General features: G+C 40.5%; 10 protein-coding genes, 3 long non-coding RNA genes and 1 other non-coding gene across 19 annotated transcripts; 8 read left to right on the forward strand and 6 right to left on the reverse strand.

The window, feature by feature from the left end:
* Positions 1–1,695: 1,695 nt before the first annotated feature.
* On the forward strand, positions 1,696–1,769 carry trnar-ucu (transfer RNA arginine (anticodon UCU)). Its single transcript has one exon. It is a non-coding gene; the product is annotated as a tRNA-Arg (tRNA).
* Positions 1,770–4,443: 2,674 nt separating this feature from the next.
* On the reverse strand, positions 4,444–5,372 carry LOC147336181 (uncharacterized). The gene is made up of 3 exons (XR_015128634.1): positions 5,286–5,372; positions 5,078–5,188; positions 4,444–4,591 (listed from the first exon to the last, which is right to left on the reverse strand). It is a non-coding gene; the product is annotated as an uncharacterized LOC147336181 (long non-coding RNA).
* A 1,084-nt stretch (positions 5,373–6,456) lies between these two features.
* LOC147336182 (uncharacterized) lies at positions 6,457–7,981 on the reverse strand. Its single transcript, XR_015128635.1, has 3 exons — positions 7,391–7,981; positions 6,942–7,024; positions 6,457–6,640 (listed from the first exon to the last, which is right to left on the reverse strand). It is a non-coding gene; the product is annotated as an uncharacterized LOC147336182 (long non-coding RNA).
* A 1,521-nt stretch (positions 7,982–9,502) lies between these two features.
* On the forward strand, positions 9,503–40,812 carry kirrel1a (kirre like nephrin family adhesion molecule 1a). Of its 2 annotated transcripts, none has more exons than XM_086285231.1 (15): positions 9,503–9,782; positions 25,281–25,430; positions 28,792–28,941; positions 29,033–29,190; positions 29,316–29,466; positions 29,839–29,944; positions 30,162–30,310; positions 30,490–30,617; positions 34,057–34,183; positions 34,458–34,558; positions 35,950–36,166; positions 36,515–36,622; positions 36,897–37,024; positions 37,316–37,429; positions 39,463–40,812. In XM_086285231.1, exons 1-15 carry the CDS (start codon positions 9,737–9,739, stop codon positions 40,123–40,125), a joined length of 2,496 nt encoding a protein of 831 aa, XP_086141357.1. In that variant the 5' UTR covers positions 9,503–9,736; the 3' UTR covers positions 40,126–40,812. The 2 variants fall into 2 exon arrangements, with proteins under 2 accessions (XP_086141357.1, XP_086141359.1); XM_086285233.1 differs by having other exon boundaries at positions 37,352–37,429.
* Positions 40,813–43,019: 2,207 nt separating this feature from the next.
* ndufs2 (NADH:ubiquinone oxidoreductase core subunit S2) lies at positions 43,020–52,921 on the forward strand. Its single transcript, XM_086285235.1, has 14 exons — positions 43,020–43,167; positions 45,927–46,030; positions 46,438–46,628; positions 46,783–46,903; positions 48,459–48,571; positions 49,577–49,651; positions 49,815–49,892; positions 50,018–50,103; positions 50,413–50,532; positions 51,380–51,509; positions 51,804–51,899; positions 52,054–52,137; positions 52,544–52,601; positions 52,694–52,921. The coding sequence occupies exons 1-14, from the start codon at positions 43,061–43,063 to the stop codon at positions 52,729–52,731; spliced, it is 1,401 nt and encodes a 466-aa protein (XP_086141361.1). The 5' UTR covers positions 43,020–43,060; the 3' UTR covers positions 52,732–52,921.
* Positions 52,922–53,151: 230 nt separating this feature from the next.
* On the forward strand, positions 53,152–58,861 carry fcer1g (Fc epsilon receptor IgFc epsilon receptor Ig). The gene is made up of 5 exons (XM_086285236.1): positions 53,152–53,359; positions 56,289–56,380; positions 56,806–56,850; positions 57,650–57,673; positions 57,797–58,861. The coding sequence occupies exons 1-5, from the start codon at positions 53,293–53,295 to the stop codon at positions 57,848–57,850; spliced, it is 282 nt and encodes a 93-aa protein (XP_086141362.1). The 5' UTR covers positions 53,152–53,292; the 3' UTR covers positions 57,851–58,861.
* A 378-nt stretch (positions 58,862–59,239) lies between these two features.
* nectin4a (nectin cell adhesion molecule 4a) lies at positions 59,240–76,309 on the forward strand. The gene is made up of 11 exons (XM_086285234.1): positions 59,240–59,673; positions 64,297–64,494; positions 65,021–65,188; positions 66,569–66,847; positions 67,366–67,483; positions 71,109–71,263; positions 71,366–71,525; positions 71,883–71,958; positions 72,238–72,300; positions 73,848–74,036; positions 74,168–76,309. The coding sequence occupies exons 1-11, from the start codon at positions 59,619–59,621 to the stop codon at positions 74,555–74,557; spliced, it is 1,851 nt and encodes a 616-aa protein (XP_086141360.1). The 5' UTR covers positions 59,240–59,618; the 3' UTR covers positions 74,558–76,309.
* A 2,131-nt stretch (positions 76,310–78,440) lies between these two features.
* Positions 78,441–83,770, forward strand: LOC147336187 (ubiquitin thioesterase OTUB1-like). Its single transcript, XM_086285237.1, has 7 exons — positions 78,441–78,547; positions 80,450–80,511; positions 81,801–81,899; positions 82,028–82,146; positions 82,394–82,478; positions 82,812–83,006; positions 83,180–83,770. Exons 1-7 carry the CDS (start codon positions 78,466–78,468, stop codon positions 83,375–83,377), a joined length of 840 nt encoding a protein of 279 aa, XP_086141363.1. The 5' UTR covers positions 78,441–78,465; the 3' UTR covers positions 83,378–83,770.
* A 358-nt stretch (positions 83,771–84,128) lies between these two features.
* Positions 84,129–85,807, forward strand: cskmt (citrate synthase lysine methyltransferase). Its single transcript, XM_086285239.1, has 2 exons — positions 84,129–84,400; positions 85,080–85,807. Exons 1-2 carry the CDS (start codon positions 84,322–84,324, stop codon positions 85,754–85,756), a joined length of 756 nt encoding a protein of 251 aa, XP_086141365.1. The 5' UTR covers positions 84,129–84,321; the 3' UTR covers positions 85,757–85,807.
* Positions 85,808–87,278: 1,471 nt separating this feature from the next.
* Positions 87,279–89,200, reverse strand: LOC147336189 (ependymin-like). Its single transcript, XM_086285241.1, has 6 exons — positions 88,930–89,200; positions 88,714–88,748; positions 88,445–88,579; positions 88,168–88,360; positions 87,923–88,010; positions 87,279–87,687 (listed from the first exon to the last, which is right to left on the reverse strand). Exons 1-6 carry the CDS (start codon positions 89,042–89,044, stop codon positions 87,564–87,566), a joined length of 690 nt encoding a protein of 229 aa, XP_086141367.1. The 5' UTR covers positions 89,045–89,200; the 3' UTR covers positions 87,279–87,563.
* Positions 89,201–89,727: 527 nt separating this feature from the next.
* On the reverse strand, positions 89,728–91,975 carry LOC147336190 (ependymin-like). Its single transcript, XM_086285238.1, has 6 exons — positions 91,759–91,975; positions 91,589–91,623; positions 91,032–91,166; positions 90,376–90,562; positions 90,201–90,288; positions 89,728–90,095 (listed from the first exon to the last, which is right to left on the reverse strand). Exons 1-6 carry the CDS (start codon positions 91,958–91,960, stop codon positions 89,966–89,968), a joined length of 777 nt encoding a protein of 258 aa, XP_086141364.1. The 5' UTR covers positions 91,961–91,975; the 3' UTR covers positions 89,728–89,965.
* A 1,658-nt stretch (positions 91,976–93,633) lies between these two features.
* On the reverse strand, positions 93,634–107,720 carry alpk1 (alpha-kinase 1). Of its 2 annotated transcripts, none has more exons than XM_086285243.1 (14): positions 106,993–107,720; positions 105,314–105,521; positions 104,478–104,632; positions 104,180–104,378; positions 103,585–103,644; positions 103,402–103,488; positions 103,246–103,322; positions 102,494–102,589; positions 102,304–102,408; positions 97,306–99,004; positions 95,910–96,057; positions 95,674–95,836; positions 94,953–95,139; positions 93,634–94,870 (listed from the first exon to the last, which is right to left on the reverse strand). In XM_086285243.1, the coding sequence occupies exons 2-14, from the start codon at positions 105,444–105,446 to the stop codon at positions 94,659–94,661; spliced, it is 3,321 nt and encodes a 1,106-aa protein (XP_086141369.1). In that variant the 5' UTR covers positions 105,447–105,521; positions 106,993–107,720; the 3' UTR covers positions 93,634–94,658. The 2 variants fall into 2 exon arrangements, with proteins under 2 accessions (XP_086141369.1, XP_086141368.1); XM_086285242.1 differs by lacking the exon at positions 106,993–107,720 and adding an exon at positions 106,305–106,391.
* LOC147336192 (RAS guanyl-releasing protein 2-like) lies at positions 107,154–144,042 on the forward strand. Of its 4 annotated transcripts, XM_086285245.1 has the most exons (18): positions 108,338–108,482; positions 108,562–108,740; positions 119,528–119,661; positions 119,804–119,906; positions 120,144–120,200; positions 120,466–120,597; positions 121,124–121,274; positions 122,362–122,535; positions 126,810–126,926; positions 127,307–127,588; positions 132,946–133,020; positions 133,368–133,490; positions 134,381–134,496; positions 134,594–134,735; positions 137,829–137,865; positions 140,180–140,677; positions 141,551–141,613; positions 142,506–144,042. In XM_086285245.1, exons 3-17 carry the CDS (start codon positions 119,592–119,594, stop codon positions 141,607–141,609), a joined length of 2,136 nt encoding a protein of 711 aa, XP_086141371.1. In that variant the 5' UTR covers positions 108,338–108,482; positions 108,562–108,740; positions 119,528–119,591; the 3' UTR covers positions 141,610–141,613; positions 142,506–144,042. The 4 variants fall into 4 exon arrangements, with proteins under 4 accessions (XP_086141372.1, XP_086141370.1, XP_086141373.1 ...); XM_086285246.1 differs by lacking the exons at positions 108,338–108,482; positions 108,562–108,740 and adding an exon at positions 107,154–107,564 and having other exon boundaries at positions 133,371–133,490; XM_086285244.1 differs by lacking the exons at positions 108,338–108,482; positions 108,562–108,740 and adding an exon at positions 107,156–107,564.
* LOC147336193 (uncharacterized) lies at positions 122,470–123,958 on the reverse strand. The gene is made up of 3 exons (XR_015128215.1): positions 123,860–123,958; positions 122,976–123,084; positions 122,470–122,578 (listed from the first exon to the last, which is right to left on the reverse strand). It is a non-coding gene; the product is annotated as an uncharacterized LOC147336193 (long non-coding RNA).
* Positions 144,043–261,726: the final 117,684 nt, after the last annotated feature.

Raw genomic sequence — 261,726 nt, forward strand, 5'->3', positions numbered from 1 at the left:
CAAAGTCCAAATATCAGCACTCAAATTTCAAGCTGAGGGACGTGTCTGTGCTTGTGGACTCTGAGTCTTGTATCCATTTTAAGGATGCCAGTTACATTAGATTTGGGTGGAAGTTCCTTTGCAGGGTAGATGTGGGGAAACCGGGGCTGGTTGTCACATTGCTGGGTGTTGCCACTTTAGAGGCCACTGTGGAATTCTATTGATATCATACAGTTTGTAGTTTTCATGGGTCAGAGTAAGTTTTCTTGGTTTTGATGTTATTGTATTAAAAGATGAGACAATATTAGTCTTTTATAAAATGGTCACTTGTTAAAAAGCTTTGATTTAAATCAGTTTTTCACTAGCCAGCTAAAGGTTAAAACGTTGAGAGAAATGTTTTTGTTTTTCTTTCTTTCTTTTTTGTTTCTTTGTTGGAACAATGGTTTGTGTTGAGCCATACACCAAAGGAAGTATGATGTTGATGTATTGTGTGCCAGAACTGATTACGTGTTGTGATTACCCCTGGCAATTCAGGGAGAGAGTCTAGATCAAGACTAGCAACCTTAAAATGGAGATCCCTGAAAATTTGCTTACCTGGATGATCGAGCACACGTGGAGACTTAAAAAGGTTTAGAGTCGGTTTGATATTGATGTCATTCACTGTGGTTCTCGTGTTTACGCTGCCTTGCTCACTATTGCGCAGGTTACCTTGTGGGAAATCTTGCACAGACTGTTTTTGTCTTTTAAAAGATACAGACAACTGCTTTCATTAAAAAATAATAAATATAAATGTTATCATTGATATTTTTATGGAATGTGGAAGTCGTTTTGTGTCAATTCCTTAATTTTACTTCTCTTAATTCACAATAATTACCATTGCTTGATCAGCAATTCATGCAGAACAAAAAGTGTAGCAACCAACCCTACTGTCAGCAAGACAAGTGTCTCCACAGCTGTACGACGGGACGAAACCCGGAGTGACATGGAATGAATCGAGATGTCTCACTCTGTGGTTTCTGGGGACGTGCACAACTGGATTCTGATGCAACCCTGGTGTAATGCCAGCAGGATGTCAGTCTCTTTAGTGAGTCTGCGCACCATTTCCACTCATAAACATAAAAACGACGGTGACGGTGGCCTGTAAAATTGACATTACACAGATATGAAATACTACACACAACAGCCGACATTAGAAAGCCGTTTCATTTAAGCGTATTAAAGGCCGCCCGCTAAAACAGACGCTTAATTTATGTGACGCTTAAGAAAAGCCTTTAATCGTTTTCGTTTCTAAATCCGTCAACTTACCGACACTCAGCCTAAAAAATAAAACGTTTGGTTATTTTGCTCCCACAAAAACCATTTTCGCTCTGTGGGGCTATTCTAATAGCTTGCGCTAAGATACAATAATAACGCTTAGCGTCTCGATGGTGCAGTTTCAAAATTAAAGCCCCAGTTACGAATACACGTTAAATTATTATCTGCAGGCTTCGCGGCTTTTATTTTTTAACGCACTAAGTCTGGATTTCCGCTTACACACAGGCTAGCTTGACGCACTCCTCCCCTCATCGCTGTACAACAGCGGCCTCTCGTGGTCAAAACAAGGCACTGCCAATATGTCGGCTCAGAGTGGTCCTGATGCTGCGGGGATGCAGAGAGCGGCGGTATGAGAGGATGTGAAGTATGTAAACCTTGGCAGAGAGGGGAAATCCTGGCGCAGTCTCTGTGGCGCAATGGAATAGCGCGCTGGACTTCTAATCCAGAGGCTCCGGGTTCGAGTCCCGGCAGAGATGAGTCACTCTGTGTGCCGCACGGCAGACCTGCGATATTTTTTTTTATCAAATTGTGCGGGTGACATTTTGATTGCAGATGATCATGCTATTAATAGTGAGCCTTAACTGGGAGCTCAGAAGGTTGATGTTCAGCTACACAGAGCACACAAACATAAATATAACCTCGAGTACAGATTTAATGCAGGAGCTGCAAACATGAGCCTGCCTGTTCTGTTCTGATATCCCAGTCTGATTAGTTTATGCTCTCCTTACGTTACCTTATTTATGTCCTCTTTCAAGTCCTCACGCCTTTGGTACTGATTTAGTATTTATGTCTCCATTTTCAAGAAGCTTAAAACCCATAAAATAGATTTTATAGGTATATATATAGCCATAACATTTTGGATTTTAAACATTGGGATTTCCCCCCCATTATATTTCTGTGTTTAAAAGCTTTAGTAAGAGTTTGATGAAAGTCATTTTCCAGTACCTATGACCAAACATAACAATCCTAATCCAACTTTGCAATGTATTTTACTGTATATACTGCACTGTATGTATTTTAATGTCTTTTATTTAAAAAAAATGTGAAAACATTTAGACTTTTGACTGTAGCCAGTGCAGTGTATTCATAGCACCGCAAAAGCTTTTATCAGCCAGCATGTAGATGACTTTATTATTATTAGTATTATCGTTATTATTATTGTTATCAAAATATGATTACCTCAGGTTTTATCATTACTACATTTCGCCTCTAACATCCCCCGGTGAAATGTGTGCCTGCGCGCGCATATATTTTCGGGCATCTTGCTCAGCAAGATACGGTTTTTGAGATATTAAACATTATTTTATAGGTCATTCAAAGGTCACCATCCCCCCAGACTGCTCCAAAACAGGCCAAAATGGTCTACTTTTTTAGTGCTACATTTGTGCTGATTTGTGCAGGTAAAATTAGCGTTTGTGCTGCTACAGTATCTGAGATATTAAAAGTTATATTTTTTGCTGATGACATCACCATCCCCCCAGACTGCTCCAAAACAAACCAAAATGGTCTACTTTTTTAGTGCTACGTTTGTGCTGATTTGTGCAGGTAAAATTAGCGTTTGTGCTGCTCTGGTTTCCGAGATATTAAAAATTATTTTATAGGTCATTCAAAGGTCACCATCCCCCCAGACTGCTCCAAAACGGGCCAAAATGGTCTACTTTTTTAGTGCTAGGTTTGTGCTGATTTGTGCAGGTAAAATTAGCGTTTGTGCTGCTATGATTTGAGATATTCTGTTATGGTTTACTGCTGAAAAATGTCTTTTTCAAATGACCTTTCACTTTGTGTGTTCACTTGTTCAATAAAGTTCTGTTAAAAAACCCTCTTGTCGTATTTAATCAGCTAAATTTGTAATGAGTGTATTTTTTTTTTAACTTCAATTTCTTTACTTCAATCACTTTTTGTTCATAAAACCACGATGCAAATGCTTGAGTATTTATTTTTTTTAGAGTGGATTAAAAAAACTTTATTGAAAACTACATTTGAACATTTTACACTCCCATGAACACTTTTTGAGAAACGAACAAGCTCGCAGTCTTTTGCATCAAATACACATTTTCTGGCAGAAAAAACTATTATTTGGCATTACTGTGTCTGAAGGATTCTTAGAACAGCGTTCATCTGATTTCTGAACAAGGTAAGCTTACATTTAAAATACTGAGATTTTAGTTACTGAGTTAATACATGATATAGCTAACTGTTTGGATCAAAAGGATTTTTTTTCAATGTTAAACATTTTCAAAAATGTCCAAGAAAAAAGTTTCTAAAGCACTTTAAAACATGTAGCACACTGGACTAAAGTGCTGTACAGTACATGGGTTAAATACTCAGACTCTTTAATAAACTCACAAATTCAATAGCTCCATCTTAAAAACAATAATTCCACAAAATATGAAAGTGTAGATTGGTGGAGAACTTGGGGGAGGGGTTGCTCCTGGCTGTATATATAGTTCAGAAATCACGTTTTGCTCCATCATAATCATAGTGTGGTTTTTTTTGTTTTTTTTTTTAAAGATGCCTCGAAAGCCATCTGTAGACAAGGTTTCCATTTTTGCAATTCTTTGCAATTCAAAAGAGGCCATAGTCCAAAATGGCAAAATAGCCACTCCAGCTGCATCAGTCTGGAAAGAGCTGAGTCAGCAGCTAGAAGACAAGATGTCAGCAAAGGCCCTGTACACTTTTGTGAAGCTAAATAGACACAACATCTGGTCAGCTTTGGAAATCAGTGATCAGGAAAGTAATAGTGAAGGAGAGTTAGATTCACATTGCATTTCTCCTGGACAAGAAAACTGTCAAGCTTTTGAACTAGAAGTCCCTTTTGAGGACTGGGTTAAATTTATTCCTGAAAAGGTTGAATACAATGACAAGTTTTCTCCTACCCAAAAAAGGGAATACACAATTTTGAAACCTGGCACTTGGACTCATATCATCAACGATCTTATATGGAAGAAGATCAAAAATACATGTACACTTGTGTTCCGTAGAGCAAAGGTCCATCCAGTTGTCAACAATAATTATCTGGACATCAGAGGCGACTGTAAGGAGTGTCATGGCCAGTTAGAAATGTCATGTGACAGACAGCCAGCAATTAATAGTCCAATGGTGCTCCAGTGTTTCATGAGAAATACAGATTTCTCCCTGCACACTGGCCACTCCAAGCGGTTCATGTCTGGAAACCTGGGTGATCGCTAAAGAGCTGTGTGAGGGCAGAATGGAACCAGCTGTATGGAGGTCAGCGAGGGCAGCAGATCTGATGGATGTTGGAGATCCTGAGCCAAGCCACCTTCCAAATTTAGCCACTCTGCGAAAAGCCAAACAAGAGAGAAAAGACTTGGAATTAGGAGATAAGGACCCCATTGCATCTCTGCAATTGTTAAAATATAGTGTTCCTCACAGTGGTAGCATCCGAGATATTGGACTGGACAGGTTTTTCTGTCACTACTGGAGTAAAACACAGATGAATGTTTATAAGACATTGTCAAAAAAATCTCCCCCAACTGTGTGTTTTGATGCAACCGGTTCAGTTGTGAAAAAACTGCTGAGACCAAATGGCAAATCTGGCCATATATTCCTTTATCAAGGTATTCTGAAAGTAAACAATTGCTGCAGTGTCCCAGTGGTGCAAATGCTGTCAGAGAAACATGATGTTAATGCCATCGCAAACTGGTTGACAGAATGGATTCGTGCAGGTGCACCTGTGCCAAAGGAAGCTGTGAGTGACTTTTCTCTGGCAATTCTGGGAGCTCTGGTCAAGGCTTTCACTCCTCATCCTGATCTGAAGTCATACCTTAATGAATGCTTTCATGTCCTTCTTGGAACCCAGTCTGCCAAACTCCCCTCTTGTTATATCAGGGTTGATGTTGCGCACTGCATCAAGATGATATGCCAGTGGAACTGCCTGAAGAAGAAAACACATCGTGTTAAAGATTTCTTTTTCAGGTCATTAGCAAAACTTCTTCAGTCTCAATGTTTGGACCATGCAAAACAGCTCCTACATGCTATCACTGTTGTGGCCCTCAGTGAGGCAGAAGGTGATGACAGTTCTGGAGCCCCTCTTCCTTCAGAAAGGTGCAAGAAATACTTGAAAGCCCAAACTGCTCAAGACTCCATCATCATTCCAGATGAACAGACGGAGGAAAGTGAGAGAGTGGATTCAGTGGATGAGATCCAGACTGACCTACGACAGTGGGTAACAGAAAAATGTGAGGAGAGCAGGTCACTTGCTGCAGCAAACGGGGATAGAGATAATATTCACTTTCTCCCTGAGATTATTCCTCATATAATAAGACTGGCAAGTTACTTGCCACTCTGGACAGGAATAATGGTCCCTCTCTTCCAAAGCACCAGCATCACAGCAAGTTCAGCCACTGTTGAAGCTGAGTTCAAAAACATAAAACATGGCCTTTTCAAACATGACAACTTGCCTCTTCGAGTCAATCGCTTCATTGCTCGTCATCTTTCCTTCATCGAGGGAAATATGCGGATTTGCTCTGCAAAAGAAAAGGTCAAAGATGAGGCAACAGTGGGACCACTGAAAGTCACAGATGCCAATTCTGGATCCATGACGACTCACAATGCAGAAGATAAAATAAAAATGGATGCTCACCCGTTTGTGGGATCTGATGCTGCCACAAACATTTTTCCGGCTGATGGGGATGCAGTTGAGAACTGGAGGGGCCTAGCTGTTCCACCCAAAAAAAGGAAGAGGACTTCCTACCTCTCTTCATGTACCGAATGGCTCCATGCAGATGAAACTTTTGGGGCCAAAAGAGTGAAAGTGGGATTATTAAAAAATGGAAACCTCCATCAGCCTATTAGATTAGGGGGAATCGACAATCTCTGTGCTCAATACCTGTGCATTTGATGCATTTTTTCAGTGCTTATGTTGTGCCTTCTGTGACAGCTCCACATTTCAAAATGCTGTTCTGAAAGACAGTGAAAACCCAGTCCTGCAGCTGGTGAAAGCCATTGCCACAGATGGTGTGACCCAACAAACCTACAGAAGGAGAGCAGAGCTGCTTAGTGTAATGTTTGAAGCTGTCTCGTTGAGGTCTGGTGCGATCCAAATCGATGCTCAGTGCAATATCTCTGCTGTAATTGCTAAGACAATGAGGAACATCTCAAGTGTTTATTTTACCAAACACTGCTCTTCACAGCACTGCTAGCTCAGCAAAGGGATGACAAGGGAAGTGCCATTTGTTTCTCCTGCCATCCTGGTTTCCATGGAAAGTAATTGCTTTCCATGGAAAGATGACCACTGATGGTTTGGGGCATTACACTGCATACTGCAGGAGAGCTCCATGTGTGTGGGAGTGCTATGATGACCTGGGAAATGGAGTGACAGGAGCATCTGAAAAGAAAAAAATACAACCCCATGCTGTGTTATACACAGTATAATGAGTGCTGCCTGCATTTTTCTGTTTTATTTGGTTCATTACAGTTACATGTGTTCAAATGGCTAGTGTGTGTTATCAGTAAGTTCAGTTTTGCACATAAAGTTAAAGTTCTAAATTAAAAATCTTTTAACACTCTTTTCTTTGTCAGTCTGATGCATATTTGCTTTTACACACCCAGTCACCTTCACCCGTAGCCTTGAAAGTACCCGTTCCATTTTTCTGTCAATAATTTTTCTGTATTTGTTTTGTGTTTACCTGGTGGCTTAAGTCAGGGGTCAGCATCCTTTTCATTTCAAAGGGCCCCTTTTCCCCCTGCTGCTACAAAACCTGTCTAGAGCCTAAAAAAAGAAAGAGCCTATAAATATCTAGAAAATGAGTTGTTGTATCGTGTAAGCTATGGAAATGTAAATAAAAATGTTTATTTTTAGATTTGATAAGACAATGAATCATCAAAGCTTTATAACGAAAAAAAGTATTTGTTAAAATGAAGCCAGCTACGTGAGTCCTTTCCATAATAATTGAAAATTAGGAAAGATGGGCAACCAACTTGAAAATTACAGTAAACAGATTTGAAGCTAAGAAACATTAAATCACTTTTAAAAGCCTTGTACATTCAGTGAATAGTCAATGCAGATATTTCATTTAAAAAAAAAACTGTTAACAGAACCCTTTCTTGTTGTCTTTATAATAAAAAAATGACTTACTTGGTCTTATAAGAGCCACAGTGGAGGGGCCGGAGAGCCACATGTTGCTTTAGAGCCGCAAGTTGAAGATCCCTCGCCTAGGTGCTGTGGAATATTCAGTTTTCTACACGTAGGTAACAACCTATCAAAGCAAACACTTCATTTTTTCTGAGACAGCTACATTAATAATAATGAACATATATAATTCAAAACAAAATCATAGAGGCCAACTGGGTATGTAAAAAATAATAATAATTTAGGTATACGTGAATCACTTCACATGAAACTCAGTTTTGCCACAGATAAAATAAAAACTTTAGCCTACCTTGTGTACGTTTCTGCACTAGTAACAAAAGAAATATCGACCTTTCCGCTGAATAAATTGTGTTACTAAAGTGTAAACTAATAAAAGTTAATATGCAGCAAGCCTAGAAAAAGTGCAAAACTCCACAGCTGCTGAAAGTCACTGCCACAGACACTGGTGTTATACAGCGTAGGCCGTAATAATTAAAATCATTATATCTCAGATACTGTAGCAGCACAAACGCTAATTTTACCTGCACAAATCAGCACAAACGTAGCACTAAAAAAGTAGACCATTTTGGTTTGTTTTGGAGCAGTCTGGGGGGATGGTGACCTTTGAATGACCTATAAAATAATGTTTAATATCTCGGAAACCAGAGCAGCACAAACGCTAATTTTACCTGCACAAATCAGCACAAACCTAGCACTAAAAAAGTAGACCATTTTGGCCCGTTTTGGAGCAGTCTGGGGGGATGGTGACCTTTGAATGACCTATAAAATAATGTTTAATATCTCAAAAACCATAGCAGCACAAACGCTAATTTTACCTGCTCAAATCTGCACAAACGTAGCACTAACCGCTCAGCCTATTTGCCTTTACGTTTCAAGTGGTCAAAGAACGCGCAGGGTAGGTCTGGGTCCTGAACGCAAGGGGGCGCTCCAGCATCAGCGTAATCCCCGCTACTTACAGCGAGTCGGGAGGAACCAGCTCAGTGTGGAGACCTACTGAGCTGTGACAGCTACAGTAGGCCTGTCACGGGAATCCGTCACTAAAACCACTCTCCTACATGATGTGGCAAGAATAAGGACATGGGGTGTTTAGTCATCACAGTGGCATCACTGCGCAGTCAGTATTATTCTAATGATGTCGCTGCGGATTCTGTTGCTATAATAATAATAACAACAGAAAAACTAAAAACCCTTGCTGTAACCCAATGCTTGTAGTATCTCCTCTTTTATTTTAGGTGCACTGTGCTTATATGTTGGTCATAACAACATTAGTTGTACACTACAGCCAATGACATGACATTTGACTATAACATCAGTTTATTACTCTAAGCCGTCTGGATTTACCTTAGTGTAATAATACGTTTCTGTTCAAACAGATGACCTCACGTTGACCTTAATGTGTACATGTTGATAATTTTAGGGTTACAGCTTATTTCATTACCTAATTCCACACAGTAAGCAGGAGAAAACAAGCAGTTCCGGCTACAGCAAATGTGTCAAAATGATTATGCCTCTCTAAGCGGGTTTATTTTTTTTATTTTTTTATTTATTTAATACCCCCCCCCCCCTTTTTTTTTTTACGGTGTTGGCCTGTTAAAGATCCAGAGGGAGAGGGAGAAGGGGGCAGTGCTGTGGCTCTGCTGACGTGATAGAAAGAGAGAGAGGAATGTGCCGCTAATGAGAATATGACGTCAAGTCGGACAGATTACTACACAACACCGGAAGTAGCGCGCAGGGTCATACTCAGTAAACGTTTACATTTATTGTATTTCACTATCATTTTTGTTTTTACGTATCATAGAAAGTTAAGAAGAAATTAACGGCATTCGAGCCGTTAGAATATTATTTCTACTCGTCTATTATTTGAAATGAGCTCTCACATTTTGTCAGAGTTCCCTAAAAAGTAATAGTAATGCAAATAAAAATCTTAAAGTCACAGTAAACCCAACAGTATAAAGACCTTTCATACAGTGCTTCTGAGTAAATGCTTAGGAAGCAATGACATAGCTACTTAAAACCGCCTGCTTCGAATTTTATTTTGTTTTGACGCTCTAACCGGAAGTAAGGTTTGTCATTGCCGCTCGCTTAGCGCCTCGGTGTAGTAGAAAACGGACTGCCGCTTGAGAGAGCAGGAGAGAGGTAAAGAAAAAAAAGCAGTGAAATGGTATAAAACTCGAGCCAGTGCAAGCCTAGTAAGGGGGAAGACGAGGAGGGACAACGCCAGAGGATTATTGTTCTGTCTGTAATTACCGTCAAAGTCCTGTAAACTCCCGCTTTTTGATGCTGTCCTCACGGAGGTTTGAGCCAATAACGGACTTATTGGTCGGCTGAACCATGCAGAGGCTGCTCCTCCTGAGTTTGGTGCTGAGTTTTCAAACTGGTAAGACTACATTTTCTCTTTCTTTCGAGCTCGAATAACTCAAATGTTTGTGTGTGTGTGTGTACATTAAGCTCAATGCACACCGAGCCTGTCTTTAGTTTTTACTGTGCGGTCTGTGTGTGTAGAAACTAACGAGAGGGGATCTGATATGATTTCATTCCCATATGAACCGCAGCGATGGATCACCTTGTGAGCGCGTGTAGCTGCGTACGAGCACGCAGAACGCGCGCGCGTGTGACTGCACCGCGGCAATTACGCTCTTTTTTTTTTAGGATTATTGTCGCGACTACAGGCGTTCGATTGTGTGCGCGCGTGCGTCTAACTTGAACATGACTGGTGTGGCGCGCGCTCACCGGCCTAAATGACCTTTTGCGTATTTGACAAACTGCCAGCGCCGTTACTCAGACGGGTTGTGAGGCGCTGAGGACGTGACGGGAATGACAGTGATTGACCAGCGCTGCTCTACATGCCAGCAGCACTTCCACGCTGCTATCGCCTCTGAATGGCGTGTCAGTCAATGAGAGCTCTGCCACCATCTCCTGTAGTGATCCTCTGTGCTGAGAGGCAGCCGTCTCCCCCCCGTTTCCCCTCTGTCTGCCTCGCGCACACACACCTCTCTCCTGCTCTACCTGTGCGCCTCATCCATTTCACCCTCTCCTTTGGCGTCCTTTGTGCATTTAAGCAGCAGTAGCCGCCATGCATCTGCACCCCCTCCCAACACACCAACACACACACACCGTACCTGTGGGGTGCCAGGTATGCTATTGGCTTATGATAATCACAGCTGTAGCCGAGTTGCTAGGAAACAGGAGGCTGAAGGAGGATGAGGAGAGGATAATTTCTCTAAGCTACCTGTTTGATTGAGGCATATCTGTGTGTCTTTGTGATTGCACAGCCACAGCAGACCACCTATACCCCCCCCCCCCCCAAATACACACACACACACACCCCTTCCCTCACCTTGGATGACCGGGGAGTAATGCAATGCTGGCTGCTGGGCGGCCAGGAGACCACTTCATCATAGGTAGGGGGCGTGTTTGGAGGAAAGGAAGGTATAGAAAAGGATGATGTCACCTAGTCTGCCAGGCTTTGTATTTTTTATTTTTTTTGCTTCTGCTCAGCATCCACCCAGTAAGTGCTGCTGAGGGTTCACATAAGCACGCGAGGATGTACACGTACTAGGGAGCAGGTTCGTCTTCGTCTACATATTTGCCAACCGATGCGGCAGCACCACCACCGATCCCCCTCCTCGCCACCCTGACCCCTTGTTACTGTCACATGCCGTTCCCATTTCTCCCCCCTCATAAACCATTCAGTCCACATGACTGAATGTGCATGAGACACACTTGCTCGCAGCCTGTTTTACATGTGTGAAGCCCTGCGTCCCATTGTCTGCTACAGCTGTATAATCCATTATTACTCCACGCTGCGCTCTCAAACCAGGAGATATCTGCTCTCTGAAGGCTCTCCCCGCGACGTGATTAGCAGGGCCGTACATGAGAGCTCAAATGTTGCCCAGAGATTTTAAAAAATTTTTTGCACTGGGTTACAAAAACAGAAGAGGAGTTGACATAATCCAGAAAGAGCTGGAATTCATATCACCTCCAAAGAGATAACAGTTGCTTTCGGTTTGGGAGCGCAATTTCTTTTGCTTCTGATCCCCACTCTTATCTCTTCATTAGATGGGTAAAACAGTATTCCATAGCCTGCAATTTGCTCACATATAATTGCCTGCTAGTGTTAATGATTGGATGGTTATTAGTGGAGCAGCTAATTAAAGCTTTGGAATATCAGAATGTTCTAAGGTATTTAAAGTCAATGCAAGCGTTAGTTTGTCTGTACTAGCAGCAGGAGTGATTGATTCAGGATCCCAGCCTTGTATCTACATACCAGCCTAGTAATAAGTCCTAAGCAAGCGCTGCCATTAATGCTGCTGTTAAATGTTACTGCATAATCAATCATTGCGAATTCGCTCCTTTAACTTACTAATGAGCGTTCAAGCCCCGAGGTTGGACTCGCAGCACTGCACCTATAGCCAGACCTCGGGCCTGAAATGCTGACGCGGACAAAGGCTCCAGTGCAGGTGTACCATTTGTCAGCCTCTGTCCTTTTGTGCACATCCAAGCCACGAGCTGCTGCTGCCTGTACTGTACTCTCCAGCCCTGAATCACACAGCCGGGCTGTGAATCACAGACCTCAGACGGATTCCTGTGTTGTCCTCAGCTAAGAAAATATTCACATGCTGGAAGAGTCAGACACACTCAGAGGGGATTTTACACCCAGAGAAAGAAGGGTTCCTCAGGGGTTGTTTGATCAGAGAAGCAGTGGTTCAACTGCAATATGTTAATGACTCAAAGTGGGCTGTAATAGCTCAAATAAAAATGAAGAATTGGGAAAGGCTCATAAAGAATCCAGTGTGGTGCTAAAACACTCTGTTAAAACTGCTGATTTACAACATTACATACATTCTTGCCAGTAATAATCTGTGGCATTTCCTCCCTCTGAATAAATTCACAGATTTCTTATCTCTGATTCAGGCATGGTTTCTTTTTCATTAGCATGGGAATATCCCATATCACACAACATATGGCGCTTTTTTATTGTCCTCACAATAAATAAAAGAAGGATTCTGTAGTTAGTCTGGGCTGATCTCACATAGACGAGCCTCACTTTTTAGCACATGAATGCATACTAGGAAAACAATATCCAGGGATCAAAAGTTTGCCACAAAATGATGCGATTCATTTGTTTCGACTCAGATGATGGCTACGGGAAATTAAAAAAAGAGAGCGCAGCACTAGTAACTGATGAAGAATAAAAGTTCCACCTACAGAAACTTGTCCTCCAAGTGGATTACCACTTTACACAACTATTTATAGCGATATGATGCTTTTTGAAAGCTTGCTGCTACGGTTTTTGAGGCTAACGAACCAGTTTTTTTCCCCTATACTGAGCTCTCTGTGGCTCAGAGTGTAGATCCGGAGTGACAGACTGTATGTAGCGAGGCAGAAGTCTGTTTTTAATTTTGATCCCAGTGAGCAGAGATATAGCTCTGCTGCATCCCACCGTTAATATGCGAATTGAGGTCACGGTTTTTATGTGATTCGAATGAAGCCTATTTACCAAAAAAGCATCTCTAATTGACATTAGCCACTGAAAGCAATCACTGAACCAGCTGTAATATAATGTACATGTACGCCCGTTGTTCCCCATTGGGTTCCATTCAATCAAGAAATTCTTGGCATCTCTGTCCCCCGCGGGTGTTTGTCAATGTGTGACATGTTGATTGCTTCTCTCAGTTGATATGTTTGTTTAAGGGCATTCCTCTGGACACGAGTGTCCTATTATGTTTTTTCAAGTGGCGCTCGGGAGGAGGAACGTACTCGCTTGCTCTCGGATGATCCAGCGAAAACCTCGAAGAAGTATGCAGTTGGATAATTCGCCGTCAGACTTGTGGTCCAAGATGAATTCGGTCAAAAGCGGGCACGCTTACTTGCAAGCATCCTCAGCAGCTATGCACGTAAATGTTCCTCAAGTGAAGCCCCAGGATTTAAAGGCCTCATAATCTGATTGTGTTTGACAGGCCGGCGGCCAACAAGTTATAAAAAGAAAAAAGAAAAAAAAAACTTCCCCTTAAAAATGTTTCTTTATGCACAGTCCCCCGAGCAAGAGAGAGGAACACTTTATCACATCTGACTGAATCTATTGGCCTTGTTATTTTCCAACATGGCACAGCCACATTTCTGTAGCAAGAAACAATTTGAGGTGATGGAGGGGTTACAGGAAAAAAAATAGAAAAAACCCCCAAACTTTTGGAAGGCAGGAAGGGGGACAGAGAGAGAGGGGGGGGTCGTCCTTTGGGCAGGTGGGTGAAGCAGGAATCGAGAGTGATTGCACTCTTTTTTTTTTGTTTGTTTTAGAGGTGGTGAGGTGGGTGGGTGGCGGGGCAGTATTGAAGTGTAGGACGAGGTTGTGGATGAAAAGAAAAGCGAGCCGGGAGTGAGGAGAGAGGGACCAGGACGAAGGAGGAGGAGTGGTCGGGAGGCCAGCGGCATAGAGAAAGGGACTATTACTCAGGCTTGACTGCTCCCTCAGTGGGGACAGCAAAGCTGCTCATTCACACAGAATATGGTCGAGTCCGGTTCAAAGGCTACGTTTGCGCTGGAATCACAACTGATTGAACCCACATCTGAGGTGCCAGCCGAGCGCTTCCCCCGCTCCGTCCCCACTGAGGTTAATTGCCATTAGCCGGTGTCGCCGTTAACTTTCTTTTCTGCTCGTCTTTGACTTTCTGTCTCAGCGTGATCCCTTTTCTGCTTACCAAAGTTCATTCTTTCTCGCTTTCTGTTCCCTCCTGGACTTCTTTTTTTTTCACTCCCCTCCCCACCTCCACCACCACCATTACTTCTTCTCTTTCCATCTACCCCTTTCTCTCTTGCTCGCTCTCTAATAAGTTCCAGATGTGGTTCTTGCATTCCTCTGGTCGGTGGAGAGAGAAAGAGACGGGGTGGGGGGGTGGGGGGGGGGGGGGTAGGGGGTTGGGGGAAGAGTGTATGAGTCGGGGAGGCAGTGGGGGGAGGGGACAGGAGGAGAAGCACATGAATTAAAACAGGGAGCACATGATGAGGGAGAGGAGCCCATGTACTTTATCACACAAAGAAATGTGTGCTAGAAAACATGCACACACACAGAGGGAGAGCGTGTTAGTGTGTCTGTGTTTTTGGGGGGTGCGGGTCCTGTAACCTCAAAAGTTTTGGGACATTCTCCTCCTCCTCCTCTTCTTCCCTCTCTCCCCCGCCTCCTCCTCCTCACCCCCTCCCTCTTCAGGAATGTGGCCTACGCTGATGATGTCACTTCATTTCTCTGCTCTCCCAGTTTCTGCTGCTCAGCAGGGACAGGGTCTGAGAGAGAGAGAGATTTGACTTGTTCCATCCATCTTTCCTTTATGATAAAAGCATTAGGGTCAGCCGTCCAACTAAATCGGTTACCACAGCGCGGCAACGCTCGCTGTCCTCATGTCATCGACTATAACAGCCTGCAGGCTAAAATGTTGCGGACTGCAAATAATGAGCGAGCCGTCTTTTAGTTATAATAATCATCAATGGCTTCAGAGTCGAGTCCTTAAAACAATGTTCTGCGCGTGCTTTACTTTTGTCAGACTACAGCTGCCAACTTAATGCTCTACCCTCAAGGCTATGTTTACCATAACCCAGTGTGCCCAAGTTCTTAGAAGCAGATTAACCCAATTTACATTTTGCCAAGTCATCAGGAGTTTATATGAAGACACACTGTATAGCCAAAAGTACGTGGACTTCAACAATTTAGGGCAGGGGTGGGGAACTCCAGGCCTCAAGGGCCCGTGTCCTGCAGGTTTTAGATCTCACCCTGGGTCAACACACCTGAATCAGATGATTAGTTCATTACCAGGCCTCTGGAGGACTTCAAGACATGTTGAGGAGGTAATGTAGCCATTTAAATGAGCTGTGTTGGATCAAGGACACATCTAAAACCTGTAGGACACCGATTCTTGAAGCCTGAAGTCCCCCGCAACCCCTGCTTTATGGAAATCTTTCCTCAAGATCTTGGGCGCTGATGTTTGGCGATCTTCCAGTTTATCCCAAAGGTGGGGGGTGCAGCTGATTGGATGGAGGGTTCTGTGCAGGCTGGTCAAAGTTCTTCCACAACAAACTGATAATGTGATAAAGCTGGAATGTGTCTTTCCCAAACTGTTGGCAAAAAGGTGTTTAAAACACCACTGCGTTATTAAATCATTTTCTCTAACTGGAACGAGTTAAAAAGAACAAAAACACAAGTGCACTACAGTTTTGGGGACTATACCAGCTGTTGACAAAGTCTATTGCTGTTTTGTGTTATTTTTTTCTTCCATGCTTTTGCATCATATTTGACATTTTTTGTATGTCGTCTTAAGAATCTGACTAGGTAAGTAAACCATGAGTCAACTGCAGTTGTGGAACAGCTCAACATCTTGCTGTTGGAGTCTGCTGAGTTGGCCACCATTTGTTTTGTTGTCTTTTGGTGGGAGTGATTTTTAATTTTTAAAAAATTGTATGTTATTTTTTAAGTTTTCCAACTGCATTGCAACATATTGCCTAACACAAATATTTGGCCCACGTAGAAAGCTACGATACAGATCAGTGAGTTAAAAAAAGCAGATGTTTGCTTTTGTGAAAATCGTTTTCTGTATTTCTTATCCTCATCCCAGAAAGCCTCGCTTTCTAGTGTGTTTTGGTATCTGCTGTTAACAAAGAAGCTTTCTTTTCAAAGAGACACGAGACACTGGAGGTGATATTGGACAGGGGGGAAGGGGGTGGGGGTATGTATGAATATTATTACACTCTAGCAGGTCAAGGCCCCCAGCTTTTATGGGATGCTTTTACTGACAGATGACATTGCAAGAGGCTACAGTACATACCAATAAAATTAGATTGCTCTGGATTGAATTAAAGCAGACCTTGGAAGGGCTGATTTATTGATGGGATGCTGCTTGTAAAATAGTCTTGCTGGATTCTGTCTCTGCACCATACTGTAACACGAGGTGGATTGAGGGACCTTGCCTGCTTGCCCAATCGCGAGGATTTCGGAGGCAGTGTGGCTGTTAACTATCGTCAATGTGGAACCACTGCTGGGAATCACAGGTTCATTATGATATTGATTGTGCCATTTGAATTCGGTGGCGACCCATGTGGCGCAAGCTACACAGTGCATATCTGCAGAGTAGCAGCTTGATATGTATGTATCCTCTTGTTCCAGCTTATCCAGAGGACAGCTATTGTTAGTTCTGCTCACCCTTGGTTACAGCAGAGTATCTTTTGTCAGTCGCTCGGCACGCTGGCTGCACAAAGGCTTGTGGATTACCAGCGACAGGCCGGCTTTCCAGCGATTGAGCATATTCATGTGGCCGTAATGTGTCAGAAGCCTCATCCGTGAATTATCATATTACCCACTAGTGATCATAGGGTTGCCATGGCCACTGTGTCTATCATTGTGTCAGTGGTCCTCACTGGGCTGTAGCCATGGTAACAATGTCTGTAACAGAGGTTTGGTACAAATAAAGCTCTTCAGATGTGAAATGTATGAGTGGAGCCCCAGAGAATGGAAGGGTGGCACACGCACACTTTCCCAGCGCAAATATTCATGGAAAAACGACTCTGCACACCTTCACAGGAGCACGTGTGCACACAGTTGTATCAAAAACGGGCAAACAAAGACCGAGGAATAATTTTCACCCCCCCTCTCCACCTGCTATTTCCAAATAAACCTGCCTCCAGAAGAAGAAAGATGTGCACAGAGATAGAAAGGGGGGGATAAGGTGGAAGGTGGAGGGGAGAAGGAGTAATAATTTCTAAGTAAGATGCCTGCCAGACAAAAGAAAGTGAATAAGCAATGAGGAAGGGGCATGGCCACAAAAGAGAGGAAGAAAAAGAGGGGTCGCTAACTGCAAGTAAGGGGGAGGACGGCTAGGTAAGGTGACAGAGGAAAGGAGTGAGCGGGCAGACAATGCGGCAAACAAAGGAAGGAGTCTCTGAGTCTTTCTGTTCTCTCTCCCCTCTGCCCTAATCTTCCCTGTGCTCCGTCCCCACCTCCAGGAGACACCTTTGTGTTTGAGTGACACGGTGTCAGCAGGCGCAGCGGGTCGCCTCCTTTCATTCGCTGCCTCTCTCCATCTATGTGACTTGCTTGTTCCTATAGCGCCGTCACCATGGTGATGGGTTATTATGGCCATCCTGCCAGGCGGCCATGTTGTTGAAAGAAGACAGGCACAGGTGGTAGAGTTCCCACAGCCAGCTAAATAAATGGAGAACGTGAATACACTTGAGTTAGCGCTAAAAGCTTTGGCTGATTTATCAATTAGACATTAATTGATCGTAGTTTTGATAGTGGAAGGTTTGTTTTAGTCTTTAATTTTAATATTTGAAACAATCTGAGCACTGCAGGGTAAAATGTGCTATAGAAATGAACTATTTAAGAAGGGAGGCGTTCAGCTGCGTAAGTATCAGGGTTTGGTCTGAGGATAAACTGAATCTGTCTGCGCTAGGTTTGGGTGATATGTTTTTGCCCAATTTGCCAATCTGACATTGCCTGTCCAACAACTGGTGACTACATATATGTTTGAAGAGTTGTGTGTGCAACTGGTGCTTTGCTTCATGGTATTTAATATTGACCAGGTCTACACAGGACTTCATATGCTAGTCTCTATCTCAATTCAGCAAAAAGAATGGAGACTTCAATTTAGCCATGAGTTTTCATGGAAGCAGATCACTCAGTTAGTATAAAAAAAGCACGGTGAGCTGATTATCTCCTGTCAGGCCATGGAAGATTATTAATTTGGGTTATGATTATCATTTTTTACTCAATGTCCAATCACAGTGAGGGGAGGAAGGCGAATTCTATACCAACCAAACGTCACATCCTGCTTGTAACAGTGCTGAATAAGATTGAAGGATATGTTAATGTCACTGTTGAGTGGGTCTACCGCTGCCTCCATGTGCCTGAAAAGCACTTACTAGATGGGCCAAACACATGCTTCGGTATACACATCCCCTCAGTGGAAATGTAGCAATGGAATAGACCAGGATTTATATGGCAGTCTTCCTGTCTTACTGATGACCCAAAGTGCTTTAGACGACAAGACGTTTCATCTCTTGCATCACATACATTTTGTGCTGGCAAAACTTTTGAAGAACCAAAAAAAGACATAAAAATACTTATTATATTTCAGTGGCATGTGATGGGGATACATGAGGTGAGTAATAACAAACACACAGTGTTATTTCAGTATCTTAAACACTGATGTGGGTTCAGAAATACACAACAGGTGCTTCCCTGCTTATTGTTTGAAAGAAATAAGTAGTTTTAAAGAATCACCATAGACTCACATGTGAGTATATTTTATTGACCTAACAAAGAGACAATTAATAAATACATTGAATAAATATATTTATTCAATGTAATTAAAAATTCTTGCCATTCATTGCATATAGAGTAAATTAAAATGTATGTAGGCTACATAGTCTGAGTATTTTTACACGGTGCGGTAGGGCTTTAAAACCTCATATATCCAAATCAGTTTTTCAGGAAGAAAAAACAAATATGATCACAGAGCGACACATACATGTACGCTATATACAGCAAACAGCGAGAGGGTGAGCCAGTGCGACTCCTATGGCTGCAACTTTGTCCTGAAACAATGATGTCATCCTCCATCACACTTCACAGCTCGGTGTCTGTGGACCTCGCCGTCTCTTTGTTCTCCCGCTCCTGCATCTCATTTTCGGCAGCCCCTCCATAGCACCAACGCATCGGCCACACACGGCGGCGATATGGAATTAGAGAGATAACAGAATCAATTTAGAGGGGATTGATTAATGGCGAACAGAGAGGGAGTGAGGGCTGAAACAGAGAAATAATGAGAGCCCAGCATAGCCGTCTGGTTATTAATTGAATAGGTGGAGGGAGGATGAGGTCATTGAAAAATGTTTTTTCAGGAAAATGGGTGTACCAAGCACGAGGGAGGGTTTCATCAGACACAGATGCACATACACGGGTGCGCTCGTAGACGCGTTTGTACAGAAAACTTTTTTTGGGCAGTTACTTTACACGTCAGCTGTTGCTATGGTGACGCAAGTCCGTGATCCAGCCGAGGCGGGGGATTGGCTGGAGGAGAGCGAGGGAGAGGAAGGCAGGGGGACTTTGTCGGAGGGGTACGGGGAGGGGGCCAGACACAAAGATAATTAGATCGATGCATAACAATCCATACAAATGGCTTTTTATTTAATAGCATCTAATTCAATGAGACTGAATGCCACCAGTCAAGCCTTTGCCAGAACTGTGGATTGCATGGCATCACTTCCAGCTTTGTCTCATATCCCACTGAGGTGAAGCAAACGTGTGTTTAAAAGGTGCAAACAAGTTTTGACAGTCGCCACCTAACAGCAGAATGTGCGGCACTTTCAGAAATGGGGGACGTATAAGGAGCACACTCGCTAAAAATAGCTCTGAACGTCTTTGCACGCATAAACCTTTTCGGTGATTTTCAAATGGATGGTTCATTACCTTGCTATTAAAACACCATTGCGTGGTGCGAGAGGTGCTCCCGGGGGAAACTGCTGTAGTAGTTCACACTGTGGCAATGTGTGGCCATGCTTTTGGTGAGTCACCCGACGAGGCAGCATGCGCTCGCCTTTGGCTTTGTGTGTGCATTGACAAGCAGAGGTTGGTGTCTCAGTGTCTGCAAGGGGCTGTTGTCCTTAGCCCCAGATTAATCCTAATCCCTTTCCAAACTTTGGCTAGGGCTGTACTTAATCCCAGACCAAACCGAGACCTATTCCCAGCGGAGATGAAGATGCGCCGCTGGCTTGATGGTTTACGCCAAGCTGTGGTGTGATCCATGTTCAGGAAACCGCCTGTGTGTCAATTATATGGTTGGGGTTTTGAGTGGTTGTGTTTATGTGTGTGTTGACAGGAAATGGTTTGCCCATGTGGCGAAGGTTAGGTCATCCTTGCAGCCTATTTGTGTGCGGGCGCGTGCGTGTCTGCAAGCATCCCTTTGTGACCGTAGTTTGTGTGGGGACAGGGTGCTCGGAGTCTCCCGGTGGTGTCTTGGGGATCGGTGACTCAAAGAAATCAGGACACACTCTAAATTTGTCACTGCAGCATAACCCACATAATGAGAGAATACAAGCTCTCTTGCATGCACTCTCCTGTCTTTCCTTCACTCTGGCTACTCGCCGCTTGTAGATTTCCTTCTTTAAACACACAGAGACGAGCACATACACTCATGTTGACAAGTGTTAACTGTGTAATATGGAAATCAGAAGGCGATGAGCACATGTTTAAATGAGTCAATGTTTTCAGTCTTCAGCCTTTGCATGGGTGTTTTCTCTGCAGATTGTGTAGCCTCCACTCAGGAGTATTCAGTTTGGATTATGTTTTTGGTTTACTGAGGGAATACCTTCAGCTACCGTAGCAGAGGTGGTGGAAGGAAGGATTTACTTGCCCTCAGGCTACTGTCGAGGTTGCGGGGTAGTTTAAACCCAGATAAACTCTCTTTACACCATGTATAACTGAGAAAGGCTTGTCACGCTTTTTAAGACGCTATAAATCCACACTCCGCATCCCAGTAATTAGCTTTAGAAAAGTGCAACTTTCATTTAATTGGGGTGCATGCAGGAAAATTAAAGGACAAATCTACCATCAAAAATCTGCCATCGACAGTGATCTTTTTTTGTAATGGCAGGCAATATCCAAGCTAATTCTTCCTTTTCTACCTTAATCACCTCTGCATTAATGTTTTATTTACATTAACTGCTCAAGGCACACTGGATCTTTACACACTGTACCATCTCATTAGATCTGGCGTATGAGAAACAGATTCCAGCCACTCCTTTGATTTATCTTGTGCAAAGAGAGCATGCCACACCAACGCACTGCAATCAGCATTTCTTTATTTCCAATGGAAACGAAGACGTTGTTCATAATGACAATCCCACTGAGACTTATTATCCCTGCTGTGTTTTGTGTGTTTCGGCAATAGACTGTACAGACTTTTTTATGAAATCTCCTGAAGTATTGATGGCAGTATTTTGGTTGCTGTCAGGTAGTCTTTTTTTCCTGGAGCCAAATGTAAATATATTTGGACAATAGGGCCGCCACAAACGATTATTTTGATAGTCGACTAGTCACCGATTATTTTTGCGATTAGTCGACTAATCAGATCATGCATCCATTGGACGTAAAACGTACAAATAAAATACTGAAAAAAGCCAAACAATAACATTTTAAGTTATGTATATATCATGTTTAACCTGAGTAGTGAAAGACAGCGGTGGGTTTGAAAACGATTTGCCAGGTGTCCGGTGTTCTCACTGGCTCTAGTGAGCCTAGAACCCCGGCTAGCTATCGAGCTAGTGGGTAACAGACGTCTCCGAAAACGTCGGAGCGCTTTTGAAAATATGTGGTGTCTTGATAAACTGAGCAGATATTTGAGGTTTACACAGCTACATTCTCGCCTGAAAATACGTTAAACGTTTATTTTGTCACCCAGAAAGAATAATAAGAGTAACATTAAAACTAACTAGCTGCCACCATTGTTGGAAACTGAGCAGGGCCGCGCTGGGCCACCCTATGAATTCTGGGATAGGTTGGGCCACGAAGTATACATCCGACCCATCCTTCAAATCTGGAGAAATGAAGGGCGCATTTGTCGGAGTCTTCGAATTTGGACAGCCTTCGTCGTGTCGCTGTAACGTAATTGGCCTACAAATGTGGGCAGAGGAGGATGTGGTTCCTGAATTTGGACACAGCTACGATACCGGACACAGCTTCTTCTTCTTCAGGGGCTTAACAGCAGCTGGCATCCTTGTACATGCAGTGCTGCCATTTTTCTGTTTCAGTCCGTTATTACACTCTAGGATATCTAAGAGCATCTAGCTCAGTCTGCATCTTTTGGTACTCTTTTGGCTGTGTGGCTACACTCCAGACATAGATACCTATTTGAGACTTTTACTCACCAGAATTAAAGCAGACTTTTTCAGCAAATAGATCTATTGCACAAGAAATTCAGCTGACTAATTCCATTTTGGAACATGTATACAAAAGCTGGATGTAACCACTGTTACACTGATTTTACTCGCTGATTCTTTTGTGAAGCCCAGATCTTTTATTGGCTTTTCTTAAACGTCTTGGTTTTTTCAAACCGGATATGATGTGAATCCGACTGTGAAGCTGGGGAACGCCCTGTTCTCATTGCTTAAGAACTTGCAAATTGCAATCAGCATACCCTAGTTTATCCATAGGCCTTTGTACTAGTACAAGCCTTTTAGCAATGTAAGGAGTCTATAACTGTAGCCCATTAGTGATAATGCAGGTTTTCAGAACCTGGAAGCTACATCCATCTTTTATATACCGTCAGTGTTTTAGAACCAGCCTCCTGATGGGAGGAACTGCGGGCACTTAATTTTTCAGGTTCATTTTTCACTCGCAGTGTCTTCTGCTTGGTTTGAGCACATTGATTTGACTGTGCAGCTTGCAACTTTGCTTGATTTTTAAATCACAGCAATGAAAACCCGTTAGAAAACAAACAGATCTAAAAAGAACATTAATCTGGCATTGCGTGCACGGGAGTATGTAACATAAGTTTTTTTCCAACGAAGCTGCACCCACTTCAATCAGTCAGGCAGCATACAGAGAAAAACATGGATACGAATCTTTAATAATGCAAATAACACAAACGTGTTTTCGTGTGTGTTAATGAGGAATCTGTTGCTTACGGTAAGAGGATATTGAAGGATGATTTCCGGCCCTTTAAGAATTGATGTTCTTTTAGTTTCAAAACAGACAGATGTAGATTCTAGTTTGATTGTTGATTTGTCAGCGTTAGACAGCAATCACAAGTTCCTTATTTATCTCAACACAGTGAGTCAGGCTTGTATTGAGTGCCCATTAGGAGGATCATGTAGCTTTGGACTAATGTGCTTGCTCACTACTGAGAGATGACTTTTCATTATTCTTAGTTAAAAGCCTTTAATTAAGAACATTTTACTCCCTTCTTCTCATGGCCACTCACTTTTGCTCTGTCATCTTTTTTTAATCTTAATTCATCGATTTAGTTCTTTGGGGTCCTCAGGGAGCAGATTAAGGACTAGAATATGTTTTTTGGGGCAACACACTGAATTATTCTTGGTATGCATGCTGCAAAGCTCCATCTGCATCCAGTTCCCTTTTCACCGTGTATCCTTGCACACCTCCTTTATCTTCAGAATATTAATGTGCTGCACTGTCAGGAGCCATTGTTGTGATTGGTACAGAAATCTTTTTGCATGACTGGGTTCTTTTGTATTATCAGGCATATTGAACCTCTGCAGATCACACCAAATATGACATGATGGGGAGAGAGTGCATGTCTGTGTTTGTGAAAGGGATGGGGAATGCGAGAGATGGGCACTGAGGGTCATGATGGGGAGGCAGGAGGTGGGGTGCGGAGGCATATGGCAGTTGTTAAAAAAAGTGAGAGAGATGGAAACCTTTGGAAAAGCGCTGGAGGGCTCAAAGAGAGTGTGAGGGAATGAGTGAGAAAGAGGGTGTAAGGGAAACAGAAGGGCAAAACAAGTGATAAAAAAAAGTGGCGTGGACAAGTGAGAAGAAGAGATGGAAATGGCAGAAGGTGAAGAAAAAAGGAGTGAGGGGAAAAAGCGAGAGGAGAGAGAGAGATGGGTGAATGGGGGGATGAGAAAGAGAGGGAGAGAGAAAGTGCTAGAGGGCTGATATTTAATGTGATAAATGAGTTGTGACAGTCCGCCTCAAACCCCCTTCCAACCAGCAAAGGAGAAGCAACACAGAAATAGAAAGCATTATGGGTAAAAGGATATATACGGCGTTATGTATGTAGATAGAAAGAGAGAGGTGTGTACACACTGTAGGAAAGGAGAGGTGGAGGAAGCAAAAGGACAGTTATAGACAGAATTATAGATGTACAAAGTGAAGGAGGCGAGTGGGGATGCATACATATACACCAAAAGCAGGGAGTGACGCGAAGCAATTTGGGTAAAGGACGTACAACGTTACAGAGAGAGAACAGAAGAAGAGAGGCAATGACAAAGGAGGAGGAGGAAGGTGGGGGCTGGGGGGGGGGTGTACAATGCAGCAGTGGGTTAATGATCTACAGTACGAGATTCTTCGAAATAACAAGTGGGAGAGAGGGAAAAAATGGAGGCGAGAGACCGAATGGAAAGACTGAAGATTTGAAGCAAATCTTGCAGCGGCTGTCTCTCGTGTATCGTACGTGCACCATGTCTTCAGGGGACACCTAATTACAACTCGTCATCGTACTGCATGAAACAGTGGCTGAAGCCCCCCCCCCCCCCCCCCCCCCCCCCCACACACACACACACACACACACACACACACACACACACACGTTTTCCTCATGGTGGTAGTGGGCTACAAACTGGAGTGAGAGAGTGTGGTAGACAATGACAGCCACTGTAGTTTTGGTTGGGGAGTGGAAGCCTGGGAGATGACTCATAGGCAGGAATGAAGAAGGGAGAAACAAGAGGGAAACGAGAGGGAGGATCGGGGAGTTTTGGAGAAATAAAAGTCAGGAGTGAGGGAGAAAAGGGGGTGTGAGACACCCTATGGCTGAAGTTGTCAGTTTGATCTCCTCTCGTGAGTGAGCGTTGACTGCCTCTTCCACTTCATTCTTTCTCTTTCTTTCTTCTCCAGTTCTGCTCTGATTTGCACCCCTGTCTCACCACGCTGTTCTTTACTGCCCTGCACTTAATGCCCACGAGCCACTGTGTGATCAAACGTGGTAATTATGGCCTTCCGTTGCTGCTGGGAGAATAAAGTTTGAATCAATTAGCCATAAAAGGTATAGGCCGATACACTTGAACGAATGATTTTTACTTAAGCTTCTCTTTAGAGTGTACACATAAAAATATCTTATAATTCCATAACTTATCCCTCTGTTTTCTCCACCAGTTTGGACAGCGAGATTCTCTCAGGAGCCAGCAGACCAGTCGGTGGTGCGGGGCCAGAGGGTGATCCTGTCCTGTGTTGTATTCAACTATTCTGGCATTGTTCAGTGGACCAAAGATGGCTTGGCTCTGGGCATTGGAGAGGACCTCCGAGGTGAGACATCATACAGCCTCCCGAGGCCCTTCTTTCACTCAGTTAAGCATGTGACTAAGATTGTTTTATTATTAAAGCTGATTCTGATATCTTTGGATCGCAGCAGCTCTCGGGCTACGTTTCATGCTGCGTCTTTAGAGAAGCAGAAATTTTGATAGTGTCTGGACTTTTTTCCCCCCCCTGATTCTCCATTCATGAGGTGTCTGGCCTACAATATTTACAGTGCACATGGGTAAAGTTGTACTGTGCTATGGCACCGAGCTAAAAGTGGGACTCCAGAAGGCATCAAGGTGCTACAATTGTTTAGTTTCTTTTTGTTTTGTTTGTGTGACTTTTTCCGACAATCAGCAAAAATTGGAAATGCACAAACCAAAGTACATGCAAGGCAAACGGGATGACTGAATTCCACCTTAATGAGAGCTTCTGCACCTGCCACAAAGTCCGAGTAGTAGGGCAGTTATTGGAATAGCTTGATAGCATGTTGAAAGGCTATAGAAATAGTGCAGTGATTTGCTCTTAAAGTTTGGAGGTTTTATTAAAAGTTCTTTAAAGCCATGTGAGTCTCAGCTGTGCTTTGGGCTAAATGTGATCATCAGCACAAAACTACCGTCTATGATGGCCTCACAAAATAAAATAGTTAGCAAGACAAAGTTGCTAGAAGCCTGGCTCCAACATCATGGCCTTGAAAGGGTTTTTCAATTGGACTGGTTAACACTGAGGACTGCCACTGATATTTGTTTTTGTAATGAATTAATCTGCAGAGTACTTTCTTGATAGGGTAATGAATCGCTTTGTCTAAAAGTAAACTGGTAATAATTTCCATAACCCAATGCCACATATTCACATGGTTTTAGTTGACCAACAGTAACCACCAAACATCATCCATTCAGTGTGATGCTGTGTATGCTAAAGAAAAACAGTTAGACTTTCACCGGGTCTATGCTGTGGCATGGTAGAAACATTGTTGCTTTTGTTTCTCTTGTGGACTTTGAGAGTTTTGTTAATAAAGCCACATTGTGAATGATACACTCTTGCTCAGTGTTACTAAAGCCTGTCTCATTGTAACTGTGGTATCTACTGGTTACTAAGTGTTTTTGCTGGAGAAAATGTTGGTTACAGGTGTGCCTGCGCGAGTTTCCCACAGTGATAAAAGAGGATACTGTCATATTAAAAAAAAGACACAGATGTCGCATCACTTACTGTTTATTACACTCACAAATATCCTTTTTGATAAAGTTAAGGCTGGACCAAGTATAGGCTGATAGGGGCTCATTTCATTGTTGGGCTGTTCTCCAGAATCCTGCGAGTGTCTTTGCATTATAATTCAAAGCACCTTGAGGTGATTTGTTGTGATTTGGTGCTGTATAAATACACCAGAATTGAATTGGAATCAGATTGTTGTGGCACACTGTGTACATCATTCAGCTTATGATATTTTTAGCCATTTCCTCCACATATCTTCAGTTTTTTTGATGGGAATTTCTAAACTCCCTTGGGCAGGTTTTGTAGACACCCTTCATTTTGACTAAGGAACATCACCACCTCTGTATTATTAGCAGTGGGTGACACTGATTAGCTGCCTGCTGATTTTTATTGAAAGGGCGATTCATCGCTATATACGTAACCCTCCTTCTGTTATGAAGCTCTCTGCCTGTACTGTTTCCATTTTTACCTCACATGATTCCTAGTCTGATTTTGCCTGACTTGGGCAAAACTCGGGGGCAAATGATGCATCTCATCGCTTGTTTCTAACATTGTCAGAACTGCACCGATTAGCCCAAAGGGACTAATGCTGGGGCTGTGCAATTACTGGTCTAAACAAGTGGGTACATTTTTAACTGATTGGTCCAGAGGGGCACTGCATCATCTGTCTCATGTTGTTGCCTTGCATTTGTTGTTATTGTTTTTCTGCAGATGTTGTCAATTTATAGTGTACACATTTTTTTCTGCTTGGCTCTGGATTACTTTTGTTTCACCATTTATTCCTCTCCTCTCCTCTCCTCTCCTCTCCTCTCCTCTCCTCTGTCATCTTATTCCTTTGTGACCTTCCCATCTAAGATCCCTTGTTCCTTTCTTTCTCCTTTGCTCTCCTTCTTTCAGCTGCCACTGTTGCACTGAGGCCTCTCTCATATTCTTCTTTTAACTTGTCGGGCTCGTCTCTCCTTAGCTTGACACACTCTTATTTCATCCCCTCCTCTTTCTGTCATCCTTTCTGTCATTTCTTTCTCCTTCGGCCTGTCCTTGTCTGTCCTGCCTTTTCCTCATTCCTCCTTACTTTAGTTGATTCATATTATTACTGTAACAGTCTAGTGCCTAAAGCTTGAAAAACAACCCCCCCCCCAAAAAACAAAAACGTGAATGAACACTGGCCACTTAGTGCACACATACTCTCACTGTGTGTGTGTTGTTTGTGTATGGAGCACTGTCCCTCTGCCCCCCACCACCATCCCTGCTTCTCTGGGCTTTTCATACGCTTTCTCGCCCTCAACATTTCACATGCAAATGCACGCATATACAAGGCACACGCATGCACAAATGCATGCAGAAAGAAGGACGCGCAAGGTTAGGCGAGCTGCAAGGCTCAGTTCAGAGGCTGCACATGCAAACGGCAGCAGAGATCTATTTTTTCACATGTGAACTACGTCTGGGCAGCAAACATGAATTCTGCACCATGGACTAGAGTCGATGTGAGTCCTCTAAAACGTTGCTGTCATAATGCATTCATCTTTTCCCCCTGCTGGGTAAAGAGAGCAGGGATGCCACCTAATGGTGAGAATGTATAGTGTATTGTCACACAACTGGGTTGTATGCTGGATGGGGGAAGGGAAGATTACAAGGCTGTGTCTCGTGTGTGTGTTTTACTGTGCATGCGCATCGTGAAACTAAGTGAATGCATGCTTGTTTTTTTTTAAATCAGTCACGTCATGTGGCCGTGCTTTGCTCTGTTGTCCTTTACGCTGATGGTTAAAAGGTCCAATTTCTACCTCACGTATGACACATATCTGATGATTGAAATCTGCGTGAACTTCAGCAAGCTGCAAGATATTGCAGAATATGTTGGGCCCTTGAAGCATGTGACTATGGGTAGTTAGTATTTGAAGGTTCAAATATAAAAGATGAATAAAATAAAAAAACATAAGCACACAAGACAACATTGATACGTGGGAATAGATTTGAGACTACAGCTAAAATGTCAACATAAGAGTGGAAATACAGATTAAAAATGTCCCTGTTGCTTGTCTTTTTATTGTTTTCAGATGTGCCGGAACCCTAAACAGATATACAAAGCAAGCAATAATATAATATGCACTCTTTGTTTGTTGTGAAGCTATATCCTTGGTTTGTGTATGTGTGTTCCCAGCCTGGCCCAGGTACCGTGTGCTGCGGGTCCAGGAGTTGGGCCAGTACAACCTGGAAATTCTGTCAGCTGATCTGTCCGATGACTCCCTGTATGAGTGCCAGGCGCCAGATGCTGCCCTGAGGTCCAGAAGGGCCAAACTCACTGTCCTCAGTATGTTTGTGTGCATCTGTGTCTTTGCACATGACTATGGGATGCACGCGAGACGGTGTTTGATTCTAACTGCGCTCTTTTTCTGCTGCAGTCCCCCCAGACGACCCAGTGATTGATGGGGGTCCGGAGGTACTGCTGAATGCAGGGGAGTCCTACAACCTGAGCTGTGTGTCTCGAGGGGCAAAGCCGCCCTCCATGATCGAGTGGCTCAAAGATGGTCTACCTGTGGAGGGGGCTAACAGCATCACTGTAAACCTAAAAAGACAAACCCACACATGAGCCTAGAAATACTGAACACACATACACAGTATCTGCAGTTCTAACACTCCTATATGTGCGTATCTCTCTCTGTCTTCCTATCCTCCAATCATCAGGAAGTGCTTCCAGACAGGAAGCGGGTGACCACACGGAGCGATCTGCCTATCCAGCCGGTTGACACCGATACTGGGAGGAACTACAGCTGTGTGGCCACCAATCTGGCTGTTCCCACTGGCAAAAGCACAACCGTCACTCTTAACGTGCACCGTAAGCAGTGATTTTCTTAATACAGACAAGTTAGCAAACTGAGAAGAAAAATAATGTATTCCACATCTCATTCAGATTCCCTGACTGAAGGATAAATACATATATTAACAGCAAATATTGACTACAGAGACAAACACAAATATAATGACTGTTCCCCCTGCTACTTTTATTATTATTATTTTTATGACAAAAAAGAACAAGCATCATAATTTTGAATGTATACCATCTGCCACCAGATAAAAGCTTTTATAGCAGCTATTAAGTAATGCGCGGCAGCCATTTTGCATCAGCCTGTCCTCCAGATTGCTGCATGCATTAGATGTGCTAGGGCCTGCTCTTATGTGACTCTCTTTTGCTCTCTCTCTCCTCCAGATTCACCAATAGTGACCTTGTCCATTGAGCCTCGCTCTGTCCTAGAAGGGGACAGAGTCACTTTCACCTGCCAGGCTCACGCCAACCCTCCTATCATGGGCTACAGGTCGGCTTCATTCTCATTTTCAGCATGCTTCTTAAAGTAGCTGCTACAAAGTCAAAGTGACAGATTTTAGTTTCAAACTAAGTTATGGTTTCTTTTAAATCCACTCCGTGTACTCAGGGAAACAATTTTAGGTTTCAATTCATGTCACACATGCTACTCATCTTTGTGTTTTTCCGGGGGTTTTTTAGTACATCTAACGCACTGTATTAAATCCTAGATGGGCTAAGGGCGGCGTGGTGCTGCAGGGTGCCAGGGAAAGCGTGTTCACCACCAAGGCCGACCACTCCTTCTTCACCGAGCCGGTTTCATGTCTTGTTTTCAATGCTGTGGGAAAAACCAACGTCAGCATCTTGGTGGACGTTCACTGTGAGTCACACTGTAGTCATCTCACTATGTTCAATAAGTTGCGGCCCACTTCACTCACTACGGTCCAGAGTCAGAGGGATAAAACACACCGTTGTTGTGTTTCTTTTTCTCCGAGTAGCTTTTCCCCTTTTAGTCCTACTGCATTATTACTCTCTCTCTCTTTCAATCTCTGTCTCCAGTCGGTCCAATCCTGCTGGTGGAGCCACAGCCAAAAACAGTAGATGTTGACTCTGATGTGACCCTCAACTGCAAATGGGCTGGAAACCCTCCGCTCACACTCACCTGGTTCAAAAAGGGTTCAAACATGGTAAGAAGCTAAGAGCCCACGCTTTGCACATTTTCCTCTGTACTTGTGCTCACACTGTTTTTACAGGTCACACTTTCTTCCCAAGTGTTTACAAAAGCGCCCGGTCATCGAAAAGCATTATGTTATATTTTCAAACACCATCTTTTATATTTATAACTTACATGAAACTAGGTTTTGATTTGTTGTCTATAGTAATATGATTCCAATTTAGTAACTCTATCCTAATCTATAATCAGCAAAAGGTATTAATAATATTTAATATTTCAATTATGTCAATAAAGTTATTTTCAATTTGAATTTTAGAAAATCTGTTTGTTGACAAATGTCTGGTTAACTATTAGTAACTTGTCGCTCACATCTATTGTATTTCCCCCCCAAAAATGGTAAATTTAGTTGGTGTTTGCAAATAATAACCTGTATGTAAAAAAATGAGTGTAGTGATCATGACATCACTCACTGGTTTACAAAGTACCATTTTTTATGGAGGATCGGGAGATGATGATTTCATGATTTAATATTGACTTGTGGAAAAAACTATGAGCTAGAAAATAAGACATTAATACAATAATTCATTATCTGATCATTTCATGGACAATAAAAATGGGAATTATAGATAAATATTTCTAAATTAACTATTAATCTATCAATAAATACTTCAAATAGAAAAAGGATTTACAGAAAAAATCTCAATAAACTCTCAATAGGAAACCTCATTTAACCTCATGTAGTTAATAAGCTATTGGATTAGCTGCTCCAGTTAGCATTTAAGTAAATGTTTGTGCTTGTTTAAGGAGACTTAACCTCGTGTATGACTGAGCCTGTATAAGAAGTATGCAAAGGGACGCTGCAGTGAAATGATCCTCTAAGTGTGCTCTGGTGAACTCAGCCTGACCACCTGTTATAAATAACGTGCTAACATGGCTAACCGTAGCATCACTTTTAGCCTCATGTTAGCTTTTGAAAATATTACTAGCACTAGCTAGCTATCGTTTTTAGTAAGCTAATTTGCTTTTCACAAACAAAAAGCCTGTCACATTTACACACAGTGTTAGAGCAATCACTGAAACATACAACCTTTAAAATAATTATTAAAATGCTCTCATCAGTCCAGATATTACCACATAACGTTCTGATGCTTAAAAGACTTTAGACAGGGTGATTACAATGACAGAACAGCAGTTCAGTCATTTCTTTTATTATTGATATTCAACAAAGTATGAAACACTGAATTATGAAAGTGCAGGAAAGCCAAGGACACGTGATTTCTGATAGACGGATCATAAATGGCCCAGCATTTTTCAAAGAATGCAAGCTGTCCAATTGTATGTTGGTATTGTTTCTGGAAATTGCACAGTTGGATTGATCAGTTCTGCAGAGCAGGGCATGGTACAGCTCAGGGATGAAAACTCTGTCTGTTCATCATCTACCTGAAATTGAGTTATTCATTATTTTGTCTGTTCCTATATCTTGTGCTGCTCAACAGAGCTGTAGACAGGTATAGACTTCTGGCTGATCTTGATGAGTGGTTGTTGCACAGAGGATGCAAAACACTGATGTTTGTCTCCTCGCCAGGATTAAGCCATCCCTCAGCTTTAAGGTGAAGGAAAGTGGCATAGAAGAGATTCAAGGAAATATTCAAATACGTTCCTCAGCAGCTGCTGATGAATTCTAAAAAGAAAGAGTCAAAAATACTTGCAGGTCACTTTCACCATTCACTTAACAGTGACATCCAACTGCTGATACATTTGAATAACTCTGATGTATAAAAGAAGATTTGGCAGATTTTTCATGGGTGCAACCCACATACACAACTCTGCTGCTCAACCGACAAATGCATTTTCTTTACAAATGTGGCACAATTTAAGGGAAAATAAACAGGCTTTCAAATGGTTTGAGATTTACTGACAATAAGCAAATCTACCAAACTCATACATCAGATGTGGTGTGATTTTGCAGGACTTACGGTATGTTATTAAACCTTTGATGGCTAGGTGTACAGTGCTCCTTAAATGGTTTTCATTGCTTAGATTTGTGTCAAAGTGTCTGCACTTGTGTAAGTAAGACAAATGAACTGAAATCAATAGCATCATCTTTAGCCTTTCTCTTGATAGAGCGCAGCAATACAAGGACTGACAGACATAATCGCCCTGTCAAGTCTTTTAAGGTTTCAAGTATCAGAAAATTATGTGTTAACATCTGGACTGATGAGCCCGTGTCTACTGCCATTTTTGTTTTACACACAATTCCTCTTTTTAAATAGCATTTTTGAAAATCAATTTTTTACACTGTAAATTTGAAATGTTTTTTTATTGAGAGTTATTTTTGTTCTGTAAATCCTTTTTTCTATTTGAAGTATTTATTAATGGGATAATAGTTAATTTAGAAGTATTTATATTTCTTATATATTCTTTCTTAAATATCTATAATTCCTCCTTTGGATGTTGATTAAATTACTGTCTAAATAAATAAAATAAACATCACAAAATGCTTTATTTGATCTCTGAGTCTTCTGGACCTCCATATTTTTGGCCAACACCCTGCTTCTTTTTTTGTTTTCTTCTTTTTTGAGTTTAAAATGATCTGAGATCTAAGCCATTATAGAGGGAACCCTATTCTAACCTTTGCAGAAAGGTAAAGCAGGCATTTATGGAATGAATTTTGGTGTGTGTCACTTTGACTCTTTATTTGCCAAAACTTTAACACAAGCTTTTAATAAAAGCAAAAATAATGCTTCTGTTTTGCCTAGGGTTAGAGTTATGGTGGGCACCAATGACAGCTCAGATCTCAGAGGCTCAACATGGGGCTCTTTGAGGATTGACTTGCGTCTGGAACCAGCCTCTAATGGTTATTCGGCACACTGCAGTTTCTGGCTTTATATCTGACTGAATTTTTGAGGATCAGCAGTTACCTCTTTGTGCTGTTGCTACCATAAGTGTAGCAACAGCACACTTATGGTACACTGTTTGGTTAGCAATAAGGCTGTTTATGTTAGCTGCGGTGACTTACAGTGGGGAAGAGACCATCACTAAGACAGTAAAAGAAATGGGCTTGTTACATGTCTTTGTTTGGAAACTGTGGTCTGCCTTGGCCAAAAACCACATCTGTATAATCAAACTCATTCAGGTGTTTTTCTTTCTACATGCTTACATATTTAGACATAATTTAACATGGCTAATTTTCAGATGGATTTGGTTGCTAAGCGTCTTCAAAACCTTTGTGATAGGTTAAAATTGGATGTGCATGTTTGCATTGTTGGCAATTTAGAGTCAGAGTGGAAGAACATGTATACTTAAATACTATCTACGATGGGATCTTTTGAGATAATACACATGGACCTTTTTTCTCCCTATACACTGTACATGTGGACCTTTATTCTGTTTATTCCTTGCTGCAGTTTTGCAGATGCCTTGTTTATATTTCTTTTTTCACTCCCCCACAGGTTCTGAGTAACAGCAATCAGCTGTTTCTGAAGTCGGTAAGCCAGGCAGATGCTGGCCAGTATGTATGCAAGGCTATCGTCCCACGGATTGGAGTAGGAGAGACTGAGGTCACGCTCACAGTCAACGGTCAGCAAACATCAACACAGTTTAATGTGTCACTGCTTGTAAACGAAAATGTTGTACTTTCGAAAAGGTCAGCGTCTCTGTAATTGAAAGAAAAAAAAATTGCTATATGTCTAAAGTGGTGGGCACTTGTTTTTGACCATCCTACACCTCCTTTTGAACAGGTCCGTAAGGTCAACAGTTAAAAAAAGAAACGAGTGATAAGCTTGGGTTTAGCGGTTTTTAGTAGTTTCTTTTACATTTTTGTTAAATGCATCCACATGTTCTCTCCCTGCAGGCCCACCCATCATTTCCAGTGATCCAGTCCAGTATGCCGGGAGAGGAGAGAGAGGAGAGGTGAAATGCTACATAGCTAGTACACCTCCTCCAGATAAGATAGTAAGTGAAAGGAAATGTGACTCATTTGTGGCAAAAAAAAAACGAAGATAATTTTTTCTACATTTTAGTCCAGACCGAGAAAAACGCCAAACCAGGAGAAGCTTTGGTCACAGAGACAACAAGGTTGTGCCTTTTAGTCCGACAGCAGTATCTATTTTATGGTTACTGTACCTTCCTTTTCGTAAATGGTTCTTTTCCTGCATGGCGAATGCTTTTAGGCACCGACACTGTCCCCTTTTCTATTTGAGTGGTGACTCACCCTTAAACTCTCCTAGAATGTTCTTCCATCCCATCACATAAACAAACCAACACTAAGCCGGCCCGCTTTTAGCTCTGCGTCAGAAATCGTCCTGGATGCTTTCCCTGCTTGGTTGTATCACAGAAACGCAGCAGTAGTAGCTCCGCGGCTCCCCCGCCTCTGTGACTGATCCATCCTGACTTGCGTTGCACGCTTCTAATGCAAGTGGCGGTGGTTTGGGCAGAGAAAGATTTATAAAATATAAAAGACTGGGGAAGAACAGTTGTCCCAGTAAACGCCACAGCCAAGAGAATCTCCTTCTCTCGAATAAGTGGGCAGATTATGAAAACATGTGGGCTTATGTATAATTAACTCACCTTAGCGCAGTACTTCAGTGCTGAATAATACAGCTGCTTTTAGTGGCTTTAAGGTTGGAGGGTGTGCAAGATTCTCACCAGCTCATTCATCTATTACTGTCATGTCATTCTACAATGTTAGTGTGACACATTATAGCCAGTTGGCATTGTTGAAAAGAAATATCTTAACAGCTACGATCACCCTGTTGTGTTGAGAAAAGCAAATATTTAAACAGCGGTAATTTCAATTTTTTTATTCATGTTTGAAAAACTGAAAATGTAGTGTGGCGATAGCACAAATCATTAAACTGCCAGTTACTTAGATCTTCTGCATTTATTAGCCATACTGTGAACACTTTTATGTAACCAGTTCTGTTTCAGGTACCCTTTAATGTGCTTGAATACAGCACATTAATATGTATTTGTGCACAAATGCATAACTGGAAGCATTTGACTTGACTGTGATTTGATAGCTGGGGTGGGAATCATAAAGTAAGTCATAATAATATCCTCATATGTTTCCCATGGTAACGACGGTATCACAGGACAACTCCTGCTATAATGGTTGCAAGAGTAGGACTCGTCACAGTATTTATGTAACTTTATTATGGAGTGAAATGAAGTAGTGACTCCTGCACGGCTACAAAAAAATCATGACATTAGTGCAAAACACAGTGTGATGTTTTTTTTCTATACTGAGCAGGTCTTACACAGCTTTCCTGACTACAATGAATCTGCTCTTGAAGCCTTTTAATTGAATCTGATTTAGTCTAACGGGGTTTGTGCGTGCGCGTCAGGTGTGGGCGTGGAAGGAAAACGTGTGGGAGAAGGAGAAGGGGACGCTGCTGGAGAGGTACACAGTGGAGCAGAGCAAACTGTCATCTGAGGGCGGTGGCGTCCTCTCCACCCTCACCATAAACAACGTGATGGAGTCCGACTTCCTGTCCACTTACAACTGCACGGCCTGGAACTCCTTCGGCCCGGGCACCATGATCATCACGCTGGAGGAGACCGGTGTGTTTCACATATATTTATAGAACATTTTTCAGTGTTCTGGAGAAAATCTCAATGAAATGACCATCTAGTGGGAAGGAGAAGTGAACACAATTATTCAGAAGTTTCACAAGGAAAGAAGACAATGATTAGAGTATGAGTTTAAAACAAAATATGCACATAAATCATAGTAAAAGCTGATTGTGTGTATGCATATAGCGACTAAAAGATGTTTCCTGCTTATATATTAAATTTTACATGTCTTGTTATGTAGCTTCATAAAATATTTGTTCCATTAAAGCCTTGCTGCTGCAGCGAAGAGCAGACATCTGTAACTCACTGTTCCTCTCTCTCACCCTCTCATTACAGAGGAGGTTCCAGTGGGGCTAATAGCTGGTGGGACCGTGGGCTCTACCATCCTCTTGTTCATATTCCTGCTGGTCCTCGTTCTCATTTTCTACCGGCAACGCAAAGGCAGTGAGTCGTACTCTCCATATGCTTTCACGTACATTATAAAGAAAATCTGCAAATCCATTGTTTCCCATGCCTTTTAAGGGAGCATCGCAGATTAAATGCTTCATTTAATGCCAAAAAACGGGCAGCAAACCAGAGAAAATCAAACACCTACGACTTCCTCTCCCACCGTATGGATGCAGGTCCCCTCTGAACTTGTTCCCTTCAGCTCACGAAAACACACCGACTGACAAGCGTGTGTCAAGCTGCATTCAACCTCGCCGTGTTTTGCTTCCAGGTCGGCGCGGGGTCACGCTGGGTAAGCCCGACATCAAGGTAGAAACGATAAACAAGGAGACCCACAGCTTAGAGGAGGACTCCGGCAGCGTGTCCACAGCTTCGCGCATGGTCAAGGCCATGTACTCGGTGAGAAGCGGCAGGGTGTGTGCGTCTGTGTGTGTGTGTTTGGGTTGGATACTGTTTACACAGCCTGTAGTTGTAGAAAAAACCCCTCAGATTAACTTGGTAACCTCTTCCTGCACCACACTGTGGCTTTTGACTAAAGAAAAACACCATGTTTTTTCCCTTTTAATCTCCCCTTTTTAACACTTTCAATCCCATTTTCTCTTCTCCTGTCACACTCTGTCGCCTCCTTCCCTTTTCCTGTCTCCTCCTTGTTTTTGTTTTTTTGTTTTGTTTTGTTGTTTGACGGTTTAGTTTCTCCCCTCTGTGTCCTTCTCTCCTTCCAATCAGCCCTTTAAAGATGACATAGAGCTCAAGTCTGACCTCCGCAGTGACACCCTGGACACCCGCCAGGAGTATGACCTCAAGGTGAGATCACACAGATGCCAGAAACATTTGCGTATGTCAGTTCAGGAATGAGTGTTCTTCAAAACGTTGGAAAAAAGTATGATTTCTGAAGCCAGATTTTTCCTTTGGGCTAATCGTCTTTTCAGCAGAGATGTGTTCTGCCTCATTTGCTGGTGGTATGCTGGGAATAGTGTAAGTGCTGTACTCAGTATCTGTGAGAATGTTAGAGTAGGATATTTAAGATCAAATTTTTTCAGTGCAGCTGGCCTTAATTGCTGGAGCTCTTTTGGTCTTTTCTGCCTTTCCCTCTCAGTCCAACTGTGATGTAACTCTTCCCTCTGATTACATAGCGAGCTGGCTGCAGAGTCATTACAAGACAAAACACAGAAGAAGACAAAAACTCCATAAATTGGAAAGAAATGTTTAAAAGAACAAACCAGGTTCAAGCACACTCTGCCTATTTAGCTGGCATGAATCATTTACACATTTTGACACTGTGGGGTTGGGCTAAGGTGATGAATGAATTTTCACGCAAACAGCTGCCAAAATGTTCTTCTGAACTCCCCGCGCCCCCACCCTCCACCCACCATGAATATTTTGTGAGGGCAAACAAACCACCCCACTAGCTGAAGTGCTGCCTCGGATCACTTTGAAGAAACAGAGACATGAATCCGCCCCAGGAGGTTGTTAGATCACCCCGACAACTGCCTCAGCCAGACTGCTTTTTAAAAAAATTTTGTTCTTCCTGCTGCCTGAAGCAGCAAAACAGTGAAGCAAAGTTGGGTGGGAGAGAAGTCTGAAAGACAATGAAATTGCAGAAACATGTTAGATTGAGCTGAAGAGCAAATTGCGATGTAGTGAGCAAGGAAAGCATCGTTTCATTTTTAACGCAGGCATCCTGGGGTCAGCCCTGCGTGTTGTCCTGCTGCTCATGGACGCTTAAATTCAGCAAGAATCAGAATTTCTTCTTATTGTTAACTTGACTAATCTGGTCTCCTGGGATACAAAATACACAATAAGAATACCTGCCAAATAAAAGCCCAAATTCTGTATATACACTGGAAAGTTGATATCTCTGTGAGCTGCTAACAGCAGTTAAAAACATCCAGATATAGACGGTGGAGAGATAATAGCACTAAAGCTACTAAACCTTTAAAAAAATGATTCTTATGTGTTGTCTTTTTTGGCAAATGAAACTTAAAATATAAGCACATGGAGGTGAGAGAGAGTCTGTAAACATAACTGTAGAATAATGTACAAATTATACAGTTATTTGCAGTTTTATCATCGGTTCATTTTTGACAAATCATTGATATTTCATTTTTAAATGGCCCAGTTATCGTCAGTTTTTTAGGACACCGTTAGTGTAATGTGCATTTTCTTGTTATTTTATATTTGAGTGAAATTCATAACAATAAAACAAACGGTGAAACTCGTGTGTTTCTGTTAGCAAATATTTGAACTGAAACTAATGAGATATACTCAGTGTACTCTTACATGCTATCCTCTTCCTTTCTATAATAATTTTGACCACTGGTTAAATATTGGTTACACATTTTTATGTGCATAATTTCCAGCTTTTCATTAAAATTATTACGCATGCAAATAAAAGTCTAAATGTAAAAACTGACAAGCAGGGTGACACGATGTCACGGTTCTCTCAGCTGTCGGGTTTGATAGGGCCGTGCTGCAGACGAATCATGCAGGGTGCTTTAGCCTTGAGTGTCATTTTTGAAGACTCCCAAGAAATCGATTTGCACTCATTTCTGCAAAGGACTCGAGCAGCTGAGTCACGATTAAGGAGCAAACTGGCCACACAGCACGATTTTAATGAATCTTCACCTTGATGTTAAACAGCTTAAAACTTGCGGTTAGCCCTGACCTCTGACCTTCCACGACTACAGAAAAGTCTCTGAGAGAACAGAAAGGAACATGATTTACTACAGAGACCTTTGAACTTTGCTAAATTGTTAAAAAATCATTAAAAATAAACTCTCTGAACTCTTTTTACTCATTCTTTCTTTTGTTTCCTGCTGTCTTGTTTCTCTCTTCAGGACCCCACCAATGGCTATTACAATGTGCGAGCCTCCACCCACGATGAAGTCCGTCCTGCCTCCCATTCCACCATGCACTACTCTGACTACCGCTCCCCCACGGGAACACCAGGGGGAGCTGCATCTATCAGCAGCAGCACCGGTGGCTCAGGTGCCACAGCCAGCGGAGGAGCCCCAGGGCCCCCTGGCCCCCTCACGTCACCCGGACGCCCACAAGCCTGCTACGACCCGCGACCGCCTTCCAGACTGTCCCACATCAGCTACGCCCAGTTCAACACCTTCACCCGCGGGGGCCAGAGCCAGCAGCCCCCGGCTAACCCTGCCCCTGCCACCAGTGAATTCCCTGGAGACTGCAGCCTCTTGGACTCCACTTCCCAGCTGGCCTACGACAACTATGGATACCCCTCGCACTACCAGACCTACCGAATGGGTTTTGCACCATCCAGCTTGGCTCCTCTGGAAGCCGGCCCGTCTTATGAGATGTACGGGGTAGGATCTGGGGTGGGCAGCCCTGGGGTTGGGGTTGGCCCAGGAGGCCCAGCTCCCTCGGGATCAGAGACTGGACTAGGAAAGTACGGCAGCTCCACTCGCTTCTCCTACACCTCACAACACTCTGACTACTCCCACAGCCGGCACACACAGCGGATGCAGACTCACGTGTGAGACAGAGATGCATACCCGCCTCACAGTCTTAGCTGCGCATGAGGAAGCATCTTATAAATAGAGTCACACCTGAAAACACTCAGTCACAAATTGACATGCACACATTATCACACACTAACATGAACACACCCTACTAAACACAAACACAACTACAGAAGACAAAAAAAACATGACACACACACACACAGGCACAAAGTCAGACAACCATGCCCGTGAGACGGGGGTAGGGGAAACAAGCAAGGAGCGAGCAAAAGAGAGGGTGGATAGGAAGGAGCTTAATGAGACAGGGAAGGGAAATTCCACAGTCTGGAATTCCCTCACTCCCGATGCGTTTGTAAATCTGAGCTCTGAAAGAGCGGACGGTGCAAGTCACAATCAAGATGGGTAATGAGAGCAAGAACCCGAGAGAGGACAAGAGATCGCTGATCTTTGGAGCCCATAGCCTTTGCTGTGAACTGACGTTGTAAAATGATGAGAGAGCGTCTTAAAAGCAAACTGAAAAACATAGTACAAACTGATCGGAAGAAACCTCAACCGGTGGAAGTCATTCCTGGCCGTCATTTTAACTTTCCTTTTTGCTGGTTGACTTATTCAGTGATCATAGAGCACATATACATAGTAGCCCAGCGCGCCCTTGTGTACAGTGGCACTTGGCCGTCATGCCTGTCAGGCAGGGTAGGGGACTGTTGGGCTGGGGAGGGGCGGGGGGGCTCGGGGGGGTTGTCGTCATTTTGCACTGCATCAACAGTATTCATGCTTAGACGTCTTAGACATCTATATCTGTGTTATGTCTTCTTTTTATTTGCACACAAGACTAGAGCTTTGTATTCTATTTTTTAACATTACAGAATTATTTTTGTCAGTGTAAAAACATGTAATGTGTACGTACGGACCAAAACTTTGAACGAGAGCGCACGTAGCTCGGGCCTGAGGGAAATCCACTGAGGCAAGAGTGCCAACAGAAGAGCCTGAATTCAGGTTGTGTTTCACATCAGAAGGCTGTATCAGTGTATAAAAGAAACCTAGTGCCAAGTGTTCATGTTGTTCTTCACCTTAGACCATGTATATGCAGTAGAAGCTCCTACTATTGGCGGCTGTTGCTTTACAAACCAGGCTTGGGGGCCTTGAGTCATTCCCAGACAGTTTTTTGTAGGTTGGAGCCTTTATCTCCGAGCTCCGAACTACAAGCCTGGTGCAGACGGAGAGAGAAAACACAGATGTTGGGTTTAGAGTGGCCTTATAGAGGAACATGTCATACATTTCCATTTTTGAATCATTCCTCATCGTCCGTCTGCCAAAAATGGCCAGAGGAGAATGTGTAAGGAGAGGTTTAATGAAGGCTTGTCCACAATATTGACATGTAGTAGTGTATGACTGTGAGCGTGTGGGCGTGCGAGTGTGTGTGTGTGTGTGTGTGTGTGTGTGTGTGTGAGAGAGCGAGAGAGAGAAGGATCAAGGGGGAGTGCGTGGGCGTAGGCGCGCACATCGATTTGTACAGCGTGTTTGTATAGATGCGTGAATGACTGCGCGTGTACGGGAAGCATACTTTAAACACGCGGCGCCCCAATCGGAGCGCTCGCGTCACTATTGTATGCACTTGCGTGTGTGCATGTCTGTGTCTAAAAGTGTGTGGGTGTGTGTGTGTGTGTGTGTTTAAAGTATACGTCCATATCATTTCTCTCACAATCCTGTTACAGTACTTTTATACCTCTGGTAGGACTGTATCCTGTATTATTGTGTCTTTGAATTTAGAAAAATCCAATGTTTATCTTATTGTACTGTTCTTCGTAGCAGAGAAAACTGTTCAAAAGATGTACAACGAACGTTATCAAACTCTCATTTTTTAATTTCATTACCTTCAATATTTTTTAAAAATGGTATGTAATTATTTTTCCACAGTATTACATAAATAAAAGCACTGTTTTTTATAAAGTGTGGCATTTGTCATCTTTGAGTAGGTGGAGATTTTTTTTAACATGCACTGCTGGAGCTTCAATTCTTCATTGGAGAGTCCATTATAAGTCTGTAGTATGTTTATAGATGGCAGTACAAAGTGTTTTAGAAAAATAATAATAAACTTTTAATACTTTATCTAATTTTGGGGTCCTAATTTTGGCTGGTTTTGTAAAAACATTGAGTAAGTTCAATAGCCTGTGATTCTTTTTACCTTCCACTGCTGTTTTATATCCAATGTACCTGCTAGAGGTTACCAGCATGGGGGTAATCATTCAAATTCTTCCCATATTTATTAGGATCTAATTATAGTTAAGTTTAAATACAACCAAGACTGCACATGGATTATTGACTGGATGCACCATTGTATGATAATATAAGTGCAATATCCATCCAGGACAGAGAGACAGACAACCATTCAAGCTTGTATTCATGCCTGTGGTCAAATTAAGAATAACCAATTAACTATTAGTATAACTATTAGTAACTAAATGATGGATTGGGATTAAATAAGTTTATGCATCTTCCTGTTCCTTTATTAACATGTAAGTTATTTATTATTATTAATGTTTTGTTTTCCTTTTGATTTGCTTTTTTTGTTTGTCTTGTTTTTCTGTTTTTGTACTATTTTAACATGTTCAAAATAAAGATACAATACAATACAAATTAACCACCTGCATGTTTGTAGACAGTGAGAGCAAGCCAGAGTACCTGGGAGAACATGCCAAATCCACTTAAAAGACCTCAGTGAGAATTAGAAGTGAGAATTATTGATGTAAAAATGTAAGTTATGATATTAAATTGTTACTTTCATTTTATTATATATATATTAATAATTCTTTATATTTTTAAATCTTCGTAGACATAAAAATAGAAAACAATGAATTGAACTACATTTACCGACAGGTGGCAGACACGACACCACGACTACAGAAGAGGAAACTCTTCTACGTCACTGGCCGGAGGTTGTCTAACAGCCAAGATGGCGGCCACAATGTTGAGGTCGCTTAGCAAACTCGGACGTCCTTCAACAAAATTGTTATTAGGCCATAATGTGCTGAGCCCTGGCTGTGCGCTGCTGCAGAACAGGTATGATAGCAAAAAGACAAACCGTGACTCCACGAGTTATCTTTGTCCTCATGACGGTCTTCGCTTAGCTCCTCACAGATGTGCATGCCGAGAGGCTCATGCTAGCAAAACGCTACATAATCCGGCTTTGCTGCTATAAAACATCGCAGGGCTCGCCCTGTGCAGTTTAGTAGTATGAAAATAAATGAAAAACATATTTATTGGCTGCTTGGCTATAACGAGTGCCCTCAGCAGCTTGTTTAGAGCATAGGTCCGCATCTCCCACTGTCGGGTTAACTGGAGATCTGCTGTCAGCGTGTGTCAGTGTTTACTACATCGGTGTTTCATGGTCAGTGAGGTCAAAATGGTTTTAACGCATAGACAGAAAATTAAAGGTTTTGGCACAAGGATGAAAATAAATAGATAATTTGGATGATTTTGGAGGTGTAGTACGCTATGTTTAACTCAGCTCAGGGCTTCAGAAGGTCTCTGAACCAAATTCAGGGGGATATAAACCTGTAACTAGCATTATGCAATGCTAGTTACTGACATATTTATGCCTCTGTATATTTGTAATATTCAGCATTAATACGTGCTATTTTATTACCGTGGCTGTATGTTACAGGACTCATGCAGTGCTGTCAAAAACATGTACATGCTTACTACTTCTATAGGAGTTAGGAGGGCACAGAGCAGCCAGATGGTGCTAATCAAATGCATTTGAATAACTGATCCGCAAATGTTACCAAACTAGCTGTTTGCTAGTTTTAGAGCACTCAGGTGTGTGTTAATACAACGCCACATTCTTTCCAGGGGTGGAAATCCCAACGAATGCAATCCACGGTCAGGCTGTGCAGTGCTCTGAGGAACTGGAAAATCCCAAGAGCTCCATCTTAGACTGTACAGGCCTGAGTTAGCATGTTAAGTGTTTAAATTCATGACAGTTCCCAGAGAAAAAGTTTGCAAAGTTGCTTCTGAAACCCCCCACAAGATTTAATTATCATTTAATAATAGTATGTAAGTTCACGCACAAATCAGTGATTTGCTGAATGACATCACTTACAGTTTTGGCATTGTCCCACATATTCTGGAGGATCTGTGGTTTTTTTCTCATTGCATTGTTGCTCTCATGCAAAGTCTTTGGAAGGCTGTACCTTTTCTGGCTTCCTTTTCGTACACAGTTGTTTCAGTGTCTTCAGGCTTCTTTCTTGCATTATTACCACTTTTTCCACTTTACCTGGAGCTCAGCGTATTTCCTTATGTAGACATGGGGCCTTGGCAGTATGCAGAGTGCACAAGCCTGCTGGTTCAGAGTGATTCTGATTTACTTACATACACACAATGGCAAGACCAAAATAGGCCGGTGCACACATTTCATAAACCTGGTGGTAGTTTTGAGTGTGTGTTTGTTTTTGCGTGGGATAAGAGTGTTTCCATACGTACTTATCTGCCTTCACACACATATGAAATTCATCAATAGGATTTAATATTATGTCTGCACAGAATTTCAGCTGTAACAGGTTCAGTTCTTCTGGGAAGGCTTTCCGCAAGGTTTAAGAGTGTGTTTATGGGAATTTTTGATCATTTTGTCACAAGTACATTTGTGAGGTCATGCACTGATGTTGAACGAGAAGGCTTGGGTTTCAGTCTCTCCTTTAGTTCATCCCAAAGATGTTCTATCGGGTTGAGGTCAGGATTCTATCCACGCCAGTCAAGTTCGTCCACACCAAACTCACTCATCCTTGTCTTTATGGACCTTACTTTGTGCATTGGTGCACAATCATGTTGGAACAGGAAGGGGAAATCCCCAAACTGTTCCTACAAAGTTTGGAGCAGGAAATTGTCCAAAATGTCTTGATATGTTGAAACATTAAGAATTTCTTTCACTGGAACTAAAGGGCCGAGCCCAACTCCTGAAAAACAACTCCACACCATAATCCAGTGCAGTCACACAAGTACCGTTCTCCGGTCAACCACCAAACCCAGACTCATCCTTCAGATTGCCAGACAGAAGTGTGATTGGTCACTCCAGAGAACACGTCTCCACTGCTCTAGTTTCCAGGGATGGAGAGTTTTATACCACTCAATGCAGCTGCTCGACGATAAAAACCGATTCCATGAAGGTCTTTACGCACTGTTCTTTAGCTAATCCGAAGCCCATTGAAGTATGGAGGTCTGTAGAGATTCGCTCTGCAGAAAGTTGGTGACATCTGCACACTCTTCAGCATCCGCTGACTCTGAATGGATGAGTGAAAACTTAAAATGAGTAAATGAGGGATAGCTGTTCCAGTCGCAGAAGTAAATCTACAAAGTTTCAAAGTCCAAACCTCAACCTCATTGAAACACTGTCGGGAGATCTTAGGAGAGCCTGCAGACCTCAATGATCTGAAGCCGCATTGTAAAAAAAAAAAAAAAACTTGGCCAAAATTCCTCCACAATGACACGAGAGACTGATAAAGTGATGCACAAAACAATTACTCGACCTAAGTTCTGCAAAAGGTGGCCCTCCGAACTACTGAATCATTGACATATTTTGTTTTTCACGAAGAAAACTTTCCATCTCTGCATGTTTCCTTGATGAGCTACTTCTAACGATCAGTCCTCAGGTTGGCAGGCTCAGTTCCAAGTAACATCTGATAATGAGGTTAAGGCTTTAAGCAGCGCGTAGGTAGCCTGAGGCACCACCTTTTTGTACTGCAGGATCGTGTTAGCACTGATAAAGGTCGCCACCCAGCCTCATACCTACATCGCCTTAAAAATAACCTTGCTGTGTTTCACAGGCAGAAACAATGGCAGCCAGATGTGGAGTGGACGGAGCAGTTCGCTGGTGCAGTCATGTACCCCACTGCTGTTAATGAGAAGTGGACACCGCCCCCGTGGAATGGTAAAGACTGCTGTTCACCAACATCTACTCGTTTCAAATATTACTTTTTTCTTTTAATTGTAACTGAAAGGGAAAATAATGAGCTGCCAAGACTGCGGGAGAGTTGAACACAGTCCAAGTCTAAATGTATCATGTCAGCCTTTGGCAGAGACAGAACGGTAAAACGTTTGACTTATTTCCATTTTTGTCCTCTGTGTTTTCTGTCTGCCAGCCTTCATTAAGATGGGAGGCAGGTATTCAGTGTCTGACTTACGCGTTTCTATTTCCACAGTGCACTTGATTTAAGATGTGCTCATAGTTTGGGCAGCTTGTTCCGCATTATGGTTATTTGTTTGATGAAAACAAACGTGCTGGTCTGTCAGACTGGTCGAACTTTAGTTTGCTGTTTTGTGCTCTTTGTTTTTCAGACAAAGATCCTCCTGCAGAGAAGGAGGTGTCCAACCTGACGATTAACTTCGGCCCTCAGCATCCTGCAGCTCACGGTGTGCTGCGTCTTGTGTTGGAGCTCAGCGGGGAGTCTGTCAAGAAATGTGACCCACACATTGGCCTGCTGCATCGTGGCACAGAAAAGCTAATCGAGTATAAGACATACCTGCAGGTACTGAACAATGGGATGACTTAAGTGGTCTTTGTACTCGCCAACTTCCAGCCATTACATACCTGTTAAATTATTTTGTATGCATGTAAGTGTAGGGGCAGTTTGTATTATTTTTGTAACCATCCTCATTTAAATAAAACACGTTCTGCTGCAGGCTCTGCCCTACTTTGACCGCCTGGACTATGTTTCCATGATGTGTAATGAGCAAGCCTACTCTCTGGCTGTGGAGAAGCTGCTCAACATCCAGGCCCCACCCCGTGCACAGTGGATCAGAGGTACTGAGCATGAGTGGTCAAATATGAAAACTCCTGAAGAAAAAATATTTAAAAAAACATTATTCTGGAAGTCTTATTTAACCACTATTAATGCCAAATTTGCATTTTATAAATTATTACAATTTGTAATAATTTATAAATTATTATATTATTATATTATTATTATATTATTATAATTTTTTTTATTTAATTACAATGTAGTTTGCACTTATGTACTCATATCTACATATCTTTAGTTTGTGTATTTAGCTGAAGGAAACTGTGTTTTTTTTTTTTTTCTTTCTATTTTCTGACAGACTATTAAGTCTGTCAGAAAATAGAAAAAAATAAAAATGCTATAAATGAAATAAATATAAATATAGCTAGGGGCAGGGATAGTGGGTAAATTCAAATTCAAATTTTTATTTGTCACGTACACAGTCATACACAGTACGATATGCAGTGAAATGCTTAGACAACTGCTCGTGACCTAAAGTGGTCGCCCCATGATTGGAAGGTTGGGGGTTTGAATCTACTAAACGGCTACCCCGAGGTACCCATTCACTGAGTGAATGGGTTAAATGCAGATGAGTAATTTCCCTATGGGGATTAATAAAGTATGCATTACATTATTGTTATGACTGTAAGATGAATCAAATTTAATGTTGTGCACTTTCATGGTACTTGCGCAGCATTGTTTTCTCTGGAAGTGTAAGACCTTCACTGGGCAAAAAAAACCCTTTTAAAGCTTGATTTCATGAGCATTTAACAAACGTTTACATTTTTTTGAGTTTCCAACAGCAGTTTTCTTTGTCTGGTATGTTTGTTTTTGACCCTTTGCTTTAAGATGCAGTTAAAAATGACACACTAGGGGGCGCTAACTAAACATAAGCGCTGCTACTGTCTTCTATTGGTCCATTACAAAGTTCACAGCATAGGCTGCACGGAGATGTACGCTCAGTGTGTTTCTGTGCCACAGACACGTGCCTCTCACCTTTAGCCTTGTACGGAACAAATGAGGTTTCTGGTAGAGATCAGGCAGCCACAATTGCACAACGTACATGAACTTGAAGATCTGAAAAGACTACATTTTCCAATGTGGAGAATTGGAAAATGTAGTTGTGGTTGCTTGGATTCTTCCTCAACAGGAAACAGTGAGAACCAAGGATCAGAGTCGTAGTTTTGTTTCAAAGAGGATCACTTTAAAGTCGTGTCTGGCAACAAAAAGCGTCAACTACTGTGTTGACTGTTGTGTTGTGTACCTGCCTTTAATGTTTAGGCTCTATTTGTGAAGAGTTAACTTGACATACGAGCTATCTAGAGCTAACATGCCCTCTGTTCTTGCACTCAGTTAGTGTTCCTGGGGCTTTTTTATCTGATTGAATTGATTGTTTGACCAAGTAATCACCAATCTAATTTCAAGAAGCATTGAAGTGTTTAAGTAGATTTTTTTATTTTATTTTATTTTATGTGGACACTAACAAAACATGTTGAACTGAAAGTAAAGTAAAACTTCACCAGTGAGCAGCTGGAACCTGTTTCCAGTTTGTTGAGCTCTGTTCTGTGTCGTTTGTAGTGCTGTATGGAGAGTTGACTCGCATCCTGAACCACATCATGGCCATCACCACACATGCTCTCGACATTGGCGCCATGACTCCCTTCTTTTGGATGTTCGAGGAGCGAGAGAAGGTAACGGAACAACAATCACAAGGTGTACTGTGGTTCTAATCTGGGGATTGTTCTAGTTTTTTTTTGTTGAGTCAAGCCCGCTCCCAAAATCGCTGTATCTTTGATTCATAAACAGTAGCTATGTTCTCATCAGTTAGTGGCACAGTGACCTTCAGCTCTTCAGGTGTTTACTCAACAATATCCTGTGTGTGAGTCAGGATGTGGGCCACGTCTGACTTCACATTTTCACTGAGTCACTGAAAGTGTCCCAAAAATGACAGGACTGTAAAATGAGTCAACCGCTTGAGTCTGAATCTTCTGCTGGCGATACAATGTGATGATCTGAAGAGAATCCTGGTTTACGGCATCCAGCGTAGCATGAAATGAGGAGTTTGTGGCTCCACGGTGATGTTACTTAATTCCGGGTTGCTTTGATAGTGAGATTCGGGTTGTCTGTGTTTTTAGGTCAGAGTGTTACTTATCTTCTTTTTGACAATACCCCACAGATTCACTAAGGGGTTCAGCCAAGTCAAGCAAACACAGTAGTAAGTGGTCATCAAAGGATTTGGTGTTAGTGAAATGAAAACTGCATCATCATAAATCCTGACAACAGGTGGAATACGCAGTCCTCCAAAATCTACGGCTACACTGTTGCATAAAGTACTAATATGCTGATAAAACAATGGTACCCCGAATAATCAAAGTCTAGAAACTTCACACTGAACTTCAAACGTCTTGCATTCAGTGTCTGTTGACTAGACACTTGATTGCAGTGGCACCAGCCTCAGTCTACTCATTGAGAGTCTCAGTTGTTTGATTGTAACAGTATTCATCAGTGAAATGATAACCTATCACCGTGATCGACTGGTACATACGATTGTAGCTTTTCTTTTAAAATAGGCCGTCTAATCCAGCGTATGAGTTTTGCCACTAATCCTGAGACTGTGACACTACTGTACATGGAAATGTGTGGGTTTTTTTTCTTTTTCTTTCCTCTTTAAATCTTTAATTCTTGTCTCCTCTCAGATGTTTGAGTTTTATGAACGAGTGTCTGGAGCAAGGATGCACGCTGCATACGTCAGGCCTGGTGGCGTACATCAGGTAGGAGAAGAATTCATTACATTTTTATAACTAGAAAGTTCAACACTTCTCTAAACATGCTTTTTAAAATCTATCTATAGATACATATAGATTATATAGATAGATAGATGAGAGATGCAATCTAAAGATCAGTATAATATTGTTGCATTTGAATATGTTTCAGGATTTGCCTCTTGGCCTGATGGATGACATCTATGAGTGGTGTAAGAATTTCTCCATTCGGATTGATGAAGTTGAAGAGGTGAATGACTCCATGTTCTCCTCAGTTCTCCACAAGCTCTCAGTGAGCTCAAGCACGATGGGCGTGTGGAGCTTGTGGATGCAATAAATTTAAAGTGACATTCATGTTGGATTTCCTTCATGCAGATGCTGACCAACAATCGTATCTGGAAGAATCGCACTGTGGACATCGGAGTGGTTTCTGCTGAGGAGGCCCTCAACTACGGTTTCAGGTAACCCATAAATGAAAGTTCACTGACATATTAGAAAATTAAGTTACACTGATGACAATGATGGCTTCACTTGCACAGTAGTGAGCTGTTATAAATGCATTCTAAATGAATAAACAAACCCTCCTAAAGGGAAGTGACACTGCTGTGTCAGAGGCAACGCGTGTTTTCAGTCTTAATAATGGTGCAATCTGCCACAAACTTATGAAATCAGTTTGTATAATTCATTTAAATAGTCTCCTTCTGGAAGCTGCTAGAAATACATGTGTTTGTAAACCTTGAAATGCATCACTCTGCTTTTCCCACCACCAGTGGAGTCATGTTACGAGGGTCTGGAATCAAGTGGGACCTGAGGAAGTCTCAGCCCTATGACAAGTACGATGAAGTGGAATTTGACGTTCCGATTGGAAGCAATGGAGACTGCTATGACAGGTAAGACTCCTCCAGACAAACAGCCCGAGTCTTCTCTATAGCAGCCCGGGTATGAGCACACCAGAAGAATATTTGGTCTCTTTATTATATATATTCTTCTACTGTCTCTTATTATTGAGCAGTTTAGTCTTTTTGAAATGAAATACTTGTGATTTATGTGAGTTTATCTGTTGCTTTTTTACAAAAGGCTGCCTATAGAACCAGGTCTTACCACTCGGCAGCTGCCATGGCGCATATCTCTGTTTCTGATCAAAGCAACACAATGTAAATTTAGCAGTAAATATGTCACCCAGTTTAAAACTCAGACGTTCAGCCTAGCAACAGAAAGCTTCACAGAGACATTATTGGCCAACTGTGTTTAAAAGGAATCCTGGTTTACGTGCCTACACGGTGAGAGCTTGATGCTCCTGGCTTTCATGAATGCAGCATAAATAATCAGAATGAGCCGTCACTCACAGACGGCAGAAGTTGGCGACATCGTTTGTCCACAGAGTTTGACCTATTTTCTGATCACCCTCTTGGAGTGACTAAACATGTGGCTGCGTACAAAGCACATTGTGGTTCACCAGTCTCACTGGCATGAGTGGAACACATCCACTTCTGTTTTAATCAGTCAAAATGGCCCTGGGAACTATTTTTTTCTCCTTCAGGTCGATTTCCTATACTATACTATGCCGTAGTACTGTAGTTGTGTAATGCACTCTGAGCATGATGATGCCAGACTGAGCTGCTAACGTCTGCCTTCCACCTTCTCTGCAGAGTGTTTGAGGTGTATATCGTGTAGTGGCGTAGAGCAACATCAGTCCTGTGGTTTACTGCTACTTGTGTGTGTATGTGTGCGGCTCAGGTATCTGTGCAGAGTGGAGGAGATGAGGCAGTCCCTGAGGATCATGCACCAGGCGATGAACAAGATGCCAGAGGGCGAGATAAAGGTGGATGATGCCAAAGTGGCTCCGCCTAAGAGGTCTGAGATGAAGGTGTGTTGAGTAGAGAGGTTTCCTCTTTTGCTGTGCAGCCTGTAGGCTATTTACGTTCTTCTCTGTATTTCATCACTCGTGTGTTATTTCAATTTCTTGTTAATTTGTGTTCACTCGTCCTTTTTCAGAGTTAGGACAGTTTTATTGTAAAACTCAATTAAATTTGGCTGCACTTAAGGCTGGAAACCACCTGTACTTCCCCTCACTGTTGTAATGTTAACATTCCCTCAATATACACTGATGCTCTTTTCTTTTTATGCTTTTCCCCCCACAAACTTTGTGTTATTTTGCTAGATGTCCATGGAGTCTCTGATTCACCACTTTAAACTGTACACAGAGGGCTACCAGGTCCCCCCAGGGGCCACATACACAGCTGTAGAGGCACCTAAGGTGAGAGCACTCAGTGTAGAGTATAAGGACAAATTGTGCAGTCATCAAAGTGTACGACTAAGGCTTTTTGAGTCTTAATTAGATGGGACTTTGTTGTGGTGTAATATGCTTATTGGAGTGTGTGTGTCTGTGTGTGCGTGTGTGTGGCTTGCAGGGAGAGTTTGGTGTATATATGGTTTCAGACGGCTCCAGCAGACCCTATCGCTGCAAGATCAAAGCCCCTGGATTCGCTCACTTGGTGCGTACTTAAAAATTTCACACGACACTGTGAAATATTAAATACTCCCACCATCAATTATTCAGCTCATTTAACGGCTTGTCCTCTAGGCTACTTTGACTTCATTAACTATATTTTATTAAGCGTTACGGAGCAGTTTTTTTTTTTTTTTTGTCCAAAGCTCTCCTCGGCTTCCTTCCTGTTCGTCTTAGCTCATGGGTAAACGAGCTAATGCAGTTGAACGTCGTCATTAGAATTTGGGTTTACAAGGCTAAAAATGTGTTTGAAGTTGCATAAACAAACTAATTGAGTCGTTACTGTGATAACTCGAGGCTATAATCTCATGAATTAAGACAACTTTTGTGCTCTCGTGCATACTGGAAGCTTCACTTGCTCTAAATGTTACTTCATGTTTGCTTCTTTCTAGGCCGGTCTGGATAAAATGGCCAAAGGACACATGTTGGCAGATGTGGTGGCCATCATTGGTGAGAATGTCACAATAACTTAAATACTTGCAGACATGCAGAAGCGAGCGTGCAAACGGAGCTGCTTCACATCGAGTGTTATCTTCTTGCAGGTACGCAGGACATAGTGTTTGGAGAGGTGGACCGTTAAAGCGATACTCTTAATGTGTCGCTTCCCCAGCGAGGACTCTCTCTCTCTGTCACACCACTATCTTGTCAGACGGGCTTTCTTCCTGTTCTCTTTTCACTGTAGTGAGCTTTTTGACAGGCGGCTTCGTTTATCACCATTCATGTACAATGCCCAAATCAACCTAATAAATATTTTATGTCTGAACAGTAAACGCATCTGTTTTCTTTGTCCCACTGCGATAAGTTGACATCTTAAGGCTTCGTAAAGTCTAAAACACCCTCTTTTTTTTTTCTTTTTTTCTTTCCACGCTCTTGTGCCGCCTGAAAACAAATAAAGTATTAAAGATGACAGCAGACACCGACGCCTGAGTGAAGTCTTTCCTCTTGGTTGGTGTTAACAGGGGGAGTGGTCTGATGAGATCTGAGACAAATGGACTTAGAGCTCAGACCACAACTTCCCCTCTGAGCTGTAAAGCTGGGTATGCAGTAGTCGAAGTCTTTAGCGGAAAAAAAAAAACGCACCAAGCAGTCGTGTTTGCTCGCTGTTCAAGGAGCTGATTATCCGTGTCGAGCCTGTGTTATCATGGCTGGGTGGTGCAGGAACCAAATGCTGGTGGCCATTCCTCTGTGGATGTGTTTTGGGAAAGCCGGTGAGTTGACACAAATACTGGAACGCTTTGTTTTTATGTCACCAGATTTAATGTCCAGAGATCTCGCGCTTGGTTTCAGTTTCCGAGAAAAATGAACAGTTTTTGGGTGAACGGAGGTGTAAAGTTAATCAGGATGAACATGATGTGTTTTCATTATGTGGTTGACTAGATTCAACACTGCTGTTCAATTAAACAGCATTTCTTTAACTACACTATCCTGTTTACCGAAAGTTAGAGAACACTGAGGTTTTCTGACATTTGGCCTTATTCCGCTCAGTGTAGGCAGCAGATGTATTTACCACATTTTAGTTCCTGTGAGAAGAGAAACTGACCCTGCTGAGTTTGTTGCTTGTGGCAAGGGGTGTGGATGCTGGTCTATATGGCCAGTAGCAGCTTCTGCATTTGTTCAGCCACTTCTGCGTATGTAACAAATTCAGCTCCCTCCAAATATGGGAAACTTGTCTCTGACGGTGTATGTGCAAAAATCTTCTTCTTTTTTTTTGTTAAGTAAAAGATAAAATAAAATCACACTGTTGTTCCGTTTTTAATCAAATACAACCAACAGTTAATGGGATCAAATAAACACATTTTTACAGGCTAAGCTGAAACACGTACAGGTTGTCGGCCCCTAAATCGGCCATTAATTTTGCAGACGGAAACGCGTCTGGTGAAGTTGCTGTGAGATCATTCTGGGATATTTTTTTGACTTTTTAATGGTTGTCAAATGTCGATGTTTGTCTTTATGCAAATGTGGATTATGATTTTTTTTTTTTTTAAAGAAAAAAGATGTTTTATTTATTTAAAGAACATAAGTGAGAAGGTAGCAGGGAACAGTTTTGTACTTTTATCCCTAAACATTTGCAGTTTGCATTTTTTTTGTCTCAAAAAACTGAACAGATTAACCGTGTAAGAGACATTTGCACCTTAAATAAGGTGCAAATGTCTGGTTCCATCTGAGCGGCCTACAGCTAGTCTACAACTAGTATAAAATTCTTAAAGAAAAAAATCTCTTCATGTTTCCTGAGTACCCCGCAGTTCTAATGCAAAAGGAAAAAAAGTAAAAGGGTCTCAGTGATTTTTATTTTTTATTTTGAATTGCTGTGCTCACTGCTGATGCCCCAGAAGTCAGGAAAGAAAAAACTGTCACTACATCACTATCAAACCAATAGCCGTCAGGCGACTTACATTTCTTAAGAACCCAACACTGCTTATGAAAAACCAAAGATGCCAAGAAAAAGTAAAGATAAACCGCAACATTTTAAGATCACATGCAAACGTAATGGATACACCTGAGAGCAAGCATGTCTGTTACACGTGTGGCAGAAATTTAGTGGCGGTCCAACTTTACATCACACTGTTTGGAAGCGAGTCTCTGTGTGCACAGCCGTCATGTGATCAGAGATTTTAGAGAAGTGAATTTATGAGAAGAGCGAAACAAATTGTGAAGGAAGGAACAGACCAAAATGACGTTAGCTGTCTGGGGAAATTCACAATGAAGACATCATCCTTTCATCCAACTGCAAATAACTGTGTACACATCAAAGTTTTAAAGGCCATAATATACTTTCAGTGTATACTTTCAGCCTTAATAAGAAAAGCCATTATTAAAAGTTAATTATAAACCATTCAGACTTTTTGATGAATTCTTCCTATGATCTCATCTTTTCCATCTGAATTTAGCAAATTTGAAGAAATCCAACTCTCTGTGCTTTGACTGGCCAATAGCTGTTTTTGGAGTCATAAGACAAAACTTCTCTTTTCATCTACCCAATCTAAAGTTACACGGGATCTTTGTAATCACGTAAGTTTTAGTTCCTTGAAAAACAAAGTAGCTGTCAAAAAAAAAAAGAGAGACTAGTACAAAAACTGAATTATTTGGGCAATAATTACTTATAATTCTAAAAAATACTTATTTTAAAAAAGGTCAGTTTCTTGAATTTCTTATATCCAGAACAGTTTTAGATTTATCAACACTTTTATGGATTATAAATGACTGAATATGACACGATCGCGCAATATTGAAATTACACACAACCTTCAAAGTACTGTAATGTAAGATCAATGCTTTTTAAGGCCGTTTGTTGCATCTTCTATAGTCAGTCAGATGTTTGTGATGTCAAAACATGACCCAGTTCTTTTGTTTGTTTGTCGACACTTTGCTTGTAATTTCTGCAAGATAAAAGAGGTTTTTATATGATCATAGAGTTAAAACTATCTGTTGAGTACTGTTCGGTGCTTCCATTATGTGGTAAACATGCAGCGAGAAGAGCCTGTTGAATATTGTAGCGTAGGTTCTTATTCACTTTAAACTTTAGGCCTGAACATATTTGAAGTTTTCCTCCCATGCTGTTTGTTAGTCACACTTCTTTTAGTAGACGATCAACTGAGAGCACAGATAACAGCATTAAGGATTTTTGTTGTATCTTCTACAGTCAGTCAGACAGATGTTGGTCATTGAAAGATACGATCCAGTCCTTCTAGTTATTTGTAGACAGTTTGCTTGTAATTTTTGCAATATGAAAGGTTTTTGAATGATTATAGTGTTAAAACTATCTGTTGAGTACTGTGTAGCGCATATTTGAAGTTTTCCTCCCATGCTGTTTGTTAATCACAGTAGTCGATCAACTGAGAGCACAGATAAGACACAGCATTAAAAAAAGGCAACATACCCCATATCTTATGCTACTTGAATGTATTTATGGATACATTTAAACATGTTACATGTTGCAGACTGACCGACAGACAGCGTTCTGCAGTTGCACAGAACTTGCTGCCATCGCTGTTTCTCAGTCTAAAGTGGTGGCAGCGCCATTACCCAACAAAACCGTGTTATCGCTGATATAAGTGATATATCAATGATATATAATCATTTTAAATGAATATATGATCTAATCTAATCTGCTAACGACATTCCCTTGTGTTTTCTCAGCGGCTCTTGCTGAGCCCCAGATCTGTTATATCCTGGATGGCATCCTGTTTCTGTACGGGATCATCCTGACAGCTCTCTACTGCAAAGTCAAGGTTTGCATATGATATAAATGTATATGTCTTTGCAGAAGCCTACATCAACACTAATATAAGGTTTTCATAAAGGTTGTATCCAAGAAAGTTGAAATGTATCTACAGTAGGCTATCATCAGCAAAGTAAGCACACAAACTCTTAAGATGGTTATAAAAATATTCTCTTGACTGTGGTACTTCTACATGCTGACAGTGATGATTTTAGATTTAAACTATTTTTGCAGCACAAGTACTTGGTCATTATCTTACTGCACTGCACTTCCTTTATTTGTGACAAACAAAAGAAGATATATCTAAAGCGTGTGTAATGTTGCTAACTCTAAAGTGACAACAGGAAATGCACGTATAGCTTACCATAGCTTTAGGGTTATACTCAAACGTTACTGTAGTTTTTCTTTAATGATCCCTAACTTTGCCTTCTACAGATCTCCAATGCTAAAGAGGCCGCTGGGAAAGGAAAGCCGAAGGGGGTGAGAATGGATGCAGACACACAAGTGCATACCTTACTGACACAGGCACAAAGAAGCAACACACTGTCTAAACTGCAGACAGCAGCGACACATACACACCACAGCACAAAAGTAGCGTTTCGGTAAACAACCAGAAGGCAGAACTTCACCAGAGACAAAGATGAGCTCATTGGCCAGGTCAAACCTCAGTGGACAAACCCTGAGGTCTGAAAATGGAGCAGAAACTGAAGGATGAAGCTGCCACACCATAGCCGCATACAACCACGTCTACTTAGTTCATGACATATTTAATCCAAATCTCTATTAAGGACTTACTACTCAGCTTACTTTCGAGCTCGTGTAGACATCTGTCGCTCTGGGAAGGTTTAGAAAATGAACAGGGTGTCACTTAGAGCCAAAGAATCTGGTTTTAGCTATGTGGACATTTAACATTTACATGAAGCCAAGACAGTTTTATAAATATCCGTAGTTCTAAATTTAATCCACAAGCAGCAGCTCCAGTGACAGTTTTTTTTCTTTCTGTCAAAAATCTGACTTGCACAGGATACAGAGATAGATAGTGTTCTTTTTCTCATGCAAAACTGGTGCGCTGCTTCACCCCCTTTTTAAGTCTATTAATTTCCTATTGCTAGCCACAAACTCTGCACCGCCTAAGCCACTCATGTGTTGCTTACTGGCTTCTATTTTTTTTCTCAGATCTGTAACTAGTTACTAAGAACCAAAAAAACCCGTCATTACAATGTCCGATTTCTTTAATTTCTACTGTATCTGACATTTTTCTCTCCTCTTTCCTTGTCAGAATGTTGAAGAGGGCATATATACGGTGAGTTGTTGTGCTATCAACATGTCAAAGAGAAGAAAACCAGCAGATAGTCGAATGCTGGATTATTATTATAATTATATTTAATGAATTATGGACTGAAATTCTCCTCATCCTCCCCCTCAGGGTCTCACTCCTCATGCAACGGACACATATGAAACAATCGGCATGAAGAAGTGATATGACGAATGACTTCTTTCTCTCTTTGTAATTAAATGTTGCACATCATACTCAGCTTAGGTCTTCAAGAATGTATGAGATTTTGTACATCACGGGTTATTTCCCTTTTGCTTTTAGAGATTCTAGAGGAAGTTTGGAAGGAGTCACAAACAGGGAAGTTGAGGCCAGAAAGGGGAGATTGTGAGAAATGCTTTTTCCTTGTTGCATGACATACTTTGATTGCTCGTATATTTAACATTAACACAAACTCAGTTTGACAGCGGTAAAGCTTCAGAGATATTTTATATCCAGTATATATCCAGTATATTTTATACCCAGTAACTGAAAAAAGAGTGATTTTTGCTTGATATTTTTATATATATAAATATAAACTCTTTTTTTTATATAGACAAGCTGTACTGTCCATCTCACTTCCTCCTTTTCTTCTTTTTTTTGCTGCCCGTTTGTGTGAACATGAGAAATTGTGTGTTTTAGTTTTAGCCTCCCAAGTTCTGCTATTCAAAAAACAAGAAAACAACAACAAAACAGAACAGAAGAAGACATGACTGTTTTAAAAAATGCTGCAGTTTAAGATGTTCAATTGTTGTTGAGGAGTACAGAAAAACATAATCGTGCTTCTCTTTAATGAGCAGTGTTTCCTGTACACCACAGGATGGCAGCGATGCTGTCTTTGGTCCTCACCTGTGTGCTATCGAAAAAAATCATGCATGTTATTTTGTAAGTAAACTTCTGCCTTAAAACTGTCACATGTACATACACACCAAACCTATTAAAAGTTTTATGTTAACATTAAATGTTGTGTCTCCAAGAAGCCTCCAACCTTGTGATTTAAAACCCCAAAATAATAAAACAAAACATTACTATACTATACTAATAATGATTAGTAACTGGCAGTAGTTTTACTGCTGGCGTCCTGTTGGTTTAGCTGGTTACAGCTGCTCAGATTTATTTTGTAACAAGCTGTGAATATGCCAGTTACATGTATGCAAATTAACAAGATTACAAATACCATTATGTGCAGGGTGGTGTTTTATTGTGTGTGTTTGTGTGTTTTTCTTTTTAAATTGAGGAAGTCTTCACAGGAATTTTTTGCATAGTACTGATGTTTGTGACGATCCCTTTAAATTAAAGGATTAATTTGCTTTCTTTATGAGGGAGGAGGCACTAGTTTAGTATCAGGGTGAGTATTAAAGCGAAACATTCATTCTTTTAAACAGCGTCTTTGTGCCTGCTTTTCACCTGCCTCTCCTCTGAGCAGAGCAAGTAAAGACGAGAAAATAACTGTCATGTTGCCTCAACCAAACCGGAAAGGTGACTTTTTTTCCCCGCAGCTGTGTGCGCGTGAGTGTGTGTTTGTGGCTTGTCGGGTTGTTAGGTGTGTGTGTATGTCAGAGCGAGAGCAAGAGAGTGAGAGAGAGAGAGGGGTGTAGCTCAAACAGGTGTATCCCAAACAGGTAAAGCTGCGCCTTATTTTCCTCTAAAGGGCAAACATGATGGCGTGGGCTTAACAACCATACAGGACTCTAAACTCAAAGGATTTAACTTTTTCACAAGGACGGGGTTACGCACAGTTTTTCCATTTCTCAAAGGGACCTGGTTCTCAAAGAAAAAACATCTCCAAGGATGATCCGGCAGTACGAGCCATGAGCGTGCCTCAATGCTTCGAGCCTGCCTGTCAGTTAGGATCATATTACCTGGACTTATGAGCTTTCTTCCACTGCTGAAATTGTCAAAAATTGTGCACAGTTAACAGCAACTCCCAGAGAGAATGACATCTCTGCTGAACAGACTCTCTCTGTGCCTCTTTGTCCTCCGTGTCTTTGGTAAGATAAGCGCTCATATGAAGTCTGATGAAAATGATATTTAAACATGTTTTGTGTTCTTTTAATACTATATATCTTTATCCCCTGCCTTTACTGACCCCTTTATTGTGCTGTGATTGTTTAATGTGTTGCCTATGCGCCGCTGTACTCCACTATTCGCAGCGATAAAGCAGCTGTGTGTCACACATCAAACGCATCGGAAGTTAAAAAAGGCTTTTTAAAAATATCATGATGCACACTTTGGTTTTCCTGTACCCTATTAAGGCCTAATACAGTATCTGAAGCATATTCATGAGCTATGTTTTGCAACCTCTAAAGGCATAGTCAGTTTTCTCAAGAATACATAGAGGAGGGCTGTTAGGAAACACTCCTGGCTTCTATTTCTGGAAAAACTGGTTGCTGTTGATCAATACGCTTCTTTCTGCAGCATTCATATGAACTCTGTGGATCCTCCTAGTGTGTATGTGTGTGTGCTGCTTAAGTATAAATATGTCATTCAAAAATGTGATGATATGATAAATAATATCCACACAGCCTTCATAAGACTTTCTACTACATATACTTAAACACAACACTCAACGTTATAAAATAATGTTGCTAAATTTACCCAGAAATGCAAATACTCCCATGTTGTCTACAGGTGTTCCGCAAGGCTCTATCCTGGGCCCACTATTCATTTCATATTTAAATACTATGTACAAACATCACTACTCAAATGTATGCAAAACATGTCAGAAGCTGCTGATGCACTTACAAAATACATGTTATACGGGTACTCCAGAGGTCTGAGTGATTTAAACTTTCGCTTAAAGCTCAAAGGGGATAAGGCCTGTGAGTCAGAATCAGTCAGACTGATCTGAGATAGAAGGTAAGGTCATTAGCCACATATGTTTGAAAACCTTACTGAAAGCTAGTTCTTACTTACTTCACTCTTACAGTGTTTGTCAAACACTGTTTACTCAAAGTGTGAATGGCTGTGGTTTATATTATATACCGTTTGTCACTGTAAAAACTGCACATTAGCCCATAAGCTGTGCAGCGATCAGAAAGGGGAGGAACTCTTTGAGAGATGGACATCAAATTGATTTATTATCAAATAAGTCATTTATATTTATCTTTCTCAACAATAAAACTCAATGACACTTTAAAAAGTGTCCGCAGTCTTTCTGTGGACGCTGCACTTCCTCTTGATTTTTGTCTAAGCTTTCTTTGCTGGGTGCTATTGTCTGTCACCATCTCACTATTGGCAGTCTGCCCTCATCTACCTACATACATATCTCACCATTGTAGAGATGTAAGATGTGTATGTGATTTAAAGGTAAGAGATCCTGATCCCGATTTCTTATCTTTAAATCACAACAGTGGACACAGGGCTTTGTGTCATGACTCTGAGTACCCTTCCAGTTTCTACTGCATTTTAGTGTGTTTTTTGTGTAATTTATGTGGCTTTTTTGTCTTTGCTTCAGCCATGGACATTTTTGTTTTTAAACAATACATCATAATTTTGCCTGAATCAGTCCTTAAGTTTATAGATTGGTGCTATTATACATCTTTTGTGAGACTTGGGGTGCATGCTTAAAAAACAAAAAACCTAATATTGTATGAGATGAGAACTTTGCAGGTAATTCATGGACAAAAATGACTTGGAAAAAGTTAACATGAACAGATAATGCTACACTAGACTGAAGAAAACCTTTCAATCCCATAAAAGCAGGGTAGGCTGGGCATCATTCCAGTAATGCAGCACAGGCAGATTCCAAAGTAGGTTTAAACATCAGGGTGACACATACACACACACATTCATGGAAAAAAAAACACACCTGTCTGATGAGAAGAGTCATCAGGTCTGCTGGTAAATGCATGATTCACATCGTACCCACCGACATATCTGAACAGATTCTACCACATCAGCTACTGAATCAACGTCCGAACGAAGCCATGAATGAAAATATGAATATTACTAAAAGCTCGAATGAAAACTAACTTATGTGGATAAACTGACTTATTCTAGCTGCTAGAAACCAGCTGAAAAGTTTAAATGAAACAACCAGAGTTTTCAGTTCTTGTTTCCAGATATATATGAGTATTAAAAACAAAACTACACCTTGTAACCTTATTAGGCAAGCAAGCTGTTTTTAGCTTTCAGCCTTTAGATGACAACCGGAAATGGTGGCATCGTAGTATCAATCAACTCCAGCTTGATCTAAGAGCAGCAATATGACAGCAGGCATTGTGCGTATAGGCAAAACTTCCACAAAATTGAATTCAGTTTTATTTTAGCATTGTGCCAAGGTGAACATGCACAAATGCAAAGAAGCATTAAATACAGTTTTAAACCGTGTAACAGTGCGCTGCACATATTGCAGGTAACGTGAAGGATTGTAGTCTGTTGAGAGCAAACAGGTTAGCAAACTGAAAGGAGGAAGGGGAGAAAAGTAAAAAAAACAACAAGATATTTATGTAAACTTGTGGTTTGCACTAAATAATGCTGCTTTGTGACAATGAGACATGTGATACGATGCACTTTGTGTTAACTTTATGTTTTCTGGGGTCCCTTTGTTTGTGTGCAGACACTGAGCATTTAGTTTCTTTGAAAGCTTATCTTGAACAACTAGTTATACGACATATCTTCACTTGTACTGACTCATGCTTATGATATACAGCTTGTTTTCTGTACTAACTCTGTGCCTTCAAATCTCATCCGTTGCCTTTAAACACTGCCATTTTTTAAAACTATGTTGCTGCCAGTCAGACTAGTGCACACCTGTCTCTACCGAAACTCTGCTCCTGAAACACTATATTAATGAAATCATTTTAAATGTTGCTTAGTCCTTCCAGACAGTTTGGCAAAAAGACAAAACTACTATCAGAGCTGCATTAAACCCTGCAGCTTGTTGGCTCAGCTTAACAGAAAAGCGTGACAGTACGAGAAGCAGCTCTGGCTTCCTGTGCTCGGACAAAATAGCCACCCCACATAACCACAGCTTGCTTACTCAAATAATATATAACTCCGGCACAGCCAGGCCACCATTTTCCACACTATTATGCTTTTAATTGAACTGGGACTTTTGACGCACGGCATAAAGCAGCTTCGCAAAGTTACTGTAGAACTGATGCAACTTCGTATTAATGTAAAACTGTATGCTTTTACTTTTCTTTAGGTAGCAAGTTGAAAACAGAAAACAAGTTAAAAGCCTTATCACCACTACAGCACACAAGTTACAGTAGTTACTGGCACATATAACTGAGACTTCTCTTTTTAAAGATACAACACTGTTTAAAAGTGTGATTTCTTTATATTTTGCCAGGAAAATTTAAAATAGATGGAATTATTTATATAGTGTATTTATAGATTTAATAAGAAAAAACTGAGATTGTGTGTTTCTAACAAGCTTTAAAGTCACTATTTGGTCACTTTATTATTTTTTTTAACACATCCTGAACTCTTTCTTTTCTTCTAATTTTCTGATGTTGTTTTCAGGAATAGTTTTCCAGGCTTCTTGAAGGACATTCAAAACCCTTTTTGCTGCCTTTTGTTTCATCCTCTGTTGAGATGATAGTTCTCCATTGTGTGTTTCTCTATCCAGAAATGCTTTTGCTGCACTCTCAGTGTGTTTGGGATCATGCTGAAAAATGAAGCAATGCCAATCAGACACTTTCCAGATGGTACATTTCTGTATTCATAATTCCATCAGTATTCCCGATCTCCTACATCAGTGGCTGAAATGCAGCCCCAAACCTTGACAGCGGCTCTGCAGTGGTGCACAGATGTTGTACCTCTCTCCTGATGTCCTCTGTACATATTGATCCATCTCTCAGGTCCTATCTCTTCTTTGTTGGACATTTTTCTGTTTCTCATGGATGTGACTTTGAGATTAAAATCAAACAGTTAAGGTTTTCATTTTCATGTTCATCTGCTGTACGTCTTTTTAAACGCCTGCCGCTTGTTCAGTTCACCATTCTGAGATAGGCCAAGATTTCGGCTTCTAGCTCTTCTGGAATCAGCCTGTTGGTGCAGAATTGCAATGAAGCTGTGTTTTCATTTGCATTTTCTGTAGATTCAATTAAAGACATTGGAAAAAAATTCTTTGCTTTTGCCACAGGCTGGGATTAACAAGTTGCTAAAGACACTGTTTAAAATTGTTTTTCTTTGTTATGTTGTGTGTTATTTGTAGAGACAACCCTGGTTCTTCTATTAAGTTAGGTGGCTTCAGTGATTAATAAATTGCTGTTAGTTGTCTTAATGAAGAAACAAAGAAACAAGCATTCCTTTAAAATTGTTATTAATAAGGAGTCAACTGAAAATGATTGAAAAGACAGTCAATGTGCAAAGAAAAAAGAGCTTCAGAAAGCCTGTAGATCACTTCAAAAGAGTCTGGGGTTTGAGCCCAGGCAGAGTCCTTCTGTGAAGAGTTTGCTTGTGTTTTCTGAGTCTCAGGAGTTCCACTTTCTGGTTAAAACTTTTAAAAATGTGGCACTTGTAATGGGATTCTAGTATTTACGACCAGCGTGCCAAGCTCAGTGTCACTGTGTTAGAGATGAACAAGCCACCGTGCCGTCAATTAGCTGCAAGTACTTGATTCTTATATCAGATGAATTTATGGTCCTATCTTTCTCTTCCAGTGACAGTGATAAAAGGAGACTTTGTGGCACCTCCTCCAAACTATTCCTTAACTTCCCTGGCGGAGGAAAAGACCATCCTACCCTGTCGCTACGAGCCAGATGCCGAGAGTACAGTGGTGCAGGTCACCTGGTTTCAGGAGAAACCTGATGGTACCAAGGAGCAGATCATCACCGCACATCATGTAAATGGAAAAACAGGTAACTGGCACTGTGTCTGAGCTCCAGTTCTCTTTCTGCCCTCGACCTTGTCTTTACGTCCTCTGCCAAGTGCTAAAAACTAAATTGTCACATTGAGTTACTTCCCTTTTCCTCACAGTGGGAAATGTTTTCTTTATCAATCCCTCACAAAGTTTCCTTGTATTGCAAGTTAATGCGTCTGTTTTAGCTGACAAGAGTTATTTAGTGGCTTTGTTTCTCCTCCCAGTAAACATATCATGCACCAAGGCTTGAGCTCATAAATGTCTAAAAGCAGTTTGCCAGAGATTTTTATAGTTTGGTGTAATTTTAGGTGATATTGGAGTCTTTGCTCACAGAAGGCATTAGTGCCCACGCCGTAACGTAATTTCAGTTATAAGAGAGGGATTCAGACATGTGTACGGAACTGAAAATGCTAAAAAGAAAGCCTGAGGTTTGTTTGAACTTGCTGGATTTAACTTTCTGTGTGACATCCTTCCTCTTGGGTTCCCTAAACTGTCTTTCTCTTTTTGTCTCTGTCTGTCCTTAGCGTTCGGACCGTGGGCCGATCGCGTGGAGTTTAACAGCAACCAACCCACCAAGGACTCGTCTCTGGTCATCAAGATCACAAAGATCTCTGATGAGGGGAAGTACACCTGCCATGTCAGCACTTTCCCCTTTGGAAACTTTGAGACAGAGTTGTCACTCCTTGTGCATAGTGAGTCCTTCCATCATGACTCTGGCATACAATACACAACAGAAGAGACAATATGTTGTCTTCTCAAGGATGGAAACTAATTCATATTGTCACCAGGTTGTTAGTTTATTAAGGCGTAGCTAATACATGACTAATAATGTAGTAACACAGACAAAATATGAATAACACACTTACTCATGACTGTATTTGTCACTCGATTAAGCATTTGTAGCACCTAATAAGGCATTACAAGTGGTCGTATTTTCAGGTTTTTACATTTAAGGTTGTAATTGAAGTTTATTGTTCAGAAGTATATTTTGTCGTGTTTCCAACGTTCACATTATCTTATCGTCTTACTGTCGATATATGGTTCTACACTTTTGAATTAATAAAACTGATCAAGTGCAAGTAATAATCAGTATATAGAATTTACAAGTGCTTCTAGGATTCAACCTCTAACAACACGTTTCCTCTAGTATGTAGCAAAAGAAGCCTTGATCAGGTTGCACTGAAGATTTTCTGCTTTGGTTTGAATTCAGACCAGAATCTACCTCTTGATTATTTGCTTATAACTCATTAGGAGGCAAATCAACACTAATAACGTTATTATTATAATGGTATCATTAGTGTTAACTGCATTATTCGACAGCAAAATCAGTCATCATCAGCTCTACTTAACTCTGAAGAAAATTGTTTTTACTGCCTACAATAATTGATATTTGGTGATATAGCTTCATTTTTGTCCCTCTTTACTTTACCACACATGGAAAGTCTGACCGTGACAGCAGCAGCAAGATCCCACAGTACTGAACAGATATGGCACTGATTAAAATAGATACAGTATCAAGAGGATGTGGGGTGGAGGAAGGTTGCTTGCATAAGCTTTAAGAAACTGTAGGCAGGTTAAAGCACTTTAAATAAATGGCTTTACATGAGATTTGCTCAGTAATAAATCAGCTGAGATGTCAACACTGAGATCAGCTGTTATCAGCTGATCTAACAAGACTGCAGACTTAAATGAACTCTGACTGCCTGAAAAAAAAACTATGCTCACTTAATTTTATTACCCTGAAAGCATTCAAATCTTATTTGAGCTTTAAATATTTAAGCATAAGCAGTTATTGCTGTTGTTACCATAAAGTTGTTTAATACTGATAAGCGAGGAAAGAAAGAAACTATGTATCTTATTTCTTCTCTAAAAACGTAGCCACACACTCTTCTAATTAGTGAGCAAACTTTTGCTGTGACCCGCATGTTGCATAAGACCAGACACGCTTACTTAGAAAGACCTTTAAATATCTGTTTAAGTGTACAGCTGCCATCAACACTGGCTGCTGAGTGTGTTGATCTAACCATCATTATCTCCTCCCTGATCAAACACTGTAACCACCCCTCTTCCAGCTCATCCCATTTCCACAGTGGACTCTGTGACTGTGGTGGAGGGACAGGAATTCAGCCAGGTTGCTACCTGCCGCTCCGTAGCCCGACCCCTGCCGCAGCTCTCCTGGGACACCGAACTGAACGGGAAGTCGATCAATCGCACCTCAGACACCGGGGCAGTCTCCTCTCACTTCTCCCTGTATCCCCTGAGAGGCATGAATGGAAAGAAGTTGGACTGCCTGGTTTGGCATCCGACTTACTCGGAACCCCGCAGGTTAAAAAACCAGCTGGTAGTGCACTGTGAGTTTCCCTCCACATTACACCCAAACTGGACTATGTTTTAAAAATCAAAAGAGTTGAGATGATCCAGTAGTGCAGAAATGAGACACATTTAAATCATGAAAAACACAAGCATACGTAGAGTTAAAGCAGTAATAGGACCGATGTTCTCACTTCCTGTTTTTATCACTGTTGTGATCCCTTCAGAGTCACCAGAGACTTTCTGAACACTGTGTTGCTACACACGTTTCTCTCCATATTAGCAAGTCTAGCTCACACTACCTACATTTTATATCTATAAAACTCTCTTCACCTTTCATTTTCAAGATGAAGAGTGTGTTAAATATACATAAAAAATAGTAGTACTTCCCCTCCTTAATTTTTAATGCATTATCATTCACAATACCTTACACTGACGTTAAGCCATGGCAGTGATTTTAACTATTTGTAAAATGTTGCATTCATATTCGCATCAGCTGTAAGTCTGATTATTCCATCTCAAAGCGTTAAAGTTGGTAAATTATTATCCTTTCTCTCAGATCCGCCGCACGCAGAGGTATCTGGCTACAATGGAAACTGGTATGTGGGTCTGGAGAATGCTGCCCTGAGTTGCGTGAGTGGAGGAAACCCCAAACCACACGTCTTCACCTGGATCAGGTATGGTAGGATCCACCTATCTCTCCGGGTGTCTGCTGTTTGTATGACTAACTGTCTGGTCATGGTTACTTTAATCAGAAGTGCCAGTTGTGATGCCAGTTTTGTGTCCCATGATTTCACCACTTTAATTTAACGTTTGGTGAAAGCAAATTCAGGTCATCACCAACTTACAGTTACTTTATTACTTATTAATTATGTATTAGTTACTATTACATACAGCAAGTCTTGTTGGAAAATGCTTAGTAGAAGCAACAGTCACTGTTGTTTACACATTAGGAGTTTACTTAAACACACAGAAAGACACCAGACAATATGATTAAACTTACAAAACTTTTAATTACTACTGTAATACTCTTATGCTGGGTACACACTGCACTGCATGTGCACAAGTGCATACATGGCAAAATGAAAGAGGAATGGTGACACCACTGTGAATAGGTGAAACTGTGAACTGGAGTTACACAATGCCGGCAGTAGACTACACATCACGGTAGTTTCTTGTCTTTTGACATTCTTTTCATGGAAATGTGTAGCTAGTGCTTCCTCCCCAATAATTCCTGCGTACTTATGTTATTAAATCTAATGTCTGTGTCTAATTTATGAATTTATGGAAACTAACCCTGAATTTCCAGTTAAATGGACTAAAATCAACTTAAATATTGTATATTTTACATATCTAAAATATACAGTTCATGCACTTACATTTGAATTATATTTAAATATTGTGGTGATATCATTAGCATCAGTGTTTTTGCATTGATAATTGTGAAGGCCTTACATGAAATCCTCATAGTGTGCTTTTGCCATCATACATCTGTCAAATTTATTCCAGCACTTCACACAGCTAACAGATTTTAGCTGTGTGAAGTGATTTTTTTTTGCGAGTAACACAAAAGCACAAAGTTGCAAAAGCAAGTGAGCAAGTTAAAGAATTTGAAGAAAAGCTATCTGGAGCATGTGCAGACTGATATTAATCTTTAATAGGGCTGTCAAAATTCAGAGCAAACAAAAGAACTGCTGTACAATGCCCTCCGCTATCTTAGTTTAATTGGTTACATGACTGCATCATATGACTAACATGCGTCATTGTTTTAGAAAGTCTGCGTTTTTGAGTGTCCACACTGCGACGCAATAGCACCGTTTCCAAATGTATGCGTTTTCGAGAGCGTTTTCAAAATGCTGCGTTTTCCATCAGCAAAAACGCCGTCTCAGTGTGGACGGGAGGCCAAAACGGAGAGAAAATGATGCGTTTTCAAACAAAAACGCATTATTGTGGACGTAGTCTTAACCAAACAACCTCATTTCACTGTCACTTCCTGCTTCTGCGGCCTCAATGGAAGGCTGGAAGGCAGCTCATTCAGGAGAAGCCCTGCTTTCAGCCAGCTGAGGGTTTGACTCAGGTGTTTCAGTTCTTCTGCTTGAGTCACCAGCTGTCATTTTAAGCTGTTTGTTTCAATGCATTAATATATTCTCAGGGTGTGGTGTAGCTAGAAAAAATGCAGGCCTTGAAAAGCTGGAAGAGGAATGGCACCGATTAAATCTAGGCATGTGACAGTTAGGCTTTCACGGGGGAAAAACACGCAGAAAATATGTTTATCTATCTGAAGAGCAAATGTTTGGTTATGTCTTCGCTGTTTTGACAGAAAGTAAAGCATCTAATACTTCTTTTTTAATAGTTATCAAAACAGGAACATACCTTATGAAAGGAGGTTTTGTGAGTAAAGATTAAGAGGCACACACCGTGTATACACGCTTACAGACTTATGAATGACTGTGTATGCACGTGCACGCACACACGCACACACACACACACACACACACACACACACACACACGCACACACTGGGAAAACCTGTTAGTAAATGGCGGCAGGTGAAGTAATAGCTGCTGTCACAGTGTCATGTTCCGGCTTGTGCCGAGAGCAGACAGATGAGACAGTTTCACACGAAGGAGGGAGCAGGAGGGGGATGAGAAGTAAAAGGGAAAGGGATGAGCAATAATCAGAAGTTAACTAGTAGGAGCAGGTAGGCAGGGGTGGAGGGTGGAGGAAAAGGAAGCAGCGTGAGATCTGTGTGAGATGTTATCATGAAAATGTGTTGCATATGTAGTACAAGTATATGGTTCCTCCTTTCTGCTTAAAAGAAACGACTCTGTGAAACAAGAGTTCTATGCAACACACTTATGACATCTCTAATATAGATTACATTATAGAGTGGCCTCTATACAAAAGAAGATGTATTTCTGAGAATGTTCAAGTTGTGTCCTTTTTTAACTGTATGTAAAAGATGCAACCACGTCACCCAGTAGTTTCGGGGCTTTGCACTTTGAAGCCTCGTTGTTTGTCTTTTGGTCTCTATCGCGCTACTTTATTGGATCTAGAAGTAACCATTTTTGCGAGATAAATTATTATTTCATACTAGGACGCTTGGCTAGCAAGCTGCATTCATAAACTGTTCCGGTACAATGTACAGACAGATCCCTGCTAACTAATTTGGGTATTTTAACATGGTTGTCTGTGGGGAATAAGTTCTCTCTGTGGCTGCATTTCTCAGCCCCACAGGTAGCTGTTTGATTTTTGACATGATACAGTAGATAAACAATGTGTTCAGCTACTATATCATTAAGTTCTCTTCTAGAAGGTACAGAAGTATAATTAGTGTTGCTGGTGGATGGGGTGTTCAATTTTCTTTAAGATCTTGTGGAATTGATTGTTATCATTATGCGAGCATGCCATGTCCCACTGAATTATTATCTAAATAATACGAGGCTGCAAGCTATGAAAGAGTCTTTACTATAAAAGATGGTATAAGGTACACCAAAGTCACCCATTGCTTTCAGGTGGCTGTACGTTGAAGCCTTGGCATTATTAATTATTTATTTATTTATTGCTATCATTTGTTTACAGCCATTATTCAGCATCTTAGGACCGGAGGGTGGAGTGACAGTTATCAGCTAATGCTAGCAAGCTTGTTAACCATTTATATCCCATAGCTGTTGTGGCTAGCTAGCGTGTTTCTACTACTGTTTTTGTATGTACACACTATATTAACGAAGATTAATATGGAAGTAAATCAGTAATAAGAAAAACAAATATTTGACAAATACTTTGTGATATTTTCGCTTTTTGTCCCCGAGTTACCTCAAACACTCCAGCTGGCTTTTATCTAGTGAGTCTAGGCTGTCGGATCACTGCTTAACTTATAATGCTGGGGGTGGAGCATCCACTTTGCAGGAGGTTATAAATCTTTGTGAGAGGAGTCTGATACAGGTCGATTAGTCAGCGAAACTCACTTCTGCATGATGACAGTGATAAGCACTTCTGTTTTTGCTCTTGCTATAAGCCGGTGTCACTGAACTTTCTTTGAAGTGGATCTAACATTGTTAGCGACTCGGACACTAAGCAAATAAGCTCTAATTTATCTCATTTATTGGAGCGAAACTGCATTTTTTTTTAGGACACTTGAGCCTAATAGGGTAAACATGTTTGTATGGGCTCTCTCTGGGTTCTTATCTGTTAGCCTTCAAACAGACTGACAACCTGTCCAGAGAGTTCAAGATTGAAGGTGACATTAATTGGTGTGGATTGACTGTGATGTAGTATTGTCTGTGTACGTTCTCTCTACAGGAAGGATGGAAAATTGCCGAAAGGCGTCATCGAACACCCGAATGGAACGCTAGCTTTTGGGCGACCCCTTAACCTTTCAGATGCGGGCACTTATCAGTGTGTGGCAACGAATAAAGTGGGAGTTGGAAAGACAGAGGTGGAGATTAATGTGGAAGGTAGATGGCAGCAGTATCAACATACTTCTCAAAGTAATATAAACTATGTGTATAGAAGTGGATATCCGTTTAATTCTAATCTTTCTAACTCTACCTTCACAGAAATTGCCCCGAAGCCGAGAGGTGTTGAAAAGGAGCTGATGTTCATTGTGGGGGGCGTGGCCATTGGGCTCCTGGTCTTGTTGCTCACCATCATCATTGCTGTCACATGTTACCACAAGCGCAAGAACAAGAAGCTAAAGAGACAGCTGACTGAGAAAAAGTATGAGATAATGTGATGTTTAATTAAGATGCGAAAAGATGAGATGAATTAATAATATCCGCAGGCTGAGAAGAATATATATAAAAATGGGGCAAATCACAGCTATTAAGAATATTCCAGCTGACAGATACAACAGCGGAGCGTGTAAAATTAGAGGAGCATAAAGTGTAAAATGCACAGGCTAAATGACTCTGTGTGGGGGACTTGTAAATTAACAGCAGGCACAAATATGCATGAAATCTAAATTTCAAAAATGAAGCTTTAGCATAACTTGAGCTGCCAGAGAATAACACACGTGGCATTATAAGCCTCAGTGCCATTTACAAATTAATTTTTCTCTCTTTTTTTTTCTCACAGGGAGGAAATACACACTCTCTCCAGACAAGCCTCTATCAGGAGAATGAACTCCATGAGTACAGACACCAGGAGAACGGTACGTTTGCATGATTATTCTCTCACACTGCTCAGCACTGATCCAAATCAGTGGACCACTTGTATCACACAAACCTGTTTTCAACGTTCAGATTTCACTCTGACTAACTCCAAATACTTCAATATAACCACCGGCATCTGTTAGTCGCAACAGATAAATATTCATATCTTCTATCAATAATACCATCAGTTTTAAAGTAATCAAAGCATAGTATGGTAAGGTTTGAATGCACAGATTTTTTCACGATTTAGAATTTTGTTGTGTTTCTTTTGATTGCAGACAGAGGAAAACATCCCTCTGAGGGTGGAGGGAACACTGAGGAACAGCCTGTCTTCCCTTGGGGTCAGTCTACGTATCTATATAAATCTGCATGCAGGGCCAGGGCCCGGGACTGAGGCTTTACTAGCCAGATGCCAGATGGCTAAGTTCTGACTTTCAACATTTCGAATCTGCATGTAGTGCATCACAGCTCTTTTTCTCTTTCTCTTTTAACATCTCTGTTCCTCTCAATGGGCCCTAAAGTTCATGCTGAGAATTAGGCCAGACATTAGGCTGTTTTAAACTACAACCAACTACAACTGCAAGCCAGCAGCTCTAATTGGTGAAGTATAATGTAGCGTGGTGCAATTGGGAGGTTAGAAACTTTGTTACTGTGGACAGATGAATTTCCTCCTTTAGATAAGGTATAAAGCAAACAAAATTGAGGGGAGAAGAAGTTTGGGTTCACGTGTTTATACTTCTTGTCCTCATGCTCATTTTTATTTGATGCTTAGTTGGTTTTCTAGGCTGATAATAAGTCCATGATTTGGCCTTTACAACTTTATCAGAAGAGCAAAAATAGTGGCTGATTCTTTTAAAGAGAGTTAAAATGACAATGTTTAGCTCAGACATATGTCACTATGTAATGTGGTGTTAAGAGTCAGTAGTTACCTTTCACATTTTAGTGAGATCAGACTGGTTTAATAGTGCTCTGTTTCCTGAGCTAAATTACTGCTGGTTGTAGCTCCTGTAATTAGCATGAAGACATGGGAGTGGCAGGCTTTTATGTTTCAGGAAGAATACGCTGTAGCATATTTCCCAAAACAACAGAAAACCCATTTAATTTCATCTGTAGTGTCATCAAATGCAGCTTACTGAGAAAAGAAAAGTAACATTTTGTATGTGGCTATTCCCATTTTTTTGTCTTTTACAGCCCAACGTTTAGGCCCAAAAAGCTACTTTTTAAAGCTTTCATTGCCTAATTGTATGTCAGGCCTGATTCAATCAGGACCTGGAGTGAAGTTTGGGGCCTAAAATTAAATCCCTTATATCTAATATATTATCCTTTTTTATATATATATTATCCTTATATATTATCCAATACTGTCCTCCGAATTTCTTGGAAACGGTGACTAATTTAATGCAAATAAATAACAGACTATTTTCCATTAAAACTGAATGTATTTTATTATTTATTTATTTTTTTTTAATTATTTTTAACATAACTAATTATGCCATTTTTTTATTTATTTATTTAACATCAAACTATTGGCATCAATATTATGTCAACTCCTTTTTGGAAGACTTTATTGAAGACTTCCAGGTTTAGCTTTATAATGGTTAAAGGGATATTACACAGTAATACCAATTTTTTCATCTGTCAGCAAGACAGCACATTTCCCCAGTTAATGCTAAGCTATTGTTTTAAAACCACTTTTTTTTTAAATATACATGTAAGTAAATGATCTAACTATAATCAGGGATTCTTTAAAAAATGTGTTTTTTATGTGAATTTGGGGAGAATGTTTGTAGCAATTCTGTTGTTTTGAGCATAGAATTGCTACAATCTATGCACCTAATCAGTGTGTCGAATAATAGTTACTAGTGTTTTGTTTCCATGCCATAAACAGGAGCAGCCTCACTGCCGTGACAGCCGATCTACTATCTCAGGCAGTCGGGGAGGAGGAATTGCGTATGACTCTCTGGGCAGACCAGCCATATACAACAACTCCCGGAGGGGGAGAGAAAGGCCTCTGGACAGAGACGAGGAAAGCCGTCTCAGAGTGGAGAGATATGTGAAAAACAGCTCTTTATCTTTGGTAAGTGTGTCTTAGTGTGCGTGTCAAGGCTTGAGTTCGCCAAACTGTGGAATGCCTCGGCTCCATATTACTAACCACTGCATAGTTAACCTGATGATGATGCAATCAAAATCTGTTCTGTGTCTTTGTAGCCGGAAACTCACTACCACGCTCCTCTCACGCAAATGCCTCAGAGAATGCAAACGCCCGACTTTCTGAGGTCGATGAACGGCAGCCCCATTGTCCCACTGGATGTGGGTTTGCGACTGGGAAGCATCACCAAAAATCACCAACACCCTCCCGTGAGCAGCACCTGCCCACCCATAAGGGACGACGATGATGAAGTGGACGAAGGGCTGGGCGGTCCTGCCAGTCAAGAGCAACCTTTTGATCAAGACAGCGAGACGAACAGCTCTCAGGTGTCTGAGGGTCACAGCGTGCCCTGCCACCCCAGTAATGGCCTGTTAAAATACAAAAGGATCCCAAGCCCCCATCCGGTCAATCCCCACGCCTCTATAATCCACAAGGCTCAAATAGTTTAACAGCTGGTGAGAAAATAATACGTGAAACTACAGAACTGCACCGCTTTTGTGGATGCGGTTGACTCCAAAGCATCTTTAGGGCATTTCTTATTGCTGCCTGCTGTTTGGGTGTATTCCCCAAATGTTTGCAGAGCTACTGGAAACCAAAGACAATATCACACATTTTCCAGTGCAGCAAATTCAGCATCATCACCGATGATATTCCTTTCTGAGCTTTCACAACACAGCTGTTGCTCTAACCAGCTGCAGGTGAATGCAGCTGCCCGAGCTTATGAGGGGATATCGAAAGCACTTGTTGTGGAAAAAACAGGAAATACAGGAGGAGTAAACAAGGCTGTGGGAAAGTCGGTAAATCTAAAAAGGAGATTGCAAGAGATTGTGGTGAGTGTAAGAGTAACTGCCTGTGTTACATTCTCTTACACAACATTGGTTGGGACCTGATCCAGATTTTTTTGGCTTGTTCATCTCTGGCCACACCTGCAACCTCCATACCTTCATATTGTCTTACTGTCCTGCCGCCGTAGGCACTGAGACAGTTTGAATCAGATGAAACCTTAATACCAAAACAAGATTAATGTCCCTTACATGTAGTGATCTGTAAATCTGTACAAATACACGAGTGATCTCCCTTTTCTTAAAAAAACAAAGAACAAAAAAACCAAACAAAGAAAACTACAAACACCTTTGAAATGGAGCTGTAATACTTAAATCTGAAGTAACAAAGACACAGCATAGTAACAACAACAAATAAAATGTGCTGCATCCATCTGCCAGGTCACGCATCCTTCTGCCTCAGTGGCCTCTTTCACATGCACATAGTACATGTGTACTGCAAACATACTGATGTATACATATATAAGATTAGAGATGAAAAAGCATATACGAAGCATGCACACTTAATACATTAGAGTGCATTTATGTTCAGTCTGTCGATGTTTACACACACAGTATGAATGTCAACGTCAATGGAATCTGGAAAAGCTGCCAAATATTTGGAAAACATAGTTAGAATTGATCAGAGTCTGTAAGTATTCCTGGATTCTCACAAAGCAGATCATAGAAATGAAAAAAAGGTTGCCACACATGGACTTTCTGTACAGTTTGAAACATTTCCTCCAAAAGAGGACCGTGTCTTTCCAAAAGGAGTTTCACAGGGACATGTTACAGCCTTTGATTGCAGCATAAAAGCCAAACATGTATTGTTTATCTGTGTACACATTTTTAAAAAAAATATCTGTTATGAGTATTGGGGAAAATGTGCCAAAGGGAAAACATGAAAAAAAAAAACAGGTTTGCTATTCTGACAAATATGAAGTATTATATTGTTTGTTACATACATTTTATTGTACAATTGTATAATTGTATTGTTTCCTTTTTGTTATGTTATCTGCTGTAAATACGACTTTTTTCCGAGACACTTGTCTGATGTTGTTTTAGTTGTGTAAAAAGTGTGCTGGGACAGTTTGTGGCTAACTTAAAGTGATGTGTGACTATTATCTGGCAGCACCTAACAAATGAGAAGCCATAATGTCTGAAAGCAAATGCATTTGCAGACAGCGCCCCCTGGTGTATACTGCTGGAAAGTGCAGGGGCCTGCCTGAGGCAACAAACTGCAGAACTAACCAACTATGAAAGATTGTGATCCAGATGATCTTTTTGGACATTTGCCTGGATTTCTAATTATTTGGAGAGCTTTGGATGGTTATCAGCTAGTACTGATGGGTTGAAATAAATGTATGTGGTTTTTCTAAAGGTGCAGGTGTACAGCACTTTAGTTACCCCTGTTCATTCATTTTTTAAACTATTTTTTATATTGTAGAAAAAACTGAAGGCACAGAAACTATTACATTTTGTAGTTTTCTTCTTCTTTGAGCTGCTCCAGTCTGTCTCTACCAACCGTCTGCATGTCCTCCTTTACTTCATCCATAATCCCCCCCTTTAGTCTTGCTCCCAAAGAACATCTTTGCCACCTCCGCCTCCCGACTTCATCTCCAAATCATACATCACAGCAGGTCTCACTTTTAAACCTTCCCTTATGGGTTTTTTTGCTGCCTATGTTCACTGTCTGTTGCTTTGGTTGATCCCAGGTATTTAAACCCATCTGCCCTCACAGCTGAAATCAAAAAATGTTCAAGTAACGCCAATTCTTGCCTCTTCAGTCTCAGTGCTCTCACTCAGTAGGTACTGTTAATTGCAGAATTAGGAGGCTAATTAACCTTTTCACTGCAGCTCCTGGGACTTCTGGTCTCCTTCCCCAGAGGCTCTCCTTGTAATAGGAGCTTCATCATCACATCAGATGGGTTTTTTCACTTGAAACAGAACTTGCTCAAAGCGGGGACGTTGGGATACCAACAGTTTTTGCTCTTTTGTTGTAGTTATCGTAGCAAACTAAACCTTAAAGAAACATCTTGGCCACTGAATAATTTACTATATTTTTAGTTCCTGTCCAATGGCTTCTATCACTGTGCATTGTCCATATATCCAATTGCTTCATCAGAGTTAATGTAGTCATCTTGGTTGCAACAGGATGAATATGTTTAAATGAACCAGCACCCACTGAGTCATGCTAACTGTCAGAGTCCTCGAACCACAGGCACAGCAGGAGGAGTGGCAGCCTTCCTCAAGGCTGGTTCTGCCCTACTTTGTTCCTGTTAAAAGGGTGTTTTTCCTCCCCACTGTCACAGAGTGCTTACTCATATGCGCTTGTTGTTGTGATTGTTGGGGTTTTCCTAAGAGTACTGTTGGGCAAGGGTGTCAAACATAAATCGGTCTGGTAAAGACTCCAGTTCAGACCACTGGACAGCTATGATAAATATGATGGAGTTTAATTTTTCCATGCATCTTAATGTTTTCCCCTCCCTTATGGAAATTCATGCATCAAAACTAATAGATAAACAATTAGATGACAGGACCCTTTCTGTTATTTTTTTAACTACTGATTCTGATACTATCAAAATGTCTCTTTTTTCATCCATAGTAACAAAACAAAACAAAAAAGATAAATAAATACATTTAAAAAACAGGATGTTTCCTGTGAATTAAGAAAAACGTTGTTTTGTAATAACAGGGCAGACTGGAGAATGAGCTACCATTTTTTTTAGAAATGTAATTTGACACTTTTATTTCTTAAAATGTATGCCCAAAGAGAGACGCAAGAGATTTCTTACATTTATGTATTTATATTTAGATATGTTGTTGAAAGTGCTCTGCTTTTTCTAATACTAAGATCAAATGTGCAGTTAAACACCTTTATACTGACAGGAAAGGGCCAACTCAAAATCACAGAGGATGAATGTACAAAACGAATTGTTTGTGGTATTTTTACCTTCATCATAGATACTAAAGAACAGCCACTAACTTAATAAATAAAAACAAGCCATTTAGAACTAACGTATGCAGGGATTTTCTAACTCCTTAGCCCTTCTAATTTTAGAGTGAATTAGTGCATAATTTTCCCCATGTTTGCAATTAAACAAATGACCCCAAACCAGTGACTGTACAGGTCTGTGAGGGTCCATGGTTTTGTGGAAGGACTGCACACTTCACCTGCCTCATAATCCTGCCTGACCTTCAGAAAAGAAACCTGTTATAATGGCGTGGAGCAACAACACGAACCCTTTGACAACACTACCAAATATTCTATTCATTTTAGTTAAAGTTTTTAATTAATAAAGAAATAAATGTATATTAAATATGGTATAATACTGTAATTATATAAATAAATGCATTATTTACTGGAAGCCTCGTACGACGCTTTAGCTTTGTTAACAAAGTCATTATTCATGCGAAAAGGTTGCCCACCAACTAAATGAATGAATGAATGAATGAATGAATAAATAAATAAATAAATAAATAAGTAAATAAAGTAAGTTTACCGTTGACCTGCGCTCGGAAGTGTGCGACGAGTGATGTCATGCGGAGGGAGGAAACCGATCTCAGCAGCTAAGATGGCGGAGGAGCAGCAAGAGTCATCACAGGGAGAGATGGAGGGTGAGAGAAACAGTTACACCAACAAATGTCAAGCAAAGTGCGCTGTCATTTCTCTTCTAAACAAAGCTCTTATTCACACGAGCATCTGTAAAGCGTTTCAGCCGTTACCTCCTCCGTGCTGAATCTGGCTGATGTGCAGCGGTGAGGGGCACACAGAGGCCAGAGCTTCTGGGCTAACGTTAGCTAGCTGCCACTGCTACACAAAGAAAAAAAAGCTTGTTTAGTTAATGTCAGGGCAGCAGTGAGTGACAGTTCCAGAGGTTTTGACTTTTGGAAATGCTTAAAATGTGTACTTAATATTAAAGAAAAGACGTCGTATTTTTAGTTTGTAAAACTGCGACTGTCGTCGTGGCTAAAATTTGTTTTGTTTTCGCACAAGTCGCGCTAGCCAAGTTTAGCTGACTGACGTTAGCTTGTAGGTTAACTTGTTTTCATGTTAAATGCTGACCAAGGGCTAAATGCGCTCTTGTTTGCTTATTGGTGTCGGCAGGTGACGAAAACGGAAAGGGGAAGTGTGTCTTTGTCAATTGATTTATTCCAGATTTTATTACATTTTGTTTACATGCAGCTGTCTGGCATTATAACGAAATCAGTGGTTTCGCCAGTGAGAAGGAAAACACCGAGCTAAAAGGGCTTTTTGACAAAAGACAAACATTTAAAGCAAAACGACATGCAGGACCTGGCACCGTTACTTTTATTAAGATACTAGTTCCTTACCTACACTGTATTACGGGTAATCAAGTTTATTTATTTATTTTTACATCCAAGATAATGTAGTCGCATTTAATTGTGATTGCTAAATCCAAGCTAGGCGTTTTTAAAAAATATCCTAGAATAACCAAGTAATATAAAGTTATTTCAGTTTTAGTCCCTGGCTTGTTCGGGTATTACATTGTCACACAGCGTTGCAGGTGCAATGCAGGTACACTGACAGTGTCACTAGGTCACATCTGCTTAAACACACCAATTGTAAAAGTGAATGCAGTCAGCGATGGCCCAAATCGGCTTGTTCTGAATCCCATCCAATACCGATACCTTAGCTTTGCTAACTGCTAATACTGACTAGCGATAGGATACCAGTTTTAATTGAATAATCTATATCAATGTGAGCAAGAGACTAGAAAGTATTCTTTTATGTTTCAGGAAACACGAGACTCAAGTTAAAACATTTCCTAACTTTGAAAAAACTAAAAAGGAATGAATAAATAAATATAATTCTATACAATTTTTGGTATTTGTTAGTGAATTAAAAGAAAACAGCTCTAGGATACACGTGGCAAAGTAAACACAGAGCAACACAGAAGTGAATCGAATGGGCTGGCTCGTTATCACTGATAGCCGGTCCAGTTTTCACGGTTGGTATCGGATCAATATCCAATCCAAATATTGAATTTGTGCAACAGTTGTTTTCCTAGTAGCAAACGCTTGCATCCTAACTTTCTGAAACACTAGAAGGTGGAACTAGCTTTCAGTTCATCCTTTTTTCAATTTTTTCATTTTTTTAAACCACAGATCTGGGCAGTAGATCACATTAGGGTCCCTCTACTAAAGACGTTAACCTAATCAGTTTTTAAACATTAGAGTTTTCTCAGACTAGCATCCTTTGACGAAACATTAACACCTCTATACAGCTTGCACAGTTTGGGAAGATGGAGTTGTGCTTTGATACTGTAGATGTTTGTAGGGCAGTTTCAGTCTCAGTTTCAGAACTGTTACAGTGCTATTGTCTGTATATAGCACCATAAATGCTACTACATTTATGGTATTGTAAATCTGCTTCTAGTCTGATGTGCAGTTAAAATCCCAATGCCACAGCTTCACCATCCTCCATGTCGGCCAGTATGTCGTTTAAGTACTACTCTACTCCTGAAGCCTCTTAAATATGTCACCTTTGTCTTACAGGAGTGAACTGCCTAGCATATGATGAGGCCATAATTGCTCAACAGGACCGGATTCAGCAGGAGGTAAGAAAGCCTTTAGTTTGGAAAGCAAAAAGAAATAAAGATGACTTTGTGTTATTCTCGGGATCCGGATGAGCAAATTTCCACATTCCACTGTAGGGCTGCCACGATTAGTCGACTAGTCACGATTACGTCGACTATCAAAATCGTCGACGACTGATTTAATAGTCGACGCGTCGTTTGAAGCTTTGTAAGATCCCAAAAGCAGGAATAAGTAGCAGGATTTAAGAGTGTAATAACGGACTGAAACAGAAGATGGCAGCACTGCATGTACAAGGATGCCAGCTGCCGTTAAACCCCGAAGAAGAAGAAACTGTGTCCCAGAATTCATAGCGCGGCCCAGCGCAGTTGTCAACAATGGCGGCAGCTAGTTAGTTTTAATATTACTCTTATTATTCTTTCTGGGTCACAAAATAAACGTTTAACGTATTTTCAGGCGAGAATGTAGCTGTGTAAACCTCAAATATCTGCTCAGTTTATCAAGACACCACATATTTTCAAAAGCGCTCCGACGTTTTCAGAGACGTCTGTTACCCACTAGCTCGATAGCTAGCCGGGGGCCATGAGAGCACCGGACTCCCGGCAGATCGTTTTCAAACCCACCGCCCTACTCAGGTTAAACATGATATATAAGTCACTTAGATAACTTAAAAATGTTATTGTTTGGCTTTTTTCAGTATTTTATTTGTTCCTGAGTAAATCGGCTGAGTTTATTAAACTCCACCGAAACAATCTGCACATTTAATTAAAATTCAATTAACTATCATCTTGTCTTTATTTTTAGTTAGCACAGACCTTAAACACTTAAAGCTGTAAGCTAATGATAGTTATATAAGAGCAGATGCTGCTGGTGCAATAAGCTGTACTTTTACGTTCAATGGATGATGATCTGATTAGTCGACTAATCGCAAAAATAATCGGTGACTAGTCGACTATCAAAATAATCGTTTGTGGCAGCCCTATTCCACTGTCTTTATTTATTTATTTATTTATTTTTTTTTCACAGTTACAACTTCAGAAATCTCAGATGACATGTGGACAGGGCTATAAAAGCATCATTTGCACTCTGAACACAAATGAGATGCATTTCTTTGAGAATCTATCTGTGCAGTAATTACACTGACCTTGACCTGTAACAGGCTTTATGTGCACAGCTGTGAGATTATGATGAGCATAAAAAGAAATGTCACTAATGCATAATCACTGACATACTGTTTAATAAAAAGTCTAAAAACAAGTATTGAGATGGATTGCAATGACTAATTTGCAATTTTGTGTGTGTGGTTGTGCAGATAGCCAACAGTAACCCTTTAGTGTCAGACAGACAGGACCTGTCGGTGCTGCAGAGCGAGTACGCTGAGGATGACACGGTTTATCAGCTCAAGATCAAGGTCAGTCAGAGCGCTGCACCTCTCAGGTTACTGCAGCCACACGTCAATCCAAAGTTTCTCTGTTTAAATTCGCAAAAACTGTTTTGGATCTGGTGTTACAGATTTTTTTTAAATTATTGTTATTACAGGACCTGCACAAAAAATACTCGTACATTCGCAAGACGCGACCAGATGGAAACTGTTTCTACAGAGCCTTTGGCTTTGCACATCTCGAGTCCCTGCTAGATGACAGCAAAGAACTTCAGAGGTGAGTGCCAGAGTGGTTACTGTGTGTGCTCTGCTGGCTGTTAGTGTCTATGCTCAAATTCACACTTCATCATCATCTCAGACGATTTAAATGCGTTCTGCTGCTGTTCTGTCTGTTCATCGGATGTATGAGTGTGTGTGGGCAGTACACTGTGTTCTGTTTTCAATATTTTAAAATTCGGATAAGCACATAGGCGGCTGTAATATTTACAATTTTTACTTTTTAAATACACATTTTGTCTCATCAGGTTCAAAGCAGTTGCAGCTAAAAGTAAACTGGATCTGGTTAACGAAGGTTTCACTGAGTTTACTATTGAAGATTTTCACAATACTGTGAGTATTCTGGCAAACCTAAATGACTATTTTTGTGAAGTTGCTACAAATGCAAATGGATGTCATCTAGTTAGATACATTTGTTTTATTGTCTGGTTTTTTTTTACATTGTTGCTGTAAATAAGCTTAAAAAAAGAGGTGTAAAACCCTCAACCTGATTGACAGCATATCATTTGTTATGTTGGTTAAGGTGCAAATGATTTTTCCTTATTGATTAGCCAATTTTAGATGGCCATCTGCCAGAGCACATGTTTTGGCCAGTTAAATAGAAAGTTGGCAAGCTGAGGCCTGAGTACATGAGTCTAAACATGTAAATCTTGTTTTTCTTGCTAGTTCATGGACCTGATTGAGCTATGTGAGAAACAGCCGAGCCTGCAGGAGCTGCTGAACTCCTTCAATGACCAGAACGTATCAGACTATGTGGTGGTGTACCTGCGGTTGCTCACCTCAGGCTACTTGCAGCGACAGCATACCTTCTTTCAGCATTTCATAGAGGGTGGGCGCACTGTCAAGGAGTTCTGCCAGCAGGTGAAGGTTTTCCCTACGTAGATAATCATTTTCCTGCTTTTAAATTTAAATATAATGTACATAACTGTTGAACTGTTATGACATGTTATGACTGTTTGCCATTCTGGTACAAAAAACACGTTTTATTGTCTGAAACTCGCACCTAATGTGCTTTTTTCTTCTCTTTTTCCAAGGAGGTAGAGCCAATGTCTAAAGAAAGTGACCACATTCACATCATCGCCTTAGCTCAGGCCTTGGACGTATCCATTCTGGTGGAGTACATGGATAGAGGAGAGGGAGGAACAGTCAATCACCACGTCTTTCCCGAAGGCGGAGACCCCCGCATCTTCCTCCTCTATAGACCTGGCCATTACGACATCTTGTACAAATAGCACTCCTGGCCACAGCCCATCTCATGCATCTCCTGCTGTGTGCCGCAGCAGCGCATTCAAGAAATCCTACCAGCAGCCATGCTGATGAAACGTACATCTGTGTATGAGATTACACTCGTGTATTTGGAAAAAAAAAAACGAAAAAGAGAGAGAAAATCACATTACTTGCCTCATTTGCCCTTCTTGCCCCAAACCCCCAAATTTACCTTCAGTCATGACAAAATGATTAAATTAAAAAAAAAAATCTTTGGAAATATAGAAGTGACTCCAACCATTTAGAGTTGTACAGGGTTTTTTTTTCTTTTGTGGTTGTAAATGTTATCTACTTGCTTTGTTTCTTTTCCTTTGTTACACTGCGTTTCATTGAGTTTTATTAAAGCAATTTACATCTTATTTCTTGTGTCAGTATGATTTTTGTTTTTCAGTTAAATATTGAAAGTTGAGAATAACGTTCTAAGTCTTTTTGTGTAAACAACACTGCACGTTGATGCATATTTGATGTCAGAACTGTGCTGCATCCATCTGTAGGAACCTGGTATAACCATACTTGAATTGAAAGCATTATTGCATTATTCCTGCAGGGAGAGGAGAAAGAAGAATATGGGACTATACAGTAATAAATTGTATATGACCTACAAGAGAAAACGTACATGTTAAAAGGTTTTTGGTACCTAGAAAGCGTTTGATATGTAGTTCTCAATATACAGATGTCAGTGATGTACACGGACAGCTGCTTTTTGACAGAATGGTTAAGTGGGTGTATGTTGTTTACGCTTGCACACACACATGCGCAGTTCCGTCACTGCAGCATAACCGAACCAAAGATCGTCTATAACCATAAAATACTTTGCTCTTTAGCATTTTATGGACGTTGAGTCCTGTTGGTACCAAGAAAAAATACCAAAGTGAGAACTCTTACGTTAAAGGTTAGAGTGAAAGGCAAGATGTCTCCGTTTTTAAAGTCATTTTTGTCAGGCAGAAGAGTTTTGGGGGCTTATTTGCGGTATCATTCTTCTCTAACTGGTATGTATAAACATGTTATATTTTTTTAATACCAGGCTAGCCTGACTGAAATGTGTTCATGACATTTCATGCTACACGTGACTGCAGACTAATAAGCTACAGCTAGCAACTAGCTACAACACCTTAGCCATTCACAGAGACGAAGGACTCTGCTGTGACTGGGGTGCAAGCTAGTGACGTATTCACTGAAAAAAAAGCAGTTGTACCACGAGGTAGTCCTGTAGTACAGTCGGCTGCTAGTTTACACATTAAAGCCCATTAAAGGTCATCGTAGCTGTGTAGAAAGATGTGCTTTAAGTCTCTAATCGCAGCCGCAGTGTGCCTTCTAAACAATTGTGCAGACCACAGTTGGGCAACACTTAGCCAAACACCTGTCAACAACATCATAAACCGCAGCTTCCGAAAAGCTGAACCAAACAGCAAAGCATGTTTATCACGTGGATTTGACTGAAAGGTTTTGTGCATCTTTACAACAATATCAGCAATGCATAAATGTATCTTATACACACTGCTGTTGTATAAACTTGGAAATCACATTAAAGTTGAGGGAACTTCCTCAAAAGAAACTATTAATGTCTATTTATAACCTAAGAAAAGAGCTCAGTCATGATCATGCTAAAATAACCGATGTTTTGTGTATTACTGATAACTCCTGTGTCCCATCTTTGTTTCACTGTAGCTGAACTGATTGAAAACATGGATAAGAAAGCAACCTGGGACCGCTTCTACACCGAGACCAGCAGCGGGAAAGCCACCTTCAAAAACTTTGAGTGGTTTTTTGGTTTCGATTCTGTCCGAGACTTCATCATGCCCCTCTTGCAAACTATGTCTCGCCCAGACGCTGCGCTCCAGGTGGTGGATATGGGCTGTGGTACGTCAGCACTGGGACCCTCTATCTACAGGCACTCTCCTGTCTCCGTCCATGTCACTTGTGCTGACATTTCCCCCATAGCTGTGAAACTAATGCAGGAACACATTCAAGCTAAAGCCATTCAACCTCACAGCTGTTCTTCTCAAATTGAGTTCGTAGAGCTGGACTGCACACAGCTTGATAAACGCTTCAGTCCTAGTACTGTGGACCTTATAATTGACAAGGGGACCACTGATGCCTTGTTAAGGTCCAGGGAGGGGAAGCGAAATGCCAGCCTGGTCTTGAAGCAGTGTTTAAGGGTGTTGCGGAGTTCAGGGTCCTTGCTCCAGTTTTCTGATGAGGACCCTGACTCCAGGCTTATTTGGCTGGAGACGGCTGCACAGGATCCGGGAGTGATGACAGCAGATGTTGGGGTGCAGGAAGTTGGAGAGCTAAGGGGGATCCATTACTACTGCTACCAGGTGACCCCTCATCCTGCTCTATAACTGAAACTTTTTACTCCAATAAATAAATAAAATAACACAACACAATTGTAATATCATCTCTGAACTGTAAATCAGTGTTTCATGTTTGAGTTGCATAGATTTGGAAATCTCTCTCTTTCATTACTTGTCACACACTGCCATCTAGTGGCCAGCAGGCACCCAGCATCCAGGATTTCAATCCCATCCAGCAGAACACAACACTGTGATACAATTTGCAAAGTAAATGTTCTCTATACTTACATCACACATATGCCTCTTTTAGAGAAATATTTTAAAGACATGTAGAGTAGAGTAGAAACATTTCCAGGCCTGGAGACGGCAGTTTTAGGTACACGTTAGTAATGTTTAAAGCCCAGTAGTTTTGGGCGATCATATTATGGAAGTACTTCTATATATATCTAACTTATATATAGAGAGATAAGTAGGCAAAGTTGTTGTGATGTTGTGGCAGTGTGTTTTCCAGGTCGCGACCACATTGCTCATTTCCTCTTTGTAAACAGAAGAGTAGCTCTAGGTACAAAGTACCAAAGTTACAGTGCACTACAATAGGGAAGAAAGAAAAGGGAAGAAAAAACATCAGCTAGACACATTAATGGTTTCCAATCAAATTAATATTTTTTGGCAGTGATGGATCTCCCGCATTCAGATATTATTTCTGATTTATTAATTCATGTTACTCAGATTTATTTATGAGAAACATCTAAATACCTTGCAGCTTTACATAATGCATTACAAATGTCATTCGGTTCATCCAATTCTAGCTTTTTGGGAGGGTGGGTGGGTGGAAAAGGTGTCTCTCTAACACAAACACAACCGCTCACACCTATGGGCAAAACAACCTAACCCCACTGAGGCTTTAATGCCTCTGTGGGAAGAAGCTGGACTACTCACACACAGAGAGAAACGCCACAAAGAAATGATGATGAGGGATGCTTGTTGGGAGGTAACAGTGCATTGTGCATTTCAACCTGTCAGGCAGTAGTCCCATGCGTTTTCGAATCCTCCACCATCATACCAGTCTCCAAAAGACCGGACATGTCCACCTTAAACGACTTCAGGCCAGTGGCACTCACACCAATTGCCATGAAATGCCTCGAAAAACTGGTTCTCACACACATCAACCACATGGCCCAAGACACTGCTGATAGCCCTCAGTTTGCCTACCCCCCCAGTCAATCAGTGGATGACAGGGTGTAGCAATACCCTTACACCACGCTCTGCAACATCTGGAAAGTAGCAGAATGTATGCCATTAGATTTATTTCTTGATTTGTCCAGTTTTGTTGTGGAAGGTGTGAGGTTAAAATATTCATTTGAAGTCTTCTTGAAGTGGGAATGGCAAAATGCTTCTTCAGCTTCAGGATCTTCTTTGGTGTGATACTCCTGAACTTTGCCAACATGCCACCCAGTGGGACATACCAGTGGCCTTTAGTCTTTGTGTTGTTAGTCTGTGAGTATTGATTATTGCCACACTCCTACTGCAGTTTGTGCAGATCAGTGAAAAAAGTATCAGGAACAAAGTATCAGGCTTGACTTTTCTGAATTTGTTTTTATTTTCTTATGACATAAATGTTAAAACACTAATTTAACCGATAAACTGTTATGGGAAAATATTAAAAAAGAGAAACAGTGTGATTAAAAATTGATTTTAGAGGAAACGCTGCTCAATCTGATGAATGTAAAATATGTATGAAAATACTCTGATTAAATATTAGCATGAATTTTAACCAAATGAAGCTTGTTTATGAATGGCAGCAACGCAGTTCAGTGACTCATCATCATCATCATTGTCACCACCATTTGTAAAATCATTCTTTAAACAAGCTGAGAAATGTTACTGGCTCGTCTTCATCCCCCTGCTCAGCATTCATGCAGAAAAATGGCGGGTTGAGTTTTTGGGGATCGACTAATCCAATGACATTGTTATAGAAGCTGAAAAACAGAAACAAATGAAGCAAAAATGAATCAGAGGATGCCAACAGTTTTCTTCAACCAGGATCACAGATTCTCAGAGACTTTAGAGTGTGAGAAAAAGCCAGTGCCCTACTGAGGGACCCAGTTCAGTGTTTACTGGCAAATATTAAGGAAAAAAACGCAACGTGACAAATAGTTTTGGAAACATGCATGAAAGTTCTAGAACAATATTAAAAGCCTTCTGCCCACTGACCTGTTGACCACCCAGTCACCGCTGCTGGTGTGGTACAGAGTACTGACGGGGATGCATCCAAACTGGGTGACAGTGGTAAAGTACTTGGCTGCAGAAACAAGAAGTGGATCACATGGGAGCCGAGGCAGCGCAACCAGACAAGCAGGTTTGTTTGTGATCAACACAAGCTTATGTAAGAGAATGTCATGTGTTACAAACTAACACATGACTTTGCAATTTTTCGCTTTGATTTCCTCTTATTGTACCTGATCCCGTCTTCGTCTTCTCCTCCCCGTACCAACTGTTGACCAGGACTCCCTGTCCAGGACCAGAGGAGGCGCCCAACACAACCTGGCCCATCAGGGTGGCATTTCTTGGAACTGCCAGCGGATGGAAGTCAGGGCTCAGATGCTGCTTAGTGCATGTGCGGTTCTTGTTGTTTATTTTGTACATAACACCCTAGAGGACAGGGCACCATTACACAGTCATTTATGGTATCCAGGATAAACTTGAATGCAAATATTACTGCTGTGCCGTCGCTACCTCTCTGTACAGTAGAAGCACATCAAGGTGGTAGGTCTTATTGTCATAGAGTCCAAACTGTCTGAAGCGGATGCGCTCTCCCAGTCCATCATAGATGTACTTGGAGAATGCCAGCAGTTTCTGATTTGCAGTGGACTTTCAAACAGAGGCAAATGTTCGTCATTGCAGATTACTTCTCACAGATTACTCTGAATAACTAACAACTGCATTAAGTATCAGTTGTTATTGCAACACTCAAATGTAATCGAGGGATATGAGAGGAGACTTACCACAGACAGGCTTCCGCTCATCAGTGGCGGGTATCCTGTGAAAATTAAAGCATTTTGGAGGATTTACACTACAGATGTGCTACATTGCTAACTTGGTCATTCTACACTGAAGCAAAAACAAATCGGCACCATCAGTTCTGATGCTAAAGCAAGAGAACTGCTGCATTTGGAGACATTTGAAGAAAGAGGACTTTCTTCAGATGTTTGCGTACTCACTGCAATGCCGTGGTCTCTGAGCGAGACAGCCCACGGACAGGCACACAAGCAGGACGAGGACCTTCATGCTGTTCGATTGCAGATCTGAATGTTTTCCTCTGCAACAGCTGCTCATATGATACTGCTTCAAAAATATCACTTCCTTAAAAAACAAGCAGGTGATACTCCCATTCTGTTTTCGCTGCCAAGTTTTTTGTTTGTCATTTCTCAATACGCCAGTTATGTGAGAATAAAAGTCAAGGGGAATGTCTTTTAATAGTAGAAACTGCGTTTTAGCTGTTTTGACCCCTAACTAACAAACCAAGGGGAGGAGCTAGAAGGCTGACTGAAGAGAAAGTTGAGAGGATAGACTGCATGTAGATGTAAAAGAGCAGCATTCGTAACCTTAACCACTCCCACTTCATATGTACACAAACTACTTTAACAAGCTAGAAACTATGTCTGCTGGTAAAGGAGACTAGTGTCACCTCTCTGGTGAACCAACCCAGAAAGCAAGTAACAACTGGAAACCAGCAAGGTGGGCATTAAACATAAAGACTTTTGATCCTCCAGGACTTTTTTTTTTCTCTTGAAACCATTAAGTCACATGTTGGTTTTTTTGTGTCAATAGACAGATTGTGAGAATACATCCTTCTTTACCTTTTCTTATGAAACAAGAAATACACCGCATGCATTCATGCGTTACATTTATATTGATGAACACAAGATGTGGCCACAACACAGTGTTAGAAAATGGGAAGTAAGAAAAGCAAATATGACAGGCAATAACCTGTTACAAAAAAACCAAACCAAACCAGATGATTTGTCGAACCGCTTTATCATTTTCTGCATGCCAAAAAGATTGCAAAGTTCATCCCGGTTAGAGATACACAGAAAGAACAATGAGGCCAAACTCGTCCTCCATGTTTTAAACAGGAATACGGGGGAGACAGCATTTTACATGCAATTACATGCCATTCATTTTTACTTATATAATGCCAATTTCCAACATTGGTGATCTCAGTGCACTGCGTAAGATAAAAACCCGCCGAAGCCTTCACTGCAGCTTAAAGAACAAGCTGGTGAAATCTTCAGGCTTCTCTCCATTCGACGTCATCTCTGTTGGGCAGAAGTCGGGGGGGTTGAGCTGACCAGGGTCAGAAATCCCAACGACGTTGTTGAAGAAGCTGGTGAGCACAAAAAAAAAAAAAAGGGACACAGCTTTTACTTGGACGGACGCAAACGTATTTCATTCTACATTTTTCACACTATAGACTTGAGAGGAAACGAACCCTGTCACCATCCATCCATACTCTTGTGTCTGGTACATAGTGCTGACTGGAATGCATCCGAATTCAGTGAAGGTGGTCAGGTACTTTCCTGGAAGGACAGACATGAAATGTGTCCATAAACAGAGTGCAGATAAACAGCCAGGATGACAGTTCTGAACATTAGATGCCAACTCACCTGTGTTTCCAGGAAGATTTCCAGTCCAGGTGTTGACCAGGAGTCCTTCACCAGGTCCAGATGAGCTGCCCAGGACGGCTTGGCCCACCAGAGTTGAATTTATTGGGATTTCCATAGGATGGAAGTCTGCCTTCAGAGGCTTTTTCTTGCATGTACGAGCTTTGTCGTCGATCTCATACATGGCAGCCTGGTGCATGAGTTGTGGGGTAAGAATGAGAATTTCTTTTGCTGTTACATACAATAGGATTCAGTCTAAAGATGATGGTTATTTCAGTAACTTCTGTTTGCTGAAGATGGAAATAACAACCAAAACCTAGCACAGAAATAACATATATGGGTGCTCACACCCAAAATTATGCCATAATATCTATTCTAATCAAGAGAAAGATGTGCTAACCTTAAACTAATTAAATATGCTGTCATTGTCGGGGTTTTTTTTGTTTTGTTTTTTTAAATATGGCCTGCTTTTTATTGTGTCAGTTGCACATGCTTACGAGTTCCCATTATATTCCAGTAAAACATTAAGGAAAGAAAATACTTTCTTATAACATGTTGTGTTGTTGGCCTCATGCGTCTCCACTTCAGTAGAATCGTATCAGCAGTGATTTGCACACTAAAACAAATATTTGAGACGTTCTTGTGTTTGCTTTGGTCACCTCTCTGAAGAGCAGCAGGGCGTCATAGGTGAAAGACTTGTTCTGGTAGTTCCCCAGCTCCATGAGCCGGACCCTTTGTCCCCATGCATCGTACAGGTATTTGGCATAAACCCACAGCTTTTCATTCTGTGTGGACTGGAGAAACAGAATGCAAGATTGTTGACATCTTTCTCGTTCACACAGAATATGAATGACAATTAAATGTGGTTGCACGTTTGGTTCAAGTACAACTTTCATTTTCTTTGTTTGCTTTCCACACTGTCAGATGTGCTCACTCGCCATAAACATCAATCTGGACCTTGACCTGAGCACTGAAATGTCTGGACTTGTATCTCAACACCACAAGACCACCTCATTCCTAACTCTGATGCAGTGGCTGACACACTTTTATTCTTTTTTAAATGCTTTTTACCCACTGTTCACCCAAACATTAAACAATGGGTCATATTTTATGTTTCAATCAAACATTGCTAATGCACAACAACAACAGAGGCTCATTTCTCCCTCATAATTAATAGCAACAGCAAAAGTTTTAAGTACACAAAGCATAAACTCACAACAGTGAGGGCTCCAGTCAGAAAGGGAGGGCTTTCTGCGTGAAATAAGAGAAAACAGAATTATTTATTAATGTTTACAAGTCAGCGAGAGAAAACAGCAATGAGAACCCAACAGTGAGCTATCACTGTAACCACAACGGAGCTCGTCTCCGATTTCCTTTTTTACTTACTGCATGGGCGAGGTTTCTCTGCCAGGCAGCCTGCCAGCACGCACGCTAACACCACAAAGAGTTTCATCTTCGAGGAATCCGCAGACTTTCTCACAGGTAGTTGCGAAGTCTCCGTTGCTCTAGAGGAGCTGCACTTCCTTATATATGCTGACAGATGACCAGACAGGCCTAGATGCTTCCGGATTTTATTTTCAACCAACATCTGAGGGCTCAAGTTCAGATTCGGGTGTTGTCAGGGTGAGGTCGCAGTGTAAGCCCATAAAAGGAAATGTCTTTGTACATTAAAAGCTGGTTAATGTTTTCCAAGGGCAAGAGACTCATACAGCAGAGTGTGTGTAGACTGTAAATGCTTACAAATGTACAAATTCTGCAACAAAAGTGAAACATAACCCCATTATGACCACCTGCCTCATATTGTGTGATGCACTCTGTATCCTGACATCTTTCTATCAGAACCACATTTAATCTGAGCAACGGCAGCTCGTCCATTGCTCGTCCCCACGTTTTATCAGTGAGCCTTGGCTGTCCACGACCGAGTCTCTGGTTCACCACTGTTCTTCATGGACCACTTTTCATAGATACCCACACCGGCCACCGCAGATTGAGAACATCCCACAAGAGCTGCAGTGTTTGGAAATGTTCTGACTCAGTCTCCAAACAGTCACAGTTTGGCGCTCGTCAAACTCACGCTAATCGTTACGCTTGCAGTTTTTCGTGCTTCTAACACACCTTTGAGGGCAAAATGTTCACCTGCTCCCTTACATATCCCACCCACTAACGGCTGCCACGATGAAGAGACCATCGGTGTTATTCTTCTATCTGTAGGTGCTTATAATGTTATGCCAACTCTATTCATACAGTGCACTTACAGTGAGGACAAACTTCAAAAATACACCGCTTTCCAGTCGAATATTCACAACAGCGCTTAGTGATACTGTGTCATACTGCGCACAGTGGGCAAGGGTAAAGCATGCTGTGTTTACAAAAGAGGGCAGCTCATAAAGCCCGAACAGGATTTTGGCCGAATGGGGACGGGTAAACATGTGCGCATGAATGACATCACTGTCATGTGACTGTAGAGGTGTGTGACTGCTGTCAGCAGACCTAACCACCTGACAGCTTTAGATAAACTTACAAACCTACTACTTTAAAATGCATTAATTACATATAAGCCTATACAAAACTTGTAGTTATGCTATACAAGAAGGCGTTTCTAATATTGCAGTTCACACACATCCTTTGCAAGTTATGCTATGTGTAGTATTACAGTGTAGATTCTCCGAATTATTTTTGCTTTCATCATTGTCATCATCTTAATAATTCTACTCTTGGCTGACTCAGTAATGCACCTTGTGAGATGTTTTTAATGTGTACGAGCAGAGCATTTCTATACTGTTATCATTTTCCATTTGGAAATTGAACAAACACCAACAGTTACAAGGGTATCTGACCTACAGGTGTAGACCTGCAGCGGTCATTTGTCGCACTGAAATGATGTCAGTCAGGTCTTTCTACTGTATTCACCTTGACCATGTTGCACACCCCTTGTAAAGATAAATGGACTATATTTACATTACACGTTTCCCCATTGGCAGTTTGCAAAGCACTTTGCAAAGGGCTCCATTTATTGACCTATTAACACACACACAGGTACACAACTAATGGTGGATCTGCTACACAAGGTACTGTTCTGTTGTCAGAAGCCATTTTTAGTTGATTGTCTCTGCACTACATAAACCTCGCTGCCATAAAGCACGCTGCAGGAACTCATTCCTACCACTCTCTGTAAAGTTGTATAATAACTCTTCATTCTGTGACAGATGAACACACCTGTCAGGCGTATGGTCCCAAACACATTTTTGTATTATACCTTCATGCAGCTTTTTCTCACGATTTAATTTGTACATTTTATTTATTAATGCAATTTGCACTTCTCCCTTACAAATGTCAGTCTTACTAACATCATTTTTCTTTTTCTTTGTTTTTTATCACTGTTGTAAATATATAAATTCCTGCACTATCTCATAGTATAAGGCCCTTACCAGGCACCCGTGGCCCTTTTTTTTAACTGTGCTGTTTATTGTAGACTGTACCCTTCATCGTGCTGCTGTAACACATCAATTTCCCTTGTGCAATCAATAAAGTATCTTTTTCAAACATCTATCTATCACTCATTTACTGGACCATATGCACCAAAAACATTTCAGTAGAGAAGACTGCACAATAATCATCTTCATGTAGCCTGTTTACACAGATTTTACAGTTCACTAAACATTGCTGGCTTTTATCATCAAAGTTAATTATTTTTTTTATCTATATTGTTACAAAAGGACAAAATATGCAGTGATACAAACAAGAAAAGAAGACAATACAACAGTTGCACATATTTGCATATTTTACATGTCATTAGAATTGTGTGGGAGTCACATGTGCATGAACGCATTATGTGGTTATGCGGATGTGCATTATGAGACATTTTGTCAAGTTGTGCAACATTACCAAGCAAGCACAGCAATAGAGGGATTTTACAGCCCTGGGATATTGGATCATTTTTCAGTCTAAGAGGAGTGGATCGGGGGACAGCACCACAAATAAAGGCCCCAGACCCCAAACACAACATGTTTTTATATCCCAGTAAAAGGACAGACTACTTAAAATCTTCCATAATAGCATTCAAAACGACTTCAAACAGCATCAGGTGATTCACTCCCTTTCCAGTTAGGCAGCAAAAGCTCTTTGTAAATCTGTTACACTTCTAGCATTCCAAGAAAAGGGTGCACAATGCATTTATCGGTACATTTAAAAAAAAAGAAAAGCAGTCAGTTCCAAAAACTTGCCAAAACAAGCCCCTTAAATAATTTTCAATTTTTTGTGGATAGCAATAAATAGTGTCCAACGTCTCAAAGTTTTTGAGGAGAAACGTTTGAGTTTGGGTCCAGTGGAGGTAGTTTGAGCAGGTGGCAAATCTGATTGCACTCAGGTCCATGCTGATATTTCAGGAACAAACTGAGCCCTCTGGCAGCAAAGTTAGAAGGACCCTTAGGGATCCTGGTGGAGTGAATCTGTGGGTCTGTGAGGTAGGTCAGTCCTTTGCCGTTGGCTGTCACCCATCCTGTGGAAAAATAAATGGATGACTACTAATCTTTGTCATGTGACAATATTGCGTTCAGTGAAAAGCAGCAGATGTCACACACCTTGTAAATCTACAACGACTTCCTGGCCACCAGAGAACAGGTAGGTGAAGTGTCCAAATGCGAGGCCATAATCTGTAGCATGGAACATCTTCTCCTTCTTTTCAGTGTTGTTGGTCAGTTTGACAAAGTCTCCAAGCATGTAGGGCTCCACGGTTACACAGCCCACAATCTCATCTCCATCCAGAATCTGATCACCGGAAAACAAGAGAGATATTTTGTAACATTTGAAGACTGTTTGGATTCTACTGGTAGCAACAATATTACTAAAATAAATCTTTGTATTTAAATGTTACTAATCTCAGTAATCCATTGGCTCTATGTGTCTTTTGGGTTTGTGATTGGCTCTCAGCACACACATTGCTGTACTGTTGTATTGTGTTTATAAAGATAAATGGCAGTACACAGTCTGGTTTACACTCAGTGAATAATGATAAAGGCTCTCTGTCTTTGGCCCAAATCAATAAATACTTTCCACACAGAATTGTAAAAATTTGCAGATCATAGCACCTCCTAGACTAATAACCTACAGAATAATTGCTTGACTATATCACAAAACAGATTTCTAGCTCTAAACTGAAAGTATTACATTTCAAGCTGCTGCAGTCTGTACCAAACTCTGGATGTGGGCTTCTATTAAAGCTGTTTTTACAAAGTAAGCACTTTGAATGCAACATTTGTTATCTTGAATTCCTTTAAATAAGTGTTTCCAGCAGTCCCTCACCAACAGGGCTTCTGACGGAATAAAGAAGATCTGAGCCATAACTTCTTTGTCGTAGAGACTTTTGTTGAATTCAGTCACATAGTACTGGGCTGTCATCTGTCGCTCCACATCTTTCAGAGGAAACTGGATCTGCTTTGGCTTCAAGTAATCTTTCCCCACATAACTAAGGACAAATACAGGAAAAAGATGAGACTTCAAGTCACCATATTTAGGTTGAACCAAGATTGCTACCATACTTGCTTAGCCGCTCCTCCTGGTGTAAAAACTGCACCCATATTGTTGTTCTCTGCGCGCCCTTCTCCCCCATTGAGTCACCAATGTAAACACAAGTTTCCATGGCTGTCCACAGTCCGGTGGCCTTGGAGAACTTTAAATGGAGAGCACCTAGATAGAGATCAACAGACAATTACAAGCTTTTTTGTTCTGTAAGACAAGGCTGGGGTTGATATATAAAAGCTACCTGCCTGCTGAACTCATTGGTGCTCATTTTCATGGAAAAAAAGATCATCTCAGCCCCTTAAATGGGGACATAGACCTATGGTCACGAGCTCTGGGTAGACACTGAACGAACAAGTGGCTGAAATAAGCTTTCTCTGTAGGGTGTCTGGTCTTTGCCTTAGAGATAGCACCTCAGCTGGCTCCTTTCGATGTGGTAGAGTAGCGGGTTTACTCAGAGCCTCTCCTAGATGACTGAGCTCGAAAGGAGCCAGCTGAGGTGCTTTGGACACCTGATAAGGAAGCCTCCTTGGCATCTCCTGGGTGAGCTCCGGAGGGAGGGGCAGCCCCAGGACACAATGGAGAGATGATATCTCTCAGCTGGTCTGGGAACGCCTTCATGTTTCCCCTAGATAAGGTAGAGGAGGTAGCTAGAGAGGGGGTCTGGGCTTCCCTGCTTAGGCTGCAGCCCCTGTAACCTGGTTCCAGATAAATGGAAGAAAATGGATGGATGTAGCCCATTGAATAAGAAACTAAAGCAAAGCCATCTGTGAAGGTGGTAATTGGTCTAATTCTTATATAGCCAGATCTGTATGATATATATATAGCATAGCACATAGCACAGAAGCCCTACTTATATGGTTTAAACCTCCTATTTATGAGAGTGCAGCTAATCAGAAGAAAGTGAGGGAGGCTTAAAGGAGTCAGAACTGCTATGTATGAAGTGAGGCGCAGCCCAGTGTAGAAAGAAAATAAGGATTGTCATAAATGTGAATCATGCAAAACTATAGAATCAGATTCCAAGTATAAATTTAAAAGGGGAGCTGGAAAAAAATGGTGCAAAATGAAATCAAAGCAATGGAAATATCACGAGTGCTGAACATAAATATCTGTGCCAAAATCTGCTGGAATCCATCCAGTCGCCGTTGAGACACCTCACTCAAAACAGCAAGTGTGAACATCATGGTGTCACTACAGGGAAAGTGACAGTAGAATATATCGTTTGGGGACGGGGAATGTGAGTGTTTAAAATTTCACAGTAATCCATCCAACGCGTGATCATACATAATATATTTTACATTTAAGATATTTTTATCTAGAGTGACAGAATGATGCTGACACCCTAGAGCCATAGTTCTTCTGTAGCTCACAGAAAGTACTGATGGTGACAAAGGAAGAGCAGGAATGTAAACTTACTGTGGGCAGTTTTGTACTGCTCCAACTTGAATTTTTTCTCATCATTGTGCAACCTCTTCAGCAGACAATCATTGCAAATGCCAGCCAGAAGGGCTCGGTAATCCCATTGTGACAACAAGAAGGGTTTCATAGGGACAGCATCAGCTACAGTGCTTGGGTCTAGGCAGCTGTAGCACATGGAGTTCTTCTTCTGGGGCACATTCTGCACCTCAGTTTGTTGACAACAACTTTGGTTTACCTCCAGGACTCCAAATGAACTTTTTGTAGAGGTTTCAGTGACAGGTAACAGTTCTGTGACAGCCTGAGATTGACTATTTTGCATTGCTAAAGTGCTGTTTGTTGCAGGTTGTACTTCAGTTTCCGCATTTTGGTAAACTTTGGGGCTTTTGATCGGTTGTGGTTTTAATAAAGCACGTATTTTCTGGTTTTTGCTCATGTGATCAGAAGGGGAATCATCTGTTTCAAAATCGACCGTTTCACAAATGAAGAAGCTCCCATCTGAATCTGGTGAATCGCTGTTTTGGCAAGTTCCTGCTTTGGAAATACTACTTGGTTGTGGTTTCCTGTATGTGGGAGAATTCAGATCAGCTGAAAGTTTTTCCCATGATGACTGGGAACCGAAACTGTCCCCAAGGGAGCAAGAGGATGTTATAGATAGCTGGGATAAGGACTGCACTACTCCTTCAGCTATTGCCTCAGCAGCATCAGACATCACGTCCTCTTCAGAGGTCAGCGTTTCTATTTCAGCTTTTATCATCTGAAAGTTTTCTGAATCCCTGCTCATGCTGAAGGAGGAAGTGGCAGGTAGTGCAGAACTGACACCAGAGTTACAACCCTGTAAGTTTCGCTTCTTGTTTTCATGGGGAGACTGTGACTTGTCGTCTGACCTTTCTTCATCATCTTCTGTGGGTAGACAGCTCTGATTGGTCGCTCCCTCTCTATGTCCAATAGCACTGCTTCCTGTATAGCTTCTGCTGGGCTGAGGAGAGCCTGAACTTGTTATGGACACTTCCTGCCACGAGGAGCCAAGGATATCTGTGCTTTCAGGCTTTTGAGGCATATGCACGCTGGATGAATGTGAGCCTCCCTGAGCCTCTGTGTTGAGTGTGCCAGTGGTTGTCCAAAGCGCTGTTATACACAGCCTTCCTCTGTCCATCTCTATCTCATCTTTAGCATCCCTACAGTGTGTGTTAGTGGTCTCACACAGTGACTCGTGATACTTTTGGAACCGCCTCATTATCTTAGCAAAACCTGCATGATTAAAATTTACAGAGGTGTCTTTGACATTTCTGTAGCTGTCAGGGACAAAAGACCCCTTGTCTGAATTAAGGAAAGGCTCCACTCGGAGAAGCAGCTTGACTTGGGTGACCAGGTGCATGATCTCAGTGCACAGGCTGTCTTTGTCTTGGGTACCAGCATGGCAGTAACTGTAAAAACTAGATAAAGCATTTTGACAAGCTTGAACTGCCTGTGCTACAACCTCCAAAGGAGTTCCAAGCCACTTGTGAGTGACAGTGAGGGAATAGGCAGCTTTTAGAAAGGTATGAAGCTCCTGCTTGCTGGTTACCAGATCACCCTCTGCTCTGGTGAGAAGGCCAATTGTAAATGCTTCTTGTGCCTGCTGGAGAAATGACTGTCTTTGAGAATCTGGACACTCCACAGAGAAACTGTATGATAGCAAGCAGGTACCTTGGGTTGTCTAAAGAAAAACACAAACAGAGGAACAATTACATAACCACAGGAAAGATCTCGTTTACGATCCTACATTCTGTGCAAGTCTTTAGCCACCCCTCATTTCTTTACTCACTCATTTTCAGTGCCGTTCTTGTACCTGACAGTATTCAAGCATTAAGAAGAACCTAATGCAATGCATGTACTAGTACTGTGTCTACACATAACAGACAAATTATCATAGAACCAATTTTGTATCTTTAGGCATTTTGTTATTAGCGGTCTGTCACAAAAACACATAATTTGTTCCCATTATTTTGGTTAATTCTGCAAAAAAGGTCAAAGATAACACAGCTCGACAGGCATATATTATTATTTTACTTAGCATATCTTGCCATGGTGTGCGATTTGTGATTAAAAAAACTGAGAATCGGAGAAGAGAAAAAGTGTCAGGACTAAAAAACTATCTACAGTGGATGAACTTTTTCTGAAAGTCTTATCTTTAAGAAATACGGAAAAATCCAGCAAAAGGTTGACATAGGAGCTGAGGGATGCATCTAGCCCACTAGTGGATCCAGCTACTGTTTGCTCATCAAGAATGGAAAGGGAATAGGAATGGAAATAACACACAAACTACACTGAAAATCAGTGGCGACCAGAGTGACAAATCCAAATGTGAAATTTTTGGTTCAAATTGTCATCAATTTGTACAGAGTAGGCCAGGAGAGAGGTACAACAGCGAGGGTCTATGGCCATCTGTAGGCTCTGTCACTGGGGCTGCATTTAAGCCAGTGGTGTTGGTGAGCTTGTCAAAATAATGGAACCCAAACCTCAACATTACTGAAACACTGTAAGGTCAGTGGAATAAAAGCCATCCAGCATCCAAGTAAGAGCTTTGAAATGTCCTTTTAGAACGCTGAAGAGCTGTTCCCGAAAATTCCTTAAACAAATCAGAAGAAAGCTGCGTGCAGGCTGTGTTGAAGAATAAATGTGGAATTGTACTGTTTCGCCCTCTGTACTATATTGCCATGTATGTTTACATGTGTTTAAATAATTCACTGCAGGTTTTCCTATTTTCATAGTAAAATATAAAGAAATGAGGGGTGGCTTCAGAGTTTTGCGCAGTGCTATACATCCAAAAAAAAGTTGGGTCACTGTATGTAAATATAAGCAAACTCAAAATGCAACAGTTGACAAATCATTTAAACCCTCTATTTACCTGAAAATATCATATCAAGACAGAACGAAATGATGATATTCAAAAAAGGTCATTTTGGGAGAAAAAGTGAAAACCAGTATTGAATGATTGTGATCTTTGAACTATTAGACATTAGCAGAAACCACTGTCTGGGTTAAGGAACTATGCATGAAAACCAGGATCCAGAATATCCCCTACCTCTGGGACTGAGGCAAAGGGGAAAACTTTCCTGTGGTCTGACTGACTAATCAAAATTTATATTTCTGACTGAATCACTGACTTTGCATCCTTTGGGTTAAAAGGAGAGGAACCATCCAGCCTGCGATCTGGACACTATTCAAAGCAATGACAGTGCTATGCACATGTGAAACTTGCATCTCTGTGAAGGCCTTATTTATGCTGAACTAAGGCTGTCAGACACCAGATTTTTACTCTGTTATTATCAGTGCTAAAAGCCACAATTACAGATTAAGAAGCATTAGTCAAATTCATCTCTAACTCGTGTTTTTTTGGGGGGCAAATGAATCACAATCAAAAAACAAGCGTTGGAAAGTGGAGAATCTCTAAGTAACTATACAAAACCACATAAAAATATTTAGTTTTTTAAATATCATGGTTATCATCAGTAAAAGAATACTGAAACATCCCTTATATGGATCAATATAATTTTGGGTTTTGGAGAAACACATTGCTTTTCAGGAAGGCCTCGCTTATTTCAGAATGAAAAGGCCAAACCACATTCTTTCAGGTATGTCAGCGGCACAGTGCAGCACTGTGGTTGCTTAACTGGCATGCTAAGAGTCCTAAGCTGTCACTAATAGAATCACCTGACACGTTATCAAACATAAAATATGGCAAAGGTGACTCCGTCTTGCTCAAGTAAAGTAAAATGCTTTATCAAGCAACAAAATTATTTGCCCTCCACGTCAGTTCCCAAACACAGATAGTGTTGAAAGACAAGCTGATTAACCACAGTAGTTAACATTGCTCAGTTCTCATGTGGTACTGAATTCAAAATCGCAAAAACTATCACAGGCTAAATACAGGCTTTAAAAATCGTTAAGAAGTTAATTAACATTTTAAAAATCCCTTTTTTTGATGGAGCATTGCATTCAAGGGGATAGAGAAAACAGTAGTTGAAGACCACAACACAACCAAAATTATTGCAAACATGTGCCATGGTTTGCAATGAATTTCAACCTTAGTACATAAGTACAGAAATTCATGCAGCAACTACTTAACATTAAGAGTCCAACCAGAACCTAATGGAAATTCCTCCTCAAATAGTGACGCAGGGTGGCAGATTAACTGCAAAATGACAAAGGTGCTCTGCAACCTTACCTTTACATAGGAATATCACCAGGATAAAACCAAATACAAGCAGCTGAGTTGAGCCCAGTGTTGCAAAGAAACGTGTCAAGGACAAGTTGCACTTATCACAGCAGACTGACTCATACTGATTGCAACATTTTGGCTGTTTGTGTTTATAAGTTAGACAGCAGTTATTTGCAGACCTTTAACAGTGTGTCTGAAAGTGATTGCAGGCAGTCTGAGTCTGTTCGCAACTGTTTGGAGACAGGTTGCCTCCCACCAGGCAACTTGTGCAATTGTTTTGTGATCAGACAGTTAACGCAGTCACTTAGGGTCATCTCTGGAGGTAAAAAAATCATAAGGTGTTTGCTGTTAGACTACTCTGGTGTAACTGAGCCGCAACAAGACTATCTACAAATCTGACATACATTCTTTTTGCATAGGTATTTATAACAATAATAATAATTGTCATTATTATTTATCTATTATTTAATCAGTCAGCAGTACCAATTTCATGCCTGAGTGGGGTTCTAATTAACAGACTCAAAAAAATAAGTCTGCAGGAAGGAAGATTTCAATATTATCAACAAAACAGCAAACACATTCAATGGAGGATTGCCTGATAACTACTTGCTTAAACATAAAACTTTTGCTGGACTATGAGGATTCTCTATCACTGCAGGAAATAAAACTTAGTTCAAATTAGTTATGCTGGGGAAGTTTCAGTTATCTGCGTCAGTAACCTATGCTGATAAACTAGAACTCTAAAGGTCAATTGCAGGCAAGTAGACAGAGATTATTCAGTAGAAGTAACTTACCACGTTAGTCAAAACATACAGTGAAGTATACTGAGTGTATACCACTGCCATCTTAGCAGCCTGGGCTGCTGAGAGAAGACGATGATTTCCATCCCCAAGTAACGTCTGAAAAAATGGACAGAATAAATAATGCAGCAAATTTTTTTTTAGAAAAAACAACTAATGAATGGAGATTGTGAGGCGGGCTTACAAAATCAATATCTGGATTAGTCCTAAAGGCATGGAAGTCCTCATTATTCATAGATACCAATATACTGGCCAGTATACAAAGGGAAGTTCCAATACCCTATAAAATAAACAGAGTTGCAGGTCAGAGGTTTATCACAGTGTGTAAACTGGGCCGACTAACATCTAAACCAGGATAGTCAAACATTAAACATAAGGCCTGGGGACCAGAATCAGTGTGTCAAAGACTTCAATCTGGTCCACTGAATGGCTTTGGAAAATGTGAAGGAGGACAAAAGTTTTATATTTTAAATGTATTTTCATAGATTTTACAGCTTCATCATGGCCATTCATACAACACCAAAGTAAAACAAATATCTGATAAACACTTAAATGACACAATCATTATCTGCTATAGAAATGCAGTATTTTTACAGTGTGTTCAGAGTAAAAATAAAAACAAAGCACATTCTGTAAATTAACAAAGATTTTCCATTTTTTTAATTACAGGAAAGTTTGAGCTAACAGAATCTTTTCTGTAATTTTACACTTTTATTTCTTACAATTAAAGCACACAGCAGCATTTCTTCATCATGTAGAAGTTACCTTTCTTTTGCTTATATTCAAATATCCCAGAGATAAAATGTGTACTTAAACTTCTTTAAGCTGACACAAAGCAGAGTGTCCCACAATGTCAAATGAGTTTGACATCCCTGATTTAAACCTCAACCAACTATGCCAACTATGGCAACCAAATGATAGTATTGTCTGTGGTACCTTTTTGTCAGGTTGAGGAAGCGAGTAGTACCCAACCAAGGAAGCCCATATTAGCTCTGCAGCCTCTAACCACAGGCCTAAAACACAACACAAAGACAATAAAAAATAATCACAAAATAATGACAATTATCTTTCACTTCACAAAAGTGATCTTACCCAGCTTTTGCAAAATCGTGCCACGCACTTGAACACTCACAGCCTGCACGAGCACCCGGTCACTTTCAGAGTGGTATATCCAATGACCTGCACATAAAAGATAAAGGCACATTATTTGTTTACTTTGTGGACTCAGTTTAATCCTCAATAAATGTCCGTGAAAAGGAACAGACAGGAAACTACCTGTCGTCCCGCTGTTGTTAATCAGGCTGCTCAGGATGTACTCTGCCTTCTGCAGTTTTCCTGTGGGGCAGATAATGATTATGTTTGCATTTACCCAGGTCTGCACAAGCCTTACTTAAAATAACCCTTTAATGAAATGTGGCAAAAATAACTAAGGAGTGAGAGCCGTTCATGTGCAATTTCCAGGTTATGAGTTTACGTCAATCACTATAATTTCTCCAAACAATAATTAGCACTAACATGTATCAAACAGGAGTTTATATAGTCGTTTCCAGCTCCAAATTGCTATTATTTCACTCTCCAAGAACGGCTTTGATTTATAGTTTAAAAAAATTATGTTTTTCTTATTTTGCTTTAGTCCATCCACTGTCTGAAAAAAAAGCTGCTTTAGCTCTTTCACCCCTCCCTACATGCCAAACTGATCTGTTGCCCCCTGCAGACAAAAGATTTGAACAGCTGATGGGTGGAGCTTCTGTGCTCGCAGCGTAGCTGAAATTACCATATTAGATAAATCCCGTGTCACTGATATCACACAGAGATGAGAAGACAAAAAATACTTTAAAAGCATCGATCCCAATCTTTCACTGCACTGTACCCGAGTTAAAATAGACCCTGGCCTGCCGTATGACCAGCTGGGGGGCTATGGGGGTCTCGGGGTAGCGTCTGTGGAGAAGCTTGGCAATCTTCAGCAGACGGCTTGAATCATCAGTCCAGTAGAGGTAACGGTCCACTAAGAAGACAACTGCCAGTGCACAGTGTGCCTCCTCAGCTCTGATGCAGGCCTTCAGGAGATCCTGGCAGACACAAACACGACGTTTGGGATTGTGCTTATGTTTTTATTTACAATGACACCACAGGGTGCCAAGCTGAATAGGCTATTGTTTAATTATTACCAGCAGTTGAGACAAGTGTTTGCTGATGAGGTCATTGAGGTTGGTTTTGTCAGCGGCGCTGACAGACTGCTTATACTGCCACTTCTCCGGTGCAAAAGGCCATTTCATGTCCATGGCTTCCTGCAGGAGGGAGGCCAGTTCGGCACACAGCGAGTCTACAGGAAATAAAAATCCAGATGAGCAAACAGTATTGGGCTTAAGATACACTGATGCTTTCAAAATGTATTCACAAAAGAATATCTTTACCTAAAGTGACTACATTCAAGCTACACGGGGATTACTAGTACATAAACTGACCTCTTTATTTGAAACTTTGACCATGGTTAATATTAGCATCCACCATTAGAAAAAGTATATACAAAAAAAAGCATGAAAGATTCACATCAACGCAACGCAACACAAGGAAAAGCTGGATGGATTGCTGTTTAGAAATGTACTGCTGTTTGAACCAATAACAGGAAGTTCCCAAAAGGAAGACTTAATTTACTTAGACTTAGTTTAAGCTGCCTTGGACAGTTTTAGGTCTAAGATTCTAAAATAAGCAGCAAAACATCATTTATATGAAAAATCTAAGTGAAATGGAGCATGTTTTGTCCCTTGTTTAGCAGTGACATGTAACAGTACGTGTGTGTTGACCCTATAAGATGCGAGACACCAGCCCGCATTAGTTAAAGGCACATGCTTAACATCACAAAGTGTCAAATTCATGCCATGGAAGCTACAGAGCTGTACAGAGCTTATGCAAGCATAATTCCACCTCACCTTTGATCCTGACCCAAATCTCTGAGTATCTCACATGCTCAAAAAACACTAAACAGCACCATCTTGTGTCTGACCTCTGCAGCTGCAGTAATTCAGCCGCTCTTGTGTGGTGGGCCCTGCCTCAGAAACCCCGGTGGACTGCCGACCTGCTGCTTCTGCTGCCCCGAGGCACTCGTCCAGTAAATCTCCCACCTCTCGACTGTCCATTGTGGCAAACAGACGCAGTTAGCTGTTTTCGGAAAGGAAAAAAAATCCTTCTCTCTTGGCCTCCTCACCCTGTTCCTGTAAGAGAGTGATCCAAGAGAGGGAAATTCCATGAAATGACAATACTGTTGAAATATTGTTGAGAAAGAGCGGCTCCACATCCGGCCCGTTTGTAATATTTTAAAACATTAACATTACGATAAAAATGTAAAAAAACAAACACACAAATAAGTCAACAAAACGCGTGATGAAATTGAACTTGTATACTTTTAAAAGGGGACTAAATATATAGTGTTAACGGCCTAATTTGTCAGGACTTTTCAAAAACTCCTCATCTAGTTCATTTTAAAGAATTTGCTTATAACACATAATAATGAATGCATACGGACCTAAGTTTAGTTCAGTAAGAATATTCTGAAATTCTTCAATAATATGTCGGATTTCAAACTATATAAAAAACATACACTATTCACCGAACTGCAATTTCATATGTTGTGTTGGCGCATGCTCAATCATCTGGACGTAAGGTTTTCAGTGTGAAAAACGTTTGGTCACTAATCTAAGCAACTTCTTCAGCCTCTTATATATATATAGATATATATCTATATATGTGTATATATGTATATATATGTATATGATATACTTGTACGTATGTTATTTCAATACACCATACAGTGCATTTCTGCTTTTTGAAAAACCCCAACCACAGAAAGTATTTCTGCACTATTCAGTGTAACTTAGCCTACAGCTAATTAGCATACATTCGTAATTAGACACCTCGGTTAAGTGTGGCTAACCTCGAAGTATTTATCTCTTTTCTTTTCATGTAAAATGTATGAAAAGTTCTTTTTTTAAACGCACCTATGGTTAGTTCTTGCTCCCTGCGTCTTCCTGGTGGGGCGGAATCATGAAATGCTGCTTTCAAAGTTTTCGGAAACATCAAACTTGTACCCCGGAGCGTACGATATTTGTTGCATTATTTAAACCTTGGTCTGTAAAACCCGAACATGAAGAAAATAGGTTAGACTTAACATCAAAATACGTGGTATGATTTATTTAACTGATTATTTTTCTATTTATAAGAAGAAAATAAAAAATTATTTATATTATTATTTATACCTGTCGTCCCGCTTATTTATAAAATACTGTCTAACAGATTTTTTTTTAAATATTACTAAAAAATCTTATCAAATAAACAATTTTTGGTGGCTGTGCTTAAATTACTTCAGCAAAATACTGTATTTTTAGTATTTAATGTTTTCTCTGTTGTTTATACTTATTCCTGCGAGACCTGAATGCAACGCGTGACGTAATGAAGGGACACAACTGTGATCTACAGCAACAGGTAGCTGGGCTGTAGGAATGTGACTGAAATAAATAATTAAATGAATACATTTATGTATAAAATAATAAATATCCTGAAGGATCTTTGGGAGGACTTTTGAACTTTCAACGGATAAACCAAAATTCAAAAAAACAACTACATCATATATCATATATATATATATATATACATCATATATATATCTGCTAAACAGCACTCACTCACCAAAACATTTACATTTTCATGAGTTTTTTTCAGGTAACACACGTCCACATTTAATAAATATGTGATCCCGGCTGATAGGACGCCTCGATCTCTCAGAAAAGCGATCAGACGATGAAAAGCCCCGTGGACAGGTTGTGGCGGTATTGCAGTCATACTACCAATAGGCGGGACTGTGGCTCTGCAGTGTGTTTGTGAGCTGCACAGCTGGAACACTAGAAGACTGGCACGCGTTCCAGCTGCGAGCAGATAACTGAGCTCGGCTGCCTCCGCTGCACCAACACGCATCACATCCACAACGTGCTTCCGAGTGCGCCACTCGAGAACTTGGAGACAGCCGCATGGCCCGTTCACAGCAGCAGCATTAATCCCCCGAGGTCGGACCCCAGTTGTTTATCATCTGATGACTTCTTGCGGGCTCCCATCTTTGCCGACTCTAACACTCGGTCGCCGAACAGACTTTGTGAGTTCGACAGTGTTACGGTGATGTAACGCTTCCCATATCAGAGCTCACTCCACAACTGTTGTCACTCCAGCCTCTCCTCTCAGAGCATGGGACGCTTCAAACTCTAAAGGTAAGAAATCTCCTATTTACTTGTTAGTACAACACTGGTGCCACTTTTTTTCCTTTTTAATCTGCAAGGTGGAGCTCAACTACGGCACCTATTTCTTGAAGAAATCTGCTGAAACGTTACACGTCCTTTTCTGGTTCTGTTAAAAGCCTTTCACAACCTAGATAGGCTGACTAATGCATGAGTGCAAGTGTTACTTCTTTTGCAACAGTGAAATTGCGCATGGGCATGCCTGATTGCACCATCAACAACTGCATTGTCTGTCTGATAATTTCACGTCGATTCATTGTGGAAAAAAAGGAGGTGAACTTAGTGCTGCTGGGCTCAGACTTGCAGCTGCAGATACATCTACCTGTTGAACAGTGTTCAGACAGTGATGGTGCTATTCACAGGGCCCAGTGTGTGACTGACTGTGTGCTTGTGTGTTTGTGTATATCTAGCTTGCAAACAACAAGCGTCGGCGGCTGTGTGTAAGAATGAATGAAGAAATGCATTATCTTTGTGGCTATTAATAGACTCACTATAACCACAATATAAAGCTGAGATGCTTAGAGCTGCAGCTACACTGGCGGTGGTTGGGGCGGGGGTAGAGGGATGCCTATTTCTAAAATCTAAAATCTTTGTCCTGCTTCAGCTGGCATGAGAATGATGGTTAACAGAGGTCTGCTGGCACGCACAGTTACAGCTCAAGATGCCAAAGCTCCAGCTGAGTTCTTCTCTTTAAACCTTATGCATCTTTCAGAGCTGACAGCACAGTGAGGTGTGCTTTATATTGCACATGCACTGAGTCTCAGGATTACTGGCTGCTCTACTACTAAACCAACGGATGTAATGATACCTGCATTGAAAGGAATTTACCTCGACTGTAACGCAACACTGTAGGCCACATCCCAGCTGATTGTGATTCAGCAGGCCCGAGTGGTGAGTCAAACGAGTGACAGGTCAGGTGTAGCTTTCTCAGCGTTCAGTCAACCTCTTTATTGCTTGTTTTCTTGTGCAGACTGCAGCTGTCTTAAATGTAATGATTCAAGGTGATTTCGTGCCAATGCGTGCAGAGCAGCAGGGATTAGGAGGCATCTCGGAGTGTGTGGACGCTTACTCACACTGCAGCGTCTTCGCCAAGTTCACCCCAGCTTTATCCACCCCGAGCCGTGGTGTCAGAGCCGTGGGATTTCACTTGTAAGCTGGAATCCCTACTGATGTTTTTTTGCTGCATGCGAGAGGCTAAAACAGAGAAGTCACTTCAGTGTTTTCAGTGTGTAGCTCATTTGGCTGGAGCTACACGTTGCTGATGTAGCTCCCGCTGCTATTTTGAATATTGGACAAGCCTGCTTTTGTGCACTTGCTCATCCAGATTAGCAGCTGCTCATCTGGAGAATGCAAATGAGGCAGACATTCAGCATCAACCATCATGCGTGTGGCTCCCACTTACACACTTCTGTCAGCGACCAACAAATCAATAATAAAAAAAAAAATAGTCCAAAGTCCATTTTGTCACATGCTGGCTCATTTGATCATCAGTCACCTCAAAGTCACCCATGGCCTCTGTGATCTCATGTACACAAACACTGAAGTGGTGCTTGACTTGAAAGGTAGAGCGCTTTAAAAAGACGGGATTTCAAGGATTAAAGTGCCTCCAAAAAACCGAGTGTAGAAAAAACTGAGTGGAAGAGATTAAAGTAGGAAATCTCTGCATCTCTGTTCTTTCGCGTTCTCCTCTGCTGCTGCAGTGCAATTACTTCTGGCCTGTGGAGCAGACATCCTTGATATTTAGCATCACTTCCAGCTGCCTCCTTCCACCTCAACCTGCAGTGGTGGTGCACTTATCAGGAAAGCCAGCTATAATTGGTTGTATTGTAAAAAGCTTTGCTGCTTTATGCCAAAGGACCGACAGCAACAAATTAGGGAGGAAGGGATGGTGAGTTGAGGAAGGCAAGAACTAAAACAGAACGGGGGGGGGTGGAGGAAAATCAAGCTGAGAGAAAATAATTACAGAGAGCAGACAATGAGCAGCAGCTCAGACATGTGCACTGGATATTTGCCATCACCGGGATGGATGGTCCTGTGCTCTCTGTCTGTCCTCTACCTTCTCAAGTTTGCTTTTTATTAGCTAATCCAATTTAATCCTCCTTGATTACCACCACGGAGGCCGCCTGAATGTTGAAGTCTTTTTTTGAGCTGTTTGTTTGGTGATGCTTTTAACTGATTTAAACACCTGAAAGGAGAATTTAAAGGCACGCGGCGTAGGCAGAGCTGGAATCAGACTTGGTACGACTCCTACTAACTTGGCAGAAGAACAGCAATCCCAAAATTGTGACAACTAAGGATCTAATTGTGAATAGATGTGAACAGGGTTACTTCTAATTATGTATCAGCCTTCACAAACTGTTTTGCAAATGGTCTGCAAATAATTAAGCGGTCATCTGGGATATTTGGATTCCTCTGCTCCCTACTCAACTCTTCAGCTTGCAGCAAAGGCCACGTACTCTGTAAAAAGGTATGGCGGGAACACAGGAAAGAGAGGCGGCAGCAGAGGAGAGGGAGACATTCTGTAGGAGGGGAAGGTAGCGGGGGTGGGAAAGTGTCAGACCTGAAGAGCTATAAATCAAGCTGAGGCTTTGAATTCAATCAGATAGGGTGAAAGGCATTTGTGGGCAAATCCAAAGCTGATTACTAGAGAAATTAGCAGGTGGTTACAATATCACCATTATTTAAAGTTTGGGCTGAGTGGGGTCGCTCTGCACTGAACAGGTGTTAGGCGTGCCTCAGTTTCAGAAAGGGAATCGAAAGTGCCTGTTATCCCACATCTGCTACCAAGTAGTCTCTACCTTTGTTTTCCCACTCATTCTGTTTACAGTCTGTAATCTGTCAAGCTTTTTATCCGAATGTGCATAATATTTGGTGTGTTATGACTACAGGAAATTGAGGGCTTTGTGGTGTGCTCATGGATGTGTGCTGTTTTAGGGAGGAATACATAAACAGGAACTAGCCAGGGCTGTTAAAAAGCCTGCGGGGGTAAAAAGGAGGGTGGTTGTTTGAATGTGAAACTCCCAGCATTCACAACTAGTTCAAAATGACTGTTGTATAAAACCACTGTGCAGCTCAGTGAGCACATCTCTGACAGGCAGGAGGAAATGAAGCAGATAAACATTGCGAACAGAACAAATTGGCCTCCAGAACTGCAGTTTGTGCCTCATTCTGCAAACCGCAGGCCTTTCTTCGAAGATCGGAGTTTGTGAGAATTAAAACATGCAGCATCACTTGGTATGTGGCCCTAACCAGAAGCAGTTTTTACAGCAGCTGCACAGCTGTGCCTCCTTGTTTCTGAGTCAAGGGTGGAAAACAGCACCTTTGGGCAATATAAGTAGCTGAGATTTATATTGCGAAGGTGAAGCGGCTTAAAAAATACTTTTCAGTTTTCTTTTGTTCGGATGATTTCTTGCTTGAGTATAGCACGTTACTGCTGACTGTTGGTCAACGTTTACATTCAAGGCTTTGTGTTAGACAGGATTTATGAAGGAAAGCTTCTTAGGTTTTGGGCAACTGCTCTTTTTGCAACAAGACTTCCGGCTCTCTAAAAGTCTATGCAAAACGAACCTTGTCCAGTGACCACCAAACTTTGTCCCAATAGACTCAGTCACTACTTCCAGGTCAAAGTTCATAATTTCATATTGCAAATGAAGGTTACTATTAGAGCGAGAAAGCATGGTCATCCAGGATGTGCTTATTGGCTAATGACTATCACTTATCAGTAGTGAAAAGATAGTGACAGCAAAAACACCCAGGTTGAGGCTTTTATGCACTAACCAGAGGGTGTTATCATTGTGACTACACCCATGTTTTACATCTTTTAATCTAGGGTTTAACTTTAACCTCATGTAAAAAATACAGAAAGCCTTAACCACAAACGTATTTTTCTGCTCTAGAAGGTAAATATAGTATGTAACAGCTTGCAGCTGCATAGCCTTGAGTAAAGATGGACAGTATTGCCTGGCAAACGGGGGATTACATGATTGTGTGTTGCACAAAGGGAAAACACAATCACACAACTAACTGGCTTTAGAGGTTCTTGTCTGTTAAGATAGCTCTTTGTTTTATTTTATTCTTTATGCTAAGCTAAGTAGTTTCTTGGCGCCGCTTCACATAAAGTTTTTCTTACATAAAAGTCTGACAAAAGTGCAAATGTGCCAGTTTCGCTCTGTTTAGAAGACTCACAACTCTGATCAGGAAAAAAAGGCTAGCCCGGCTGCATTCAAGGTCATAAAATCTGCTAAGTTAAACCCTTGTAAGCTAACTATAGGTAGCAATATCCTCATATTAACTGTGGAGACATGCAAGTAGAGTAAATTCCTTTTGGCAAATATATGAATGAATGTATTTCCCCTTTAATTTAAAATTTGGCCATTGGAGATGGAACACTTTGCAACAACAGGAAGTGATATCCCTGACTTCAGCAGAACACTAGAACACGAACCCTGACCGAGGCATGCTTTGAAGTTAATAGACAGCTGGCAGGAATCAAACCCAAATGCAGAATTCCATAAAATGATGTATCACATTGGGCCTTTCACACAATACGCCATGTGGCCTCATCTTTTACTCATCACGCAGTGAGGTTTGAAAAGGAAGTTTTGTGTGTCAGAGGGATAAATGACAGAGTGAGGAAAAACTCTAGCATATAGAGGAAATATGTGTGAAAAAAATTATTCATAACACTTACTCAAGCCGCTCTGTACAAGTGTGTTTGTAATAAGGTAGCAAAAAAAGAGAAAAGTGTGGACAAACAGAAGAAGTTGCCACATCTCACATACACATAGCAGCACACCCTTCCGGTATTTGTTGTGAAGCAAACTTTCACATCTGGTAAAGGACCCATATTTGAGCAGGAAGCTTGAACACAAAGCAGTGAAAACAATCTGACACAATGATGCATTGTCGCATTTGGGGGGGTGGTGGCAGGAGGCATACATTATAACACATGAAATCAGCCACGATGTCCTCTCTGTCTCCTGCGTTACGTTTTTCATTTGAAGTCAGAAATGGGAGATATAAGATATTAATTTGAGCCAGATGTGGAGCAGGATGCGTGACTTTATTTGTTAAAGGACACAACACAACATCCCACGTGGGTAGCTGCTGTCTCCCAGCAGGAGGACATTTACATATTTTTCTCCTTTTCCCCTCTCTGTTATTTCAAGATTACAAAGAAGTGCTGCTTTTCTCAATCTTTTGAGAAGCATTAGCATGAGTGCTTCCATGTGCCTATAGAAATTTCCCAGTTGCACTTTAATTTCATATATCTCATTGTGTCTTCTGTCAGTACTAACCCTCTATACTTAATCTCTTTCCTCCTTCGGCCAACAGTATCTTTTTGTGTTTTACTGAGCTGAAGCACACTCTTCCTGCCTCCCAGTCTCTCTCTTTATCACCCATTCAAACATTCCTCCTCTCCTCCCTCTGCTTCAACCCCTTCCCTCCCTAAGGAGCAACTGTAGCTGCTAATCTCAGTTTGCAGCCGGTGCCCCCCCACTGATGTGGCATTCTGCGTGTCCAGGGAAAGGGAAATGTTTCCCTTCCTGCTCTCAGTACCCTACAGTCTCTAAATAGAAGCCTGCCACCAGCTACTCTGAAGAACTATATCTGTCCCATCATGCAACACCCTTACTACAACTGGGGGATGTAGGGGAATAAACAAGGGTGGTGTGTATGAAGAACTGGTTTTTGTACGCGTATTACAGTCTGTCAAAGACAGGAAGATATGATTTAATATCATATACTTTTTTTTTAAAAGCTAATATCATTAGAAAAGGTTGTCTGCCTGTGCCTGCTGTTATGTTACATTTTACATGGTCAAATTTGTTAGTGGAAATCTAAACGTAATGCTATTACAGTTTCTAGCTGTAACATATGATGAAAGGAAAACTGTCTTAGCATCATTACCCACCAGTAAGTGGTTCACAAAAATGGAAAATGGAACAGCAAAAGTAAAAAGGAGGCAGATAGGAGGAAAAGCCCGCGCGGGTGAAAATAATCAAAGGTTTTATAGGAAATCTGGCCTCTTTTTTTTCTTCTTTAAAACACGGTAGCTATTTAAGTCATTCATAAAGTATGTGACTAGACTATAAAACTATGTTTTAGTGTTGTTTTTGCATTTCTTCCACACAATAGTAAGAAACATTTACTATTGTAAACAATTATTACACGGTAGCCTCAAATTCAGAGCTCTTATATATTTGCTAAAGTTTTAGTAGAAGAATACTTAACTTATTTATTTCATACACTGAGGTTCATACAAGACTGACAGCTATAAGCAGCATCAGCATGACAATGTGCTCCATTAATTAATAATGTGTCTGCCATGTTGTTCAGTATGTCACATGCTTATATCTGAAGATTCACACCAAACACAACATAGAGCCGAGGTCATCTTTGTGTGTCTGCTTAAAGAAAGTTGTGACAAAAGTTGTAAGCACACAAAATATGAGGCCCAAAATGTACAATTTGGTAGTAATCCATCCAAACGTACTTGAAAAACGGGACTCTGTCCAATCAGTCTTGCTATGGCATTGACAATTTGAATAAAGAATCAAATTCTGTTAAAATTGTGTCTCTTTTCTTATAACTGTTATCCACAAAAAACTTGTTTTTCCCAAACGCCAATGAGAGAGGATAGAGCTAAATCAATGATTGTGAATTAGCATGTAGCATTTATCAGCGTGGAATTGAGTCCATTATGGGAGTGTCGATAAGACGATGGACATGATTATTGCCTGTTTGTCAATGCCTTATCATCAGTTAGTACTTTAAGACGGGAAAGTCAATAAAGATTTAAGCTCTCGGTTTTCTTCTAATGTCTATAGCTGGAAAAAGTGTGCGTTTAGCATAAGCTCCTTTTATTAAGAGTTCTGCTGCTTTAAGTCAGCTCATAAACTCTGCATTTGAGCAGCAGAACAGAAGCCGTCATATTTGGAATATCAGTTTTCACAGACATCCTATAAAACCACTATTTGTTATTATTAGTTATGTTAACCTCATTATTTTAACTACATGTATATTTCAGGTGCTTTTAAATGTGTCCAACAGGAGTCATCAATTCTTAAACAGTAGCAACAATAATATGTCAGCGTGAATTCACTGTTATGGGTCAAACTTCAAAAGCATTGGTGTAAAGTTGAGAATGAGCTGAAAAGCAGCTCGCCTGTTATTCTGTGACCGTGATATTGAAAACGAGAGAGGCAGTAGTCTGAAGGGGGTCTGACTGCGTCTAGCCGGAGGATGTGACCTTTTTCACTGCCCAGTAAAGCAGCAGCACACAGCAGATTCTGCATGGCCAGGATTGACCAGGCACCCGTCAACTTCCCTTTATCCCCGCTGAGCCCCATCCACCCCTTAATCTGCCTGATCGATGGCCCCGGGTCCTCGTCACCAGGCAACCAAGGATGACACTAAAGCTCTCGCAGTGTGTGCTTCTTTACAATCAATTCGCCGCTTTGCAGATATCGGGACTGTATTAGAAAGACGCTGTTGGAAAAACACTTAAAGAATGTCTAGAAAAGAAGGGAGGAGGGACCCTGTTTAAGACAGATCAGTCTTAATTCATATAAAAACGTAGAGAAAATTGTTCTCTGGGTAATGGCAAAGCGTTCCTGTCAGCAGGATGATGAATGGTGTATTTGGAAGATACCATCATCATCAAGATGGGCACAGTGTGTTCAGCAGCGCCAGACTAGACTCTGCTAAAGCGTTGGTGACACTTTAAAACACCTCTGCTTCTCCCTTTCTTGTTTTGTTTAGCCCCTGAGAGATGGGCCCCACACAGAAGGAGAAAGTGGTTTTAGGTCCTCATTCAGTTTTGAGGATGGACACTTTTGTAATAAACACTGAAAATGCAGAAGTGAAACAGAAGAGCACATTTTTTCACAGGCAAGGCCATCTCAGCTCAAACCTAGATGATCCTCAGGCTTATCTCCTGCAGTGAGGAAACAATTGACTTCAAGGCAATTTTCATTCTCATTATATTCATGACATGCGAGCAGACGTAACTGCCAGTGCACAGAGCCAATACTGATGGAGTGTAGGCTCCTTTTTCTGAGCTAGGCATCACAGGTCTTGGTGTTTGTTTGCTGAGGTTTTAATACTCACATGCAACACTGCTTTACTTCCTGTGGTGACTTTAGCAACCCACCTTGAAACTTTCATATCTATTTACAGCAACACAAAAGCCTTTTTAGTTGTTCGCCATTTATCTTCCCGTAATCTGACCATATCGTTTCAGCAGTTTAATCTTGCCTACTGATCAGCGCTGTGGCTGATCGCCCTAACAATGTGATGATTTAAATTGCGGTTGAGGATTATACTTCTATCTCTTTCTCTACGTTTGCTTCCCCCACCATCCCTGCAGAACGTGGCTGAGACAGCTTGTGAAGCCTGTAATTGAGTGTGTCCACCCACCGCGTTGCGGCAGAGACAGTGCAGTGAAAGGCTTCATTGTGTCAGGCACAATGGATACGTACACATACACATCACACCCTTCTCACACTCACAGAGCCACCACATTAAAATAAAGTTACAGCAGTGCACAGTGTGTTGTTGGGGACTTTGTTACCTAACTTTGTTACTTGAGCTTAACCTTAGTGTCACTTTTACACTTATAGTGTCATGAAAAAATGTTCACACCTACATGTTACAGACCACAAACAAATTTTTCTATTAGACAAAGTCAACCAGAGTAAATATCAAATATTTTTTAAATAATAATTTCATTCAGTCAGGAAAAAAAAGCTATTCAAATCTATCGGGCCCTATGTGATAAAAAATATCTATCATGAAATTAGTTTGACTAGCCTCACCCAGGCCTGATTACAGCCACACCCTTTTTTATTTTTTTATTTAGAAATAATTTTAATTGAATTGAGTCGAGTCTGACACAGTAAAATAGGCTAAGAGATATCAGATCATGGAGAAACCTTGGAGCGCTGATGAACCATCCCAAAATTACTTCAGAACCCAGAACAACTAAAAGAAAGTGTTCATGATTCAGTAATAAGAAAGAGACTGGGAAGAACCATCTGACATAAAAATAACACAGCATTTCATAAAAAGAAGATCCCACCAACAGTCAGACACCGTAGAAGTGTGATCGTCCACTGCTGCTTCATGACCTGGAAGGTGGTTCCTTCAATTACCTTGCTGTAATTGAAGGAACCATGAATTTTGCGACCAGAAAATCCTGCAGGAGACTGTCATCAGTTTGCGCCTGGAGGTTCAGGCCCACTTGGATTATGCAGCTGGACAATGATCCGAAACACATCTGCAAGTCCAGCTCCTAAAGCCTCAAAGAATTCCCAAAAAACCAAACAGATTTCAGAGCGACCTGGTCAAAATCTGACTGTCAAAGAATGACCTTAAACAAGCTGTTGATGCTTGAAAACTCTCCAATGAGGGTGAATGAAAGCAATTCTGCAAAGAAAGGTGGGGCAAAATTCCTCCACAGTGATGTGAAGGACTCCTCGCCAGTTATCGCAAAAGCTTGATTGGAGTTCTTGATGCCAAGGGTGGTGCAACCAGGCTCAGGGGGCAACTGCTTTTTCACACAGGGCCAGGTAGGTTTGGAGCCTTTTGTCTGCCTGCATTTTAGATTAACTTGGGTTATCTTTATTTAATACTACAATTATCTTTCATGAGCTGAAACATTTCAGTGTGACAAATATGAAATAAAGTAAGAAATCAGGAGGGAAGGCAAATCCTTTTTTCACTGCACTGGGCCGTCAATGTTTTGATCTGGGGCTATATAAAAATGAATCAAAATTACTAGTTTCTTTAATGAATGGATGGATGGATGGATACATTTGACCAATTAATCATGTCATAACTTGGAAGATGGTATATTTTACTGATCGAGACACAAGTAAAGAATTTGGGATTACTCCAAAATAGTTATTTTGTTCTTCTACTGAAGGTATTTTGTGCTCAGGTGTGTGTATATGTTGTTAAAAAGTAACTGGTCATTAAGTTGTTGTTGCCATGGTTACTTGGAGCCAGACCTTACCAAATCAAGAAAAGCACAGATGCAAATTTTTAGCTTGTTTCCTATGAATATGTGATAGAATGAAACGCATGTCAAAATATTTGCTATTGTGTCGTAAATATTCATCAAACTTTTTTATAGCCTGCTGCAGACAGCATTACAGCATGTCAGGAAAAGATAAATAGTGGTTTCCTGCTGATTGGGCTTGTGGCTTAGTATCTGTCTGATAGAAAAGCCACACACATCGGTGAAAACTGTTTATTATGCTTGGCTCCAAAGTGCAGTTATAAAGCATAAAATTGGTGTGTAAATGTAAAAACTGATTTTAGTTTGACGAAACAATCAGCCAGGATTATAGATCTGATTCTTTACTGATACAAAACTAGCATTGCCGCAGTCTGAAAACAATTTATTATCGAAGCAGTAATTTGTTCAGCTGGTTAAGATGTAACGCAAATATTTATGTAAACTTCTGGGCAAAACAATTTTAAAAGGGTCATATTTTGTAATCAATCGTGTAAAAATTGGGCGTCTGTAGTTTAGGAAGTAGAGCTGGTCATCTACTAACGGTGTAAATAGTCATTTGATTACTCGCTGCAGCGGACACAAGCTACACACATGGGTCCAAATACCTATTGTTTCTGCATTTTGCCACCAGTGTATCAAAATATAAAACATTTTCTATGAGGCTGTAGTCAAAGATAATGTTGGTCAGCAGAAATCTACTATTGTGAATTTGCAGTATAGATAGAAGTAATCACAGCAATTGTCTGGCCAATGAGAAGCAAATGACCAACCACTGGAGCAGTTGCAGCAGTGGGTCATATCTTGGCATTCTAGATGCTAATGGCCCTAATAGAAGTCTGTGTTCTTGTTGTGGGTGAGAATCTACACAAGTAGCCTTCATGCTCTTCAGCTGACAGTATTTTGTGCTCAGGTGTGCGTATGTCTCATGAGGACCTCAAACGGACTATAATCCCTGGCTTCTTGGTATTGCCTTCTTTTTTTTTTGTTTATTCCTTTATCGATCCCACAAATTTGACAAATTTGGAACACAGTGCTTGCTGTTAGACAATAATGATAGTCACATGAGCCTTCATATAAATAGCTAAGACTAGTACTGCATTCCAGAAACCTTTGTTAGGAAGTGATGTCCTTCTCGAGTTAGTGGGTTCCAGACAAAGGCAGGAAAAGCAGGATTTGTTTTGGTCTTAGCAAAGTAGATCCATGCAGGTATCACTATGAATACAGCATAATATTTAAAAAACACAATCATGGATAGAACCTGATCAGTTTTCTGTGTACGACTTATTTAGGGAGTCAGAAATAAACAGGATTGGCAGTACGGATTAAAAGTTTGCAGTTTTACTTCTGTTTAAATTCAGTGCCGCCAGCTTGGATCGCTAATTAGGATATGTTGATATTCTAATTATTCATATTCAGTAATGCACTATAGGTGTAGTTAAGACTAGGTTTATGTTTGATTGGTCCTGATATCAAGATCCGGCCTTTGCTGTGAGGACCAGGCTTGGTAAAGACTGATTGGTGCAACTGTTCCCTGTAAACTAAAGCCCTAATTCACCAACTCATTTCCCCACACACAACACTAACAGACTGCAAAAACTTTAAACTGTTAACCCCGAAAACTGGGTCACTTAAAAGGTGCTTCTATAAGTAGAATGAGTTCATTGCAGATTTTGCACATTGACACCATGAATGTGTTTTGGCCATACTTAACCATCATATCAGATGACACTGACAGGCACATGTCCCAGTTAACTTACTGCAATGAATATGCCACTCTGCAGTGCTGAACAGGATATAGAAGAACTAACCACACAGCTATTTTAAGTGTGCTGCAGTAGCCAGAGTAAGTTTTGCTTCCCCTGTGTTTACTTAATAATTACTCCCCTCTCTTTTCATCTCCTTTTGTGTTCAGTGAGAGCCAACAGATTCAAACCACAGAGAGGTAAACGAGGGGGAAAACTGAGAGGACAGCTACGATGGAGTCCATATTATCGGAACAGTCTGCCACTGTGGACGAGCTGGTGGAAGCCTGCATCAAAGCCTTTGGTTGGTTATTTAAGTATTATTTCTTTTATATGAATTATTCATCTGCTTGTAAAGGGAGGCAGTAGAATAAAAAACACAAGCACAAATTGAACATGCTGAGGTATCTTCTTAATGACAGGTGACTCCCTGTTTTTCCTCATAGATGAGAAGGGCACTTTGAAGGATGCATCCTTGGTCCGCATGTTCCTCATGATGCACCCTTGGTATATCCCTTCAGCTGACCTGGCCAAGAAGCTCGTGCTGAAGTATCCTTCACCTCTGAGTGTTCTTACATCAGTGACAAATGTTATGTGTTTTTTTGCTTAGTGTTTTTCTAAGAATGCTGCCTATGAATATATCTTTTTTCACACATAATGCACAGAGCAATGGAAATAGTGCCAGACTTTGTTCCCCTTCTAAATCTGAAATCTAAATGAGATTTTTGAAGAAGTTGTTGTAGTGTTGCGAGGAGCAGCTCGGTTGCACCTTGACCTCAGCATCAGATCTCAAGAGGATGGCTGCACCGATGAGCGCCGAACAAAAATATGCCACCTCGTCAAGTAACAAACCATCTTTTCTGACTTCTGCTCGTCTCGTTGCCTTTTTCTAAGAGATCTTTGATCTTTCCAAGTGTCATTTCCATTTATCCTTTTATCCTTTCTAGTTTTTTCTATGGTCTTCTTCATGTGCTCCAATTAGGTGCTTTGTTTCATCAAATACCAAAACTATAATGCTATTTTAAATTATGAGTTGACCACAGCCCAGTCCTTTCAGTGTATGCCATCACGCTCACCTCTCTCTCTCTCCCTTTATTCTTTCTTCCAGGTACTGGATTTCTGAGTTTCCCGCAGAGTTCAATCTGAACCCGGAGCTGGCAGACCAGATCAAAGACTATAAAGACCTCTTGACCACTGAGGGCAATGAGAGGCAGAGTCAGCTCATTGACTTGGACAGCGTGTGAGTGAATAGGCCGCTGAATGCTGCGTGTGTTGTTGACAGTTTGAATGAGTGTCCCCATCTGCCGATGTTTATGTCAGCAAGCCCTTTATTGCCTGTTATTTGAAATTGCTGAGCTGTGCTATGCAGGGCCAGTGACCTGTCCTTTTCTGAGAAATGCCACTTCTATATGGCTCCGCTTTCTTTTATTGCTCCAAGGAAATGAATTCGTGGAGCTGATTTGATTTCTATGCCAGAATATCTTAGAATAAGCAGGGGAATAGCCTTCTAAAAATAACTTCTACAGCAATAGTTGGAGAGTTGTAGTTCAGTCTACAAATATGAGGTTTCTCAGGGCTTTTTATATTGTAGACACATTGTACTATCATCATTTTCTCATGGTAGTTTTTCCTTTTTTTCCCCCAACAGCCTTTAAAGGCCAGCTGTAACTTTTGCAGCGGCTATAAAAGTGATCCTTGTGTAGTTTTTTATGGTGCAGTTCCAAAAGACCTTAAAAGAGACAACCGTGCTTTTTCTCCCCTCTCAGGCCGTCATATAAATGGAAGCGGCAGGTGACCCAGCGTGTCCCATCTGTGTCCAAAAAGAGGAAAATGTCCCTGCTGTTTGATCACCTCGACTCCTGTGAACTGGCTGAACACCTGACCTATCTGGAATACAAATCCTTCTGCAAGATCCTGGTCAGTGTGACCATGGCTCTGTTTTTATTTTTTTTTTACTGTGATGTTTACAGCTCTTAAATTCTCAAGTAACTCTGTGTTTACATGATTCAAGGCTCACTGCAGTTGCTAAGCAATAGTTGTTAAAATCAACTTTAACTGGGCAGTAATTATATTTAGTGACTGGAAATAGTGTTCAATTTGAGAGCTATTTCAGGAGGCAAAAGAAATGACTGGGTCTGTGCAGAATTAAACGCTTGAGGATTCTTTTTGTTGATAATTTATTCCAGTGGGATGATGCTCGTGGCACAGTAGGGACAGTGTTAATGGCGTTTCTTTTGTCTTTGTCTTCATGGCTCTGCTAAAATAGAGTTTTGCCTAAAAGGAAACAAAAAATCGAATTAATGAGGATCTAACAACGAGTACAGCTGTAATTACACAATATTATTTGTCTGCATTTGACTGATTACAGACAGTTAATATAATAATATAATTTCATAAACCAGGCTTGCTGTTTCCCATAGATTGCATTAGACAGACGTAATGGCGTCATCCAGTGTTTGTGGGGCTAATCGGACTGATACAGCATTAGATGCTCATGTGATAGGAAGTTGTCAATACCTTAATTGTTTTCTGTCTCGTGGCAATTTTAATCCAAATTTGACTTGGACATGCAGCTCTATTAGACACTTGAAACTAACAAATCAGACCATAAATGAATCGGGAAAGGATCTGCTGAGGTTATAAATACTGGATAATATTTCTTTTTGGAAACAGATGAGTCTCCGCCTGCTTTGACTATTAGAAATAATGCAGGCTTACGGTACTTCTCATTTCAGACTGCGTCTGTATTTTGTATCCAGTCTTGTTATTTCATTGTTTAAAGTTCTGTGCTCAGCTAAGCAAACCAACTGCATATCCAGGTTTACTGTATGGACATAGGAGACTGTCTACAATCAAGAGGAATATATACAAAACAAGAGAAAGGCCTTTGCATATATGTTTGTCGTCAGGCATTTTCTAATATTCAGAATTGCTGTGGGATGTGAATATGATGTACTGTAATTTAAATAGATAAAGGCTTTCAATGCTTTACTTCTCCTTCTAGTTTCAGGACTACCACAGCTTTGTGATGCATGGCTGCACGGTGGATAACCCCGTCTTAGAGCGCTTCATCACGCTCTTTAACAGCGTCTCACAATGGATCCAGCTTATGGTGCTCAGCAAGCCCACCGCCCCGCAGAGAGCTGCTGTTATCTCCCATTTCATCCGAGTGGCACAGGTCTGTCTGCTGGGTCTGTTACAATCGGGAAAGCTTGGCGGTTCTGGGTTCATGGATAGAGAGTGTTAGTGGGTGATTGTTGGGGGCAGAGAGAAAAAAGCAGGAAAGGTGATTTGGAAGCAACTGTGAAAACCAGGAGGAGCAGAGAGAAGTGGAAAAGTCACCGAGGATCTCTTATGACTTGCAAACAAATGCAAAATATACTAGGATTTCCCATTAGCAGCACAACTGTGTGAAAAAGGGAACATTAATTCAAAAATGGCATTGGAGGTATTAGCATTCCAAGCTCCCTGCTCAGTGAGATAATGCTGCTGCCAATTTTGCATCTTTTAAAAATAAAGGAGATCTTTGGGCTCAGTTCCAGCTATCTATGTTTTTTTTTTGTTCCTGTAGTTTACCAGAGTAGTTCTCTGTGACTCACAGTACCAAATAATCCTTACTTATCTCACGCTGAGTCTTGGTGCAGTCCATGACTTCATCCACCTTCTGAAACAAGCTTCAGTCAGCTTACTTCTGACTGGCTGACCCCTGGAAACAGTGGGTGGGCTTCTGTGATGCAGAAAGAGCTGCGTGTCTGACATGACCATATTACAAATATCCTCTCATATTTACATCACACAGAGTAGAAAAAATTGCAGCAGAGTTTTTAGCATAAAGCTTGACCTGTTGACCTTTGTACACTTATGCTTAAAGATTCTCTTACCACCTCCATAAACTTGTATTTTGAACATTTTTCATTTGCCAAAAAAGACAACAGACACACAAAACAGTTGTAGATACACTTGACTGACAGAATTATTGCAATTATTTCTTTTTTTAAAAATTGCTTTTCTATAAATGCTTCATTAATATTATTATGATGTTTTGTAGTGGAGGAATCTAGTTTCCAACTAGAGAAATATGACTGAAAACTGTGCCCACCTTCCTGTTTCTGTACTCATTCGCTATAGCGTTATGGTCGTCTGCGTGTCATAATCGCTCTAATCCTAATCTTCACTTAATCTTAATACTTCCACAATTTCCTGGAAGAAACTGCCAGCTAGCTGCGCTGTATGGTTTTCCAATCATATGTCTGGAGACTGTCGTCCTTTCACTACAGACGCATGTCTTTAAGTGGCACCCGGGGCTTCTCTGTAATTGATTTCAGTTCAGCTTGATGTTATCGCTTGGTTCGGTCTGCCAGATGGGCTGAGTTTCCCCTCCACGCGACAACTCAGTCATCTAAGCCGTTAAGAGGAAGCTTCAGTCAGCCATAGAAAGTGCAGAAAAAGAATTTTCATCTTAATAGCCTGCAGTGCTCTGTGAATGCATGCTCATTACTTACTGCAAGTCTAGTGTGGGTTTGTTTTCATCTTTATGAGTCGCTTAGGTCTACTCCCGTTCTCCATTTATTTCATCTTCAGCAGAACACATGCTAGACGCACATAATGTGCTCTGTTGAGGTACGCCAGCAATCTAACACCTCTGCAGGGTTCTTATCAGGGGAAGCCCAGCAGAGCTCTCCCAAGTGTTTCAAACTGAACACTTAAGGTTGTTTGAGTGTTTCAGGGAGCTAGATACTTTAGAGGTGAGGACAGTATGAACAACTAAAGTTCGGTTGTGCAGACGGTGGATAATGAGCTCTTTCTGTGCAGCCCGATCCAAAGATCGCCATCAAACAGCGGTGTCTATTGGCCAGTCAGCTGGTCACATGATGTTCTGTGCACCAATTAAACTCTTTTATATTTGTCAGTGGTTTAATTTGGATTGATACTAATCAAAAATAAAAAGCGTGTTTCCTTATCCACAATATTAAAGCAGTGCAGTGACTGAAGTGTGCATCCCTTGGATGAATTGTAATGTGCTCTGATGACATTTGTTGTGTTGAATACACATTGGCCTTTGTGGTTGTGGATTGAAACAGCCTTCCAGCTGCTAGGTGGATATTCTCATTTGTTATGAGATCCTTCGTAATAACGGTGGTGATCCCCACACTGCTGACTCACTGCCATCACCAGAGAACTCTTTGTTCTTCAGTTATTTGAAAAGAATGACTTGCCATTAGGCTTCATTTTATTTTTGCTGGCTGTTCGATAATGCAATTATACTTACTTTGCTCAAATGTGTACACATTCAGAATGCTAGTGTGTATATAAAGCTAGATTAATCAAAACTGACATCACCCAGATGTCAAGTTGAGCTAGTGGAATTACAGGAGGTGAAACACAGCACAGACTGAGTATCTCCAACTACAAGTACTAACACACCTGTTAATCAAAGTATCCTCAAGCCCAGCTGTCAGTCTTAACAGAAGCTGTTCACCCTCCTTACAGTTATTATGATGGGGAAATGATTCGCAGAGGTTAAAACAGTTCTCTGTCCCAGGCTATGCTTTTTAATTCTGTAAAGTCTGACTTTTAGAGCCAGCTTCAAGTGGCCATTATAGGAACTGCAGTGTTTCACATTTCCCGTTTGCTTCATTTTTCATCCCTGGAAATTGCAGCTTGATTCTGATTTTACTGTTAAAGGACCGCTGTGCTTGAGAACATCCTCACATACAAAGCTGGCTCAGTTTCAACCAGAGCAGATAACCATGGTAACATGAGCTGCACAGCTAACCCTGTTTGGTGAAGGTTAATTTGTGGCTTTATTAAGTAGAATGAATTCATGAATACAGAACTTCAGCTGATCTGTGCAGACATTTTAATGAAGCCAATGCTTAGTGTTAAATTCCCTTTTTTTTTGGTCCTCTTAGGATGATTGTGCATGGCTGTCTATGCAGTTAATGATTAAAACCAAAGTAACTATCTTTCCCATGAAACACCTTACACCAACTCCACACATTTCAACTTCTTTATATTCAGATTCTGGGGCAGTGCCGTGAATGAAGCCAGTTTGCAAACATGTGTCCAATGCATCAGCAAAGCTTAACACAATCTAGTTCCTCACTTGAATGTACAGAGCCGTGAAAGATAGAACACAGAGGCCGATTTCTCATTTATCTAAACCTCCCCCAAATCAACTAACTAACCAAACAAAAAAACCTGAAAAACATCTTGATTATCCCAAAGATTTTTGGGAGAATATTCTGTGGACTGACAAGACAAAATTTGAACCTTTTGGAAGAGTCAAATGTATTAGGCCATCAGTTTGTGCACTGAAGCTCAAGCACACTTTGTGCAGGATTATGCAGGACTGAAACAAACTGTACTGCACTTAAATTCGATTAAGATGCTTTGCATGACCTTAAATGGCGATTTATGCCCCAAAGTCCTCCAATAAGGCTAAGAGTGGGCCAAAATTAGAGCATACACATCTGAGAAGATCAAACCCTCCACAAAATTTCCTCATTCATTTTCCGCCCATTTAAAATGCCACAAACTTTGATATTCTCTGATGTATCCCAGGGCAAACACATGCTGGCTTCAGATGTATTCAGAGGCAGCACAGGAGGCAGTCTTATTGCACTTGACATTTCCTAAAGCTTCCCTCTGCTGGTTGTGTCCCATTTCGGCATCCTACTGGGAGCCCATCACAAATGGCTCATGCTCATTAGTGTTTTTTTCTCAACTGCACACTTGCATTATAAATTCAATTGTGAACGTGGCTGCCTTCAGTTTATTGCACATTGTGTTCTTTGTGAATGTTCCACCTGCGTTTGATAAGCATACCGCATCACCAGTCCACTGTGTGCTAACTCTTAGGTGACAGGGAAAGGTGTGGCATGTTGACAGTGAAACCTTTCCCAGGCATCACTGATGAACACATGTATGCGTGGTGCAGCTACACTCTGCAAATGATGGCCTGCTTTCCATACTGCTTTGCAAATTGATTCTAAAGGTTGTTTGAGCTGAATCAAATGATCCCCTCTGGCAGCCCTCCCACGCAGCAGCGACCTCATTGATTTTCACTGAGATGCCAGCAGTCTGAAGGGCAGCGAGCAGCCCCACAGAGCGCCATTCACAAAGAGTTAGCTTAACTTTGACATAGACAGGTTAGAGCATTCACTAAATTCTTGGTATTCAGATTATGTGTGGATGTGTATTTGGCCTGCTAAACTCTTTCAGTATCTAACCCAGAAGTCTCTTCACCCTGTAACCATTTATTTCCATAGCTGCATCTTTCTGACTGCCTGTAAGTCTTTTTTCCTAACTTATACCACCCTTCTTTATCTTTTTCTCTCTCTGCCTTAAAAAAAAAATTTGGCCAGGTTGCTCTTGGCAGTGTCTTACACATTCATAAAATATCTCTTCTTTCACCCTCACTCCTAATTTTTCTTCCTCCTCCGTTCACAGAAGCTGCTACAGTTGCAGAACTTCAATACACTCATGGCGGTAGTGGGCGGCCTCAGCAACAGCTCCATCTCTCGTCTCAAAGACACGCAGGCTCACATCAGTGCAGAGACCAACAAGGTGCAGTAGCTGCAGCCATCTGTCATCTATTTCTGGCAACCGCAACCAGGCGCTACCAGACAAATTCAATGTTCGCTGCATGTCTGTGCGCTGAGCTAATAAGTGATAATGCTTCCTGATTGAGTATTCAGCATCTTCTGTGTAAGCGGTACCAAGCTCCCTGTCTGTGCCCATTACTCCTACACAGTGTCTTTTTAGAACTATGAATTTGAGTCACATGACTAGAAAGTTAAATGCAACAGTTGGGCGAGTTACAGTTATGCAAGTCCATCTGGAGCAAAGTTTTCGACAATATTTGTGATGCTTCCAAATCAATCTTTTCTGAGACAGGCATTCTCTTTTCTGCTCCTCAAACCTATATTCCTTTCACTCTACGACAGGTTTTTAACAACTTAATTGAACTGGTGACATCATGTGGCAACTACAGTCAGTACCGCAAGCGTTTTTCTGAATGCTCCGGCTTCCGGTTCCCAATTCTTGGCGTGCACCTGAAAGACCTGATAGCTGTGCATGTGGCACTGCCAGACTGGGCCGACAAAGAGAAGACACGAGTCAACCTGGCAAAAACCCAGCAGCTGTACGCTATCCTTCAAGAGCTGGCGCTCATTCAGGCCACGCCACCTAACGTCGATGCCAACACAGACCTGCTCAACTTACTTACAGTGGGTATAAAGTTTGTTCCGAGTCCAAGAGAAATGTTTGGCTTCAATTACCTACCTCTACAGAAAGCAGTTAAAGGGGTAATAAGAGACAAATCAGGTCCCGAATCAAGTTAGTCATGATGAAGTGGCATTTGTTTGTCAACCAGACGGCTGTGAGGAGGTAGTAGGAGGAAACATTTTATTTCCAGCCAGTGAAGCAGGCAGTCTGTTTGACTTTGTTCTGCTGTGATTCGACTGGCTCGTGGTCAGACAGACTGTAGCCAGCTGGGACAAAATCTGTGCACAGACAAAAGTCAGAGATCATGTGTAGAGGAAAAGATTCAAAACATGAACCTTCAATCACAAAGCAAATGGGATTTACAGATGTGGTCCACAGTGGCATAACAGAGAAATGGTTACTAAGCGTTTGATTGGAAATGCACTGAAAATGAACAGCAAGATGAAGCAGAAGCGAGACAAGCTGGGTTACTTACATTTGCACTTACATGATGTTGTACAGCCGTACAGGAGGGAAAGAAATAAATGTGTCACAGGCTGAGCAAAATTCACAAAACTAAATGGGTAAAAAAGAAAAAGGCATCGTACGTTAGCTTTAATGCTAACGCTTGGGTGCAGAGAACATTAAAGAGGGCATTTAAGTCAGCATTGTTGTTTTCACTTTCGTAACACTGCTAGCCCAGTTCCACTGTTTGAAGTGACTCATTGTTCTTTATCAGGGACAGAGAGTTGTAACCCCTGCAGCATCGTTTTCACTGAACTTTAAGTTGTTAACCTGGACTGAAACCTCATGTCTATTCCTTTAGACTAAAAAGCTTTCCCTGTCAGGTTGCTTTAGCTTTGAAAGTACCCAAGGGGATCTCAGTAGCAGCAGTCTCTTCTTTGAAATCTGAACAGTTTTTCAAGAAAGCCCTTTACCTAAGAGATCACTGTACTAATAGCTCAGCTGTATTTATTCCTTTACTGAGGGAAGAACTGAGGAGGAGGCATGCGTTCACTGCTGTTTGTTGTCATGTGTATTGCTATACTTGCTAGCAAGGTGATACAAAGGCTTAAATAAAACTTAGTGAAGAGGTGAAGCTTGGGTAAAAAGTAACAACAAAGACCTTTGTGTTAAGGCCTGCTTAGGATCAGTTTAATTAAAATTGTAACATAGTGACATTGTGACATTTTCATTTTCATACGATTCTTACTTGGTTATCCAGATCAACAGAAATACAGTGGCGGAATTAATTGTTTGAACCAATGCTGAATTTTTCATTTTGAGGTCTGGAGACTATATTGTGGGTCACTGTTATGCTGGAAGACCAATTCACAACCCATCTTCACCCATCCACAACCTTCCTCATGATCATCCTCACCCTGTGAGGCATGATCTTGCAGATCAAAGGTGACTGATGGAAATTTTATATTTCTTCCATTTCTGAGAAATCGCACCAACAGCTTTTCCCTTCCCACAAAGCTTCTTGCTGATGGTCTTCTGGCCCATTCCAGCTATGTGCAGGGCTGCAATCATGTCCCTGATGTCCTTTGACAGATCTTTGGTCTGGCCTATGTTGGCAGAGTGGCTGGAATGGAAGAAATTGACTCTGTGGACATGTTTGCTTTATACACATAACTAATTGAGACCACATTCATTTGGACTGGGCTGTTTTGTAGTTTTACAATAATAAAGACAAAAAAAACTAAGTAAAAAGTATACACCTCCCTACCAGGCTAATGCTAACTGTAACCAATGTTACCATGGTGCCAGTCAGTGACATCTGCTTTGACTAGTGGCACTCTGCAACAACAAAAGGAAATGGCTCATAATTTGTGGTTGACAAACATTTTGATAGAGAGAGAAATGAGAGGGTTTTTAGAGAGCACAGTAGCACACAGGAAATATACAGCAGTGAGGATATCCTCAGCTGTTTTTATTTACCCAGGGAAAACAGACTAAACTGATTTGCATTCAGACCAAAATCTAACTGGAATTTAAACAAAAGGCAATGTTTTGGATTTACCTCAATGACTAAATAAGTCAGTATAAAGAAATATATTTTAAGCAAATATTTTACTACACATCCACTTGAAATAAAGTGGATGTACTGTAATATCATGTAACAGTGAGTGAGAATGATACCTTAATTGTTGCTACCTGCTCTTTAGTTTGAAAGCTGAGGTGGTAGTGGCATTTTACAACTTCACAACCCAGTGTGTGTGTGTGTATATGTCAGTATTTTTGGCAGATGCAGACAAGAATCTCCTGAATTTAAGCGCTTTCTGAATTTAAACAATCCAAGGAGATCAATTACTGGTAGCAGGTGTTGCTGTGAGATTGCAGCTGGTTTCTCCCTTTTTCTCCTGTGAAAATAAAAGAAAATAACTTGACAGCTTCTGGAGCTGAGAGGCAAGAGAAAAAGTTTGCTGGACAGAGTCAATATCCAATTATCTTATGCCAGTGCTTATTGGAGTTGATCTAGCATGAGGCCTGCTGGGTTTGCAGCGATAAGATGGAAAGCAAGTCAATAAATCCTTCAAAATAATGAAAAGGGGAAGGCATGCTTTATTTTAGACAGGTAAAATAAGCAAACCACGCAGGTTATTTTTCTCTTCAGCTTTTCAGATGTACTTTGCTTTGCAACTGAACCTTTTCCCTGAAATGTCTGGAATTCTTCGAAATGACACGGTTCAATAAAAAGAAAATAATTTAGCAATTTTGTCCCAGCTGACTAAAACACAAGACACACAAGTACAGTGAGAGAGTAGGACTTCAGGAAAACAAAAGTGTACGAGGCCAAGCGTGGATGCAGTAGACGAGTACGTGTAGCAGCAGACCTAAATGTGTTAACCATAGACCGTATATGCCACATGTCTATGGTGTTTACAAGTGCAAAAAATAGATGCTGCTCTCTCACTTGTTGCTATAATGGCTCTGTACGCAAGAGATGACTCTGCTTAACAGGTCTTCTGAGAAATATGTTTCTGTGTGAAAGGGTCTTTGTGTTAAGTACTCGACAGATGCGTTCAGAAACTATATGTGAATACATTTATATTCAACAAATTGTTGTTATGAGATGCCTGGATTTAGGTGTTTGGATTATTGCTATTGTTTTAAATTTTCACAATATAAAGTAATTAAGCTTATATATTGTCTTTAAACTTACAAATTAACAGATGCATATAGATCCATGTTTATTGACTATCCTCAGCTTTGAACTACATTTGACAGTAAGTCACTTAATGGAGCTACTTCAGCTGACATCATGTGACTTTAGAGTTAACACAAGTCAAGTGATGACAACCTTTGCCTCCATTAAAGAATCCAATATTATATTGCACCATACAAGAAACTGGATCAATGCCCATTAAATAAAAGGTTTCAATGTGCGTATGTGGGCAGTAATTAGCAAAAGATTGCAATAAATGGTGTGCGCTCAGACAACGTGGCAATATATTTTTCAGAACGAAAGCATGCAGTTACTCTATATCACTATATATAGCAGGTGACAAGTGTTCTGAAATGGTTTGCAGCTGAAATATTAGGTGACTTCTTTTGAGTTCCGTCAGCTAGCAACAATAAATGGCTGCAGGCTGCTAAGTGTTGCAGCAAATTGCTAACAGACCAAAGAACCAAAAAGTAAATTTATATAAGCTTTCCGAACTCAAATGTTAGTTCTAAGCTATGATGTTTCTGCACATTAAAGCGAAAGACTTTTGGGTCTTCCCCTCTCATTACATTTAAATATGTAGCTTGCCTTCACCAGTGACCTAGAACAGCTTCTGACTACAGCGGAAAAGGAGTTAAATATATAAAAAAACTGGTTTGATGTAAATAAGTTATCATTAAATATAAAGAAGACAATATTGATTATTTTTGGCACTAGACAAATGAAAAATGTATCTAAAATAAGGGTTAATGGAATTGAAATTGAAAGAGTGTACGAAAATAAATTTCTTGGAGTGATAATTGATGATAAGCTGAGCTGGAAGTCTCATATAAACCATGTGAAAACAAAAATGTCAAAAACCATTGCTATTCTCTATAAAACAAAGCATGTCCTGAACAAAAAATCATTATACACACTTTATTGTACTCTGTTGCTTCCATATATGACTTACTGTCTGGAGATATGGGGTAATGCATATAAAACGAACACTCTTCCTATTTTCAAGTTACAAAAAAGAGCTATAAGAATTATAAACCAATCAAACTATATAGAACCAACTAACATTTTGTTTATTAATCTGAATACCCTGAAATTGTATGATTTAGTTGAATATAAAATGGCACAGATAATGTATAAAGCACAAAATAACTTGCTTTGCCCCAGTACTCAGAAGCTGTTCAAAGTCAGAGAGAGTCAGTATGACTTAAGGGGAACAGATTTCTTTAAAAAAAACAAGATAAGGACAAATATAAAGCAGAGATGTGTTTCTGTTAGAGGAGTTAACCTGTGGAATAGTTATGACAGTGATTTAAAAAGGTGTAGTTCATTTTCCTTGTTTAAAAATATGTTTAAAAATACAGTATTAGAAAAATATATAAATCAAGAATGAAAAGAGCAAAAAACAAAAAAGAAAAAACAAACAAAAACAAAAACAAAAAAAACTCTTGATTCCTTTGCTTTGATGTAGTTACTTATCTAAAGTGGAACGTTTTTTTTTTCTTTTTCTTGTTTGTTTATTTGTTTGTTTGTTTTGTTTTTGCTTTGTTTTATTATTTGCTTCGAGCCCTGTGTACAGGAGCTGCATGCAAAAAGATCTTTTGTTAAAAGGGTTGGCGTAATAAGCAAATGCTTCAGCCAATACCTTTTGATTAGCCTTGTCTCATGCTTTCTTGCTTTGTGGTAGATCTTTGTTCTGTCCTCACTGAGATATTTGAATGCTAATCAATAAAATCAAATCAAATCAAATCAAACCAGTGTGTGAATGGGTGGATGACTGCATATGTTAAGCGCTTTGGAGTCCTTAGGCACTAGTAAAGCGCTATATAAATACAGGCCATTTACCATTTTAAATATGTATAGTGCCTTAGGTAACTCCAGTAGCTTGCTAACACAGTTCATACTTTAATAGCTAACTAGACACAGGCTGCTAGCATAAACCACTGATGTCTCAAAATGTCATATTTTTAGCTAGCAAACAATATTTTAGCCTTTAGTTTAGGTTTTGTAGGACTGATTTGGAAGGTATGAACCAAATTGTAACTCTATAAAAAACTTTACTTTGATGTTTATAGAAAAAGTATTTTACATTTAAGAAATAAAAGTATTCTTATTTGAAATAACTGCTGGTGTTAATACCTGATTTTACCTGATAAATGGAAATTACTTGAATTTTTTCATGTGCCTTTTTCACATTGGCTGTTTGTGCAGGTGTCTCTGGACCAATACCACACAGAAGAGGAGATCTATCAGATGTCTTTACAGAGGGAACCACGCAAGCCAGTGGTAAGCAGCATGGTGATATACTCATCCCGTGTGTTCCCAGCCCCTCACCTCTCATGCACTAATATTGCTTTTCTACAGACTTGCTATGATAGATAATGGTGATTTTAAGCGTGCCTTCTGAACCTCAGTCTAAAATTGCCTGCATTTCAGACAAATATACTGTAGACAATATTTATCTTAGGATATTAAAATATCAGAATTGTTACGCTGGAAATCTTTTTCAAAAAGTATTTTCATTCTGATCCACCGAGGTTATTCCTGACTTCTGCCCTGTGTGGCAGCTTTCTTTGCTTCACTTCCCTGGTTTATTATTGATCTCATGGTCTCTGATTTCTCATCAACTGTAGCAGAACTCCAGCCCTGCCCCCGCACCTGATCCCAAGCCCAGTATGATTGATGAGTGGGCCGTTTCAGTGAAGCCCAGCGCTGACCCCACGATCATCAAGAAACACATAGAGAAGATGGTGGAAGTGAGTTTCTCTGCTCCCTTCATATTCACATCTCTCAGAGCCTGAGAGGTGCTACAAGGATAAGGATAAAAATGAGCTATGGCTGTACTCACCACCACAACTGTCAGAGATCAAAAGTTTAAAAACTGATACATCTCTAGGCTTTTACCACTAAAATGATTAATTCAAAAACAATAACGCTCACCAGTGCTCTTCATTATCAAACTGCTGGATTATGAAATCATCTTTTAGACTGCATGAGTCTGATCTACTACATTTTATTGGGCTTGTCAAAGATTTAGCAAATGTCAGAGTGTATTTTTTTAGTCTTGCACAAACCATAACTACCATAACTAGGGCGTATGTGTTTTGGTAACTTCTTCCCCACAAATGCACATCTGCAAATGAGTTGCATGACAGATCTACTCTGTCTGTAAAATTCTGTTTCAGCAAATGTTATTTTCCAGATGTGTTAAGTTGGTTGTCACCCAGTCAAAGTGTTAGCTTTGTTCTATCTACTGTATGTATATATATTTATAAAGTTTAAAGACAATCAACATTATTTAATAAATGTGACCTGCTGTGATGCTGTGGGTTTCTCTGCCTTTTAGGGAGGGAATACTTGTTTCCCAGTTTGAACATTTAGTTTTTTAGGTTGCTCTGAGAGGTGTTATAGGTGTTAGTATCAGAACTGCTAATTCATCAAAACTACACAATAAACAAGTGAAATGCAGATATATGACCAAAGATGGAAAAGAAAAATGTTGTGAAACTTGGTGCAGAGCTCATGCATGGACAAATCTGTGGATCTAAATTTTAAATACATAAATTATTGTGTTATTTTTCAGGCAATCACAATAATCACTTTTCCCTAAAACAGCCTAATTACTTCACATCTTTCTTCTTTTCAGTCAGTCTTCAAGAACTTTGACACAGATGGCGATGGCAATATCTCCAGGGATGAATTTGAAGCAATCAGGAACAACTTTCCATACCTCAGCAAGTTTGGAGAACTGGACAAGAACCAGTGAGAATCTGTAGCTTTATTCACAAGCACTTTATAGACTGAGCCAACTTACAATCTGCTTTCTATGACATTCATCTCTTTCTGCGTCCTCTTACAGAGACGGGAAGATCAGCAGGGAGGAGATGATAGACTACTTTATGAAAGCCAGCTCTCTGCTGAACTGCAAGATGGGTTTCATCCACACTTTTACTGAGACCACCTATGTCAAGCCCACGTTCTGTGAACACTGTGCTGGCTTTGTGAGTAAACATCTATGCCTAAAACTTAAACAGTAGCCATCTTTTCAGCTTGTGTATAATTCTGCTTTTGACCTCAGTCCATCCTAAAATGTTCATGAAACACAGTCCATGAAAAACTCGATTTTAGGCACTGACTCAGCTGTAGGATTTATAAATGCCCCAGTGTCATGCACTTCATTATTTGTCTTGGCTGTCACTGTCAAGCCGTGGTAGCACAACTCTTTAAGGTTCCTCCTGTCAGGTCAGGGTAGTGCAATCACTTTGAGCTGCAGCCACACACTGCTGAAGTTGCATTCTGGGAAATATGAGAGGAAGTTAACTGGGTGAGATGATAACCCTCGTCTGTGGCAGTGTTAAGGGTGTGTGAGTGTGCGTCCTCTGGCCCTCAACGTTCCCAAAAGTCCCCCAAGGATCTCTGTGTTATTGAGACACAGACAGTGACTAAGCTGTAATGAGAAGAGGCCTTTAATGTTGAAGTAGAGACACTGAGATGACATCACATTCATTTCTTTATATTGCATTATAAGCGGACCAATTCTCGAGAGAGACGTACAGACAACCGTATGTGTTTCCATTAAAATTAAACATGTATACAGCAGCACGTTAAACTCTGGGGAAAGTCTGTTACTTTTAAATCGTCATGGGGGAAATTCAGAATACAGAGCAGGGAAAGATAAGGACCCTGGCAGTCTGCCTCTTCCTTTGGATATATCTGTGTGTGTGTGGCAGAGGTAGATACTGTACACCAACCACTTCCTCATCTGTCTGCTTTCCTCTTGGCTCCTGTGCAAACAAAATATTTTCCTGCAGCACATTTTTCAACACTTGCCTAAAACATGCTGTCCAATTCCAGCTGGGCCTTCTGTAAACACCAGCGTCCAGTCACCGGTATTCGCACAAGGATGTTCAGTCTGGTGCTGTGGTGCCTGCATTCTTCTTTGGTCTTTTATTTTAATTACTGGCTTACAGATTACAGAAGCAAGCCGACAATGCACCGTGTGCAAGCTTCTCCATCTCCGGAGGATGCAGCAGGCTTCTGGAAAAGATTCAAACAAGTTTCAGAAGAGAAATTACACAGAGTGATGCATCGAGGCTTTTTGACGCATGCTGCATCTCTTATTCTGTTTTGAGTTACGAGAGTGTTCATACCTTGTGACAAAAGATAAAAATATCTCATTACAGTCACAGATCTTTTCCAGGCTGCGTGTCTTTCCAAGGTACATTTGTACATGCATGTATGCTCATACTGCAAACTAGCATTTCTAAACAAGCCTACTATGGACATGTGTGGGTGACCTTATCCTGCTGGACTGCAGAGTTTGGTAAGAGTATGTAATGTCTGAAACTAAGTGTTTGGAGCTGTCGATGAGCTTTTGGTTTGCAGGGTTAATTGTACATTGACGTCATATTATGTGTTTGATATGGTTACAGGTTCTTAAACTAGCATAAAGGTCTACAAACTGAAAAATAATAATGGAGGTTAAAAACTACATGTTAAGTTTAACTCCCAGTCCTGAGCCTGATTCTGAAAGATGTAAAATAACGCGTCTACTCTGAGAATCATTTACAGTGAACAGTGATGCTTTACTGCAAATGATTTCACAGCCTTAAACATAATTGAGTGAAAGAGGCGTGCCCGTCCACCAGGCTTTCCTGCCTGCTGCGTCCTGCACAGGGTCATGCTGCTGCTCTCCCTGTCCCTGTTTTTCCATGTGTGCACATGGAAAGGGTTGGATGTGTGCTCTTTTTTTTACTTATGTGCATGACATAAATTACTACAAATTATTTTGTCTGACAGACTAAAATGTTAGTTCGATCAGTTAACCCCCTTCCTCCACTAGAGACAAAAAATAGGGTACTTTTGAGCTTGTCTAGATAAAGTGATTCCAATTCCAAATTTGCACATTTTCTTCCATTATTTCTTCCACAATAATGGCTGATGTCAGTCACTTAGAAAACAACTTGTTCCCTCATTTGAAAATACTTAAAATAAAATGGCGATAACAAAAAAAGGTTCATGGGAATTCAGTAGAATGATAAATGGAAACTTTTCTCGTCGTATAAAAGCCAAATTTTACCTTCTGTCACTTTTTTTGTGTTAAGCAATTTAGCAGGAACAGAATGACATTTGAGATTTGTTACAGTCGGGGCATTAAAGACAGCACAGTTTCCCTTATTTGAACTTTCCTATTTGATAAAAGATTGCCTTAAAATACCTGAGAAATTAAATACACACTGCTTGTCAGTGCTGGTTCAAAACTCAGCACTGAGGCACTAGAAATGATTTCAAAAATAGAAACATAAACGTCTCCCGGTGCATTTTTTAAATATCAAATGTGTAACTACAGCCAGTAGAGGTGGCAAAGCTTAAATTAAAACCAGCATGTTTCCAGCTGTTGTTTGTAGTGTGTTGTGTTTTAGCGTCTACAGAGGCTTTAAAGGTCAGTCAGCGTAGGCAGGGCTGTGATGATAGTTGTGTTTGGATATTCTGCTCAGAACTAACTTCTCTTTGTTTTAAAGCCTCTGGCTGTGTGTGTGTGTGTGTGTGTGTGTCTGTGTGTGTGTGTGTGTGTGTGTGTGTGTGAGAGAGACTTTCTTTGTGTCAGTGTGCAAATGTGCACCTACAGGTGTATGTGGCTTTGCTGTCATTCATGTAGGTTTGTGTGTGTCTGTATGTGTGTACGTGAAGAGGTCAGGATATTTTGTGCCTCCTCAGATGTGCCAGTGCGGTGTGTGATCTCCAGTTCAGCTCTTTCATGTCATTGTTCCCCCACTGCCTGTGCGCTCCCTGCATCCCGCTTGATCTCGGTCCCCCTCCACCCCCTCTGTCCAGCCGGCCTCCCGTCTCTCTCCCCCTTTCTTTCCCTCTATCTCGCTCTCACACCTTACGTGTCTCTTTGCTTCATTGTACCTCTTTCTTGCCTTGCTTTGCCAAGTGCTTACTCACAGTTGCCTGTTTGTTGCAGTTTTCTCTGTATTATTGTAGGGTCTTTACCTCATTATATAAAGCGCCTTGTGTCCTAAACAAAATAAAATCAGGATTAATGCCCAACCCCACTCCTTTTCCCCTCTCTTTTCTTTCTTTTTTTCCAGATCTGGGGATTTTACAAGCAAGGCTACAAATGTAAAGGTAAGAGAGGAGTCGTTCAGCTTTTGCTCGCTGTTTTCGGCACAAATAAACTTGTTCTAGCTACAAGGGTACAAGCTTCAAGGAATTAGTGCCTTTTTTTTGAAGCCATCGATTCCCATCTGTTGCACCTTCCACAGATTTTTGAGTGCTAAGTAAATGTCATCAAACATATCACACATTTAATTATATTCAAAGCCCTCTGCTTAAGCAGCTGGATAAACTCCATCACCGGAGAGCACACTATACACAATGGAGAATTATTTGCCCTTTCAGGCCTCCAAGTGGACCTGTGTTTGAGGAAGCTGGTTCATTTCACAAATGCACATACACAGAGGCCGGCTACCTTCTTAAACACATTTGCAGCTTGTCCACCCCCCCCTCTGTGGACATGCTGTTGGTGGTCCGTGCTGATGTTGTAAAGCAGAGTGATGATCTGCAGACGTTAAACTCTCTAAATAATTTGCAACAAATATGTTGCTCTCCAGATGTCAAGCAAAGGTTTGGACATGATGCCGGATCTAAAATGCAAATAAACCTAGTTTCCATCTGCTGTAGTCTTTTAAGGAGTGATTGGATACAGCTCAGACATCTGAGCGAGAAAGGTAGGGCAGATATTTCATAGATGGCGTTTCCCTGCTTTTTCTGTGTTGCATAAACTAAATTCCACGTCAGGTTTTTGCAAAGATTTCTCAGTCAGCCTTGCCTACACAGTTTGTTCAGTTACTAGCGTGAATATCTCATTATTTAGAAGAAGTTAAGTATTGTGTTAATGCAATGACAGCTTGAGAAACCTCACAGTAGTATTGTATTGTGTGCAGAGTCCTTGTGTATCGCAGGATGTAACGCTTTGTTGTTCTCTTGGAGCCTTGGAGGTCTAAGTAGGAGAACAAAAGGACACATGTGTTAACAAATACAGATATTTGTGTTTGAATTAGTGTAACAACTTTAAGGATTAGTAATTTCTTATTTTTCATGATGACGTCATGTTGACTAGGTCACGGCCATACCACCCTAAGCACAACCGATCTTGTCGGGCCTGGTTAGTACTTGGATGGGAGACTTGGATTAGTACTTCAGGAGAGGTAGAGCAGGTCATTTGCTAATCCGAAGGTTGGTGGTTCAATCACTAGCTGCTCCAGTCTACATGTCAAACATCCTCGGGGAAGATGTTAACACCAAGTTGCTCTCTGTTGTGTGACTGCTACATAGAAAAAGTGTAGCAAAAAGTGCTTGCGTGAATGAGGCAAGTTATGTAAGGAGCTTTAAATCTTTAACTTGTGTTTGTTGTTAAAATACAAAGACAAGCATGTGATTGCTTTAAAAAATAACACAAGCAGATCCACACAAAGAGATCGATGCATTTCTCTGTGTATACAGACACACATACACACCACTGACCCTCACACTCTCCCGTGTCCTCTCCACTCTACAGGAGTGCATTCTGTGAGCCTGACTGAGAGTTTTAGTTCTGGCTTGTTCCATTAATGAGACCAGGGGAAGTCAATGAGAGAGCCCCACAGCCATTCATCCCCATTACCATTGTTAGCCCAAACTCAGGGAGGTAGACAGACCGGCAGGCACATAATTGAAATGAATCACCCACTGCAGTGCAGTGCAGTGCAGGAGCGCTCTTGATGTGTGTGGGTTGTCTGGTGTGTGTAATGGGGTAGTAGATGTCAGCTACTGAGATTTGAATCAGAAACCTCTCACTGTCTGAACAGATGTGGGGCTGTGCTCATGCCAGCATTCTAACATCCATATCACAGAAACATCTTTGCTTCTTTCTATCTCTTTGACGTTTTAGCAGGTAGGCTTCTTTTTTTTTGCTTTAGACCGTAAGACTGCTCTAAGATCTCCTTGTTAAATTTGAATTGTCATCCCCCAGCTGCTTTGCTCACCATAGCATGAAGACTGGGAATAGTAGCAACATTTATAGCTTCATATACATTGGAAAGACATGAGAGTACATGAGAGTTTAAGCAAAGACTGATAGGTATGTGTCATTATTTGGGAACTGACGAATATCTGTGATAATTATTTTAGAATGAAAAATTCATAGTGAGTTAAAGAAATAAGCATTATAAAAAAATCCAGTATGATCAAAATTTGTTATATTGCCACTATGTAGGTTGTTACTGTTTTCTTCTCTTGATATGATGCTTATCTGCACACTTTATAGTTATTTAAAGTCAGGTGACTACCACCAGTGACAGTGAAGAAATGAACCAGGAAAGATTTCTGTTGCCGTGGATTCCAGTAACTCAGTTGCTTTCCTGCTGCCTTGCTGGGTGACCCATCACTCCTCTCCTTGTAGACTACCCACAGCTGACAGAGCTGTTGTCGGGCACAGTCGGCCTTACCGTGTGCATGTGCCAGTGTTCGCGTGTCTGTACAGCATGTCGAAGCACTTTACTGTCACCGTTAGCTCTCCCGTTTGCCCCGTTTCATCAGTTTGCACCCGTCCCTTTGTCTGACCCTTCTTCTCCACCTCCATCTTCCTCTCGCCCCTGGCCCTCTCATCCTTTCTTCCTGTCTCGCCTGCTCTCTCGCCGATTGTCCCTCCCTCCCTTCCAATCCCCCCGTCCTCTCCTCCTCTCCCGAAACCTGTCCCTGCCTCCATCTTTCTCCCATCGTGCGAACATTCCCACTGCAGCCTGCGGGGTCAACTGCCATAAGGCCTGCCGAAGCCGGCTGGCTGTTGAGTGCCGGAAGAGGACCAAGAGCATCAGCCATGAAGCGCCGCCAGCTCTCCAGGCCAGATCTTACAGCTTCCCTCCTCCTGCTAACACCCCACCCAGCCTGCAGAACACTGGTAAGATGCATCTACATGCAGCTAGCATCCCTCATGTTTCCAAGAGGATGATTGCTGAAATGGACCCCTACACATGTCTAAATACGTATTACATTAAAAATTAAAAAATGATTTGTGATTCCACTGATAACTGTCTTTTATAACATTTCTGATCAATTTCAGCCTTTTTGGATCGAGCCAGCCCTCCTATTTCTAGTGTAAATATATATATATACACATATATATATATCTATGGTCCTTATGCAACTACCTGCTGCTGGTTGTGGCCTACAGGCATAAGCAAAAAGCCCCCACAGAATAAGTGTATTTTTCAAGCATCGAGTTACTTGTTTTTAGAATCTTTGTTTCTCACAGGAATGAATACAGTACCAGCTAGCTTGATATGTGTACAGACCTTAAAGTTTGACCCCTCGTGCTGATAAAATAGAATCTCCCATCGCAGGCATCAAAGATAAACAAGTGTAGCCTGGAGGAATTTTGACTTCATGTCACCACTGCAACACCTCCACTTTTTGATGGGGGCTTTTGTCTTCCTTTGAGTGTATGGGGAGCTGACATTTGGAGTGTTTTCTTCCAACAATAGAGTGTAATTTGCAATGGAAATGTAAATGGTCCACCACAGTGAGGCTAGTGACTCATAAAGGCAGTGTTTTCATCAGACATTAGCAAAAGTGGCGCCCTGCCTGGCTCAATTCTGTATCAGTGCAAACCTGCTCCATCAGTGGGCAGCACAATGCTGCCAGACGAATGAATTGGGAATGGTAAATAGACAAAGGCCGCACATTTCTGGATTTTAGGCGATGCTTTGCATTTCCAGATGGCTGACCAAACCGCCACTTATTTCTTTGCCCTCACCTTCTCTGTTCCCACTAGTAATTGCTGAGGAGGATATAGAGGCAGTGGAGGAAGGAGTATTTGATGTCCATCTATAACCAGGTGAGAGAGGTGCACTTTGACCGCTTATTTGCTGTTTAATAGATAATTGTTTTATATGTTTTTGCTGATTAGTTATGTTCCTAATTAATTAAATGAGTTCATAGCTTCCATTTTGACCTGGAAGAATTCTTGTTGTCTGTAAAGTCAGCAGGACCTGACACAGTCTGTCAGCTACCACAGTAATCATTAAAAGCCTGGCTATCAACCTGTAGCTCTTTCACAAATAACAAATTGTGTGGAATTAGTTAATTAGCTACAGAGTTGCTGGTCACCTTCAAACATGCGTACATATTTCCCAGTTTTCTGGCATAACTCATTTCTCTTCCTGTTAAAGCCACTTAACCCATGCAACCGCACAGAAAACACACCAGTGTGTTGTCGTTTAATCCCTTTCTGGCTTGAAACCTCAAATGAAAGTTCACTTCTCTTCTCAGCTTATTCCCACAGAAGTGAAACTAGTTTGAGTTTGACAAAAACGAAAAGTATCAGAGTGCATAAAAAAGGACCAGATATGGTATTGGAGATCATCCTGGAGATCTCTGTGAGAAGTAAACAAATATGTGGAGATTAATAATACTGAAATAATAATGATAATATTTACTCCTTTAAGGTCACTTAAAGGCGTTGCAGATGTAGTGCAATAAAATCGTGCACATTTCCACAGTATTTCACACCAAGTTACACACAGGGAATGTCAGACTCGTGCCTGATTTGCTTAGCTCGTGGTCTTCCCTTGAAGAGAGACAGTGCAATTATTCACCGTTACCACAGTTTCCCACAGCCTTTACACAGCATCGTCTGACTGTCAGTGTATGACAAATCTTTGCAGGAGTCTTGAACTGAAGAGCGGTTTTGATGAACAGGCCGGTGACAGATTTTGGCTCTTTTTTAGAATCCCTCCTACGGTCGGTGTTCGAGAAGCCAAATCAGCCCCTTTCGAGAGCGAGACGGAGAATGTGCTACAGTGTGTCAGATTTACAACCCGCAGCGCTGAGGAGAAATTGCACTGAACACGATCCAGGATACCTACATGCTGCCACACGGTGGACACGCTGCAGCAGCACTCCTCTCTGCCCGACTCACAGGAATGTGACGACCAGTGGGAACCGAATGTCTCTGTATGATTTCTATGAAAAAAAAAAGATGTGCATTTTGATTCTGTGTCGGCCACGAGTGTTACTGTAAAATACTTACTAAATACTTACTCTTTCGCTCTCTCTATATATCTATATCTATATATATTTAAAAGAAAATCCACAAAATTGTATTTTCTTGGTGAAATGTTCACGTCAGTGGAGTTTGTAAATTTGAGCACACTGCAGATTGGCGCAGTTGTCTTTTCTTTAAAACATAAAAGAGGTGCTGTTATTGCCAAGAATGTAAAGCTGCCACCCAGACTAAGCTACAGTCTCCTTTAAGTGGGAAGCTCAACTTTTTTCCCCCCCTCTCCTCTTGTTTGTTGTTTTGAAATACATTTCAGCGGACCAATAATAGGACCAATTTTGATGTCAGATAAAATATTTGTGGTGCCCGTCTGAAGTGCGACGACAACGGCAGCAAAGGAAACAGCTGAAAGAACCGTGGCGACGGCTGTAATTGGGATGGACTTTAATTAATGTTCTGTTCTTCGTCACGTTTACCTGAATATCAGTAACTATAGTTATTGCGGTTGGTGTTATTTTCAGTATAGAGTACTGTCTTGTACCAGTGCAGTGACAGATGACCCATCCTCCTGCAGTACTGTGAATGTAGCAGAAACAGGAATGCTGCTGTCACATGAAGAAGCCCATTTTTCTTTCCCAGTAAATGCGTTGAGAGCATTAAAGAAAAAATAAATGAAATAATCAAAAGAACAAGATTAGAACTGGAGCCGTTTTTTATTTGACAGCAGCTTCTAAAAACATTTTCCTGAGAAGTTTCCATGCAAGTTGTATTTTCGCTGTTTATAATCTGCATGCTTCTTCCTTCTTCCTCGTATTCTCCTGACAGATATTTTTTTTTCTATTTTTAAATTTGTAATTTTTTTTTTTTTACGTAGCACGCCAACTTTTCATTTATTTAGCAAGTATGATGTCTTGAAATTCCACACAGAGGAAATGTTTCTGTCTCTTGGTGCCTGTGGAGAGATGACTTCAGACTTTGAGTGGCGTTTGCTTCAACTGCCAGTTTGTCGCTGAATGAGGCTCCTCAGTTTGCTGGTATTTATTTTTTTGGTAAAAAAACAAAGAAAAAAACGAATATGCCTGTCCTGTGCCACTCCTTGCCTGACGATTGGATGTTTGCTGTTATTCGGAACGATGTCATGCTATTCCTCGTGGTCTGTTTCTACATGATTCCTCAGTATTAAATGCAGCAGGCATCTTTCTAATATGTGTTCTTGTTATGAGATTCTGTGACTAATAATAATAATAATGATACTAACAGTAAAATTTGTCTTGCTTTAGTCCTCTTTTCACTTTGTATGCTGAATCAAAGGTGTATTCACATAAATCTTTCTCTTCTTTTACTTGAGCAGGGAACACTTTAAATTAAAGCAGCTGCTTTGATCTTAAAGATGGTTGATTTTACTTAAACTTTGTGCTGTTACTATAAATACAGATAATGTTTCATAATGAAAGCTGGCGATTTTGGTGAAGAAGAAATTCTTTTTTTTTTTAAAAAATTGAACAATTGTGTCAAGTAAAACATCAAAGATATTCTTTCACAATTCATAAAAAGGGAGCTCTTTGTTCCCCTGTCTGAATCTGTCCATTCAAGATCAGCTTAGCTCAGTAAAACAGACAAAGAGGTTTAGCAGAGTGCAGGTGTGAAATCATTTAGTTAACACTAGCTGCAAACATGCTTAACTTCAGAACACGTTCTCACATTTAATACAAAACGGCCCAGTTTAATGTAGCATGTATGGCCTGCAGCACATTAAAATATCAATGCAACGTTTTTCTACGATTCCAAATTCAAGTATTTTCCAAGAGACAGTTTAACAGCAACTGAAAAAAGGTCTTTGAGATATTGCACCTATTATGGTCCTAGTTTTTTTAATGTACTGCATAAACTGTTGGATATATACAATTAGGGTATATACAAGCAACCCATGTGACTCAAAAGCTTTATTTTCTACTCTTGACTCTGTGTGATGTCAGTGGATAACCCTAATAAGGTCATTTTTGGGCACACAGCTCGTTCTGTCAGTTGGCTAGGGAAAGGGTTGTGAGCTAAAGTCACTCGATTCACACTGATGGCCTGCACCACACCCCGGTGTGAGGTAAATAAGGATGAGCCATGGCTCATTTGACTGCCCAAGTCAAGTTTACAAATAAAAATATGGACCTGGAAATGAGCACAATAGGTCCTTTTTAACAAAACAGGATACTACTGTACTACTGTACATTTCATTCACCCTTCATGTGACCATGATCCAGTGCCCTCTGCTGCCTGTCCATTATAGGCATTAATAACGAGCCTCGGAGTCAGTGCCACATGTAATTATTCTCTGAGATGAAGTCAGTTGTGGTGTCTGATTGCACAGCCCTTGCTCCGTGTTTTCTGTAGACTTTCTGCAGCCACTGGCTCGGCTCATATCTCAGCCCTCCTGTCATCATGCTGCTAAATGCTCTCATGAGGGACTGTGCCAAATAAAAATGAGCTGATGAATTGGAGAGGTGATGTGTTGATAACCTGGCCTTTTGACCTTGGTCTATCACGCACAAGAATAGTGTCACAAAAAGTATTTGCTGCCATCTGGATTTCTTTGACCTTTAAATATTTCACATCCTCCAAAAAAATCAAAATCAAAAAATGAGACAGAGATCATCCAGAAAAAAATAAAATGCATTTTTTGTATGATGATCTAATTTATTAAGCTATGTGAAAAAGTAATTGCCACCTAAACGTAATAACTGGTCGTGCCACCCTTGGCAGCAAGAACTGCAATCAAGCCCTTGCAGTAAGTGGCAATGAGTGTTTCACATCGCTGTGGAGGGATTTTGGCCCATGCTTCTTTGAAGAGTTGTTTTCATCCAGCCACACACACCACAAGCTTTTGAATGGCCAGTTTGGAGTTATGCTAAAACATCTCAATCAATTTCTTTGAGCCATTCACAGCTGGACTTGCTGGTGTGTTTCACTGCCCTGCTACACAACTCAGGTGTGCTTCAGGGAACAAATTGATGGTCACACATTCTCCTTTAGGATTTTTTGGTAGAGGGCCAAATTCATGGGTCCATCATGGTCCAGGTCCATCATGATCTCAGTCATGGTTCAGGTAATGAAGCAGCAAAGCAGCCCCACACCACCACAGCACCACCACCATGTTTGACTGTTGGTATGTTGCTCTTTTTGCCAAATGCTGTGTTAGTATTAGATCATTTTGACCCAATCTCTTTCTTACTGTCGAATCATGAACCCTGGAGGCCTGCAGTTCTTTAAATGTTGTTTTGCTTTTGTGACCTCTGGATGAGTTGTTGATGCGCTCTTGTATACGTTTACACTCCTGGGAAGGTTCACCACTATTACCAGTGCACTACATTTGCAGATAATGGCTCTAACTCTGGTTTATTGGAGTACCAAAGGCTTAGAAATGGCTCTTTAACCCTTTCCAGACTGGTTCTTGAGTTTCTTTAGATTGTGGCACGATGTCTTCGAACACATGTCGATCAATGACTGATACATTCAGCTACTGAAAAGCAGATTTATGAGATCTTTTAGCCTTCTTCACTTTGTCAGACAGGTTCTATTTAAGTCATTTCTTGATTCAAACAGATCTAGCAATAATCAGGCTGGGGTGTGGCTAGTGGAAATAATATAATTTGTTTGATAGTCTGTAACATTTAAGCATGACAAGGGGCAAATACCGCCTTGTACTGTAGATGCATTCAAGTTTAAGCACATAACCGTGCTACTGTGATACATTCAGCTTCTGTAGCCACTTGTTCCACCAGCAAGAAGGTCCAATTAATGATATCCAAACCAAAAAAAGTGTTTGTACCCATTTTTTGTACCTTTAAACTAAAGCAATGAATGAAAATCCGAAAAAGAAAGGCGACTCAAAGCAAAATTCAACAGACCCCACACAAGCAAATAAATGACCTTGATAATGATGATAGTGGAACCATTGTTCAAACTTGACATTAGCACAATCTCCTCTTTAAAAATCACCCAGTGTCCCCCGTATTTGTGAGACTGTTTTTGCAAAGTCTCTACAACCGCTCATCAAAGTGTGTGTGTGTGGCCATCGCCGACTACAGCTCTCAAACATCTCTTTTAGCTCAGTGACTGATGCCTCCCATTCAGCTATTGAAAAGCCCTACCAGCAGCGCAGCTACTTAGCCAGGAGCCTGAGCAATATCGATCTACAAAGTCTGAAATGAGGGAAATGGAATACCACCACAGCTAATTGTATAGTAATGAAGGCAGGAGGGAAATAACCTCGTGCATTGTTCACGCTCTCACACTGTGACCTTGATTGCAAGGAAAAAAAAGACTCCAGGGCCTGAAAGCTAAAACACATTCTAGCTAAGACACCCCCCCAGCTGATGTTCAATTAGACAAAGATTCGACCCACAGCCCCCTGATAGACTATAGAGGCATATTTGTTCCTAGTTATTGGCATTTATTCGTTTCAGTTGCCAGAGATAAAAGATTATCATGTATGGAGAGAAGGATGTGGTGCAAAGAGTATCCACATGCAGTATTGATTTTTTTTTGCCTCTTTTGGGCAGCAGATCACTCTCAGATTTGCTCATGTAGGACTAATGAACAGATCATTGATTCCATGTCTGCTCATCAAAAACTGGGAATGCAGCCAAGCTGTGTGATTATTTGACGTCTGCTCGTCTCTTTGAGCCCCACAGTGACACCTGCATCTGCAGCGCCGTCCCCTTGTGCTGCACTGACTGCAAGCATCTGGAGCTGTTAACCTTCTGCCAAACCGGGGTCATGGCTGCTGTGTACCACTTGGTGGCAATGTTGAGCTATTGTAATCGAGCACGCAGCGATGTAGGGCTCTTAGCAGTGAGGTGGGAACCGTGCCAGTGACGTGACAAAAACAGAGCCACTGTCAGGGGTTCATGGTGAATCACAATGCAGCATCACAATGCAGATAACGGCGCTGGATTCCTCTGCCTTTTATATGTTTCGTCTCATAAAATGCAATAAAATGAAATAAAATAACATTTTTGAAACTGCCCAAGAAGATACATACTGTAAATAAAATAGACTGCTACTTCTTTATAAGCAGTCACTTATACTTGTATTTCTTATTCACCTGCACACAGACAAGCAATAAATAAATAAATAAAATACCCTCAGAACCGTTTCAGCAGACACATGCTAGCGGTGTTTAATATGTTTTCACCCCACAGCTTGCAGGTGTCTCTGCAGAGAAAAACGAGTGAGTACATGTGTTTTATTCAAAGAAACCACGTATGTATTAAAATCGCATCCACAGATGTCCCTCGCTCAAAGTAATCTTTAAAGTCAAACAGCATAAATGAAGTTGATGCCAAGTAAAGCAAGTCAAATAGGTTCCAGCGAAAGCGCCTCGAGCGCCTGAGCGCTGCTTATCTGGCTCTGTCGACATTTTTTAAAAAGCAGCCGGGCAAACAGTCGCAAAGTCGAAGCGGCTCAGTCAGGCTGCAGCCTTAATTGCATTAAGATCATTGCTGACTCTGGTGAAGCACTGGGCACTGTAGGGGGTTGGAATCCTCATTAGAGGAGAATCAGTTATGATGAATATTGCTTTAAGAAAATTTGACTTTCTCCAGAGAGACCCAGTGGGATGTGGCCAGGACCTGGTGTAACTTTAAAAGAATTAGAGAAACACTTCTAATGTCTGGTTCATCTCTGCAGTTTCAATACTCTCAAGGCTTTTTTTTTTTTGAGAAGAGAAGAAGACAGCCAAGTAGCCAAGGTTATGCTATGTACTCAAATGCTATGTAAAATCAGCCTCAGCTGTCTCAAGACGTAAGATGAGAGACCAACTGAATCCTTAACCAAAGGGCTATGGACAAATATCAAGCTACCTGTAAACAAGGAGTCATTCCGAATGAGAAACCTGACAACCTTTCACCTCTTCTCCCATTCTTGCTGGGAGAAGTCTCATTTAGCCATTGCTGATACCAAATCATGTTACTGCGGCTTTGAGGATTGACACCAAATCAATAGCATTGCATCTGCAGTGGGGGACGCCTCGCATATTTAATATTCCTAAAGTGGCGGTACAGGGAGGAGGAGGAGAGGCAGGGAAGCACACCTCAGCAGCAAACCTGTTTTGACTGATAGACCCTCAGATTGTATCTCGTGACCCTGGCATCACCGACAGCGGAGCATCTGAGACTTATCTATGTATAACCTGAACAGCCGGGTCACCGTTGTTGCTAAGGGACCCCTAAAAAAAACAACTGAAGGAACGACAACAAGCTTATCCCTGGATGTACTTTACAGTCCCCATGCCTTTCATTCCCATGGTGTTTTTGAAGATTATAAGCAGCACTTTAGCGCATCTACCATTCCTGCTTTGAGGTATTCATGAAAGCACAGATATGATAGGCTATAAAAGTATGCATGCATAAATGGCTGCAATAAAGACCTGCCTCTAAATGCAGGCTATCATCGCTCTGAAAGGTGAGTTATATTTCATCAGTGAAAGCATGAAATAGTCTGCTTTCAGCCCAGAGCACCTCAGCAGTCCTGTGATTTCTACCCTTTGTAGCTCTTTGTCCTTCTGTCATTTATTCATTTGTGTGGTGTTGCTTATCTGTGTGGGGGAGGTTACTCAGTTGATTTATACCTGGAGGACATGAATTTAGTATTTATTATCCTTGGTTATCCTTTGAATAAAAGTGTTTGCTTTCTTTCTTTCTTTTTCTTTTTTTTAATTTAACAAAACGCCAAGAATAATGACACGGAGATCTCAGAGTGTTGTTAATACTTCAATTAAACATTTATTCATACATTATATCCAAATGACACGCTGCAGAGCTTTGCTGTCTGAGTAGATGTCAGTTGTGGCTAAGACTGCTAAAAAGGAGTCATTCGTGGACATTTCTGACCACAACGTTTCTTCTCATTAGGCATAAATTTGTAGATTATTCATTTAATTGATTCATTTCCAGAATAAACTGATTAATGGTAGACTTTTACCGCTCCAGCTCCACAGTGTGAGATCTAAAATCATATCATATCTTGGATGGGTTCCTACTGCCCTCCACAGTCAGCTCAAAAAGTTCAATTAAATAAAACCCAACGGAAAATGAATCCTGGATTATTTAGCAGGAGAATTAGTTGCTCAGTGATGTACACTGTTTCATTTCAGTGTCCTTTTGCACCTAATATGTCCTGGAAAATGGCCAATTTAAACATATCTCTTATTGTGATGCTGCCTGGTTGCAGCCGCTCACAACTATAACCAGAATGTCATCTTTCTATCAGGAGGAATAGCCTCCTGTATCTACAAAACCATCAATCTGAAAAAGTTGTTATTTCAGACTTGGGTATTCTAGGTAGATTCCCAGGTAATCTGAGGATTGGTAGATTGCGGCAAATGTGGTCTTGAAAGGAAAAACTCGAGCCTTGCTAAGGTTTCTGGCTGCTATGGCGACGGGCTGCTTTTTGGCAAACCACCAGATGACTCAGGAAAAGGATGCAGAGCCTTGCCAAGGCTGTTCTCAGCAGGAGACAAGAACTACTGAACCCAGCTGAAGATATAGTCAGGTAGAGGAAAGAAAAAAATCTGTAGACTTCCTAACACAACTCCCACACACCGCAAAAGAGGCATCATTAGAGATCTTGTTGGATACAATCTCCATCTCTTTTTCAGAGACCACGGAGGCAGTGGCAGTAGGTAATGGCAAATGGGTAGTATCTGACAACAAGACTGTTTAATAAAAAGAACAAAATGATCTTTCCTAGCAGGATATCTGGACTGTCCCTGAGGGATATCTCAGAATAGAACAGTCAGCAGTTGAGGTGATTTGGGAAAATGATTGACTTTCTCCTGCTTCCCTGCTGAAGTGTGGTCAGAGCCTTGAGCACACTAGAGGGATTACATATCTGGGTTGGCTTGGAAACCCCTTGCGATGCCCCAGGAAGAGCTAGAGGATGTGAAGAAGGATTTCGTAGCTTCCTTTCTCAGCCTTCTGCCACTGAGACCTAGAATATGAATAGAGAGGAAAGGGATAAAAGGATGAGCGCTCAGTTTCCCCTTCCATTTAGTACGTTTGCTTCCAATAACTGTAATTGTCGTCACCATTACGTGGCATCCTATTCCTCTCCTACGTCACTTTATTCACTTTTGCGGAAGCAAGGCATTGTCTCCTTTGTGGCTCTGAGGCAAACACATGCGTTCTGCCCAAAATAGTTGCTTTGTCTCAGTCTGTTCAGTTGCATAACCCACCTTGACAGCGGGCACAGAATGGGAAAACAGTGGAACTAATATACGTATCATAATGCCTCAGTTTTGAGCTGGGAGCACTCATAAGTTATTCACAGAATCTTTCTTTCTCCAGTTTTTTCTTCGCTGATCAAATCAAGCTGATGACAAAAATACTCCTAGATGTGCAGCAACAAAGAAGGAAGCTATGAGAGTAGGAAAAACGTGGAGGGGCAACAGGGCATTTTGGGACAGAGCATCATCCTAGGCCAATAATCTAAGGGTTATGAGGCTGTTGAAGGCCTAGAAAGTCTTCTAAAGACATTATTGTCATTGTGGTCAGAAGAGCATGCGAAGGATTTACAAGCCCATAAGAGACAACGATTTGCCAAAAACCTTCCAGGTTTTTTATGAGAAAATGCCCAAGAGGCATGTAAAGCCCACCATTATTAAAGGCCACTTAAGCTGCATTTATGACGCCTAACAGCATTTGCAGATGGGTATAGGCTTAACCTTGCTTCATGGGGTTTATGAGGTTTAAGGTTCATAAGTAGAAATCCTTTGGATGCAATGAGGAAGCATACCATTCTTGTGTTTAAGAGTGATGCTTTCAAATGCGTTGAGTAGTTCCTAGCTATTGGACGCCTTTGGGCTAATTTTGCCAACATGTTGGTAGATTTTCATTTGTTTTTATGAGACCAGTCATTTTTGTTGGCAGCTGGAGCATATCCCTGCATGTGGCTGCAAGCAGGTAAACACCCTGCAGGGGTTGCCAATATAGTTTAACACCAATATACAGTAGAAAACAGAGCTAATCCTTAAACCTCACATTTAGACATGGCAATTTAGCATCTCCAACCACACAATATAAAAATCTTTCCAAAGTCTGAAGGCTTTTTGGCAGATAGAACATTAAGAACATCTTTTCTTTCTTTCTTTCTTTCTTTCTTTCTTTCTTTCTTTCTTTCTTTCTTTCTTTCTTTCTTTCTTTCTTTCTTTCTTTCTTTCTTTCTTTCTTTCTTTCTTTCTTTCTTTCTTTCTTTCTTTCTTTCTTTCTTAGGTCTTTATTTCTAAAACTTCTCAACGTGACTCAGAACGATAGAATCAAAAACAATCGCTACATTATGGTTGCGTAATTCCCCAGAGAGGATTTTGTCAGTCTCCAGGCTCGTTGGGGTTTTAAACCCTGACAAGGGATCCCTGACCTGGGGAGTTGATTCTGCTCAGAGCCCCTGCTCTCCCAGGCATGAAAGCTGAATCTACAGTATGTGACTGTGCAGTCAGCCAAGCCCACTGGCCTTGTGGCTAGGCCAGGCCTATCTCACTCTCTTTCTCCTGCTCTATTCATTTTTCCTTTGCTCTCATTCCACTCTCATAGCTTTGGTTTTAATTGCTTTGAAGCTGAGTGCTCACCTCAGGGAGCTCAACAGGATGTTTTACAGAGCTTTGGGGAGACTGACTATTAATAAATAATACCTCCCCTCTGTCCTCTTTCTTCACCTCGCAGTCGACACTACACATTGCACACTGCAGTGAGATGAAGAGGAGCATGGCAGAGGGGTAACAACAGGTTGTGGTAACCTACAGTATTCTCTTGCTAAGGTTTAGGAGGCTGAACAGGTTAAAGGGGAAAAAATGAAATATTTCCCTTTTCTGCATTGCTATTAGCTACAATCTCAGTGTTCAATTTACAACATATGTGGATTCATTAAACGCACCTTTATCAGGTCTCATATTTAAACTTACTGTACCCTGTTTATTGAATATCTTAAAGTGGAGGACTGTGTTTTAACCTTGTGTTGCCAGTTAATAGATCCAGCACTCTAAGGGAGTAGGCATAATCGTACTTTCTTTATTGAACCATGATAATAATAATAATAATAATAATAATAATAATAATAATGATATATTTGTTTTAAAAAGTACAAATTTATCATTTGGCATGAAAAAAAGCACACACACGTACATCCAGCGTCTTCAGGTCTTACAAGCTTTCTTGCTACAAAGAGCTTTGGGGTTTTGCTTTGTTGTTCCACTGCAAGACAAGATGCACACCTTGGCTTTATAGTGTGCTTTCATAGCTGTATTGACCTTATAACTGAGCTAAACGCCAAAGAAACAATGATTCCCAAATGGCTTCACTAAAAGCTTGCCCATCCAAGCTTTCGTTCACTTGCACCCAAAGGGTAAGTCTTGACCTCCTCTTAAAGGAAACATCAAGAACTGTGATAATGTCATTGAAACAGCTTTTGTTCATGAGCCTGCATATCTTGACCCACTTTTTTTTGTTTTTTTGTTTTGTGCTTTATTTGCTACCGGTGGGATGAGATGGCTCACTTTATTTTCAGAACAAAGTGGAGTTGGCATACTTGAACAAGACATACTGTATATCTGAGTTTAGAAAAAAGTTCATTTTTGTGCTGGAAACAGATAAAATTATCTGCGTTTACACTTAAGAAGTCAACTCAAACTAAAGATTGAATATTTTTTGCAACACAAAAGCAACTCACATTAAAAACAGGCCAAAAAGTGAAGCGCATATGTCTTAATGTCATAAAAACATACATCTGTCGGGAGAAGCCAAAGAGATAAATACTGTAATGTAATGCACTGACTCACAAACTATCCACATCCAGAGATGTTCCTTATCCTCCCTTTGTACTACCGTGTGGATATATGGGAGTTAGTTTAATGAAGACTTATCTACACCACTGGAGCCCACCTTGAATGTGCGGACCTGTTCCCCTGCTCCAGTTTCGCTCCCTGGGCTATGTGACTAATTAGATGCTCTAATGCATCATGATGGAAGGGGGAGATATTGGAGTTTAAAAAGGGAGGGGCCATGTGAGATTGATCTGGTCCTAAATGATAGAGGAATTGATCATGCCTGCACGTGGTGGAGGGAGCATAACATTCCCTAATGAGGAAGAATAGCCATTAGTGACAGAGTTAACAGATATGTGGGCAATCTCTCACGCTGATTAAAAAGGCTTATGAGCGGCTTGATGCGTTTGTCCATATTCAGTGGGAACAAGGGGGGAAGGGAAAGACATGAAAAAGATGAGTCACAGATGAAGTCAGCAGTTAACCTCAGATTCTTTTCTAACCTATGGGATTTTACAAGCACGTATTACATATTAGATCCCTGATTTAAAACAATGGCTGCTGATCTCTATGTAAAAAAAAGCATACTGATGAAATGGCTTGCTAGTAATGAATACAAGGAGCCCAAGGATTCACTGGGTAGATATGTAGCATAGGCAGACTCTGGGTGTATATACACAGAGGGCCCACAACACTGAAACCACTGTCAGGTGAAGTGGATAAGATTGATTGTCTCATTCAAATGCATTGTTCTGCTTGGAAACTTTGGACTGTGCTGCTCATGTGGAGACTGCCCACCTAAACATTGATGCAGATCAAGTACACTCCCCCGTGGCAATGATGGTCCCCAGTGGCAGCTGTCTCTAACAGCAGGACAATGTGCCCCACCACTCTGCAAAATCAGAGCCCCGGGCGCTGACGCAGCCTTCAAACTGCCCACATAAATGGAAAGTGATAGAACAAGCCAGACACTCAGAGGCCCCACATTGGATGCTATTTGAGACACAAAGTCCTGCTGGTAGAGTCTTGGTGCCAGACTCCACTAGAAGTCCATGGACACTACGTTCTGGGCTAAATCTGATTGACCAGTCTTTGGTGCAAAAGTGAACGGTGAAAAGTTGTCAGCTGATTAAATTGAATATAAAATATTTAGTGCATGAATAATGCTTTTTTTCTTCCTTGGTCTCCTTTGCTCTGGATGTCTGGAGCCTTGATCTCCATACCTGCTTCATGCCCTGGTGGACGGGGAATTTGTCATTTCAATATCTCTAATTATATTTCTCATTTGTTGCACAGAATCTCATGAGAAATCTCATGCAATGTTTGATATTCAACAGGTTTTGCTTTGAATCTGCAGGTTGAGTCTTTTCATTTTTCAGCCTCATTTAGATATAAAGGGAACGTCTATATGAACATATTTTCAATGACTTGAGAAGATTGCCCCACCAAACATGCCCACAGCATGCAAATCCTATCAAACAAGCTAGTCACTGGAGTTGGAGAAAATGAAGTATATCAGTATATTCAGTTTAACTTATATTTTACTGAGGTTTTGAATCAGTAGTCTATGGTTTCATGTTTTCCACAGCAGTCACTTTTCTCTGTGTAGTGTTTTCTAATTTGAAAAATATGCAAGCTAACCCAATAGTGGGTAGGTGTGGGCGAACTGTGAAGCTGTCTGGGCAGATCAAACCCACACTCATTCCTTACACAGGCTCAAGTGGAAGTGAAACGTCAAAACTGCAATGGGCCCCACGTGGACTAGCTTGCTTTGGCCCCACATGGGTTGTTCTCTGGATAAGCCCACTGTGGGGTCGCCCACCAAATTCCCTCTTGGGAAAGAGGAGGGCCCAAAAAAACCAAAAACAAAGCTAGCCTACAAGGAGCCCCACATGTGTTCTCCCGTGTTCATTTCCATAGTGGATTTAACCATACAAAACCAAAAGCACAAAACTGCTGTCAGCCCTATAAGAGTACATCTAACTAACCCACGTGTTTGGTTTGTCCCACCCAGAAAGTCCCACAGATTACCCACAGCTGACCACTGTGGGCTTAAACATTTGCCAAAAACATGTCAGACTTCTTTGCAACAGGTTTTGGGTGGGTGGGCAATATCTATAAGATGAGTTGCTATTAAAAATGCAATATTGTGATCAAAATTGATTTTAACTGTGTTTTTAAAAATATGTTGGCAATCTTTGTCACAAACTAAATGGTGATGACCTCTTATCTAACCTCCCTTTGTTGTGATATGTATCTTGCCTGACAACCCACCAGAGTCGCATACTCCAGGCGCAGTAATGTGCGAAAGGGTTGTTGTCAGGACACTGTTTTCACATAGCCCTACACAACAGACACAAATGAATACATGCACTGATCCCTGTGATCCCTGTGCCCTTTCTCTCTAATGTCAGCAGACCAACCTGCAACATTCGCACTTCTGAGCAAATTTAGAAGTTGTTTGCAGAGATAAACCAACTTCCAGCTTCAAAATGTGTGTTACCTCTCTTCTCTGTTTACTCCTGTTTAGGTTTAATGCTTTGATGGGGTCAAATAACTGCAGACTGTTCTCAGTAAATGCATTACATTTGATTTTAAAGGGGGGAAATTTAATTTAAAGGGGTTTAAATTTACATCTGATATTGTCCCAAGCTGAGACCTCCACCCTAAGTTGCCCATGTAAACAAGATTGATGCCTTAGACAAATCCACACACATAAACACACATGCACACCCAGGAAAATCAATGGAATGCTGTTAGCATTTATATGGCTTTTACTTGAATATCACTAAGAGGGAGCCTGCAAGCGATAGAAACAAAATAAAAAAAAAGGATTGTTAGCAATGCTGTCCACTGGACGCAGTCCATAAAACACCACTCCAGACTAAATGGTTGTGTTTTAACACACAGATTCATGGCATTCATAAATGTTTAGTGTCACTTTTAACCTGGGTAATTTCAAGATTTATCCACTGTTTATTTATGGGCACTTTCTTTCTGTCACAACTGAAGACACTGATTGGAATAATAATAATGCAAGATATTGAATCTGGATTTTCTAGGTTAACATTTCTTTTTCCAATGTGAACGCTGCTTAAACAGACAGCTTGCATGATAAACTGCCTATGGACTGTACCTGATATCCCTGTTACAGGCCAAATTTAGATCCCAGGTATCCATTTCCCTTTCTCCCCCACCTGTCTATGGAACAGTAAGACACCCTGACTGAAATCTGGGGGAAGAAGGGAGGAGAAACGGTGCAAAAAAAAAAAAATGCAAGGGGAAGAGAGGAGGCTGAGAATAAAGCTGAAACCTAATCTAGAACTATTGGGGGTAATCTTTTGATTTCAGCAATTTTCCCTCTACAGCTGAATCAAAAAGCTCTATTTGCATTTTTTAACAGATGAGGTTTTAATTTCCACAGTTCTGTGGATTACCTCAATTCAAAGCACCCTGTCAGAAAATGAAAGATCTCTATCTTTACTCTTCAGTCTCCTCCCTTCCTCTCCTGCTGTTTTTGTATATACATGTGGATGACAAAAATCTAAAATAAAAACCCCTAAACTAAATATATAGAAGATGGTATTTTTTGCATAATGTAATCCTTCACACTCCTATCCTATACATAGATACATATACATTTGATAATTGAAGTCGCTCCTGTCTTTTGGTTAAAATTGTTGTTCTCCTGCAAGGGACACTTTTATCATAAAGGCATCAGTTTGATGTGATGCGCAAAGACAACAAACATTATTCCTAGGAGGATTTTCGCTCTTTTAAACAATAAGCTCTGGTTTTAAGAACAGCGAGAGTCTCAAGTTGCTCCGTACAGAGGGACAGGTGGAGGCTGGGGAGGCAACGGCAGCCGAAAAGCAATTAACATTCACAAATAGCACTAGGGAAGCTATCTGCAGAGGTTACACTGGTGCTGAATGTCACCTACTGCCTGGGCCCAATTCCTTCATTCAACCCTCTTGTAAGGGCAGACACTCTTAAATACATATTTGCATACAAATGCAGTGATTAACCCTCTAAGTGCATTAGCGCTGCTGCTTCTTGGAGTCACAGTAGTAATATCCCGCTCACTATTTGTCTATGTGTACTTGAAATGAGGTGGAATCGTGAGCGTTTATTGACTTTGTTGAACTGACTTCCATTGGATTCCTGTGGGTGTTTTGTCTTGGATTTCTGAAATACCTTATTCCCTTTCCATGCGGCTAAATCACAGCTTTAGTTTGCAGTTGCCATTATGACTGTGCTGTGTTTGATTTGGGGAATGTATCTCCTTATTGTGTCCTATAAAGCAAGAAAGCAGTGAAGCACAAAAGTTAAAGACATGCATTCATCAAGTCATTGTAGCATTCTAATTGGAAAAAACTGCAGAAGAGCTTCCTCAAAATAAAGCAAGAGAGCAAAACATTTCTTGCTGCTTTGTAAGCTTTGTTCTTTTTTGCAGCAGATGAACACTGACATTCTGGGGAAAGCCACTAAATATGCCAAAGGGCTGCAATGTTCCTACACTGCTGCTGAGGTTAGTGTGTACCCTACACCCAGACAAGTCAGCCTGGGCGTAGAAAGGCAAAGAGCAAGAACAAACACAGAGGAAGAGGACAGAATGAAAGTAGTCAGTAGTGAGAGGCCTGATACTTTTATTTGACTTTATTTATTTAATTTTTTGAGTCATAAAACTTTAAAAGATGCACTTCCTGACCTTATAGTCTCACCTTGAGGCTGCAAAAGGGAACTGTTGGAGTCAAGAAGAAGAAGAAGAAGAAGAAGAAGAAGAAAGAGAGAAATACTGCAAAAGCCAGAGAAGCTTGCTACTGTCTGAGTCGCTTCCATTCCTCCTCCACCTTCACTCCACAATAAGTAGGGTGCTGCGGCATTAAGATGAGGGGAAAAGTATTAAATAAGAAACGTTTTTCATTTTTCATGTCTGCATCTGGCCTTGACTATCTCTTTCCTCCTCCCTCATCTGTCCGTTGGCAGCAAACACAGCCGTGAGCAGAGCTAATTAAATGCTTCTAAGTGAGTCGCCTCGCCTGCCATTCCAGCCTCGGCAAAAGGTCATCCTACTCACAGGCATGAGGCAGACATTTCTCATGACTGTTTTCGTTTTGAGAAATTTAGCAGATTGTTAATTATCAGATTACAAGTTTGCCTTTTTAAAGGCCAGGACGCCGCCCCGAGTTGCATGACTGGAAAAGAGAGAGAGGGAGAGAGAGACAGACAGACACAGAGATGAAAAATAGAGAAGAGGGGTATAAGCAGCAAAGATAGCTGAGGGGCTCTGGCTTTTCTCCTCTTTGCTTGAGTTAAGTCAGGGCTATGATTTGTGATCAGACAGAGAGAATCTGAGATAAGCAGAGGAGAGAGGGATCTCTGTCTGACAGTAACCCCTGTGCTCTCTGTCTGCTCCCACCATCCCCCTCTACCTCTCTTTCACTCCACCTAAATTTAAATTGAGACTGTAAAAGGAACCAAATCTGAGGGAGAAACACAGTCTTGCCTTCTGGAGATGGCCACGGCACACACACCAAGAACACTTCATTGCTACTTCACCTTTCATGAATCGTCCCAAACCATCCCGCTGTGTTGAGATGAACTCCAGGCAAGAGTGATGTCAGCTAGGTAGTGTTTTGCATTCTGCTAGTAAAGACAAATATATATTACTCTGTTGTCATTGTAAAGATCAGAACGATGGGGGCTTAAATGCTATTGTTGGGTACCCACAAATAACTGGGAGTCCGTTTGATGCGTTTTCTGTGGTTGAAACATGCAAAAGGTTCTCAGAGTGACTTTTCTACACATAAACTACATACTAAACATCAGTCTTTGTGGTGGAAATGTCCCTGTGATTATTACCATCTGTTTCGCTATATAGTTGCAGCTGAGCCACGAGGCATCTTAAACCTCAATTTACAAGCAATGCTCCACTATCTTCTAAATAGCTCATGTTTAACAGTGATTCTTAAGCTGGATCCCTCAGCACCCCTGGGTTTAGTGCTTTTCATAGCCATCAATCTATAAATTGATACGGTGAATTCATGAGCCAATAATCAGCTATGGAAATGGGCAATAGGAAGTCACTGATGAAATATCTGTGCCCTCTCAGCTGAAAACAAAGGGTGCAAACACTGCCCTGTATATGTAGGTTTTCAGCAAAACTAAGCAAACTTTGGTGTTCATAATTAGGTGAGTACAATAACAGCTAAAGATCACAGTCATTTTACACAATAGCGCTTCGGTCCTATTGCTTATCTAATGGTTTTACTTCGATCCTGTGGTTAAAAATATCCACAGACGTCCTCTCAAGTTAAACAGCATTTTGATCTTCTTTGCTTACTTCACTCTGTTGCAGTTCAAAAGTGAATATTGCACCTTTTATAAAATATCTGACAGCTCCTACAGTTACTTTGTAGAATAATATTTTACCTAAAAGCCATGTAATGAGCTTATAAAATATGTACTGTCACAGGGATTAAATTACCCAGAGGCATAAACTACTTAAAGACCAACGCTTTTCTTACACCAGTGTGCATGGAAACACTTCATGATCGCCATTGCTGAAGAACTGTAAACTGACAATTAATTAAACTTCAGTAAAAAGCTATTATATGGCTAACAAGGATTTAAATAATTAATAATGGTCTCAAACTATCAGTAATGTCATGATTAATATTTATCTCAATGATGTCCATGATGCAAATAAGAACTGTGGTTTGTATTGTACCATAGATGATACATACATTTACATTCTGGAGAGGCTCATAACATTCTGTGTACTTTTTTTTTTAATTCAATGCCAAATGTTGTTGTGGCTTATAAATAAAAGTTCCTTACCAGTCACTGAGCCTGTCCTCATTTCCTGGGTTTCACATACTGCCACTCAGTTAGAGATGCTTACATCAAATGTGCCCTTTAGTGTTGTAGTAGCTGTGATACATGACAAGACAACACTGAGACTAGTCTCACTTTTGAATTTTAATGCAAACCATAAGCTTTTCCTAAGACTATCCTGCTACTTTTGATGCCCATTTCTACTGCAATAGCTGGTGAAAGTGAAAAAGGAAAGCCAACTGAACAAGAACAGCATCCATCCATCCGTCCGTCCGTCCATCCGTCCGTCCGTCCATCCGTCCATCCATCCGTCTGTCCATCCATCCATCCATCCATCCATCCATCCACACACTGACACTTTACACATATGGTCAGTTTATAGTCACCAGTGTCTCTGGTCTGCAGGAGGAAGTCAGAGTGAACCTACGGCAGATGGTGGATTCGAACCAACAACAGTTCTAACCACCACGGGACCGTGCTGCCTATCTTGTTACCCGGCCTGCCTATTTTCTTAAACATCAACAATTACATCTAGATAATCAGAAACAAATTAATAACCACCCAAGTAACAGTCAATGTTGGTTAATAGTTAAAAAAAACCTGAATCTAAATAAAGTTAGATTTAAAAAAGAACATTTTTATTAAGACTGATTCTGTTCCACCATCAAATGGAAGCATATTTATTAAAGTCCCTTTTTAAATGTAGAAAATAGGATCTTTTTTTTTTACATTAATTAAGATTCATGAACCAAGAAAACATACAACTCTCACACTGATGTGTGATACTGATAAAATGACAGTGGCAGATTGTCATGCTCAAGGATAATTAATATGAACCAATAGCTGCGTTTAATTGGAAAGGTCTAAAAAGTCATGTTACAAATGTTTGCACAGATAATGCACGTTCTTCAGCAAATCCACTTCGCATCCTCCTATGCTTCTTCAAGCCTCACCTATTCCCCATGTTCTGACCTTCACCCTGCATTGGTGATTTGTAACTAATGTGCATAAGATGATATTTGTGTCCCTGCCTGGGGCGACCAATGCTCTCTGTCCAAACAGCCCACTGCCTAGCCAACTAAGTAAATAAATGGGACAAGAAGAACAAATGAATAAGGAGATGGATGTTCCCTTCTTGGAGACACCGAAGCCTAATTTGAGCTAATAAAGGACCACATCAAGCGTGACCCCTTACTGAGAATGGAGGGTCGATGCAGTGTCTAAGAAGCCAAGCAATTCCAAGTCAATTGCTCCTGTGAGTAAATTGGATCTCATCACCTTCTTTTCGCTTTACAGAAAGAAGGTGTTAGAACAAGGAATGAGGAAGGACTGAAAGAGAAGGGAGGAGAAAGGTAAAGGACAGCCGATGTTTAAAAAAAACAACCACATTGTTCACCCTTTCAGTGCTCCTTCTGATCAGATCAATGCTAATCTGAAAAGGAGCCACTTAAGAAGAAACTGTTGTTTCGTATACCTACAACACTATGATGAACACTATATCGGTGGTAAAATGGCAGGGAAGCTGATGAGAGGAAAAAACACAGTAACAAAATTAGTCTCTAACCCTTTCACTCCTCCCTGTCTCCAAGTCTCTTTGGAGTTAGCCACTGATCTGTGGGGTGGGGGGTTATGGATAATCGCCAGAGCACTCCCAGCACCAACTGTGATCTGATTTGTGGCAGAGGGCAGCCAATTACAACCATCGTGTCACTTTGTGCAAGACTGCTACTGCCTGTAGGGGTGGAGAGGGAGGGAACGAGAGCGGAAGAAGGAAAGGAGGGATACAAATTGTGAGGAAGGAGAAGATGAATAAGCAACAGAGGAAGAGGGAGGAGCTGATAGAGTTTTGAGAAAGAAGGAAAGGATGCAGAGAGGGATGGTAATGAGCAATGAAGAAAGTGCAGGAATGAGGGAGAGAGAGAGAAATTAGATGATGTTATCATGTACAGGATAAGTCATTCGGAGGCTTACTTTTGAAACTTTCCTGTTTATCTTGAATATCCATAATTTTCCTTTTTGAAACATGCATGATTAAAACATTACTGCAATGAATTTTTAAAGAATAACTGCACATATGCAAGTAAAATGCTATATATTTGATATGCTATAAAAAATTATAAGGTTATTTAAAGTAGAGGAAGAATTTATAGTAATTTAGTAGGGTGTGTATATTTTCTTTCATTTCCCATGACAATGTTGTGGCCAGAAATCACTAACTGTACTCATACAATGAATAGTTTCTTTTCCTTATTTTTGCTTAATAGCCGCTGTCATCTCTTTACATCTTGAGCCATTCCAATGGGATGCATCTCATAGAGTTGCTATTTTTGGCCATTTCAATATTGTGCTATATAAATCTATATTTCTATAGCACCAAATCACAACAACAGTCACCTCGAGATGCTTAATATAGTAAGGTGAAGATCCTACAATACTACAGAGAAAACAGGAAGGAACTTCCAGCAGAACAAACCTCAGGGAGGTTCAGCCATCTGCCACGGGTGTTTGGAGGTGAGGGGAGGGAGACAGGACAAAGGACATGCTGTGGAAGAGATAAGCATTAATCATAATAACTAAATCCAAAGGCATATAAACACACGAGAGGGAAAAAAGGTGAGTGAAGAAAAAGCACTGAGTGCATCGTGCGAAGCCCCCAGCAGTTGAGGTCAATTGCAGGAGGGAGGGTTCAGGATCTGGATCTGATATCCCCATTTGGGTGTTGCTCCTGTATCATCATAACAATGCTGGTCCATGATGACATTGCCTGACCCAGTGTTTCCCATGCCATGGAAGATTATCTCGTTCCTTCTGATTAGTACTAAGCGATCTGTGTGATCAACGAGCTGAACAATTTCATTCTCTTCCACTAGAGGGCAGTACAACTATCTCATCTAATTAAATGGGTTGCCAACTGCCAGTAAAACAGAAAGAGACGAAGAAGAAACTACATGATAGTCATGCTGTGAGACAGCAATAGAAAAATATTTGAAAAGAAAAAGTAGTAAATCTGTCCTGGGTCCTGGAGAAAATTCCAACCCAGATGAAGGAGCTATTCAATTGAATTCAATTGAATTTTATTTATATAGCAGCAAATCACAACAATAGCTGCCTCAAGGTGCTTTATACACGATCTAGCATGAGTAGTGGTCAGAAGAAAGCAAAAAAGGTATACTGGGGACAAACTGAGCCAATTCCACTAGTGTGCAGGGGAATTTATTAATATGCTTTTTGTGACATGGTTTTTTTTGGGTGTTGTGCCGTGTGATTTTTCTAATGTGAAATATGTGCTGTGGCTTCAAAAGGTTGGGAAACACTGGTCTGACCATTCAGTTAGCATTAGCCAAGACGTTAGCTAATATGATTAAAAACTATTTTAACAATAAAAACCAGCATGAGTAACCTAACACTGGTTAACAGCAAACATAACTTGATAATATATTTGGTAGCTTGTTTAAATACACTTGAAATGCTTACCATTTGTTCAAGAAGAGTGTTTTATATAAACAATGGCACCAAATTCTAAAGCTATCAAATCACAATGACGTGACAGGTCAGTTGCAATGTTCATCCTGGATGATGTAGAAACAACACTAACACAGGGAATCATTTAACCATCCAGGGTCACCTGATTCAGCCCTAGCTTTAGCAATAGGGACAATTTTAAGCATAACCTCAAAAGCATCACAGTAGTATGATTTCTTTGCTTTTAAATATTCAAAGGATTCAAATCAGCACTGTTAACAATGGTCAAAAGGCAAAGGACATTTTAACCCCATCAAAAACAAGGTAGAGCACTACAAAATGCGGTGTGTCAGACTCCTGTTTCCTATCATTAAGTTCATTTCCTTTCAATGCTCCCTTCATTAGCACCCATGTTAAGCTCTGCAGAATTGCTAATAAGTTAATTGAGGCTTCTTAAGACTGTGTAGGTGACATTGAGAGGAAGATTGGCCTCACTCTGTGTGAGAATGAGCTTTGCATAATATTTAATGGCCACTTATTCTATAAACAGTGTAGCTGTAAAGACTTCTGGGCTCATATTGTCTTACACACACACACACACACACACACACACACACACACACACACACACACACACACACACACACACACACACACACACACACACGTTCACGTAAATTTACAGAACAAAACATGCAAAACATTCCTGCTAGGACTATGGTGTCGGTATTAATTAAACACGCTGGTTTCCATGGGGGGGGGGGGGGGGGGGGGGGGGGGGGAGAGAGCTGTGTGTGTATGTGTGAGATCAACAACCGTCTGCATCATGGACCGAGCTGAGGTTTTAAGGATGAAATCGACTACATTAGAATTGTGACTGCTATTCCCTCTATCACATACACACTTTCACTGCAGTGCAAAGGTAATAGACTGTTTTTATCGTATGACGTATGCGTGTCTGTGTGTTTGTGGTCAGACAGGTTGACAGTGCATGCACAGAGTCAGAGAGAAGGAGTCAGGCAGGCAGGCAGAGGCTGTATTGGGACTTCCCTTTGGGGCCAAAGGTTTCCTGCCTCTCTTTCCCTCTTCCCCGTCTCTTTGCGTCTCTTGGATCTTCACCCCAGAGGCTTTGTGTAGACAGGAGAGACTTCCATCCACACACTCACGCTTCCTTCATAGCAGACCAATTCAACACCCACCAACAGGCCATAGATGGTTGTCTAAGTGTCAGAAGAAGTATACAGTAAAGTGAAATATTCAAAGGGAGGTCTAGTATGGTAATCCAGTCTCTTGAGTTTCTGTTTTGCTCCAGTTATGTGAGTGTGGGCTTGTGTGCATGCTTTTTAGATATCGGCAGGACAGCTTGATTGGCTAGCTGTCCAATGTCAGAATCCCCACAACAGATCAACCTTGAACAACCTTTCTGTCCACTGGATAAGGTCCACTTACCTCCGAAAGCTCTTATCTCATTCACTCATTCCCTGCAGTGAGGAAAGTGGGGAGAGAGACTGCAGAGTGGCTTCTTTTTGAAAGCTTTAAAACCAGTACAGGATACTGTTACTTGTTAGGAATTTTGAATTGCAGTTTGATTGACTAACTGAAGAAAACTAACCACTATCAAATGCTTATCCAATGTTATAATGAATGTACTATCACTAAACAAATCTGTTATTTGCTCTTTGTAGAGAATAGGTTTGCATCACCCAGATTTTGTACTGGTAACATTTATAGCTTTACAGATACCATATCAGTTTTGCACTTTCAATCGTGAAAGTCATTTTATATAGAGATTTTCCACTCTTACCAAGGACTCAAAGCACCTTTAGAGCCATTCAGACAGACATTGACACAGCACTTCACTGTATGACTTTATGCACTTTTTACTAGGGCTGAACGATTATGGAAAATAATCTAATTGCGATTTTTTGCCCCAATATTGCGATTGCGATGCGATATGCGATTATTTTTTAAGGTCTTTGTCTTCTGTATTATTAAACAAAGACAAGCAATACATCATATAGTATGGCCAATACTATATTACATTAATTTTAAACTGTTCTTTCCTGGAAGACAGACCTCTGTTATGATGACATGAGGTGATGCATGAATTGATGACTGACATTTTTATTTAACTTCTTCAATCACAACAGTATATTTGAACATACACAATAGTTTATTTTTAGCTTACAAACATCTGAGCATAAAGTGCTGACAAGGAACCCTGGTGTAAACATTAAAATGAAAGTCAGTACAATGTGCAGATTGCAGAAATATACATAAAAAAAATCAGTGGCTTTACCACACTCAGTTTTTTGACATCTGTGAACTACTAGACAGTCATTCAATTAAAAAATAATATTAAATAAATAAAACTAATAAATAAAAAATACATACATCTTACTGATCTTTGCAGTCAGTAACATTACACATAAAGTGCAAACATAATAGCAATTGTATAAACACACACACAAACACGCCTTTAAAATTTAAAGGCGTGAAATTGGACGGTCTAGCCTTCTGATTAGCGTCACCGCTGTCTCGGTGGAGTTTATTAAACTCGGCCGTCTGCTTCTTGCTATCTAAAATATAACCAGACACTGGCGTAAATTCTCGACTGTCTCATACTTCTGTTTAATAAGTTTTCTGTTTGACGTTTAGTCAGCTGTGTGAAAACCAAGGAGGAACCCACCCGGGGGATTAATAAAGTTTTATTTTATCTAATCTAATAACTTTAATCTCAGCCAAACCGATTTACTCACGAACAAACAAAACACTGAAAAAAGCCCAACAATAACATTTTTAGGTTGTCTAAGTGACTTATATATTACGTTTAACCCGAGCACCGAAACTCCGCGGTGATCTGAAAATGATGTGCCGGGAGTTGTGCCGTTCTCGGCCGCATCAGTAACCCTCGAGCTCCCGGCTAGCTGTCGAGCTGGTGGGTAGCAGACGCCTCTGAAAACGTCGAAGCACTTTTGCAAATATGGGATATCTTGATAAACCGAGCAGATATTTGATGTTTACACAACTACTTTCTCGCCTGAAAATATTTTAAAAGTTTATTTTGTGACCCAGAAAGATTAGTATGAGTAATTTTAAAACTTAGTAGCGGCCGCCATTGCTGGAAACTGGAGTTTGGCTGGGCCGCGCTATGAATTCTGGGATATGGTAGTAATTTGGACAGCCTTCGGCACGTCGCTGTGACGTAATCGGTCTACAAATGCGGCCTCAGGAGGATGCAGCCCATGAATTTGGACATGTCCAGAGTATAATCGCAGCCTTTGCGGTTAGAAAATTGCACTTGATCATGTCGCGATATTATCGCAAATGCGATATATCGTTCAGCCCTACTTTTTACCTATCATGCACAACACATTCAATATCAGTAACCTGTTCAAGGACACTTTGGCACAAGGTCCAAGGTATCAAAACATAACTGGCTCAGTTGGTAGATGATCGGCTCTACCTCCTGAGCTACAGCCGCCACAAGCCTTCCCGAGAGTTAAGTTATCATGGGTAATTTGCCCCTGATAGGGCCTCCAAATGAGCCAATTGGTCCTGGGTAAAGCCCAGACAGAGTGTAATTCTAATGACTCCTATGATGAATATAAAAAAGAAAAATGTTACCTCGCTGTGGGTAGTGACAGAAAGAATAAGATTGTGGATACAAGTGGTGTGAGCTTTCTCAAAGTAGTGTGTATGGGCTCCCTTACAGATTTTAATGCAGAAGGGGCTCATAATAGAGACAGTAGATTCTCTTCCTCATTGATATTCATTCATTGAATAAACCACCTATTCATTTAGGTGGTCTAGGCATCTGATCAGGGTGCCTCCTGGATTACTTCCAGATGTGGTGTGGTAGGTTCAGGGAGACCCCGAGGCAGGCCAAGGACATGCTGGAGAGGTTTTTTCTCATGGTTGGCTCGTGAACAATGTGCTCCTGGCAAAGCTGTGGGGTTGCTGGGAAGATGGAGCAGTGGGTAATTCTGCTTATACTGTTGGCCCTGCACCCTGGACGGCATAGAAAATGGGCAGATGAATGAATGGATCAGTGACACTTGCTTTTTTGTTATAATTCAAAGACTGTTATGATAGAACTGCAAACTGTGTTTGATTCAAAACTGGTGGGCCCATCTTTCTAACCGACTGGGTAAAGTAAGTTAGTCTTAAAGCAGAAGATGTTTTAGTGATCTTGGTATGTGAACAAGACTTTTGGAAAACATGCACAGTTCTTCCATTCTGACCTCCATTCTGTGGAGGTCACGTTTCCCCCCCTTTCATAATGGTTGGCTATTCGCTCTGCCCTCAAGTGAAACTGTACAGAATGACTATAAACACATTTTAAGTACTAATTCAGAGACCATAAGGCAGCCTTTGCCCACCCCATTATTTTACTGGCAGTGATGTAGCCTGACAATGCTGTAGCTGATTTGTGCCTTCTCAGCAACGTAATTACACATCAGACTCAAGCAGCTGTGGAGATACCAGGCGAAGACAGCAAGAGCTGTAATTAGCTAGCTAGCGTTTACTGATGCTAGTGGAGTAAAAAAATCAAGTAAAAGTGCTTAATTTTAAATGTTGGTACAAAAAGCACCTTATCATAACAGAACACAAAAGAATCAAGCAGCATACAGTGGGGCAAAAAAGTATTTAGTCAGCCACCGATTGTGCAAGTTCCCCCACTTAAAATGATGACAGAGGTCAGTAATTTGCACCAGAGGTACACTTCAACTGTGAGAGACAGAATGTGAAAAAAAAATCCATGAATCCACATGGTAGGATTTGTAAAGAATTTATTCGTAAATTAGGGTGGAAAATAAGTATTTGGTCACCTCAAACAAGGAAAATCTCTGGCTCTCACAGACCTGTAACGTCCTCTGTAAGAAGCTTTTCTGTCCCCCACTCGTTACCTGTATGAATGGCACCTGTTTGAACTCATCATCTGTATAAAAGACACCTGTCCACAGCCTCAAACAGTCAGACTCCAAACTCTGCCATGGCCAAGACCAAAGAGCTTTCGAAGGACACCAGGAAAAGTATTGTAGACCTGCACCAGACTGGGAAGAGTGAATCTACAATAGGCAAGCAGCTTGGTGTGAAAAAATCAACTGTGGGAGCAATCATCAGAAAATGGAAGACATACAAGACCACTGATAATCTCCCTCGATCTGGGGCTCCACGCAAGATCTCATCCCGTGGGGTCAAATTGATCATGAGAACGGTGAGCAAAGATCCCAGAACCACACGGGGGGACCTGGTGAATGACCTGCAGAGAGCTGGGACCAAAGTAACAAAGGTCACCATCAGTAACACACTACAACGGCAGGGAATCTAATCCCGCAGTGCCAGACGTGTTCCGCTGCTGAAGCCAGTGCATGTCCAGGCCCGTCTGAAGTTTGCCAGAGAGCACATGGATGATACAGCAGAGGATTGGGAGAATGTCATGTGGTCAGATGAAACCAAAGTAGAACTTTTTGGTATAAACTCAACTCGTCGTGTTTGGAGGAAGAAGAATACTGAGTTGCATCCCAAGAACACCATACCTACTGTGAAGCATGGGGGTGGAAACATCATGCTATGGGGCTGTTTTTCTGCCAAGGGGACAGGACGACTGATCCGTGTTAAGGACAGAATGAATGGGGCCATGTATCGTGAGATTTTGAGCCAAAACCTCCTTCCATCAGTGAGAACTTTGAAGATGAAACGAGGCTGGGTCTTCCAACATGACAATGATCCAAAACACACCGCCCGGGCAACAAAGGAGTGGCTCCGTAAGAAGTATTTGAAAGTCCTGGAGTGGCCTAGCCAGTCTCCAGACCTCAACCCCATAGAAAATCTGTGGCGGGAGTTGAAAGTCCGTGTTGCTCGGCGACAGCCCCAAAACATCACTGCTCTCGAGAAGATCTGCATGGAGGAATGGGCCAAAATACCAGCTACTGTGTGTGCAAACCTGGTAAAGACCTATAGTAAACGTTTGACCTCTGTTATTGCCAACAAAGGTTATGTTACAAAGTATTGAGTTGTATTTTTGTTATTGACCAAATACTTATTTTCCACCCTGATTTACGAATAAATTCTTTACAAATCCTACCATGTGGATTCATGGATTTTTTTTTCACATTCTGTCTCTCACAGTTGAAGTGTACCTCTGGTGCAAATTACTGACCTCTGTCATCATTTTAGGTGGGGGAACTTGCACAATCGGTGGCTGACTAAATGCTTTTTTGCCCCACTGTACATATAGTACCTTTCTATGTAACTAAACTTCAGACTACAGAGTGCGGGGTCTTTATTTTTAACAGTGCTTTATACAGTTGACAAAATTCAGAGGTTTATATATATAACGGACACACAGGTGAAATACAGGACTATTTCTTTACATTTTTACCTTATGACATTGCTTAAATAAAATATCTGGAGACTTCCTACACAACTGCTCTGGCACATTAAAAACAATTCTATTATTGCTATCAGGCAGGCATCTCTGGCACTGAAATCAGAGCAGTAATTTGAAGCGATAACACCCAATTTGTATGAATTTGTTCAAGTTGGAAATGAAGCTCATTACGCTTGAGGTCTTGTTAAACCCCAAGTGAGAGAAGGAACATGAATTTGAAATGCTTTTGAAATACAGATGGGTTGCTCAATGTTGCTAAATGAAAATGTGAAAGCCTTGCAAATCAAATCATGACCAGTCTGGAGAAATCACTTCAGTGCTGTGTTACATTCTTCTCTCCAGGAAATATCACCCAAGTGTAACAGTTCATTTTATCCTAAAGAGCCATGTATACCGCCAATAAGAGCACTGTAAATGCACATGAGTCGAGATTCATGTGCAAGGAGCTCAATCACCGAGCTTTGTAATGAAGAAAGAGCACACAATGCAGGATTACCAATTCCGCACACAGCTGGAGTGCCCGCTGTGAATGATACCTGCTCTATGTATAGTGATTTTGTTAAGTGAATCTCTGCTTTCTCCTGCAACCCCAATCTCAGCTGTTCTGTCATGCTGGACAAGCGGTTATTGAGTAAAAGATTGAAAGTAAGAAAGAAGAGATTGGGTGAGAAGACTGGAGAAAGAGAGGGAGGGGTGCAAGGGCAAGAGACTCGGCTGGAAATAAAAGCAGATCCACGAGGGCACAGGATGAATGCGGGGAAAGGGAGAGGATGACAGAAGGTAGATGAGTGAGAGAACGAAGTGTTGGGATAATATGAAAGAAAGACAAAGAGGGATGGACGGACTTGACTGAATAAATAAGAAAAGTATCCTGACAGAGACAGTACAGGCAAAGTGAGAGACTGACATGGGAAGCAAAAGATTTGGTGGAAGGAGAGGAGAGGACGGCACAGCTCTGCTGCTTGCTATTCCAGGTGTCATCTTTTCCAGTCGCTGCTGATTAGTGCCTGAACATATCTCCTGGGGAGAAAATTAAATATTGATCTATTTTTCTCTCTTCATTCTAACCCCCGTCCTCTTTTTTTTTTTACTCGGCTTCTTTTTTGTATAGACAAGACCACAGCCGATGGAATTTCTAATGTGACTGACTGCTCAGGGGAAAGCTTTTCACATATGACAGAAGACGAAAAACCCACCTTGCCCCCAGTGGGCTTAAATTCGCTCACCCAATGGGTTGTTCTTTTTTTGGCACCTGTTCAGAGCAGTGAAAGCTGCTCCACATTACATATTTGCCAATACTTTGGCCGTACTCCCATTGCATGTCATGTCAAAGTCCAAAAATGCACATTTCATTTGTCTTTGTTGAACTTTCCATCTGATCTTCAGGAAAATTAGTCAATAAATGTTTTACTGTGTTCATCACCTATCTGCTGCTATGGATGGATGGATGGATGGATTGACAGTGGAAGGAAACAAGTGTAAGAGACGGGATCATGATGGTCAGACAACACTGCCATAAATCTCAGTGTGCAAGCAGTTGTCTGTGGTGAGGCCATTGCATTGCCATTGATTACTTCTGAAAGTACACAGAAGTACACAAGGACACAAGGATACCATATGACCAGAAGGTGGATCATATATAAAAGACAAAATAATAAAACTATTAATATCCTTCACGCCCAGTGCAGCCTCCTATCCTCTCGGTGGTATCATAAATCCACCTGCTCCACCTGAGTCCTCTGGGTGGCATAAAAAGAACAGCCAAGCATTTAAATCCTCTCCTTTATGCCCCTTGTCCCTCCTCCTCTCCCCCATGTCCTGTTCTTCTCTGCGGAGCACTGGCTTTCATTGTGACGGCCTCAGCCGTGAGGGCCCAGAGTGGTTGTGACAGGCCAGGATAGCAGCCGTTCCAGCTGTCTGGGAGGATTAGGCCTACTTTTTCAGGATGACTCGGGGAAGCCTCCTGGCCCCCTTACCTGGCTTCTATAGGGTTTCCTCCATATGACAGGACAGACAAGGCCACTATAAAGTTTGGACACAAAGTGCAGTTGTGATGATTTGAAGAATTTTAAAACGCGTTGATCTTGGATCCTGTGTAAAAACCTGTGTCATTAATTGCAATTAAACATTAACAGCATGGATTTATGCTACTTTACCCACCGTCTCCTAGAGGTGCTACAGCACATGCTCTTGTTTTGGATGAAATAAACAACACAGATGTTAGAGTTTAGTGTAATTACTGTACACAAACAAGACTGTGGTATGGGCAGGCAAGCCTCCTCTGCACTACAAAGTGTGTTATACCATACGCTGTGGACTGTTTAATGGAGCACAACAACAAGTGAGCCTGCTAGTGTCATCACTGCAAACACAGGTAGGCTGAATAGACATGATGCTATTGTTTGAATCAAATATGAGTGTCATTAATTTTTGTTTTCTGCACAAGGTTTATTTTTCTATGTAAAAACAGCAACCAGAGACAGAGCAATTCTGCTAATTTTCGGTACCCATTTTTAACAGGTGTGGTATGATAAGATAGTTATTTTGAACCAAATCTGTCTGAAATTATCACTCTGCTCAAACCAGATGATACACATTAAGACATGATACACTCTCCTCCTATCTATTATGTTGTAAATAGCAACATATATGCTGCCCATGAAATAACAAATGAGGTTTTATTGTGGCTTATTTCTGAGAAATAAAACCTCTGACAGTGTCTGGAGGTACTGCCTGCAGGTTGAATACACACAAGAAGGCAACAAGCAAGCTGACTGCCAAAGCAGGTGGGTGATTGCTTTTGAAAGTACACAGAGGTACACAAGAGCATAATGCCATGTAATCAAAAGCTGAACTCAAGTTGTTAGCTAGCTAGTTTTTTGATCACAATCACAAGTCAACCCAACAAAGGTATCGCCCCTAGTAAAATATATGTGAATAGCTGCTTCAGTAGGATATACGTATGAAATGCGTATGTAACATGTTTCGTTTTTGCTATATGAATCCACTAATTAACTTTCACGTTGTTGTGTAATTACAGTGTGTGATAATATGAAAGGCAAATATGTGATGGTTAGTTTTTTCGTGTGCTCATGAAAAATGGATTGAATCCAGGAAAGCTCATTAAGCTTGAAGCTCAAGCTGTGCAAATATTTCAATTTGAAAGTAAAAGTTAAATGATTTTTTAAAACAAACATTCAGTTAAGTGAACAATCTGACCGTGATGAGACTTAACACAAATAGAGACGTCGTTAAATAAATAAATAAACACTACGAATACATGAAAAACAAATGAATGAATAAGTAATAAAGCCAAAATGTCTGCAATCCTTATGTGCAGTAGATTCTCTAGTTCTAAATGTCAAATGCATGTGGGTAAACCTCTACAACTTCTCCTGTGTGCTCATTTGCATTTATAACTGACATTGAATCTCCCTGGTGTGTCTCTTGTCAATAATCTTTCCCCATAAGATGCCAGGACGTTGGAACTGGCTTCATTCACAGTCACAGGCAGAGCAGCAGCTGACTATGTCTGTTGTATGTAAAAGAGCAGTGTGAAATCATGAAATTATCAAGTTATCATAGACTGTGGACCAATTGTTCAGTGTGAAATGGATTAAATCGTGCCATTTGCCTCAGCGTGGAGTCTAATATCTGCTATACAGCAAATGCACTCAGAATGACAAAAGCAACTGTAAATTAATTGTTAAAGCAATCAGTGCACTGCAACATCTCTGTGGTCCAGCTGAACCAAATACACCACCGTGCTATTCTAAAATTAAGAAGACAAAGTTGCATCACTGGCGTATATTGTTCCACAAATGCTGAAACCACATACTGTATGTGCAGCATTTGTTTTGTATTTTTCATCTTATCTGAATGGATTTATGTTTGATGTCACACTATGAATAAATCAAAGTTCTGCAGTTAAGCTGCTTGGGAAGGTTTACAGTGGCAGGCAAGACTAATTTCTTCATATAAAAGCCAAATGTTTGTCTGCAGTCTGATTTTAGTTTTATCATCATCTGTCCTTTTAATAACAATGTGAGATCTACGTGCTTTTGTAAGGTTATTCTTAGAAAGAAAGAAAGAAAGAAAGAAAGAAAGAAAGAAAGAAAGAAAGAAAGAAGAAAAAAGAAAGAAATAAACTGCTTGCCAAGCAGGGGTCGTTTAAGGGTGGCCAATCATTCAATTATCTGGATAAAACAGGTGGCACCTCATTGGGAAAGCTCATTAAAATGGCGTTCAGTCTCAGCTCTTGGCTGCCTCTGGAAATGAAAGCACATTTCCTGTTTGGCCTGTTCAGATTTTTCAAATAAAGTCAGGCTCTGTAGAGGAAAGGCTTTCCCTGACACTGAATAATTGGATGTTTGGATCTCAGGCAGTCAAGATTTACTTGCTATTTCTTGTGGAAGCTACAGTGGACTGGTCATCATGATTGAGTCTGGTCCTAGGCCTTGGGCTTTGTCAGCCGAGTGAAGCATCCCATCTGTTCTGGAGTCAACCTTTTAATGCAAGAGCTGTTTTGCTGTTTCCCCCCTCAATCTCATGAGTTTACAGTATCTGCCTGATGGCTCTTTATGGTGCATGAAAGTTCAAAATGAACTTGTGGATCAAGGTGACCACACCAAATACACACACACACGTATTATATAGGCGTTTTTCTGCCCAGAGCTTTTGAGGGCTGTTGGCTTTTTCCTCTAGTACCAGAGGTAGTAAGAAGAATCACACTCTGGCATTTTTTTCTGTAACGCAAATGGTCCATAAAAACAAAGGTCATGCATTTTTTCATAGCGATTGTTCACCAATGTGGAAAGGAGAAGTCGATTGGGGAAAAGTGAGAATTGGTTTGCAAGCGCCTGCTTTACAGTTACCATGTCAGGGACAATAAGTCTTAATGGCTATATGGGACAAACAGGAAAGAAAACACAGTGTTCGCACAGCATTTTTTCTTCTAAATAGTAGCATTTAACTGGTTAACACCACTCATTCATTACAATAACAATTCCATATTATTTTCTTAAACACCGTTAAAAACATCATCACATGCCTCTCTGAGCTGGCACCTGAGCTTAATAACATCAGCAGCACAGCCTTGGTCTTATTAGTACCACCAAATATCAGTCTGTTAGTATTATGGACTGGTTCTTATATAGCACTTTCTTATTCTTCTGAGCACTCAACTTGTGCATTCACCCAAGCAAGTGCTTGTGAGTGCTTTTTAACTATCATTCACACACTCATACTCCGATGGATGCATCGGAGAGCAATTTAGGGTTAGTATCTTGTCCAAGGATATTTGGCATGCAGACTAGGGAAGCCAGGAATTAGAACCACCAACCTTCCGATTAGTAGATGACCTGCTCTACAACCTGAGCTACAGCCACCCACTTTAAACTAGTGATACTTTTAATGTATCAGAGATACTCAAAAGTATGTAAAACAGCCACCAAGGAACAGATGAACCACGTGAATAAACTAGCTTTGTGATGAACTCATCCTGAGTCTGTAATCTGTAAGGCTACAGCCCATAACATCACATGTGAGTTTAAATCACGCTGACTCATGACACAGTTTCAATCCCAGGTTTGTTATTTGTATAAATGTACTGTTCTGAAAAGAGGACAGCTGTAAGGATGCACTCACTGAATGCTTACATGTGTGTTTCTGTGGCTGTCTCAAACCCAAAGGTGTGAAGTAACAAAGTTCAAATATGTTATTAGTCTATTTAAGTAGATTTCTTCGGTATCTGTACTTGAATATTCTTTTTACTTTTCCTCCCCACATTTTTAAACAAACGGTTTCTACTCGTTTCTCATTTTCAAAACTTCTTTTTACTTTTAGTTTAATGCATTTAGAGGGGAGCCGTCACACATCATAAACAGTAACACGTGAAAGGCAGTCCTATTCGTTTATTAATTTCAAATGCAATGTTTTTATCAGCTCAGAAAACATCAGCAAACTGTTTGTGTGCAATTTGTCACACAGTGTGTGGCTAGCTAAAGGTCCAGCTGCTGTATTTCACAGGGAGATAAAAGAAGGAGAGACTTCACTCAGAGATGGAGAAAGATAAGAAAGACAGGACAGGAGAGGAAGAAGAGATGTTAGATTTAATGGTAAGGACTGCACAGTGAGGTGTGATAAACCGGAAATGTAAAGATTACATGTAAATGCTCATGTTTTTAAATCACATATTAGGTTTGTACAAGTGATATTATGTTTGTTTATGATTGTGAAATGTGCTGCAAAACAAACTGAGGTAGACTAAATGTGTTATTTACAATTGGCATTAAAATACTGTACTCATTTTCCAGTTTAGAGGCAAAGAAATTTTTATTTTTATTTTTAATTTATATAATTTAATTCCGTTTAATTGTAATTTAATTTTAATATTTTTCTCATGTTCTACATAAATGATTCAAGCTAAGAAAATTTATTAGAATTAAAATTTAGAGTGAAATAAAATCTTTATTCCCATATGCTAATATTATTTTAATATTACATTAATACATTCATATAGCACAGGGCTCAGCTAGCTTTGCACAAAAATAGCTGTTAGAAACATCCTCCAAAAAGCTACTGTTTACTTTCTTACTCTGAGTACATTTCAGAGGCTTTAGTTTTTTACTTGCATCTGGAATTTGAATCAGTTCCTTTACTGGACAGTAGTATCTGAACGTCTACGTAAGTACAAAATGTTTGTACTTTTGCCACCTCTGTCCAAACCTGTCAAAACATTAATTTTGTTGTTGTGAAGCTTTCCAGCAAACTGTTTACTGGGGGTGGCTGTAGCTCGACCCCTGGCTGTTCCAGTGTGCATGCTAAATATCCAAAGGTAAGATACTAACCACAGGTTTCTCTGATGCATCTGTTGGAGCATGAATGATAGATAAAAAGCACTTAAATGTAGGATGAGGCAAGTTGTATAAGGCACTTTGTGTGCTCACGTAGAAAAGGGCTTTATAAAACCAGTATATTTATCATTTAGTCATCAAGGAAAAGTAAGTGTCAAAGAAAAGAAATCAAATAAACACACAGCTATTTTTCACTTTTGCAGGTATCATAGTGAGGAATTAAAGTGAGCTAAGAGATTAAATTGTCTCAGAATAACTTTTGCTAACACTTGGTGATATGGCCCTCAAGGGGCGCAGTTCTATTGTAAGTGAACTGAATTTCAATGTATTTTATTTGAAATTGCAATGTAATTTATTTATTTACAAATCTTACAAACATAAGGCAGACATAAAAGGGTATCAAGCAGTAAGCAAATAAGTAAGTAAATAAATTTAAGGAGTAATTTTAGTAATTCGTGGTAATTTTGCAGACAAATAAAAAATATTTCCCTTTTGTACTTTTTGGAGTGAAATAATTTTGCCTTTTTTACATCTGAATTTTAAATCTCTATATTTAATATTCATTATGTTGATGAGCATGATGGCTGTTCTATTTTTCAATTGCACTTTTATTTAACCAACATAAATGTAATAAGGACTTTTCTCCCTTTACTACTTTTATAGTAAAATACCTGGGAGGTAGGCAAGATTACGCCACCCCATAATACAGCCTGCAGATCAAAAAGTACAGTAGACTTACAATGTAAGATGGGAAAATATTGTTTGTTTTTTGTCAAAATTATCAAGAAAATACACAATACTTGTAATTACTAACACAATAATTATTATATATAATATATATATTGTATAATTTTTGTTTCATTTCCTGTAAAAAACCCACAATTTGTGCATTCCTTAAAATACCTAAAATGACACTTTGCTTATAATATTTAAATCACCCATGCGCTAAATAAAGTTACTGACAAGCTATTTAAATGTACTTATAATTTTTTTTTCTTTCTTGTAAACAGCTGACTTGTTGTCCCCTTATTCTAGTTGACTTACATTTAGGTATTTGTAGGTAAATATAATTAGTTGGAATTTCAAATAAAGTATATAAAAATTCCATGTAATTACACCCTTAGCCATATTATAAAGTGTTACACAGGTTTTAGCTGAAATGTGAGTATTCAACAACATCATCACTGTGTTTACTTCAATTACCTGCAAAGCACCTGCAAAGTTTGAGGCAGCTGGATTAAACAGCTGCTGATAGAGAAGAAACAAAGGCTCTGGCATTATTAGTAACATGTTATGAAAAAGTGACTGCTATTAATGTCATGGGGTTATATGTAAGACACTATGAAAAACATTAGTAACTGTAAATCACTACAGGACTTGAGTAACTCCAAAGGGTACAATAAACAAGGACCACCACTTGTGCCTGACTGGGGACCTGACCTTTCCACAGTAGCTGGCCCTCAATTTCTCAACCCACACACCCATACAGGTAGATAATAGGCATTCTCAGAAGTCCCTATTACATCCATGTATCTATACAGTAGGGCAAGGACACACACTTTAATGTGTGCATTCAAATGTCAGGTATATTTGTTGGTAAAAGGCCACTGACAGGGACAATATCTGCTTGGTAGTGGAAGTGGAAATGTGGTTATTAAAAGTAAACTTGTAAAGGACAGTGGAGTAGAGGTTGTGCAGAGAGAAATATAGCAATCAATAAAAGAATGAAAACACTTGTTTTATGTATGTTATTTACATTTAAAATAAAAAAGGTTCAAAATAGGAGAAGCTGATAGCATCCCCTTCAGCTGTGGAATCATCATCACTTAGTTTAAGGTGGTTTTCACCCCAAATTTGGACTCTACCCCTACAGGTCTGTTTTATAGAGACGTACAACGTTTTAGTTTTACACCTACTTTTCCCTTTGGGTCAATCTCAGAGCTCAAAAGGCACATGCTTTCTATCAGAAAAACAAATAGACAGTAAACCACATGCCTACCACCAAACAGCAGGCACAAAGATTTAGGAACTTGCTGGTGAACTCGGCTGAGCATTACTAATTTAATCATGGACCACAAACAGAGATAAAAGGGATAGTAAATATTGGATTACCATTCGTGAATGGATAAGAAAACTAATTATAACTCTAAATATACTTGGGAAATAAAGACAACACCAAGAACTGTAGCTTTCTCACTACCCTTCAGAATAACATAGCCCCTCCCCTAAGCTCTGCTATGGTGAGTATGCTACACATTATCCCAGTGCTCAAATGAGACTAACCCATTTAAAGAATTCTGAAACTGCAACAACTGGAGAGAGCTTTAAGGATGTAGTCAAAGACTTTCCTTAATCGCCTCTATCAGAGGAAGGGAAAGATTTGATATAGCAATATGAGGCAAATGGACATCTCAGATGGGATGATAGTTTGAATAACAAATGACATTTGTAGATTTTGTCTTATATTTTCAGTAAGATAGAATCGATCAGCTCTGTTTGCTTAGTCTGAAGGGTAACTGTGCTGAAAGAAAATCTGATATGCTGTTTAGTAGCATTGATTCCAAAAGTCCTTCTCCACTGTGTTTTTAAGGTGTTCTGAGCACAGAACAATAACATATTATAACACAATTTGTCTGAATGTGGATGTTAAACACTCACCTTCCTCAGTGTGCTGATAACTCAATCAATTTTCTAAACTGCTTATCCAATTCAAGATTACAAGGGGCTGAAGCTTATCTTTGCTATTAAGGGGCAAGAGGTCTATCACAGATATGTAAAGCCTCAGTACTAGTTAACATAAAGAATCTCAAACTAATGCAAGAAGTGAACAAGCATTTTCTTAGAATCTCCTGGTCAAGTTTGCACAGCCTCCTTTTGCCAGAGACGCTTCTCCTTCCATGGTGCAAACATTCACGCGTAAGTGTGCGCCTCCTTTCTCTATAACATAATGTTTAAATGACTGCATTGAATCTGGACTACATATAAAAAATACAGAATCTAAACACACTGCCTTTAATGTAACATCAAGGGGAGCAACGCCACTTCCTGTTCTAAAATGGGATGTTTCCACACTGTTGTCATGGCAACACTTACTGACCTGCAAAAACAAAGTGCTCTAAACTTGTTGTCACTTCCTGTCAACAGAAGTGAGAATGGCATCATTTGTCGTTTATCTATGCGTGTATGTGTTTTTGTGTACTCACAGATTTTTCAACCTGAGAGTCATGCGGGTGTGTGCACGGGTGGTGCTGGTAGGAGGAGGGGTTGGGCAGACTTGGCTGAGTAATTGAGTGTTTAATCCCATCAAAGACTGCTTCATGCTGTCCGCTTCTTCCATAATCTGCCCATAATTACACACTCAAAGCTGTTCCTGCACGCATGTAAAGAAAGGCACTCACTCAGACCCTGTTGAGCATCAAAAACTGTTTATCTTAAGGGTATTGATTATATTGATAGTGACATTATCCCAGTGGTGAATTAAATAATCTAATTTGTGTCCACAGTTTCAAAGGACTGGCAACTGTCTGTCTGTGACATTTACTATTCTAAAGGTGGATGCTCATTAAGCATGGCCAAAGTTTCACATAACGAGGCCAACATCTGTGCAAGTATTCAGTGTGAGCCAAAAGCTCAGGCATCCGACTGTTTTAATACTTTTTTTTAAACTCTTGGCTCTGCATGATGTCAGTTAGCGATCATAGCCCTCACATGGGCACCAAGGCTCTGGCAGCAAGAGCATATGCCCCACCCACTTTCCATTCTTCTTCTTCTTCTTTTTTCCCAAAGGGACAGCCAATCAGAAGAAAGCTGGCTTAAAGGGAGCTAAAGCAGCTTATTTCAGACAGTGGATTAACCAAGGAGCTAAGCAAAGGCCCAGTATGAGATAAAAAGGATTATTTTAAACTGTGAATCATGCACAGCTGTTCCAGTAGACTCTAGGTGAGAAAATCTGCCCTCTAAAATGAGCATATTAGGTTCCGTTTAATACAGACTTTTATGGACATAGCTCATTCTTTAAGCTAAAACGTGCTCTAATTAGAAGTTGTCTTTCTGTTAGCATGAGTAATGTTGTATAAGAAAATTGGTATTAGGACTTTGAGCTCTGGAATTAATGGTCTTGTGAATTAATGAAAAGCAGCGTTTTCCCACTATTATGCAACTATATGCATAAAGGCACGTCAAAATTTCACTGCATACTATCTGTTACATAAGTGAAACTGTGTACAAGTTTCTTGTCATCTCGCTGATGACACAACATCGACTGTCTTCATCTAGTGTTTGGTGTACATTTGATAAAAATCCCAGATTAATATCTTCCTCCATTCTTTATAATATCGTTCCTGCCACTCACTTTATATGACTTTTTTCCCGTTGCAGAGAGAAATCCATTAGTGTCCGTATTTGGTTTCAGGTTGTCCACAGAGATACAAAACCATTCATCTGTCACAGTATGATATATATGCTACACAGTGAATGAAACCCACTCTTAACCCGTGGGTCAGTGCAGTGAATCGCTGCACTGACACATCTTTGATCAAGCTACTAAATGGCTTGAACAGGATAGTTGTCCCACATAAATCCTAAATGATCCAGGAAAGCCAAAGAAAAGGAAGAGAAGGAGGAGGAAAATGAGGTGTTTTTTCTTAGCCTGGCATGGCCAAAGGGGCTAGCACTGATGGTAGTAAATAATATGGTAAATACTGACGCTTTTATTCCTGAACACTCCCATCTGTCTGGCCCAGGGAGAGAAAATAAATACTGGTGGAGTGGAAGAGGCAGAGGGAGTGTGATGAACCAGCAGGACCCACAGCAGATTAGAAATGCAGACTTTTGACTAGAGGCTTCCTGGAACCCATATCAGCCTGGAAAAAAAATTGGTAGGGAAAAATGAGTGTGTAAAACCTACTCTGCACCGTCAACCATCATCAACGTGACCATGAGCAAAGCACCAGATTGCTTCTTTAGAGGTGCTGGTGCATTGCTCTGCAAAATCTACATGTGAATGTGCTTCAGAAAGTGAAGTAAGTAAATGCAATTAGAAAATTAATACAACTTAATTAATGTAATAATTATGTCTCAGTTAAAACAAATTACATTAGCCAAGTTTTTCTTGGGTTACTAAAAGAACGAGTCAATGAATGGCAATGTTGGTGTGCCAGTCAGTCTATTGCTTTAGTGCAGATTCAATATTTTGTTCAAGGAATTTGGTAAAGACAGGCTGAATCCTGAAAATAAAAAAATAAATGCTATTGCAACAGAAAGCCTTACAGTTTTGTTTAAATATTCATGGCTCTTTTATGTCTTGCATACGGCACCATCATCAGTAAAAAATTTTAATTTAGTCACATTTCCAACCAGTGTACTCGCAACTTCAGTCCAAGGGAATTAAAAGCTTCCCCAGAAATTTCATTATTTGCAGAGGATATAATGCAGAGGACCAGTATATTATACACAACCAGTCAACGTTTTGGACACACCTTCTCATTTAATGGTTTTTCATGATTATTTCCATATTAGATTCTCACTGAAAGCATCAAAACTATGAATGGACACATATGGAATTATGTAATAAACAAAAAAGTGTGATATAGCTCAAAACATGAAAACATGTTGTAAGTTTTAAGCAGCTGGATAGTGTAGTGGTAAGACTACACACCTCTGGAGCGAGGGTCGCAAGTTTGATTGAGTTTACCCCTAATCCTAAAAAAACAGCCCTGGAGTGCAGCCTGTTTGCAGTTCAGGACACAAGCATTTCACTATATGTTGTACTGTTTATGTGACAAATAAAATCGGTATATTATGGATTCTTCAAAAGAGGCATCCTTTGCTTTGATTACTGCTTTGCACACTCTTGGCATTCTCTCAATAAGCTTCCTACGAGTCACCTGAAATGGTTTTCCAACAGGCTTGAAGGAGTTCCCAGAGATGCTGAGCACTTGTTCGCCCTTTCGCCTTCACTCTGAGGTCAATCTCATCCCAAACCATCTTCACTGGGTTTAGGTCAGGTGACTGTAAAGGACGGACCCAAAGATCTCAAATTCGGACTCATCAGACCTAAGCACAGATTTCCACTGGTCTAATGTCCATTCCTTGTGTTTCTTCACCCAAACAAATCTTGCTTTTCCTTAGCAGTGGTTTCGTAGTGGCTATTTGACCATAAAGGCCTGATTCACGTAGTTTCCTCTCAACAGTTGATGTGGAGATGCGTCTGCTACTGGAGCTCTGTGTGGCATTTATCTGGGCTCTAATCTGAGGTGCTGTTAACTTCCGATTTCTGAGGCTGGTGACTCAGATATAATAATAATAATATATCCTCAGTTCCAGAGGGGACTCCTGGTCTTCCTTCCCTTAATTATGCAAATTCTCATGACCATTGATCAACAACCACTGACCAAAACCCACTGATCAAAGACCACTGATCAATGGCCATGAGTACCATTCACAGAGAGTTGGGGAATGGCTGCAATCACAGCATTGTAAGATGGCGAAAGATGTACCCTTAGGCCCCCTCATCGATTCAGAGATGGTCTTTCCCTTTTCTTTCGCCATCTTACAATGCTATGCAATTAAGATTAAGGAACTGACCTCCCAGCCCATTGTTCCTTCAGTGGGCTGGTTTCGGTCATTATGCAAATGTACTGTTTATAAGATTGGGGAAACCTGCAGTCAGCTGAGACTGAAGAAGTCACTTGGATGAGTGACGAAACGTTTCTCCCACAAAACGCTACGTCCAGATGAACAGAATCAACATTTTGGAGATTTACTTTCCTGAATGATTGAGAATGCATCAAGACGTTACCATAATGTGAATTCTAACAGTTGTCAGCTGTGTACCAACCTGACTTCTACACAACATAGTTGATGATCCCAACCCCATTAAGAAGGCAAGGAATTCCACAAATGAACCACCTGTGAAGTGAAAACCATTTCAGGTGACTACATCACAAAGCTCGTTTGAGAGAAGGCCAAGGGTTGGCAGTGCTGTCAACAAAGCAAAGGGAGCTGCTTTCAGGAACCTAAAATGTGAGACACATGTAGAGTTATTTATCATTTTTTTCTTTGCTACATAATTTCATATATTGTGCTTCATATATTTCATGTCTTCAGTTTGTATCTAAAATGTGGAAAGTAGTAAAAAGTTGCGCTGCTGTAGATGTAATTCATTGCTTTACAAATTGGGTCATTGAGTCAGTGAAAGAAAAGAGATGAGTGGTACTAGCAGGTTGAATTAATAATGTCTGAAGTGCTAAACTGAAAGTAAATAACTAGGTCTTATAGGGTATTGTGGAGGTTGACCTTAAATCACAGTAGATATTTATAAAAATTCAGGGGATACTCAACCAACACTCAAAAACGTTCAGGGTTGCAGGCCCCCTTCAGAAAAGTCGTCTCAGTACTTCTAGATGTGGTTTGTGGATTTTAACAAACATGGATGTAACTTATTAAACTGTAAAGAAAATACAGCATAGTGAAATAAACTTGAGAAAACATTATGCCTGAAAAATATTACAATACTACTAGTTTTGTCAGCTTGGCTTCACAGAAAATATGAGAATCCCTCCATATGTTGATAGTGCTGAATGAGTCCACTGGTGTCACTGCTGTGCAGTCCAGGCCATCATTAAAAGCCACTTTAAGTCCTCTGACCATTTGAATAGACTTTTAAATATTTGGTTTTAAAAATATGTAAATGAGTCTCTGTGAGCTTTAGTTAAAGTTTGACAAACACAGATGTTTTCAGTGCATCATCATTGCATGGAGGTTTAAATAACTATCTGCTGGTTGAATTGTGATGCAGTGTTTAGTGTTCTTACCTGAACATAAGTAGGTGAGATCCTACAAGGTGGCTTAACCCTTTTTGTCTAATCGCATATCTCACTGTGCTTATCTGCTCATTTGCTGTAAAAATATAGAATAATTACAGATATTCGATAAAGGTGTAGTTCAAGAGCTTTTACCTTTACATCCTGATTTATCTGTCACAATGTTAGGAGATTTATATAAATAATAAAGTGTGTTTGATCCCAAGAAACGGATGCAGGTGCAAAAAGAATAGACTTTGACAAAAGCATAAAAGAATGTGTTTACCTCTGTGCATTTCATCTCATTTTATCTGCATTTTTCTCCCAGAAGGTTTACGATGTACAATGTCATCATTTAGGAGGATCCTACAGAGGAAAAACAGAAATGATGAAACACATGCAAACAAATAAGATTACACTACATACAGCACCTTAGAACACAAACACAAATGGTGTGCTCATCCTTACTTAAAACATACCGGTTAAGGAAAAGTATTTACCCCCTTCCCGATAATTGTGTAAATGGGTATAAAACACTTTGAGTGCTTAGGTAAAGTAGACAAGCGCTATATAAAAACCAGTCCATTTACCATTTACTGTTGAATCATGAAAACTGAGCTTAATAGAAGAAAGTGAGGCCTGCGGGTTTTTAGATGTTGTTCTGTGTTCTTTTGTGAAGTCCTGGATGAGCCATCCATGCACTTTTGAAATAACTTTGATATGTTGGGCACTCCTGAGAAGGTTCAACACAGTTTATTTTTCCATTTCTGGATAATGACTCATATCTTTCTATACCTTAAAAAGAAATCTTTCTATATCTCAGTTCCACTGTGATTTCAAAGCACAAATGGCTGATGTAGAACAAAGACTTTTAAGAGAATATAAACATTAGCAGGTAAAACAAGCCTGAATCATTTCAAGAATTTCAACGTTTAAACACCACTTGGATTTGAACAAATATAGACAAGAAGATTTCATGTGCCATTCAAAATTCACGTCTGACTAAATATATGGCCACTACTATTCACAAGTATTGGCACACTATATGTTCTGTCCCTATTATGAAGGGCTATTTGAGCAAGCTGCCACAGATTGCGTTCAAAAGACCCCCCAATCTTAGAAGCGTGTCAGTAAAAGCAGAGCTTTCTTCTTCTTCAACTATGTAGAATTTACAAATGCGACAATTCAGCAACGTAATCAGCGATGTAATTTTATTTATAAAACCAAGGCTCACTGGAGCACCAAAGCCTTAAAAATGGCTTTGTAACATTTTCCAGACTGATAGATATAAATAGCTATGTTTCTCATCTGTTCTTGTGTTTCTGTAGATCACAGCATTTTGTACAGCTTTTTGAGATATTTTAGCCCAGTTGACTTTTCAGACAGGTTCAGGTTCAGCTTTTTCTCGATTCAGCAGTAATCATGTCTGGGTGTAGGTGGTGAAATTAAACTTAGCTATTCAAAAACATGTGGTTAGTCACAGTTATTTCATGATTTAATAAGAGGAGGCAATTTTATGTGGCCAGGTAGACTTAAGAAATGAAAAAATCATTGAAAAATTGCATTTTGTATTAACTCAGATTACATTTGTCTTATTTTAAAATTTCTTTAATGGTCTGTAACATTTAAGCATTCCACAAACAAATTAATTACAAAGATCCAATAAGACATCAATAGTGCTTGCTTAAAGAGCAAAGAAAGCATTTCTACTCCTGTTTTTACTTTCAGACTTTCACAAACAAAAAGGAAAACAGGTTGTTTTAAGATGATAATTCAGGGATAATGCAAAGGAGTGAAAAACCTGATAAAAACAGAACTTTTATTTGATTCAAAATTAGTTATGAAATACTATAATGCCTGCAAAGAAAAGGGCTATTGCATGAATAGAAAGACTTGGAACCAAAAAAATATTCCATAAAAGAGGGGCAAATTAAGATAATAACATTTTAAAATGAACCTAATTGAGTGTCTTTTCTATACGCACTGCAACAGTTTCAGATTTCATCTCTTTGGCACGGTTGGCATAGAACTCTTAGCCAAATCTAGTGAGATGAAACCGTTTTAGTCTGCCTGCAGTTGGTGCAGCAGTTGAAGTGTTTTACTCTCTGGCTTTTCATGTATGTACTTTAAAGGCACATAAAGTGTAAATTTAAACTGTGCCTGAAAACAAAACTAACAAAATTTATCTACTGTAAATGAATGGGACAGGAGCAGCAGGAAGGGCCTAAATTAAAGAGGACAGAAAGAAAAAAGGCATGCTAAATATATACACTCATTTATTACAGCAACCACTCACACACGCATGCAGACACACACACACACACAAACGTTTACTCATGCTCCGTGAAAAGGTGGAAGTGGGCAAACATGCTTGGTGGCCAGGCTGACCCCTTGTCTTGCTCCAGTGTCTATCAGCTTAGACAGAGAGGGCGCCAGGAGAGGTGGTGAGGGGGAAGGAAGGGGAGGAGAACCATGATAGGACGAAGCAGAGGAGGCAACAGACTGCCAGATCACTGTGTGGCAGAGTAGTGTGGCCTCTGGCACTGTCACAACTGCTGCCACTGCTACTTCTGTGGTTGTTGCTGTCAGATAACGACAGGACAGAGAAAAACAGAGAAAAACAAGTGAGGGTCGGGTTAGGGAGGACAGTGCTGCTGATTGGAAAGACTGCCAGAATATCTTACTTAAGTAGAAATGCTGTCACCTTGTTTTTCTTAATTAGAAGTGAACTTAAACTGGAAATGCTGTAGGGCATACTGCTTGACTTTCCTATAGCATTTGCTCGCATTAATCCCTAATAAATCCCATAAAAGCTCTTCAGCTCGGTGCTAAAGTTTCTAAACTGAAGAATTAAATAAAGATTAGACGACTGAAGCATTTTAGATTTTATAATGTGTCCTTTGATCTTGACATTGTATCATTTTCCAACTTAAGTTTTGGCTATAAGCTCACATTTGTGGCTCACACAATTCTATATCTAAACTCACCTGCAATCGTAGTAAAGCTTCTACAATTCTAATTTGGATATATGTTGGAGTTTAATACGCTTTGGTCCTCTCACTCCTCTCATTTTTTATTCTAAACAAATGCTCAGTCCGTCTCTTAGACACTGGAACATGTGCTAAATGTTTCAGGTAAAATGCACACTTGGAAAACGTAGAAAAAAAAGTATGAAACAGATAGCACATTAATTTAGAAAACGATGCTGTACAGCTAACACCTAAAACAATTTCCCCAACAGTCATAAAATGTTCAATAATTCAGTGAACAAATGCACTTTATATGAAAAGGAATATGAAATGAAACTGTGCAATGCAGGTATGACTTCCCTTTAGAGGAGCATGCCGATAAAGTGAGTAAATCTCTTATTGCTCTTGATGTCAAGGCTGTTGCAAATGTAATCACAGCTTGCAAATCATTTCGCTTGATAAATATTTGAGCATACACTTCTCCTTTTCTGGAAAAAACACAAGTAAAGAGGCCTTTATATATGAGCGGATCACTAATTAGATTGGAAAAGTGATCTTTTCCAATAAGAAAGAGCAAAGATGTGTGAAACTGTTAGTGTTCAATAAGTAGTTACTAGGGAATGCCTGAGAAATGACTCAGTCAGACACACATTAACACATTAGGTCATGATTTGTCTTAAATAACTATAAATTGATATACTGTAAATGTATTCATTAGTAGATCCTGATTAATGAAATCAGCCACTTACCACAGAAATAAGGACCTTTAACATTAACTTACTTAATTGTTAGCTGCTCCGTGTGCACTCTCATGAAGGAGTTCTAGACCTCTTAGGATCTATTAATGCGCCACTTTGCTTGAGAAGGCAAAAAAAGCAAGTAATATTAAGTAACAATTAAATAATGACAGCAATTTAGTAAAATGTATATAAATTAATTATATCTGAAGTTTAAAACTTAAATAACTTGTACATAAGTCATATTTTCTTCAAATAAAGTAGCTAGTATCTACTACAATTCCTTACTGAAATATTGTAAAACAGTATAATAAACATAAGGAAGGAACTTAATATTTTACTTCACAGGATATTAAGTTTTTAAAATCTTCTGCTACAATAAAAATACAATTCTGTGATTGTTAAAAACACAAATGTTTGAAGGAAAGCAGAAATAGTTACATTTATGGCACAATCAGAAAGTAACAATAGGACAGCAACTTTGGTGCAATTTGGAAAAACTGATGGCTGCCTGGTGATTGCAATGAAATTGTTTTGCTGTTTGAGTCCATTTGCAAGTAGTTGAAGCAGCCAGCTTGTTGCTCAGAGGTTACGCATGCAAGAGCCTCAACCTCTGGGTGATTAATTTCATTTCCAAGGCAATTGTACACGTCACCTGGTGGCAGGTAACCTGTCACTAAACAATTCCGGTCCAGCCACACATTGCAAATGAGCTTAGTCAGAACACAACTCGTCTACATCACATTTCTTTTGCATTAGGACTGACCACCTTACTGAAGGAATGGCTGGACAGCACTAATCAGTGGGCATATGAAACAAAAGCCAGCTCATTATCTTACTATCACCAGACAAACACCATACAAGACAGCTTCAGGCCAGACAGTATCAGGTAAGACACCAACTCTTTGGGGACAAATGTAATGGTCATTGTGGGTTATACAACCGTTGTAAAGGTGACAGCAAGTAGAGTAGAAATGAAATTTACGCATTAGCTCAGATGTAACAGGCTGTGCAATGTAATCAAAGTGCCCTCAAAATCAGCTTATCTATAAAGAGACACGGTATTGCGACCGCAGGTTATAAAGCATCTACCTGCCTCCTCTGTGACAATCACACCCCAATCAAGAATGTGGAAAAGCGAATAAAATACTACTACAATACTCTCTGAAAAGGTAAGATATGGGGAGGAGAACACATAGCCTACCTTGTAGTTGTTTCAAAACATGATTAAAACCAGCATAGATTGCACTGCAATTTGCTGACAGCCAATACACAAGCCCCGGGCAAGACAAAGGAGTCAGTGAACGAGAGGGAAACCTGCCTGACTACATCCTGAGGAAAAGCCTCATAATTAACTTCCAGATGTTTTCCTGACTCCAGCATAACACAGGGAGGGAGCGTCTCAGCAAATAGGATGGCCTGACTGACTACCTAAGGAAATGCAATATATATATTTAACAACTTGTTGTGGCTAAGAGAGATAAAGATGCGTTTAAGTACTAGTATGGGTTTAAGTATAATAGTAGTAGATATCACTATACTGAAATATAAACCATATCAGGAAAAAATCACATGTAATCCATGAATTCGTTTTTTAAACAATGGTTTAGGAATGAAATGATGTTTATTTAGTTTTTCTAGTCTGATGGATTACTGAAGCAAAATTCAGCAGTTTAACTAACAACCGACCGTGGCTCAGGGGGTTGGGAATCGCATCTGTAACCGGAAGGTTGCCGGTTCGATCCCTGGGCTCTCTGTCCTGGTCGTTGTGTCCTTGGGCAAGACACTTTACCCTACCGCCTACTGGTGTTGGCCCGGAGGGGCCGATGGCGCGATATGGCAGCCTCGCTTCTGTCAGTCTGCCCCAGGGCAGCTGTGGCTACAACTGTAGCTGCCTACACCAGTGAATGAATAGTGGTATTGTAAAGCGCTTTGGGTGCCTTGAAAAGCGCTATATAAATCCAATCCATTATTATTAACACACATGTATGAAACATGTATGTATTCAACAGGATAAATTTGGCCTTCAATATCTTGTTGTAGGCCAGCATTTGTTCTAGTTTTATTATATAATGTAAAAAGAAAAGTTTGTATTCAAAAGTCCGCTATCTTAGGCCCCTCAGTGACTGTCTCTAAAAACCATCAGCCAATAGCACAAAATGTGCATCCCCTGACCAGTTTTGAGAGATTGCTGGTAGTCATTGCAAAACTGATTGCTAGTGCCCTGATCACTTAGGTCTAGAGACTGGTCAGTGAACCCCTGGCAACCAGTGGTTGCTAGGGAAAAGTATGTATTGTATGACCAATTGGTTAGCGGTTGAAAAGTGCTAGCAATTGCGAGCATTAAAATAGTGGCAAATAGGTGCATACTGCTGCATTGAAATCTGCCTAGCAACTTCTTTGGGAACTAGCATTTTCCAAACCGTTTCCAAATAGTTTTTGAACTTTGCAGACAAGTCAGCATCTTCCACGCGGACAAATGCCCATTGCATTAGGTGACCACAGCAACTTCCTAAAAGCAATCCTGAGGAGATTTTTGGTGCAGCACCTTCTTTGCAACGACTTCCACTTCCAAGAACCGAAAAGCACTTGGTTTGTTTACTGCTGCCTTAATGAAACATGGTGTCAATTTACATATCAAAGTTTGGACATTATATATGCTGGACATTGAAGTCTTATTTCTCTTTCATATTTCAACAGAAACAAGACAACAAAAATGAACATTTTTTTTTTACTTCTCCTTTTTTCAGTGTGTTCAAAATACTTCAATAATACCAAATATAAACTTCAAAGTATTGTGTTTTTCTACAGGCAGCATACTTTTTAAAAAAAATAGGCAAGCCAGCTGGTTTTGTTCTTATAGCTTTTATGTAAATGACTGACTGTGCATGTGCTGTTGACTGAAAATAATAGAGGACTAGAGGTTCTGGCTAAAATACCACATCACACCTTTGCTGACAGTCAAAACAGGAAATCCAACATTAAATTCTCCACTCATGCGTGTCAAACCCATAAATGCACAAATGCGCCCACGCATATGCGGTGGGGACGTTTACATCACTGCTATTCTAATTAGCTATATTCACACTTGGCTAGTTAGCAGTGTAAGCCTGTAAAAAGTTCCATCTGTTTATGTATCACAACTATGTGTTTCTCATACCAGCTTTCACAGGTCATTTAGTTTGCCAGAAGGGAGTCAAGCTTTTACAAATTCCACAAACAACTAAGCTGTCATTGTATTATTGTAGAAAAATCCTTTGACAGAGGTTATGTGGTTATAAAGGTGGATGTTGCAGCTGTTCTAAGATGGCACTGACATTTACCACGGTGGCTTCCGTGCGAGTTGTAGCTGCTGTAGAAGATGTGAATGTTTCCATGGCTTGACATGAGGTGACTATTTTTAGCCAGAGGACATTTGATGATTTGATGAGGATTTCAGTGTCAACAGAGTTTTTCTTTTCCAAGAGCGATGACACGGAGCTAATCCTGCAGTGAGACAGATAGACAGTCAGAGAGTTTCATCCTTGGTCTTAGTGGAATGGCCCAAAACTTTTCACACATGTTCACAAACACACACACACACTCACTCACACACGCATGCACACACACAACTAATGATTATTACAGAAGTGCAAATCATCAGGCTTAATTAAATGCCATAATCACAATTAGACTGACAGATAAAGACAACCCCACACACTTATGAATACTCGCATTGCAGTAGATACACACATCATTTCACCCCATCTGTACATATTAGACTGACAATTTATTATGTGATATAGGCATTGCAAATATTATTTCACAACCTGACTGGACTGCCAGGTTTAGCAGCTAAATGTCTGTCTTACAGCAATGTTGTAGCAATCTAGGTTGTATAAACAGGAAGTTATCAGGGAAGATCGATCAAAGTTATCGAACAAATGATTACTTTGACTGTTTTTCTCCTTTCATTTTCAGTCCGTCCTTGAATGTCCTTGAAGCTTTATGTGTTTGAAGCTTTATGGTGACAAAAGGCAATTTATATGATTTATATGCTGTTTTTTCTAACAGTTACTGATACCAGCAATGGAAGGACATGTCATAAATGTACAGTGCAAGGTTTTCTAGCATCCCCTTGCTCATTGCTTGCCCCATTACTGTTACTATTGTTATCATCATTGTTAACTCGCTTTCGTAGATTTGTTTTTTTGTTGTTTGTTTTGGCCACAGCGGGTGAAAAAGTCCTAAAACCTCAGCATACGCTACCTGATCGCCTCAGCAAAATCAGCTACTTGCGGGAAAATGTGGTTCTGATATTTCTCTCAGAAGCCAGAGGCCAAACCAGATTAGCTACAAACCATGAAAAGATGAGTGAATGTTGGGCTTTCATCTATCAGGTGGCCAGAAATTTAAGTCAAAATATATACTAGTGTGAATCCCTATCTGCTTTATGTCTGTGCCATGTTTACAGCTTATGAAGAAGAAAAAAATCAGTAATTACAATCTTCACTACGGGGCCATTTTGGGGAGTTTTATTCCCTGGTAGTGATAATTTTAAAAGTCAGATTCAGCAATTTTTCCACCAGTAGCTTTATGTTTGCAGGCGGCACTCTCACAAGCCTTAATCATAACCCCAAACATGACAGTCCATGGTGTGTGCATCTATGTACGCAGCTGACTGGAAAGGCTGAGAGAGTTTTGGGTGTGAGCCTGCAGCTATAACTGAAGTACTGTTGCAGTCATCGGAAATGTAAACCACTTATGAGAGCCAGAGGAACATTTCCTAGAGCAACTGTAAATGCTTTTATGAACCAGTTTGAATCACTATCATGTTCCACACAAAGAGAGTAAGAAGGAGAAAATAGCCAATTATTTGAAAAAGTTGTAGACTAGACTATTACTTTAAGAATGCAAAGAGATAGGGGAGCTACATGTGAGCAGCTGGGCTTCAGGCAGTGGACTGTGTGGGTTAGACACTTCATTACTTGGACTGATCAAACGTTTTTTAAATCTTAATTACCACATCCATGGGTATGCTGGGGCCCTTCAATCAGACACTTTGTTACAGCAGACTGTGACACTGAGCTTTGATGGTGTTGACCACTGTGCTCGTGTCATTTTCCATCCATCTTTTCTTTGATTGCATGCGGTGATATCATATCTGTCCGTTTGTGCATATTTTATGCGGTTTAGTTGACCCATCAGTGCAGATTCAGTGTCAGTGTTACACAGGGCTGAAACTGATGGTCCATATTTATGATTCTCTCTTTTCCCATTTTGCATCACCTCCCAGATGACCTGTTGCGATGGCTGTTACCATTGAGCTCTCATTATATTACTAATAGAGACATGATAGGGTTTTGACAAGAAGAGACATCGTAAAGTGCAGCAGCTCCGTGTATGAAGGAGGATTAGGTGACAGTCATGGTGAGGAAACTGAGGTATCTGTCTGCAATCTTCTTACCTTCTTAACTAAGGTTTGTGATGAAATAGTCAGGCTAATTGGACATCTGTTTAGCCACAGTCTCTTCTTCTAAACACATTTGGTGATGATCCAGAAATCATGTGTAAAAGGGTGAGTAGCATTTGAGAAAAACACCTTGCCGATGTGGAGTTAGATCCCTTTTCTCTTCAGAATGGCCTTAAATATTTATGGCATAGTTTCAACACGGTGCTGGAAACATTTCTCAGAGATTTTGGACCATATTGATGTGATAGCATAACACCGTTGCTGAAGATTTGTTGGCTGTACATCCATGATCTGATGTTCATCCGCATCCCAAAGGTGCTCTGTTGGATTCACTACCGTGAACTCATCGTCATAGTCAAGAAAGCAGTTTGAAATGATTTGAGCTCTGCCACAGGGCTGAAGCAGGCATCAGTAGATGGATACACTGTGGTCACAATGGTCAGTAACTATGCTCAGGTAGGCCAAGCAATGGTGTTTCTTTTGTTGTCCAATTTTAGTGAGCCCATGCAAAGTAGGGCCTCAGTTTCCTGTTTTTAATTGACAGCAGTGGTACCTGGGTGTGGTCTTCTGCTGCTGCAGCACATCTGCTTCAAGGTTCAATGTGGTGTCTATTCATCTATTCAGTGATTGACCTGAATTCAACCAAGGATATACAGTAGTTGGGTCTTCGAAGTCATACTTTGAGGATCTCCTCAATCCCACTGACATGCCTCGTATAGAGGAAGTAAATACCTCTATATCTTTTGTTTTTCTCTTATGTGGAAGCAAAGCCGTTTGAGGTAATGGTCAGACAAAATTTTGCCTTTTACACTTTAAATTATATCCTGGATTTGCCAAAGCAGCAGAATGTTTTATAGCCTTTTTTAAACACATCTTTTACAACACAGAAGGCTAATTACTTAAAGAGGTCATGGATAACTGTAATAGATTTCAGCACGCTGTAGCTTTCGACATTGGCCCCGACATCAGTTTCTATTCATCAAAGGAATTAATTGAGGAAACTAAATAGCAAATTGCCTTTCTTGCACTAATCTTAAGACATAGTACCAATCACTGTATACTTATGTCCAGATTGTTAGCCTGAGTCAAAGCTGCAGTTGTAAAAGGAAAAAAAGAAAAACACCAGACACGATTCCAGTGGCTGTATTTGTGTCCTGTCCGCCCTGGCTGCACACATGCCACACAGTGTTTGCACACATGCATGTGTTTGTCCACCTGTCTGTCCCTGTGTACAGCGTGTTAGCAGGGCTACCTCCATTACACTGTGACTGTTCATCAAAGCCCTGCTCCCAGGCAACCTTGTCGCTTGGCAACGCGAGTGAGGTTCACCAAGGGGAGACTTAAACCAGGCGCGAAGGGAGAGAAAACAGAAGGAAAAAGAAAGGGCAGGACACTCCGGTTCCACCTCGAGCTCTTTTACCTTTCGGTTTGTTCTCTGCGCGGCTCTACATTTACTCCCAGAAAAATTTGTCAAGTCCATTTAAAATCTACAGTTTGGTAGCGTCCTGAAAAACTGCTTGTTCTAATACAAGCCAAGCAGCTAAGGTGAGTATAAGTGTGGCTTGCAGCTCAGTATCACTGTGCCAATTATGTCACCCAGCTCCGTGTAGATATAGGACCGCGGTCACACTCTAAGCCTCTATCATCAATCACCAAATGTACATGCATCGATACTGGAGGCAAAGTGATTGAATGTGAAATGCGTCTTCATTTTAGAACTGTTACACCGTAGAGCTGCAATTACCCACTGATGCCTGCTTACCGCCAGGCAATCAACACTCCATTAGCCCCTCCACACTCAGCCCTAAGACACACATATGCACTGACACCCACAGACACACACTTGCGCTGGCAGACACAAGTACGCACAAATGCACACTACCCTCCCAGCAACTGTGATTCTGAAGGCGACACAAATCATTACTGACTGCTAAGGCTGTTTTTCTCTTTTTTGGGGGTTGATCTATCTCTTCCAGCTTTTTTCTTAATCGTTAAAATTGTGCTGCTTCCTTAGCTTCTGCTTCCTTAAGCAAGGAAGACAGAATTTTTTTTTCATTTTTAGCATATCCTAGCAGAGGAAACTGATCATGTAGTTCTTCGCCTCAGGTACAGTTGATAGTAAATGTGTTATTCATGGCCAAAGGCATTTCTATCATGTTAAGTGGAAAATTCGCCACAGAGAGGTGACTGGGATTCAGGTGGTTCTGAAATAAACACAAGTACACACCGATTTAGTCAATCACACCCTCAGACACACACACACACAGCTGAAGCATGTTTATGAATCACAGATGAATACATTACAAACAGACACAGTCAAAAATAGGGAGGTAAACGCTTAAACCTTCCGTGGTTAAAATAGTAGCTAAGCTTCTGCAGGGAGTTGTGCATCCAAGTCCCCAGCTTTAGCCTGGTATATACTCCTATTTGCTTCTGTTTTCTTTCTCTTAGCCCGACGAGCATGCAGGCACCCTCCAAGTCTATTTTCCACCCGCAGCACACATTACTTTCCTGATCAGACCTGTGCTCTCAGCATGTATGCATTGTCGTCACCGCCGCCCTTCAAACACTCAAGGCAAGGAGCGGGCTGTCCTTCATGTTGCCTTCTTTAAATTGCAGCTCTTTTGGGGATCTGTGAACAAACATTCAGCCCAAAGCGTCATTATTCATACCGATGACTCACAGACAAGAAGATGTTTTCCTGTTGGATCGCTGACTGAGAGAAAACAGTCGACACCCCATATGGTGGTGTATCAGCGTGGTAAATCATACCATGCCTAAACCACACATGCGTGAACAGTCAAGCGTAACACGGCATTGTAACCACCACACAAATGTTTTTCTCCTCCTATATATGCTAGGTGTAAGGACAGAGGTGTAAGGCAAACATTTTATACAAGGAAAAATCTCTGAATCGGTGCTCGAGAGTGTCACACGTTTGGGTTTTTGCCATTGATTTATTGTGTTTAATTGATGCACTCTTTCACCCCTTCAGACCGGCCGCTTTCACCGCCAGCCCGCTGAATCACCTGATCCGATCACCCAACTACTTACCTGTTTCCATTCTCCCAATTAGCCCCATCAGTGTATACACTCCTAGCTTTCCACTGCTCAGTTGCCAGATATCTCTTTCCCCCTGTGCCTGAGCTTTTCAGGGTACATCTAGAATAGTCTCTGCTTGCTTTGTGAAACTTGTCTTTGGATTTTGCCTCAGCAGGGTTTCCTGGTCTTTGATTGCTAACCTGTTTTATTGTAACCTTGAACCCGCTTTTTATTGAAGTGTCACTAAAGTTGGCTTCTTTGTTGCTTTGAACTATATTTCCAATAGCCATTACTATGTGAATCAAAAGAATTAAATAATTACAAGTGCAGCGCTGTCAGGTTTCTAAGCATCAGAAAAGGTATGGCGTAGTCATAGTCGGCGGTTAAACTCTGATGCCTTTGATCTGTGACAGCAGACTGTTCAATATTTGCTCAGATGTTTATTTATAAACCATTTTATCTGAATGGTGACATAATTATGAGACTACAAAGGAATATTACATCATCTGTGAAGCCATAAAATAAGCACAAGAGGCTACAGTAAACTTACTTTGTAAAAACTTTTTTCCCCCAGCTAAGATTAGCTGAAATCCTTCTATACCAGAATAACCTTTGTGGTACAGTAAAGTAAAACAGTCCGCACATTTGCTTTTGAAAACAACCTGCTGAAGCTGAACTGTGGCATCCAGTTTGAACTCACACATTTAAGTCTCTTTTCTGCAATACAAAGTAAAAGCAGGCAAGCAGAAAAATAACCTCTGAAGTGGAACATTTATGAAAAGTCTCTCTAAAGCCCCATTGATTGTTCAGACCTGTCAACCTTACAGTGGGAGAATGTTTCAAATGTGCTTGGAAATGCAACTGCAATTTAATGATCTCCATATAGGCAGAATGCAAATATATTTATTTCCTGTGATAGACATGAATGCAGTTATTTATTTAGATATTCAGTCAACACCCACGGCAGTGCTGGACAGCGAATCCCTGTGATGCCTCCACAGTCAATTAATGCAAATAACTGAAACGTGGCCTTCAGCCTGCAGTGAAGTAATTCAGTTAGGCTATAGACTGGAGATGGAGTAGTTAGTTCATGAAGAAAAGTACACAGGTTAATATGGATTAATGCTGTAACTGCGCTCCGTGATAAATGCAGGTCAAAAGGATTCAGCCAGAGACCAAAGAGATTAACGGGGGTATTTAGAGCGGGTGTTACGCATGTTACCATGTATAACACAAACTCACACATCAAACGCATCACTGATGCTTCACAAAATAAATAAATTAAAAATCACGGCTTACACGCAACACAGCTCGAGAGCTGTGTTTGCAGTGTTTAGGTGCACAAATGAAGTCAGTTCTAACAACTCAGACATTAAGAGCAAGAGCAAATCAAAAGTTAAAAGGGGCAGTTTTCTTCCTCTTTGGCTGCACCATGGGCCTTTTGTTAGAGCTGTACAGTGAAAGTGAGGCGGAATCTAAACACTAATTATGTCACTGTAGCCATTAAATTGTGCAATAAACATTAACTTCGTGATTAAAGCAACAAATGCGCATATTGCCATTTTTTGTAAAAACGCTACATTTCATTTGCAATCTTTGCATACCCCTAAGGACAAAAACACTCTCTTGTGTAGCATTTACTCGGATGACAACTGCAGACACATGCTGGTTGCTGTGATATACAATTTAATTTCAACTAAACAGTGTATTGGCCATAAACACTTTTATGTCTCTATACTAGGGCCATAGTCGTTTTGACTCTGTATGGGGATCACAAATAGCTGCCTATTATTCTGGACTTTTCCATGGGGTTGCAGAGGGAGGTAATGCTGTGGCAGTACTGCTCTTCTTCCAATGTTTATTCTCTTTAAATAAAGTGGCAGCCACCAGAAGTATAGTTCTTGTGCGCAGTATTCAGAGTAAGACCCACCGGAGAATTTCCCTTTTCACTGTGAGAACAACACAAGTTTTATTTCTCATTTTTAACTTTGATTATTTTGCTATCTTGGCTCATTTGTTCTGTTTGAAAGTACAAACTATTCAGCAACTAAAGTTTTAGTTTTATATTTTATGTTCCATTGTGTGCTTTGTATATTCTTAGGCTGTTTGGGAGCAGTTTTAGAATACCACATTTGTGCATGTTCCCCCTACTGTGTGTGTTCCTACCTGAAACTGTACCTGCAGGACAGAAGAAAGTCATTTTTGTTCTCCTGGTTTCTGTGCATTGAGCTGAGGCTGCAAGACCATTCATTTCAGTTTTGGTCAGTTGCAGTCATTCTGTCATTTTTTGGTCAGGCATCTAGCTATTGCTCTGGTGGCAGTGGCTCAGGAGGTAGAGCACATCGCCTATTGATTGGAAAGTTGGTGATGTGATCCCCGTCTGTTCAAGTCTGCATGCTAAATATCCTTGGGCAAGATGCTAACCCTGAGATGATGCTCTCTGATGCATCTGTTGGAGTGTGAAAGCACTTGTATCAGGAAAAAAGTGCTTGTCTGAATGAAGCAAGTTGTATGAAGAGTAGAAAAGTGCAAAACTTTAAGAACCAGTCCATCTACCATTCTTTCAGTCTGTGTTATGCACAGTCACCAATATTGCCAAGACTAATGGTTGATGAGCACCAACACCAAAGAACACCTAGTAAACAACAAGAAGATGCAGCAAGTGTCTGAAAAAATTGTTAGATTAGGACGTGCTCCCTTCCATCTACAGCCAAACAGTGTAATCTCTTATTAGAAAAAGCACACATTTCAGTAATAGTGTAGAGTCATGCACAAATGATAGTGTTTTCTTTAATTATGCTGTATATAGCACCTACTTCTACCTCACTAGTGATGTTATGTCACATTTATAGATAAAACACTGTCGCATGGGTAAAAACTGACCGCTCTATTAACCACATTGCATGCAGCGTAAATGCAGTTCACTCTAAGTCAGCAAGAGGAAGCATTGTCTTTTTTTTTTTTTAAATCACAAATCACACTCGATCCTTTTCAGTGACACTGCCAATGTACAGTGGGGCAAAAAAGTATTTAGTCAGCCACCGATTGTGCAAGTTCCCCCACTTAAAATGATGACAGAGGTCAGTAATTTGCACCAGAGGTACACTTCAACTGTGAGAGACAGAATGTGGAAAAAAAATCCATGAAACCACATGGTAGGATTTGTAAAGAATTTATTCGTAAATCAGGGTGGAAAATAAGTATTTGGTCACCTCAAACAAGGAAAATCTCTGGCTCTCACAGACCTGTAACGTCTTCTGTAAGAAGCTTTTCTGTCCCCCACTCGTTACCTGTATGAATGGCACCTGTTTGAACTCATCATCTGTATAAAAGACACCTGTCCACAGCCTCAAACAGTCAGACTCCAAACTTCGCCATGGCCAAGACCAAAGAGCTTTCGAAGGACACCAGGAAAAGTATTGTAGACCTGCACCAGACTGGGAAGAGTGAATCTACAATAGGCAAGCAGCTTGGTGTGAAATAATCAACTGTGGGAGCAATCATCAGGAAATGGAAGACATACAAGACCACTGATAATCTCCCTCGATCTGGGGCTCCACGCAAGATCTCATCCCGTGGGGTCAAAATGATCATGAGAACGGTGAGCAAAGATCCCAGAACCACACGGGGGGACCTGGTGAATGACCTGCAGAGAGCTGGGACCAAAGTAACAAAGGTCACCATCAGTAACACACTACAACGGCAGGGAATCAAATCCCGCAGTGCCAGACGTGTTCCGCTGCTGAAGCCAGTGCATGTCCAGGCCCGTCTGAAGTTTGCCAGAGAGCACATGGATGATACAGCAGAGGATTGGGAGAATGTCATGTGGTCAGATGAAACCAAAGTAGAACTTTTTGGTATAAACTCAACTCGTCGTGTTTGGAGCAAGAAGAATACTGAGTTGCATCCCAAGAACACCATACCTACTGTGAAGCATGGGGGTGGAAACATCATGCTATGGGGCTGTTTTTCTGCCAAGGGGACAGGACGACTGATCCGTGTTAAGGACAGAATGAATGGGGCCATGTATCGTGAGATTTTGAGCCAAAACCTCCTTCCATCAGTGAGAACTTTGAAGATGAAACGAGGCTGGGTCTTCCAACATGACAATGATCCAAAACACACCGCCCGGGCAACAAAGGAGTGGCTCCGTAAGAAGCATTTGAAAGTCCTGGAGTGGCCTAGCCAGTCTCCAGACCTCAACCCCATAGAAAATCTGTGGCGGGAGTTGAAAGTCCGTGTTGCTCGGCGACAGCCCCAAAACATCACTGCTCTCGAGAAGATCTGCATGGAGGAAGGGGCCAAAATACCAGCTACTGTGTGTGCAAACCTGGTAAAGACCTATAGTAAACGTTTGACCTCTGTTATTGCCAACAAAGGTTATGTTACAAAGTATTGAGTTGTATTTTTGTTATTGACCAAATACTTATTTTCCACCCTGATTTACAAATAAATTCTTTACAAATCCTACCATGTGGATTCATGGATTTTTTTTTCACATTCTGTCTCTCACAGTTGAAGTGTACCTCTGGTGCAAATTACTGACCTCTGTCATCATTTTAGGTGGGGGAACTTGCACAATCGGTGGCTGACTAAATACTTTTTTGCCCCACTGTACATAACTATGCATAGTACGGAGAAAGCAAAACAAAAACAGGGGGGAAAAAAGAGGGGAAAAAATCTCCTATACAAACATCTTATCAACCACCACCCTGTCAAAAATGAGTCACATTCCAGATTGCAGTTTTCGATCTGTATGTCAGTGTATTGCTGAAAGTAGTAATTAGGTTGTCAAGGAGAGAGCATGCGAGAGAAACATAATAACCACCACACACATACACGCGCACAGAGAGACACACACACAGAGTCTCTGTGGAAGGGACAGCTGGGGGACAGAAGAGCCATTATAAGTAAGCTGATGGCAGTGACAACGGTGTGCTGTATGCCTTTGCTCCACTGCTTTACTTCCAAAAGCATATTGACTATGTATTGATGTAATTCATCTTCTAAATCAAAAACATACACATTAGTGACAAGTCATTTAGAGCTAAATATGCATCTATTGTAGCAGCACTGCTCTCTGAAAGATGTACTGCACTGACATATCCAAACAACCGAAGAGGAACTTTATCATTTCACTCGACTCTTTATGCTGCATTATATGACTCAAACAGAGCATATTAAAGTGACAAGAACCACTTAAACTAGAAGTTTACTTGTAGACTAGAGGAGTCAAACAGCTATCACTAAATATGCATCATTGTCATAAAGTTTCATTAGAGCGACATATGTTGGCCAATTTGGTAGTAAGCAGTGTTGCCCCCAGTGACTAGGCAATCTGGGGTAAGGCTTCTCTTTGCTAAGGGAAGTACAGATAAAAAGTGCGGGCACACAAGTTTGTGTTTACAGAGGTTAAAATTCCAGTAGTCAGATGGAACAAGGCTAAATGGGAAAATATGAAAAATGGGGATAACTTACAAAAATACCGAGAAACGGAGAAACACATACAGAACCTAATAAGCAAACAAACGTAAAGAGAACCTCCCAACCTTTTGGCAGTTAGTGGAGATCCCTGGCAAGCAGGAACACAAGCAAAAGAATTTGAATCCCCATCCTATCCATCTCAATCACCCATGGCTCTTGTTAGGCTCCGGCCATCAGCCACATGCAGAGCGGGTAACTAGCATCCCACTGTTCCATTGCCAATATGAGAGTGGCCTTAACAGCAGCGCCATGGTGGGACAGGGAGTAACAAGTCTAACATGCAAGAAAAATGCAGGCAGGAATGTTCTGATAGCTGAGTTGTTGACTTGTGTAGCAACCTCCATTAAGCCTTGTTTGCTTCTTAAGTGTCCAATGTTGAAAAAAGGCATATAATAAAAGGACCATGAATTTAAAAGTGTCCACACACAAACCAGTATCCGTGTCACCTGATGTGGCAGTAATCCAGTTTATGCAATGAGATCTATCCATCAAAACTAAATCTTGTCCACTAACTGGATCCCTGGAATCATTTTAGAGAAATACTTCTCTCACAACAATAAAATGATCATGATCCAATATGAACATACATAACCCATTTTAGTGCTTTGCTCTTCAATCACAGCCATGACTCAAATATATCATGTAGTCCTGTAGAACTTTTTATTGCCTTTATTCTTTCATACATTATCTTTTTTTCAACAAGTTACAGCCATCTGAGCACAGATAGAAATGTTTTTATGTTTACATACAACAAGTTCCATAGCAATGTTCTCAGTGGATACAAATTGCACCCATGTACGCCACCGCACACAATACTTGACCTCGGTTGCTCCTAAAAATGTATTTGGATTATATGTTCAATATGTCTAGCAATTGCGTTACATGTATTCTTTTATTTTGGGTAACTTAGCAGAAAGAACCCGCAGAAATGTGTGGGCTCTACTGTGTGCGACAGTTGAAGAAATTAGCCGATCAATATTAGGAGTGTTTCACTAAATGTGATTGCCTTCAACAGTCATGAGCAAATTTTGTGTTATCATCATGTAAAAAGGTTAGCATGAGAAACTTGAAATAGAAGTTAAGCAAGAATTATATTTGATTTGTTAAAAACTGCTAATATACACTAACCATTGGCAATATTCTGACACCACCCAGTGAAGCAGGTGTACAAATGTGGAAAACTAAGTGGTTTGGACTTCTGTATTCAGCTCTTTTTCCATTCTTTACATGTGCATTTCTCTCTGAGACTGTGTAAAAGTATGCACGCATTTCAGTAATTATCACATCTTCTGGCTTTTCACCCTATTTAGCTGACAAAAGACTATAAACGTTTCTTTTTTATCTTCTGGTGCGATTACTGTGGTTTGTATTGGCTCTGGTCAAACTGCCTGTTGGCAACAGTAACGCCAAACTTATCACGTTCAGCAAGGCAACACCCTGTAATTTACTGAAAGTTTTGAGCAAACTTCGGACAAACAGGTCAAAGGATTTTCTACATTTGTCCTTTCTATAGATCATAGCAGAAAATAGCACACTTCGCTTGAGTTTGCGCTGCTGAAAGTAATGTTTTAGACTCTGCTTAGAAGAATGTAAAAAGGCAGCACATAAGACTCCCGATCACTCGTAGCATATCCACCAGATTACCTGCTCTATTTGTCCATCAGTGCAATCCAGCATCACACCAATTTGCTAAGCGTGAGCTGGCAGGTTAAATGCTAGCTAACGTCCAACTGCATTGGATGTTTCAGTTTTTACAGGCACCTCTTCCTAGAAAAGTCCATGTTTGTATGTTTAAAAACATGTGTAGAGTTGGTTTTCTTGCAAGATTCAGGTTTGGTACACTTTCTTCAGTTTTCCCTGTCAAACACACACTTTGAGTTTTGAAGATATTTGTATGTTTCAAGTCTGTCCTCTTCCTTTTTATTTTCATTTCCATGAGAGTAAGATCCTCTGCGACCACAAGCTGGCTTTTCTCTCTTGATTAGGATCACAGCAGAAAGAGGTGGGAGGAAAAGAGGAGAACGGCAATGAGGAGGAGGACGGAGAGCTCTCGAAGAACACACACCAGTTGACTCTGCTGCACCCTTCACAGTTGAAGCTGTCAATCCAATTATGCCGACAGTCTGGCCCACGAACACACACAAATACACGCATTTGCACTCTCCGCCACTGCACACCACTGCCTTACATCACCTACCGGAGCTGCTCGTGCACACATGCTAATGCGTAACCCAACTCTGCAGACGTTTATATGCACATCTACACACACACACACACACACACACACACACACACACTCATGAAGACAGCTCCAGCTGAGTCTCTGACTATCACCACATCCCCTGCTTGGTGAGGGTATCACAGCAACAACATGTGCAGCAGGGGGTGTGAAACTCTCTCCAGCTAATCAAGGCATGTAAGCACCAGCATCTCCACACATAGCCAGACACTTCAAAGCCCTGCTGCTGTGTGTTGTTTGCCTTCTTGTTGTAAATTCTCCTTTCAAATGCGAGAACAAACCCTTTGAACGCCCTTCCTGCCCCTTCTTCCTCTTCCTCTCTCTATCTCTCCATCTCGTCTGTCTTTCATTACAACTTGTTTACTGTGGACTTAACCCTTTTTCCTCCAGATGTGAACACCAGCTTTCCTTTGTGTTGATGTTACATTCTATTGCATTACCTGGCTGTTGTAATCATGTCTCAGGGAAAATATTGCATGATCTATTTTCTCAAATCGAGCGCAAAACAGAGAATTGTCCCGCTTTCATTGCCACAAACACGGGGAATAAATACATGTAATCTAGCTCCAAACAATTTAATCAAAATGTGCATGCAGAGCTGCGAATCAATGTAGAATTGAGAAGGAATTTTTTGACATAAATTTGTAGCACAACGCAAAGTCTGCCGGAAGCACCAGTGTTCATACACCAATCATATGGTATGTCTGCTGCAGCTAACAATTACGAAGTAATGTACTTTACTAATGTTTACTCTTTGCTAATGATGTGGTTCTATTGGGTTCATCAGGTGGTAGCCTCCAGTTTCGCAGCCAAATGTGAAGCGGCGAGAATGAGCTCAAACCTCCAAGTCTGGTCCCCTGGTCCTGTGCCGGAAAAGGGTGGAGTGCCCACTCCAGGTCAGGGATGGGTTTACTGCCCCAAGTGGAGGAGTTTAAGTATCTCGGGATCTTGTTCACGAATAAGAGAAATAAACTATTCCTCTGCAGATGATCAGTCAGCTGTTAGACCTAGAGTTGTTCTTATTTTCTCAATCAGTGATAAACAGTAAGATGTCCTACCTTTACAGAGGGCTGTGTTTTATAGAGCAACAAACTCCTTTTCCAGGCTAATCTTCTAAATTACTGAGATGCTATTTCGTCTCCAGCTTATGATTTATCTGATTCAAAGTGCACATTTGTTTGCGTTTTTGTGAGCCATAGTATCCATTGTTGCAGTGAGAAGTAGAGTTTAGGCAGCTGCTCTGGCTTGTGTTGGCAAATTGCATTGAAGATAGCACTGGAGAAACTGTATCCTTAAACATAGTTGTAGCACTGTTGGCAAGACATCTACTATACTGAAATGTATTGCCCACTGCTGTGTTATCCATTATTGTAAATGTAAGTGTTGTTAAGAAATTCTATGACATATGTCAGAACAGCATCCAGAGTGTGATTAAAGTGGTAGCTGGGCTCATTTACATTTTGAGAGAAGCCAGTTGACTGATGGGCTTAGATCAGTTGTTGTTGATCAATGGTAATGACAATTTGCATATTAATTAATGATCAAGCAACTGACGTCACAGCTCATTGTGAAAATGTGCCGTTTATGAGATTGGGGAAACCTGCAGTGAGTGACGAAACGTTTCTCCCACTGAAAATGTTACATCCAGATGAACAGAATCAACCTTTTGAGATCTACTTACCTGGATGATTGAGCAGGCATCAAGACAATTGACTCTAATAATTGATCAAATGTAGTGTTGAGGCTGTTGGTTTCAGCATCCACAGGAATGTTAAATGAATGACTCGCTCACATATTCAACAACCAGGTCTCTGTAAGAGCAGATAAATCAATATGTTGATTAAATATTAGTTCATTTAATAACAAAAACTTTGAAGAGAGTCATTTTTCTTTCCTTTGGAAGAGAGACAAAACAATTGAGTGTTTTACTCTTTGGCGCAGTTCAGAATGCTGCATTTGTTCTTTCTTTTTGAGGTTTTATGCTTCAAAAGTTTTCAATCATTTTGCTGATTTTAAATTTCTTTTTGAGTGATCTAATTTGACCATAATGGTGCCAAATTTGGTGGAAACAAACAAACAAACAAACAAAAAAAAACATATTAGCACGAATGACTCATACCAGCTGTAAACCATAGTGGTGGATGGGTGTTAATTGTTTACCTCCCCTCTGATGTGGACATCGGGTCAGCTGGAGGTGCAGTTGAAGATTGCAGCGGTCCCAGATCAGATGTACACACTGGAACACTTTCACATGTTGCTGTCTGTGTTTATTGTGCTATGGTGTGTTGATATCTGTGCATTCCTGTATTATCCTTCTGTGTTACACATTTCAATGTTTTTTTCCTCGCTACCTAGCCTGACTGGTCTCCCCAATGTGATGTTTGTGTATTGTATGTACGGTTGGCAAGGTCTGTCATCTCGGTTGTGGGCAAAAGACCTGCAACTGACAAATAAAGGCTATCTCATCTCATCTCATCTCATCTCATCATAATTTAGGCTTGTTTTGCCATGGTTGTGGGCACCAAACTTCAATAAACTGAACCAGTGTTGTGAAGAAGGCCAAAATTCCCCTGCCATAATGTGAAAGACTGAAATCATGCTGAAAGTGATTACATCAAGTTAAAGGTAAAGTTAAAGGTAGCTCTACAAGCTTTTGAAGGGTGTATTTAATTTTACACACATTGCTTTTGCATTTTGGTTTAGTTTTTGTTAAATGTTGACATGGTGTTGTTCATTTGAAATTTTATTTAAATAATCTTAGATCCAGTTAAAGACAGATGATTTGTTTTATTAGGTCGTTAAACCTATGACAGATATCTTTTAACTGTGCATGATGGTGTCACTTTTAATGCAGTTACAATATAGAATTCTTAAATATAAATATTTTTTTATTTCATTTTCCCTTTCCTCTCTAAAGGTTCTTCCTGGTTCTCTCCTTTTTACCACACATATAAAAATTACAGTCGCGGTTGCAAGATATTTGCTTGAAAATGAGTTTTAAATTTAGCAGTGTGTTTACCAACACTATTAGATTTACTGAGGGGCCAGCCACAGCTTTCCTGAATTGCACAACTGTCACTGCCTTTTGAATAATGTTGTTGTATAGAAAGCAAAAAGGCAGCTGAACTTAGAACACTGGTTAAGAAGAAAGCAATGTTTGAGAAAGTAGCTACTCTGCAGAGATAAATCACAGGCAGCAGACATTTGATTGTATTTCAGGAACATTTTAAAAAACATTTTGCAATTTTTAGTGGTGCTGTTTTAAAAAAAAAATAGCAAAGCTGCTTAAAACCACAGTGCTTTAATTAAGCTGACAGAACAACCTTCATGTAAATGCCTTTGTTTATTTCAGCTGAGTACCAGCCATTTGTTGTTAAGGTTTTACTATTGCCTTTTTTAGCAGAAAAAAATACCTTATAGAGCAAAATGAAATGTAACCCACACTGAAAAAAAGGCCATGTTGGATTTACTTAGTTCAATAGTGGACATTGGTTGCACACAACTGTTTTGCTTTGGCAGAAACTTAAACAACTGAGTTAAATCAACACAACTTATTCATATTCAATAAACCTGTGCATTTTGTGTTGATAAAACGTGATTGAAACATGTTTAGATGAAGTAAGGTGAGCTCTAAGAATATTTTAATCCTTCGTAATGTTGTTATTTTATTTCAACACTATTCAATAACGTTTAGCCCAGTACTACTTGGTCACTTAAATACTACATGTTGTCTTCATATTACATAATGTTCAACAAAGTCTAGAGTCTGGTTAGCATAAAAATGAAATGGATCTACAATAACTACCATCCTCTTATCTTTATCCTGGTTGCAGAAGGGCTGGGGCATAACCCTGAAGTGATAGGTTACAAGAGGCAGGGTACACCCTGGACAGCTCACCAGTCTATCACATAGAGACAAACAACGATTTTCACTTACATTCATGGGTAATTTAGAATCACCAATTAACCTAACCTAACTCTTTTGACTTTTAACTGTGGGAGGAAACTAGAATACCCAGAGAGAAACCACTGCAAACTAGCCAGATTGTGGATTTGAACCCAGGACTTTCTTTACTGTGAGGCAACAGCACTAACCATCATGCTACCAAGCCAGGCTTAACAAAAGTAGGAAAGCTATGATTTCAAGGCTTGATGCAGAATCTTTTGTGTGTTTTTGTCCTTGACAGGTTAAACCACAATAAATAGAGTAAATAGCGATAGCATACACGCGGTGTGGTAGTTGTCTGCCTCTTGTAACTCCAGTGATTTTCCTGCAGTTTGAAATCTTGTGCAATCTTGTGAATTTCATGAGTCCAGCAACTAACCACTCATACTAGATTGTATCATGTCATCTTGTTGTTGAATTTCGTACAGATCCTACATGATTTAGTTACGTTCAAGATAGAAACATGAAATTTTTGTGTTCAAATTACAAGGTAGACTTTTTTAATGTAACAACCACCCAATTTACTTTTTTCAGTATACCAAAAAAAGTAGAGGCGGCTGCTCGACTTGACTGAGATGGATGCCTTCCTCAAACCTGATATTCCTTGCGGTGTCGCGAGATTCAACATTGCTATATTACTGACTTACTTCACTCGAACATGATATGAACAATTTAATCTACCCTCTCTGCATATCATTCAGTTTCTACACTATATAGTTACACTTAACTTTAAAGCATAAGGTAATTGTGTTAAATACACGCAAGATGCTTACATAAATCCAAGCGATGACCAATCCCTTTTTTTCAGTGTAGGTGGAAGTTGAATTCTTCCTGCACAGAAATTTAAGGCGGAGGGGAAGGGATGACGTGACATTTGAGGGAAAAGTGAGAAAAGGCAGGCAAGTGCAAAGCATTTAGCTGAAAAGGGTGGTATGAAAGTAAAAGTAGTGAATTGAGTGAAGGGAAAAGGAAAAGATACAGGGTAGTTTATGGTACAAAAGATAAATATGATGTCTTTTTAGAGGCTGAGGCTAATGGAATTCTCTTGTTCCGTTCTGATCCTCTCTGAAACACATTCCCGTCCACCACAGCTTATACTGCAAGCTCCTGACCCTCGTCACAGCTCGCTGCCTTAAAGTAAGGGTGGATTGCTTCTAATATGAAATGACTGTTGATATAAGACCTTTTGTTGTTAGGATTTCCCATTTCTCTATCATTTCAATTGGCTCTGACGTATTGTAAGGCTGTGCACTTCACAAGCAGTGGTCTGCAGTCTCTGACATTTGAAACTGTGTGTTTGAGATCTTGTTGTGAGATTTTTCATTAGATTGAAACTGAGCACTCCATGGCTGATATGACATATGATAATGGCTTTTTTCTGCGCCATTCCCATGCATGACATATATCTCTGTCATATAATGATGAATGCGGGACCTCTCTTAGATTGATTTTTTTTTTATTCGGTGATTTCTCAGGTGGAAAAAATAGCTGTAAATATCTCTTGTTCTGTAGTCACTTCACTCGAAGGTACATGCCCTTGTCAGCAATTAAACGGTTTGTGAATAAACACTGCATTGACTAGGAAGCACCACTTGTCCACCAACAGTGTAGCAGTTCATTTTTAACCGTTAACATTTAAATGCCTGCCACGATTGATTGGCCAAGTTTGAATGGTAATTTTAACACACAAGTGATTCCTCTCATCCACTATCAGCAGTGATGTTGTCACAACATAGCATCACGGGTTCTTTAGCAATTATCTCTTCACTGTGCACAGAACTACTGCCAGACTCTCAAATAGCTCCATTTGTAATAGCTTTAAAATCAGTGTGACACAATGGGAAATGCAGTGATGGCTACTTAAAGAAATAGCTGTTGGGGTATATATATAAAAATAATTTTAGTCATGATCTGGTTTGAGTCAGAACCGTTTTTTGCTGCTCGTGAGACCTCAGAGTTAACACTTAACTATGATTTTACCAACATTTCCAGCCAGCCAAATGTCACATGGTTCTAAAAAGTAAATAATGTGTATAAATCAGTGTTTTATGTGCTGAGGATCATTTAGAAATGGGATTGTGTTTAATGCTCCATATATAATATGATTGCCTCCCTCAGCAATTTGGTTGCATTGAGGATCTATGCATTCAGCTTACATTCCATTCATTCACTCATCCACCATTATATCTTTTTTTGTTTTTAATTGCAATCAAATGAAATTTCAGGTTGAGTTGAGCATTTCATAATAATTGCTCCAAGCATACTTTGTTTATTATTGGTGCTAATGGAAAAAACAGTGGCTGCACACTACAAACTGGTGAACAGCAAATATATAGATTTCAACGAACTACACCACAAACAAAAAGAAATAATCGTGCAAAAAGAGAACAGAAATAGTGATTTTTATAACTGCATTTTTATGAAATATCACTTGATATCAAGCAAATTAATTATAATTTGAATTAGAATACAGTTACTTTTGTTGAAATAAATGGATTACATGGCAGTCCTTTCCTGTTTCATATGTTAGGCTATGCCCTCTTTAATTTCAGTAATGCCGGAAACCCAAAGAAAACACACAATAATAGGCTCCGACGGGAAAGCTGACCATGCGACTCTGTTTGCCAGCAACCAAGCTGCTCTCAGCATCAAAACACTCCGCCTCCAACCTAAAGAAACATCTGGAAATAAGTTATTTTTTAAAAACCAAGGTTAGCCTACTGCAACTACAGTGGAACCCCGACTTACGAAATGAATTCGTTCCAGAGGGTCTTTCGTAAGTCAAAATGTTCGTAAATCGAAGCGCCTTTTTCCATCGCCATTTTGAGGCGATGCTGGCTGAAGACAAAGTTCTTGGTGGAGGAGGAGGTGGCGGAGGTGGTGGAGGCTGAAGAAAGCATACGTATGCATGCATACATGTACATGTACGTGTACGGCCTCATTATGAATGAACGGCAGGCTAATTGCTAACTGCAACAACAGTACGCCTTTCACTTGGAACAGCGACGCAAGTACAAAAGCCAAGAGCTCATCACATGATTCGGAAGGCATTCTGGGCATTCTGGGCTCAGCCAATCAGAGCCAGCGGATTTCGTTACGTGGGCATTTTGCCGTACCACAAGCAGAAATACTGCCGTTAAGTGCCTTCGTAACTTGAATTTTTCGTTTAAATGGGGTCTTCGTAAGCCGGGGTTCCACTGTACCTTGTTTTAGTATAGCTACCCAGGTTATGTGCCACTTCAGTATCTTTGATGTACTATTGCTGTGTGATTTATTACTGTTACTGAAGGATGTGTTAACAACCTGCTAGCTGCAAATAATAATGTGCAGTTCTGAAGTCAGACAAAAAGAAAACATATTACTGATACAGAAATAGTTTTCTATACAAGATCACTGCAAAAAAGTCTAGCCTTACCTAATGTCCATCCTACTGTTACTCATTTTATATTAACCCTCTCAGGCTCAAATTAAACTTTTTGTTGCTAAGGCACAACCAAGTCCTGCAGTGGTACTTCTGAGTAAAAAAAACTCAAAATATGTATGTGGGGTAATCAGGTTGTTAGTTTTTAACTGTTGCAAATCGGCAACGCCTGCCTTGAGAGGGTTAGGAGTTAAAAATAGTTCGGATTGCTTTCAGAACTGCTCGTGATTTTTTGCAGCTAGCAGGTTGTTAATGCCATCTATAAAGTCTAACAGTCTGCGATCTATGAACTAACCTCAGCTAACGCCAGCTAACAATGTTAGCCTGGTGGCGAGTAGCATTCAGTAATAGTAATAAATCACACAGTAACATTCATGTAGTTGTAAGAAGCATGACAATATAGTAAGTTATCCAAAGTATTCAGAATACTGTACTCTGTAATCTGTAGTGGAATAGCTTCTAAAAGTAACCTTCCCAACACTTCTCATAATACAGCAGAAAGTATAATATTTATAAGTCTTTCGACTGGAACTAACAATCGCTACGACTTAATGTCTCTGAATTGCTTCGGGTAATCCTCAAATGTCAGTTGTGAGCAGAGCCTGACTGATTGACCAACCAGTCCAATATGCCAGCAAATACCGAGTTGTGCAAACATATAGTTTCACAAAAACAGTTTCAGAAAACTGTTGTAGTCTTGCTTTGTGCATCTCCTTCAAAAATCACAAATCATTGACAAGGCAGCTGCAGTAAAGACAATATTTACTTATTTTAGGAGGCAGGTAATCAGGTAACACTCAAAAGTGTCATGTCAAAGAAATGCAAAAAGCGATACAGTTGCTGTAGGTTATATTTAAAGGCTCCAAATAAATGTAAAAGTTCAATTCAATTCAATTCAATTTTATTTATAAAGCGCCAAATCACAATAAAAGTCGCCTCAAGGCGCTTCATAATGTTCAAAATTCTTGACTGCTTTATAGCAGTTAGGCACTATTGACAGTATTTGAGTTTATAATAACATAAATCCTACGGGATTATCGAAATGACAATGTGATAAGGTTTACTGTCATGCAGAAATAATCATGCAGGAAGGGTAGATAAATAGCGTTTTCTATAACTGCATTTTTATGGAAAATGGAGCAAATAATATAAACACACAGCATAGCAAGTATGGTCTTTGTTTATCCTCTCCCATTTCTACTCTCCAGATAAGGAACCACATCTGGTACATCACCATTAGCAAGTAATTAGGCTGGCCTTGTGGCCCATCGTCGTGCCAGACAAACAGATCCTAACCGAAGACCCTTACTAAATATGGGACTAACTCCGAAGTTGATGACGGTATATATATCATTACAAGTGGTATATTTCCTCCTTTCTACTTTTCATTTTAGTGGAACCATTTTAAACCTTAAAAGCTGCCTGGTTAAGTTAGTTCCAATAACTAACTATGAAAGAATTCAATGTGAGATTTTCGAGTGTAAAGTTATTAGTCTGCTCCACTGAATAAAGCATTTCAGCACCAACTGCTTAAATCAGCTTGCTCACAGTTTTAAATTAGTTAGGCCTGGTTATGCTGGTTTGTTGCACATGTGAAGGACAGCAGAGTTTAAAATCATTTTCTTAATAGTTACAAAAAGATATTGGCTTTTTCAATTGAAATAGGAACATGTCGCACTAATACATTTAGCTTCATAAAATGGTTAAAAAAATGAAGGAAAAATAACAAACACATAAGAGCTGAATTTGACATCATGACATCTTTTTGTGACTTTCAAGGCTGGCTTGGATTCCACAAAAATGTTAAGCCGTGAAGCCTTTAGATTGAATAATACAGTAGGAAGATTTTTTTTTTTTTTTACAAGATACCGGGAAAGGAAAAATGAGCTGAATGAGTGAAAATGGACCAGATGTGGCTTTCTTTTCTATCTCTGCTGCAAGAGCTATAGTCATGCTTTTGAACATTCACAGCATTCTAGCAATGGAGAAACCATGTTAGAGGTACATCAAATAAATCTCTCCCTTGTGTTTGCCTGAGGGGTTCATCAGTGACAAATGGCTCCCAACCAACTCATGGGAGACATACGTGAGGGGAGCGATATCTAGTCTCAGCACTTTGATGTCTCCTGTAATAGTGTTTATCTGTGTATTTTGTAGAAAGTAGATGTAAGGAGACTCATAAAAAGCATGTGCTGTTGAATCTCCATGGTTGATGTATTTGTCTAATTGCCCAGTTCCATAGTGTTGCCGTTGCTGTGGTTGCTCTCAGATATAAAGGTATATTAAATTGATAGATGTTGAGCATATGCATAGGCACGGTGCTGTAGGAAACAGGCTGTGGAGACTGTACTGTATGTTTGTGATTTTGCATCTGTGCAAAAGGTTATATTGTTTTTCTGTGGCCTTTAAACTAATAACATCTGTCTGACCAGTCTTTGTCTTTTTCTCTTTTTTAAGGGGCTTTTTTTTGTTTTTAAAAAAGAAAGCACTTCTTTGTGTTCTCTCTCAGGACCAATTCTCTTTACATCATACATGCTTCCCCTAGGCTGCATCATTAGAAGGCAGAGCATACTTTTTCACTGCTACACAGATGATACCCAGCTTTATATATCCATGAAATCAGATCTGTACTCTGTATGCCATTTCCTTGGCCTTGAGTAACACTGTGAGAAATCTTGGAGTCATTTTTGACTAGGATGTCCTTCAATGCTCATATTAAACAAATATGCAGGGCTGCTTTCTTCCATTTAAGCAATATCAGAAACATCCAGCATCACATCTGTCTGTCAGAGTGACGCTGAAAAAGTAATTCATGAATATATTACTTCTACGCTGGACTACTGTTATCAGGATGTCCTAAAAACTCCCTGGAAAGCCTTCAGCTAATCCAAAATGCTACAGCAAGAGTACTGACAGGAAGTAGAAAGAGAGATCATATTTCTCCTGCACTGGCTTCTCTTCATTGGCTCCCTGTTAAATCCAGAATTGAATACAAAATCCTGCTTCTTACCTGCAATGTCTTGAATAATCAGGCCCCATCTTATCTTAAAGACCTCATGTCACCGTGTCACCCCAATAGAGCACTTCACTCTCAGACAGCTGGGTTACTTGTGGCTCCTCGGTTATTTCAAAGTAGAATGGGAGACAGAGCCTCCAACTTCCAGGTCCCTCATCTGTGGAAACAGCTCCCAGTTTGGATTTGGGAGACAGACACCCTATCTGTTTTTAAGATTAGGCTTTATTTATATGCCATTTTGGATTTAATCACTAGTTATTATTATTATTATTATTATTATTATTATTATTATTATTATTATTATTATTATTATTATTAATAAAAAAAAATTACAGCTAGGTCCCTTTTTGGACAATGACAAAGACACACCATTAGTTTAAAGGCCCACAATAAACATATCAGACAAGTAGTGGCTGAATAAATAAATTTGCTACATTTTTAGAAGAATGAATGTACCAGCCAGCTCAACAATACTAAAAGTCCTGAAAGACCACAAAAGACAACTTTCTGATGAATTTTCTTGGTAACAAAAACCCCCAAATTTGCATTGCACATGCTGGAAAGGGACATAGAACACTTAAAACATGTAGTTATCCAAACTAGACCTCCATTAAATCAGCAACACACATAAGAAACAACCTGAGACACTGGCCAGGGAGAAACACAAAGACAAATGGAACAACACTGTTATCCCTTATCTGACAGGTTTGTCAGAGAAACTCAATAATTTTTTTTAAAGAATGACAATCCAGTCTACTTCAGAACAAGCAACACCATCAGACAAAAAGCGGTTTATGCCAAGGACAAAAGACACAAGCTAAACAATGCAGTGTATGCTGTGCAGTGCAGTGAGGTGTGCATGGATTTACAACAAGGTACACGCTGCTGGTTACTCTCAAAAACAGAAAAATCGAATTAAAGATCAAATATTTAGTTAAATACAAAGGCTAGATAATTAAAGAAAATACACATTCTCCCCCTCAAGCAGGAACTGGTGGTGCAGTCCCCTCTAAGTACTCTAAGCCCTGGCCATCATCTTTTGTCTGGCGACTCCGAGGGATGATTGTAGGTAAGGAACCAGTAAAAGAAACAAGGATTAGTCACAATCACAAACCAAAAAAAGAGAAATGAATTAGGTAAACTAAATGTGCGTGCTTACAAACAGAACAAATGTGTTTAAACCAATCAGTAAACGTACTGCAAACTAACGTAGGTCATTGTTTCTAGATGAAGGAATAAATAAAAGTAAATAAGAGTTAGTGACTTTAGAGCTTGGTCATGGGTTTGGACATCACACTGCTGATAGAAGTGTTGTAAAGTAATGTCGATGTGTTCAGAGCGACACTCCCTGCTCAGATTCAGCCAAATAGTTCTGTGCTGATCAGTGCAAATTAAATAAATAAATAATGTCAACCACCACCACTATGTCTGGCTGGTTGGGTAGCAGCTGCTTGTCTCTCTGGAACAGTCCCACAGCCCTGGTTTTCTCAGCAATCTTTGGTGGTGTCTCCCATCAGGACTTGGAGTCTTCTAGTTCATATGTTGCACTGATGTTCCTGTATGCTTCCCTGCCACTTGGTTGTGCCTCTCACTGTATGCTGTCCCAGCCTCCTTCTCTATGCTACTACTATGTGTAGGATAGTGTCTGAGGCGCCTTTGCAAAGTTTAGAACTGTAGGCTATGGTAAACTCCTGCCTCTAAGGACCCAGTGCTGTTCTTGTGCTACCATGATCAGGGCCTCTGTGCTGTCCTTCAAGCTGGCCTTTTCCAGCCACTGTAAGGATTTCTTGATGTCAGCTACTTGCTCAGATGGGATATACCATCTGTCGATGATATATCCAATGTAGGGGTTGGATTGTCAGTTCCTCCTCCTTTTCCTCATCACTGTCTGTCTCCAGCTGCCTGAGGCATTCTTAGAGGAGCTTATCTCGGAGCGCTATCTTCCTGTATACACACACACACGCACACACACACACACACACACACACACACACGCACGCACGCACACACACACACACACACACACACACAAGTATATGTATAAAGAGGGGACCACAGCATTGATATAATGGAAAACAATTGGAACATTTCCTTGTCATGTCACTAGAAAGATGCTGTTTTCATATTCTCTTCATTTAAAAACATCCTTATCACTTCTTCTATTCCCTCAAGCTAGAATAATGCAGTGAGGTAGGATCAAAATTAACCTGCGTGTCTGTCAGCTCTGAGAGCACAGATTGAGCATTATCGCAACCGGTTTTTAGTGACTCACACCACATGCTGCTGCTTTCAATAGCACAAAGGCAGTATGACTGAAATAGCAGTCATTTATGTATTTCCACTTTTGATTCTCCTTTTAATTGGGTTTTCTACACATTCAAATGCTCACACTGTATGCTTTGAGATGAACATACAGAGACACTGCATAGTTTCACTCACGTGGCCAATGAGAAATGAACAGAGTAAGTCCTTTCCCATTGATTTCTGCTTTTCATTATGCTGGTGCAGACACTGGGGGGTATTTCACAAAGCACTCTTTATCGCCTGTGTTCTTTTATGAAATGGAAATTATAACCGTGGGAGAAAAACCTTCCATCCGTCATTGTCGAAGCCAATCCAACTACATCTTGGGATACATTCACTGCTATAGAACTGGCTGGAAGTCACATCAGCATTCGTGGGCATCTGCTTATCTGTGGTTATTTACCTGTAAACAGTTTCCAAACAGTGTGTGGAGTGCAAGCAGTGTGTGGAGTGCTTCCTAACGATTTACTTCGTTAGGAAGACATCTAATCAAAATGTTGTCTGCATGGTCGGAATTTGTAGCTCTCAGTTGCCTGCCCCTTGAATATTTGCTCCTCTGAGTGACCGCTCATGATAGCGATGACTAAAAGCTTTCAGTTTTAAAAAGAAAAAAGAAAAAGGGCGTGAAAATTTTTTCTCCTCTGAGTGCCTTGGTGCATTTGTCAACATCACTTTACTTCCACCTGTCGCTCACGTTACTCCTTTTTTTTTTTTTTACTAGCTTTTCTTGTCTAGATCTAAAAAGCTAACTCAAAGCCCATCTCCTTTCTCATCACAGACACATTCCTCCACCACCCCCACCCACTTATTTTCCTGACAATACTGTTCCACTTTCACCCACTTCTTTACACCAGTTGCTTCATCTCTGCTTCATACACACCATCCCCAGATTCATACTCCAGAGGAAAGTATTTTGACCAACAAAGGAGACAACTCGCCATTCCATATGTCATCTCTACACTCCACTGTGCCCCATCTTATTTTAGTAATTGGATTTTCTCTCTTGCAGCAAGCCAAACATCTGTTGTTTCAAGGATTTCACCAATTGACAGCAACTTTTCACATCTTTTTCATCTTATATATTCTATCTACAGAAATACTCATTCTAATCTTGAACTACAGTGCAGTGAGTGTTGTTCCTGATGTATTTGCATGCTCTTGTCTAAGTATTCTAATTTTTAAAATTATTTTTAGAAAACATTTATTTATGCACTCTTTTGACTCAACCCATCTCATAAAATAGTTTAATATTATCTTTCCCAAATCTTCCGTAGTCTTTTGAGTTTCAGATCTCATTTTTCTTAGATGAAAGCAAGTTCAGTTGTTCACTATAAATGGTGGATAGAAAGATTATGGAATATGGATGTAGTTTACGATCAATAACAAAATTGATACCAATATTTGGTGATTTTAAAAATTGATAATCTGATATATTGGCCAATATTTTTTCTATCATACACATGAAAATTTTCTTGCATTTGTTTTGTGTAGTTATTTACCTCTGCTAGGATCAGCTGGCTGCAGAGTGCCCTCTGGTGGATAAACTATGGAGTGTCAACATTCATCACATGATTGAAGGGTGTTTCTCCCATCTCTTCTTTACAGTTTCACTCGATTGGTTTGGCTCATTTCTTGAAACCGAGATGACATTCTCAAAACCATAAGGTCATTTGGCCAAACAGTCTTACAGTTCTGCCCAACATTATAGCTCACTAGCAAAATCAAATATCTTTCCCCAAACTCTTCGTCCATGCTTCAAAAGCAGATTCCTTTCCCATATAAAAGGTCAGTACAGTCAAAATAGCACAGATCCTTCTCAAGTGCCTTGGCACATGTGCATTCATTTAGTGCTTTTGTCAAAATAACCTGGATGGTTTAGCACAACACCATGGATCCCCTGCAAAAGCTCACACCTCTCCCAAAAGAGTTTATCCATGTGTCAGAACTAAATATCCTTCTCATATAAATAGTCAATGCCCCCAAAATGCATTATACCTTTGGCATTGTTTAAGCACTGCAAGTCAAAATGCTTAGACGTTATGTCACTGAGGCACAGGTCTAGCAACAGAATACCACTATGAATAAAACTAAAAGATTTTACAGTAAAATCAGCCCCCAATAAACCACTCATACTCAAGGAAACTGTAAACATTTTTATTCGTACAAAGAAATGTTAACATTAGAGAACATACTGTGAAAAGAAAACATATACAGGATTCTGTAAATGTGAACAGTTATAAACACAAACAAAAAACAAAAAAAACCTCTAGCCTACCATACTGTAAATAAAGTTTCAGAACTATAGTACAGTAATATTTTCAGTGGTCGCCATTGTCACCCTCTTTCCTGGCCACCATCCTCATCCCCCTGGCCATCGACGCGCTGCTCTCTGTCAGGCCATAAATTCTCATCCACATCGCCACGGATATTTTCTCTTGCGATGCAGCGAGGGAAGAAACGGCGTGAATGTCTCAACCATCCCCTACATTGATCCCCTGTGATGTCCTCACATGCAGCATCCATTGCATGCAGCAGGGCCCTCTGGTCTTGAGCCTGATGCTCATACACCCTCCACCTCCAAGCTGAAAAAAACTCCTCAATTGGATTTAGGAAAGGAGAGTAAGGTGGAAGAAACTCCATTAGCATCCGGGGATGGGTGGTGAACCAGGTTCTGATGCGTGGGCCGCGGTGGAAGTTCACATTATCCCACACAATGACATAATGTGGTAGCTGAGGTCCTTCTTCACCTCTCTCATTTTCTGGGATCAGATCAGTATAAAGGTGGTCCAAAAAATTGAGGAGCTTTTGTGTATTGTAGGGCCCTAAACTGGGAAAATGTGTGTGGCCACACCTCTTTCTGATATAGCGGCACACATTGTTATATTTGCTCCTCGCTGGCCTGGGACATCCACAGTGGCTCGGTGGCCAATGATGTTACGGCCACGCCTTCGACCTTTGGCCAGGTTGAAGCCAGCTTCATCAACGAACACTAGGATGTGAGGGGTTTGCCTTCTAATGCCATTATTCTCTACAATAGAATAGAAATAAATCTAATCAGTCAAGTAGAGACAGATACTGCAGGGAGGATCTAAAGTACTGTAAAAACAGGGAGTGGAAAACTGAAGACAATTTCTAGGCAAAATGCTCTAGTCACACAAAGCTGGATTCTGAAGGTAAAAAGGATAACGCAAAACAAAAAAACAGTGGTAACCATGTCTTACTGTAATAGTGTTACAATGATAGACAACCAGTAGTTGACTTACATGCACATACTGGTACCGCAGCCCTTTCACTCTGTCAGAGTTTCTCTCAAATGGTACCCTGTAAATCTGTTTCATGGTCATCTGATGTTTCTTCAATACCCGGTCTATTGTGGAGATGCTGATAGAGTTTATATTTTGGAACATTACATTGTCTAGCAGGATTGCATTACGAATCTGTCTCAGTGTGATGGCATTATTTGCAATGACCATGTTGCATATTTCTCGTTCTTGTTGTTCATTAAGAAGTTTACTTCTGCCACCCACTTGAGGCTGTCGTCCAATCCTAGACATACAAGTCAAAGGTCAACACTGTAAATTTGTTACAAAATGAGTTACCAATGTAATTGTACTGCTGTTTTATGGTACTAAAAGTGTGATGCACTGCACAGTGACTGGAATACTATTCACAGTATTTTCTCAATTTTTTTTCTTTGTCATTTTTATAGTATCATATAACATCACATGAAGATATTACAGTACTCTAGGCCTACACACACACCAACACTGAATAGTTCAATAGCATAGTTCTGTACCTGTTTTCCCTGCGAAAGGTTTGGATGATGGAGGAGACTGTAGACCGAGGCACATTAGGCTGCACTCGGCGACCTGCCTCTGCCATTGTGAGGCGATGGTTTATAACGTGGTCAATAAGGGTGGCCCGGATTTCATCTGGGACATCATGGTGCCTCCGTGCTCCTCGGCCTCTTCCCCCTATTCCTCCACGCATTCTCACTCCTCCTCTTCCTCTTCTTCTTCCTCCTCTTCCTCGAGCAGGAAGTTGCGGTTGTACTTGGCGAGGTGCTTCCATGTTCACACTGCAAATGAAACTGGCCCCGGGCCAAGCTCTGTCTATATACTTTTGGCAGCAGTCATAATCATAGACAACACCTGTCAGGTATCTAAACAACCTGTTTGATTGGTCATCTGAGATGTGGGAAACTGCTCCTTCGTAAGTTCTAATTTCACCTGATTGATTGTCAAGTACTGTCATAACTTTATCAAATGTTCCAAGATATTCTTTCATGGTATTATATCTTTGACTAATTTTGACAGTTGAACAGACAATTGTGCATATGATGACTTACACAATGAAACAATGCTGATATGTTTTGGAGTGAGTAACCATTTCACTGAAAAATCAACTAATCAGTTTAGATCGCCAAGATCTATTTATTTGGAAAATGTGCTAAATGTGGGCTCATTGTGCTAACTGTAGCTACTTGTACATAATCATTTGAAAAGAAATGCACAGAGTCACTTGAGACATGTACTAAAGCATTTGCAATTTGATAAAACCAATGAAAAATGACATTCTGTTGTGAACAATTGCAAGGTGGTTTGGAGATTTGTCCATGTTATTTTGAGAATGTCATCTCGGTTTCAAGAAATGAGCCAAACCAATTGAGAAAAACTGTAATTGAATTTTCACATCTTTATTTTTAATTTTTGTTCATCGTCTGTTATAAATATTAGCTGATAATACTGGCTCACCAATAAATTACTCTAATGTCACCCACTAGTTCGTGGATCCGCGTTTAGTATCTCACCTTTTGCTGTTTCTTGCATGACATAAACATTATTTGTTCATGTCCTACTTCTTCCATTTAACCCTCTGACACTAAGTAACCCAAATATAGACTGTGTGAAATTTCTGCTGCTGTATCTGCTGTACAGCATCAGTCAATTTAATTTAGTTCGAAAGCACAGAGCTACATGATTTAAATATTGGAAACTGTATCAAGATGTCAATATTGCAAGCAGCAGCAATTGTCATTAGCTTCTTGTGTCGTAATAGTAGAGTAAACACAGCAAGAAAGGTATCCATTCCTTTCTCCATAGGCGCTCATACTAGAATAACTGTGTACTACACACTGTTTTCACTGTAACAGTCAAACAACCAAAATGCTTCCAAGCTGTTAATGACACCTGTGCATTTCTTCCTGCAAAACATCATCCTGTGGAAAGTGAGTATTCTCGTGAAAGCGCTGAAGTATAAAGGCACAAAAAAATGAAACATGGTTTTGTTATTAAAACAATAATTTAAGACGCTTAAATGGATTTTTGTGGCTTAAGCTGGGCAGCTCCCTAGGGTCCTCTTGTGTCCAGCCACCCCTGTTTAACTGATATATTGTTTGTTATTTAGCCATACTAATAAAAAAATAACACAAAAAGATTTTACTCTTTAATAAGAGGATGGTTGGATAAAAATAAATCTAGTATATATGAAAAAGGAGTGATCCGCACGCAAGCACCTCAATTGTTACCATATAAAGAATACAAGGAATCCTTCATGTATAAGAGCCTGGTGCTCAATTCTTCACACAGCAAATAAAATCCACATAAATGAGCTAAAAGAAAGTGAAGAGAAGAATTTTAAAATATTCATGTAATTGCCACCAGGAGGCTGACGCCTGACAACTCATGCATAAAATCCATGTTATTCGTATCCATTTACTTTGACATGTGTCCACCTTTGTCTTACTTGTGCTAGTACATGCGTGTACTTGTATTTGTAAGTACTTGAACATGTGTAATTAAGAACAACCTGAGCTGAAAACATGTAACTTCCTCAGCCAAATCACAGGGCTGCCAATTTATAGAACACTTCCGTGCTCTCCGGAGACAGTGTCTATATATATGAATACATCAGTAATTCAGAGTCAGAGTCAGGTAAGCTACCAACATGCCCAGTATCAGCAATATGCTGATTTGTGTAAGTGCAATTCCCATGTGATTCAGCACAATCACTTACAAACACTTCTTGAAGATCTCTATAATGACAGCTGTTAACATAAAAGGGCAGCTAATGGAAGCGCAGTATGTGGTTTCTGAGTGCCCGTGCAGCCAAGGTGAGGGGGTGCTGTGGCTGAAAGCGATCTATAATTTGCGTCTGCTTGTCTTCATGTGTGTGGGTGGAGACATGTCATTTGCATGTATGTGATTTTCTGTATAAGCACGTGAATATGTGTGTGTTCTAAATGTGTGCTCATGTCTGATGCAGAGGAAAACTGTGTTCTTTGGTGCTCTGTCCCCACAGGCTGTTTATATTTTCTCTTTTTCTTCTGCACTGCACACACACTTCAGAGCAGCCTCCCTGTCCATCCTTCCACCTCCATCATACTTCTCTCCACGGAGCTGCCAGAAAAATGGCTGTCTTTTAAATGGCCCACTCAGCATGGCAAGATGACTCGCTTATCATCAAGGTCTGCTCTCTGCGTAGACATCACACCGGCACACAAAAAGAGAAGCACACAGCTGTGGATTTATGCAAGAATATAGATTTGCATAGACCGCACACACATACACATTCAGAAACCTTTGGCTCTGCGTGCACACTTTTTTTCTTTTTGCACACAGACAAATGCATGTACACACTGCACACCTGCCTGTGCTGAGGCTCATTCCTCATGTTCATTTCTAGCTTCTTCAACAACTACTGCACCCTTCCCTTCCCTTCCCTCCCACCCTCCCTGTTTCAGTCTGTCCGCCCCATAGGGGAGATTTCACACAGAGTGAAATACAACGTTGCCAACATATGTCTCTAGCAATCAATTTATGCCATGGAGCTACCCTCACTTGGCTCCCTGTGCTCAATACACTGCCATAGATGGCTGCATGCAGACTGCCTTGGCTCTGCTCACACCATGTAGGCAGGCATGCAGGCAGAAATACTGTAAAAATAAGTATTTCATTACATTGTCTGAGTTTGTGCTTTTCTGTGGGTGTATTAGGAAATGACAATAAACAAGTAGCTTCAACAGTTGTCACTGACATGGTGAGCAGGGTTATGGGAGCAGGTGTCTGTGTGGTGTGAGTAAACAAGTTTGTTTTTCATATATGAGTACGACAGTGACAATCAAAAAGATTTCCTTGACTTGATGTATGTATATAGATAGATAGATAGATAGATAGATAGATAGATAGATAGATAGATAGATAGATAGATAGATAGATAGATAGATAGATAGATAGATAGATAGATAGATAGATAGATAGATAGATAGATAGATAGATAGATAGATAGATAGATAGATAGTTCTTCTCACTGTAAAAATAAATGTTGCCCTGGACCAATGGAGTGAACAGTTCCTTGTGAGGTTTTCCTCTCCTTTGCCTTTGTTCTGCAGCAGTGCATTGTGAAGGCATGATCAAGGGAGAGAAGAAGGACAACAGATAAGATTTTAGAGAAAAAGTGAGTAGACAGTCTAAAACAGGTGGCTTCTTTTTATTCTTTTTTCTAGCTTTTAGGGGGAAATACACTGTAACCCTTATCTGAGCAGTGATGTGGGATCATTAATTTGCCTGCTTCTTCTGTTCCTGCTCCTCCTGAAGCCTGTCGTTTCAGTCGATTGCTTGTGGCCATTAAAACAAGAGGCAAGACAGAGGGAGGGAAAATGGAAAGGAGGAGAGATGAAGCTCAGATTTACGTAGACAGGCATGCATACATATAAAGCAACATACAGAGATTGTGGGCGCACAGATACTGCACACAAAGGAATTGATCCCTTTGATTCTCTAAAACGTACACTATGTACTTGCACCTACAGGTGCCTAATCGCAGCTACTGTGTGAAGTGGAGAGGTTAAATAAAAACATGGACTGACGAACCGTCTTCTTTACACTCCAGTTCTTCCTTGAAAACCACTGGGAGGAGACATGTGGGTAGGAGAGGTCTAAATCACCATAATCATTTCCCAGTGTTTTCTCACACATGCTTTTAAGTTCACCCTCTTTTTTTTTTAAATCTTTTCATATTTGTCCAGCTCAAACTACCCATGTGAGGAAAATAGGTGCCCTTCACCACGTAATAACATCAAACTTTGGTGTCAATAAAAAAAGAGGAGTAGCGTAGGGTGTGAGGTGGGGTTCTATGGCCCCGCAGGGCTTCCAAACTCTGAATCAGAATATTCTACTTCGTACATTCATTTATAATTGGCATGGACCCCCGGTGCTACCTCCCCTCCATCAGATTACATTCTGAGCTTTCAACGCTCCTATCAATTAGTGGCAGTCTAAAGATTGCTTAGGGCAACAGAACTCCACCTTAGTGATTCAACTTGTCATCTTTTATAGATGTTGGTGAGTCTAAGGCACATCTGCCTTCAGGGACCAGCGTGCTGAGTGGTCAGCTGTAGAATCCATTCTCCAGAAGTGTTCCAATAAAATAAGGGAATAATGAGCAATGGAGTGTGGAAACGTGAGGCTTGGCCGAATAACAAGGTCAGTATTATTGCATGTGCTTCGTTCATATTGATTATGAGACTGCGTTTTCTGAGCACTCAAACACACTGTGGAGTTTTTAACCAAGACCGGTTACACAAACTGACATTGATTCTATTTTCTCCAGAAGTGAAAAGCAGCCAGTGCAGCATTTAATGAGCCTCAGCGCTATTAAAACCTGAACTTTTCATTATAACTCTGGTTTTAAAATACTCCTAATTAGCCCAGCCTTTTTCGTTGGAGTAAAAGCTTTGTGTTAACTGTGGATTCTGCGCGTCTACTCAGTAATTACAGGTGGGACAATCAAAAAGAAACTGTAATTTAAAGAATTGTGAGATCAGCTAAAGGAGGAACAGGAAAATTGCACCTCTGATAATTATTGATTTTTCAAATGAGGACAAATAAATGGGCCCAAACGAAGAACAATTATACACAGCACAGTTGAAACAAAGAAAAAAAAGATATGGGGCACAAAGCAGAGAACAGAGCTTTTGTCCCATTTCAATGCAGGCTGGCAGTGCAAATGACATTCAAGAGGTGTGATCTTGAGGACAAAATAAAATGATGAATAAAATGAATAGGGTAAAACTGGTCATGATTCAAACCTGGGAGGTTTATCAACAGGGCATTTATCTGACCAACCCACTGGGTATTGTTCTCCATGCCCAGCTTGACATCTCCACACAAGCCATTGTCATGAAGGTCATTTGAGAGAAAAGAAATGAAAAGGGTTTCACTGGAGAAAGTTCAGGGTGATCACCTCCACTTCATTCAGCCACTGCTGCATTATGCTCCCATGGATGACTTACACTATTCACTTAGTACAATACAGTGTGGCCTCTGCAGCTCCTACCTAGACAGCATGAATGAGGAGACCTGGAGCCAGGCCATCGGCACTTTGTCAAAAGTTGGATGACAGCCTCCTGGGAGGATACACACTTAGACGAAGGTCAGTTTCGAGTGTGGATGAGGTATGAGATGTGTGCGTTCAGTGGTGTTACTGAATGTATTTTTGTTTTCCAAAATAACAGGAAACTGTTCATGTCACCTGCATTAAATTATTTGTGGTGCTCAAAATGTTTACTTGCATTTTTTGTACGTCTGCATTCAATTAAGTCCTGATGACAAGCAACCGATACAATAGATGTGCAGCATAAACCATCTATACTATAATATGACTGTTGTATATCTAGCTCTACTTTGCTGCACAACTATATGTGCTTTAGCTGCAGTAACAAGCTTATGGCTTACAATCATTATCAGCAATTTTCAAGTCCCACACATACTCATGGGACACTAATGAGGACACTTCTTCATCCCTCCAACTGTGTGATGCAAAGTAATAACTGTGTAGAAGAGTGCATATGTGTTTGTGTGTAGCAGAAAACCTTGTTCACGTATCATAAAAGTTGTGCAATGGTCAAGGGATTCAACTCTGACTTCCTGCTTTCAATTAAGCTGGTAATGAGCTGACATTAAGGTCAAGCATGGACAGTGGTGCAGGAGAGCTATGCACATTAATCAAAAGAAACTTCTCCAAGTGGCCAGAGAAAATTATTAAACACCATATTAAATCTTCTCCATGTTTTGCACCTATTGGTACAACCCTGTCATAAAATCCCTCCTCGTGTGTAGAACAGCTGAAGATAATCGAATATTGAATTAAATTGAATTGATATACCTTTATTAGTCCCACAAGAGGAAATTTCATAAGGCTGCCGACCTATTGCACGCAATGGCGGCGCCATCTTACCCACCGACCATACATACATAACACAAAACATCACATGGGGAAGACAGGTCAGAGAGGTATAACAATGGAAAATGCACCACACGAGGAAAGGTAAGGAGAAAAACATAACTCCCCCCAGACTGAGCTCCAACAGGGAGATCAGTTTGAGAACAGAAAAAAACACCTCTGCACATAGCACATGAAAAAACTCTTAATACACCAAAGAAACACATGACAAGCAACAGGGGTGGGTAAAGGGTGAGAGACAGCCGATTTAGACAGTACATCCGGGCCTGCGTGCGCTGGTCTCCTTGATCCACCGTCAACATTGGAAGGGAATAAGCGTCGAAGGCGTTTGGAAAGGGAGGGGGGATGAGTGTGTGCATATCAGTGTATATGTATGTGTGTGCGTGTCCAGAGTTCAGCTGAGACAGTGTTCTTCGCCCTGCTAGGCTTTTTTTCTCCTCCCCTTTGTGAGTGTGGACGCTTCATCTCTTTGCTCTTGAATGCTTTGCTTCTTATATTGATTTTTATTGATTTTTATGCTGATTTTTTCCCTTTTTTCCGTGTGAGCTTACCTGCGATAACTTCTGGACACTTGTAGATCATTAGGACTAAAGTGTTCTTAACAGAAACAGCAACATTTTATGGTTACCTTGTCCTCAGCGCTCCGTGTGTCTGTGGCCTAGACACAGCTGAAGCCTGATTACAGCGTCTGGGCACCGAGCAGCCTCAATAGCCTGGAAAGGTGCTAACCGCTAGGCTAACTAGCAACAAGATGCCTTCCCTCTCCACAGATGACTACCACAGCCTCCTGCAGAAGATTGCAGTACTGGAGACAAAAATTCATCGCTTAGAAGTAAACGTGGAGGTAAATGGACTGTGTGGAAATGAAACAACCTTGCCTTTGATTCAAAACAATGGCGATGAGCAAGCTAGTACACAGCTAAGGAGCACAGATAACATGACCAAGAAAGTAGACTGTGCATTATTATAAATCCTCAAGTGATAATCCCCCCTTAGACTGTCTTGGTGCAAAACCAAGACATAAATCATGTCTCCTGGAAGGGGGAGGACGTATCACAGGCAGGGCACAGCGAGCTGAAATCTCCGAAACCGACTGGCCTTCACTTCCTACGAGACAGAGAAGCTCTTCTACCCCTGTATACGGGAGGAAACAGGACTGGACAACCGTGAATAGGAAGGTTAACAACAAACCTCCAAAACAACTGAATGTGAAACTGCAGAACAGATTTGCTCCACTATCAAAGGACCCTGGATCTATATCGGACAACCATCCATCTAAAAGCAGCGAAATAAGGTCTGAAAATCTGTTGAAAAGTGAAAGGCCACAGGGAAAGCTAAAGGCTAGGCCTGAAACTCTGATTGTGGGTGACTCTGCCGTAAAGGATGTACAAAGGATGTGCGGTAAGAACACTAAAGTCCTCTGCTTTCCTAACGATATGGTCAACAACCTGAAGGAGAGAATTCTTCAAATTGCAGATGAATATCCAACTGTGACAAACATTGTTCTGCATACAGGGTCAAACGATGTGTCCAAACAACAGTCGGAGGTTCTGAAACGGGACTTTACTGGATTATTAAATACTGTAAACTCTCTGAATGCAGCTGTATTCATCAGTGGACCTGTACCGCCGGTCAGAGGAGGAGACGAGAGATTCAGCAGGTTGTTTACACTGAATAAATGGCTTATATCAGCATGTGCTGACCACTCAGTGCACTTTATCGACAACTTTAATATTTTTTGGGAACGCAGGCATCTGTTCAAAGCAAATGGATTTAATTTTAACAAGTCAGGGGTGAAACTGTTCACCTCCAACTTGTTTTATTCCATACGTCATCCATCCGTGCTTGGTGCCAAGGCTGAGATAAACGAGGAGTTATCTCATAAAGAGGAACAAACAGTACTCCAAGAACAGACAAAGCCCAGCAGAAACCTTGAGGAGGAGCTCCATTTGCCCCCACCCGGGAAGAGCCTCAGAAAGGAGAGACATCCATGGCATCTGAGGAAGAGCCTCAGAAAGGAGAGACATCTAAGGCAAGAAGAGGGGTCCCTATTTGCCTCCAACTCTCTCAACAACACCAACGACCAGGACAAGGGACCACGACCTTCCCCAGTCCCCCAAACCCCTGACAGGCCATCACCCTCCTCCCCCTCCCTTTCTCCCTCCTCCCCACACCTGAAATTCACTGAGGATGAGATGCATTGAGCGGGTCAATGCTGGGCTCAGATCTACCCCCCGTCCCAATCCCTTTTTGTCCCCCATAAACCCCCCACCAGAGCGGCCAAAGGTTCGCCATCGAGCCCCACCCTCAACAGAGCAATCAAAGTCACATTGCCCAGCCTCGCCCCCCTTAGTTCCTCTTCATGCCCTGTCTCCGCAGTCTGATGCGTGATGTGTGAAGGGTCCGGGCTGTGAGGATTATGGCAGTGATGACTTTTCCCAGGAGAAGCTGGGACCCTGTTTACTAGAAGGTTTTAAAATTTCTGTACTTTTAGGTGACAGGAGACATGTGGCCTGGTCAAAACACAGAGAGCTGCACTCTAAAAGATCTTTAAACATAGTAAACATACCTTGTGTGCCACAGACTGCTCCCAAACACGAGGGGACAAGTAATACCTCTAAAACACTTAAGTTGGCTTTATTAAACATTAGATCTCTAGCTGGGAAAACATTTTTAATTAATGATTTAATCACTGAGCACAGCCTTGATTTTATGTTTTTAACTGAAACTTGGTTGGACCAAAGTAACAGTGGAGCTGTTCTCATCGAGACGACCCCTCCTAACTACAGTTTTATCAGTGAGGTCAGGGCGAGCAGGAGAGGAGGAGGGGTTGCTGTCTTATTTAATGAATCATTTCAATGTAAGCAGCTATCTCCTGGAATTTTTCAGTCTTTTGAATATGTGGCTTTACAGCTGAAGGCCCCATCCAAAGTTGTGTTTCTTAATGTTTACAGGCCTCCCAAATACTGCACAGACTTTTTTAATGACCTCAGTGAACTGCTGTCTGTGATCTGTGTTGATTTTGACTGTGTTATTATTGCTGGGGATTTTAACATTCATGTGGACAACCCTCAGGACAAAGGGACTAAAGACCTGAGTAACACTCTGGGCAACTTTGGGCTGACTCAGCATGTAACAGAGGCCACACATAATAGAGGACACACTCTTGACCTACTGATCTCCAAAGGCCTGAGCATTTCAAAGGTTACTGTGTCTGATGTGGGCCTGTCTGATCATTACTGTGTTTTCTTTGAAAGTAAAATCTCAGCCCACACAAATATATCAACAACAGTGATCACAAAACGGTGTATAACTGAAGACAGTAGTGAGATCTTTAACCAGGTCTTCCCATTAACACCTGACCTGCCCAGAGGGTCAGTCAATGAGCTCGTCAATAGCTTCAATGCTAACATGTTAAATGTAATGGACACTATTGCTCCCATTAAGGTGAAGGTTATCTCTGGAAGGAAAAAGTCTCCATGGAGAAACTCCACACTGGTGAAAAATGAAAAAAGAGAGTGTAGGAAAGCTGAGCGCAGATGGAGAAAAATAAACCTCCAGGTTCATTATGACATTTATAAAGAGAAACTTCACAATTATAATTTACAACTGAGGAATGCAAGGAGGTCCTACTTCTCTGACATCATCACTAAAAACAGCCATAATGCTCGGGTCTTATTTTCTACAGTTGACAGGCTAACAAACCCTCCTGTGTCAGTGGCAGCTGAACTTCATTCGACCATGGCCTGCAATGACTTTGCCAAATTCTTCACTGAAAAAATCCAAAAAATTAGACAAGCAATTGGTACATCAACAGCAGATCCAGGATATGTACTGTGTCCACCAAAAAACAGTTTAAACACCATGAAACAGTTTCAACCTATTAACAGCAAAGACCTGGAGGACATCTTAGGTCAACTGAACTCCTCCTCCTGCTGTTTAGATGTCCTGCCAACAAGTTTTTTCAAAAAGGTCTCAAAGACTTTAGAGTCAGACCTGTTACAGATCGTCAACTTTTCTTTATTATCAGGTGTGTTTCCAGAATCACTAAAAACTGCTGTAATCAAACCTATACTGAAAAAGGACAATCTTGACAAGACACAAATGAACAACTACAGGCCGATCTCAAATCTCCCGTTTTTAAGTAAGATCATTGAAAAAGCAGTTTCTCAACAGCTCAGTTACTTCTTAAAACAGAATAATTGCTACGATGCCTTCCAGTCAGGTTTTAGACAGAACCACAGCACTGAAACCGCTCTGACCAAAGTGTTTAATGACATATGTCTGAATACAGACAGTGGAAAAATGTCAGTCTTAGTTTTACTGGATCTCAGTGCAGCATTTGATACAGTTGACCACAACATATTACTCAAACGACTGGAGAACTGGACAGGTCTTTCAGGAACTGTACTAAACTGGTTCAAAACATACGTAGAAAACAGGAAATACTTTGTATCAATAGGTAACTTCACATCTGAGCAGACAAGTATCACATGTGGAGTTCCCCAAGGTTCCATCTTGGGACCCCTTCTGTTTAACATCTACATGCTCCCACTGGCACAGATTATAAACAACAACAAAATAAACTATCACAGCTATGCAGATGACACACAAATATATATCACAATGTCACCAGGAGACCGAGGCCCTGTACAGGCTCTTGGTAAATGCATTGAGGAAATCAATGACTGGTTGTGCCACAATTTTCTCCAGCTAAACAAAAACAAAACTGAGGTAATAGTCTTTGGCGCCAAAGAAAAACGATTACAGGTCACCAGAGAACTTCAATCTATACATCTAAAAACCACAAACCAGGCGAGAAATTTGGGTGTAGTGATGGATGCAGACCTAAACTTAGAAAAACACATTAAGACAATAACAAAGTCAGCTTACTATCACCTCAAGAATATATCAAGGATAAAAGATCTGATGTCTCAACAGGACCTGGAAAAACTAGTCCATGCATTCATCTTTAGTAGGCTTGATTACTGTAACAGCATCTTTACAGGTCTACCTAAAAAATCAGTCAGACAACTACAGCTCATTCAGAACTCTGCTGCTCAAGTCCTCACTAAGACCAAAAAAGTGGACCACATCAGTCCAGCTCTGAGGTCCTTACACTGGCTGCCTGTCCGTCAGAGGATAGACTTTAAAGTTCTGATGCTGGCCTATAAAGCATCAAAATACATCAGTGACCTCCTGACCCAGTATGAACCATCCAGATCCCTCAGGTCATCTGGATCCGGTCTTTTATAGTTCCCAGAGTCAGAACCAGACACGGAGAAGCTGCATTCAGCTTTTATGCTCCTTATATCTGGAACAAACTCCCAGAAAGCCTCAGATCAGCTGAAACACTCAGTTTATTTAAATCCAGGTTGAAGACTCACCTGTTCTCAGCTGCATTTGAATAAAGCACCAAATCCACACTTTAAGCTTAAATTTCAAAACTTACATTTAACTACTGATTTTATCTACTGTTCTGATTTTATCTGTTTTGATTTTATATACTGTTGTTTGTTGTTTGTTTGTTAATTAGTTAGTTAGTTTATTTGCTTGTTTTAATCAATTTTAAATCATGCTTTTTATTTGTTCTTGTTTCTAATGTCTCTGTAAAGCACTTTGAATCACCTTGTTGTTGAATTTTGCTATACAAATAAACTTGCCTTGCCTTGCCTAAACAGTCTTCCAGCCAACCCAGGTGGCCTTGCATGGAATGGGAAGGAACAGCCTAAAGACAGTCGTTATCAGGGTGTTCTTTGTTCGGCTCCAGCCTTGCGACCGCAGCTGGCGCCGAGAGGGTATCCGCATGAAGTGATGGAATCCGCATGAAGTGATGGATTGCCACATATTATACATGTGTGTCAACTAAAACTAAAGAGTGTAAACAGGGCTTCATAACAAATGAAAAAGGGCTAGCTTAGGAGAATCAGTCCTCCATCCAACACGATATCATAAACATTTAGTTTAACCAAATCAAACTTTGAATACATTTTCATCAGAGACTGCAACAGAAATGCTAAAACAAATTACCAATTAGAGTAGTAGTTGTACTCAGTTTCTCCCTTATAATTATTATTTATTAGTATTCTTGTCTCTCCTTTTGATTAAGACTTTAGACTTCTGTAAACTCAAGACTAACAACCAGTGATGGGAATAACAGCGTTACACGTAACGGCGTTACTTTTTTCAGTAATGAGTAATCTAACTAATTACTATTCCTATCGTTACAACGCTGTTACCGTTACTAACAAGAAAATGCGGTGGGGTCGCGTTACTATTTTTCAACAAACAGACGGTTGAAGCTGTGTTCATCTTACCGCATCTTATATCAGTTGCACAGAAGTAGCTGTAAGTAATCTGGGCGCTACAGCTTTAAGCAGCTGGGCGCTCCCGCGGACGGCAATCATGATCACTTTTTGGCACAACAGCTGTAGCTAGGGGGGCAAAACAATTGCGTGAGTGCTGCTGTTTGACTGAGGAAAAATAAAGTAGTCGTGGTAAGCCAATCACATGACCACTTCAAGATGACAAAGCAACAAGGTGATATATAAGGGTTAGGCCACGTAAAACCAGAGTCATGATAAACAATATATACACGGTGTTTTTTCCTGAATAGTTTCGGCACGTTTAACGTCTGCTTTTGAGCAAAACAAAAAACAAAAAAAAAAACCCAGCCCGTTCCTGTTGGTGGAAAAATGCACCATGTCGACCAATCAAAAAATGATATGGCAACATGACATTTGGTTGTTTAGGAAGAGGGGGAAGTTTTAGGAGTGACTAGACTGGAAAAACACTTGGATCCTATCAAGGAAATTTATTATCACTAATAAGGTAAGAAAAGTTACTCTTAAGCTGATCCATAGATGTTATCCAGTAAAGACATATGTGGTTAAATTTAAGAAAAATATTGATACTCTTTGTACTTTTTGCAGCAATGCAGAGGAAACAATATGTCATCTATTTGGGGAATGCACGTATACACATATTTTTTGGATTGATTTAAATAATTTTATAAACACCAAAATTGATCCCTCATGCAAACTGAAGTTTCAACATATTCTATTCGGCCTCTCACATACCGATAAAATAAATCCAGGGAAAAAATATATTATCAATCTTCTGATTATTTTTGCCAAATTTCACATACATTGTACAAAATTTTTAAGTACTAAAGTACTTTTTTCTTTACGTATTTGTATTTGTATTTGTATACATGACTTGTAAAAGATACTGCAAGATGTGAAATTTTTCATACCCTTTCTATAACTACATTACTATGTATATTTGTTGTTCAATTGTTCAAATAAACAAAAAAAAGTTTTAGGAGAGAGAGAGAGAGAGAGAGAGGGAGAGAGAGAGAGAGAAAGAAAGAGCAGAAAAAGAGAGCGAGTTTTGAGATGTGAGAGATTTGTGACGTTTAGTGTGTTTGGAGTGTGTAGTTAATGTGTTGTCTCGTGTAGTTAGTGTGTAGTGTTGTGGATAGTTTTGTGTTGTGTGTTAGAACAATGAGGCAGCTGCTGTCTGCAGGTATCAGGCTGTGATGTTTTCCTTTATGGTGGACAAATAATTCTTTTGGAGTGGCACAAATAATTTGTGTGGCATCTTGTTGAATGTAGAACACCTGATTGTTATGTAAATAGTTTGAAATGGTTATAAAAAAGGGTAAAAGGTAAATGGATGCAAATAACTTTGTTGTTTGCAAAACTTGTGTATATGATTTTGAAATTGACAATTTATGTTTGCATTTAAAGTTATGAAATATGATTCAATAAACATGTTTGTGGTTGTTACAGTAAAAAATATAAATTTTTCTACTCGGATTTTATATTTTTTGTCTGATTTTAGATCAATTGTGTTAATACAGTATGTCAAAATAAAAACATAACTGCAAATTCAGACATTCGAGGTTGTGCTGAAAAGGATGATACCAAACAAGGCAAAGTAAATAGTTTTTAAAGGGAAAATGTGGAGGGAAAATCAAAAGTAGTCAAAAATGGCCAATTATACCCTGGACCCCAGAGGGTTAAACGTTTTTTTTAAAGTAACGGGATAGTTACTTTTCAAGTAATTAATTACTTTTAGAATATTGTAACTCAGTTACTAACTCAGTTACTTTTTTGAAGAAATAACTAGTAACTATAATTAATTACTTTTTCAAAGTAACTTGCCCAACACTGCTAACAACTCTTCAGTTACATCTAAAGTACCTGGCTTTAATTACCATTCTTTGGAAGCGGCAAAGTAATATTGTTATATATGACACAGTGCTACTTACATGCAAATTTGTCATGTTAAAAGGATATTTGATCATCACATGAACCACCGTTCCAGCTCTGTATGGCTGAAAACTGTTGTGGTGATTAAAAAAAACCAAAAAACTACTTGATTTTATTACAACAGTGCCTACTAGTCCCTTCACAGAACAGTGCAATCTGGCTCTAACCAGACTGAAAAAGATAAGCGGGAGGCCCTTGTGCACAACTGAGCAAGAGGATAAGTACATCAGAGTCCCCAGTTTGAGAAACAGATGCCTCACAGGTCCTTAACTGGCAGCTTCATGAAATAATGCCCACAAATAAACAGACTCAACACCAACAGTCGTGGTGTAACTCCAGGATGTTGGCCTTCTGGGCAAAGTTGCAAAGAACACTGACCAGTACAAAGAAAAGACTAAGATGAGCAAAAGAACACAGACACTGGACAAAACAAGAGTGATGTAATGAATCTGATTGGATTATTGTGGGAAGAACTTGAATGAATGGTGAATAAGTCCATAAGTGAAATAGAAAAAGTCAAGGCTGTGCACTTTATGTTGGAAAATATTGGTTATTTGATTAAAGATAATTTGCATGTAAAAATTAAACTTTTTTTCTAACCCTTTGACTATATTTTGTATTCATTTTGAAACTTATTTGATAAATGGAAGAATGAGTTTTCCTGAAATTGTGACATTTTCTGGAAGACCACAAACTTTTAAGCAGTGATGTATTTTGTATACTGACGCATGATCTATCAATCTCCTGCAGAATAACATATATTCATTTGTTTCTGCTCTATTGCACCTCACTAAACTTGGTGCAGTGCATCTAAATCATCTCAGAGGAATCCATTCACAATAAACTAATAGGTTATCCCGATTATCATTTGCTACTGCTAAGTAGCTTAGCTTAAAAAGAGAGAATTTTCTTCACTAAATTCAAATGTGTCTCGGCTGACATAAAGAATCAGGAGATTTTTTGCTTATTTCAATACTCTACCACACACTCACACAGACATCTCTCTATCCACAGCCACTCATACATGTATGGTATAGATCTACCATAACTGTTCTGTCATCCATTGTACCAGCACTGGGGTAAAGAAAAGGCTTTGGAGGAGTATTTGGCAGTAGTGCCAGCCACCCAGGCACTCTGACAAGATTACCTCTACACCCAATTCAATTAGAAGCCCACTTTAGTCACCGTTCACCCCTTCAGGGTCTCCATAATCATAACAGATGGCGCTCTGTGAGACACCCACCATCTTTCACCTCCAAGAGGCCTGAAGAGCTAGAGAACTCATCATGGCACAGCACAGAATCATGCTGACTCTTTTTCATTATATGTCAGACTAATACTTCTTTTGTAGCTGATGTGTTTTGTGCATAGAAATACTATTTTAATATGAGTAAAAGCATTGTCAGTATTACAGAAATAGTGAAAATGGGGAGTAATTTTAAATGAATCCAAGCCAGGTTCCCTCATGCAGCTGCCTTGACTGAATGGCACTCCATAAAACTTTCCCATTGTGTTCAGACTGTCCAAACATAAATTCTGTTCTTTTAGCTGTCAAAATAACACAGCAGAGCCATCTATTTGTGAAACAGCTGAAGATGAGAACAGATGAGTTTCAATACCTTAAGTCGGTTGTGTCTTGCAGTATCAGGTCTTTGCCTTATGGGAACAAGTGTATTTTTCCAGAGCAAGTCGTATGAAATAAATTGTTTTAAATTACAGCCTATTTTAAATGCACATTGCAGCAGTGTGCAATTTATATGGAATAATTGCTTTTCCTAATTTGAGATATAATTTTTCTAAGCACAATTCATTATTTGCACTGCGTATCTTTTGCACAAAGTATAGCTTTGTGTTTAGGATGTTTGTTTGGAGTTCTGAATTCTTTGTTAAGAATACAAGAGTTTGCAGTAGTTTTGTCCTTTCTATAACACAAGGTCGTAGCAAACGAAGGCACTGAACTGGCTAAAAATGATAAACCTAACCCTGCTGGCACTGTCAGCAAACTCTGACATCACGACAAGTCTAAACAGTATCTAGTAGCTGTAAATTGTATCCTCAGTTTTCACTTCCACTGAGTTTTTCTTTTCTTTGCTTTCTTGCCCTCGGCAAGATCTGATTCCATCCAATTGTTCCTACTAAGTTTGTTTTGGTTATTTTGTTAAAGTTTATTGTATTGAACATTTTATTGTTGTTTGCTTCCTCTCAGCACCCACTAAATTCAATTCTAATTCTTCTAGGTGATGTCTGAAGGTCGAATATGGTGTCTGCATTTCTCGTGTATGATTTTGCTTTTCCGTTTTGCAAAAAAATTCCATCATGTTTTAAGGACTTGAGATACCTTCACAGGTGATTTCATCCTTTTCCCCTTCCAACACAAGTCACTCTGTTTTTCATGTAAACTAAAATTCTTCCCCATGGATCTGTAATCCTCAGTGAAAAAGTCCCACATGTGTCATTTCATGATACATGTTTAAAATCCTCACATCCTGACTGCATATGATGCTGCAAATAATGCCCCCTGCCACCTGCTCCTGGATCAAAGATTTCCTCAAGTGGCCTCAATCAGTTCGACTGCCCACTGTCACTGTGTGAGGGGAGTGCCTGTTCTCTTACTGCCTGGGTGTTTGGTACGCAGGGGCCAGTACTGAGAACAGAGGGGCTTAATAGAGAGATTTATAACAAGTGTGATTCAACAGAGAGTAATTAACACTGCCCAAAAAATCACTGGCTGACATCTGCCACCCCTGGAGGCACCACCAGCTTCTTCTGTCTGAGGAAAACCAGGGCAACCACAGGTGACCCTTTGCACCCTGCCCACCTCAAACAAGTGACCTCCCCCCACAACACACACACACACACACACACACACACACACACACACACACGCACACACACACACACACGACTCTGCCCTCCCACCTCACTAATCTGAGCCATGGTCTGTGTAACCTGCATCACTCAGGCCACTCACACACAGAGTCTATTCAGACCAAGTCTCTTCTTGCAACAATTTTGTTCTCTCATTTTTATATATATTCTTTGGGTTTGTACATATCCCTATTGATTCTATATATTTCCCCTGTTTGCTATTTATTCCTGCTGTCTACTATTCATATTTTATTCTGGGACAGTTGCTGTGGAGCACCCACAGTCTCTCCACAGTCGCCCACATGTCTATATGCTTGTCTTCTTAAACCCAAATATAGCATTCTGTACTCCTGACACAAGATTTGAATACACTGTTGATATTAAAGACAATGCAAAGCAGTGGTTTGAATCTTATCTATCTGATAGATTTCGATTTATGCAGGTCAACGGGGAGTCTTCCTCACACATGAAAGTCAGGCATGCAGTTCCTCTGGGCTCCGTACTGGGACCGATGTTTTTGATATAATATTCCTTGAGGCAAATATTTTTTAGAAAACACTGCATTTTCATTACAATACAGATAGTACACAGCTATATATCTACAAATTGATATAGTTAAACTAAAGGCATCTCTTAAAGACATAAAGGTCTGAATGTCTCCAAACTGGTCTTATTTTGTTTTTATTATTTTATTATTCACCTATCAGACTCTTTTACTGTGGAATTGGAATTGATTGTGTTTTTCTCCAGAATATTTTCCAGTCTTCCACTCTTTGCTTTGTTGACAGCGCTGCAAAGTCTTGGCCGTCTCTCAATGAGCTGAAAAGGTTTCATTTGCCCTTGTCAGGGTTCATTTGTGGAATTTCTTGCCTTCTTAATGGGAAATGCCTTCTTAGTGCAGAAGTCAGGTTGGTACACAGCTGACAGCCCTATTTGACACCTTTTAGAATTTATATTATGGCAAGGACCAATCAGCTGAGTAAAAGAATGTAAAAAAAAAAATGACAGTGCATCAATACTACATCAATAAAAATTGATAAAACTTTCAATGTCTCCCTAAGTGCAGTCGCAAAAAAAAAAATCAACGCTACAACCAAACTGGCTCACATGAGGACCGCACCAGGAAATGAAAACCAAGAGTCACCTCTGCTTCTGAGGATAAACTCATCAGAGTCACCAGCCTCAGAAATTGCAAGTTAACAGCACCTGAGATTAGAACCCAGATAAATGCCACACAGAATTCCAGTAGATTCAGAGGAGACTGCGTGAATCAGGCCCTTATGGTCAAAGAGCTGCTAAAAACCACTGCAAAGGAAAAGCAATGAGTGGAAGAGATTTGTTTGGGCCAAGAAACAAAAGGAATGGACATTAGACCAGTGGAAATCTGTGCTTTGGTCTAATGACTTCAAATTTGAGATCTTTGGTTCCACCTGCTGTGTCTTTGTGTGATGCAGAAAAGGTGAACGGATGGTCTCTAAATGCATAGTTCCCACCGTGAAGCATGGAGGAGGAGGTGTGATGGTGTGGGGGTGCTTTGCTGGTGACACTTTTGGGGATTTATTCACAATTGAACGCAAACTGAACCAACATGGCTACCACAGCATCCTGCAGTGACACACCATCCCTTTCGAGTTGCTTTTAGTTGGACCATCATTCTTTTTTCAACAGGACCCCAAACACACCTCCAGGCTGTGGCTATTTGCCCAAGAAGGAGAGTGATGGAGTGCTGCGCCAGATACCTGACTTAATCCCAATGGAGATGGTTTGGGATGAGATGGACCCAAGATTGAAGGTAAAAGGACCTTCAATCGGAAAAACATTTCAGGTGACTCATCATGACACTCACAAAGAGAATGCCAAGAGTGTGCAAAGCAGTAATCAAAGCAAAGGGTGGCTGTTTTGAATATAAAACAAAAATATAAAACAGGTTTTGAGTTATTTCACACTTTTTTGTTCACTACATAATTCCATATGTGTTCATTCATGGTTTGATGCCTTCAGTGAGAATCTACAATGCAAATAGTCATGAAAATGAAGAAAAACCATTAAATGAGGTGTGTATAAAGTACTCCAAATGAACTGAAATTGAACCTCAAGCTAAGGCACATACCATGTCCTCCTGTCATTATGAGTGTGAGTCGAGCTCCAGACCCCTGTCTAATCTTATCCCTTATTTCTTTTTCACCTTCTCGCCTCATTTTGCTCTGGATAACACAACGATCACCAGAAGAGACTTGGAACTTTATCAAAAACAAAAAGGAGTGTTCTGCTGATTGGGTGTGCACAGTATGAACACAATATTGTGACTTTTTCAGCGTAAGATAGGAGTCGAGTTTCCCCCGCTGAGAGAGAACTTGGCACCAAAGTGCCTTTCAGTGTACACAAAACAGTGGATCAAAGACAAAAACAAGCGTTTTTGTTTTGGTAAGATGAGAATGTTCAGAGAATAAAAAGCAAACATCTAAACAACAGACAATGCGGTGATATTGCTCAGGCCTCTTTTGTTTGTCTTCCCTTTATTTTTGCTTGAATATAGATGATATGTCATTGTTCCCATGTCAGGGCTGTTAACTGCAGTCCAAAATAACATGTCAAATCAAATCACAAATCAAATCACTTTTTATTGTCACATCACATGTGCAGGCACACTGGCACAGCACATGCGAGTGAAATTCTTGTGTGCGAGCCCCACAAGCAACAGAGATGTGCAAACACAACAACACAAACGAGCAAAATACAAGAATGGCCAACCTGAAACTAATAAATATATGTACAATATATAATAGTGTATGCATTTCTGGATGTGTATACTAAATATTTTCCTACGTGTGTGTGTGTGTGTGGTGTGTGTGTGTATGCACATTTTTACAAATTAAATAGTTAAAAAAAAAAAAATTTTAAAAAATAAATAAATAAATAATAATAATAATAATAATAATAAAATATATAAAATATACAGAGTTGAATATGTGCAAAACAAGTGGCATTTATATACAGTGTGGAGTGCATAATGTTAAAGTTCCAGTAGTGAAGCTGAGGTGTCTATGACGTGTTCAGCAGTCTGATGGCCTGATGGAAAAAGCTGTCTCTCAGTCTGCTGGTACGGGACCGGATGCTGCAGAACCTCCTTCCTGATGGAAGTAGTCTGAACAGTTTATGGCTGGGGTGACTGGAGTCCTTGATGATCCTCCCCGCTTTCCTCAGGCACCGCTTCCTGTAGATGTCTTGGAGGGAGGGAAGCTCACCTCCAATTATCCGTTCAGAGCACCGCACTACTCGCTGGAGAGCTTTGCAGTTGTAGGTGGTGCTGTTGCCATACCAGGTGGTGATGCATCCAGTGAGGATGCTCTCAATGGCACAGTGATAGAAGGTCCTGAGGATGCGGGGGCTCATGCCGAATCTTTTCAGTCTCCTGAGAAAGAAGAGGCGCTGCTGCGCCTTCTTCACTGTTTTGTTTGTGTGTACTGACCACGTAAGATCCTCAGCCAGATGTACGCCAAGGAACCGGAAGCTGCTCACTCTCTCCACAGCAGCACCGTTGATGGTGATGGGGGTGTGTACTTCTCTGCACCTCCGGAAGTCCACTATCAACTCCTTTGTCTTTGCGACGTTGAGGGTGAGATGGTTGTCTTGACACCAGTGGGTCAGGGCGCTGACCTCCTCCCTGTAAGCCGTCTCATCACCGTTGGTGATAAGACCCACCACTGTAGTGTCGTCCGCAAACTTCACGATGATGTTGGAGTTGTTAGTGGCTGTGCAGTCGTAGGTGTAGAGTGAGTACAGGAGAGGGCTCAGTACACACCCCTGTGGAGCACCAGTGTTCAGTGTGATGGGGGATGAGGTGATGCTGCCCAGTCTGACCACCTGGCGTCTGTCAGACAGGAAGCTAAGGATCCAGCTGCAGAGGGAGCTGCTCAGTCCTAGATCCTGCAGTTTCCTGTCCAGCTTCGAGGGAACGATGTTAAAACATGTTAAAACATAAGAAATCAGGAAGGGGCATGTATAGGAATTTCTTTTACTTATGCATTAATCACATTATTTTATTGTATGATACCTTGGTGCCACTGGATTTTAACATGTCTCACACTCATACAGTAAGACAAATGCTGGGGGTCTAGTAAGGAAGTTGGGGGAAGCAGACAACTCCACAGGAAGAGTCTTTTGTGTCTTTGAGGACTCTGGTAGGAAGCAAGGGAGTGTGAACCTTAAGGTGTGAAACAGCTGTGTAGTGCCTTTTGTTCCTGGAGAAGGTATTTAACTGAGAGCCATGCTAGGCTCAGGGAGACTCTGCTGACCGTCTGTCCCGCGGTCATGCAGGGACTTCATCAAGCTTGCTTGTCTGTTCTTTGTGTGTTTTGATTAAAGAATGTTAGCTACCGCTCACCGCTCGTCTGCAGGCTTTATTTAAATGGAAAACTTCCACAACAGGCAAAAAAAAAAAAGCTTTTTGCTAAAAAAAAAAAAAAGATTTAAAGCAGAAGTTTTTTGCACTGCATTTTAAAATGAAAACATATTGCATTTATTTGCAATTAAAAACACACAGAGCAGAAAGTGTGTTACTGTTTTACATCCACAGACACACAAGAAAAGAAGCAGGCAACATGAGGTCAAGTTATGGCAATTTTATTTTTGTATGTCAGTACATGCATTCAGAATAGAGTTTTTAAAAAACAAACAAACGTCCCAAGTAAAGTTTGGGGGGATTTTTGTGAAAGAAAGGTTGAGAGAGGGGGAAGGAGGAAGATGCTGCTGGGTCAGTTCTTTCTCAGCAGTCTGCTCCAGAATCCCCTCCTGTCCTCGGCTTGCTTTTCTTTTGCCTTCAGCTCTTTTAAGGTTTTGTTGAGCTGCTCCTCGGCATCTTTAAATGTTTCTTTCAGCTGCTGTTTGGCCAGTTTCCCTTTGTGTTTGAGGAGCTCTTTAGCTTCCTTTTTGTGCTTTTGTATTTCTTTAAGTTCATCTTTGCAGCCTTTCTTGGTCACCGTCGTTTCTTTCTTGAATACCTTCAACTCAATTTTCCCTTCTGCAAGTTCCTCTTGCACTTTCATCAGTTCCTCCTTCATGTTTTGAGTGTAACTCTTTGTATCTTCCATTTCTTTCTTTGCTTCCTGTATTTTAATTTTCTCTTCCTCCAACACTTTTTGAGCTTCCAACAATTCTTTCTTCATATTTTCAATCTCATTTTCTGTCTCGTGTTTACATTTTTTCTCCTCTTCAAGTTGTTGCTTCACATGCAGTAATTCCTTCCTTAGTGTTTCAGCTTCAGCCATTACATTTGCAGCGTCTTGTGTTGCCAACTGCATTTTGCTTTTTTCCTCTTCAAAAGCTTCCTGCACCTCCTGTAATTCCTGCATCACATTTCCTGCCTCCTTCTTTGCAGTTTGATATTTATTTTTGGCTTCTTGTGCTGTGCTTTTCTCTTCCTCCAATGCTTTTTGAGCTTGCAACAGTTCTTTCTTCATGTTTTCATTCTCGTTTTCTGCCTGTTGTTTTCTTATCTTCTCTCCTTTAAGTTTGAGACCCACATCCTGTAATTCCTGCAATACTACTTCAGTTTCAAACTTTGAATTTTTAGCTTCTCCTCTTGATTTTTCTGCCTCTTCTTTTAATTTGACATTTTCAGCCTGTATCATTTGAAATTTAAAATGAATCAGCTGTACTGTATTGTGAGGTGAAGCACTCGCCGATCCTCTTCTCGATCTCCCTTGATTCATTTTGGCCTTTTAAACAAAGGAACCAACGTTTTGTAGAGGAGTGAAGTGAAGTTTTCGATGTTTCTTCGTCAACTGTCGTTTGTCCTGCACAGAGATGCTGCTGTAGATGTGTCTCTAGCTGTGTCTGGATACAATGAAACATGCTGGAACTAAGTGCTTGTGTTGCACAGTTCTACTAAACATTCCATTTCATGCATGCTCCGCCCACATGGTCAGGAATGTCAGGTGCTGCATCTCCAAATGCTGCTCCCGTTGCCTAGCAATAACAGCTGTTTACTTTTTGGGGTCTGGTTCATTGTTTAATAAAGAAAACATGTCCAAGTATTGGGTGCTGCGGCTCAGCGCATATTCTAGCCTGCTGTGTGGGTGGGCAGCTAGAAATCACTGGTGGGCAACATGAGTGAGGAGAAAACTGGAGCAGCCAAGCAGGGAGCTGCAGGTTGCTGGTTTGAGTCTCTGTTCAGATGCTGGTGTCTCCTCTCTCTGAGATGTCTGCAAACAGTCCCAGATAAAACAATAAGGATAATAAACAAACACGTGACTAAAATAACAATTATGACTCTGATGTGTTTCATGTGTAGCAGGATGGCCTCTATACAGCAGTCGCTGCAAACATCCACATCGCCACACTTACTATTCTTTAAGCAGGTGTGCTGGGCTCCTCCTAAGGAAAGTTTGAAACTTCATTTCCTTCATGCTGGTGAACTTTTTACCAAATATTTTCATCAAAGCTTCTCCATCACTGACAGGGATTGTTTAGATCTTCACACTCATCTCCACCAACCCTAAAAAATGAGTCTCACTTTGCTCATATAATGCCAGGAGTGTCTCCATATTCCTCAAAAGTCTATGCAAACATGTAACAGTATCCCATATTCATAGAAATATTATTGATATTATAACAAAAAATTATAATAAAAAAATTGGAAACATGTAAGTGTAACAAACAAATCAAATCAAATCACTTTTATTGTCACATCACATGTGCAGGCACACTGGCACAGCACATGCGAGTGAAATTCTTGTGTGCGAGCCCCACAAGCAACAGAGATGTGCAAACACAACAACACAAACGAGCAAAATACAAGAATGGCCAACCTGAAACTAATAAATATATGTACAATATATAATAGTGTATGCATTTCTGGATGTGTATACTAAATATTTTCCTACGTGTGTGTGTGTGTGTGTGTGTGTGTGTGTGTGTGTGTGTGTGTATACACATTTTTACAAATTAAATAGTAAAAAAATAAAATAAAATAATAATAATAATAATAATAATAAAATATATAAAATATACAGAGTTGAATATGTGCAAAACAAGTGGCATTTATATACAGTGTGGAGTGCATAATGTTGAAGTTCCAGTAGTGAAGCTGAGGTGTCTATGACGTGTTCAGCAGTCTGATGGCCTGATGGAAAAAGCTGTCTCTCAGTCTGCTGGTACGGGACCGGATGCTGCAGAACCTCCTTCCTGATGGAAGCAGTCTGAACAGTTTATGGCTGGGGTGACTGGAGTCCTTGATGATCCTCCCCGCTTTCCTCAGGCACCGCTTCCTGTAGATGTCTTGGAGGGAGGGAAGCTCACCTCCAATTATCCGTTCAGAGCACCGCACTACTCGCTGGAGAGCTTTGCAGTTGTAGGCGGTGCTGTTGCCATACCAGGTGGTGATGCATCCAGTGAGGATGCTCTCAATGGCACAGCGATAGAAGGTCCTGAGGATGCGGGGGTTCATGCCGAATCTTTTCAGTCTCCTGAGAAAGAAGAGGCGCTGCTGCGCCTTCTTCACTGTTTTGTTTGTGTGTACTGACCACGTAAGATCCTCAGCCAGGTGTACGCCAAGGAACCGGAAGCTGCTCACTCTCTCCACAGCAGCGCCGTTGATGGTGATGGGGGTGTGTACTTCTCTGCACCTCCGGAAGTCCACTATCAACTCCTTTGTCTTTGCGACGTTGAGGGTGAGATGGTTGTCTTGACACCAGTGGGTCAGGGCGCTGACCTCCTCCCTGTAAGCCGTCTCATCACCGTTGGTGATAAGACCCACCACTGTAGTGTCGTCCGCAAACTTCACAATGATGTTGGAGCTGTTAGTGGCTGTGCAGTCGTAGGTGTAGAGTGAGTACAGGAGAGGGCTCAGTACACACCCCTGTGGAGCACCAGTGTTCAGTGTGATGGGGGATGAGGTGATGCTGCCCAGTCTGACCACCTGGCGTCTGTCAGACAGGAAGCTAAGGATCCAGCTGCAGAGGGAGCTGCTCAGTCCTAGATCCTGCAGTTTCCTGTCCAGCTTCGAGGGAACGATGGTATTGAATGCTGAGCTGTAATCTACAAACAGCATCCTCACATACGTGTCTCTCTTCTCCAGGTGTGACAGGGCAGTGTGTAGTGTCAGGGCTATGGCATCATCAGTGGACCTGTTGTGGCGGTATGCAAACTGTAGAGGGTCCAGTGAGTCGGGTAGTGCAGAGCAGATGAAGTCCCTGACCAGCTTCTCGAAGCATTTGCTTACGATGGGCGTCAGGGCTACAGGTCGCCAGTCGTTCAATGAGGAGATGGTGGAGGATTTGGGTACAGGGACGATGGTGGCCATTTTGAAGCAGGCTGGGACTACAGACAGAGAGAGGGAAAGGTTGAAAATGTGCGTGAACACTCCAGCCAGCTGAGCCGCGCATGACCTGAGGACGCGGCCGGGAATCCCGTCCGGACCAGTAGCTTTGCGTGCGTTCACCTTCCTGAAGCACTTCCGCACATCCTCCTCAGACACAGTGTGCGCACTGACGTCATCCGCGGTGCGCACACTGTCCGGTCTCATGGTGTTCGCTGTGTCGAATCTAGCGTAGAATACGTTTAGATCCTCACACAGAGAGGCCGTGGTCTGCGGTGTGCTGGTTTTCCCTCTAAAGTCTGTGATCGTGTTTAGTCCCTGCCACATACTCCGAGGGTTGTCAAACTGTTGTTCCACCCTGTCCCTGTACTCACGTTTGGCTGCTTTGATCGTCTTCCGGAGTTGGTAATGTGCGTGTTTGTAGTCCGATGTGTTCGCGGAGGCAAAGGCGGTGTTCCGTGCCGCCAGTGCCGCGCGAACATCTCCGTTAATCCAGGATTTTTGTTTTGGGAAGGATTTGACTGTTCTGGATGGGACGACATCTTCCACGCATTTCCTGATAAATCCACAGACTGAGTCTGTGTATTCATCAATGTCTCTGCCGGCCACGTGAAACATTTCCCAGTCCGCGTGATCAAAACAGTCCCGCAGCGCAGACTCCGATTGGTCCGTCCAACAGTGCACCGCCCTCCGGGTTGGAGCTTCCTGTTTCAGCTTCTGCCTGTAGGCGGGCAGGAGCAGGATGGAGCAGTGATCTGATTGGCCGAATGGGGCGCGGGGGAGGGCTTTGTACGCATCCCGGAAAGAGGTGTAACAGTGGTCGAGTTGCCGGTTTCCACGTGTGTTGAAAAGGATGTGTTGATGGAGTTTTGGTGAGACTTTCTTCAGGTTTCCCTTATTAAAGTCTCCGGCTGTGATAAACGCTGCCTCTGGGTGTGCGGTTTCCTCGCTGCTGATCGCGCTGTACAGTTCCCTGAGTGCACGGTCAGTGTCGGCTTGTGGGGGAATGTAAACAGCCGTAATAATCACTGCTGTAAATTCCCTCGGTAGCCAGAATGGCCGGCACTTAATCATCAGGTACTCCAGGTCCGGTGAGCAGAAGGATTTGACCGGGTGCACGTTCGCATAATCACACCAGCTGTTGTTGATCATGAAACACACACCACCGCCTCTGCTTTTCCCAGTAAGATCCTGTGACCTGTCCGCGCGGTGCACAGAGAACCCCGGCAGTTGTATTGCGGAGTCCGGTACTTTGTCCGATAGCCAGGTTTCTGTGAGGCAGATCACGCAGCAGTCCCGCATCTCTCGCTGGAATGAGATCCGTGCCCGAAGCTCGCACAGCTTGTTCTCCAGAGACTGCATATTAGCCAGTAATAAACTGGGTAACGGTGGTCTGTAAGTGCGCCGTCTCAGTCGAACCAGAACGCCAGATCTTCTCCCTCTGCGTCGGCGTTTGCGGCCTCCAGGGCCAGAGAACAAAGGCGTCTCAGGTGAGATGAATGGGGGGTCTGCAAACGGAGCGTCCGTGTTGCAAAACTTGGACTCCGGAAAGTTATAAGAAAGACCGTCTTTTATGTCCAGTAAGGTTTGTCGGTCGTACACAAGGAGACAAGTGCTGCTCGTGAAAAAATAAAGGAAAAGTAAAATTAAACACAGAAGAAAGCCGTTGCTTGGGGGAGCTCGCGACGAGGCTGCCATACTCGGCGCCATCTTGATCACATGTAAATCACAAATGCCTCTCCACATGTGCTTCTTCACTTGCTTTCAAAACATTCAAGAGTAGGGAGGCAACATTCATGCTGGGTGTTTTTTTACCTAGTATTTCATGTGTGTATGTGTATGTGTGTGTGTCTGTATGTGTCTGCGCGAGCGTGTATGATCAAAGCATCCCTACACCACCATGTGCTGATCTAGCTTAGACCTGATAGAGCTATTTAGTCCCCATAATGTCCTGGGGTCCCTTCTCATCGCTGCCTTTGAATCCTGTCACAGATAACACTGCAGATTATATGCCTCTCCTGAGTCACTTTCAAGTTGACTGTACTCCAAAATTGCAAATCTTTCAATCTGACTGCATACACGTTTTCAGTGTAGGGTGGCGCTATCAAGTCTCCCATCTGACTTTGTTGTTTCTGTTGGTGAACAACTGAAGGGAGCTTTTGTACGTAATGTTGTTAAGGAGAGAGAGGCAACATGCAGCATGATCGCTCTAGTACAGCATTCTCAAATTCAGGTTATATTGACCCCAAATACTCAGGCAAGAGTTTCTTATATGTCAAAAAAAATGCAAGTCACTAAAATATAGTGACTTGCATTTTTTTAGTTTTAGTTTTAGTTGTCATCGTAGAAACTCAGCAAAGATGCTGCAACAGTAGTTTCTGCCTTTTTGTTTATTGAGAGGACAATGGCACTTGCAAATATGATATCTTTTCACTAATGTGTGGATAGCCCTTTGTCACTCATAGTCAGTGTTGGTCAAGTTACTTGAAAAAAGTAATCAGTAACTAATTACTGATTACTTCCCCAAAAAAGTAATCCCGTTACTTTACTGATTACTTATTTTCAAAAGTAATTAATTACTTAGTTACTTAGTTACTTTTTAAAAACACGATTTACGACCTGAATAGGTGATAAATCGATAGATCTTTCAGCCCAATTCTACTTTTTCTACATAATCCATCATACAAAATGTAATCAAATGGAAAAAGTCTCTTTTTAAAACTTGTTTTGTTAGTTTTAATCTTTTAACTTTATGCATCAAGCAAAAATGTAATTATATGCAACATTCTCTGACTGGAAGAAACTTGTTTAACATTTAAACCGATTTTCTGCACATTCCAGCACATAAAATATTTTTTTTGTGTGTGTTTACACTCACTCTTTCAAATAGATGCAAGTAAAACACAGCAGAAAATAAATAAAGTCACAGACTAGCGGTCCTGTTGCTCTATTTTCACCTGTAAAGCAGGAGTAGGGTAGGCGGAGGTTTACCCTGGTGCAGGTGTGCTGCAGCGGTCAGTGGAAGAATCCGCGAGTTTCTCTGCGAGTTTCCCATTACGTCGTAGCGCACTCGGTGCTAGCTTGGAAGTTTAGGGGTTTTTTCGCTGTAAAAAGAAGTTTTCTTCCCACGCACAACGGACACTAATGTTTTTGTCACTTTTTATGGAATCAAACTCAAAATAAGGTCAGTACTTCCACGCTTTAAACGCTGCACGCTCACACTCTCTCCTGCACTTGATATATGATCCATTGTTGATCTGCACACAGCTGTTGCCACAAACGTCGCACTCGCTTACGTCACTGTCATGAGACATTCTCGCAAAAAAATCAAGGTTTTAGTAACTCAGTAACGCAGCGTTCCTACGGGAAAGTAACAGTAATCTAATTACCGTTTTTGCAATAGTAATCCCTTACTTTACTCGTTACTTGAAAAAAGTAATCGGATTACAGTAACGAGTCACAAGTAACTCTGCTCATAGTATTTGATAGCCAGAAGTTTAAGCAATATTTGTAGAGCACCTGATTTGTTTGTTTGTTATTTTTTCCCTCAACCCTTCTGAATTTTTATTATATATTACCACACTGTTGTGGTGAAAGTTTTTCTTCTCAAAACCTAATTGTAGATGCAATTTAATAACACCCACCAAGAGCAATTCTGTAAACTACACACAAATAATGTTTCCAAAGTTTTATAAGACTTAGTGCTCCCTCCCTTCAGATGATTCATGCTGTTGTATTCAGGCTAATACCTCACAGCTGAATCTCATGAGTCAGCACTGAATGCATGACTATTAAGGCTAATAAAATATACTGGTTAGCATCTTCTTGCAATTCAATAAACTGATGCCAAAAGTCCATATTTTCTTTTTCAATTTCTCTAAATTGATATCCGCACCACTGTGACTTAACAAAATCAAAGGGTTACTATGACTACTCATAAGAAGAAACTCAGGGGGAAGGCAAATTAGAGAGCAAGTTATTTAACCAAACTGACACATTATCTATGCAAAGATTTATTATTTGTCAGTTCTGCTATTAATAGATAGTGACAGCTGAAGAGAAGACAGGAAGACAGGGAGAGAGAGGGAAAGGAAAACAGTGATACATCATTAAAACTGAATGATAGCGAGAATACACAGACATGCTAACACCACAATGTAGTGATTTAGAGCATAATTAGCATGCTTGACCTTCTTAAGTTTTAAGTCTTTTAATGTATTTACCCATGCTTTCTCTAATACCTCCAGTTAGAGTATTTTAAGTGTACTTATTGAAGTTGTTGCATCCATCTCAGAGGCTCCCCTAAAAATGTAATGAGAAGGACTAGCCCATCGGTCTAAGATATTAACAAATGACAATGCATGAATAAAGGTTACACATCAAGTTTAATGGGCACATTTTTGTTGTTGGCACTACAGTGGATTTCTTTGTTCTAGACAGCTACCTGTGCCCTGATTTGTTGCTAAACATGCTTCATAATACCAGTGGAGGGGCAGTGCACAACAAATATGTGCTGTTATTCTCTTCTGCAACACTTTTCTCTATTTGTCATTATTTTATGTGTGTTTTTACTGTCATAGGCACTTTATTCATTTTTAAGTTCCAGTTATTTTTTTCAGTGCTAAATCAACCACTAGAGGTGGTTTTAAAATAAAAGAAACAATTCTGGGGTGTCTCAGACAGTTTAAAAGGTGTATTAGATATCGATGCATTTTTGATTGTATATGGTTTTAGCGAGCAAATTACACCCTTGACACTACACATCACAAAGATAAGGACATAACTACGTGTCAGGTCACCATCTCTTGCCAAACCAAAACCTCCCTCTTCTCAGTTCTATCTCATCTGTCTAAAGGAGAAGATTAGCACTCCATGCAGTTTTTCCCTATGCTAATGCTCTTGCTGTCTGGCCCGGGAGGGAACAAGCATGAACTCTGTCAAATTCAATTTTTTAATAAAACTGAATACTAAAGACAGACCCACTGCTTCCACCGTTCCACCCCTTTACCAGTTTCTCATTTGGACTGCTCCCTCGTGAAAGTACGCTGCGGCAGAGCACTTAGCTTTACCCAAGACATGTCAGCCCTCAGTGGATGTGACGACTGAGAGGAAAGGAAGATGAGGAGGAGGGGACTGGAGGTTGGGGTGGAGTGGCTGGCAGCGGGGGGTGTATGCACACACAGCCTTGTTAATGGGTACACAATGTGCCGAGAGACAAGAAGCAGCACACTCCAGCAGACAGCACTGTCATCACAGGGGCTGAGACAAAGTGGGAGGGTGAGAGAGAGGAGAAGAGAAGGAGGAAGGGTCATTATTCTCCCACTTTGTTTATCTTTTATCCTTGGCAAGCACATAGACACAATAACAAAAGCATTAAACTCACGCGGGCACTGATTGACACACATGCAAGAGCACACTCAGTGATATGCAGGCAGACAAAGATGCATGTAGAAAGAGGAAAGTGAGCAAGACACAGATTCACACACGCAGCATGGTTAAGTGAATCTCCTGAATCACAAGCCAGTATTCAATTTATTAGGGAGCGCTAAGCAGCTGTTCTTGTCTAACCACATCAAGGCGAAGATTTAAAACATAAATCTCACACTCAGATAAGTCTGCTTTTCTAAGAGATGGTGGGAGTTTTCTAAATAATAGTCTGCCCTGAATTGATTTAAAACCTTAAGTCATAAGTAGCATAAAGGCTGCAGTATACCACAAATGAAATCAAAACCTGTGTATTCTCATAGGCAATTAAGGGAATTTGTGCCCTAAAACAAAACTTTCATTTCGCTCTAATAGCTGCAGTGTCCACGAGCCTGTAATACACAAAGCTACACAATGTTTAAAGTGACATTTATTTTAATTTGTTACATTTTATCATAACGTAAAAATACACACAGCTTTCTTTGTTCATAAACTTTAAACATTTTTTGCAGTGTAAATCCATTACACTTTTAAATAGCTGTCATGTCTGTATCCTCTTGGAATCGTGGCTGTTTGCTGAAAACAAATTTCCTCTGTGTCATCTGCTTGTTATTGACATATTTCCCTAGACAAGTAAAGTTTTGGCCAGCTGGTGGCACCAGGCAGCAAGTCAGGGGACTTTCACAGTCATTTGGATTCATGTGGGACATGAATATCTATTCCAAATTTCATGGTAAATTAACATATAGTTGGAACTCAAACCCTCTTAAATCTCTTGGTTGTGCCAGAGGAATACGCATCTAAGCTAAGAAGAAAAAGAAAAATGAAAAAGAGAAGGACTATATAGGGAACATAAATATTTGCAGGACATTTCGCTGTCATTCAAAATGTGATGTTATTACATAGATAAATATAGATATTTTAGCTTGAATACAGTGCAAGTAGCTAGTTGATCGACTTAAAGTTCAAAGCCGGGAAAATCAATGCTCTAGTAGAGGTACCACGTGTTTTGTTATCTACTGAAAAAAGATAGCTTGCTTTAAGCCCAGAGCAAAAATAGCCAAAATACAAAATTAATAAAACTGGGATTCAGTCCGTAGTTGTAAAGGTCAAGATGCTGCACATAATACTTTAAATGATGAAATAACTGACTCCACAAACTCTACCATACCTGAAATTATTATGAAATGAAAATGGTTTAAAAGGGGTATTTTAGAATCAATTTAAAAATAACATACTTTAAAAATACCATATTAAAGCTCCAAGTCAAACACCTATATATTAAAAAATATAAATATGCTGACACACATTTTTTGAATTAATACACTTAAACATTAAACTAAGCCCAATGACGTCATTGTTCTGTGATCCCTCACACCAAAGTTGAGGAAAATACCCAAAATTAACTGAATGAAAATCTTGCCAACAGTTTTAATGACAATTTTAGAAAAAAATCTTTCTAAAACTATTAGTATTTACTCTCATATATAAACAATATCTTCAAGCTAATTATTTAAAGGATTTTTCCTTGACACCAACTGATTAATGAAATCGTGACAACGAAGAGCTCCCATTAAACAGATCTGGGTGGCTTTTGTAGTGACATTATATAAGCCATCTCTTATTCTATCAGTCTGTATGACTGTCCTATATCTATACTACTCATTTTTTCCAAACAACTGAAGAAAATTGTTTATTATAGGCATATTGAATGTTGTTATTTTTGTTGTTGTTTGTTTGTTGTTATAATTTTCAGAGGCGTCCTGGCAAAGTAAATGAATGAATTAACAAATGAATGCCATATCACAGCCTTAGGTAGATGCTCCCTGTCATCCTCTTTCATCGCTACTAATGTCTGAAGTTAACTGAGTGCAACATGTTTTCATAATGCCTGTGCAATGTGTAATATAGTATGTAGGCTTAACTACAGCTTATCCCAATATACTCTTCCTGTCACATGGATACATGGGAAAACGTTTGAGGGGAACGGAATGCAAATAGCTTTCAATTTAAAGTTCATACTTTAAATAATTCATACTAAAATGTTCATGTGCCACTGTCTAGGTGAACTGAATTAGTGTTATTTAAATGTTAGCATCCTTAGGGTAGTTTTAAGATATTTTTAGTGATTTAGGTTACTATGGTAATGTATCTTGGGAATTATAGCTTTTGGGAAGTTCATTTCACAAACAACTATGTTATAATATGTCATCATGTTTGGATTTTGCATTTCATTTGTGAATATATTAAACTGAATAAACATCATTCTGTCTCACAGAATGACAGAAAGTTCACGGGGAGAACAAACTCCACCTGGAAAGGCTCCAGCGGGTTGGTAGATTTCAACCCAGGACCCTGTAGAGTAAAAGGATGTGTGGGGCTCACCAGCACACTACCATGTCACCCACCTTGTTTGAAATGAAATGTACCAAATTGTGAATCTGACTTGCCAATCATATGGTAAACTTCACTGCATATTGATGCTGTTTTTCTCAGCCCATAAACTTTGTGGACAGTTGTTTGTTATGGTTTCTATGCCCTCTCTGTGCTCTCCTGTTTGTCTGTGTGGGCTTCATCTTTGTTACACTTTCATTTAGTTCCTGTTTTATTTTGAAGGTTATTTTACTTCTGTGGCTTCCCTCATTCTTTACTTTATTCACCTGTGCAGTTGCTGTGCTGTCTGTTTTTATTTTTCTTGTTTTCCTTCTATGTTCTGAACTTATTTTCCTGAACCTCCCTGCAGAACTATTTTTTATGTTCTCTAAAAGTGATTAAATTCTTGCTTTTCTTTTTGTTTGGCCTCTTTTCTTCTTTTCTGTCTGTCTGCTAAAGAAAAACACAACACTGTCCCATCAGCAAGCATATTCTATCATTACAACTAATATTGTATGCCAATGATTACCTTTTTCAAATTGTTTCGTTTAAATTTCACTACATTTCCAAGATTTTTAATAATGTTAATAATGCTATTTCCTCAACAGTGCATGGCACATTTATTAAAAGGCTATTTAGCTTTTTTCAGATGATCGTGTGTATTTGTCACATTTAGTCAGTAGCAGTAGTTGGCATTTAGTAGCTTGTCAATATAGTAAAAGAAAATCTGCCTTAACATTTGCTAAATAAACACCAGAAAGAATCATTTGAGTTTTAGCACCATTTAATGTTTTAGGCATTAATAATAAAGGTAAGAAGTGTAAACAATAATGCGTCTAATAGCAGCAGCATGGTGGTCAGCACTTCCTCACAGCAATATGTGTTTATTTTGCTGGGTGCCTTGGATAATTTGTCCAGATTCTTACACATATCTGTGCTGTTTTCAAATGCATCTTTATCATCATCAAAGCCCAAATTTACTTTGAGGATGCTCGTATCATTTTGTGGGGTCATACAGACTCTGGTGGTAATGTTAAGGGTCATTGTCATGCTTGAGAATAAATTTGGGAGAGCCAATACTTTTACCCTGCATTTAAAACCTTTAAAATATTTGAAGCAGTTTAATCGTTTGGTTTTGTCGAGTTTTATCGCTTTTAAACATGATTTTTAATGAATTCTGGGGAACAGTTAAATAAGCTGCATGTGTTTACCTCACATCTTTTTCATCTAATGCTGAAACACTGATCCCTCAATTCAGCACCCTCGTTTGATTCACAAGCACATCATTTATTTTACTGATTTTTTTATATCATTAATAAAAACATGTTTTCCCACCTAACAAAAGACCTACATTTCCTTTAGACACTTTTATTCCACTGGTATCTCCTCCACAGAGACGAACTCAAATTAACCAAACACCAGCTTGAAATCATTTTTCAACATAAATGTTGGCCCTGAACTAGCAGCGGACATCCCGTGTCATAAAAATGAAAATATCAGTAATATAAAATCAAATCCCTTTTCACTGTTCCTCTCAGCTACAAATGAGCAAGAAGTAATAAATATCACATTAAAATGTAAAAGTAAGTCTTCAATGGATTATCATGACATAAATATGTCTGTAGTTAAACAGGTTATTCTGAATATTGCTAGTCCCTTAACATATATCTGTAATTTATCATTTCAGTCCGGTTGTTTTCCAAAAAAAATGAAAATTGCGAAAGTAATACCACTATATAAAAGTAATGACAAACACAGTTTTACCAATTATAGGCCTATTTCTCTACTGCCTCAATTCTCAAAAATTCTAGAAAAACTTTTTAATTCAAGATTAGAAAAATTCCTTGAAAAACATCAAATAATAAATGTTGGTCAGTATGGTTTCAGAACGCAAAGAACCACTTCAATGGCGATAATTGAGGCAGTAGAAGAAATTACTGATACACTGGATAAAAATAAATATGCAGTTGGTATTTTTGTTGACCTCAAAAAGGCCTTCGACACAATCAATCACTCAATTTTACTGGATAAATTGGAAAGATATGGTATTCGAGGGAAAGCTGGTAACTGGTTAAAAAGTTACCTAACAGGTCGGGAACAATATGTTAGCATAGGGCATTACCATTCAGAGAAACTTGGTATTACATGTGGTGTTCCCCAAGGGTCAGTGTTGGGACCAAAACTTTTCAATGTATACATAAATGATATTTTTGATGTTTCTCAAGTACTTAAACTCATACTGTTCGCAGATGACACCAACATATTTTTCAGTAGCGATGATTATACTGATCTTGTAATGACTGTAAACAGGGAGCTAAAATTAATTAAAAAATGGATGGACATAAATAAATTATCATTAAATATAAATAAAACTAAAGCAATGTTTTTTGGTAATTTAAAATATAATATAGAATTACCAATTATCATTGAAGGTGTACCAATTGATAATGTGAGTGAAAACAAATTTTTGGGAGTTATAATTGATAACAAAATTTCATGGAAACCCCACGTCAGACACATAAAAACCAAAATTTCCAGAAGGCTCGCAGTTTTGAACAAAGTGAAACAATTCCTTGATAAAGATGCACTTCGTACTCTGTACTGTACCCTGGTTCTTCCATATCTTACATATTGTGTGGAAGTGTGGGGAAATACATATAAAAATACAACTAATCCATTAGTCACAGTACAGAAACGAGCACTGCTTATTATTCACAAGGCTGGTTATCTAGATCATACTCACAAATTCTTTCTTCAGGCAAAGTTACTTAAATTCCAGGATCTGGTTAATTACAATACATCCATAATTTTGTATAAAGCTTTTACTAAACTTTTACCGGCAAATTTACAAACTAGATTTGAAATTCGAGAAAAGGTTTATAATGTGAGAGGCTTTGGAGAATTCAAATTACCCAGAACTCGAACAACCCGTAAAGGCTTTTGTGTGTCTGTATGTGGTGTGAAAATCTGGAACAGTCTGAGTTTACAATTGAAACAATGCAAAAATATTCATAGATTTAAATTTCTCTACAAACAGTTGGTCTGGTCACAGTATACTCAATGATGGGTTTTAGTGTGCTCTGTAATGTCTGTCCTCTTACCATTGCTGGTATGGATTCCAAAATAAAAAATAAAAAATAAAGTGTGCGTATGTATGTACATATATGTACTTGTGTGTGTAGATATATATGTATGTATATGTATGTGTGTCTGTTACTTGTAGTTATTACTGCCTGTTACCTGTGGTAATGCAATTTATAATTTATATATTCTGTATTCAATTATGAAGGCTCTAATTGTTGGTTGCGAGCTGCCGCTTAGATGCTTGTATCTGCCCGGGGCTGTTGATGGGTCTGTATGCAATGATGGGCGTAGCTGCGGGAAGTTTATTGTTTTTTTTTTGTTGATGAGTGAGTATAGGGGTGGGATTTAATAAGTTTTCTTCGTCCCACTCCTTTTTCAGGCAAGTTTTGTTTTTTGTTTTGTGTATTTTATGTTCAATATAGGTATTTGTTGTGCCTGAAAATGAATAAATAAATGAAAATGAATGAATTTTCAGCTGGGTGTATTATTTATGTGGATGTAACTTTTAGCACAACCAGAGCATTTGGTGTCATTTCTTTGCTTCCCCATTGGGGTTTATTTACTGAATCACCACCCTCCACAGGAAACAGACACACCTGAAGTTGCAACATCCAACAGCTGTTAAGGGATCTTGCTAATTAAAAGCTATGAGTAAGTGCCACGATTCGGGTAAGGTACATTTTTGCTATTCTAATGGTAAAAATATTGTATATCCGTAATTCTAAGTAGCTAATGAAAAGGAACAAATAGTAGAGCTATAAAAATATAAACTCAGATGTCATTCAGAGTTCTCCATGTCAGAATAACGACTTTGAACTGCAGTCCTTTCACAGTACGCACTCTGAATTACTTAAGCAAAGCTTCTGTGTTTATACTTGCTGTCAGGAACAATAAGCTCATGGGCAACATGGTGGGCAGTCATGGTGGCAGTGGGGATGGTGTAGAGGTCACAGAGACATAAACAGAGTAAGGCACAGGAGGGAAGGAAATGCAACAGAGGATCTGGAAGGGATAACCTGAGAACAAAAAAAATCAGTGGCTGCTTTTGTGTGTGTGTGTGACAGTGCATGACTGTGCATGAGCAAACCAGTGAGTAAGCAAGTCTGTATGTTAGTGTGAGAGACAGAGTGAGAAACATGTCTCCACCAGTGCTGAGGGCAGCAGGTTTTTGGCAGAAGCAGCGCTTTCGTGGGCGGAGGTAATGAAGAGGGGAAGGGAGAGTCGGAGGAGAAAGAGAGAATTTGGCCGTGGTACCGATGCCCAGCCATGTGGCGATGGAGGGGTCATGTCAAGCCTGATTGGCTTTAGTTTCCTGATGGAGGTTGACCTTGAGATGCGTCTGCCTTTAACCGACTCTGCTCGGTGAACACCAGGCGGACACATTCACATACTCTGTCCCTAAGGCCACAGTTAGCAGGAGACAACCATGCATGAGAGTGCACAGATGTGCACTTCACATCCTAACACACACTTCATTATCTATTTTCTCATTTACCTCTTGTATTTTCTAACTGGAGTTCTCTTAAATTGTTTGTACATACGATTTAAGCACAAATAAGTTCTGATGAGTGACTTTGTAGCCTAATGTTCTTTCTTGTTACTTGTTACTACCATATTTTCAGTTTTCCCTCCTTTTTTTTAAAGGTGGTAATATTTTCAAGTGTAAGTGATCAAACATTACTCTTGACCTGCATTTACATGGTCTCTATGATGTTAAATTACAATGTGTTTAAAGTTATAAGACCCAAAGGCGCATGAGGATCTTCCAAATTACATTTGTTCTGGGCTGAATATTGTAACCGTACACAGACACATATTTCATCCTCGCTAACAGTGAATGAATCTGAAAGGTTAGCCGGCACCCAAGGCACCTACGGTGGTGAAGGTCACACGTCTGAGTGGTTCGTGGAGGACATGGGTAAGTGATCCCACCTTGAAAAACCCTGATGACAACACATTAGCTGGCATCCAGGGAGCAACTGTCAAGACACACTTATACACATGGTTCCACATAGTGCCACACAGGGGATCCTGTTTCACCATTAAACATGTGATCTGATTTGTGGGAAATCCTATCAAATTGCACACATGATCCATGTACCCCCTTTGGGGAATAAATATCGAATCAACACTTTCAGCAGGTAAAGCTTGCAGCCAGAAGACCAAGCTTTTAGGTCTTAGTAATCATTGGTACCCTAACACAAGCCCAACTTGCATATAGTTTGTTACATGCCAGTGAGGTTTTACTGTCCAGTGATTTACTGTCCAGACTTTAAGACATTTGCATGACAATAACACTGGCATGCTGGTATTAAAACATGTTTATACAAATGTAGCTGATTGATATTTTCATTATATATCAATAACATAACCCTGTACAGGGTCAAAATTCAAATTGTACCTTCATCTCCTTGTTTCAGACCTTGCTTCTTTTAGGAAACAAGACAACAAAATGTGGCTTTGATGGATTGTAAAACTCAATTATTCAAATGAATGTGTGTGTGTGTTGCAAACACCATTTCTAATGCATTTTCCTATTCAGCTTTATAAAAGCCAGTCTGCTTGATGACTGCTGCTTGTTTTTAAAGCCTACACTTTGAGATAAGTGCTGAGCAATTTTGCGAACGAGTTGCATGGTCCCTGTGTTCAAAGATAACAGAAGACATGAAGACACACACACACACACACACACACACACACACACACACACACCCTTGCCTGAGAGTCTTATCTTTGACAAGGGGAAAAAATAGTCATAACAGTGAATGATTTGACTGGACTAACTGATCAGTTGGGTAAATTGCAGACATTGTTGCATTTGTATCATAGAGTATGTTATTCTGAAAGGATAACTGGGTAAGTTCACACATACTTTTACATGGGGTTGCATATAACAAGTACATCAGAATGTTCCTGTACACTGTCGACAAAAGTTACTCTAACATAACAGTTTTAACACCACCTTTTGTGGAAATAATCGAAATTTAAGGTATTCACTAAAATATAGGTTACGCACCAGTCTAGGGGTACAGGAACGTAGCATAAGAGTTACAAAAAAAGGAAGTCACCCCGCCCTGGTCCCCAAAACCATACACAGAAAAAACAATTTCTTAGTGAATGGTGGTTTATTTGTCTACACTGAAAATGAAGCTCTGGGGTGAACAAAGGCCAAAATAACAAACAAAACAAGCTAAGTCAGGAGATGAGGTGAGTGGCTATTTACAATGTGCTATTTACAACTAATGTACACACTATATACAAAGCTCAGTAAGTCACGAGAATCACAAACACAAATGTCACAGGCTTTGGAAGCCAGGGTCAGGTCTGCTGCTGCTGTCAGTGTTTGGTAAGGAAGTTGGGGGGAAGCAGACACTCCACAGGAAGAGTCTTTTGTCTCTTCGAGGACTCTGGGGTAGCAAGGGAGTGTGAACCTTAAGGTGTGAAACAGCTGTGTACTGCCTTTTGTTCCTGGAGAAGGTATTTAACTGAGAGCCATGCTAGGCTCAGGTGAGACTCTGCTGACCGTCTGCCCCGCGATCATACAGGCTCTCCACCAAGCTTGGTTTTCTGTTCTTTGTTTGTGATTAAAGAAT

This window comes from Aulonocara sp. 'chitande type north' Nkhata Bay, linkage group LG3 (assembly GCF_057382095.1).
Source record: "Aulonocara sp. 'chitande type north' Nkhata Bay isolate Kocher_YH1m ecotype deep benthic linkage group LG3, A_spYH_male_GT1.1, whole genome shotgun sequence".
NCBI lineage: Eukaryota > Metazoa > Chordata > Actinopteri > Cichliformes > Cichlidae > Aulonocara > Aulonocara sp. 'chitande type north' Nkhata Bay.

Bases quoted from the DNA above. Each gene is read 5' to 3' on its own strand.
- fcer1g (XM_086285236.1), top strand. From the start codon at position 53,293: ATGGCTGGGTGGTGCAGGAACCAAATGCTGGTGGCCATTCCTCTGTGG. The intron at 53,360-56,288 runs GTGAGTTGACAC...GTGTTTTCTCAG, and splicing joins GATGTGTTTTGGGAAAGCCG to CGGCTCTTGCTGAGCCCCAG. The intron at 57,674-57,796 runs GTGAGTTGTTGT...CCTCCCCCTCAG, and splicing joins TTGAAGAGGGCATATATACG to GGTCTCACTCCTCATGCAAC.
- cskmt (XM_086285239.1), top strand. From the start codon at position 84,322: ATGTCTCCGTTTTTAAAGTCATTTTTGTCAGGCAGAAGAGTTTTGGGG. The intron at 84,401-85,079 runs GTATGTATAAAC...GTTTCACTGTAG, and splicing joins GTATCATTCTTCTCTAACTG to CTGAACTGATTGAAAACATG.
- kirrel1a (XM_086285231.1), top strand. From the start codon at position 9,737: ATGCAGAGGCTGCTCCTCCTGAGTTTGGTGCTGAGTTTTCAAACTG. The intron at 29,467-29,838 runs GTAAGCAGTGAT...TCTCTCCTCCAG, and splicing joins CGTCACTCTTAACGTGCACC to ATTCACCAATAGTGACCTTG. The intron at 37,025-37,315 runs GTGAGAAGCGGC...TTGACGGTTTAG, and splicing joins TGGTCAAGGCCATGTACTCG to TTTCTCCCCTCTGTGTCCTT.
- alpk1 (XM_086285243.1), bottom strand. From the start codon at position 105,446: ATGGACAGTCGAGAGGTGGGAGATTTACTGGACGAGTGCCTCGGGGCA. The intron at 99,005-102,303 runs GTAAGTTACTTC...GTTTTTCTTTAG, and splicing joins TGTATGTTTTGACTAACGTG to ACAACCCAAGGTACCTGCTT. The intron at 95,837-95,909 runs GTATGGTAGCAA...ATTTGTCCTTAG, and splicing joins CAGGAGGAGCGGCTAAGCAA to TTATGTGGGGAAAGATTACT.
- LOC147336192 (XM_086285244.1), top strand. From the start codon at position 119,592: ATGGAGTCCATATTATCGGAACAGTCTGCCACTGTGGACGAGCTGGTG. The intron at 121,275-122,361 runs GTCAGTGTGACC...TTCTCCTTCTAG, and splicing joins AATCCTTCTGCAAGATCCTG to TTTCAGGACTACCACAGCTT. The intron at 126,927-127,306 runs GTGCAGTAGCTG...ACTCTACGACAG, and splicing joins TCAGTGCAGAGACCAACAAG to GTTTTTAACAACTTAATTGA.
- LOC147336189 (XM_086285241.1), bottom strand. From the start codon at position 89,044: ATGAGCAGCTGTTGCAGAGGAAAACATTCAGATCTGCAATCGAACAGC. The intron at 88,749-88,929 runs GTGAGTACGCAA...TAATTTTCACAG, and splicing joins TCAGAGACCACGGCATTGCA to GATACCCGCCACTGATGAGC. The intron at 87,688-87,922 runs GTCAGTGGGCAG...TCTGTTTTTCAG, and splicing joins GGTGACTGGGTGGTCAACAG to CTTCTATAACAATGTCATTG.
- ndufs2 (XM_086285235.1), top strand. From the start codon at position 43,061: ATGGCGGCCACAATGTTGAGGTCGCTTAGCAAACTCGGACGTCCTTCA. The intron at 50,104-50,412 runs GTAACCCATAAA...TCCCACCACCAG, and splicing joins GCCCTCAACTACGGTTTCAG to TGGAGTCATGTTACGAGGGT. The intron at 52,602-52,693 runs GTGAGAATGTCA...ATCTTCTTGCAG, and splicing joins AGATGTGGTGGCCATCATTG to GTACGCAGGACATAGTGTTT.
- LOC147336187 (XM_086285237.1), top strand. From the start codon at position 78,466: ATGTCATGCGGAGGGAGGAAACCGATCTCAGCAGCTAAGATGGCGGAG. The intron at 78,548-80,449 runs GTGAGAGAAACA...TTTGTCTTACAG, and splicing joins ATCACAGGGAGAGATGGAGG to GAGTGAACTGCCTAGCATAT. The intron at 81,900-82,027 runs GTCAGTCAGAGC...TTGTTATTACAG, and splicing joins TTTATCAGCTCAAGATCAAG to GACCTGCACAAAAAATACTC.
- nectin4a (XM_086285234.1), top strand. From the start codon at position 59,619: ATGACATCTCTGCTGAACAGACTCTCTCTGTGCCTCTTTGTCCTCCGT. The intron at 64,495-65,020 runs GTAACTGGCACT...GTCTGTCCTTAG, and splicing joins TCATGTAAATGGAAAAACAG to CGTTCGGACCGTGGGCCGAT. The intron at 74,037-74,167 runs GTAAGTGTGTCT...GTGTCTTTGTAG, and splicing joins AAAACAGCTCTTTATCTTTG to CCGGAAACTCACTACCACGC.
- LOC147336190 (XM_086285238.1), bottom strand. From the start codon at position 91,960: ATGTTGGTTGAAAATAAAATCCGGAAGCATCTAGGCCTGTCTGGTCAT. The intron at 91,624-91,758 runs GTAAGTAAAAAA...TATTTCACGCAG, and splicing joins AGAGAAACCTCGCCCATGCA to AAAGCCCTCCCTTTCTGACT. The intron at 90,096-90,200 runs GTTCGTTTCCTC...TGTGCTCACCAG, and splicing joins TATGGATGGATGGTGACAGG to CTTCTTCAACAACGTCGTTG.